Raw genomic sequence first — 252,833 nt, forward strand, 5'->3', positions numbered from 1 at the left:
ATGAAAGTAGTGAATTAAAGGAATTACTAATTCTGCAGTCCCCTGGCATGTAGTCAGAGAGTGGTATTTCTAAAATGTGAAGGAGATTAGAGGAGATTAGTAACTATTTGATCTTGCAGCTACATTATAAACTGCTACCGCTAGGGGAAGATGCTTTGGTAACTTTATGTCTAGAGGCTATTATAGGGTAATTTACTTCCCAGCTGTATTGAAGAAGGAATTATCTAGCATAAAGTGAAGAATAAAAATATATGTCTGTGGAACTTCAGGATAATTCACTGTTATACAAGGAAATCAACATCTCAAAAAATGTGAAGAATTTAAATATACAAATAGACTCATCAGTGAAAAATTATACTTCATGTACACCTCTTGAACAGAAAAAGGAAGAATATGATAGATATTTGAGAGGTCAAATCACCTATTTTTAATTGCATTCCCTTCCCTCTTCAATTACTTGACAACTACCAATTAAACAATTACACTGGCTATTTTCTTCAGCATTCATTTTGACATCCAAGACATATGTTCCCGATTCTATCTCTGTAGACTAGATTGGGGAGGGGGAGAGAGAGGGAGCATGCATGCAGGGGTGGGGGTGGGGTGAAGAGAAAGGAGGGGAGAGGAGGAAAGGGAAAGGAGAAAAAGGGAAGGGAAGGGAAGGAAAGAGAGAAAGAGAGGAAATAAACTTGCTTTTTCATCTCTTAGAGTCATGGAGACTATAATTGAAACAATATCTAGTGAAGTCATAAACTGTTTCAGTTAGGGGTTGTGTCATATAATTCCATTATATTATTTATTTACCAAATAGTCATTTGTTCTTCCTTGCCTTTTTTTTTCCTGTATTTTCTCTTTCAAGTAATGACATCCCTATCCATTCAATTAAATAAGCCAGAAATCTAGAATTAACCCTTGCTCTCTCTCACACACAACCTATATACACCCATGTGTGATAGATGATTTCTTCCAAATATCCTTTGCATTTGTCCACTTCTCTTGATTTTTTCTGGTATCACTCAAGCTCAATCTACCATTAACCTCTGCTTATTCCATTGTATATATCCATATTTCATAGCTTGGTTATTGTGAATAATTCTACAATGAACATGGGAATACAAATATCTCTTCAAAATTCTGATTTCATTTCCTTTGTCTATATACCCAGAAGAGAGATTGCTGGATCATATGGCAGTTCAACTTTTAATTTTTTGACAAAAATCCGTACTTTTCTCCATAATGGCTGTACCAATATACATTTCCACCAATCGTGTACAATTTCCCTTTTGTCATATCCTTATCAATGCTCATCATTTTCCTCTTGGGTCATAGTCATTCTAACAGATGTGAGGTGATGTCTCATTGTGGTTTTGATTTGCATTTCTCTGATCATTAGTGACGCTATATAATTTTTCATATACCTATTGGCCCTCTCTGTGTCTTGTTTCTTTGAGAAATGTCTGTTCAAGTCCTTTGTCCATTTTTAAATCAGGTTGTTTTATTGCTCTTGAGTCATTTAACTTCTTTGTATATTTTGGATATTAACTTCTTGTCAGATACATGATTGGCAAATATTTTCTCCTGCTCCATGGGTTGTCTCTTAACTCTGTTGATTGTTTCCTTTGCTGTGCAGAAGTTTTTTTTAGTTTAGTGCGATCTCACTTGTCTATTTTTTCTTTTTGTTGTTTGTGCTTCAGGGGTCATTTCCAAAAATTAATTGCCCAGACCAATGTCAAGGAACTTTTCCCCTATACTTTCCTCTAGTAGTTTTACAGTTTCAGGTCCTGCATTTAAGTCTTTAATCCATTTTGAATTGGTTTTTGTAAATGATGTGAGATAAGGATCCAATTTCATTCTTCTGCATGTGGATATTCACTTATTAGGGATTTATAAGTATGTGAATAGGAATTGAAATCAAGAGCATATGTGAGATTAAGAAGATTAAGAAGAATGATATCTAGAACTGAACTAAGTAACAGCAAATTTTAAGAGGTGGCCAAAGAATAATCAGGAGAAGGTTTACAGGAGTTAAACCAGGAGAGGGTGGTGTTATAGGAATACATTGTTCTGAAAAAAGGAAATCGTTAAAATTTTCAAATGTGGTTGAGAGGTCCCCTAAAATAACAACTGAGAGTAATTCAATGATGTAGCAGAATAGGCTGTTGATAACATTTTTAAGAGCATATTGTGGATAAGTATTGATAATTCTTCAAGTAGCAGATTTCAGTGAATTAAGGAAGAAATTAAGGTAACTGGAAAAAGCATTACGATATATTTTTTTCAATATGTTAGGGTGATATTTGTCAGGAAACTTGAGGTCTGGGGAGGAAATCATCTATTAATCTATCGATATATGGATCATTTATCTATTTTGATGAAAAAATAATGCAGCATATGTAAATGTTGGTGGGAAGAAGCCAGTAGAAACAGACTATAAAAGAGAAGACATGAGATCCAGGGTGTGGGTAAAGGGATTTAGCTTAGAATGAGAAATTTTCTCTAATCATACCTGGAATAAGGTCAAAGGATGCATATTTATTAAGGTAACTTGTATAGGTTTTGTGAGTAAATTGTTTCAACCTCTGATTGGTAAATTATATTTTCTCTGATAAGTAGGAGAAAAGCATATTACTAACCCAATAAAATAAGTGGAAAGTAAAAGTATACTGATAAAATTATAGTAGGTTAAAAATATGTCATAGAGAATTGAAAACATAGCTATTAGGGAAATATAGAAATGTCAATTAACACAAGTGATAACTCAGTTTAGGCTGGAGAACCTAAATTTATAATACACCTAATCTTTGTGGTTTAGAAAATTTCTCTAAAAAGTGCTCAGCAGTTATGTGTGCAGGTGCAAAAAAGATGAACCGTTTGATTCAAGGTTGGAGTTTGCATATTGGACAAATGCGAGGCCATAAAATGCCTGATTTAAGGTTGTGAGGACAAGAGGAGTTGATGTGATTAACCACAGAGTCTGAAGTTGATATTGTAGGAAGTGAATCCTGAGATGACTTGAGAGAGAAAGAAATCTGAGGTGTTAAAATATTTGAGATCATAAAGAATTTTAAAACAAAATGATAGGATCAAGCCAGAGGATGGGAAGTTGTGATGATCAAATTAGAATTTAAATTTAATACTTTAGAGATGGAGCTGTCCTGAGTATTTCTGAGATACCAGTTTTGACCATAAGATTGAAGTAGGGTATGGTCAAGATTTCTGGCAATCTGGAAGTCGGAGAACTAGGAAACTATGCTGTTGGGTGTATCACCCTCATTGGCATTGAAATGATCTATTGGTGGTAGAACGTTTAGTGAAGAGAAAGATATTGAACCCTATGCTAAAGTCTTCAAGTTAGTAGATGACATTACAGTGGACACAGGATCATAGCCAACTTACTCTGTTGTGCAAAACATAATTTATATTTATAAATAACTTTAACTTCAAGACTCTATTGAGTTTGAATCATATGATTTAATATTATGATAATAAATTATGTGATATATACTTATATAATTATTATGAAACAAACACAGTTAAATTGGTGAATATTCAAAAAATTTTATTATAAACTAAGGCAAATTTGAGTTCTGTTTCTTCCCTTCCTCTTCTCCTTCATAGGTTTGTGTATTGTTTGGTATCTGGGAAATAAATTCCTGGCACTTGGTTATTAGAACTATTTCATGTAGGGTTTCGCTGAAATGTACAACCTGGGTGGGTGGCTTTATGTTGTTATGTTGTTGGCATTTGTACTCTCTAGCTTACACTCACATGACTGACCTTAGATACTAGCCTGCTTCAAGAATCTCCATGCCTGTAGGCTATCTTTGTCAAACTCAACATAATCATTTTGAGATATGAAAACATCTCAAATGTTCCTTTACAGTAAGTCCCCAGGGTACTCAGAGAGCTGATACATGTCTCTTTGCCTAAATTTGTTTCATTTCCAATCATATACTTTGGTGCCATGTTGGAAATGGAACTTCTCTAAGAGGTCAGGTCCTTTTTTTTTTTTAACATTTTATGTATTTATTCATGAGAGACAGACAGACAGAGGGAGAGAGAGGCAGAGGCAGAGGGAGAAGCAGGCTCCCCGTGGGGCAGGGAGCCCGATGCAGGACTCTTCCCAGGACCCCCAGATCATGATGTGAGCCGAAGGCAGACACTTAACTGACTGAGCCACCCAGGAGCCCCAAGAGGTAAGTCTTGCAAATGGGCTTCCCAGAATACACACTGAGGAGGTTGTCTCTGCTTTGGGTTTCCTTCAACCTCATCCTGATTCCTACTGGGTTACATCTCAATTGCTCTGCCTGTATCTGGGATTTGGCATGAGGTAGTTACCTTATTAGGGACCCTCAACAATGTTTACTTAATTTTATTGTTCATCTTTCCCGACATTTTTTCTTTCCCCAAGCTGAATCTTTATCTATTTTAGGTGTTCTATATTTTTGCAATCCTGTTTTCATTATCTAAATTCCACATGTAGAGAGAGCCCTTTGAGCTTTTCATCATTATTTGAAGATATATTTTTTGGTAATAAGGAAAAAATCTTTCTTCTCCAAGATCTGGCTCTTAAAAGTCCACACTCTTGCAGATTTCAAAAAGGTTGTTTCTGCTATCGACTTGATAAAATCTATTTAAAATTCACTTGGTTTATTAAAATTCTTTAAGTTCCTTTGTTTGCTCTTGTCCTACAGTCAAAAAAGACCTTTATTTTAGGGGTATATATTGCTATGCAACAAGAAAAATTCAGGGGAGAAAAATCTTTATCAGCTAAGAAATTTATTTTGCCCTAATAGAAATGAAGAAGCTAAATAGTATGAACTTTTAGGAAAACAGATTTTCTTTTCTTTTCTTTTTTCTTTTCTTTTCTTTCCTTTTCTTTTCTTTTCCTTTTCTTTCCTTTCTTTTTCTTTCTTTTCTTTTCTTTTCTTTCCTTTCCTTTTCTTTTCTTTTCTTTTCTTTCTTTCTTTCTTTCTTTCTTTCTTTCTTTCTTTCTTTCTTTCTTTCTTTCTTTCTTTCTTTCTTTCTTTCTTTCTTTCTTTCTTTCTTTCTTTCTTTCTTTCTTTCTTTCTTTCTTTCTTTCACACAGGGATGGAAAAGTAATGGTATAGAATGAACTTCAGAAATCAAGTTGGATATGGATGTCATTCTTTCCCCTAGAATCATGAGTTTTTCTTCATAAGGGACTTGTTGAGAAAATGGGTATTTCAGAATAAAGCCATAGTTACTTAAAGTGAGAAAAAAAAAGGAACATGCTAGTTTTTTTATTAGATGAACAAAAATAACAAATTTGCATGCAAATAAATGGAAGAAGCTATTTAAAAAGATGTGTAAAATCTGTTCTGGAATGTCACTATCCACGATCTACTCTTAATTTTTGTCCCCATAGCCATTTGGTCATGGATATTTCCTTGTTTTTCGGATAGTTGTAGGATGTTTAGAAAGAAAAAGACATTCTCTGCTTCCCCAAATAGACAGGGTTTGCAGACAAGACTGACTTGCATATGATTTCTGAAGGCCATGAGATTCCCCTGACCATCAACTCTGTTAGTTCAAGTTCTGTAAGACAGAAACAATGACAGACAAACTGCAGACCATGATTGTCCTTGACAAACCTAATTTGCAGAAACACCTGCTGAACCATGAAAAATCACTCACCACAAACACTTAATACCTGTTTTCTATCTGGTAAAGAACATCGTATTATTTGTTCTTACAATAGCTTATTCTCTTAAATTGTCTTTTCTTAATTTGTTTTCTGCATAATGAACTGCAATGTCTAAATTTTGTGTAAATCTGGAATTTTCAATGTCAAGGCATTATAGATTCAAAGTCAGTTTTTATTTACCTTCAAATGCCTACCAGGTCTCCACTGAATTTTGACAATGATGTCCTAATATTGGTATGACAACATGGAGAGCTTCTTCTCTAAAAGAGTCCATGGCAATTGACAGAAGAAAGTCACACACAGTGGATGTTCTGTTAGAAGCCTCAGAAACCTGACTGATCAAAAATTCATGCAGATTCACCCATAATTTTATATTACCTGTTGTTAACCAATCCATTAAAAAAGATACATTTTTTTCCTTATTCTGATACAGTTTTCTTTTCTTGAGAAAATGATAGTGGAATGTGAAAGTAATTTATTTTTTGTTACAATTACAAAGGATTGCTTTAGTCCTTGTAACAGAAATGTAACTGCAAGTGAAACAAACTCTTTTTTTCTTTTTAGAAAAATCATATTTTTCCACTTGGTGGTTTTTAAATTATAGAATTGTGCATATTTATTATAATAGGTTAAAGTATTCAAAGATGTACAAAAATATGTTTAGCCGTCTTTCCCTTTCCTCTCTAATCTCTACCCCAATTCTATTTTTCTTAAGTAACCAAGATCAACCACAAGGTTATCCTATTATTTCATTCTTCTTGATCAGAAAAGCATATGCGTTATGAGAGTGCAAATTATATATATATATACATATATATACACACATTGTATATATATTATACACACATATATAAAACATTTTCATTCTTTGCTATTATTTATAGGTATTACCTTTAATACACCTATTATTCTGCCAGTTGCTTTTCATTCAGTATATTGGTCTTCCTGTATATCAATAGATCTAACTTTATTGTTTTGATGTTCTAATTTATTAATGCATGTAAACATACAAAAATAATTATACATAAGTGATTATAACACATGCACTAGCTTTAAAAACATATTGAGTCTTTCTTTTTATTGTTTGCTTCCCTCTTTCTTTCCTCTCTTTCTCGATAACTTAAAATGTACACCAGTGTAAGATTTTTCACTGTTAACCAAAACCGTCTCAAGTTTTCTTTCTCTTTATCTTGTTTTTTTGCTCAATAATATCTTATGAAAACCTCTCCAAATAAATTGGTATGGCTCTAATTTTAAGATTACTTTAATGTTACTTCTTTAACATTACTTAACTATGCTTTTTAAAAAATAATCTTTTTCGGGCACCTGGGTGGCTCAGTTGGTTAAGCGACTGCCTTCGGCTCAGGTCATGATCCTGGAGTCCCGGGATCGAGTCCCACATCGGGCTCCCTGCTCAGCAGGGAGTCTGCTTCTCCCTCTGACCCTCCCCCCTCTCATGTGCTCTCTCTCTCTCATTCTCGCTCTCTCAAATAAATAAATAAAATCTTTAAAAAAATAAAAATAAAAATAAAAAATAAAAAATAAAAAACAATCTTTTTCAGGGGCACTTGGGTGGCTCAGTCAGTTGGGCATCTGCCTTTGACTCAGGTCATGAGAAGCCTGCTTCTCCCTCTCCTCCCCACTCATGCTCTCTCTTGCTATCTCTGTCTCTATCTCTCAAATAAATAAGTAAAATCTTAAAAAAAAAACTTTTTCATTTAACCATAACTTTGGATTAGAATTCCCATTATACAACCAAAAGGTAAACAAAGCTTGCTTCATGGAAGTAAAATTAAAAAAAAATTCATTCAATCATGTGTACAATATATAAAATGTAAATTGTGTGACATGATGTATAATATATTGTGAAATATATTATGCATAATACATATATAATATACATATGATGTGATAAAGTTTTGAAGAGTAGTATGTGCCTACCATAGTGACACAAATCATCAAAGCACTGGAAAACTCTTTTCTAGTCCTGATTGTAGTTTACACCTTTCTTTCTTCCACCTCCTTACAGTACCAGTGGTAGATATAATCTTGAATGCAAAGTTTTTCATTTTTATTAATTTATATATATATATATATATATATATATCTGTAAATAGCCCAAGATTTATGGCTTTAAATACAAGAATAGTGCCCTATACACTCTCCCATGCCTTGTTTTTTTTTTTTTTTTTTTGTTATACATTACATTTATACAATTCATGTTAATAGGCCAGTCTGTAGTTTATTCATTTTTGGTTTTTGGATAGTGTTCCATTGAGTAAGAAAGTATGATAAATTGACCTACTCTCCTGTTGATGCAAATTTACTATTTATATGTATGAAAGAGGGAAGTTGCCTGACTACATGGCATGAGTGTCTTCAGCTTTGTGAGATATTGTGCAATTTATTCTCCTCCTTCCTCTTTCTTTTCCTCTTCTTCCTTCTCCATTGTGGTTGTTGTCATTGTTTTCCTTTAACCTGACTTAGACAACTGGCGACGGAAAACTGGAAGAAAAAATAGAGCAGGGAAAGATTTTGTGATAATCTTCAGCTTCACTGAATTTGTGCTTCACGATTCCTCTGATGTCTAAATCTTAAAACATTTAAAACATTCCTAAAGATGAGTATGAATTCTCTGGGCTTCTGCGTGGAAAGCAGCAGATCTGAGTTTGAGATCTGCTCTGCCAGTCCTTGCTGTGTATTTTTGCATGAGTTATTGATCTCCGTTTCCCTATCAGTAAATTAGGAAAACCTAATTGTGCCTGTGTTCTCCAGGAGAACCTTAGCTCCGGGGAAAACAAAAAACAAAAAACCAAAAAAAACCCCAAAACAGAAATATGAGTTGGTTCACCACTGTCTTTTTGGTGTCTGGAATACTGTGCTCTCATCTAGGAGCTATTCAGTAAATATTTGCAGAATGAATGAATGAATTTAACAATATAGCAACTGGAAAAAACCTAAGCAAGGTGCCTGGCACAGAGTAAATGCCTATTAAATGTTTGCTAGTAAGTCATTGTCCTGCTGGTGGTAGTAGTAGTACTAGTAGTGGTAGTCGTAGTTGTAGTAAAAATATTATCAGTAAAGTAGAGGTGGTGGTAGTGCTCATGTTAACGATGGCGGTGTTGCTATTAGTAATAATAGTAGCTAACACTCACTGAAATTGTACTATATCCACACACATGAATTAATTTCATCTCATCACGGAACAATTTTTGCACTAGGTATGATTTCCTTTTCAGGAAGAAGAAAACTGAAGCAAAGAACGCTGAAATAATTATTACTAATTATAATTAGAATTTACAGAGTGATTACATATTAACTTAAACAACTGGTCTTTCAGGTGTCATATATACTGTCATTCTCCACAGTCTTTCCTTGGGCTGCCAGAAAACATAGATTTAACATCGCAGCTTACCTTAACGATATTTGGGACCATATGGTATAAATTTAGTGTTTATTTTACTCCTGGCTTTGTTTCCCTGTTCCTGCTTTCCATTTATCCTAATTCCTTAAGCTATTTAATTTACCTCTTTTATTGTATATATTTTTGAAAGCTACCAAGCTACCTAAAACCAAACAAAGTCAGGGACACATCAAAATAAATTCTCTTGTACTATTTCCTGCTATTTGTACAAGAACCCTGCAGATTAAGCAGGCTTATCATCTACATTTTACAAATGAAGAAATTGGGTTTTCAAGAAGTTAATGTGACTTCCACAAGATAGTAAAGAATGAAAATGAAAAATCCAGAACTCAATTCAGAGTGAATTTGTTTGTTTTTTTTTTTTTTTTTTTTTACTTTCTTGTTTTGTTTTTGAGTTTACTTTTCTAGTATCAAACTGCTTTTTGTCATTTAAGGTAGTTTGGGAAGCCAAATAGTGATAAACTCTTTTTTAATGCGGAAAAATCCCTATTTCTAAATTACTTTTTGTTTCTAATTTCTAGTATCACTCTGCCCTACTCTGATGTTTTTGTCGATAGTCCTAGCAAAGATGGAGTAAAATTATCAAGATTGCCACAGTGATATAACTGTATCAGTGTTAAACATTGAGTTCTAGGGTCAAGGTTATATAGAGCATGTTTAAGGTGAGTTTTATAGTTTTAACTTTGGGCGGTAGTATGGATAAAACAAATTATGCTTTGCAGACTTAAGCCACTGTGCTTTCTTCTCTGTATGCCTTTTCACTGCCCTTTGCCTTGGATTCACAAAGCCACTGTAATGACAAATGATTTAGTCCCAATTCTCTACTAGATAATTAAGTCACTTATGCCGTATGTATCTTTGCTGCATGTATGTGGGTGTGCATCAAATTGCAGAAGAAAGACAAGGGGACATATGTGTCTTTTCATATCCTGTGCATTCATTATTCTAGGAAGAATTCAGGATGCTGTGTGATCAGATGTGGTCTCTACTCAGAGGGATGTATACTAGTTCTTTGGCTGAAACCTAAATGAGTATTAACAAGGATGCTTAGAAAATAGGAGAAATTTCTTAAATATGCATATTTTTAAAAGAGAATGATCTGTTTTTATTTTTCACTTGACTTTCTTAAAGTCAATTTTCAATGCGTTTTGGTGGGAGACAATTTTATCGTCACACTTCTTTCAACTTTCGAGGAGCAATTGAATCAGGGTTTTAAAGTCTGTATCCCTGCAGGAAGCTCCTTATGTCATCCTTCACCCTACGTGGGTCTGTCAGAAGTAAATAATGATATGAGGGACCCTTTTCAAGCCACTTCTTTTACAAAGCTTGTTTCCTTTTATTAAATTTGTGAACTGTCTCATTAGTTTGGTCTTTAAGCTTTGTTTCCTTATTACTGTCCAGATTTTAAAATGATACTATTCTGTCTGTAATCGTAATGAGAAAAATACATGGGGGACCTGGTGTGAATGCGAGACACCTCCTTTGTTTGAACTCTCTAGACACATATTACTCACATGTTAGTTTAACACATCCCCACAGGCAACAGCTCATTGCTTAAAGTTAAGAAATATGAATCCTTACACTAAGCCATAAGCTATTTAGCTTACCAGCAATTGAATTTAAAAGATTGAGGTTGTGAGTACAGCTGTAACACTGGAAACAAAGCATTTATAGTAATAAGGACATATGGAATTATGAACTAGCTACTATGGCACAGCCAGGAAACTGAGACCCTTTGTTCTTAGTGAGAACATGTTACTGTACATTTTACTCATTATTTGCATTATCCTTCAAAGTTCCAATAAGTTCTGTCATGATTTCTGTCCGGATGTTTATGGATATCCTATGCATAATATTTATAGAATTTTTTTTGACACATAAACATTTTAAAATGCTTAAAAGTGTTTATTTTTAATTTAAAATGTTTTTGGTCACTCTTCACTTACAGTCCCCTTTGAGATGGTCTAAGTCTTTTCAAAGTGGGAGTGGGCTCTGTGTAATGTCCTGAGTCATATTACTGATGCCCTGTGTTGTGAAAATGAAACAAGTGCCCTAAAGGCAAGTGCTCTACTTGATCCTGAGACTTACAGTGTCAGTGTTTCAGAGTGGAGTTGTTGTTCTGTCCAGGGTTACAATGCACTGTTGGAGGATTTCTGATTCCCTCCTATTGGGCCTGTGCTTGGGTCACGTGTAGACAATGCTAGCAAGCAAGCTGGGTTCCCACAGTAGCTTCTGTGATCAGTTCTCTTGGCCGCTAGCAATTCCCCAGACTTTAACTCTACTTCTCTGGTTTTTATTAAACATCACCATTCTTTGTGTTCAGCAATGGCCAGGGTCAATAAAGGTAGGACAAAGATTTTTTTTTTTTTTTTCAGAGTTTCTGTCCTAGCTCTTGAGTGCCCTTAACTCTCCCCCTGCCCTATTCCTCTAGGGATATAGTAAAGAAGAAATCCTGCTGTAGATGCTTGGCAGAAAAAGTCAAAATGATGTACCTTCTCCATAAACTTAAGCAAAAGTGAAAACTGACTCTCTGTTGGGATGACATCTAAGTGACAACCAGCATGCATTTTTGGGAAAGAAGTACATAGTCTTAGTAACTTGGTACAGTAATCAATTCAACCACAGAAAATTGACTATAATACAATATATGAAATTTAGTTCTCTGTTTTCAGCTGTATATTCCACTAAAATGAGGACATTTTTTTTCTCACCCAGGACTCTTGGCTGGGCTTATAACGGTCAGGTCTTTGTCATCTCTAACTTGACAGTCTCTCATTCTGTGATGTTTCAGACTAATGGGCTGGCTCTACCTCGTCAACATTTCCTTTAGCTATATAATTATGTATGAGTCAAAGCTAGGTCTCAGTTGTCTGTTTACTTTACCACTAGACATGGACAAAGAGATAACCTTTACTAGAAAAAAATTTCATATATATTTCAACCTTTCTATTTTGTTGTCATGGGCATATGATTTTTTTTCCCCATACGTCTTGAGAATGACATGGAGACACATCTATTAGAATCAGATTATTTTGTCTACCAGGCAATATAGTTTTAAGTGTTTTGTCTAGGTCACTTTATTTCCAGTTTGTAGGCACATCCAACTCTCCCTTAGGGAAGTTTTGAGTTTTTATATTCAGAAGTTTGTTTACTTGGAGACTCAGGATGTGTGTGCCTTCACAGATAATAAAGTGTCTCAGTTATTTTTAGAATATTTAGAAATCCTCATCTTCAATTTGCCTATGTAGAATGCATTTTTCCACCCTCAGGTTAAGTAGTGTTTGATTTTATTCACAAAAGGCCCAATTAGGTGGTGAGCAAGGGAAGTAAAACATGTTCCAGGGACTAAAATTCTCCTCTGAGGACTCTTCCCTTTCCAGGATATGAATAATGTACCACATATGGATGAGTAATTTACTAAATGTGCCATGAGGGTTCTCATTATTTCAACCAAGTAAAGTTTTAGAATTTGGGAAAGGTATCGACAGATTGATCTACTTGGAAAAGAGATGTGACATGTTTACATTCATCATCATGGGCATTTGACTGCAGGAATATTGGGACAAAGCATTTTGGTCATTTTAGAAATGTCATTTATGACTTCTGGCTACATAGATTAAGATGTTCCAAATCATTTCTCCAATTCCTCTTTGTCTTAAATTCCTGCTGGGTTCACAGTAGTAATCTTAAAGTCAGAGTGCTTAAGTCAAGTAGCAAAAACTTACTCAAACATTCCGAGGTTTCAGACACATAGTTTCTCTTTTATGTCCCTTTCCTTCTCATTATTTCTGTTACCCTTGCTAGAGGTAGCTGAGCAGATGTTTTAGCAAACATTACACACACATGCACATGCATATACACACGCACATTTTCAATGAAGGTCTAAAATCTATCAATTTTATTAATATCTGTCTCCCTACTTTCAAGTGCTGGATGACACTTTGAATCAAGGGCACCATTTAGAATCACTTCTATTCTTTTTATTTTTCTCTATCTTTTTAAAATTTTATTATGTTAATCACCATACATTACATCATTAGTTTTTGATGTAGTGTTCCATGATTCACTGTTTGCGTATAACACCCAGTGCTCCATTCAGTACATGCCCTCTTTAATACCCATCACCAGGCTAACCCATCCCCCCGCCCCCCTCCCCTCTAGAACCCTCAATTTGTTTCTCAGAGTCCATAGTCTCTCATGGTTCATCTCCCGCTCCAACTTCCGCCCCCTGGAATCACTTCTATTCTTGACGCATTTACTTTGCTTTCTGTCCTTGAGATGAGGCTTTGGTGTTATTTTTAACAACAATTTCACCTTTCAGCTAATAAAGACAATAAAAGTATGACCAAAAATTTTCAAATATAAGTGTGAAAGGGTTGACAGTAATAAGATATGAGAATATAGAATTGGTTTGAGTGGAATATTTGCTAAAAGACAGGCTGAAGCAGTTCTTAAAATGAGATGTGTTGATATGTGCAAATTTATTCAGAAGATATTGCCAACACCTGAGGAAACTAGCTTAAACACAAAACTTTTTTTTTTCACTTTTACCTCTCCTTCTCAATATCCAGTCACCAAATTTTGGCACTAATATAATTTCAATTTCTTTTAGATTTGCACATTCCTCTTCACTTCTTACTGTCCACTGTTTATTTTTTTAAGGTTTTATTTATTTATTTATTTGTCAGAGAGAAAGAGAGAGAGAGAGCACAAACAGGGGAGTGGCAGGCAGAGGTAAAATCAGACTCCCTGCTAAGCAAGGAGCCTGATGCGGGACTTGATGCCTGGACCTTGGGGTCATGACCTGAGCTGAATGAAGGCAGACACTTAACCAACTGAGCCACCCAGGCATCCCTTGTCCACTGTTTAATTAGTCATTTCTGAGCTTTCTAAAGATTATTGTTGCTGTACATTTTTAATCTTCTTAGCCTGTTCTGCTCACTTACATTGACTTACTCTTTCTAAAACATTATTTGCTTGAATCACTTTATCTTGCTGGAAAACCAACAATTGTTCCCTGATGCCTACTGTATCAAGGTTGAATTTCTCACATTAACTTTAATATTTTGTTTTGTTTTTGGATGCTATACTTCCTCTATATCTGAACTAAGGTTTTCTAATCTTATTTTCCATTTTTGTATATATCTACTTTCTATTTGCATTAAATTGATTTCTCCATTGTTCCATGAAAACAGCATTCTCATTTCGATCTTTATTCCTGAATTATGCTACTTTATTTACTTGAAATCTCTCTTTGCCTATTCAAACGCACCTTGCTTCTGAGGCTACTGAACATATATCTCTTCCATGAGCAATTAATGACTAGACCAACCAATATTGGCTTACCCCTTTTTTGATTCCTGTAACTCAAGGCACACTTGACCATATATTAGACCATAGGCATTTTCATACTTACGTTTGTGGCTTTGACCTTTGCAAGATCAAAAAAATCCATGTAATTTCTCTATGTAATTTGGTGAGGCATAAATTTGAATCACACATGCCTTGAGGCTGGTGTGGGCTAGTGAGTCACTTACTAGTGAGCAAACTGGCCAACACTGTCGTCCCCTGCTTTACATTTGCATTTGTAGTCTTTTGTAAAGTACTACAATTTTTATTTCATGTGAAAAATAACATCCACCACAAATGCAAATCCTTGCCAATTAGGCAAATCAAACAGGGCGTTAGATGACTCTGAGAGATGCCAAAAGCCTATGTGCTTTATGTTTCTTCATTGCTTCGTGTATAGCTATGTGGTCTTTCCAGCTAGTCAATAAAATTCACAGAACTATGAATTCACTGAGATTTTGTATCTTAAAAATTTTCTAGCAGAGCCCAAAGAAGGATATGTTTATGCCTTTACCGAATCAAAGTGTATGATCACCTACAGGCATCCTACTTGTTACTGTGAATTTTTTTACTCCCTCTCAGGAGCTCACTCTCCATTAGAATATGATAGATGCTATAATATAAACATGTACAAAATTCACTGTCTCTCAATTGACGTGGAGTAGGTTCCTTAAAAAGATGAATACTTCCAAAAAAGTTGAATGATATGAATTTGATTCTAAAAGTCTAAAGAACAAGAAATTCAGTAGGTCAAATCAAAATGTTAGGCTTGCTCATTTTTTATATTCTTATACACAAGAATAATAAAATTTGAACTTTATATAAATTATAATAAATGACACATAACTATATAAAATTTAAATAAAATAATTATTATTAACAATCAACTGTTATACCAAAAACCTATTAAAATGTGTTCATTCAATTAATAAAAATGCCATACCATGCACAGATTATTATAGCTTATTTTGATTAGCTATATTATTCTCTCATTATCAGAATTCTTAAAAATAACTGACTAGAAGTTTTTTTAGTCTGTTTTGAATTGCCAGTATATTGTATGCTTTTACTAAGGTGAAATGTGAGGCAAGTAAAAATGGTCCTCTAGGCTTTTTAAAAAATATATTGTTTTATTTTAAGTGCATCCTTTAATCTTCATCTTGGCTCAAAGGTTGTTAGGCTTTCACTGCTTCTTTATCTGGGGGGCCTCTGGGAGGTATTGATCTATTTTACTCATGCCTTCAGTTAAAATTTTAAAAAACAAACAAAACCTCAATGCTTTGGAAACACAAGAGTTCATAGAGGCTAACCTCAGTGGACCTATACCAGTATATGATAAAATAGGTAAAGAGTATGATAAACTAAGTAAGGCTAGTAGAATACTTTTCCTTAAAATGTTCTGCCCTTTTCCTTTGTGACTCTTCAGAGCTTCCAAATTACACAGTCAGCATCAGATATGACGTGGGAGGTTGTGGCCTGTAAACATTATTATACCAAACTTAATTTACATATATTTTTAAATGTATTCGTTTATTTATCATGCTATTCTTAGAATACATGAATCAATCCCAAAGTGAATTATGAGGTGGTACCCAGTAATGGTACAGAGGAAATCAATAAATTGGTACATTTTTAAATTTATAAAACAATTTTTTTTTTTGAGAGAGAGAGAGAGAGAGAGCACGTGTGAGTGGGGAGGGGCAGAGAGAGAATCTTTTTTTTTAAATATTTATTTTAGAGAGAGAGAGAGAGAACATGCCTGTGTAGGGGAGAGGGGAAGAGGGAGAAGGAGAGAGAAATTTCAAGCAGACTCTCCACTCAGTGTGGAACCAGGTGTGGGGCTCAATCCTATGACCCTGAGATCCTGACCTCAGCCCAAATCAATAGTTGGATGCTGAACCAACTGAGCCATGCAAGTGCCCCTAAAACAATTGTTCCAACAACAGTCTCAAGTTCTAGTCTGTATTGGGGACTTAATGGGAAATGCACTGTGCTGAGGAGTTGGGGAGGAGTGGGCACCAAAGCAGGGTTCCAGGGTCCCTGGATGAGCTCCGCTTCTGACAGTCTGTCTTAACATCTTGGCTTTTCTTTTTTTTTTTTTTTTTAAGATTTTATTTTTTTATTTTACAGAGAGAGAGAGCAAGCAGGGGAAGGGGCAGAGGGAGAGGGAAAGAACCCCAAGCTGACTCCACGCCCAGCACTGAGTCCAAGGCAGGACTCGATCTCATGACCCTGAGATCATGACCTCAGCCAAAACCAAGAATCGGGCACTCAACTGCCTGAGCCACACAGGCACCCTCTAGTATCTTGGCTTTTGGCAGACAACCATGATCTTAGTGTCCTTATAACTTTATTTTCTCCTGGGGAAAATGCCCATGGTCATAGTGGTATGAATAATTCATTATAAATCTATTAACTCCATGATTCACGGAGGAATCAAATGCAGGTAACTGACCAAATTTAAATACAGATAGCTTACAGAAACTCCCACTCTTTCAATTTTGTTTTGAATTTGAAATATGTGAAAAGGTATTGGAATCAGTAGCCTTATTAACTCCTCAAAGATAGAATTTACATTTTGTGTTAGAAACAAAATCACTTTTTTGGAGATACCATTTTATAGGAAGTGTGCATTTAATGCATTTGAACACAGTCTTTCGAAACTAAGACATTTTTCATTATGAATGCTATGTGTATTCAACCTCATAAGACATAAGTACAGAAGCAAGCATGAAAGTTCTTTATTGTGCCCCTCTACATGTTCTAGATGCACCCAGTATTCTTCCAATTTCATCTTCTTGCCACATCCCTCTTCACATCCTCCATCCTCCTACCATACTTTTGTTAGGTTGCTCTGGAGACTGCTGATGGTCTCCCTCAACCTGGAATCTGCTGTTTTCTACCATTTCCTGGAATCCATATTTTCCCCTCTTTTTGCTTTATCTTCTCTTTGGAAGAAACCCCTCGTCTGGTAATTTCCTGAGAGAAGTTGCATGGGCAGTAAAAACTTTAAAACTTTGCATGCCTGATAATGTCATTAGTTTCTTCTCACACTTGACATAAATACACCGGATGTATCATTCTAGTTAAGAATTATGTCCCTTCAGTTAAGGGGTTTAGCCTTCGGTGCTGTTTAACTTTCAATGATTTTCAACTTTTTAATCTCCCGTAAATTAAAAAAACTAGTTACTAAAATTACAAAAAAAGTAACTAAAATTTACTGATTTAGCAGTTCTACAACATTCTTACTCCAGATTCTCTTATATGAACTTTTTTCTCCTTTCCTCTCCTCTGTATTTCTACAAGTCTTTATTTCTAGAGTTATAAGATTTCAAATTATATGTCTGTCTTTTTAAAATTATTGTACAGTAATCTGGAATATTAATGTGCCTAACTTGTAAAAACAAACCTTAAATAATGTCTTTTATAATTTATTGTCTATTTACTCTCTTAAATGTGTATTATTCATATTCAAATTCTTAAACTGATTCATATTTTGTTTACCTTTTTCTCCCATTTTCTTTATTTGTCTCATTCTTTTTTATTCTGGCAGATTTTCTCAATTTTTCATCCAGTGTTTCTACTCAGTTCTCTGTTACTGCTCTCATATTTTAAATTTCCAATAGTGCCTTTTGTTCTTAAAGATCTGTTTCTATAAACTTACCTTCTTCTTACATGGTGAAATACCATCTTTCATCTTTCCAAAGACATTAAATAAACTTTAATGATGCTTTATTCTTTTATCTTCACTGGTTTTGTTTTCTCTTCATTCTCGAAAAAAATTTGTATCTGTTTTGGTCTCAGTTTTCTAATTAAGTATTTTCTTCATGTGTGGGTTAAGACTGTATTTGACTTTCTTTTTCCTAGTTAAGAATTTGTCCTTTAAACCTGGTAGGAAGTTCCATGTTCAAAAATGGGTCTCATTTCATAGGAGGTATTATAATAACTTGGTCAGCTAGTGTACCAGTTAGCCATTGTTACTCAAAATGAGTAACTTTAATAACCATTTACTTAGCTCATGATTCTGTGGTTTAGGTGGAGTCTGGACTGGCCCAGCTGATTTCTCTGGGCAAGCTCATGTTTTTTTGACTAAGGGCTATGTTGACTGGCACCTGAATGACCTAGGATCTCATGTGTAATGGTTGGTGGGCTGTTGGCTGGGTTATGTCTGTTCTCTCCCTCTCATCTTCCAGCAGACTAGAATGAGCTGGTCCACAGGTGGTCCCAGGATTCTCAGTACATCAAGGGAGCATGCTCAATGCAAAAATAAAAAGAATTGGTGGCTACTTTTATAATCGACAACAGAATGGTTCTCAGCTGTTTTGTTGGGTGTTTTCAAATCTCAAGTTCTGTAAATCTTTTCTTTTAAAATTTTACCCAGAAATAAATTTTGAAGGGAATAAAAGTCTAATTGATGCTGTTTCAAGTAGGGGGTTAGGCTGAAAGTGTCTTAGCAATCACTATGCCAATTTTCTCTTAAATTTCCTCTCATTTTAATACCCTACACTCATTTTTGCCTATTGACCCTGAATCAAGACATTCTTTGGCTTAGCCTCCTCAGAGAGTAAGCTTTCACTCTTTTGTTAATGTGGTAGGGAAGGAGTTGTGTGGTGGTATAGTCTGTAGACAAATATTTAAATGTAGAAAAAAAATATACCTATGATGCAGTAGTTAATGGTCAGCAATGAAGTGGCTTTTAAGCAGGACTTACCTGGTACTATTATTTGGAAATAGTCTATGGATACATCTTTCCCTGATGTATAAATTTCAAATGCTGTACATTCCATTTACCAAACATGTTAAGTCTAAGACATTCCACAAAAGTCTTGCCATCATTAGTACACTAGATCCAGTAATTGAGTTGGGAAATCTTTTTTTTTTTTTTTTTGATAGTGGGGAGGGGCAGAGGAAGAGGGAGAAAATCTTAAGCAGGCCCCATGCCCAGCACAGAGCCTGACGTGGTGTTCCCTCTCACAACCCCGAGAGCATGACCTGAGCCAAAATCAAAAGTCAGATGCTTAACAACTGAGCCACCCAGGTGTCCCTAAAATCTTTTTAAGATTTCCTCTAAACCTCCCCTCTACCTGTATGCAAACTTTCTAGAGGTACCAGATACCTTACTAGTTTTTGCAATCCTGCTCCAAATGCTAGCTTTGGATTTACTTTTCATTGGTGTGGTGAGGCAGTTATCCTTCATCTGTATGCTTTCCAGATTTCAACACTTTTTGCTGTCATCTTCTTTCTTGTTTTTGTGGGTTTAACTATATTGTAATTTTTTAGGAGGGAGTGGAGGAGGTAGATGTGGTTCTCCTTTTCTTTTTTCTTTACAACCATGCAATAACTAAACATTTACATATAAGCTGGTGTTAGAAAACCACCATTGGTTTACACTAAGAGTCAATCCAAGATGAAATTTCGTCTTGGTAAATGACAAGAAAATTTCATTAATGATTATTTATTTCTATTAAGTTTATTCATTAGAATGTAGCATAAATTGTTCCATTTAACATTTAATAGAGAAACTGACCATATGTGGGGATATTTGTTGTTGCTTAGACTGAACGATATGGTATTTTTATTTTAAATATTCATGAAGATTTATAGTTATAATTTTAAGATTAAATGTTAGAATGTTATATACTTAGTAATCTACAGAACTGGAAAGTAATAAGAACCCAAACTTTCTTTAGGCCAAGATGGTTTAACAACAAGAACAAAAATATGAAACCCACAGATATCTCCAAATCTCAAATTAATCAGAATAAAGAACTTTAATAAACTAGAAAGATTATTAGAGTGCATATGATTAAAATTAGTTCATATAATAAAATATTTTAAAATTATGGTGTCTTAGTCGATTTGGGCTGCTGTAACAAAATAACATAGACTGGGTGGCTTAAGCAACAGACATTTATTTTTCGTAGGTGAGAGGTTGGTGAGTCCCAGATCAAGGTGCCAACAGATGTGGTGTCTGGTGAAGGCCATTTTCCTGGTTTGCAGATAGCTGCTTTCTTGCCAGATCCTAGGCATATATCAGGAAGAGGGAGAGGGGGAGTGGATAAAATATCTTGTCTCTTTTTATAAGGGTACTAATAGCATCACATATATAATTTAAAAAATAGCATTGAGGAATGTGGATATTTGAAAAAACTATGACTTATTAAAATCATATCAATATTTATCAATTTTGCTATTTGTGAGAATATAGTATTTTTTGTTCACTAAAACAGAAACATTAGTACTTTTTGCCATGCTTAAATACAACTTTAAGAAGCAGATTTATAATACTCCAGGGTTTCCACAGTAAAAGTTTTAGAAATGACTTTAGGTGAGACTGGAAAGAAGACAGTTATTTTTCCTTAATTTACACACATGCATTGAATTAAAAAAATGGGAAAAGAGGAGTTATCTTACCATGATGAATTGGGCTCTTTTTCTTCATTTCAATGCAATTACTTTGGTCTGCCTGGATGTCCTAAAATAAACTTTCTTGCGTCTGAGATAGCTTGGTGTCCTCTTTTAAATTCTTTTTGATTTTCAGTACCTTTATCTAAAGAATGTTTGATTCTCTAGCAGAAATGCATAAGTGTCAGTAGGGTTTCCTTTCAGTCTGGAATGGGACAAGGGAGAAACTAAACATCCACAAACTTCTCTGGAGCCCCTGACATATTCATCAGTAAACTTAGAATTTATCTCTGACAAGTGCAGGGTGTTGACTTTCTTTAAAGATGATGTATGTAACTGTACATGTAATGGTGTCCCATGAAGAAAATATTATAAAATATGCTATAAGCCTTTTGAAGGAAGATCAGAAGTTAAGTGGTAGCAATAGATTCTAGTTGACCCAGGAAATGGTGTAGAGTAGGACAAACTGTAGTAATTGAGAAAACTGGGGAGAATGCCAAGATTTATATCCTCAGATGTTTACTAACATAAATGTGAATTAATGGGTACTAAGAAGATAGAAAATGGTCTTGGTCTAGCAGGAAGAGGGACTAGTATTAGCTGCGTTTAAAAAAAGCAAGTATTTTTTTAAATATTATTTTTCATATGAGTGTAGAAGTCTGAATTAGAGGGGCAGGAAGGTTTAATTTTTCTTGATCTCCCAAATATTTAATGGCAGAGGTAGAACTAGATTTCAGAGAATCTTATTTCTGTAGGCTAGGTACTGAAAAAAGCTGATTTTTGAGGTGGAGTTTAGAATGCAGGATATGTGTTAAGAAATGTTCTTGGGATCAACACCTGAGAAAGAAAGCAGAAGAAAGCAAGCATGAGTAGAGGGAAAAGTCAGGCTTTGTGACAGTCACAGCTGACCCCACAGGAAGCTCTGTGCTAGATTGACCTTTGACATTGTCCCCAAATGGGAGGAGATGCTAGGCTTTTATACTCATCTTTCAACATAGAAATATAGATCATCCTTTTTTAGGATACTTGTTAGAAAATTCTTAGAAAAACTTGTGTAGCAATTAGTTGGTACTGTGCAGAAGATTAAATGAAGGACTATGGTTAGGAAGACCATGAAACACTGATTGGGTAATGGAAGAGTATCAGACCAGAAGCCCAAGATACCTGGGTTCATATTTTGCCTCTGCCACTAACTGATTGTGAAAGTTCATGGCTCTTAGTTTCTTTTTCTAAATGTGAGTTGGTCCATTAGAGATATAAAATATAAAAATAAGTTTTCTACGTGGCTTTAATGGGTTATTTGTCCCAATTATGGAGATAAGTTACGTGTTTGAAAAAAATCACCTAGATATCTCATCATTGTACTAATTGTAATACCCTTCAACCAAAGCTTTAATCAGAGAGATAAACTCCATTCAGTAGCTTGGCTTCTAGTTTCTTATCTCCCTTCCTCCTCTCTTAGCTTACCACGAAACCTTGGCTTTACAGAGCATTGAAATATTCAAAAAGCAGCAATAGAAGTACATGGAAAAGTGACCTTTGTATTAGATGACTGGCCCTTCAATAACCTGTACCTTTTCAATCTACCTAACAAGAAAATTATAAAATGAAAACCTGATATTATTTCATCTATTTCAAAAAAAGTAAACAGTTAAAGTGGTACTGCATTGTTATTTTGCTAGAGGAAAACTGCAAAGTACATATGATATTGAAGAAAACATAATCCCAAGGTTTATATAATAGGAATGATTTATAAAAAAAACCATAGTACAACATTTGGGATGGATTTTTAAATCAGGGGCTGGAGGAAGTGATTGAGAGGATGCTGCAGTGGGAACGGAGATCACGCATTAGTGACTTCAGGTGAGACTGGAAAGAAGACAGTTATTGTTCCTTAAGTTACACACATGCATTGAACTAAAAAAATGGGAAAAGAGGAGTTATCTTTTGGCACTGTAGGGAATTGATAAGGCGATCGCCTATCTTAAAAGATTTACTATTAGAGTTGGTGGGGAGATTTACAATTAGAGAGTGATTGTGACTTTTCTAAATCAAGATGGGATGATAAGTCTTTAGGATAGAATATGAAACTGAATATGAAAATTAATGACCAAATAAAAAATAATCCTATCCATTTGAATATGAATTTTTGCCAATACCTACAAAAATGTACAAGGATGTTTACTGAAATATTATACTGAATAATTAGACATGGATATCATAGACACAAATGTATTTTGTTATTATGCAGATACAGTGTTCCGTGTTAGGTTCTCTGAGAAGTGTGTCCTGAGATGAAGTTCAGTGCATACGATGTTTATTAGTGAGCATCCTTGCAACCAGTATCTGTGGGTTGGGGTATATGGCCATGGGCTGGCCAAGTCTTTCAACCCCACCTCCACTGGCCCTGGAGGTGGGCTGCCCTGGGGAGGATTGGGGTCAGCTCTCTACAGCTGAGACGGTCTTTATAAGCACTGCCAGCTGAAGGCTTTCTGCCAACAGCATTTCTAGCAGCTGAGGCTAATAAACTCTTCGCTGGGACAATTTGGATGGCAGATCTCCTTGTCTACCACATATACAGCCTTTTATGAGTTTAAATAGCAACACGTTAAATAATATAAACAACTACCCGATCTTTGGCCGATTGATCTCCATGTGCTTCAGTTTCTTCATTTTATAAAACGGTCACATCTATACAGGATTGTTGAAAATTAATACATGTAAAGTGTTTAGAATACTCACTGTATTGTAATGCCCACTGTGTGAATATTCATGATTATAAAATAGTAATATACATCCCTGCATTTGGAGAGTGTAAAATCTTCAGAGCTTATATCATCCTAATAATTGTCCTGTACATTTAGGTTTTCTGCCAATTGGAATGTTTTCAAGGAAACTATTTCTTTTATTATTAATTTTAAAACTGAAAAAAGAAAAGCCCTTAAAACTGCAAGCTTTCGATGCCAGTAGCCCTTGAAATTTCACTGGTTTTTCATTATGTTTTCAAGACGTCCCTCGGGGATAAGTATCACTATTTCTACACAAATATTTTAAAATTTCCTTTGTCTTAATCAAAAGCTTTAGGAAACTAAATGCACAATCTTTGAAAATGTAATTTAAAATTACAAAATACAAACCTAGAAAACTTGAGCAACACAGTATAAATTCAACCTAAGGCTTAAAATGTAGCTAGTTTCATGTGTTTGCCACACACTCTGGCAGAGGTAGGAGGGGTTTGTTTTGTTTCAAAATAACTAAAGAAGTTAAAGAATGTGTATGATTTTCTTTTCCTCAAACTAATTTATATGTAATATTTGTTTTCTGATGAACTGACTTAAAGGTTCCCATTTCAGGGCTTCTTTGTCAGTGGAAAACTTGGCAAAGAGCCCTGCAGATCCAACATTCACTGGTGGTGGAGCCTGCAGCCACTGGGCTAGCTCCCTGCTGCCCTCAACTTTTCTTCTCCTTAAAAAAAAAAAAAAAAAAAAAGGGAGGAAGGAAAATTTTGGATGAGACCATTTTATGAATGACCTTTCTCCTCACCAAACTCTCTAGACACCCAACAAACTACTTCTCTATGGGAATAGATAGCTAATCAATATAACTTTTGTATGCACTTACGGAATTAAATCAACTTACTTTTTTTATCAAACGTTTTCACTGAGAAAACAATCTGACTTTTATACAGGAGATAATCAGGTTTCTTATGCTTCAGCTCTTTAGCTTGCCCCTATTAGGGAAAAGTAGAACATTCTTCTGGAAAAATCATAAACTACAAAAGAAATCACTGATACTTTTTTAAAATAAATTTCAGAGAAACATAAACATGCTATATAACTACTGGTTTTTTGAAGCTAAGCAAGCTCGTGTCCTAGTAACTTTCAGACTAATGAGATGTAATAAAAGACTAAAGTTACTGATGGGCCACAGGAAGGATACCACCAATTATTCTGCAAGAAGACCTCTCATGGTGACACAAATTTTACTAAGCTTGGAAGCATGGGCATTTTCTGTCCCCCAAATCATGAAGTGAATGAGTTAAATATTGAGACCACTGAGAAGAGTCTAGTATTCAGAAACTCTACATTTTTATGTTGAGTAAACAGGAGATATTATATCAGCTAAAACAGCAAACTACCACATTTCTCCCAAATTGAGCAATGAGAACCCCTGATATGAACAGATATACACAGGTAGCAAGAGCAGTCACAAATATCTCTTTATACTGTTTTTATTTATTTTTATTTTTTTCTAAAGATTTACTTATTTTTTTTTAGAAAGAGAGAGAGTGGGGGGAGGGGCAGAGGGAGAGGGAGAAGCAGACTGCCTTCTGATCACAGAGCCTGACTCTAGGCTCCATCCTAGGACCCTGGGATCATGACCTGAGCCGAAATCCAGAGTTGGCTGCTCAACCGACTGAGCCACCCAGGAGTCTCTCTTTATACGGTATTTAAAAATAGAGTTTATTAACTAAAAATAAAACCTAAAATAAATTATAACTTAAAAAAACTGTAAATAAAGCAGTTCAAAGGACAGTCCAAGTATGTGAAACTGCCAACTAGGCATGAGTTAGGAACATGATTTCAACACTCTATGTAGGAAAAGTGTAAAGCTTTTCTTAGTTATATAATCATTAATTGCAGTGTTTGTCTTCAGATTAGCATGGATTGATAACTAGACTTACTAAGGTGCCTAGAAATAGAACAATTTATCCAAAGAAGTGGTAGACTGGAGACTCAAGAATAATGAGTAGTTAATTTTTATACTGTTTCTTCAGTCCCTCTGGAATGAGTAGTTTTCAGAGTTTGATTTCTGGACCAGCAGCATCACCATTACCTGGAAATTTGGTAAAAATGCAAATTCTCAAGCACACCCTAGACTTAAAAAACTGGGACGAGGCCCAGCAATCTGTGTTTTAGCATGTTCTCCACATGCTTCTGATTCAGGCTAAAGATTGGGAACCGTTTTTTATAGGAAATTATAAGCCCTTTTACAGAAATGTCATTCTACTGAATTATATGCATATCTTAATGTTCATGTTTGTATTTCAGATAAAATGTACTTTAGATATTAGCTGACTCATATGGTGATGCCAACAGTTCATCTTCTTCAGAATCATTTCCTAAACTGTATATAAGTATTTGCTTGCTTGGTCAGTTGTTGAATTTTTTTTTACTTGCTTTTATATAGATAGAGTATAAAACGTAAACACCAAAGTACTGATACTACTTATTGAAACAGAATTCTCATGATTTTATGTAAATCAAACCTGAAATTAAATGCACCAGAAATTGCAGATTTTTAGTCTCTCTTGGATGCTTATGGGGCCTAATCTTAATGATTTTGTGTTTAATTGTGGAAGAAAATACAAACAAGTTAAGACAATGCATGAAATGCCAGAACTGTATCATCAAAGACTGTGATTTAGAAGAAAATGCAATTACACGTTGTGTAACTTTTTTTTTTTTTTTTGCTTTTTGGGAATGGAAATTTTCATAACATATATAGAAAAATCTTATTTTCCTTATAATTTTAGTTATCAATTCTTTTTGTATGCATGTGAACAATATTCAATCAATTGTTCTCAAACTAAATGATCTATGAAACTTCTTTTGCTACCAGAGAGTCAAATATAAAAGGTCAGCTCTATACTACTCTATAGTCTGCATTCTTATTTTTTGCTGATTTCATTATTTGACAAAGGATATTCTTTTCATGTAATTTTTGTATATTTATTTGGCAAGCCGAGAGATCTAGAGACAAATGAAACATTTCTAGAGAGATGATGTATTTTATTAATAATACATTATTATTTATATTTATCCTATCTTAAAATGGAGAAACTTTCATGGAAGCTATAACAAAAGGTCTAGAAAGGGAAAACATTAGCTTTGGACTTACCTAGATTGAAAAAGGTATGTGGGAAAATAATTGCTAAAAGAATAATAACATATTAAAGTTAAATCATATTACTTATGGTTTAAGATTTATTTATTTATTTATTTTTATTTTTTTAAAGATCTTATTTATTTATTTGACAGTAAGAGACGGAACACAAGCAGGGAGATGGGAAAGGGAGAAGCAGGCTTCCCACCGAGCAGGGAGCCCAATGCGGGGCTCGATCCCAGGACCCGGGATCATGACCTGAGCCGAAGGCAGACGCTAAACGACTGAGCCACCCAGGCACCCCTCATTTATTTATTTTAGAGAGAGAGAGAGAAAGGGAGACAGAGCATGTGAGCTGGGGGAGGGGCAGAAGGAGAGGGAGACAAGCAAATTCCTGAGTGGGGATCCTGGACACTGGACCAACAAGGGGCTCAATCCCAGGACACTGAGATCATGACCTGAGCTGAAATCAAGAGTCAGATGCTTAACTGACTGAGCCACTCAGGTGCCCCATATTACTTACAGTTAAAATATTTATGTTATTTAGTCTTTAGTATAAGAAATTAATAATAAAAACATGCTAATTAAGAAATTTGGTCAAAATCAGTGATTTATAGTCAAGTCAATTTTCTTAAATGTTAATTATATCCAATTCACTTTTTAATCAAGAACGTCTAACAATTAGCAAATGTGCTGACCTACTAAGAAGAAGAAAACAGTTTTTAGAGCTACACTGCTTAAACTCCTGTGTGGTAAATTGATTGCAAAAGTGGCTACGATTCTCCATTTATTCCTTATTTATCCCCTTTTATAATATACTTCAGTAGGTTCAAGGAGTAAAGTCTATATCCTTACTCTTTGAGTTTGTATTAAACTTAGACTTGATTTGTCCTGTACAATGCAGTAGAATTGATAATCTGTCAGTTAAGAGACCATGTGTTTCCACTGTTTCTCTCTGAAACCTTTGTAGCTACTGAGAACAAGTCAAGGCTATGCTGTAGAATGATGAGAGTCATGTGTCCCAGCCACCCCAATAGCTTCAGCCAACAGTTAACAAACCACTAATTAGATAAATGAGTGAGGCCATCCTCTGATGGCCAGGCCTTAGCCTTCCCATCAACTGAAGATAGATACTGAAGAAAGCCCACTTTAGATTAGCCAAGTCTGGCCAAGATCAGTAGTACCATCCAACTGACCTACAAACTCACAATTCACAACACAATTCACATTCACTGAGGTTTTGTTATTTGTGGCCATTTGGGTTGCCAGACTTAGTTAGTAAAAATACAAGATACTGGGCCACCTGGGTGGCTCAGTTAGTTAAGCATCTGCCTTCGGCTCAGGTCACGATCCCAAGGTCCTGGGATCCAGCCCATGTCAGGCTCCCTGTTCAGTGGGGAGCCTGCTTTTCCCTCTTCCTCTCCCTTACCCTGCTTGTGCTCTCTCTCTCTCTCCCAAATAAATAAAATCTTTAAAAAGAATACAAGATGCTCGCTTAAATATTGAATTATTTCTAATTAACTTTGAATATTGCATTGAGATAAAAGAAAATTTGTGAGAGACTTATCTATACTAAAAATTATTTCTGATTTATCTGCAATAAATTGTAAGTATTTGAATTGCATACTTCTTTCTTCAACTATATTTCCCTGATGATTTGGATTTATTTAACAGTTTCTTGTTTTGCATAATTTGCTTGTCAGATTCCATTGAAACATAGCTCCTACAATCATCGTAGCCAACTTCTTTTGTACTTTGGTCCATTGAACATTCACTAATGGGAAAACACACTGAGCATTAGCATTATACACTGGTATACCGAACACTTGTTAGCATAAAGTTAACTCAGAGTTGATTTTCAATTTGATTTTTGAAGCACATACTATTTTTTAGGGAAGTACAATTGACACACAATGTTACATGAGTTTCAAGTATACATAGTGATTCAACCAGTTTATACATTATGCTATGCTCACCACAAGTGTAGGTATTATGTGACACCTAACACTATTTTAATGGCACAACTTGCTTTTGCCTTCTTCAGGATTGTGTTGCATATCCTGATAAGCAACTTTTTAAAATGTTGTCCACTAACAAGAAAAGAGCATTGTTATCAACTTTTATTCCATTCTTCTTCAGCATTACACATAATGATTTCATATTCTCATGCTGGAAGAATATTTACTAACATCCATATAGAAGAATCAAATTCTTTAAGGGGTGAAGTCCACTTCAAAAAATAGTCATGACAAATACCTTAGCAATTATACACTTCAAATCAGAATTTATTTTCCTATTTATAAGTGATGTCCCTCTTTTAAGAAGAGCCTTGATACCTAGCAGGATACATTTTTTCATTGATTCTCTCTTTAACACATCTGAAAAGTTCCTTGAAACAAGGCAGTATTTCAATAATACTGTTAACTCTTCTTTCAATTTACATAATCCTAATATTAAAAAGAAACTATAGGCTTCACTTAGTGTCAACATTCTTATCATCAAGAATCTGGGGGGCCTCGGGGCACCTGGGTGGCCCAGTAGGTTAAGCATCTGCCTTCAGCTCAGGTCATGATCCCAGGGTCCTAGGATTGAGCCCTGTATCAGGCTCCCTGCTCAGTGGGGAGTCTGCTTCCCCTTCTCCCTCTGCACCCCCCCACTTGTGCTCTCTCTTGCATGCATGCTCTCTCCCTCTCTCTCTCAAATAAATAAATAAATAAATAAATAAATAAATAAATAAAAAGAATTTGGGAGGCCTTTTTTTAAGAATTAAACAGATTTCAGAGCTTCAAATAAATTGAGGATTCTCTCAACTGCATTTGTTAAAGAGAGCCACAGGGTTTTGAATGTGAAAGAAGTTAATATTGAATGCCAAAATAATCACAAAAATTCTTTAATCTTTCAGTTTGAATAGAACAAATGAAGTGAAAGAATAATTTTATAACATTTACTTCAATAGAATGGAAATCCAATGATGCTTGAGGAGCATTATTAGAATATGGGCAAGACAGCCAATACCTTCTGTAAGACCATTCGTGTTTTGCTTCAACTTCAAATAGACACCGTCTTCACATTTATACTAACATTTACCAAATTTATATTTGTTTGAACTCCATTAAAAGCAGTACTTTTTCTCCATTAACTACTAAATAAGAGAATCTGCAAAATTTTCTATTGTTTCTCAAGTCCATTTTATAAGCAAGACATTTTCACACATACAAAAATATTGCATGGGCAAAGGGAAATTTTTTTCGGCATTGTGATTGCTTATCTATGGTTTATGCAAGTTATGGTTTAAAAAGTGAGACATTTATATTTTTATCTCTGTAGTAGTAAATGGAGTTAGTACTTTTAAAAGTTTTTGCAATAGATTTTTTTTTGGCACTTGAAAATTTGCTTGCAATTTTAGAATCAGAAAATACCTCTGATAGGAGTATGTTTGGTCCTTTGAGCTGAAAAAGACTAATGAAAATATTCAGTGTCGATGGCCATTTCAACTTGTTTTCTTTATCTGAATTTCTCTTCATAGGAATGTTTGTTATTTATCTCTTTCTTTGGTACTAGTTTGTTGGGGTTAATGTAGAGCATGAAATCAGCCATAATACCTGGCTTGCTAAAATGTAACACAAAGGCCACTGGGGCCTAGGGAAGGTTTTGGAGAAGGGCATAGGCTTTTGGAATGTCGAGGCCTACATGACCACTCTGTGGTAGGAATGCGGCGGTGGGGGTTGTTGCCTTCTCAGAAGCTTTCTTAGCCCAAACAGCCTCCCTGTGATCTAAGAGATGTAAGATGTCTGCATTGTCCCTTAGGCTGTGTTTAGCAGAACTCGTAGAACACCCAGATTAGCATATTGTATCTTTCCCGTAAACAGATCCTCCTAGTTCCAGTAAGACCCCTTGTCACACATCACGTGCTTGAGAAACAGTGATAAGGATTTGTGATTATCCTGAAGGACCAACAAAGGCAGGGGCAAAGAAGAGCAAAGGGTCTTGGTCTCTAAGCGTTGACCTCCTTGCCTTCTCTCTTTCAAGGCAAAGTTTGGAGTCCTCTTTCATCCATAGGTACAGGGATTGCGGGCCATTCCCGGCACTAGTTGAAGCTCTTGGCTGGAAAATATTGCTTTGTATCTGATTTTCCATCATTATCGATATTGAATTAACAAATTCATATTGCTCAAGGAGGCTCAAGAGTTCTTTTTCTTTGTTTAATAAGTGTCCACTCTTTAGAAAATGTATCACAAAACTGATTCTTTCATTTTGGGGTACAAATATATACAAATAAAAAATAGATAACAGAGCTCTGGGCCTTAGTGACATCTTCCTGGAAACCTTGGCACCATGACAGCCCACATGGAGGAAGAAGCGGATGCGCAGGCTGAAGTAAAAAAGGATGAGTCAGAGGTCCAAGTAAACCACTAGCTTGTGCACCCATGGAAGCCACAGGAGCAGAACCACGGAAAGCTGGAGGCCAGGGATGCTGGTACAAATTGGACTGCATGCCAACTTTCTAGAACTTGATTCAATGGATTGCAATGACCACCTTTGAGAGACCCATCTGGCTCACACCAAAACAATTCCTTTTGGTCCTTTGCCCCTGGACGTGTGACTTTTGGGGCTAATTCTGTTTTCATCTGTGGCTGAGTGTACAATACATCATCGCTTCCGCTGTCTTAGCTGAAGAAAAGAAGATAATAATAGAAACCACTGCAGGAATCGAAAAGATCCCATCTGATAATCTCACAGCCACACCAGTGGGTCTGTTTTTTCACAAGTGCAAACTCATAACTAACTAATCAGAGTTCGAATCATTGAGAGAGTTGCAAACTAACAATAAGTGACTTTGAGGTCTGATGAAAAAATGGTTAACTCCCTTTTGCCTGCAAGAGACAGCTGTATTTTAAGATATGACTACAAAGCTAGAGTTGATCTTCCATATAGTTTAGGAAAGCCTGAAGTTCAAGAACTAATGGACTTCCAGAAGCAGATATGTTTTTGATGGACTTTCAGGTGTGTTAGTATGGGTCTTAAAAGTAGGGCTGATGTTGACTGGCTGATTGGCTGTGTCTAGACTGGTCACTGATGAAGCTGCTGACTTTCAAATGCATGGGGCTGTCATTCATGTTCTTACTTTCCAAAGTGAGACTATTGTGGAGTGGCTGATTTCAGTGCTTGGGAACAAATTTGAGGTTTTCTCTACTTAATGGCAGCTACTTGTCACAACTTAGAACTCTGGCCAAAACAGTCTTTCTCTTTCTCTTTTATGAATAGAAAAAAAAATAAGTACTTTTAATTCTCAGCCCTCCCTGTTCATTTTCCCTTAGTTAAAACTGCAGGAGAAACCCTAAGAGATCATTCAGATCTTTATTAGTGAGTGGAAGTATGGCTTCAGCTAGTTGGCTTAATTTATTTAAGCACCAGTTACTGGGGCAGAAAAATAGGTCTGGCATATTTTTTGTAGTTTTTTGACAAAAGCTAAAAGACATTTAAAGTATCCTATCAAAGTTACTCCAGGACATAGAGCAAAATCATTCAACACAGGACATGTTCTGTGCATATAGGACACTTGGCAACCATAATGACAGTAGATAACAGATCCTTCTCCTGCAAAGGTGAGGTTTTGTTTTTGTTTTCGGGTGGTGTTTCTTTGTTTGTTTTTAGCCCTTAATTTGAACACATTCCATGATGAGGACCTTACATATCCTGGATAAGTACAGTTTAGTTGACCCTGCTCTTCTTGTGGGAAACCTGCCCTTCTGTATACTGAACCTGTGTTTTCACCCACTGATCCAAATCCCAATCTTTGTCATCATGCAGAACCAGTCTAATCCTTCTTCCACAATGGATTTCCTCAAGCATTTTATTTTAGTCATCATGCCCCTTTCTGAGTTTAGTCTTATTAAGGTAAAATACCCAGATACTAAGCTCCATTTCTTTGTCTTACAAGGCTAAGTCTGTAAAAAAAAGAAAAGAAAAATTTAGTTTAAAATGGTTTATTTTTGTGAAGTTGTCCTGGCCATAATGATTAACATTTCTATTTTCTCTACTACAAACTGTCCCATTTATAATTTCAGCTAGCATCTCACACGGAATTAATATTTTAATCTATTTTGAAAATAATTACTTCATTTTACCATTGTCATTGGTAGTTCCTTTATGCCATATCTCAAAGATAATGGAATAAGTGCAGGGAGTTGTTTTTTTTTTTAATGTTTTAAAATTTTCATAGACTCCAGACATGTAATTTTCTGGGCCATGAGCCCTGAGCTCTTACAACTTCTTCCTTTTACAACTTCTTAATATATCTTGTATTTCAATTCCCTCTTAACAACTTCTGTATCCTTTTCAATGGCAGCTTTGAAAATCTGGGATTAATTCTTACATAAGTACTGTTTTGTTATGGAAGAAATTATGTCTTCATAGATAGAAAGAGGTTGTAAATCATATTTAAAAATTTATTTTAATATGCCTTTAGTATTCTTCTGATGAAAGGAAAAGTCCTATAGAGGCATTATATTTTGAACTTTATAAAAGTATGTATAATTACTTTTTTTAGAATTTCTTTATTAAAGTTTTATTAACTTTATTGACATGGTGTTTGCAATGAAAGCCAAAAGTAAAAAATAGTTATGTTAGGTTCTAAAAATCTTACCTTATTCATAACATATAACTGCTGTAACTTGACCTTGAGATAAAACCGAAATGAGATGTGGAAAAGCAAATGATACCAACATTCTGTTGCTGATCAAGAATCATTGAATTTCACACATAACGTTTTACTTTTTTTATAATGACGTTATTTTAATATATTTTTCATCTAGCTGAGAGTATATATTTTAAATATTTTTCCATGTTGATAAGCCAACAACTGGCTTTGTTACAAGATAAGTGTATTTTAGTACTGTCATTGATTTTCAGTATCTACATAGTAAATAGAATTGTCATAGTGGTTTTAAATGTTAAATGTTTAATTTGGGGCAGACAGTAGTTTAAAATTCATCTCTGGTGATATAAACTTCATGAACTAATTGCTAATAACAGATTTGAAAGAAAGAAATTAAATATGTACGTAATTTAAATACATAGTGAAATGTACTTGAGATTTTACAATGCAAATCTATAAATTCTTAAACTTTCACTGTGTTTTTATTCATACTTTTGCTAGAGACATTTTGAGTTATATCCAAGTTTTCTGAACTCATGATTTTAAATAAAAATTGCACATAAGTTCTCAATATATATTCTAGTTACTATTGCTGTGTAACAAACCACCTCGAACTTAGAGTTATAAGCAACAACCATTTTATTACACTCACTAATTCTGTGGGTCAGGAATTAGGGAATGGCACAGAGGACAAATATTTCTTGCTCTACCATGTCTGGAGCCTTAGCTGGGAAGACTCAGCAGTGGTTGTGGCCTTGAAAAGCTGGAGCTGGGGAATTTACTTCCAAGATGGCTTCTTTTCTCACATTCTGGTATCTGGGCTGGATCTGTTGACTGGATCACCTACACATGACCTCTCCATGTGATATGGATTCCTTAGAGCCTGGTGGCTGAGGTCTGAAAGGATGTGTCCCAAGAGAGGACTCCAAAGAGTAAGTGATAGAAACGAATGAGTGATAGAATAAAAGCTGCATGGCCTTTCTGACCGAGTCTCAGAAGTCACAACATTTCACTTCCATTAGGTTCTGTCGGTTAAAAAATAGTCAAGTAAGGTTGGCTCTGAGTCGAGAGGAGATAGACACCACCTCTCAGGGTAGGGTTATCAATGAACTTATGGACAGATCTTAAAACCACTGTTTTAAGCATGTTCATTTTTTTAAGATTTTAAAGATTTTGAAATATCTAATATTATCTTTCCCATGAATAAATCCTAAATTGACACCCAATTATTCCCACCTCTTGGGGTTTACATCTTTGTGTAATACTTTTTTTGGTGAGTGTGGGCAGAATTTGTGAACTTGCTTTTAACTGATAAAATAAGGTGATAGAATGTCATTCTTGCAGTTATATTATATCACATGAGGTGTCATCTTAGCCAACTAGAGCTAGAGATTCTCCTGTGGGTTCAATGAAGGATGGCAGCCATGTTGGAGAAGTGCCCACATGGCTAGGAACTATGGGTGGTCTCTAGGACCTGAGAGCAGTCTCCAGCTTGCAGCCAGCAAAAAGCCAGGACTTCCAATCATATGGCCTCAGAGAAATGGATTCTACCAATAACTCGGATGAACTTGGGAGTGAATTCTTCCCTTGACGAGCCTTCTGTTTAGAATATAGTCCATCTACCTTGATTGCAGCCTTGTGAGATCCTGAGGAAAGGAGGCTGTTAAGTTATGCCCAGATTCTTTCACATGGAGATGTGAGATAATAAATGTGTATTTCTTTAAGCTGCTTAGTTTGTGGTAATTTGTTACACAGTGACAAAATACCAATACAATCTTATTGTAGGTTCCCACACGTGCTGTGGTTTTAATCATATAGGGTGACCACATGATTTAATTGTCCAAATTGAGACTCTTAAATTTTAAAAGTACACTAAAGTAATTGAAATTATGTAAATTCTGAAATATTTATTTATTGATAATATATTGGTGCACCTATAAAATAGCTCTTTTAAACAATACTCTTAGTTTTCTTTAAAAAATAAAAATATATACCTATATAAAAAGAAAATAGATTTTATTGTATTAATTATCGGAACATTAAAAAAAATAAGTACTACATTTATTCATGAACTTAATCCATTTGTTAGTCATATCTTTCTCTAATAGCATATCCCTCATATTTTCTAAAATGTGTGTGGGAATATGCTTTTTCAACATGGACTTGATATCAAAATTTTCCATAATATTTCTATATTCTTTCCTAAAGTTATATATTTTGTTTAATAAAATTGAAATTTTATTGCTGAACTGGAGTCTCTCCTATAGAAGATATTTTTTAGTTGAGAAAATATTTTTATATAGTTGCTGAATTTCCTGGTAAGCTCAGAAAAAAAAAATTTTTTGATGTAGAGGGTTTCTCAATTCCTACACACATATATATATATTTTTTTAATTTTTAATTTTTTAATTTTTTTTTGAGAGAGAGAGCATTGCGAGCAGGGTGTGGGGGCAGAGAGGGAGAGAGGGAATCTTAAGCAGGTTCCATGCTCAGTGCAGAGCCTAATGAGGGGCTTGATCTCATGACATTGACACCACAACCTGAGCCGAAATCAAGAGTTGGATGCTTACCAGACTGAGGCACCCAGGTGCCCCTCAATTCCTATATTTCATTCAAATATTTTAACCCACGTAACTATAGTGTCTTTTAAATTGCATTTAGAAATTTTTGCTTTGAAAAAAACATTTGCAAGATAAAAATTCATCAAGCAAACTGTCTCTATGAATATTTGTTATTCTATTCAAATTCAATATTTCTTTCAATATAAATATCAGTATCTTGTTTAATATCTATTTTGTTGAATATTTTCCAAATAAGATATTGTGAAAGTATAAGCCTTCTTATTTAATTTCATTCCCATAGAGAATATGAATTTATCCGATAACACATAAGGTTTTTAACAAAAGATTCATCCCCAAATTCAAGATATCACAAAACTCAGTTATACAAATTCAGACTTAAATCTTATATATCATTTAACATTTGCCATTTAGGTTGAAGTGGTAAAGATAAATATTAAAGACTTCTCTTTGTAAACTTGGTTTTCTTAAATTATAATTTGCTAAATTTTCAAAAGGTAGTCTTGGGCATTCTATTAATTGAACATATTTATTAAAGAATTCAAGCCCTTATTTTTTGTTTGTTTGTTTTGCTCCCCGAGTCTTGCCTGTTCTTTATTTTGTGCTTTTTTTCTTTTTAATGAGGTTTTTTAAAATTTTTTATTAATTTTATTTTATTATGTTAGTCACCATACATTACATCATTAGTTTTTTTTTTTTCCCTCTTGGCAACTCTAAATATTCCTGTTTTATTTTACTTTATTTTATTATGTTATGTTAATCACCATACATTACATCATTAGTTTTTGATGTAGTTTTCCATGATTCATTGTTTGCATATAACACCCAGTGCTCCATTCAATATGTGCCCTCTTTAATACCCATCACCAGGCTAACCCATCCCCCCACACCCCTCCCCTCTAGAACCCTCAGTTTGTTTCTCAGAGTCCATAGTCTCTCATGGTTCGTCTCCCCCTCCAATTTGCCCCCCTTCATTTCTACCTTCCAACTATCTTCTTTTTTTTAACATATGATGTATTATCTGTTTCAGAGGTACACGTCTGTGACTCAACAGTTTTACACAATTCACAGCGCTCACCATAGCACATACCCTCCCCAATGTCTGTCACCCAGCCACCCCATGCTTCCCAACCCCCACCACTCCAACAACCCTCAGTTTGTTTCCTGAGATTAAGAATTCCTCATATCAGTAAGAGCATATGATACATGTCTTTCTCTGATTGACTTATTTCCCTCAGCATAATACTCTACAGTTCGATCCACGTCATTGCAAATGGCAAGATTTCATGTTTTTTTTTTTTTTTTTATGGCTGCATAATATCCCATTGTACATATATACACCACATCGTCTTTATCCATTCATCTGTCGATGGACATCTTGGCTCTTTCTTTAGTTTGGCTATTGTGGACATTGCTGCTATAAACATCGGGTGCATGTACCCTTCAGATCCCTACATTTGTATCTTTGGGGTAAATACCCAGTAGTGCAATTGCTGGGTCATAGGGTAGCTCTATTTTCAACTTTTTGAGGAACCACCGTACTGTTTTCCAGAGTGGTTGCACCAGCTTGCATTCCCACCAACAGTGTAGGAGGGTTCCCCTTTCTCCACATCCCCACCAACATCTGTCGTTTCCTGAATTGTTAATTTTAGCCATTTTGACTGGTGTGCAGTGGTATCTCATTGAGGTTTTGATTTGGATTTCCCTGATACCGAGCGATGTTGAGCACTTTTTCATGTGTCTGTTGGCCATTTGGATGTCTTTTTGGAAAAAATGTCTTTCATGTCTTCTGCCCATTTCTTGATTGGATTACTTGTTCTTTGGGTGTTGAGTTTAATAAGTTCTTTATAGATTTTGGATACTAGCCCTTGATTTGATATGTAATTTGCAAATATCTTCTCCCATTCTGTCAGTTGTCTTTTGGTTTTGTGGACTGTTTCTTTTGCTGTGCAAAAGCTTTTTATCTTGATGAAGTCCCAGTAGTTCATTTTTGTCCTTGCTTCCCTTGCCTTTGGTGATGTTTCTAGGAAGAAGCTGCGGCAGCTGAGGTCGAAGAGGTTGCTGCCTGTGTTCCCCTTTGGGATTTTGATGCACTCCTGTCTCACATTTAAGTCTTTCAACCATTTGGAGTCTATTTTTGTGTGTGGTGTAAGGAAATGGTCCAGTTTCATTCTTCTGCATGTGGCTGTCCAATTTTCCCAACACCATTTGTTGAAGAGACTGTCTTTTTTCCATTGGACATTCTTTCCTGCTTTGTCGAAGATTAGTTGACCACAGAGTTGAGGGTCCATTTCTGGGCTCTCTATTCTGTTCCATTGATCTGTGTGTCTGTTTTTGTGCTAGTACCGTACTGTCTTGATGATGACAGCTTTGTAATAGAGCTGGAAGTCCGGAATTGTGATGCCGCCAGCTTTGCTTTTCTTTTTCAACATTCCTCTGGGTATTTGGGGTCTTTTCTGGTTCCATACAAATTTTAGGATTATTTGTTCCATTTCTTTGAAAAAAGTGGATGGTATCTTGATAGGGATTGCATTAAATGTGTAGATTGCTCTAGGTAGCATTGACATCTTCACAATATTTGTTCTTCCAATCCATGAGCATGGAATGTTTTTCCATTTCTTTGTGTCTTCCTCAATTTCTTTCATGAGTATTTTATAGTTTTCTGAGTATAGATTCTTTGCCTCTTTGGTTAGACTTATTCCTAGGTATCTTATGGTTTTGGCTGCAATTGTAAATGGGATCAACTCCTTAATTTCTCTTTCTTCTGTCTTGTTGGTGTATAGGAATGCCACTGATTTCTGTGCATTGATTTTATATCCTGCCACTTTACTGAATTCCTGTATGAGTTCTAGCAGTTCTGGGGTGGAGTCTTTGGGGTTTTCCACAGGAAGTATCATACCATCTGCAAAGAGTGAGAGTTTGACTTCTTTGCTGATTTGGATGCCTTTTATTTCTTTTTGTTGTCTGATTGTTGTGGCTAGGACTTCTAGTACTATGTTGAATAGCAGTGGTGATAGTGCACATCCTTGCCGTGTTCCTGACCTTAGGCAGAAGCTCTCAGTTTTTCCCCATTGAGAATTATATTCACTGTGGGTTTTTCATAGATGGCTTTGTGATATTTAGGTATGTACCCTCTATCCCTATACTCTGAAGAGTTTTGATCAAGAAAGGATGCTGTACTTTGTCAAATGCTTTTCCTGCATCTATTGAGAGGATCATATGGTTCTTGTTCTTTCTTTTGTTAATGTATTGTATCACACTGATTGATTTGTGGATATTGAACTAACCTTGCAGCCCAGGATAAATCCCACTTGGTCGTGGTGAATAATCCTTTTAATGTACTGTTGGATCCTATTGGCTAGTACTTTGGTGAGAATTTTTGCATCCATGTTCATCAGGGATATTGGTCTGTAATTCTCCTTTTTGATGGGGACTTTGGTTTTGGAATTAAGGTAATGGTGGCCTCATAAAACGAGTTTGGAAGTTTTCCTTCCATTTCTATTTTTTGGAAAAGTTTCAGGAGAATAGGTATTAATTCTTCTTTAAATGTTTGGTAGAATTCCCCTGGGAAGCCATCTGGCCCTGGGCTCTTGTTTGTTGGGAGATTTTTGATTAATGCTTCAATTTCCTTAGTGGTTATAGGTCTGTTCAGGTTTTCTATTTCTTTCTGGTTTAGTTTGGTAGTTTTATACATCTCTAGGAATGCATCCATTTCTTCCAGATTATCTAATTTGCTGGCATATAGTTCCTCATAACATGTTCTTATAATTGCTTATATTTCTTTGGTGTTGGTTGTGATCTCTCCTCTTTCATTCATGATTTTATTTATTTGGGTTCTTTCTCTTTTCTTTTTGATAAATCTGGCCAGGGGTTTATCAATCTTATTAATTCTTTCAAAGAACCAGCTCCTAGTTTCATTGATCTGTTCTACTGTTCTTTTGGTTTCTATTTCATTGATTTCTGCTTTGATCTTTATTATTTCTCTTCTCCTGCTGGTTTTAGACTTTACTTGCTGTTCTTTCCCTAGCTCCTTTAGGTGTAGGGTTAGGTTGTGTATTTGAGACCTTTCTGTTTCTTGAGAAAGTCTTGTATTGCCATATACTTTCCTCTTAGGACTGCCTTTGCTGCATCCCAAAGATTTTGAACAGTTGTGTTTTCATTTTCATTGTTTTCCATGAAATTTTTTAATTCTTCTTTAATTTCCTGGGTGACCGTTCATTCTTTAGTAGGATGCTCTTTAGCCTCCATGTATTTGAGTTCTTTCCGACTTTCCTCTTGTGATTGAGTTCTAGTTTCAAAGCATTGTGGTCTGAAAATATGCAGGGAGTGATCCCAATCTTTTGGTACCAGTTGAGACCTGATTTGTGACCTAGGGTGTGATCAATTCTGGAGAATGTTCCATGGGCACTAGAGAAGAATGTGTATTCTGTTGCTTTGAGATGGAATGTTCTGAATATGTCTGTGAAGTTCATTTGGTCCAGTGTGTCATTTAAAGTCTTTATTTCCTTATTGATCTTTTGCTTAGATGATCTGTCCATTACAGTGAGGGGGGTGTCAAAGTCCCCCTATTATTGTATTGTTGTCAAGTGTTTCTTTGCTTTTGTTATTAATTGGCTTATATAATTGGCTGCTCCCATGTTAAGGGCATAGATATTTACAATTGTTAGATCTTCTTGTTGGATAGACCCTTTAAGTAGGATATAGTGTCCTTCCTCATCTCTTATTATAATCTTTGGTTTAAAATCTAGTTTGTCTGATATAAGGATTGCCACCCCAGCTTTCTTTTGGTGTCCATTAGCTTGGTAAATAGTTTTCCACCCCCTCACTTTCAATGTGGGGTGTCTTTGGGTCTAAAATGAGTCTCTTGCAGACAGCATATGGATGGGTCTTGTTTTTTATCCCATCTGATACCCTGTGTCTTTTGACTGGGGCTTTTAGCCTATTTACATTCAGGGTAACTATTGAAAGATATGAATTTAGTGCCATTGAATTGCCGGTAAGGTGACTGTTACTGTATATTGTCTGTGTTCCTTTCTGGTCTATGTTACTTTTAGGCTCTCTCTTTGCTTAGAGGACCCTCTTCAATATTTCTTGTAGGGCTGGATTTGTGTTTCCAAATTCCTTTAGTTTTTCTTTGTCCTGGAAGCTTTTGATCTCTCCTTCTATTTTCAATGACAGCCTAGCTGGATATAGTATTCTTGGCTGCATATTTTTCTCATTTAGTTCTTTGAATATATCATGCCAGTCCTTTCTGGCCTGCCCAGGTCTCTGTGGATAGGTCTGTTGCCAATCTAATGTTTCCACCATTGTAGTTTACAAATCTCTTGTCCCAAGCTGCTTTCAGGATTTTCTCTTTGTCTCTGAGATTCATAAGTTTTAGTATTAGATGTCGGGGTGTTGACCTATTTTTATTGATTTTGAGGGGGTTTTCTGTGCCTCCTGCATTTTGATGCCTGTTTCCTTGCCCAAATTAGTGAAGTTCTGTGCTATAATTTGCTCCAATATACCTTCTGCCCCTCTCTCTCTTTCTTCTTCTTCTGGGATCCCTATTATTCTAATATTGTTTCATCTTATGGTATCACTTCTCTCTCAAATTCTGCCTTCATGATCCAGTAGTTGTTTATCTCTCTTTTTCTCAGCTTCTTTATTTTCCATCATTTGGTCTTCCATATTACTAATTCTCTCTTCTGCCTCATTTATCCTAGCAGTTAGAGCCTCCATTTTTGATTGCACCTCCTTAATAGCCTTTTTGATTTCTACTTGGTTAGATTTTAGTTCTTTTATTTCTCCAGAAAGGGTTTCTCTAATATTTTCCATGCTTTTTTCAAGCCTAGCTATTATCTTTATAATCTTCATTCTGAACTCTAGTTCCAACATCTTACTAATGTCTGTATTGATTAGGTTCTTGGCAGTCGGGACTGCCTCTTGTTCTTTTTTTTGAGGTGATTTTTTCTGTCTTGTCATTTTGTCCAGAAGAGAATAGATGAATAAGAGAACAAAATGCTAACAGGGTAACAACGACCCCAGAAAAATATACACTAAACAAATCAGAAGAGACCTGAAACCAGGGCAAAAGAAAGCTGAGCAACTTTGGGGAAAGCAAATATTTTTTGTAGTAATCACACACACGCAATAATCAAGAGACAAAGAAATTCTCAAACTCTTCAAGTTACGTTCAAAACCCCATCCCTGTCATTTAAGTACCTTCAAAGCAAATCACCAAAGTGGCTGAGCAATCTCTACTGCAATATTTAGTTATGTTTATAAATCCTAAAATCTTTATGGCGCCATTGCTGGCTGGCAACAGAGCAGTTTTTGGTGTTTCTGAAATTGCGGGTGCTTAATTATGTCTTACGATGTTGGTTATCAATAAAGGGTGCATCCATGTCCGAACTCAAAAAAAAAAAAAAAGAAAAAAGAAAGAAAAAAAGAAAAAGATAAAAAGAATATGATCAAATATGATCAAGCTGGTGCATAGATCAGTGCTACACACTAGATTTTGGGTGTATTTTGGTCTGTTAGAAGAAACTGGCTCCCAAAATTTTAAAGAAAAAAAACCTTATATATGTACAAATATAAGGGTAAATACGATGATGTGATGGAATATGACTGTAAAGATGAAAATAATTATAAATGATTTTATAAAAGGAATTGATAGGATAAGAAGCTGATTGAAAAAAGAAAGGAGAGAAATTAAAAAAAAAAGAGAGAGAATGTGATCAGGCAGGAGACTAGAACAAAGCCATACACTAGAGATTTAGGGTGTATTTTGTTCTGTTAGAAGAAACTGTATCCCAAAATTTTAAAGAGAGAACAACTTATATATATACCAAAAATAAGATTAACTACTATGAAGGGATAGAATATGACTCTAAAAATGAAAAATCAAAAAGATTTTTAAAAAAGAGATTGATGTTGCTTGTAAAAGGGAAAAAGAAAAATTCAAAAAAAATATAGTTAAAAAAATTAACTTTGAAAGACTAAAGAATCATGGGAAAAAAGCCATGAATTCTATGTGCAGTATTCCCTTAGTGCTGGAGTTCTGCTGTTCTCATTGATCAGTAAACTTGGTCTTGGCTGGCTGTTCTTGCTGATCTTCTGGGGGAGGGGCCTGTTGCAGTGGTTTCCATATGTTTTTGCCGGAGGGGGAATTGCCCCGCCCTTGCCGGTCCAGGCTAAGTAATCTGCTTGGGTTTGCTCTCGGGAGTTTTTGTTCCCAACAAGCTTTCCATACAGCTTTGGAGGACGAGAGTGAAAATGGCGGCCTCCCAATCTCTGCCCCGGAGGAGCTGAGAACTCTGGGCCCCACTCTTCAGTGAGCCCCCAGAGAAAAGCAGTCGATCACTCCCATCTCCCCGGTCTCCGGCTGTACTCCGTGCTCCCCCGGCCTGTGACCGAGCATTTCTATCTCTGGCACACGATCCCGTGTGGAGTCTCCAAACCCAGCAGATCCCTGCTGTGTGCTCCTGCACTGCTCCTCCCAGCAGAGGAAAGGGAGTCTCCCCGGATCTGCCACTTTTTGGGTCCCTGTTGGAAGAGCAGTGGTCTGACTTTGCCATGGATCACGGTTTATGGCAATGCTGAGCTGAGAGCCTCGGCTCCATTTTTGCAGCCAGCTTCCCCGCTCCGAAACCTGGGAGCTCTGCTGTACTCAGACACCCCTGGTCTTTCTGTGACCCCAAGGGTCCTGAGACCACACTGTCCCATCGAGGGTTCCATCCCCCCTGCTTAGCCACTGGAGTGATGTCCCTCAGCAGAGCAGACTTCTAAAAGTTCCAATTTTGTGCTCTGCATCTCTAACACTTGCTGGTAGCGGCTGAGGGAGACTCCCTCCCCCCACTGTCTATCTTCCCAAATATCCCCTTGGATTCACTTCTCCGCACATCCTACCTTCCAGAAAGTGGTCGCTTTTCTGTTCAGAGAGCTGCTGCTATTCTTTTCTTCGATCTGTTGAGTTCATAGGTGTTCAGAATGGTTTGATCCCTATCTAGCTGAATTCCTGGGACCAGATGAAATTTAGGTCTCCTACTCCTCCACCATCTTAACATCATTAGTTTTTGATGTAGTGTTCCATGATTCATTGTTTGCATATAACACCCAGTGCTCCATGCAATACCTGCCCTCCTTAATACCCATCGCCGGGCTAACCCATCCCCCTACCCCCTCCCCTCTAAAACCCTGTTTGTTTCTCAGAGTCCATAGTCTCTCATGGTTTGTCTCCCCCTCCGATTTCCCCCCCTTCATTTTTCCCTTCCTATTATCTTCTTCTTTTTTTTTTTTTAAGATATAATGTATTATTTGCTTCAGAGGTACAGGTCTGTGATTCATCAGTCTTACACAATTCACAGTGCTCACCATAGCACATACCCTCTCCAATGTCCATCACCCAGCCACCCCATCCCTCCCATCCCCCACCACTCCAGCAACCCTCAGTTTGTTTCCTGAGATTAAGAGTTCCTCATATCAGTGAGATCATATGATACTTGCCTTTCTCTGATTGACTAATTTCTTTTGAATAAAATGCCATCACAATGTAGAGGAATCTTTTACAAAACATGTTCTATACATATTAGAAACTGAGATTTATTTGCAAAGTTGTTCACAAAGGCCCTAATATTCTAAAATATGATCAAAGATAATCGGTGAAGAAGGAATATTATACATTAAGCTATGGTATTTTTTTCAACATCAGTTCATCACAAAAGATTGTAGTTCAACAATATATTCCCTAATATGTGTAAATTTTGACATCTAGATCTTCAATTTTGAATAGTAGAATATTTCCCCAGTTTGGCTTCATTCATGAATTATTTTTGCCTCATAGCCAATCCCAAGTACATTTTTTTCTTTATAGTTTTTTTTTAGTAGGAACGTTGCTTTTATTATATTGGTATGATACACCAAACTTTCCATTTGTATTATCACAATCATGACAAAAATTATCTTCCATGTTAAACTTTTAGTAGAACTTACAATAACATTCACAGTCAAGTCAGATCTTTTACTTGGTGGAATACATTTCAACAGATTTACTTTGATTCCATGAATCAGATGGGAAACAAAACTTTTGTGGTAATTAGCTAAACTGCTTTTCTATTGAAATTTCTGAACACAATATAATAAACAGGTATTACTTACAAGTTCTCTTTCTCATGGAGTGAATATATTAACAGCCCTATCTTTATTATTCACATGTGCGCGCGCACACACACACACACACACACACACCAATACACAAAAACCAAAAACCCAGAGTCTTAGAAAGTAAATAGGTAGATTAACTTAGAATAGTTACTTAACTAAATGAAAAGTCATGCTTTATAGATTAATATATGCCCCACCTCTGCCTGTTCATGTGTTTAGATGTCTTTGGGTGCTGTCTTCTTAAAATGCTGATGCTTCTGTTGCAGATTTGTCTTTTGATTTTAACATGATCAGTACAACTCTCAGGGTAGATGGTAAATAGTGAAATACATTTTGTTTAAATTACAAGCGCATCATCAACTTTCTTGAGAGATGGAAATTCAGAACTTATTACTCTAAACGCACATTTCTGTTTCCTCATGAGATTGCTATCAAAAGATTTTATTACAAAATAAAAAGTACTAGTATAAGCAAAAATCCAATGAACACTTGTGGAGTTATGTTGTACAATTTTTAAAAACTCCACAAAATCCAGAGTATTCGCTACAATCTATACTCTAGCAGGACTGTCCAGCTTCTGTTCCCTCAGCCTCTATTCATGTATGTTCAGCTTATAATTTTCAATATTTCCCTCTGGCCCACAGGATTGGTATTGTGTCAGCCTCAGATATCTCACAAAACTAGGAAGGGGTCATGGAAAAAACTAGACAGCTTGTAAGACCAAGGGACCCACAGGGGCTGATGGGTAGATTTCTTTTCTGACCATCACCACCCAAGATCACATGGAGTTAGCTGTCCCTAGCTGCTTCTCACAGAGCACACTTTATTTGATCAGCTGGTACCCTGCATGCTGTCTTTGAAAAGGAGATAGTAGTTATATGTTCCATCTGGAAAAGATCAAATAAAGAAAGAGTCTTGTTGCTGGTCCTCTTACAGATTTAACCACGTGCTAAACTGAGAACTCCATTCTCAGAACAAATGTCTCTTACTCTGCAAGATGAGCTTATGGCAGAAGCTGGAGGTTGACATAACCCATCCTGGCTTATTTTAATACAATTACTAAATAAAGTTCTTTGTTAAAAGTGAGAAATTCAGGAAATTCTAAATAGTATAGGACACCAGGACAAGTATAATCTGGGACTGACCCAAGCAAACTGGACAACCTGTCTCACTGATGGGTGATGTGAAAGACAAGAGGACCCAGATATTTGAGCTAATGAGAAGGGAAGAAAGAAAAAAAGTGAACTGTTTATGTAATAATTTAGAATCATTGAATTCAAAAGCATTTTTATAATTATTAATTCATTTCTTCATAAGATGAAATTCTTACCCTCTGCTGCTAAGAATTTTTTTAGATGGTACAGTTTTTAAGAGACCAAGTACATTTTTCCTACTGTGTCAGTCTAAGATAGGTGTTCTAATTTAATTACTCTATCTACTAAAATGACAACTAATATAATATGTGGCAATAATCCCCCCACCTTAGGAGGGTGCCATACATAAGTGATTCCACTATAGCTTTGGTGCCAAACTGGAGGTTTAACCCACTAAACTAAATCATTTCCTAGCTATGTGACTTTGGTCAAGTTCTTTAATCTCTCTATGGTTCTAATTCTTTGCTTCCACAATGGGGATATTAAAGATACCTACATAAAGGGGTTGTTATGAGGATTAAATGAATTAATATATGAAGAACTGTTCATATAGTGTGTGGCACATAGAAATCAATCAATAAATGCAAGTTAGTTAAGGTTGTTATTATTGCAATCGACTTTCCTAGAAACTTGGAAGGAGATAATATACTTCTCATGTATTTAATATTATATAAATTAACCATGCTTGATTAGAAATAAAACTTTGATTATTAGACTATACTCCTTACAACTTTTTATAGTCAGTATGAAACAAAACAGGTTTTAGATCAAGAGAGATATCCTATTTTTTGAAGACATGGTACTTACAAAGGCAAAATCTTTATAAATTATGCTGTATGATAGTTTTTATTTTGCGTGAAAATATCACTTCTGCCACACACAGTTAAGATAGAGAGGTGGCAAAATAAATCTAAGTTTTGCTGGCTATTATTTATAAGAAAATAGTATTTGAATGCTGAGAGATACAGGATTTATAAACTAACTTTAACGATTTTGTTTTGAACTAATGATAATAAAAATATATAGATACTCTTAATATTTGAATGATTATAAAGTAAAATAACATGTAGGCAGCTTTATGATATTTATGGGTCTCATACTCATAACTATGGTTCCGTCAGGATGTGATCCCAAACTCTAATTCCTTGGACTGAGCTTTAAATCTCTGCCTGCAAAATCTGGTCTTTCATGGAATTTCAATAACTCAATGAACAGGACTAAGGGAATAAGGGAACCTACTTATCGGGAGAGGTTTTACATTTGTAGGAAGTCTGTTTTCCATGGGTTATATATTTGAAATTATGGGAAAAAATGTAAACCTAAAATTATCCAATGGAATTTGATGGATTCCATTCTTGCGTAGTGTGATTTCAGCAAAGCAGCGATAGCCTGATGATAAAAAATGTAGGTTCTGAAGTCAGACTGCTTGGGTTTGAATTCCGGCTGTCTTACTAACTAGCCATGTGATGTTATGTGACTTAGTTAACTTCTCTGTGCTCACATTGTCTCATCTGTAAAGTAAAAATCACAGAACCTTTCTCATCAATTAGATAATGTGTACTTGAAGTACTTAGCACAGTTCCTGTCACATGGTTAAGTCATTGCCATCATCATCATTTATACCAGTGATTCTCAACCAGTGGTGGTTTTTGCCTCCCAGGGGGGACATTTGGCGGTGCCTGGAGATAATTTTAGTTGTCATGACTTAGGGGAGGCTACTAGCCTCTAGCGGGTTAGAGTGCAGGAGTCTGCTAAAATTCCCACAATGCACAGGATAGCCCTCAAACAAAGAATTAACGGATCCAAAAAAACAATAGTGCTGAGGTTGAGAAACACTGATTTAACTTATTCTGTTGTTGGAAATGAAGTTTAAAGGCCAACAAACATTTTCAAAATGTTGCAAATAATGCTGATTAATCCTAACATTAACTATTTTCTAAGCTGCTGTTAAGCAAACTGTGAGTTACCAAGAATCAGAAATCTCTATAGATATGTAACTATGGGGTGGGAAAAGTTTCTGAAGGAATAATGAAATATATAAGGCAACAAGAGTGTTATACAACATAGACTAAGAAGGTGAGATAGAAGATACTGGACAAACACTAATGGGAACAGGGACTGAGCAAGAAGAGGGGCATCTCAAGAACCTGATTTTAAGTCTCCTGTTCCCTTCCCACCCCCACCCCGGGCTCTGGTGGGTTTATAATTTTTTAGTTAATTTGAAACTTTACATGAGTGAGTGAAAATTTATCCAAACATCATGTATGAATTTTGAAAGCTGTAAAAATTAATATTGCATTACACAATAACTATAGATTATTGCCTTGAAAAATCATGTATTTCATATTGAGGCATTTCCATTTGTGAATTTAGTGAAGATTTGAGGCTGGAAAAATGCAGGGCATTGAGTAATGCCACTTATTAATGTACTCTTATGCCTTTCTGCCTTTACAGTTTTTAACTAAAATGTTCTTGGAGTGATGACATTCTAGTTAGAAAGGGACTCCATTATCCAATCAGTTGTTGTAAATTCTCTAGAGAGTTGTACTTCCAAGAGAACACTGGGAAACTGTTGGCATGGCAACTACTTTTTCCATGACGGAAAAACTTCCTCAAGTGGTAGAGTAGAACTTCATTAGTTCAGGAAAAAAATACCATATGACATGTGGGCAAATATGCTAATGAGTATTCCAGGTGACAGAGAAGGAAAAAATGAAAAGTAAAAAGTCATCAGGAATTTAAAAATCATAATTCTTATTAGATAGATGTTTTGATAAACTTATAGCATGGACATAAATTCATGGATTAAATAACTTCTAAAAAGAGAAATACCACCAACCACCACTACATGTGATTATCAAGATGAAGTACCCCTCTGCAAATTTTCTTGAGGACCTAGAGCTTAGTCTTAAACCCTCAAAGAAGAGGGTTTTTTTTTAATTTTTTTTTATTTTTAAAAAATTTTTTTTAAAGATTTTTATTTATTTGGCAGAGGGAGATACAGCGAGAGGGGGTACACAAGCAGGGGGAGTGGGAGAGGGAGAAGCGCCTAGGCCCCCCGCTGAGCAGGGAGCCCGATGCGGGGCTCAATCCCAGGGCTCCGGGATCATGACCTGAGCCGAAGGCAGACACTTAACAACTGAGCCACCCAGGGAATATACAGATGCTGAAGTTATGAAGAGGGTTCTTTAACTTTATGTTAACTTTATGGAAAGTACTTTTAATGTCATCAAATCTGAAAAGGTCCTCTAATTTCCTACTTAAGACAAGATTGTTTGCTCCATACTTTGTGGAAATCTCATAGAATTCAGAATTAGAAGACTGAGCTCTAGAGTAAACATTATAACCTCTCTGAGCAAAGGTTTCCTTTTCTAGAAAGTGCTATGAGGAACAAATGACTATGTGTATGAATAATGTTTGTTTATCATTTATTCTTGAAAACCATGATATGAAAAAGGTAAAGCAAAGGGTTTGAGAGACACAAATTTGAGCCCACTTCATTTTGATTTTGCTGTAGTTGTTCAAGATCTCTGAGTCTCAGTTTCTGTAGCAGTTAAATGGAGATGAGAATTCATACACATAGTTAATTCATACACAAATGGAGATGAGAATTTATACACATAGCCTCAGTTTCTGTAGCAGTTAAATGGAGATGAGAATTCATACACATACCCAGTGGAGTGCTTCCTAGGTCTTGTCACTTAAATACAACCTTTCTTCCCCTGCTCACAAGAACAGGTATGACACACTTAAAAAAATCTAAAGCTGTATATAAAAGTCTGACTTGCAAAATAAATACTTTAAAATTAGTCTCTTTAGCACCTCCAGTGGATTATGTTTGTTCATATTTATGTGTTTATATTCATCTGTGGCAAAACTGAAAAGGATCATTATATCTATAATTTCCACTGTGAAATGATTATGAACATAAAAATATCATTAGATTAGGTGCTTTTATGAAGATTTTTATTTGAAGTTATTTCCATGTCTTGATAGTTCTTGGTAGTAATATAGCCTGTTATCAATTGATCTTTCTTGTCCCATCCTGCTGCCTTCACCATGATGGGCTTGGTCTGTCCAATCCTCTCAATGTGCCCTCCTTCCCGGTGCCTTCTCTTACATTCCTAACTGAACATGGGATGTACTCTGCTCCAGTGCTTCTCAACTTATATTATCACTTGGCACTTATCAACAGACTGCTTTGTTGTAGATATTTGAGTGGTATATTTCACTAGAAAATTAGAAGTCTCTTTGTGTTAAAGACTGCTTGTTCATCATTACTCTCCACATAGTAGTATAGTGCCCTATACTTATTATGCAATTAAATACTCAATGCACATTTAATGAACATGCAAATTGTGCTATAATGTTTTTTAATCTAGATTCTATAACTGTGGGATTTAATGTCTTACATTCATCTAATGAAAATGCATCTGCTACTATACATATTAGACATTATATATGTACACATTTTAATTTTTGTTTTCTTTGGATGTCACCACTAGAATGGGAGACCCTTAAAGCCAAGAGGGTATGTCTTATATGTTTGTTCATATTTATTTTCCCATTAACTACTGAGCATCAAAATATCTCTTTAGTGATTTAAACTAATGTTCTATAGAAGTCACTGAATTCAGGCTTTATAGATTCCCTCCAAATGGGGCAATATCACATATATATATTCTTAACAGTGAACTGATTTGAAAAGAGGAGAAAAGATAGAAAGCGAAGATGTATTATTGAACACCTACTCTGTGCAAAGCAAAATACAAAGTACTTTGTACTTATAATTGCTATTGACTTGTTTTCTCATTCAATAGTGCTCGATACAGATTCAAAGAATGATACTGTTCATGGGTAAGAGTTAATATAGTTTACCTGTTAAGGTCACATTTACTATGAACCATCAAAATACATCAACTGATTGATAAAAACATTTTCCAAATAGAGTCTGAGTTTGTAGGTAATGGAATGGAAAGATACTTTTATATCTATCGGCAAAAATGTGCACTGCAGCCATCTAATGAACTAATAATAGTTAATGAACAGTCACTGTCTGTATCTTTTATTTTACAATATAGCTGGCAAAGCTAATGCTTTTGGATCCTTCTGAATTAGTGAAAGAAGAAATAGACTCCTACATCTGGAGAAATGTGGTTTGCAGCTTTGTTCTGATTTCTGTATCTAGTGCCAGGTATCCATCACCTGGGTGGGGTGTTGTTTTGGTAAAATAGATCTCATTACTTACTCTCAAAAAAATGTTCTATTTCAGAACAATGCTATTGTTAATGGAACTTTGATTTTAGGGACCAAATGCCAAGAATGTTTTTAAACACACTGTTATCCTTCCCATCAATTTAGATCAGCCAGACATAACAGATGTGAGAAGTTATCTAAATTTTTCAGCAATAAAACTGAGATGATGAAAGCTTTGCTTCCCCTTAGGTATCATCCAGTATTGGTAACCAAGTTGTTTTCATTCTTTCTTTTTTATTGTTTAAGGCTGGAGAACATTAGCCTTGTGATCCTTGCCAAAATTCTATAGCATCATTGTTTGAGACTCACCATATGTGTCTTTGATCCCTGCCCAGTAGGTACCTTGGCTACATGCCAGTTTGGCACTTATTACTATTACTATTTTGATTTTTTCACTTGCTTCTGATTTTATCAATGCTGTCATCATACAAACCCTTAAATAGCCATCTTTGGGACCAAAGGGACTCACAGAATAACCTGTTTTAACTGGACATTTCTCCCCGAAGAACTTGCCACTTGAGAGGATTGATAGTGGTCAATCTACCTAATTTTGGGTTGACTGGTCTCTGGAAGACAAACCCGTCCCCATTCTGTTTTTGAGAGACTTTGTTTAGGATATAGGCAATGCACAACTACGTAATTTATTTTTGTCATTTTATATGGAGAAGAGATAGGGAGAAGGATGGGAGTGGGTAATGAGAACATATGGCTTTAGTCTAGTTTTCTTTCTTATAGATTCGTCAAAATATCAGAACTCTACTGTAAGTTTCTCAGGTTCTCCAAGTAACACTTAGTGTTCTCAGTTCAGTTCACCATCTCCTGGATTCTACCTTTACTTTACTAGAGGTGACCGCAACTCCAGGAACTGAATAATATGTGCAAACACAGTAATCATAAAAAAACAATTTCATGTTAGAATTCTGATAAATATGGGGGACTAAGCTGATGTGAGATATGTATGTCCCTCTCCTCAGACACTGATATCAAGGATGTACCCAGGGACTAAATATTGCCAAGAAGCCCACAGGAGGGTACAGGTCTTTATAGCCAGAGGCTGGGGCTTTTATCACATGGGAATGGGATATCCAATGAGCATCTGAGAAAGGGAGCTAATTGAGCCAAGATCATGAGCTATTGGGTCTCCAAAGACAGTTCCATGTATATAGATGGAAAAGGTTTGCTTGAGCGTGTGAGTGGGAAATGGAATTCCCTGCAAGAAAACTGAAGCCAAATTCCATTGTGCATGGTTTTAAGTTCCAGGTTCATAATATCCTTATGGTACCCCAAGCTAAGATGTTAACAAAAAAATGAATCCCAGAATTGTCAAACCAAACTCACTGGAAATCCCAGCCAAGCCAAAGTGAAGTTATTCTTTAGGGGGTGTACCAATAACCCGTACAAGATCCCCATAGGAAAAAAAAAAGAAAAAAAGCCTTGGGATGCCTGGGTGGCTCAGTCAGTTAAGCATCTGCCTTCTGCTCAGGTCATGATCCCAGGGTCCTAGGATCGAGTCCCACATCGGGCTCCTTGCTCAGCGGGGAGCCTGCTTCTCCCTCTGCCTGCTACTCCCCCTGCTTGTGCTCTCTCTCTGTGTCAAATAAATAAAATCTTAAAAAGAAAGCCTTCACCAAGGATAAACTCGTATTAGTAAATTACCAACCACATGAGGAAATGCTGTATGTATGAAACCAAACTTTGTTAAAAACAAAAACAGAAATTGACAGAAACACAACCATCATGGAAGATTTCCACCACTGTGCTGTTTTTGGAAGATTAGACAATTATTTATACAAACATTCACATGATCATATTCTAGGTAGTCATCTCCCTTTCAAAAATAAGTAAAAGGTTATGCTTTAGAAGATGATTAAAATGATTTTGATTATATATGTATATATGAATATTGCATAGCCATTAGCATAATAGTTTGAAAGAACTTAATTAAGTGTTAAATGAAAAGGGCAGAATAAAAAGCAGAGACAAAAAATGTTAATTTATTTTCTCTCTGAGAGAAAATATGTTAAAATATTTCTAGCATTAGAATGATGGTTGATTTCATTGATATCTTCATGAACCTTTTGTGTTTCCCAAAATGTGTATAATATGGAACAAAATTCAAATGATAGTACAACACAGGAGAGCCCTGAAATTTTGAGAACTGCAAATACTTTAATATTTCTGGAGTTAGGAACTTAAGTTGGAAATGGACAGGAGATGAGACTGGAAAGATAACTGAGTCTCCTCAAGAAAACTTGGGTGTCATTTTAATAAACTTCTCTGCAAAATTATGAGAAATCTCTAAGAATTTTAAGCTGAGAAATATTGATCAGATACATATTTTCAAAAATTGCTCAGGCTATACAGTGTGATTTTAGAATGCAAAATAAAACAGAGAGCCAGACCACTGTAGTAATAATAGCTAAATATTTTATTGGGTGCCTACTATGTGCCAGAGACCATGTGTTGATCACTTTATATATTCTAACTCATTTCATCTTGCAACGGCTCTGTCAGGTAGGAAATTTTATCATCACCCTCCTAAACATAAGGAAACGGAGGCTAAAGAACTTGCTGAAGGTGGCTCAGTTTGTAACTGGTGGAACCAGGCTCCCATCTCGCGTAATCTAAAACCACGGTGAGGGATCTCCCTCACTGTGCTATGGTGGTGCCTTTCATAAAGAAATGTGGCAGAGAGAAGTCAATAGGGGAACTGAGAGAGAAAATGGATGGGTCCAAGATGTTAACATCTCTTCTTGGGAGACTGGATTTTTGGTAGGAGCTTAAGGAGGGAAGGGAGTCAAGAACAATTCAGGAAAGACAGGTACGTGTGAATGTTTTGAGTGAAAAGTTATTTATATTTACTAGAGGAAACAGGAAATTTAATTCCTTTAATTTGCAATGATTTTTTGTATCTTCTTATATTTGAATGATTGAAATGCAATGAAATAGAAATGGCTTTAGTCCTGATGCATAATGAGAGTGGCATAGAGCACAGATCACCATATGCCACACACACGTGATTTTTAACACGTATTTCCTATACTGCTCTGATGGAGCTCAAGTTTCTTAACCTGCATATGGGGAGAAAGAGCTACATTGTCCACCACACGGATTTGCTGTATCTACTCTGATTTCATTTAGAGCTTTCTCGATTTGCATTAACAGAGATACAGATAAAAATTTCATTCTAATGATAAAAAGAAAGATATACACTAACGTAACTTTTCAAATTTATACATTTTCAGTATTCAGAATTAACTTTAACATCAAACTGTACCTTCCAGCAAAAGCCCATCTATTTTCACTCCCTTTCATTTGTGAGAGTAAACATTCTTAAGATACTTGGTCCTTATTATTGTTAATGATTTTTGTATTTACAGGAATTATAGTTTAAATTTTTGATATAGCATTTTCCATATGAAAGGCATTAATTAATGCCTTAAGTAAGTCTGTGTCAACAAATATTTTCATATTTATAAGGCTTTTATGAAAAAAAAACCCACTATATTACTTTGGTGAACTAACTGGGATATGATATTTTCTGAAGACCTTCCTATTTAGAAAAGTATTAAGCAGTAAAGTTTACTTCTAGGTGTTCTTTATAGCAAAGGAACGTATAGTATTTGGCTTATTTCAAAAGTCATATTCTGCAAAAACTTAGACTTCACTAATAAATGTCAAAACTATTTCAAGTTTTGAAGGACTGACTCCATTCTGAAGGTTACCTTGTTTACTGTTGTTCAAATTGGTCCTTTCAAATTCTTTCAGAAACTATTTCCCTGTTACAGTATTACAACAGGGAGAGAAAAAAAAAAGATAATAGGCATTGGTGCAACCTGAATGCATTTCAGCTGTGGAGGAAAAATAATTAACAGTTGAGCTCTGCTAAAAACAACATAGAATAGATTTAGCCTTATGAATACACACCTATAAAATAGTCACTTTCAGGTAAATAATAATTGGAATTTTTTGTGTGTGCTTTAGGAGTTTTAAAGGCATCCAGTACTTGCATGACTTCACTTTGGCAGCTCAGGTCATGTTCTCCAAGTTAAACCTCCTTGGTCAAAGCTGTGAGGTCTCAGATCCCCTTACCCTCTTTGCCCTTTCCAATGCTATTCCACTGAGGATCTACATGATACCTCTCCCATTCTTTGCCTTTTCCTGTCCTTAGCTGCTTTATTTCTATTGCTGGTGGAAGTCTCACCACTCTCCCAAGTAGTAATGATTGTTCCCTTATTCTGGGTGTTAAATTCCTTCTAAGTGTGTTTATACTATGTTTTACAAGATAATCTTTGGATCCTTCCATTTGGTTGTGCAACATCAGCCAGCTTCTGATTTCTCTTTGCTGCAGCAACTGGTAGAGCTGACTGGTATGCCTGGCCATGAACACTTGGCTGCATAAGACTGGTCTTTTTTTTTTTTTAAGATTTTATTTATTTATTTGTTAGAGAAAGAGCACTTGAGAGAGCACAAGCAGAGGGGAGCCCAAGGCAGAGGGAGAAGCAGGCTTCCCGCTGAGCAAGGAGTTAAGAATTCACGAATACACTTTTGATGGTATGGAAGGCAATACCACTATGTACTTTTGCTCTTGTATAACAATGGCCATGAAATCCGTGGCTAGTACTCAATCCCAGGACCCTGCGATCATGACCAGAACCGAAGCCAGACGCTTAAACCACTGAGCCACCCAGGTGTCCCAAGACTGTTCTTGATGAATGTCTATTCAGTTGCAAGCTGCTGAACCCACTCTGAAGAGTTTTAGAGTGGGTCCAGGTGATGTACCTGTGCCTGTGAAGGAGAGGAGGTAAGGAAATGGTCTGTTCCAGGACCATCTTCCCAACCCCTTCCACACCAAAGATTATTCCTATTCTAATATCCTAAGGATTTATGTAGCATTTTTAGTTCCAATGAATTTAGGCTTTAGGGCTTCAACAGTTTTGAGCCATGCATCTCTTAAGCAACTCCATTCCAGTTCAGTGCTTAACTTGTAGTACCAACTTAATGACAATTTACTGACTTATCCAAGTTATCTGTGACATCTCCCCCAATGTAGTACTTTGTATATTTTCTTCTTTATTAGGCTGTGTTTTAAGCTTGCAAATGAGCTCAACATATTTTAAAATCGAGCTTATTGTTGTCAAGCACAAACTCAAGTGAGTTCAATGCTGGACAAATCTACATTAAGCATGAGTCTGCAGCTGGAAATGAGCAAACGCACCGGCACTAAAACGCAGGCGCCCTTCCTTTTATTTACACCCTTTCTCTTAGGATCTGAACCAGGTGAGAAGTCGGTAAGTGGGGCTTGTGCAGAGAGCCCCGCAAGCTCAGCGCAGTAAGGAAAATGCGCCACACCTGAACATCCTTGGGCTCAGTTCCTTTTCTTCTCCGGTTCCGGGTGCTGCGGACGTCTGCCGCAGGTGCCTCCCGCACTCCCTGCCCCGGGCGCCGCCGCGAGTGTGGCCCGCTCCCCACCCTCTCGGCGCCGACGCAGTGCGCGGAGCAGGGCCGGTGCTCGCAGCCGGTGGCCCGGAGGGGCGCGCTCTGGGCTGGCGCAGCTCGCTCCGCATCCCTTTCCTCCCGGCTCCTGGCGCCCTCCTATCTCCGTCTGCAGTCCCAGGCCCCGCCATGGGGAATGTGCCATCTGCGGTGAAGCATTGCCTCAGCTACCAGCAGCTTCTCCGGGAGCATCTCTGGATCGGGGATTCAGTGGCTGGGGCGCTCGACCCTGCGCAGGTACCACCTCGCGGCCCAGGGTGTCCCCACCCTTTTGCACACAGCCGGCTGGTCTCTCTCCCTGTTATGTCACCACCGCACCGCAGGGCCCTCCCTGCAGCAGTTCGGTCTTGTTAGGCCTCACCTCTTAAAAGGTTCCCCATCATCTCTGTGCTGTGAACATGTAGACCCACCTCTATAGCTCAGACCCAGCAAAATCCCTACCTGTGGCCTTTTGCAGGACGCCTAGAGGAAACTGCCGCTTCTCTGTTTTTCCCTTGGAGGGGCTGCATTATACAATATGCGTATCTCTTGGCTTTCCTCCAGGGATAGTGCCTTTATTTTCAGTTCCTTCCCTGTACCGTGTAACAAAGGGGACAATGTGTGGCAGAAAGAGCAATGAAGCCAACATATATGGCTAGGAAAACATCGTAGGGTGAAATTATCTAGCATATCATTAATTATCCCTAATGTATTTATGCTTCAACACACTTGAATAAGCTTGAAAAAAATTGTAAATAACAGCAATTGCAAACCAAAATTGATGCCCCTGTGATTCCCGAATGCTTTAAGACAATAGGCAACTTGATTGGATCCACGTGTTTGCAGCTTAATGCATTCTCAAACAAATGGCAGGTAAATGAAAAAAGAAATTTGCTTTTCCTTTAAAAGAGCTCAAAATTTAAAATTTCACCAAGTAGTAACAGTGACAATTGTTATGTGAATGTTAAAGCATGGAAAAATGAAGGGGCAGTATAAGGGTTTCACTCTTTCTTGATTTTTTGCTGGACGCAAAAATGTTCATCCCTGATTCATCTTGTGAACAGCATAATAACTTGGGTTAATTATAATATTTCAGTGGGTAAACATAATCTGACTATGTGGCTTTAGATCAGCTCTTCTAATACTAGGTATCCATTTTTCCTGTAGTTTTACATTTAGCGTATTCTCAGCTTAGTGTATCAGTATGTGAAATTGTGATCTTAGTTCTACAAATAGGAATTCAGCATTTGTGGATTCTTTCAAAACCAATCAGAAGATACATTGCTCCTCATTACTTAAAAGATGGTCATGGTCATCTGGCTTGAAGTCTGTTGCTGAAAATGCACGAGAGGGAGAGTTATTCTCATATATTCACATGTCTATTTAATTTTTCTACATTCTGATTTGATTTTTTGCTATTATAACTTTGTTTTTATAACCGTTTTTTAAACTTCCATATTCAGTCTGTTAGAGAATCAGGAATCCTCTTTTCTTCCCTGAGACTTTGCGTGATGTTTGTTGCTGTGTTAACATTGTATTTCTCTCCCTCATGTTCTGATTTGTGAGCTGTGGGGGCAGTGGTGGAGACTAGGCTGCTACCTGAGGATGTCTACTTTGCCCTGTTAAGATGTGGAAGCAGGTCATCAAAAATGATAAGGAGTGTGAGAAACAGCTATACCTTCACTAAATAGTGACTTCTTTGCCTGGGAAACTCTTACTCGTTTTTCAAACACAGCTTAAATGTTACTTCCTTTAACCAACTCTTTGCTCCACCCAGAGTTAATGCCCCATTTCTGTGCTTCCATGGCATTTTAGGCATCATTCTGTTTCAGTCCCACTCGTTGAATTGTAGTTTTTTATATCTTGCCTTATTTGAACTCAGCACCATTGACATCTGACACTTGACTCATTGAAATTGATCTTCCTTGGCATCTGTTTAATAACACCTGTAACTGCTTTAAGCCCTACGGAGTCTCTGGTTCCTTGGTCTGGCACCAGATGGACTCAGTGGCCTATCGCTGTCTGGTAAATGACCAGGTTCCTCATGACTTTGTATCCACACTCACGGTTTCGGTTACTATTTATATATTCGTGGTCTCCAGATTTATATTCCTGTCTCCCTCTTCAGCCTCTCACTGGACATAATCACTTGGATATTTCAAAAGCACTTCAAACTCAACATTTCCGAAATTGGATTCACGTTCTCCTTCCTTCAACCCCAGACCTTCTCCAGTATTTGCTATCACAGGAAACCATCACAATCTGTTCAGTTCTATATGCCACAAGGCAAGAGCTTTTCATTTTCATTTCCCCACATCCAAAGTATCACTAAGTCCTGCAATTTTACCTCTTGAATTTCTCTCAAATCCATCTTTTTTTCCAACTTTACTCCTAGTATCAATTTTAAAATAGCATTCTCTCTCATGGACTACTGGGTGATTGCAGTCCTTCTTTAACACCCATGTAGCCAGTTGGGAGATGTTATCTATTTCAAATGGAATCCTGCTGACCCCCGTTTTATAGCCTTGTATGCATTTCTATTACTTTTAGGAATGAACACCAAAACTTTCAATGTGTCTCTGAAGCTTTCCCTGTTATTTGCATTGCATTTCTCTATAATATCATCTTAAGGTATTCTCTTGTTCTTGCCACCGTGGCCCTCTTTGAATTCTTAATAATGTTTCCTCTGGAGCCATGGTCTTTGTTTTCCCCTCTGTTGGGAAGACTATTTTTAACAAATTCTGTTCACCCTTCAGATCTTAACTCAAATGTTACCTTCTCATGAACTGTTTCCCAGACTCTTAAGGCAAGCAGCTCTTGTTATCCTATATGGCTCAGTACATAGTTCATTATATATAATATGAATTGCCTATTTTTGTGATTATTTGATGTCTAGTTCCCTACCAGAGTCTAGGCATCATAAAAGTAAGGGAAACACCCACCATTCTCAGCAACTAACAGAATGTCTGGTTAGTCTTTCACGGCCAGTAAATACTTAATGAACAAATGAGTGAATGTTTATCTCCTGCTTATGGGGACCATGAAATTCTTCGTAGCTCTTGCCAAATCGATGATTGGTACATTGTGGTACAATGAAAAATATTAGTTAAGTGAATGCTAATGTGATGATAATGAATACTTGACGTCAATATAGTTTGGTCTTAGTGATAGAAGATGGATATTATTCCTGTTGGTGTCTTACCTTTTCATCTCACAGGAGTTAGGCTTTGATGGGGAGAAGAGCTGAAAATGGATTCTGGGGGGGTGTTGATGAGACAGCACAGTGCTTAACAAATCATTGTAAAATCTGGCAGAGAGAATCATGAGCAGGACCTCTGGAATTTGAAACAATTTTGTAACTGTTGGGACAGATAGAATATTATATTTTGAAAGAATCCTGTGCTAGGCAATAGAAGATTGGAAACCTAGATATTTTTTGGCTACCAATTCATCCTGTGAATTTGTGCAGGCAATATCCTGGCTAGATCTTAAAATTTCAGTTTACATGTGAGAGATAATAATATATCCCTGATAAATTATTAGGATGAAAAATAAATACTGGGTGTATGTATGTGTAAAAATAGACACACATACGTTTGAAGTTTAACAATTTATTATCCAATACAAAATAGGTCAGTGTGAATAAAAGGTTTATTGTACCACAGCTCCACAAATTAAATTTTTGAGTCTCTAATTTTTTGCTAATGACAGTGATTTTGCAGAGGATTCCTTTCATAGACCAGGAGGTTAAAATTGATCATCCTATGGTTCAAGCTATCTTTTCAGGCCTGTTTTATTTTCTATGTTTGTCTCTGTTAAAATTGGTATGAAGAAGCTGGCTTAATTGGTATATTTCAAGGTTTTGATTAAATGTAAGGTGCCTGGTAAAGCAATTCCTTTTTGATTTGCAAGTGCTGCTAAAGCAGTAGCTAAATTTTTTTCATATATTAATACCCTGTGTGACAATAAAATTCTCCAGGGCCTAAATTCTAATACAATATTTTAAATGCAGTAGATGTATAGAAGCAAAATTGTAGGTTATGTGACATTAAACTTATAGTTATTGTATATTATATCCTGAATCCTTTAAGTTACATTTGCTCTCAGCAAAAATTATGATTCAAAGAAAGTATTTGGTATTAAAAGTTTTCAGGAATCTAACCTAAATATATTTCTGCATAAATTTAATCTGAGGATAATGTGACTGTATGCTTTTTAGTTTGCAGCTCTGCAGTTGTTAGTACATTTACTAAGTACTTTAGGATGACTGGGGAGGAATTTTCAGAAAAGAACCAAGGTACCATCCCACTGTTTTTTTTTTTTTTTTTAATTTGTCTCAAGTAAGTGTTCTTTTTCCCCCCTTTTTTCCTCCTGTTATGCTTTTTCCCCGCTTTTTTCTCCTTTTATAGCTTCTTTTGAGTGACATAATTTTGTTCATTTTTTCCCCCTGCCATGGCTTAATTATATATTGTTTTTACTATACTCTTTGTTGCTATATATAAGATGTCAACACATGATCTGGACTTACTAAAAATATTATATAAATTGGTATCTTTGCAACTTATTAAACATGCAAATATAGTATTTTAGCTCCATTACTGACTTCCACTTTTCATATTATTGTATATGTTAGTTTTATATCTGTTGTCTATATGTATATAGTTGATATACATTTTATATTTAGAATATATTTCTTTCCTTTAGTCTTCCTTTCTTCATCCCCATTTTTCCATCTGAAATTATTTTCCTTCGTCTAGAAGTAGTTTTTTTTCCTACATTCTTTAGTAAAAATATGATTTTTTTTCATTTTTGTTTGAAATTACATTTATTTTGATAAATGATGTACATAATTGTAAGTTAATACTGGCCATAAATATATAGTCCACATAAAGAATTAAAATGCATGACAACAGCACAAAATGTAGATTTCTCAAGAGAGGTAATGGAAGCCAGAGACAATGAAATGAACTGTTAGTCTTATTTTTGCTTCTTTGATGATAATGAGTCTTCTCGTTGTCTTTGGTTTTTCACAGTATGACTATGATATGTCTAGATTTAATTTTCTTTGCATTTGCCAGTGGTTTGTAGCATTTTTTGAATCTATGGCTCCATGCTTTATTGGCTTTCATAGATTTTAGAAAATTTTCAACCATTTCTCCTTAAGTATTGCTCTGTTTCTTTTTTAATCCCTCCACTTGGGCTTATCATTTGAAAAATCTTAGAACTTTCCCTGTGCTCCATCTATTTCTTACACTCATTTTTGTCTTTGTCACCTTTTTTTCTCCATGTTCAGTCTGAATATTATCTTCTCACTTGTATTCCATTTCACTAATTCTCTCTTCAGTTGTAATTTGCTGTTAATCTAATGTATTGAGTTTAATTTTATATTTTTGAGTTGATGCATTTCTGTGTTTTTCAAAACAACTTTTTTGTTCTTTGCCACAATTTTTCATCTTGTCATGAACGCTTGAGTATTAGTGTTATTTTTAAGTTCCATGTCTGATAACTCCAATATTTGGATCTCTAGTGGGTCTTACTTATTTATGTATCTTTCCTCTTGGAATGCTTACCGATTTTTGGGTGTGTGTTAGACACCTGAAATGAAAATTATAGACCTAATTTGAGACACCTCAAATTATCCTTCTCCAGAAAGGGTTCTTCCCCCACCCCCGCCCCATTTACCTACTTCCACTTGTTTGCCCTCCCTGCCCCACTTCCACCTCTGGCAACAATCTGTTCTCAGTATCTATGAGTTTACTTTTTTTAGATTCCACATATAAATGATACCTCACTGTATTTGTCTTTCTCTGCCTGACTTACTTTGTTTAGCATAAAGCCCTTAATGTGTATCCATCTTGTCACAAATGACAGGATTGTTTTAAAGCTAAAAAATATGCCTGTGTATGTCTACTACATCTTATTCATCTGTTGATGGACACTAATGTCGGCTATTGTAAATGATGGTGCAGTTAACATGAGGGTGCAGGTACTTTTTAAATATAGTGATTTCCTTTCCTTTGGATACTTAGAAGTAGAATTGCTGGATCATATGGCAGTTCTATTTTTAATTTTTAGAGGACCCTCCATATTGTTTTCCAAGGGGCTGCACCAATTTATGTTCCCACCAATGGTCCAGGAGGGATCTCCCCTCCCCCCACACCATCCTTCACAACACTTATTTCTTGGATTTTTTAAAGTAGCTGTTCTAATAGTTGTGAGATACAAAAAGGATTATCTTTAGCTTTTAGCAAATAGTATAAGGATAGCTTACCTTAATCCAATCAGATGCTTAGCTGATTTGAGTCTGGGCCTACTTTGTGAGGATTTGTCTTTTTCTCTTCACCCTTTCATTTTGTCACTGTTCAGGGGTTCTAACTGAAAAACCTAGTGTGTTTACCAGGGTATCTCCTAGTTGGGACCTAAAATCAAAGTATTTTCTCCTTAGCCTCTAAGACTTCTAGAAGTTCTGATGATCTTCTCAACTGCTAGTATTGAATTGACAAATATTTCAAGAGGAAGTCATGATCGATGTTGGTCTTACCACTTTGTTTTTCTTCTGCATATATATATTTGGTATATTGGCCACTTAAGTACTCACTACCTTGGCAACTCTCTGAGACTATCAAACAAGTGTTTTCATTAATATTTTGTCCAGATTTTCTGGTTGTTCTCAGAAATTCACTCTGAACAAGCTAGTTGAAATACAGTATAAGAGGAAAATGTAAGAAAACAAAACAATTATGCAATGTAATTGGAGTTGTAAAAATATATTAATTTACCATATTACAAAAATTTTGAGGTAGTTATGTTCCAGGTAATATACAAACTGTTTAGAGTAACTATCTTCCCAGCTTTGAGATATAATTAACATATAACATTGTATAAGTTTAAGGTGTACAGATTTGATACACTTATATATTGCACGATGATTACCACCTTAGCATTAGCTAGCATATGAGTTCCATAACAATTTACAATTTCCTTTTTGTGGTGAGAAAATATAATAACTACATCCTTAGCAAATTTCAAGTATATAATGCAGTATTATTAACTGTAATCACTATGCTATACATTAGATTCCCAGAACTTATTTATCTTACAGCTGAAAGTTTGTATAGAATAATAATTTAAAACTCAAAAAAGGAATTCAAAGATTGGCTGCTTTATGAGAAACTAATACTTCATGGAAAAACAGACTATTGCAATGGTTTTCACTATAAATAAGAATTATGAAAGAGAAGAGATTTTAAAAATAAGAAAAGTTATGCTCAACTTCAATATCTGGCTTTAGAGAAGCAACATACTATTTACTCCTGTGTGACATAGTTCAGTAAAGTTTGTTCAATGAATGATTAAATGGATAGTCCCCTTATGGTATTTTATGTCTATTGATAAAAGTTTATCTCAAATCTTTTTTTTTTTTTCTTATGGACATGGAGTTGGTAAACAAATTTTATTATTGTCATTAGCCTTTTCTTTTTAATCTTTTATATTGCCTTATTTCATTCCTGGTTAACTATTTCTCTTTTTTTGTTGATTCCTAAGCCTTGGTAGAAATCGACATATTTTATCAGTTGATTTGAAAAGTATTTTGTAGGGGGTGCCTGGGTGGCTCAGTTGGTTAAGCGACTGCCTTCAGCTCAGGTCATGATCCTGGAGTCCCGGGATCGAGTCCCACATCGAGCTCCCTGCTCAGCAGGGAGTCTGCTTCTCCCTCTGACCCTCTTCCCTCTCATGCTCTTTCTCATTCTCTCTCTCTCAAATAAATTAAAATCTTAAAAAAATATTTTGTAGGTTTGCAGATCCTCTCTTCTATACGTGTATGTTTGTATCTTTGTGCATATGTATGACGTGCTAACAACTGATTTCTATTTTTTGAAAAAAATCCTGCATTTCTGTTTTCTGAATTAACATTTTTAGTTTTCTTTATTTGAATATTTAGCTCATGTAATTTTAGTCATCTTAAGAATGCCTTAAGACAGTTCACGTCCATTTCTCTGTCATTTTGCTTTAAATTGTGTCTCTTATAAGCTGAGCTGCTTATCTGATTGTCTCTATCCTTAATTAGGTGAATTTACCTTTAATTACATGTGATTATGTGTGACTCTTGATATGTTTATCCTATTTTCTGCCATATCTATCAGCCTCACTCACCACTTTATATTTCTTATATTTGAGGCTATTTATACTTTTTTGGTGTTCTTATTTTATATTTAAATTAATGTGCTTGTTTGGAACAAAAGATGTATTTCACAGAGTGAACTCCTTCATATTGAGGAAAATGTCTGTTTCATTATTCTTACACCTTGGGTCCTCAGCATGTTACCAGGTATATCGCCGTTCTCAAGACTCTTTGTTAACCTAAGATCTCTCACAGGTAGGTGGAAGTAGAGTTCCAAAGACTTGTAGTACTGACGAAGCCTAAGATTTTAGTCATGGCCCCAACAAAATTAGAAAGTTGAAAATACTTGTGGTCAGAATCTTAATAAGTGAGCAGTCACAAACAGTAATAAGCCCTTTGTATGACCATGTGAATTAATGGCTCAACTAAAGTAAAATCTAGTAAATTTCAGTGGAAATCGAATATTGGATGGAAGGTTCACCAGGACACTGAGTAAACTGCAGAATAATGTCAAAATTGGGGAGTAAGAAAACAATGGCAAACTAAGTTCTAATGGCTTTGGTATATAAGGGATACAAGTCCTCAAAAAGGGCTAAAGGACCGTATGGCCAAATCACATGGATCTCAAAGGAACAGGAGTTTTCGTACAAATAAAGAGTGACAGTTTTCAGGAAGTAATAGAAACTGCAGATACCATCCATACTTCACATGTTGATTCCCAACTAGTGAATGGTGAGACCAAGAGCAGAAACCCTATGGTTGAACTGGCTTGGTCTCTGTACAGTTGGGAAGAATGCTCCCATGTATACTTCATCCCAGGCATACTGCATCTAAGATGCAGCCTTTTTATTCCTTTTTCATATTTTACTTTTTAATCAATTAAGATACATTATTTTGTATGAGTTCTCTATTCAGAGTACTTCCATAGTTTTAGAGCTACCACTGTGAAGTGTTCAATATGTGCTAGGTCCTGCCTAACTGCTTTCTGTACAAAACCTCATTTAATCCTCCCAACAATCCACTTTATAAACTAAATATTTGGGATGCAGAAAAGTAAAATTTGTTCATGTTCCACAGCTAATGACTAGCAGAGCTCGGAACGAAATTCAGGCAGCTCTAGTTTCAGAGCCCCCAATTTTTACTACTAGATCGGTGTTTCCTCGACTTTTCTGGTGATAAGATTCACCCTGAGGTGTTTATTAAATGTACCAGAAATTCTTATTCAGTAGCTCTGAGTTGGAGCCAAACTATCACTGTTTTTACTTTGTTTTGTTTTGTTTGATTTTTGAAAATCATGTGCCCGGTGAGACTGCCACCCCTCCGCCCCCTCCCCCCGCCGTATCTGCTTTCAGAGGGTCTGCTGTCATATCATGTTTTTTTCTAATCTGTCTTTCCAGAGCTCCTGGCTGCTGTCCAGGAAAGACTCCTATGAGTTTCAACTTCCCTTCTGTCCTCTTTGAGGTTGAGACTAGAGTTCTGCCTGGAATAGAATTGCATTGGATACAAAAGGAAAAACAACTTGGTTTCCAATAAATTTCCTGTTCCCTTCAATCTCCAATACTTTCTGTCCTTGGATTTCTGTTGGCTCCTGTATTTCTTGCTTTCTCTTATTCCAGCTGGCTTTCACATCCTTCCCTCCCCCCACTCTATGCTCTTGTTTTTTTCATTAGCTGTGAGCTCCTCCAAGTCCTCTGGCTTTCTTTATGCTTATTCACTCTGTGCTGTAACTTTCCCTGACCCTTTCTTCTCTCCTTGACTCTCCCTTTCCAAGTTTAGCTTTTATTTTTGTTTCTTTTTATTTTTCCTCCTCAACTAGGGGGCTAGACTGTGCAGAACCACGACTTTATGGGTCACTGTCATGGAACAGATCATAGTAAAAGAGCTAAAGCAGAATCGTGTTTTTGGGGAATATTATTTTTAACAGAAATTCTGATTTGAAAGTGATTGTCCAGCCTGCTTGAAGCCCTAATAATAAAAGCAGCATATAGATTCCCAGTTTCCTCCTGCCAGTCTCTATTGTTAGTCTAAGTGGGAGATGCAAATTGGCTGTTTCACAGGTGAGCAAAATTTAACCTCTGGAAATATTTTGTTTGGTCAAGACTACACTGAAAAGATAAGTACATAGAAATGCCTTAAGCAGGACTTGCACTCTTTATTTGTATACTTAGCTGCCTCTGGCACCCGGATTATCTTCCTGTGCTGGTGGATGTTTGATTTTGTTATCCTTGGTGGATAGTTACATGGGGATGCTTTAATGAACATGGTTCTCAACAACCATCCAGGACATTTCTGAACGTTGGCAAATTTTCAACACTATAGACCCTAATCCTAATTACTCGACAGGCAGGAGTTAAGTCTTTAAATTCCCAGAAATTTGCCATCTTCCCCTTTGGATGATCTTCCTTTTCTGAGTGATCAAAATTCATTCCTAAGTGAACACTGAGGTGTCGTTGCATTTCTTCTACATCTGACCAATTTGGGGCCAATTTTTATGTTCTTTTCTTTGGAAAATAATACTGGTTGGCAGATCTCGTTCCCAAAACATGCATTCTAGAATCAGACTTCATATGAAGAGACTTTTATGTGAAGGTAATTTAGAACATTATTCAAGTTTATGGTTGTTTATATTTTTTAGACTTTCCTCATTTATATGAAAGCCTAGTAATAATGTAAAGGAAAGCCAAGTAGTGGGCTCTCTGAAAAATATAAAGTGTAAACAAAAACTACTTTCTACATACGTGATGAAGGGACCAGAGCTGTGCATTACAAACATGATTTTGATAAGAGGAGTTGATACTTCCTTCCCTGGTTTAGAGAGAGGAAGGGCTGAGCTCCAGCTCTCGGATGCTGGCAAGGTGCTAAGGACCCTGGTGGGCAAGAAAGGGAGATAGAAGCACTAGAGCTTCCATCCCAACAGCACTATTCAGGCCATGTGTTCATTTTTCATTGCTGTCTCCGAAAAGCTCATTTCTTCATCCTGCTTTTTATTTGAATCCTGCTTTTTCCTGCATTCTTTGGTTGAAACTCATTTACAAACACAAGCCTGCAAATAGGTTCTAATGCAGTGCAGGGCGAATCCATGAGGATGATAATAGTCTTTGTGTTGGAGGTAGATTGGACGTCAAATGGGATTTGCATAGATAGAAGGCGTTCCAGTTCAGAATAAGATGATTGAACATTTATGGGCAGACTTAATGTAATAAAGTAATGGAGAGTTATTCATTTAGTTAGGGATATTTCTGTGTCTGAGTATATGCATATCAACCTACATCTGGATCCTCTCTCTGGTCTATTGTCTCTTGCAAGGAAAAGGAATTTAGAGGCCCTAATCTTAAAAATGGCCTTACTAGTTTTTTTCATGTTTGATTTGAAAATGGATGCTTATGTTTTGCAAGTGGTGAATCTTGTGAGTGTTTGGCTTATGTCCTTCACCTTTCCCTCTCCCAGCCCCAATCCCTGTATCGTGCTTAGTGGGCCCGTCTTCCACTTAGAAGTAGAGTTCGCCATCAAATATTTTTGAATAAATGGAAGTATCTCTATATTAAATACACAGTATTTTTAGTGCGAGACTGAGATCTTCTCAAGAGATGAAACTAATATTTGATTCTCCTTTCTGTTATCGAGGAGACCTAAGTACTCAGATCTTTTTAATATATTTCTGGAACTAAATCGTTTCTGCGTGTTAAATACAGCAAACTTCAGGTGCTTTTTGCCAAATTAGTGGACTTTATGATTGGCACAGGTAATATCAAAAATAGTAGTTTTGGGGGCTCATGGGTGGCTCAGTCATTAGGCGTCTGCCTTCGGCTCAGGTCATGATCCCGGGGTCCTGGGATCGAGCCCCACATCGGGCTTCCTGCTCAGCGGGAAGCCTGCTTCTCCCTCGCCCTCTCCCCCTACTTGTGTTCCTACTCTCGCTTTGTCTCTCTCTGTCAAATAAATAAATAGAATCTTTAAAAAAAAATAGTACTTTTGTAAAGTAGAGTTAGTAGTTTCAGCTATGCTATATTATTTTTCACATTGGACGGTAATGTAGATTTTTAAATCCAGGTGCTAATTTTTTTTTTCTTTCCTGGCTATGAAGGTAGAATCTAGCTTTTCATTCACTTTCCATATCTCTGTTTTTACTGAGTTAATTCACACGGTGTACAATATGCATCTTCTCAGGACTCCGTTTTATGAGAGAAGGAGTAGACACACTGGGGGGTATAATGATACCCTCAGGGTGAAGCAGCTTCTCTATTGCAGTGTCTCAGCCACGGTCTCTGGTTTTGGATTCAGTGTTTGGGCTGAATATCCCACTGATAGTGAGCACATCAAATGTCACCTTACGCTCGTTAACTTTCCAAGTCACGCTTCCCTGGATTTGTGAAGTAGGGAAATGCAGATGTCAGGAAACTTCGACTACATAAAAACGCCTTTAATACAAGTTTCACTCTATGAAATCAGCATTTCATAAAGTCGTCTTGGTGAACTTTATTAACAAGCAATGGGGTCTAGGAAGCTTGGCAAACAAGGAGGCAGGAAACCCCAAAGAGAACATGTCTGTCAGACATCTTTCCTTCTGGGGCTTCCTTCCAAATGTTTTTGGATCTTGAAGGAAGTGGAGTGGCTCTCTGCCACCGCTTTCATACATCTGTAACCCACTGAGTGTACGGAGTCTGGCATTCCCTTTCTAAATTCTTTCCTCAATCCGTATTTATTTCACTGTAAAATAGAAGCTGATCATATAGGTTAATGTTGAAATCCAAATATGAATCTTATTTTACTTAGACACAATTTCTACTTCCTGGGAATTTTGATTTAAGGACCGAGAATTCTCGGATTTTTAAAAATGCGATGGCACTGTTCAAATTTTGCATTTTGTAGAACGCTGTGGACCTGGTCAAACATAAAAGCTGAGGGCAATTTGGAGTTCTGTCTGCCTAGGTTTTAGGGCTGTGTTTAAAAGACATTTGCAAGACCTGTGGAGAAACAGATGTAGTTATTCAGAGTTTCACTCACGAATGTCTGCTATCACTTAGTCCCCATTCCCATATGACACGATTTTAATATTTAATGTAATTCTGCTAAATGTATGCTCTCGAAAATATTGAAAGAAAAACTTGAGCTAAAGGAGATGGAACATAAGCCTCTGTAAATACTCCCCTCTAGAGAGCTAGATCTCTTAAATATCTATTTGCTCTTTAAATAATGTATACAGATATTGACCTTTTGGTGAGAAAAGAATAGTGATAACTTGTTAAGTAGAATGTCAATCATTCGTCTTAATCAAAAATTATTATTTAGGGAAAATAGTATTTTTTTAGCATACCTGCTCTGGATTTCCAACTGACTTACCAAATGGGACAAATGAAAGAATACAGGAGATATAAAATGCTACATAAACTGTTAATAGAGTATTATTAACAAGAGTTTGGGAAATCACACAGCATCAGTATTTTTTTTTTTTTTAAGATTTTTATTTATTTAGTGGACAGCGCGAGAGGGAGCTAGAGCGAGTGCACGAGCAGAGCAGGGGGAGCGGGAGTGGGAGAAGCAGACTCCCTGATGCGGGGCTGGATCCCAGGACCCTGGCATCATAACCTCAGCTGAAGGCAGATGCTTAATGGACTGAGCCACCCAGGCGCCCCTCACACAGCATCGGTATTAGCAACCCCGCTACCAGATGGTGAACTTATTCCAGTGACTTTGCTAAGGGCTTTATTTAACTTCTGAACTCTTAGATTTGCATAAAGAAGATCCCGTTACACTCACTTTTAATAAGAGGAAAGGGAGGCTCAGAGAGTTAATAAAAATCTCTGTAGGCCACATAACTAGTAGAGGCATTGGACTTGAACCTATAACAGTTTCCAAAGCCAGTATTTCTTACACTACATCCTGTCAAGTCTGTTGACCAATATGAACATCAGTTGTCTTGTACTCACTTATTATAACGTCATTTAACATAATTATTAAGGTTCTAGATTAATCTATCACTTTAAGGAGGGAAACTGCAGTCGGTTACAAATGACGGGATGATACAGCTCACCTTCCCTCATTAGTTCATTTTGAGACTCAACATTTAAAATCTGAGGTAGAAGAACCTGAATGAATCCTTCTTATTTCAGACAGAAGTTATTCAGACTCTTTAAAATGATGCCATCGTTCTTGAATCTTTGCTTGCCATCCCCTTTCGCTCTGTACCTAACAGCAGCTCTTCTTTTACCCCTGTACTCAGCGAAATGGTTTTATAGGATATTTCTGAGAAATATGGCCTTTCTTAGTTTTTCAGTAAGTAGCTTAAACTTGGGGCAAGTACAGTTGACTTAAAGTCCTACCAAAAAGGTCAGATTTATATAAAATGCATTGTATTCATACCAAACACTATGTATGTAGACTTCACACACCAACTGAAAGTTCCTGGCTAAGTTCTGTTGGAAAAATCTGTTTCCCTCAACCACTGCATCTTTATTCTGTTTTCTAAGAGGTCATCAACAACCATAGTGTGTACAGTAAAACCACACTATGATACAATAAATGGAACAAAAAAAGAAGAACTCAGTCCCATAAAATGTGCTGAAGTGCTATTGTGAGGTTAATAAAAATCTTTATTAAGACCTGGCTTGTTTGAAGCATAGAAAACAAGAATTTGCTGCTTCACACCGAAGGTCAAAAAATGATGAAACAAATTGTATATAATCGATCATCGAATGAAAAAGGTAATGGGTGAGAAAGAAAGAATAATCACATAATCACAAGGCAGTTGTTCTAGCCCTACAGTGTGTCCCTAAGAGAAAAACTTCAAGGTGTTTCCATTTGAGAAATGAGGAGCTCAGGAACCGGTCACATTATGACCGAACGTTTGAGTTGAATTTATACTGTCACAGATGCACTTTCCTGTGGCTTTGCTGTCCTTCATTTCTGCTCAGCATTTCTAAAGAAACAATGCCAAAGTAGGGAAAGCTGAGGTGGTCTGTTGTGTCTTTCCTCCTTTCTTCTTGCCACTGGGGTTGACTTTGTTCCTTGAGAGAGCATCGGGCTCTGAGGCTGCAGGATCCACCTCTGAGGAAGCCACAAGCCTTATGATTTTTGATACCTGTTTTCTTTTACTAATAAAGGCAAAAGCAAACGAGGACCAGCAGCTTCTTTATAAACTATTGAGAAAGGAAAATAAAAATGATTCTTGTCATTAATTTTGTATGAACTCTTGTTTAACTAGTTTTGATGAAACCACAGGCAAAACTTTGTATCAGATTAACTAATTACCATACTACATGTAACAACTTTTTGTTTTCTGATTCCTAACATCATTGGAGACCTTATCTATTAACCAATAGGGATAGGAGAAACTGAATGCTAAGAGCTCTTTTAGAAAGTTTGAAATATTTAAAAAGGACTGAGACGCACTAGACAATAGATATATCCTTAATTCCTAGGAAGGAAACCTACATGTGAAAAATTAAATTTGTGCCTAATCATTAGTAAAATATACAATTCTCATAGATGATAAAGACCACAGGAGTTCAAAACCAGGAGAAACTGAGCATATTCTTACATTGTTTTGTTACTGTATTGCTGTTGTGGCAGAGTATAATTATATTTGGTCTGTAGGGTATAGGCTTTATTTTTCACATTTGGCTCTCACACCCCTGATTATTTATTAGTTATTATTAAACATCTGAATACTTTCCAAGTGCCAACACATTTTAGTTGCTGTAATTTTCATGAAGACAAATACCTATAGCTCATGAGCTTGTTCCTGTGAATGTTTATCATCATGTGAAGACATATATACCTACTTACTTAAAATCGCCCCATCCATGTCCAAACATGTTTGTGAGTTTATGAATGTACCTCTCCGTGTATGTAGGTTTAGGTCTATGAATATATGTAAGTTCATATTTATTACTGTTGGGTAAATGGTAGTATATCAAAGCATGGTTTTTGGAGTCAGAACACTCAGGGGAAAATGATGAGCTGGGCAAAGAGAGATTAGGACCTGGAGCAATTGAGGGCAATGTGTATAGGATTGATAGAAGAAAACCTGTGAGAGACCACTGAAAAGTGGGCATCCAGGAGAAGGCATCAATTAGTATAGAATCTTCCATAGTGCCTCTCGTTGATCCTATCTGACTTGTAATTGATTGCTTGGCTTATTCTGCTGACATCTTTGAGTGTCCTTGAGGCTTCAATATATTATCTCGAACCTTCAAATGACCACTGTTAGTTATTACATCTGGTATTATGTCACTTTGGACAGTAGGACCTACTCTTGCCACACCAAACCTGTGTAAGTCAGCCATTGATGTTCCAACTTTTTCCCTCTACAGGGACTGAAAAGAGGCCCTAGAAACCAGAGGGCCTGGTAGTGGGGGCAGCAGATCTTGAGGCCTTTGCTGAACAACCATCTCCCGTTCTCTCAGGCTATTCAGCATTGACATAATGACTCTCTGTTCCTTTTGGTGTGCTCTAGTATACATGGATGTTACCAATATTGGTATTTCAAATACCACTGAAAATTTAATGAGATGTAGAAAAATGTTTAAATGACTTGCAAACTTTATAAAGAGAGATTGTAGAATTGTTTGAGATTCGTGTTACAGTTTAAAATTTCACCCATTAATTCCTCTAACATATGCTGAGAAGACTGATTTGGAATGGTCCCGATGAGGACAGATGAATCATTTTCACTGAGACATAAAATAGTGGTATTTGAAAGGAAGGAGTTAGGAAGCTATGGGATTAGGATGGATATTAATATAAAGATTGTGATTTTAATTTTAATTTTTACACTATATTGGCAGAGGGATTTTCTTGATTTTATAGTTGATGGTGATGGGCACTTAAGCATAGTCATATAGATTTTCTCTTAAGTTGGCCTAAACTAGACCCATGGTTCTCAGATTATGTCCTTGCCTCAAGAGCATCACCACTATCTGTGAGCTGGTTAGAAATGCAAATGCATGGATCCAACCTGACCTAAAGAATAATGATCTCTGGAGATGGGCCCAAGAAATTGTGTTTTAATAAGCTCTACAGGGGATTCACATGCACATTAAAATTTGAGAAATACTGATCTAAAGGAATTGCCAATGACTAAAGGCCATTATGATCTATACAGGAAGCAGCTGGGATGAGGAGGCTTGAGGTTTGTCTCAGGCTTGTAGGGACCTTATTTCCAAAAAAGAATCTCCATTAACTGAGGTTGTGAAACAAATAAGATGCAAGTTTTAAAAATGATTTTATAAGAATACAGTATAATTATATTCAAGGTTATTAATATGAGAGTTCTAATCAATAATTTTAATAAATGTTGAATACTTTTAGCTTAGAAGAAGCAGTTTGTTGGGATGCTTGTGTCCCAAATAAATTGAATAAATAATGCTGCTGAAATGAACTATTTATGTACAGAATGAAGTTAAACTTTATTGAGCAACCTGATAAATTTTGTTAGAGATTAGGTTTCCAAATAGAAGCTTAGTTCGCTTAGCTGGAAGGTATAAAGTCTAATTAGTCATTGCATGTAACCTGTTTGTTAATTGTTCCTCTGAGGGGAAATTGAAAATCAGCCTTTATGGTTTATTTTTTAATGGACACTGAAAAAAAGAACATTGATTTATTGCCTAAAATGACTGATAAAGTTAGCATCCAACTTTAGCCGAACTGTGCACAATTTTTTTCTTTGTTTTGATGTTTCAGTCTGCAGATGTTAGCTGTTTTTGTGAGGAAATAATGGTGTTAGCTGTGAGTTTTCTTGGAAAGAAAGAGCTTAAAAGCTTTAGAGTGCTGGAATCAGAGTCAGCACAACCAGATGAACATGGCTGGAATGTTAGGTGAAGCCCATGGGGAGTCCTTCCACAGCAGCATCTGGAAGGAAACAGTCAGTGACTGGAGGGTTTACTTTTCAGGCAAATGATTAAGAAGTGATTAAATGAAGGTGTTAGGATGTGAGGGAGGGAAGGAAGCACTGAAAGTGTATATGCAATATGGAACAGAGGGATTATGGAGAAGACTTAACAGAATGAATCGTAGATCACAGCTGAACTTATAAAAAAAAAAAAGGCTGGAATTGGAATTTGGACAGAAAAACTTATAGGTATCAAATGAAACAGAACGTGAGAATCACATAATACAGAACATACTGGAACATATTTTCTTGGAATAGTAAAGGACAGTGATGATGTCTAGTTATTCAGAGCCACTGGAAATCATTTCTTAGAGTTGGAAAGACATCCCACATTATACCTTTATAGTCTTACTCTAATTATATTGGCCCTACTTTAAAGTCCTAAGAAAGCTCTGCAGTTTGTAAACAGAAGTCCAAGGCTTTGATCAAGTGAGTGGTTGCGATTTAGCAGTTTGATACCACCTTGTTCATAATACATAATGACAGTGTTGCTTTAAATTGCTTTCCACAGAAATTTATTTTTACTCTTCTTGTAAATGATCATATCTTCCTGCCCGTTTCTCTTGCTTAGTGACTATTTTCCACTCCAAACTGTGAATGAATGAATGAATGAATAAATGAATGTTTGAATATATGGAATATATGAGCTGGTCTGTTAGTTAAATGAAAAAAAATATTTTCATGCATAAATAATTTCATACATAAAGGAGCCTCACTAAAACAGGAGAACTGACCAAGGAGAAAGGGAGTAAGGCATCTGGGGCTTCAAAGAAGAGAAAGACAATTGATAAGAAGATAGGAAAAGCAAAAGTCTGGTAAATATTTGTCATGCCATGCAGAGACAGTAGGACACAGAGAGGAATTTGGACAAACAGGCTCTGGGGAGCTTCCCCTAGCTTACCACACCTGCCCTGTAATTCTTGTAGTTATCTCTGGTGTTAGCTCTCCTTCCTGGACCAGGCTCTGAATCTAAATTCTTAGAGGCAGTTAATGGGGGGGTAAAAAAGCTTTCCCGAGTCTTTTGGGCCTTGACAGGCTTCAGCTCAAAATAAACTACATGCCAAAGTGACACATTTTGGGGAGACTCATTCTGAACCCCCTTCAGTCCCACCTATAAAGCTTTGCCAAGAAGTTTGACAGTACAGAAGCTGACTTGTTAAATTGCTCCATTTCACTGAACCTGTCTCCTTAGTCCTGAGAATAGGTATGTTCAGTTAAACAGTTATCTCATTTCAGGAGATGGTGATGCAGGTGGACCCCCAAAGTTAGGTTTATGGTACAATCAGGTTTTTAATAAGACACATTTCTATGGAAACAAAAGAAAAAAATGGTTAGTGATTGGACAGACTATAATCCTAGCTTCTGAGTTCTGAAGGCAGCTAGTTGAGAAAATTTCTAGATGTCTGGCTTGAAGCATTTTCAGGTGGAGTGAAGGCAGGCAGAGGAAACCTGATAGATAATCCTGGTTTGTAGTTTGAATGTCTCTGGTGATCTTTTTAGGTGGTCACCCAGCAACTGGCATGAAGATTGTTTATATGTGAACTATTGTGATTTTTCTGAAGTTCATAGCAAATTGTCCAACTCTAGCTTGCATGGCTTTGGGAAAAGGACAATTTTAGTTCTCAGTGATTTCAAGTCACAGATAGGAGAGAAGTGTAAGTTTAGAGAATTGTAGACAAATACTGGAAAAAAACTGGAGGAATTCAGGATCTAGTCCAATTTATAGGTAGAAAACAAAATCTCAAAAACAATTAACAGCACTAGAATTTGATATCCACAAAGGTATATGTTACTACAACATAATTTTCTCTATAATCATCCATATTTTTATTAAAGTAAACAGACTAATTTGTTCACAGATTAAGTCTAGTTTCAATAAATTTGGACTGATTATAGAATTATAGCAAAAATAGTGATTGTTCACCTAGGCTCTTTTAAGTCTGCTTTGTTGGAACTTTTGTTTTTGTTTTTTTGAGAAAGAGACCATGAAGGAGGGGCATAGGGAGAGGGAATCTTAAACAGGCTCCATTCCCAAGGTAGGGCTTGATCTCATGACCCCGAGATCATGACCCGAGCTGAAATCAAGAGTTGGTAGCTCAACTGGTTGAGCTGCTTAGGTGCCCCTACTTTCACTGGAACTTTTTATAAAAAAAAAAAAAAAAAGCTCAGATTGAATTTTTAAAAGCCTCTTGAGGCAAGGAGGTCAAGCCAATGACTTGCTGTCAGACTTCACCAGCAACACCTATAGATTCAGGTTAATTCTTCTCTTCTTGAGGTCTCCCAAATATACTGAGGTTTCTATACTTGCCAGAAAGTGACCTTATTCACCTACTAAGGCTGCCAGGAACTCTGTAAGCAAGTTGCCAGGCTGATTTTTTTTTCCCCCCAAGGGGTTTTATTAGCTCCATAGAATCAACCTTAGTTCCTTAAAGCTGTTACAAGGTGAACAGATTCTTACTGAACTTAGGCAAATAAGTGTATTGCCATGAAAATAAGAATACTCCCAGAGAGTTTTCAAATTCTGGAGGGATCAGGTAGGGAGAAAAAGATAAATGTTTAATCTTTGCTCATAAAAATACATTCTGCTAAATTGCTGTGAGTCACAGCTTAGGAGGACAAGTTTTCCTGTATTTGGAAAACACATGATTAAAGAGCCATTAATATTTTAAACAAAAAGTCCATAAAAATTAAAATCCTCTTCCTCAGTTCATCAGGCTTATGTAATGAATTCTTGTTAATTTTGATCTTTTGTTAGCAGTGTTATGAAGCCATCAGTCCCCCCCCCCCATCCGCTTTGGAGTTCTGTAATTGCTTACTTCAGTGGTATGATCTGAAACTTATCAGAAAACTGTACTCTAGAGTACTTACAGAATCCTTTCCATAAATTTCTTTGAAGCTGAAACACTTGTGGATAAACACACAAAAACATCAAAGTAAAACAATAACTGTAAATGACAAAGGCTTAAAAATAGCAATGACTAAAGGTCAGATAAGAGTTCATTATAATGCAGTTGACAAGGAATTTGGTTATGTGACATACAATATATTAAAATAAATTGGAATTACAAGTGATAACATTGTATTAGGACATATCAGATTTCTAGGAACATTACATACAATTTCTGGAATACTTATCATATATACCTACAAAGACAACATAAAGAAGGCTTAGTATTCTTTTTTGACAATGGTTCCCATGTCATTTAATATATCAAGTAAGTTTAATTAGTTTAACTTGTTTGTTTTTAATTTAAGGAGAGAGAATAACTCTTTTGAGATGTTCTAAGGACCCTCTAAAAAATCCCAAAGTTGGTTCAAGGTCAAAGATTTCATTTAGAATTTGATTGTGGGGAAATTTGTCAAAAATATCAAAAGGTTTTACAATCACCAAAGAGGATCATATGTCACTATGAAACAATACTTAGTTATCTATTTAACCATAAGGACAAAGACTTCAAAGGCAAATACAGAAAATTAAATACTTGTAAAAAAAACAAAACAACCCACAAAACAGCTCTTTTAATAGAGAAAACTCGGTTTTCTTGAGTAATCAGACTTGATAAATAAGCAGTTATTTTTACAAGACAAATTGTCAAAATTTTTGTTTTCTAGGCATATTAAAAGATAACCTTTTATAATCTCTTACCAAGTTTAGACCAGTAGTTCAAGAAAACTTTGTCCTTTTAGTAGATGAAAGAAAATTAAGTCTCAGTTTTACAGAAGTGTACTATTGATAATAAAGCTTATTTTTAAAGTACTTATAGTAACAATTCAATTTTAGCTGCTTGATTACACAAGGTAAAATATATATAGAGACAGTCATGAACATACAAACACAGACCTCATAGTTTCCATTCTAAAATTTTAACCATGAGATGGGTATTTGTGCGGAAGGCACATGAGGTGATTTTTTAATTTTCCTAAGGTTCAAATAACCTTTCCCCTTTTCTTTTGATTAAAAAAAAATACCTTTCTGAAGTTTATTTTAAAGTGATGACCTAATTAAGAATTCCCAGGGAAAGTGGGGTAAAACATTTACATTTCAAGGCACAGTGAAAGAATGCAAGTTTCTCTTAAAAGGACTCATTCCCTTAAGGCCAGAATTTTTACAATACTTAGAAGCCTTTTGAGATAAATAGGGGTGATTTTGGGAGTAGTGAAAAGGATAAGTGGCCTTTGTGTTGTGCCTGGAGTTGCATTTCTGGTTTTGCAAAGATTTTTAAGATAAGGCAGTTGCTTTAATTCCTCAAAGAGCTGGTATGGACTCTGGATGATAAAGGACTGACCTATCTATCCACCTCCATTGGAATGTTTCCCTTTTTCTCTGGACACATTTAGCTTAGAGCAGAAGGTCTAAAAAAATCCTATTAGGCTACGGATATCCGCTTCCAATGTAGCCAAGATTTCTATCACAGAGCTATTAAATCCTTTCAGATATCTTGCCATGTTTCAGCGGGGACAAACAGTAAATATTTCTGGCAGTATTAAACAACTCTGTGGACTCAAGAGGTGTCCTCAAGGAAGGTGCAAAGGATAACTTCACAAGATCTGGCGTCATTCGTAAAGATAACCAAAAGAAAGAACTGACAACCTGCATGGTTCAGGCAGATGGAAAGCCAAGGCAGATCTCAGGGCACAAAATGAGACAAGCAAGAAAGCAATACCGATCCCTGGGGGAGAAAGGATCAATATCCAGTGGGTCTGGATTTGGAAAGGAAAAGATGTCAAATTTTATTTTCCTCTCTTGACTGGGCCTTACAGACAGAGAAGCAAGAGAGCTGAATCTGGCAAGAATCTTTGCTCTTAGCTGGCTTCTGCCAGTTTTCCTAAGGTCCCCTCTGCAGACTCCAGTATCTGCCAGAATTTGGCAAGATTTTTCATTAATTTTAATTTTAATTCCCTTAGCTATTTAAGGGAATAATGTAGCAAGTTACCAGAAAATTCCCCAGAGTCTCGTCAACCCCAGGGAGGGTTAGGAAAGTCTGTATAAAACATTCAACAATTCTCCTTTCTGAGCACACAATTCAACCTTAGACCAATTCACTGCAGGGTGAAAAACTCTACTATTGCTTCCATTAGCCCCCTGAAGGTTGGCCTCAAGCTGATCTATTTCCTGATTATTTGCAGGAGGGTCTGGGAATTGGCAGAGGAGATACGGTAGTTTTTAAGAAGGTAGTTTTTAAGAAGAATTAATGTTGGGTGTGGACCTTAATTTTTGTTATAAGTCTAATTTATGTTCTATCTTGTTGAGAGTGTCCCTAAGGCTAGCTATTATAATCCTTTGTGTTCTCTTTTTAATTTGGTCTTTCCATAGGTACCAATAAGATAATTACTTAGGATGAGCACTATATACAATTTTTTCTTTCAAATAAAGCCAATTCAAAGGATCCGTCATGTGGCCACTGATGAATAGGATCTTATATTCTTAATAGGGACTCAAAACAGTAAGCCTTTTTCTGCAAGAGCCATCCTAAAGGAGAGTGCAAAAGGATTCACAAAATCCAGAAAGTTCACTTCCAAGGTTAGCCTAAGAAAGCAAAAGATCCCCATTTTCACAGTTGGTAGGAATGGTGTAGTGCAAATGGAGTCTCTAGTTTCTCATGAGAATGTGAGTTGCCTGCTAATCTGTGACACTGGGCAGGTGCTCCTGGAGTAGGACTTTGCCAGCACCAACAACACAAGATTAAAATGACCAAGATCCTGTATTGACTGGGATCCTTTATGACAAACTCCCTTGAGAGCTGCCACAGCTGACAGAGGGAATGCCACCATACCCTGGAACCAGTCCAGCTCAAGTTGGACCAAGTCTAGTTTTTCTTATCAGATCCACATCCTATTTGGATTCACACTGATACATGTATCTTTTGGTTGGTGGAGACTAGAGAATACTCTCTGTGGTTTTAAAGCCAAGCTCTCAGGACATAGAATAAGAAGACAGAAACGAAATAATGACTATCTCTGGGAGAAAGGAATCAATAGGAAGATAAGAATACTCAAACCAAAAATTTGCCAGAGTTATTATACCCAAGAAACTAGTTCACATAGTATTTTTTCCTGGTAATCCAAATTTAAAAAAGGAAAAAGGACTCTCTAGTCTTCCACTGGACCCTGCAGGCAGAGATTTGGGAGACTGACATAGTAAGAATTCTTACCTTCTGCTGGTGCTTGTCAGAGGTCCTGGGATCTCTCAGCTGCAAAAGTCCCAGAGTGAAGTGTCCAGCTGCTGAAGGTCCCTTCATGGTCGCTAATTGCAAGCACAGAAAAATTTTCCTTCTTTTTCCTAGGTTTTTTTGGGGGGCATTGGTGGGGAGGACTGGTTTGTTTATTAAAGTGACCTAAGACAGATTAATAGGAGAAAAATTAATTTCAAAGATATGAGAAGCTCAAAGACAATTAGGTTTATAGGTCATCCTGAGCCGAACAGAGGAGGGTAGGGGTCTGAAGTTTCAAAGGGAAGGAAGATAATTCACAGGAAGATGGGAAGAGCAAAATATTGGTAAACAAATGTGTGTCATGACATGCAGAGACAGTGGGACAAAGATATTTGAATAAACAGGTCCTGCCAAGCTCCCCTCAGCTTACCACACCTAGCTTATACTCTTTATACTTATCTCTGGTGATAGCTCTCTTCCTGGGCCAGGCCCTCTATATGAATTCTTAGAGGCAGTTCATGGGGAGGTGAAAAGCTCTTTCTGAGTCTTTAAGGGCCTTCATTGTGTTCAGCTCAAAATAATCCACATGCTGCATTTTGGGGAAGCTTGTTCTCAACCCATTCTAATGGTAAGGAATGGTTTATTTTTCCACAAAAACCTTCTATTTATCATTAAAAACAAAATTAAGTTTACTTCTGAATAGAAGTTTTTCTTCTTGATGCCAGATATTTGAGCATTGGGAAAAGTCAGAGATTAGAAATAGAAGCCAGCTTTAGGGAGGTTAATGCCCTGCTCTCCCACCAGTCATCTTCCCAGTGGTCATTTAAAGGTCCTTTAATCTTTTTTTTTTTTTTTTTGCATTTTCTTTTATTATGTTCTGTTAATCACCATACATTACATCATTAGTTTTTGATGTAGGGTTCCATGATTCATTGTTTGCGTATAACACCCAGTGCTCCATTCAGTAGGTGCCCTCTTTAGTACCCATCACCAGGCTAACCAATCCCCCCACCCCCCTCCCCTCTAGAACCCTCAGTTTGTTTCTCAGAGTCCATAGTCTCTCATGGTTCGTCTCCCCCTCCAATTCCCCCCCACCTTCGTTTTTCCCTTCCTACTATCTTCTTTTTTTTAACATGTATTATTTGTTTCAGAGGTACGGGTCTGTGATTCATCAGTCTTACACAGTTCACAGCACTCACTATACCCTCCCCAATGTCCATCACCCAGCCGCCCCATCCCTCCCACTCCCCACCACTCCTTTAATCTTAATGTATGGAGACTCTGAACACAAGGCTCAATCTTGACTCCAGACTCAAAATCTAAGAATTGGATTTTATTAGCCAATTATCTAAATATTGTAATGCACAATTACACATTTTCTGTAGTTTCAGATAATCACAGGTGACTTCTTACTCAAATCCCCTATAGATGATTTGGTCATTCAGGGACCTAGGCTCCTCCTTGTGGCCCTGCTCCACACTAGGTTCTTCCATTTAGCTGGTGGTTGGAGGGAAAAAGATCATAGGGAAGACACATCTATTTCTTCCCACATCATTCTGAAAGGGACACACTTTGGCTTCACTCCATTGTCCAGAACTCACTTGAATGGTCATACACAGGTGTGAGGGTGACAGTGGAGTGTGCACAGTGGTCGCTACCATATGGACTTAACCTTCCTGCCAAATCTCTAGGCAGGCTCTTTTTTTCTGGATTATAAGAGAGTATAACTGGGCACATTCAGGAACAAATGACTGGGCAAATGGAGGGCTCTGTGTATAATATTTGGTCCCACGACAAAACTTTGTGATAGAAGGTCCCATTTAATTCTATTTAAATATCTCTGGCCTCTCTTCCTCCTCTTGCACAACTGGTGGTCCCTCAGGATGATCATTTCATCAAGTGGTGGTGAGAAGTCACAATTTAAGAGGTGCCATTGCTAAAATGTGCCTTAGGGTTGGTTCCATTGCTAGGTGAAAGGTTTGGGAGTGTCTGCCTACCCAAAATTTATTCTGGGCTACATCGGGGTGAGGAAGGCACTTTGACAACCAAGACCATAGTCCTGACAGATGATGGACATGGTCGGGGAAAATTTCGGTGAGATTTGAATGTTTGGTAGTTCTGAGGATGGTGGATCCATTGCAAAATGGAAAATTAAAAAAAAAGAAAAAAGTCAAGAAGCAGCCCTGGAGGAAGTAGTGTTGAAAACAAGTCTCCTTTTTCACATTGCCCAGATCTGCCTATAGAAAAACATAGGCACGAGAAAAGGCTCAATTTCTAGGGCATTTCACATATCGGGATTCAAGGAATCTTGGAAGGATGGCTTTGCTTATTTGTGATTATTCTTGGTCATCATAGTCACATGGATAGACTGAAAATGATAAGCAGGGTCAGAGATAGGAATCTTACTGTCACTATGAGAACTCTGTATTCTGGTAGGAGTAGAAGGGATGTATAGTGAAATTGTCTGTATTCCTTCCAAGTAAGTTTATGTAGGAAATTTAAGTGAGATGATCATATAACTTATGGTCCAAACTTGGGCACGTTGAGGGTAAAAGGGGGTCATGTTAATTACCCCAGGGCAACAGGTATAAACCAGGACCACTTCAAACAAAAGGGATGTTTGGCCACCTCAGAGCGTGTTAGTGCAATCATCCATCAGTAACCCTTCAGAGTTTTTAACAGCCCTCACTTTCAGAAAATTTCATCCTTGTACTCAGTCTATTTCTATTAATTCCTGCATTAAATAAAAATTGACAGATTCCATTCTTTGTAGGGTCATCCTTTACCTACTAAGTTATAAAATTGCCCGTTAGTTCTCTATACTCTAGCCTAAATATTTCTAGTCCTTTTTACCATCTCTCGCCCTTGCTATGCCTGCTACTTTAATTCCTTTGCAGACCTTTCCTAAGTTTCTTGTCTCTTTAAATGGAGCCTGAAACAGCCCTGGGTCCTCCCGGTAAGTTCCAACTGAATTCTGGAAAGGCAGGCGTGTTTTAGACTGACCCCAACAGGTTAAACTTTTATCTAAGTATCCTGTTGCTCGCTTGTTCAGCTGGAGAATAGAAGGTGGTGGAATAAATTAGGCATAGTCTTAAGTACGTGGAACACTTTTAAGTACAGTGTGCACACCAGCTGTACTCTTTTTAGGCAATATAATTTATCGAGTATCCCCCTACTTCCTGGTATATGGAGAACATTTAAGCAGGGCTAGATTTTGGCTTACATGGAATGAACAAATACACATATGATGTGATTTAAGAAGGATCAGAAATTCAGCGGCCCCAGACCACCCCTTACCAGCCTGATCACATTTCTACCATTAGAGACACCTCTGGGGTTTCAGATTCAGTGTCTCCAAAATGAAATCAGCCACCCGGAAAGGAAAGCGTAATAAAGCCGGTAGCGACCTCATCAGTTGGATTCAGAGCCCTAAGGAAACAAAACATAAGTTTTAATTAGAATTAGGGCCAGGAGAGGTCAGTGTGTTAGAAAGCGGAGACAGGTGAGAAGTCAGAGAGAAACAGTCTAGAAATGACTGAATGCAGAGCCGGGGTTGCTGCGGGCAAGTGGCCTCAGGAAGCAGGAGGTGACGCCAGGCAACCTAATGGAGTTCTAGTATATGTGCTGCCGAACTGAGCACTACAGCCTAATGGAGTTCTTTCGCTCCAGGCTGGCCTGTGGTTTGAAGCTCCAGACAGGGAGACAGCAGTAGTGTTCACAGAGAAGGTGGGGAGGAGTTTAATGAGGAAGCAGATTTCGAATAAACTTAACCATTTCTTTTCCTTTCTTTCTTTCTTTTTTCCTTTTTTTCTTTTTTTTACACTTGCCCTCTCATGAGTATTCTGACTTTTTCTGCATTTTACATTGTCAGACTTCTAGGCAAAATCAGGGTGTAAGTTTTTCATCTGCCCTGCCTCGCCTAGGAGTCAAGAGACATTCTGTTAGGGTGAAAAGTTGTATCTTCACGGTCTCCTTTTGCCTCCTCTACTCCTAAGCTGTCTTAACCCAAGCCACCATTACGCCTCACCTGGATTATTGCCGCACCTTTTGTTGGTCTCTTAGTGTCTGGTTTCCCTGCTGGCCTCTATCATTCTGTTCTTGATAGAGCAGCCAGAGTGAGCCCAGTGAAATAACACCTCTGATCCTGTCAGTCCTCTGTTCCAGAGTGCTCCAGTGGCTTTCCATCTGCTTGGGAATAAGTCTTAGTTGCTCTCTCTACTACCAAAATCTTCATTTTATTTTATTACTTTGTTTTACTTCTTGCTCACTCTTAACACCGGCCTTCCGGCTCTTCCTACAACAGTTCACACACCAAATGCATTTCCCCCAGTCAACTTGGAGAACATGGCATTGGCTGTTAGAAGGCCCTTTCCCAAGACCTCTCTATAACTTGGCACCCAGTCCCATTGACTCCTTCTGTTCTTTTCTCGAAGGGCACCTTCCTATGTAAACTTGCAACAGGTCTCCTGTCCCCCAAATTCTTCTTCCCTTTCCCTCATTGATTTCTTTTTCTTTGTAACACTAAGAACATATTGTTATATTTTTTTGCCGTAAACTCCATGAAGAAGGGATCTTTTGTCTGTTCTGTTCACTGTAGTATGCCATGGCTTATCAAGTGAATGGATGAAAGAAAGTCTAGCTTACTAATAGTCACAGAATTCCATGGAGCCCTTGGTAATTGATGCTGATAGCAGTGATCACAAAGATTCTGCAATTCTGTATACTGGTAGTGTTTGGACACTCAAGGTCAAGACTCTGGATATATTTTGGTTTATCATAGCCAGTAATACCAGTAGAAAATTTCAACTCTATCCCACCCTGCCCAGGAGAATCTGTACAACAGAAACTTGTATATTCTCTTAGCCCACGGGACATTCTATTTTTTTAGAAAAGCAGTGGTCCAGATGTTTGACCTAACTTCCTTTTGTAGAAGCTTCTTTACCACATGAAACTCCTATTGGGTTTTTGAAAGCTTCCCTTGGACAATTCATGAGCAAATAATGCTTCCAATTGTCTTCCTCAGAGTGTAAGGGAACACAATGTATAGTGAATTTTCATTAGTTTTCTAAGCCATAATGAGTGTGAACATCCTTTATTATATGACTAACTTCTGTGAATTTACTGAATAAATCATATCCATTTATTTATTCCATAAGTGTTTCCTGAGCATGTTCCATATGCCAGACTCAGTTCAGAGAACCGGGATACAGCAGTGAACTTAAGTCCGTACGCTCATGGGGCTCTTAGTCTAGTGGGAAGAGACAGACAGTAGATAATTAAATAGACATACTCATAATGTTCTAGGGGGTGGTGAGTTCTAGAAGAATAATAAAGATTAAGGGTGATAAGATGGTGAAGAGGATTTTTTTTTCATATTGGCTTTACAAAGAACAGAGTCATGAAGAAAGTGAAGAAATGAGCCACAGAGATATATGAGGGAAGAGTAGTCCAGCGGGGGAAGTGCGGGTGCACAGGTGTTCAAGGGGCTGTGGGGAATTCAGTGTGGTTGGAGCAGGAGGAAAGGGGGAGTCAGAGAGAAGCTCAGAAAACTAATAAGGTACAACATCTTGGAGTCCTCAAAAGCCATGGTAAAAACCTTGGAGTTTTCTCTAAGGGAAATGGGAAGTCATGGGGGTGGTTGAACCAGAGGAAGGATGTGATTGGTTTTATGTTTTAAAAGTGTTAGTAAGTAAGGTTGCTGCCTTGGAGAAGGGGTGGCAAGAGTAGATGCAGAGAGGCTGCTTACAATGCTTTTCCAGTAATCCAGGTGAGAGATGATTATTTCAAAGATGGAACATGGTTTGCTGATTGACCTGATGGGGGGCACATGAAGAAGAGAGGAGTCAAGGATGAGTCCATGTGTAGGCTTTAGCTGTTACCTTAGTCTGTTGGGGCTACTATAATAGAATACTACTGACTGGGTGGCTTGTAAAGAACTAATTTATTTCTCAGTTCTTGATAACGGGAGGTCCAATATCAGGGTGCTGGCTGATTTGGTGTTGTGAGAATTTACTTCCTAATTCACAACTGTCTTTCTGTCTTTTTTCTTTGTCCTCACATGGTGGAAGTATAGTGGGAGCTCTCCAGAGTCTCTTTTATAAGGGCATTAATCCCATTCATGAGGTCTCCACCTCGTGACTTAATCATCTCCTAAAGGGTCCTACTTCCAAATATTATCACATTGGGGATTGGGTTTCAACATATGAATTTGTGGGGGACACATATGTTCAGTCTGTAGAAGCAGTGTAAAAGAAAAATATACCATTTACTGAGATGTGGAAGCCTTCAAGAGGACAGATTGTAGAGAGACAAAGAAGTCTCAGTTTTAGACATAACCACCCTTAGGGCCCTGCCCTGGACTCCATGCCTCAAGAGGCCCTGTGCATGGGCACTGGCATACTTTTTCAAAATTATCTAAGTCACTGCTTTGAGGGTTTCAATATATTTTATTCCCCATATATTTTAACGTCCCAAATGATGAGATTTTTGAAACTTCTGATGGATTTTGAGGTCAGGAACCTTTTGTATTCCATTTCCTATAGTGGAAATTAGAATAATCCGTGTACTCCAAGAATGATGACAAAATGAGTAACTGGGTGGCTTTCAGGCATTGTAAAGTCTCTTAGGCTCAAGGGTGTGGGTCAGCTTAAACCTGACACCGTGGTGTCCTCCTCTTGCTCTGTGTTCCACAAAAAGATCTGCATTGTTCTTGTTTTTCTTCTTCTTTTTTTTTTTAATTGGATCTTCCATACCCATAAACTATTCTTGGAGATAGAAAGGAAGTTCCCTGGGGTGAAAGAAGAAATTAAAATCTAGCTTGTGGAGAGGATAGAGGCCTTTTTTGATACTCTTGCCTTGAGCATGTGAAGCCAATCAGAATTATTAATGTATTTAATTTGCTTTTTAAATTCATATTTTTTTTCCAGGAGAACATTTCCAACAAGTAAATAACTGTGACTCCTGTGTTCACTTATGGTATTATTGAGCCAGGTTTTGAATATGAGCTCTTACTTACCCTCTTACTGAAGTGAGGGCCTCTCTGTCGCCTCTAAAAGGTTCAAACTGAGGTTGACATTGCCAAGTGGAACAGGATGGGTGGAGTTGATGGTGTCAGCACTAGTGGATAAAATCGTTGGCAGGCTCCAGAATAGGATAATGTCTCCAAAGTGTTTTGAGCTCCTTGCTGAAAGACCTTGAATAATTTCCATGTATTATTTTGATTATGGCTAGAACTGTATAAGGTAATCTGCTCTGCTATTGACAGTGATTCCTTTCATTGTAAATTTTAAACAAATCGGTATATCTTAAAGTGATAATGGCATAATTTTAAGCTACTCTTCTTTTCATGTCTTCATGTTAACCTTAAGAAAGGCCCATGATAGACATCGATCAAGTATTAACTCTTCACCAAGCTAAATGCTTTATATTCGTACTCAGTCTTCACAATACACTTATAAGCCAAGGACCACTTGACTCAGAGGAGAGTCACATTCCCACTTTAAAAAAAGGATAATGAGGAATAGTAATCAAATTATTTCCTCAAGTTTGTGCATCAAAGTGTGTGGTAGAGCCAGGTTTGAGCATCAAGTACCTGGTAGAGCCAGGTCTTTTGTCTCCAGAGTTTTTTTTTTTTTTTTTACTACTACACAGGATGGCCCTTGCACCATGGCTTTTAAAATACTTGTAAGATTTGCTTCAGTAGTTGTATTAGAAAGAAAGCTACTAGAATAATTCATTTTAGGAAAGTTTTAACTAGGGTAACTCCATGAAAATTGATCTCCATATCCAAATGAACTTTCTTTGACCAATTTGTAGCATAGGGTTTTGTCTGTTAGCTACACAGAATTAAGTGAATGAACAAAGCATGACTGCCTGTGCCTATTTGTCTAATGGCCATTATATGTACAGGACTATGCATGGCTTTGCTACAACTCTTCAAAGCTATTTTATGATCTCCATTTTATTTCATGTGTTTTCTCTCAATGCTTTGCCCATGTTTTGTTATTTTTAATGGAACTGTTGACACATGTTTTGTTAATTTTGGGTGTATAACCTTGTGATTCAACGAGCACATATACGTTATGCTGTGCTCCCCACAAGCGTACCTATCATCTGTCACCATACAATGCTACTACGTACCATTGACTATATTCCCTGTGTTGTCCTTTTCCCCATCACTTATTCATTCCATAACTGGAAGCCTGTAACCTCACACTTGCCTTCACCCATTTTGCCCATCCCCACCTCCTTCCCCTCTGGCAGCCATCAGTTGGTTCTCTGTATTTAGGAGTCTGTTTCTGCTTTTTGTTTGTTTTATACATTCCACAGATAGGTGAAATCACATGATATTTGTCTTTCTCTGTCTGACTGATTTCACTTAGCATAATACCCTCTAGGTCCATCTATGTTGTTGTAAATGGTAAGATCTCATCCTTTATGTCTGAGTGATATTTCTGTGTGTGTAAAGAACATCTTCTTTACCCATTTGTCCATTGAGGGACACTTAGGTTGCTTCCATATCTTGGCTACTGTAAATAATGCTGCAGTGAACATAGGGATGCATATATCTTTTTGAGTTGGTGTTTTCATTTTCTTTGGGTAAATACCCAGTAGTGGAATTACTGCATCATTTATTTCTAACTTTTTGAGGAACCTTCATACTGTTCTCCATGGTAGCTGTACCAGTTTACATTTCCACCAGTGGTGCATGAGGGTTCCTCCTTCTCTACACCCTTGCCATCACGTATTTTTTCTTGGCTTTTTGTTTCTAGTCATTCTGAGGGGTGTAAGGTGATACCTCATTGGGGTTTTCATTTGTGTTTCCCTGATGATAGTGACATTGAGTATTGTTTCATGTATCTCTTGGCCATTTATGTTTTTTTTTTAAGATTTACTTATTTGAGACGAACCATGAGAGACTATGGACTCTGAGAAACAAACTGAGGGTTCTAGAGGGGAGGGGGGTGGGGGGATGGGTTAGCCTGGTGATGGGTATTGAGGAGGGCACGTTCTGCATGGAGCACTGGGTGTTATATGCAAACAATGAATCATGGAACACTACATCAAAAACTAATGATGTAACGTATGGTGATTAACATACCATAATAAAAGAAAAGAAAAACCTGGCACATGGTAACTTAAAAAAAATAAAGATTTATTTGAGAGAGGGAGAGAGAGAACGAGCTTGGGGGGGAGGGGCTACGGGAGAGGGTGAAAAAGACTCCCTGCTGAGCAGGGAACCTGATGCAGGGCTCAATCCCAGGACCCTGGGATCATGACCTGAGCCGAAGGCAGACACTTAACCGACTGAGCCACCCAGGTGCCCCCATTTATATATTTTCTTTGGAAAAATGTCTATTCAGATCCTCTGCCCATTTTTAATTGGATTATTACTATTTTTGGTGTTGGGGTCTATAACCCCTTGTGATCTGCATTTTATAGAGGAGTAAATAAGATACATAATAATTGAAAATTAATGAAAGGAAACTTCACTAATACAGAGTTGGGAGGCCAGAAGGGGCAGCACTCCTGTTCTCCCACTCCTTGTCAGTTGCAGACCCAACAGGGTGAGAGTTACCTTGCAGGTTGCTCCTAGTAGAAGAAAGAAAGGTTTTCCTTTTCTCTGCCCCTCCTGAAACAGCCCAGCTAATGAGAGACTGTTACAGCTCAGCCGGTGAAAAGCCACTGTACTCTAAACTCCTAGTTTACACCAATGGACTTTTTGTTTATGACAGCCTCCCCAAATCACTGCGTTCCTTTATAAAAGAGTGTTTCTCTCCTTTGTTCTCCAGACTTGCCTATGGTTTTGTCATGGCTTGCTTGTCCCAAATTGCTTTTCTCTGCTATTCCTGAATAACGCCCCCCCCCCACCTTTTTTTTTTTTTGGCTGGTAAAATAACTGGGAATTTCCTTTCATTTAAAGTTAACAGTGGTAATAACATTTCCACTATACCAAACATCACAAATAGATTTTGGCTTTGTCTGTTAGGTTCAATCGTTGGTAATAGGTAAGTGGAACTAGTATCTACATAGATAGCGGATACTGAAGTAGATAGCTATACTGAAAAGGCCTAGAAGCCCATACCTGGACTCCTTGTGAAGGACTGCCATGTTTTATTACTGTTTTCTGCCCTCGGTCTGAAATAGAGGTGTGGTAGTACACTTGGCATTTGGGGTGAATACATGCCCTACAGAGACAGGGTTTCTTTTATTGATCAGACTGTTTGACACTTTGAATTCTTTACTGAATATTCAGCATTTTTGTTTTGTTTAGATGCCTGAGTTAAAAAAAAAAAAAACTCAAGTCCTATGAATTACTTCTATACTTTTTAATACACTTTGAGTATTCTTTCATACTGTTAGAACTTTATTCATTGATACAATGAATCCGTGTGATCTGCAGAATGTCCTGATAGTTCAGGTCCCTTGAAATATATTATGACGAATGGTAGGAGAGTTAGTATAGCCCAGGGAGAATTCTACAAATGTCTACTCTTTTGTCCCAAACCAGAGGGAATTGTTCATGCTCTTCTTTCCATCAGGTATACAAAAGAGCACATTTGCCCAATCAATGGCTACCTACATTTACCTGAGGCAGTGTTAATTTGTTTTTGCAAATATATTACAACAGTGTCACACCAAATAGGCACAGAAGCTAGATTAGGGGTTGAGTTTGTGGTAGTCCAATTGTCATCCTTCAAAATCTTACTGCCTTTCTGGGGTTTTAGTAGAGGTGGTACTGGGGATTCAAGTGGGTTATGATGAGGCTATCACCACTATATTCTTCCTATGTTCTTTAGATATATAGGGATGGCAAAAATCTCTGCCATTTCTCCCAGTTCACCCAGTGTGCCTGTCTTCTTTTTCCATTCTTCTTTCATTTTTTTTTTCTTTTCTATTTTCTTTTTTAAATTTTTTCTATTTTGTTATTTTGACTGAGCAGGAGATGGGAGGAGTAGACAGCTCAGAAGGTTCTAGTTGCCCATCCTGCTGTGATAGTCCATATATTACAGGTCTAGTAACAAAAGTGTGGAAGCTATTAAAACTACCAAATATGTCTATTTCAATTTATATATTCAGAGACTGGAAAATGACCATGGAGGGATAGGGAGAATAGGTTCTTGGAGGAGGATTTGTGTGAGGAAGGTTGGTGCTTTTGACTTAGTACCTATGAGTACCTTTTGACTTAGTACCTTAGTACCACCTATAAGTGGAGTGAGTAGGAGGGGTAGGTCTCCGTCCCTCCAATGTCTCTGGGGCTGGTAAGGTCCTTAGGAGTTACATACACTGCCTTACAGCAGAGGGGCTGTGCAGTTCCTGCATTAACCACTTGTTGGATGATCACAGAGAAGAGATCCAACTGTGGGTAAAATGTCTTTCTTGAGTTGAGGGCAGTCCCTGAGAAAAGGCTGGGAGAGCAGAGGGAGAAACAGGCTCCCTGCTGAGCAGAAGGCAGACACCGAACTGATTAAGCCACCCAGGCACCCCACCTCTTTTTAAAAATTTTAATAAATTTAATTCTTATATTGTCCATTATTCTATATTTCAATAGGCTGTCTATGGCAGATAATCTTACATAATATTCTTCTGCCTTTTTTGTAACTACTCTTATTTAAGTGTTCATAAAATTTATATATTCCCAGAAGGAATTCTTATTATGTTCCATATCTACACTGACACCCAGCATTAATTTTCCATTTAGTGCCTAGAACAAATATTAGTATGCATACATACAGAAGAGTGTTCACATTTTTAGAGCTTGTTTTTAATCTCTGTTTAACATTGACTGCGGTTGGGAACAAAGTACTGCACATATTCCATTTTTCCTTTTGGCTGCCAAAAATTATTAAATGGTAAGTGGATACCTTCTTTTACCTTTAGATTTTGTAAATTAAGATATATTGTTCATAAAGTTTGAGGTGACTTAATAGTACATTATGAACTTATTTTTATCTTATTGCTAGTAAATTCTTCTTAAACTGCCAGAGATTACCTTTGAGTCAACTTTGGAACAAGGATATTCTGAAAGAAGGGTTTCAAATATCAGCTTTGTTGATTCAGCCCTTCATCCTGGAAAGGCACCAGAGAGAAAAATGTCTTTAGGTTGCTCCAGAGGACCAACATTTCTGTGGATATCTATTCAATCAATGATAATGCTTTACGTGTTTCTGACTGTTAGGTTAAAAGGGAAATATCTAAGAAGCAACAAATAGGAGAATGTGGAGGGTTTAATGTTACCACAAAATGCACCATGTGCATATTTCAGGTGAGATGAAAAAACTAGATTATTTTGTAAAAGTGGACATCTAATGCGTCCTTAAAGTTCAATTTAATTTCAAAAGAAAACCCTACAACTTCCGGATTCGGATTTCTCATCTGTGTAGTGGGAACATTTGATTTGGCTAGTGTAGCAGTTCTCTATGGGAAGAATACTAGCTGTGAAACAGGATATGTCAATATTATAAGGACTTTATTTACACATAAAATTACTCTTCAGGAAGTAATGAAGTGAGTGGAACATATAAAAATATGTCCGGAAATTTCTACTCTGGATGGTGGTGTTCTCTTAGAGGGGAGAAAAAAGCAGTATTTGTACAGTGAATAGTAAGGAATCCTCTGTCACCATTGGGAGGGTTGATTGTATATATAGAAGCCACCCATATGTATTTTATGTATACATGTAAAAATAAATACATGCACACACCCTATTAAGATTTCAGAGAAATCGCCATCAAAATATGCCTTCCACTGAATCTTACGTAGGATTGAGAATGTGAGTAAAGGAGCCCATTTATATCCTGCATAAAAGAATGGTTCATTATTTCTCAACCTTAAGCTCAATAGTTTGTGGTATATTTAATCTCATCCTAAAGAAAACTAGAAAAGGAGCCAGGGAACTTAGTTGGGTAACCTTAGAAAGTCACTTAATCTCTCTTTCAGTTCTGCCTATCTCACAGAGTAGCTTCACAGATGAAATGTAGATAGAAAAGTGCTTTGGAATAATACAGCAACATGTAAATGCAAGATAGTATTGCTTTTGTTTTTGTTCTATGAAAGTGAACCATTAGAAATTTGATGCCAAATGTGGGCATACAGTCAGCCATATAACATGGGTTTTTGAAAGCCTTGTTCTGGATAATACAGCTTTTGTTTTTCACTAGGATCCTCCACTACTCCACATTCAACAGGATACACTGAGCTCAGGAACATAGAGCTTTTAATGCTATAAAAATAAATTCAGACTATAGGCCTGTTTAAAGACTATGTTGCCAACTTCTGCAGACTTTTTTTTTTTTAACTCAATTCTTTGGAACATATAAGTCATTCATCAACTCTCATATATTCACTATAAAAAAAAAATTGTCCCTTCACCACCCCCACTCCCAGAAGGTAGCATGCAGATCCCTGTGGCCACTAAAGTATAAGCTTGTTACGGGCAGGAGTTTTTGTTTGGTTCGTTTCCATATATCCAATAACTATAATAATGTTTCCGATATGTGTTGGATAAATGAGGAGTCAACCTTTTATGCATTTTAGATGTAAGCTCATTTATTCATCCATTCATTCATTTAACAAACAGCATTCAAGTGTTTGTGTCCATTCTGAGGACTCTGAAGAATTTTTTGTTTTGTTTTTAAGTGGGCTCTACACCCAGCTTGGACCCCAACATGGGGCTTGAACTCATGACTCTGAGATCAAGCGTCGGATGCTTAATTGACTGAGTCACCCAGGCACCCCTGATGACCGTGAAGGTTTATAATAAAAAATGGGAAATAGACGAAGTGGTAATTACAGACCTTTTTAAGATAGTCTCTATAGGATCATAGAAGTGAAGTTACTGAATTCTCTTTGGGGAGGTCAGAAGAGTCGTGAGGACAAACTGAACCTTGGATAATGAATAAGAGTTTTTGTTGAGAACAATAACTGAGTATTAATTGAGGTAATAAGAATGTTGAGCAGCAATTCTTTATGGATCTCTTGCATTTCTGTATGACTGATTAGCACGGGACTGATTAACTTTCTTTTGAAATACTTTTTTAAGGTGTTTGTCTAGCAAACAACCTTGGGAAATAGAGCAAAGGGCAGGCATGCTAACTGCCCGTTGTGAAATACTGAGGTTCCCAAGCACAGCTCCTGTCATGCTCGGCGAACCAGTGTAAGGAAGTGTTGATGCTCCTATGCTCTGACTGCTGCTATTAATGTGAATAATAAAGCCTTTGTCTCTGATTCAAGAGTTGCATATCTTCTGCCAGCACCCATAACCTGTGGCGGGGTTGCTTATGATCTAGCATGTAGGGTACAATCTTAGTCCTTCACAGGTTGTGACACTTTGTTAATGAGGATGAGATATAGAAGAAGACATGACTGCCTGAATGAGGACCTTTCCAATGGAGTAAAGGGATTTGAGGGAAGTCAATGGAAATTGGTAACAAACATACCAGATTTTGTAGTCAATTGAGCAAAATATGGTCTTCTGTTTTATTGCATGTGAATGATGAGAAATTAGGAAGATGGTGGCCGTCTAGTTTCCAGAAAGCAGGTTCAAGGGCTAAGTGGTACCATGGTTATGTTAACTTTCCTAGGGGCAGGGGAACTTCCTTGACCATCTGGCGGTCAGCCTCAGGTCCATCCATTGTAACAACTAGCACTAAGATGAACACTATGTGGGCTAAAAGTTCTCTTCCCTCTTTCCATCAATAGTTACTAGGAGTATAGAAGGAATAAATTTGGCCAACGTTATGAAAAGGAACCAGGTGAATCATAAGAACTTTGATTAGTTCAGTTGGGAGTTGAGGGGGTGGGGTAAGTAATGCTTGTAATAGAGGGATAGCAGTAACTGGACCTTCTTACAGCTTGGCCTGTCCCGCACCAGGTCTCCAAGTCTCGGAGTCCTGGCTGCTATATGGAAACTTTGGCCCTCTTGGGGAGACTTGGCTAGGATAGACAAGCTCCTGTGAGGAGCCATAGATGAGTCAGCCATTGACTAGTATGGGGGACCCTACTGACTCAGATGGTGTATATAGTGCTGAAAAGCAAAATATTGGAGAATGAGCAGGGAGCCAAAGAATTCTAGATAAATTTTATAGTCAGCCTTGCCACTTTGCAGAACTCCCTTAGCCAATATATTGTGACTGTATGAGGACTTAAAAGCTGTTATTTTGATGATGGATCATGTGCAAGTCAAGCCCATGTCAGCCAGAGGGAACAAACCCCATTATCCTGCTGGAAACAAACACAGTTATGGATGCTGAGTCCAGGGGTTCCCCACGTTAAAATCTATGGTGTTAGTAATGATGATTTTGATGTGTAATGAGGGCTTTGTGTGGTTTCCAAACATTGCAAGTTCATTTGACTGAGCTGGTGAGGAGCTACTGTGCTACCCAAAATTGAAAGTAAATGTGCCTTCCTGATTCGGAACTTATCTCTCCCTCTGTGCCCCCAGATCATTCCCAACCTCCCTCCTTCATCTGCTTTAAGGAAAAAGATGATTATTAGTGCATTGAGATCATCCACCTGAGTATGCTGGGGAACTTTGGGGAAAGGGAGGATTCAAACGTTTATGACTGTCCTGTAAAGGCATCAAAGTCTCGATTCTTCTCAGTCCCATGAGGATGAGGAGTCTTGTTTCAACTGATGGGATCTGGGCAGTGTTCACTATGGGAAAAGAGAACCAAAGTAACCTTTTGGGTGAGGCTGTTGAGGCCAATACAGTGTACTGTTGTTAATTCCACATCTGAACGTTTGGTAAAAATTGATGTGTGATGTGATTGTAATTCTCGGTCCCATAAGTACCAGAGGGGATCATCTCAATTAGAAAGAGCCGCATGTCTCTATGACTGCTGATTTTGCAAATTGAAACTTATGAAAAAGTCAGGCAGCATCCACTTGGAGGTGCTGGTTAGGGTTTTGGATCCCTCACTGCCCTGACACAGCTACCAGTTATCTTTTGAAAATCAAGTATTGTCTTGCTATTGAGCTCTTGTTGAAACTGGACACATGAGGGATGGAGGCCTTCTGACTCCCTGGCCTATTCCCATTTTGGGAGATGAGCTTGGACCCAATGACTAGCAAGGTAGGACGATCTCAACAGGCCTCACTAATCAAATCAAAATGGCATATTTGAGGAAGTGGTCAGCCTGTCGCCAACACGGTCTCAGCTTTACACAAAAAAAGTGGTAGTTGCCCTCTCCTGCCCACCCCACCGCCTGAAGCAGACACTAGTTCAGTGGTGCTCTTCTATTCACAGTGTTTTCTTTTCCTAATGCCTTAGCCTGGTTGGATGATGTGGCTAAGCCAAGACCTGATGATGTCCACAGGGCTGCTGCAGTTGTAAAACCTCTGTGGTAGCTGCATAGAACTAAAAATGGATGTGATCACTCCACCCACTCAGGAGAACTAAGTCTTTTACCATTTTTTTGCTGACTTTGGGGTTGTGGTCAGTGCCCTATCTTACTTGTCTGCCATTTGGACATCTACAGACTGACAAATCAAAGACACATGTTTGGGTGCTATGAATTGTGCTGATTGAATCACCTGAGGCCCATATTCTGCCGAGGCCACATGGAATCAAGCTGCTGATTGAGCCTCCATCACTGGAGGGTCATCTTTGCTATCTGGATCCATCCTAGTAGTGAGCCTGGCAACATGTCCACCATCAAAAGATGGGCACCAAGTGAACAACTCTTAGTTTCTGATACAGAGGCCTCTACTGCATAGGATTTATTCAGCTGATTGGGCCCAGAGGAGGGCTGAAGTCAACCCTGTTGGTTGGCTTTATCCTACTACTTGTAGTTCTGTTAAGAGTATTTTTTTTTTTAAGATTTTATTTATTTATTTGACAGAGACACAGAGAGGGAACACAAGCAGGGGGAGTGGGAGAGGGAGAATCAGGCTTCCCGCTGAACAGGGAGCCCAATGCGGGGCTTGATCCCAGGACCCTGGGATCATGACCAGAGCCGAAGGCAGACGCTTAAAGACTGAGCCACCCAGGCGCCCCAAGAGTATTCTTAATATCTTATGAGATCAGCTGAACAGATTTGAGCCCAGCCTTTGTTCATAATTGGAGGAGCCAACACGGTAGCCTACTAATTGTGAAAATTTGACATAAATCAAGATGGTATAAAAATGAAGAGTGGATAGTATTGGGAAATAATTCTCCAGGTGTGTCTTGAATTTCTGTATGTCTATAAGCAGAGTTACAAGTGTCTTGGTTCCAAACTATTTTTTCAAGAATTTTTATATTGGGAAGAGCTTTAAATGATAGAGTGTCTCCTTCTGGAGCAAAAGCTAAGGGTGTTTAAAATCTTAGAAGATAGAGATACCATCTTCCTCTAAAGTAAAACGTAGGCATGCTCATAGTCAAGTGTAGTAAACATGGTATTTACCTCTATAGCCATGAAAAGACATGCTTACCACCCATTACCAAAGGTTCGGGTTCACTGTGCTTGGGATTCCTTTCTTGTAATGCAACCCATTGCTTGTGCAAGTGTCACCTTGTTGTTTTTACTTCTCCCTGTGGGAGTGTGGGCTTGGAGACCCAGCACAAATCCTGATCCTCTAGCTACTGCTATTGCTGTTATAAGCTTTGTTTCTCTCACCTAGGAGTCTTGTGCAGCATCCTTGGCAGGCACACTGGTTAGCTTACAGGTAGGCTAAAATTTCAGACTCTTCCCCATTCTTCACAAGTACTAATTATGAAGATACACCTCTAATCTAAATGGTCTAAGAGAGCTGACACTTATTTTTTCCATATAAAGCATAAAATAATTGCTTATTATTGATATGGACTTCTTATTCAAGCAGTGATTCAGCGATGTAGGCTCCTTCATTTTTTTGTTTATTTGTTTTTGTTTTTGTCACATTCAAGTTTGTCATACTCATCTGCATCAAGCTGGCTGCAGGGGAAGGTTGATGGGAATTTGTTCGGAAATAAGTCTTAGGGGAGAAATGCAGGCCAGTCCTTTGTCCATGAAGAAGAGAAATGGGTTTGGTGGAAAGTCTTTCCCACAGACAAAAGGTATTTCCAACCAATAGAAACTTCATGTGTACAGACATGAAAGTATGGAAGGCACAATTTCGGCATGGCTAAAATCAGAGAATGCATGAAGGAGAGTGTGGTAGAAGATGAGAGGCTTGTCGTGAATCATTTCACCTCAGGCTGATAGATCTCTCTGAAGGTGACTGCTGGATGTTGAAAGATTTTAAGGCTGGAAAAACAAGATTAGCAAAACTACTTAGGGAAGATATAGCAACAGACTGGCTGAGAAAAAAAAAAATGACAATTTTAATGAAGCCAGTGACAGAAGAGACTCACTAATAAAATCAACAGGTAATTATTGAACACAGTCTAAGTGTTAGGCATTGTGCTCGGTGCTGGGTGTATGCCAAACTCAAACCAGTAATAAATGGACCACTTAGATATAAATAGTAAGAGAGAAGGTAAAGCATAGCATGTGGTGGAGAAGTATCTGAGGAGAGGCATGAGGTGGGGAAAGTAATGAGATCGGTTTTGAGTCACTGACTTCTATGTACTTGTACAGCATGTAGGTGAGTTTTTCAGGAGGCACTGTTGATGTAAAGCTATGCTCCTTAGACAAATCAGTACAGACCTAGTAATGCCTAGAAAAAGCCTGGAGATCATCAAGAGAGGGCTCTCACATCATACATACTCAAGTACGTGTTAATTGATTGATTTTATTTGCTATTAACAAGGGGGGACTTGTTAACTCTTTGAGCTTACTGAACACATTTTAACTTTCTTCTAATTTCTCAGATACACTGGTAGAGGGAATACACTCATGCCTAGAAAGACGAAAGAACAGCATTATATTCATGAAGAAATCTGAAATAAGATCAACTGAGCACATATACTGCTTTTGTTATGGATGAGAGAGAGTCTGCATTGTGTGATGAAGGTCTCGGTCCTTGGATTCCCCATGGGAAGATTTACGAGGGGATCAGTGCTGGAATAAAGACCACCAGAAGGAAAGTAGCAAGCACAAAGTAGTTTATGAAAGCGGAGGTGTACTCTCAAGGTGGGAGACTGGGCGTGTTCCATGAGGTGGAAGCAGCCCCTAGGTTGTTTATGGATTGGATATTATTGGGTCTCTCTGATCTGGGAGGAGCTGTGAAGTGCATTGGGTTGGTCTCTAATGGAGGCTGCCTCCCGTCATTTGCGGAACTCCTCCCACAGGTTGGGAAGGGGAAATTTTGGATCCTACAAGGTTCATACTTATGAACCATCATGCCAGCCTTTCTCCATCCCAGAGGGCTGTACCTGCATTGCAAATGCAATATAATGTGTGTAGAGATTACCCTGGGGCAGAGGTGGAAGAGGAGAGGGCATGTTCTGCACCTCTTTGGTCTGTCAGCCTGAAGTCTCAGAAACCACAAGATCAGGATGTGGTGCTCCCGGGCTTTTAATATGTAGCTTATTTGTTACCATCCCTGTCTCCAGTTCATGTCTCTATCATTCCCCTTCAAGGACTTGGGACTCTGCCTCATGGCGTTCCCTCCAGTGCTCGTTTCTAGCTTCTACCTAACACTTGGACTGAAATGGCTGTATTGGGTAGGGGTTCAGCCTTTTGGTTTTTTCAGATTGTTACTTCTGCTAGCTACAGCAATGCTGCAAAAGAGGGTTTTGAGTTCTTCAGTTGCATTCGGCGTATTGTTATACCTTAAAAAAACACTATGTCCCTTGTCGTGGTTAAAACATTTCTGTTTAATAAAGATGTGCTCTTTAGCCATGTATGCTCCAAGCTAATTGCTGTTGCAAGTGCAGTTTCAGGAAACAGTCCACGATAATGAAACAATCCGTGATAAGTTTAAGATTGACCAGTTTTGTTTTTCGTTTCTGCAGTCTTAGGGCTAGAGGTGACAGCAAAGAAGAGTGAACTCTTAGTTACTCCACCTTCCCCTGCCATCTGTCATTCAGTGCCTGCTTGCAATTATGACCACTGAACTTTGACATGGTTTCTTGCTTGCCATCCCAGACTGAGCTTAAAGCCGAAGAGCTCCATAACCCCATGCTTCCTCTCTCAGCCCTACACCTTTCCAGCTGCATGGATTCCAATGCTCAGAAGGTGTAGAAATGAGAATTCTTTTCCTTTGTGGTTAATTTTTGCTTATTGCATTGCCCAGTTTCCTGGCAATGTGAAGCTTTTGTAGATGGGATCATCTGGGTTCTTTTCTTGAGTGAGTTGGCACAGAAAGCCAATAAGATGACATATTGGCTATGGACCCTAAAGGGGCCAGGGGACATTTTTCTGTGTCCTAGAAACAGACTGGGTTCTGCATCCAAACCAACCACTTCACCAGTGCATGTTGATGATTGCCACAGGGAAAGAGAGGGACAATATACATTGGTTAGCCCACATTCATGATTCCTGTTGAAAGGCAAGATGAAAACCACTCTGAAGTACAGGTCCTGCTGATTTTGATTGATTCTATCAGCTATCCATTGAAGAAATTGATGGTAGTTACCCCCACGTAACATGGCTCAGAGATACGAGGAGATCATTCTAATTTTAACTGCAATATGATGTTTAGAAAGGCTATTCCTATTTTTCCTGCATTAAACTAATGTCTTTCTGAATATGATGTGTCCATAGTACTTGGTTTAGGACCAGAGGTTCCAGAGTCCAGACCTGAACCAGATCTGCTATTCCAGATTTGGGCAAAAGATAGAACAGAGTATTACACTGGGCTTACAGCTAGGTGTTCCCAGTGGAATATTGAGGGTTTAGGTCCCAGTGGGGGGGCTCTGTCCTTCTGGAAGCTGTGTATAGGTGCTGGTTGTGCTGTGTGACACAGAAAATAAACAGCATACCTTTTTCTCCTGCCTCAGCATTCTGGGCACATGCCAGAAAGCCAAAAACCACATTCCTCAAATTCAAGGTATGGAGTGTGGCGTCTTTATGACTGTGCTCAGTAGAAGTCTGTTAATACAAAGATACAATTTTATTTTTATTAAGATTTATTTTAGAGAGCTTGAGGAAGAGAGTGAGTGAGCACAAGTGGGAGGGGCAGAGGGAGAGAGATTCCTAAGATTCTGTGCTGAGCATGGAGCCGGACACGGGGCTCGATCTCATGACCCTGAGATCATGACCTGAACTGAAACCAATAGTCGGACGCCTAACTGACTGAGCCACCCAGGTGCCCCAAAAGATACAAATTTTAAACTAATTCTAACAATGTGCAGTTACTCAACAAGTTTGCTTTTTAGATCCTGAGTATGTTACCTTCCCCACAGTTATACTTTAAAACTTAATCTTTTCAATTGTAATCACAATTAGACTGAATGTCATTGAGCTAAAAGGAAAAAATGACTTCATGTTGCCAATGATATAAACTTGATATTTGGATTGTAGCATTGTATCGATTTCTTACCATTTTAGCTTTCTGGGGTGAGAACTTTATTTAACAAAGTGTAATTGTTTGACTTTTCAAAACAGCAAGTTTGATGTTCTAACAGTTAACCTGTCTTTCTTGCCTTGTATTTTCCATTTCAGGAAACATCCCAGTTATCTGGATTCCCTGAGTATGTTAAAATAGTGGAAGTTGGACCTAGGGATGGATTGCAGAATGAAAAGGTAGTTTGATATTAGTTTTACACAGTTTACTTCAAATGCTAAATCAAAGTATTTATTAAGATTCTGAAGACTTGTATGGGTTTTATAGATTACATGATTATGTTTGTTCTCAATTGCTATTGAATTTATGCATCTTAAATACAATTTGCTTTTGTTAGGAAGTAATTTTCTATTTATACTTCAATAGACTCTATACAAATTACTTCTAAAATAATTTTTAATGCTTTCATAGGTTATAGTTCCTACAGATATAAAAATTGAATTTATCAATCAACTTTCCCAAACTGGCTTGTCTGTAATAGAAGTGACCAGCTTTGTGTCCTCCAGATGGGTACCACAGGTATGTAAATCCATAATTCCTTAACTGAATCTTTAATTCAACTTTTCCAAGATTTAGCAAATATGTGTGATATAAATTGTGATATTAACATGACATAATTACTAATTTGCTATATTTTTACAAAATGTTAGCCCATGCACTGAGACATGATTAAAGAAAAACCCCTGTCATGAAACATCTTCTAAAAAATTATTTGGAACTCTATCCTAAGCCTACCTGACTGTATGTTCCAATATAATGAGCAGATAAGGCACTTAAATAGCAATTTAGGAGCCTGCCATCCACTTACTATTTTACTGACCTTGTGAATAATCTGAATATTTTCAGGTGCTTTAGTTTTTTTCTCCGTCAGAATGGAGAGGGAGCAGGGGAGGGGCTGAGGGAGAGAGAATCTTAAGCAGGCTCCACGCTCAGCATGGGGCCAACACAGGGCTTGATCTCATGACCCTGAGATCATGATCTGAGCCAAAATCAAGAGTCGGTTTCTCAGTCAACTGACTCCTACTCTTTGCCTTTTTTTTTTTTTTTTTTTAGCACTTAGATTTGCTAGAGAAATTTATCTGCCTATCATACACAAGGCAAAGGGAGTTGTCTAGAATCTTCTCTTTTTTAAAAGATTTATTTATTTTAGAGAGAGGGAGAAAGAGAGAGCATGAGTGGGAGGGGCAGCGGCAGAGGGAGAGCAGACTCCACGCTGAGTATGGAGCCAGACTCGGGGCTTGATCTCAAGACCCTGAGATCATGACCTGAGCCAAAACCAAGAGTGGGATGCTTAACCGACTGCGCCACCCAGGTGCCCCTAGAATCTTCTCTTAAAAGAGGATAGAGCTTTACCTAGAGTTGACAGGCAGGTGGCAGCAATCATCACTTCTGAGACTTGGCTCTGGTCTTTGAAACGTGATTAGTAACCATTACGTCCCTTTTCCTTCGCTATCTAATCCATGTTCTCATTCCTTGCATCCTTCTATCTCTCCCAAGCACTTCATTGATTGTTTTCTCATCCCATTCCTTTGGTGCTGTTATTCTCAGTGATCCTCCTTCATTTACACTGCCATTTGCTCTTTTTTTCTGTCATCATTTCATTACAAGTTTAAGGTTCCCATAACATTCTGCCTTCAGTCATTTTCTCTGTGCTCTCTTCTTTGCCTATTCTTCCAACGTCAACAGTCACCTTAAAAGGCTGACACATCTGTACTTCTGTCCTGCCTTCTCTGATAAGCTTCAGCTAGATGTACCACCAGTGTACCTCAAGCTCAGGTGGGTCAAAATCACACTCCTTTCTGACCACCCCGCTTTATGTAAATAGCTCATCAGTTCTCTTTGGAGTCCTGGACTTCAGTACTCAAAGATCTCTCTTCCATATCTAGTCAGTTACTGACACAAAAATTATTTTTCCTCAGCATAGCCTATATATGTATCTTCTTTTCAGTCCTATTGGTAACATTAGTAATCCACACCCTTATTAGCCAATTATTGTGGTAGTCACTTAAATGATATTCATAAGCACTATTTCTCCTTTCTTTTTAAATTTTGCCTATTTCTTCTAAAATCTCCCAGAAATAACAGCCTTCTAAGTTCTTTATGTTTTTTAAAGGTTTGATTTATTCGAGAGAGAGGGAGAGAGCACGGGCAAGTGGGAGGAGGGGCAAAGGTAAAGGGAGAAGCAGATTCCTTGCTGAGCACGGAGAGCCCGATATGGGTCTCAATCCCAGGACCTTGAGATCATGTCCTGAGCCAAAGTCAGACACTTAGCTGACTGAGCCACCCAGGTGCCCCTCTAAGTTCTTCAGAGATTGCCTTCTCCCCATTAAAAGAGTCTGGAAACTAGTCTGGTATTCCAGGTCCTCTGTACCTTAGCCCCTTCTTTCATTTCCAGCCTTAACTCTATTTCTCTACTTCATTTTGCTGAAGGTTGTGCCAAACCAAACTGCTTCTTGTTCCCTAATTACAAGTCCTGCCTCTGTATCTATATAGCACCTTATGTGTCCTTGCTTATGTAGATCTCAATTTCTACATTGCTCTGCAGTTACAATAGGATGATGTAAAAAGGCTTAAAACAGTGAAGCCTTTTAATTGCAAGACCTAGGAAGCAACGGAAGCTGCAATAGAATTAACAGTAATACACCACTTTTCACAGGGGCAGTTTTCAAATATCAGGGTTACTTTTATTTTTCCCGAAACAAAAATGTAACTTTCCTTCATCCCAGTTGTCACTGTTTATAATCATATATTTTTTGGTAAACATTTTTAAAATTACCTGTTTCCTAGACTATAAGAGTTATGGAAGGAGTGACCGTGTTGGTCTTGTTCATCACTGTACCCCCTTGCTTAGTGCCTAGTAAGTAGGTGCTTAATAAGTAATTGTGAAATGAACAATGAAGCAATCAGCCTGAAACAATCATACTTTCAACTTTTTGGTACGGACAGCTGACTCTTTTGTTCATGTCTTTGGTCCTGTGTAATGAAGGCTACAGATCTTTTCCTTAAGAAGGCACAGATAGCTTTATGAGACTAGACATACTTCCTTGACATTGCCATTTTGTAAAATGATTAGCCATTGTGATTTTACGAGCTGTCATTAATTTTAAAAGAATGTGACACCCTTTTACCATGTTTAAGTGTTCATGAAATTGCCTTTGTTTGATTCAGTTAGTGCTCATTTCACAGATTTGATTATTGTTGGAGAGAAACTGGAAAGGCAGGTATAACTTGAGGGTAATGTCAGGAAGCTGGAGAGGTCTTGGTCATATTAACTGATGATCAATCAAACTTGTATTTCAGATAATATATTTTACTGGGTCCTCTTCAAGACATTATTTTCCCATGGTTTTATAAAGCTGCCTACAAAATATTCTTCTTTACTAAAATGATGCCCATTGTCATAATCTATTATTACACAACATTGGGAAATCTTCGAGAGATTATTCTTGAAACTAATCTAAGACACATCCGGTGACATTTAGAAAGAAGAGGCTAGAACCCTAACTGGAGGGCCATACATCTTGTTTAGCTAGTTCAAAGATCAGATGGTCAAAGCAAAAGGGAAGGCAGTCCCTCTGTATGCAGTAATAGGAAAATGCTTTCTGATCTCACATTAAGTAGATATGTGATGGGACCATAAAATAAGATGATTTTTTCTGGGCTTGGTCTGGAGGTGAATTCAGGACTTAAACAATTGAGATTTAATGAACGCTTCCTAGGCTCAAAGTGTTATTGAATAAATGATGGAATTCCCCTTGTAGCTCTTGGGGACAGCTGTGGTGAGGAGGAAGTATTTCTGGTACTCTGTTTCTGTCTACATTCTGCTCTGAGCTTGAGTCCCTGACTTTGTTTGAGCCTGGGAAGTCCCAGCAGTGCTGCCTAGAGCATGAGAGTGTTCAGGGCAATAAGGCCCATGAATGGATCCCTGCATGTGAATGCCCAGAGTCCAGAGCACCTGGTTGGTGACCAGTGCTCAGTAGTGTTACCTGAGGGAATGCCTGACTAGCAGATGGACTGACTGGACTTCACACAAGTTACCTTCCTTCTTTTTGATAAAAAACCTTTTTCTTAAAGATTAAAGTGTATTTAGTTTAAATATTGGATCAGGTAGGCCCAATTTGAATAATCGAAGATACTCGTCCTTCAAATACTAAAGATACGTTACATATTTCATTTTTAATTTTCATGTGGTTACAGGCATTCCAAACCAAAAAAAAAAAAAGTGTTTTAAATAAATCACAAATCCGGGGGCACCTGGGTGACTCAGTTAAACATCTGCCTTTGGCTCAGATCATCATCCCGGGGTCTTGGGACCAAGCTCTCTCCCTCTCCCGCTCCCCCTGCTTGCGCACACACTAGCACTCTCCCTCTCTCTCTGTCAAATAATTAAATCTTAGAACTGAAAATCACAAATCTGTTAGAAAAAGGGGGGGAGAGTGTGATTTAGGCAGTGTGCCTAAATCAAAGATAGCAGATTGATTCTTCCAAAGTTATACCAGTCACTTACTACATAATATATCAAGGGCTTTTCAAAGGGCAATATTGAGAATATCCCATTTTTGCAGTTTGATTTTTCCATAGCTTTTTTTATTTTTAATTTATTTGAGACAGAATGAGGGGGGGAGAGAGAGAGAGCACATGAGACGGGGGAGGGTCAGAGGGAGAAGCAGACTCTCTGCCGAGCAGGGAGCCTGGTGCGGGACTCAATCCAGGGACTCCTGGATCGTGACCTGAGCTGAAGGCAGTTACTTAACCAACTGAGCCACCCAGGCGCCCTGATTTTTCCATAGTTGTGTTTGGGTTTTAGATTTCACTGAGCTTGCCTGAGCAGAGCAGGTTTTATTGTTGTGGTTGGAGGTCATCTCATCATGTAATTCTGCTGATTTCGTTGTCTTTATGCTAACAACAACAACAACAAAAAACATTAAATTAGCAGAACTAATTCATAATGTTAATTTTTCTTTTGAAATTTTATATCCTAATCACTCATTTTTGAAGAAAATGTTATGACATCAGACTCCTCTAACTTAAAGCAAGGTCTGAGATGTGACAGAACAATTTTAGTCCTACAGCTTACGTGTAATTGTCTGAAGTAATTTCCACTTCTAGAGACAACAAATGTGTCTCTAAATCGGTCTTCCATGAGTTCTCTGCATTTTCTTCTATTTCTTTCCCTTAAACGTAGGTCATGGGAATAGTCCTTTAGTTTATGTTTAGATTGCTGCTTGTTCGCTTATTCCTTTTTTAGCATTTTAAAGCATTTTTACATTTGCCTCCCACTGTTTTGTTTGGCAGCAGCTTTCTAAAGCAGCTAGAAGAAAAGTTCCACAGTAGCAGGGTGCCATATAAAACAGGATCCCACACCTATAATCGAAATGGCCAGAGATGATAAAATACCTGCCATTAAAAAAAAAAAAATGTTCTTTACAACTTATCTGGAAAAAAGGTTTTCCTAAGTGTGACATATAAGAACATTTGAAATGAATCCAGATAGCCCCTTACTTTCTATGGAATGAACAATAACAGCAGAAAGAAAACATGTTTATAAAAAAAGATAGGCTTACTGCTATTTTGGAATGTGGCTCTTAGTCGTAAGCTATTTAGTTAGTTAGTTAGTTAGTTAGTTAATCACCATACATTACATCATTAGTTTTTGAGGAGTAAGCTATTTTTTTAAGAATTTTTTTATTTATTCATTTGAGACAGAGATAGAGCAGGAGCAGTGGGGAGAAGCAGAGGAAGAGGGAGAAGCAGATTCCCTGCTGAGCAGGGAGCCCGACGTGGGGCTCGATCCGAGGACCTAGAGATCATGACCTGAGCCAAAGGCAGGCACTTAACCATCTGAGCCACCCAGGCACCCTGAGGAGTAAGCTATTTAAATCATTATAAATACAATAATTTCCAAAAGTGAACAAGGCTTTTACATTCGTAGTATTTAGCAACTTGGTTTTAAATACTTTCATTCACATGAGTGATTAAAGTGAACATTATTTACAGAAAAGTAAGACTACAGGGGTGCCTGGGTGGCTCAGTGGGTTAAGTGTCTGCCTTTGGCTCAGGTCATGATCCCAGGGTTCTGGGATTGAGCCCCATGTCAGGCTCCCTGCTTACAGGGGAGTCTCTGCTTCTCTCTCTCTCCCTCTGCCCCTCCCCCTGCTCATGCTCCCACCCCCCCGCCGCTGATTCTTGCTCTCAAATGAAATCTTAAAAAGAAAAAGATAACATGCATATAACACTGTTACATAGGTCATATGCAAAATCTCAGCAAATGCTCCCTCTTAATTTTTAAGTCGTGATGTAGAAATAGATTTTCTCTGTAAAAGTAGAAAGAAATACACTTAAAAGACTAACAATTACTTACAAATCATTGAACAATTAAAAATATGGCCAAAGAACAATGTGAGCAAGGAATGGGTGAACTTTTCCCTGCCCTCCTTTTGTGTGATAGAATTCTTTATTAGTAGTGAAAACAGTTACTGGATTGAAGTTTCAGATTCAGATTTACATTGATGAGATGTGGGAGGTGGTAGCTTCTGCTTTTGAGTATCCCCCTGCTTCTCTTTCTGGCTCTGCTCTTGTTGAAAGGATGGGTGTGTGGAGAAGAAGCAAGGAAAGGGGTGATTTAGCATAGATGTTGAGTGTGTTAGTGTGTGCATGTGTGTAAGTGTGTGTGTGTGTGAGAGAGAGAGAGAGGAATGTTGAGAGAGCATGTGCATACACAGCCCCCACATTATTCTGCTTATGAGGCACAGTTAACTGACAGGGTAATCATCATCTGGGAAGTGTTCCAGTGCAAGTCTCATTCATTACACCGCAGATGAGTTGGCCCCTGCCATCTCCCCAAAGAGGATGCAGAAGAGATTTACCAAGACCACAGCCCATTTCATGACTACAGGAGTCCTTTTACCCAGCTAGTTCAGGGAGGAGCTGAAGGAGGAGTAGAATTTAGCCCTGATTCTCTTCACCAGATGTTGCCTTAGTGTGCTCAATTCTCTGTTTGGGACACTATTCTGCTACACACTAAGATTGTCTTCCATTTAATTACTGTCCTACTCCATGGCTTTAGGTCTTCCACATACCTTTTCTATAGCAGAGATGTGTCTGTGTAATTATCTCAGTCAGCATTAGGTACCAACCAGTTCAGAGCGCCAGACTAGTCATTGGTGAGGTCTCCATTTCCTTTTTATTATCTCCTGAATTGCCAGTCCAGGTGCGCACACTGGTGCTGCTTCCTTATAAAATAGGCTTATATTAAAGAAGCTTTTCATTTTTGTTTTGAGAGAGAAAGAGAGTGTGGACACACATATGGGGGTGAGGGAGTTACAGAAAGAGAGAGAATCCTAAGCAGGCTCCGCCCTTAGCCCGAAGCCTCTCACAGGGCTCATTCCCACAACCCTGAGACCCCAACCCCAGCTGAAATCAAGAGTCCCCCACCTAACCTACTGTGCCACTCAAGTGCCCCAAAAGAAGTTTAAGCGTCTATTTTTTTTTAGCAATAGTTTCTAACTGTAGTAGTGTTTTTTCCCCTCCAACTTGAGCATGTTGAATTTCTTACATGTCAAAAAAATTTGCTCAATATTCAATATTTAATCTCAGAGAAAAATAGACACAAAGTTCTTTAGTAAATGAGCTCTGATAGTTATTCAAAGTAGATAGGGATAAAATTGTGCTATGAAAGCTATATCCACATAGAAAAATTACATTAGCTCTTCAAGAAAATAAAAAACAAGCGTATAATATTTTCTACCTCCTTTTTCCCCAGCATTTAATGGCATAAAGCACAGCCTCTTCAGATTGCTTCAGTATGTCCAGTGTTGTTCCACTGATTGTGTAACATGTGGCAAATATTCTGTGTGTGCGTGTACATGTGTATTCATTCGCATATATGAAATTGCCCCATGCCCCAAAAGCTAGTAAAATGAATGCTGGTCCTTTTTGATTATCTGCATAACAAATAATCCCCAAATTCCATCTCCTGAGACAGTAACAACCATTGTTTTTGCTTATGGTTTCTATCAAGAATTTTGACATGGCTCAGTTGGGCACCTCTGGCTAGAGGTTTTCCACAGATGGTGGTCGGAGCTGCACCAGCAGGGACTGGGAGGCCGGGGCAGCTGGGAGCTGGCTGGACACCTCCTTCTCCGTGTGTTCGTAGAACTGCTCTTTGTAGTCTCTCTGTATAGGCTAGTTTGGATTTCTTTACATCATGGCAGCCTAAGACATCTAAAATGGTGGTTTAGAATTGCAAAGGTGAGTGCTCCAAGAGACAGGCAAAAATGGTGTGCCTTTTATAACCAAGTCTTATAAATTTTGTAGCATTACTTTTCTATGGCACTCTCAGTTAAGACTGATGAATTTTGTATTGAATTCAGCTTACAGTATGTAGTAAGAAATGCATTTCTTAGTAACCCCAAAACAGTTGTACTTTTCTCCAAGCCCTCAGGTCGCAGGTTTCCTGAGCTTTTGTGATATTATTATATCTACTGTTTAGATATAATAACCTATTCATTTTCTAATGGTATGGTAGAAAATCTGGGACCTGACTCTTACTCATTTATGATGTGATTTGGCAAAGTGTTTTTTTAATCTATGGCTTAGATCCTTTCCATTTATTCATTTGCCCATTCATTGCCTTTATTGCATCTATTAAAAACCGCATCAAGTTCTTCGTTGAGCTGAAATTGAATAATGTGTATTTGCTAACAATAACCATAATATTGACACAATAAAGCAATTGTAAAATTAAAATGGATAATGGGAATTAAATCACTAAAAACAATGAAAACTTAGAGGTTTTCAAATCAAATGAATATCGGTAAATTAGTTATAATAAGGTAGAACCTGATAAACTGAACACACTAAGCAATTTGCCATATGTCACTCTGTCCAACCTTTTAAAGTTCTGTGTTCTGTACTGTTGACAAAATAGAGATCTCCGGATCCATATGATGGCCAAATCATTGTATTTGATCATACAACTTTCACACTGATGGCATTGCTTGTCACAGTAGTAAGACCATTTTATTATAGCCGTTACTGATAGTCTCCCTCAAACAACCCAGGCTTACCCTCTTCTTGTCAGTGTGACTATCCACTGTGGGCAGAGGTAGCTTATAGAAAGAAGTGTAAGTAGAGAAGGGAAACTCCATTTAGTCAGTATAGAATGAGTACAATTAGATACAGTATTTTAAAAATGACTTCTTCCATGCATGGAAAATAACAATGTTGACAGTGTTATTATCAAACACAAAGGCATGATATATGAGAGGCAACACAGTTGAATGGAAAGAAAATTATGTACTGGGCGCTTTGAGACTTCTTGCCCCTACTTCAGAGTGATGTTAGGAACATGATTGTTTTGACACGGGAAGACCAGGAGGGTGGTCACAAAGGCATTGACCTGAACAAAGAATAACTAATGTGTATTTGTTTTGTTTATCTTAGGAAACTGGGAAATGTTATTGAATAAAATGACTGGTTTCTCTGTCTGAAACATTGGTCTTCCGGTCTATAACCCACACATCCATTGGGTAGATTAGGTTTATTTTATAATTTAAAAATGAATATTTGTAGACCTTAATGGATTATGATTAAAATGTCCTGCCTGCATTTGCATAAGAGTAGAGGTCATATGTTACTTGATTTGGTCACTCTTGGAAACGTGCATGCTATCCAATACCGGGCAGTACAAAAGTCCTTAGAACACAAAGGTAATGTTGAATAAAGAAGAACAGGAAATTATACACCAGACCAAATTAGTTTTAAGACTTCTGGACTTAAGAAGTTTTTTAAGTGTGGTGTCAGATCATTTTAGTAGTGTAGCCAAAACAGGGTATTGGGTGGAGGGAGAAAACTAGATGTTCAATTTTCCAGAGATTTCCTGTGTTTATTATTATAAGACTGTGATTTATTAAAACTGTCTTACTTCTTCAAGCAGACCAAGATTTCCTGTGTGCTACTGAGGCTAAGATATATGGGGTTTGTGCAGAGCCTGTGAATGAGACAAGGTTATAGTACTCAGGCTACAATGCTATTCATAGCTGGGTAGAGCATTTTCACCCAGAATTGTCAGGAAGAGCCCTAGTCTCATTTTTTCTCATTACTGAAATTACGAATGTATTACGTTTAAGAGGAGTTACTGCTCAAATTGAGTTATAGTGTCTGAAACCACATTATTTACATTTTTATAGTAATCGATCGCATGTGTTGAAGAAATTGTGCATTCTGTACCCATCTTTCCTCCTACACTCCTGCATATGGAAAGTAATACCATCAGTTACGTCTCATCTAGCTAGTAGAGATGGTAGGCAAATGCCTTCTGACATTGGTTGTTTATTTTGAACTTATGTGAATGTTGTCCTGGGTGATGGTGGAGGTGTTGAGGCAAACAAAAACAAAAACAAAATCCTTCAAAAATATTTTTAAAAATGATTCAGCAGACTACACTAGCAAGTAGGGGAAAATGAGGGTTATAAGTCCGTGAGTTTAAGTCTATTTCCTGGCAGAATTTACAATGGTTTATTAAAACAGAGAATTTATGAACATAGATTGACTCAGATGTTATGGATATACCAAGAATAAGACATTCCAGACTGATCTCATTACTTTCTTGATAGTTTTTTTTTTTTCCCTGAAGTGGGAAGGAAAAAGAATACAGTAAGACACCATGAATGTGTATTTCATGAAGATCCTTAACTATCTTGACATTGTTAAGAGCATAGTAAGACATTTCACCAAGGTTGGTAATTTCCAAACTTTCATTTATTTTTTAATCCATGGAATTTTTTTCCATTGTTAGGACCTCAATATGTGCTACAGACAGGAAAACTACGTTGAAATGTTTGTATAGATTCCCTCCCAAGAGGGACCCTAGCAATGTAGTCACCTGGTCATATATTTCAGTGAAAGTTACAAAAGTTAGATATTTTTGTATTTTTCTTAAAGAAGCTTCCTCTCCCTATTTCAGTCATTTTAGATTCACATAATCTGTATTTGCCTCTTAATAAAAATAAAATGAATCTCCTTTATTGAAGTGGGAGCCTCAAATGCACTGATTGGTCTTCCCTTGAGCAGAAGCCAGCAAAAGCCTTTGTGATTGAATCTGCTGTGATTCTGTCTTGTTGATGGCTAACATCTCCTGAGAAGTTTTGGGACTAGAGATACCTGTCTCTTACAGCAGAACAGAATCAGAATCTGTACAGATGGGTCCAAGAAATCTGTATATTTTAAAGTACCTCCAGCAGTTCTGATGATGAATCTAGTTTGGGAGGCACTGGTTTAGATAATTAAACCATGCGTCCCCACCAAAATTGTTTAGCTTGAGGGTGGGATCTTTCTAGGAGCTTTTCCCTTGATCTTGTGACACCTGAAATCTTTAGCAATGACTAAGATAAAAGATAAAGACAAGATATAGGGGTTATATTTATCAAGGAGGTATTAGAGAATGTGCTTTACAGTCAGGTAGACTTGGGTCCCATCCCAGCTCCCAGTCACTAGCTGGGTAATCTTCCTCATCCTTAATATCTCGTTATCTTTTACAAAAATTGTTGCTCTCATTGGGTTGTTAAAAACACTTAAATAGATAATGCAAACAAGGAATTCAACACACATGTCTAACATACAGACTGGCATAAAGTAAATGTTTGTTTTTATCATTATCACCATCATTGCTAACAGTAAAATCTTAGAAGAATTAGTAGAGAAAAGAATCATGGTTCAAGATGGGTTGAATTCAAAATAGAATAAATAACAAGGAAGAGAAATTTCAGTTCATTCATTTATTAAATGCCTTTTATGCAAAGTCTTCAAGGAGCTAATAATTTAGTCAGGGAGAGAAACATATAAAACAATAAATCATACAAAATGTGATGAGAGCAATGTTATACACACATAGCTATGGAGATAACAGAGACACGTGACTCAAGCTGATTGTTGAGAATATCTTAGGAGTTTTTGAGCTGAATATTGGATGAAATAAATGAACTTGAAAAAAAATGATTTTCAGGCAGTTAGTACATGCAAAGGATCAGAGAGGCAAAGCAGCTTGACATTTTGCTATGGCTAGAGGAAATTTGGGAGCACTTCAAGAACTAGATGAACTATTAAGGAAAAATAGGATTCTGGAGTTCTCAAAACTTTCAAGGGCTTAGTTGCAAACTATTCTGAAATACTGGGGAGAGGGGCACAGGGTTCTAGCCAAGGAATGAGTAACTGTGATATAATGCTGTCCTCAGCTATTGTGGTCATGGGGGTCTGATCTAAGGTGACACCAGTTTTCTGGAGTCAAATAGTTGGGGTGGTGTGACTTAACCACACTCTGGACAGTGGGGATGCTCATAGAAAGCAAAAGAAAAATCTTATTCCATTGGGTCTGTGTGAGTTGAAGGAGAAACTTACTCTAAAATTTTGATTCTTCACTCCAGGATGGAGGTTCAGACTCCTGTAGACTCTTCATATAAATCAACCAAGGAACTTCTCCAACATGCACATTTACAGTTTATGCTCTCAGAAATTTTGATCCATTGGGGCTGCCGTGAAATATAGAAATAGGCATTTTATAAACCACCCCAGTTAATTCTGACCCAGGCAGTCTTCAGACGTTGGTGTTTGAGAAGCAATTCTCAAAGTACACTGGACCTTGCAGTAGGTGCTACAGACCATGCGCATATTCCTGCTGGTGGGAATAGGTTTTCTAGGAGATTTCCAGGCATGGTTCTCAGTAAGTCTGTGTCTACATAGAGCATAGCTAACAAGAGGAAGGGTCTTAATTCTTTCAGTTGGATGTAATTAAAATAAAATTTTGGGTCCCACAGGATCATGGGTTGGCAATGACTTGCATATATACATTCAGAAGGTCAAAATAATTAAGTCCTTCCAGTTTTCACTTGTGCGTCATGTGGAAGATTAAAAGGGACCTAATTTGTATCCTACTATGGGAGTTTGAAAATTCACTTTCCTTACCTCTCCAAATGTCCTATCCCCCCACATATGTTTTAGAGTCTCTTGTTCTCTCAGTGAGTCTTTTTCTTTATGCTTTTTAGGTTCTGTATGTCTCTGTTTAGTCCCCTGATTCCATATCACAGTGGGTGCCTGGCTTGCATCAACAAAGATAAAGTATATGGGTCAGGGTAAGGGAGGCATCCATGCTGACAATGACAAAGATTCCTTTGAATGATGGTGGGGTCAATGTTCTGACCCAACTTTTACTCTGTTTAGGATCTTTTTTAATTTCCATGAAACTTATTAATGTTAATCATGCTACCCAAAGAGCACATCCTATTATAGTCTATTCCCCTTCTTCTCCTCTTAGTAACTTTACTTCCTATTTGATGCTTCTGAAATACTGTCAAGTTTTAACCTTGCTGCCTCTGTCAAGGTCCCTTATCACAAACATTTGAACTAGGAAATATGTAGTTTTCCAATGAACAAACATTAGGTACGTATGGCTCAATTGCCTTCCTCTTCAAGGATTGTGTTTTTGGTAAGGTGCAAAGTATGATCTGGAACCTGAGGTCATTTAGTTTTGAGAGTAGTTGGCCAGCACGTGGGTCTCATAACTCTAAATGGAGCAATTGTTGTGCTGTTGCTAACTGGTAGTATCTGGACCATTCAGGGCTATCTCATTCTGAGATCTGGGAATCACTAGGGGACACAGGCTAACCACTTGTAGAGAAGTTCTGAATTTGAAGGTATCAATTGGAGGACCTTCATTAAGAATAAAGAGTGTGTAATGTCAAGTATAAAATTAGGTAGTAAAATTAACAGTTAATTTTGAATGAGCACAAAACCTCATGAAATTGTAGTTTTAAAAGTTATCAAGTATCAAAGTTACCTTGAAATTAAGGAAAAGTATTTTAAAAATTAACTGTCTGAGGTTACATCATAATACCTTTTTTTTAATGGGAAGGAAACTTAACATGAGATCTACCCTCTTAAATTTTTAGGGTACCATACAGTATTGCTAAATATAGGTCGTATATTGTAGAACACATTCAGAAGTTAACCATCTTGCATAACTAAAACTTTACCCATTGGATAACAACTCCCCATTTCCCCTTTTCCCTCAGCCCCTCACAATCACCATTGTACTCTCAGCTTCTATGTGTTTGACTATATTATAGATACCTCATATAGGTGGAATTATGCAGTATTTATCATTCTACAATTGGCTTATTTCATTTAGCGTAATGTACTCAAGGTTTATCTGTGTTGCATTTGGCAGAATTTACTTTTTTTGATATTTTGTTGTCAGTTTATACCACATTTTCTTTTTTATTACTTTTTTAAAAACCGGTTTATTGTGATATAACTTATATACCATACAATTCATGTAGGTAAAATGAACTACTCAATGGCTTATAGTATGTTCATAGCATGTATAATCATTACTGTGATCAATTTAAGAACATTTTTGTCATGCAAAAAGAACTCTCCACCCCTTAGCGACTATCATTCTCCAATTGCCTTGTCTCCCCAGTCCTAGAAAACCACTAATCTACTTTTTGTCTCTATAACTGTACCACATTTTCTTATCCATTCATTCATCCATGGAGATTTAGATTATTTCCACATCTTGGATATTGGGAATGATGCTGCTCTGACTTGGGAATGCAGGTATCTGTTCAAGATTTTGATTTTAATTCTTATGGATAAATATCTAGAAGTAGGATTGCTGGAACATACAGTATTTCTATTTTTAATGTTTTTTGTGGCACTTTCACACTGTTTTCCATAGTGGGTGCACCATTTTACATTTTCATGGACAGTGTACAAGAGTTCCATTTTCTCCACACACTTCCTTGCCAACACTTGTTATCTTCTGTGTTTTTTATACTAGCCATGCTAACATGTGTAAAGTAATTATCTTACTGTGGTTTTGATTTGTGTTTCCTGATGACTAGCAATATTGAGCATGTTTATATCTGTTGGCCATTTGTATGTCTTTTTTGGAAATATGTCTATTCAAATTCTTTGCCCATTTTTTAATTGGGTTCTTATTTTTCCTATGAGGGTGGCAGCATGCCTTCTATATTTTGGATATTAACCTCTTAACTGATATGTGGTTTGCAAATATTTTCTCTCAATTTGTAGGTTGCCTTTCCACTCTCCTGTTTTCTTTGCTGTGCAGAAGCTTTTTAGTTGTGTGTAGTCCTGCTTGTCTGTTTTTGCTTTTGTTGGTTATCTTTTTGGTGTCATATATGAAAAGTCATTGCCAAGATTAGTGCTGTAAAGCTTTTTTTTATTATTATTTCCTAAGAGTTTTATGGTTCCAGTTCTTAAATTTTAGTCCATTTTGGGTTCATTCTTATGTATGGTATAAGATCAGGATCCAATTTCATTCTTTTACATGTTGGTATCTAGTTTTTCCAGCACCATTCATTGAAGAGATTGTGTTTTCCCCATTGTGTATTTTTGGCATCCTTGTCAAAGATCAATTGAACGTATATGCATCAGTTTATTTCTGGGCTCTCTATTCTTTTCCATTGGTTTATATGTCTGTCTTCCATGTTGTTTTAGTTACTGTAGCTTTGAAATATATTTTGAAATCAGGAAGTGTAATAAAGCCAGCTTTATTCTTCTTTCTCAAGATTAATTTGGCTATTTGGGTTTCTTTGTGGTTTCATATAAATGTTAGGATTTTTTTTTATTTCGGTAAAAAAATGGCATTGAGATTTTGATAGAGATTGCATCTTTAATTTATAGATCACTTTGTGTAGTGTGGACATTTTCACAGCGCTAAATCTTGGAATCCATGAACATGGGATGTCTTTGTTTCTGGCTTCTTTAATTTCTTTCATCAATGTTTTATAGTTTTCATGTATAGTTCTTCCACCTCCTTGGTTAACTTAGTTCCTAAGTACTTTACTCTTTTTGATATTATTGTATATGAGATTGTCTTCTTAATTTCCTCTTTGGATGGTTTGTTAGTGAATAGAAATGAAACTGATTTTTAAATGATTTTTTTTTTAATTCAGTTTAGTTAAAATATAGTGTATTAGTTTCAGGGGTAGAATTTAGTGATCCATCAGTTGCACATAACACCCAGTGCTCATGACATCAAGTGCCCTCCTTAATGCCCATCAGCCAATTACCCCATCCCCCAACCAATCTCCCCTCCAGCAACCCTCAGTTTGTTTCCTGTAGTTAAGAGTCTCTTATGGTTTACCTCCATCTCCATTTTTATCTTATTTTTCCTTCCCTTCCTCTATGTTCATTTTTTTTCTCAAATTACACATAGGAGTGAAATCATATGGTATTTGTCTTTCTCTCACTTATTTTGCTTAGCATAATACCCTCTAGTTCCATCCACGTTGTGGCAAATGGCAAGATTTCATTCTTTTTGATGGCTGAGTAATATTCCGTGTGTGTGTGTGTACGTGTACACACCACATCTTTTTTTTTTAAAAGATTTTATTTTTATGTATTCATGAGAGAGAGAGAGGTAGAGGGAGAAGCAGGCTCCCAAGGAGCAGGGAGCCCAATGTGGGACTCGATCCCAGGACCCTGGGATCATGACCTGAGCCGAAGGCAAACGCTTAACCGACTGAGCCACCCAGGTGCCCCACACCACATCTTTTTTATCCATTCATCTGTCAGTGGACATCTGGGCTCTTGCCATAGTTTGGCTATTTTGGACATTGCTGCTACAAACATTGGGGTGAATGTGCCCCCTTTGAATCACTGTTTGTATCCTTTGGATAAATACCTAGTAGTGCAGTTGCTGGGTTGTAGGGTATTTCTATTTTTAACTTCTTGAGGAACCTCCATATTGTTTTCCAGAGTGGCTGTACCAGTTTGCATTCCCACCAACAGTGTAAGAGGGTTCCCCTTTCTCCACATCCTCACCAACATCTGCTGTTTCCTAACCTGTTAATTTTAGCTATTCTGACTGGTGTGAGGTGGTATCTCATTGTGGTTTTGATTTGGATTTCCCTGATGCTGAGTGATGTTGAGCATTTTTTCATATGTCTGTTGGCCATTTGTCTGTCTTCTTTTGGAGAAATGACTGTTCATATTTTCTCCCCATTTCTTGACCTGATTATTTCTTTTTGTGGGTGTTGAGTTTGATAAGTTCTTTATAGATTTTAGATACTAGCCCTTTATCTGAAAAGTCATTTGCAGATATCCTCTTCCATTCTGCAGGTTGCCTTTTATTGTTGTTGACTCTCTCCTTTGCTGTGCAAAAACTTTTTATCCTGATAAAGTCCCAATAGTTCATTTTTGCTTTTGTTTCCATTGCCTTTGGAGATGTGGCTAGCAAGAAGTTGCTGTGGCCAAGGCCAAAGAGGTTGCTGCCTGTGTTCTCCTCTAGGATTTTGATGGATTTGTGTCTCACATTTAGGTCTTTCATCCATTTTGAGTTTATTTTTGTGTATGGTGTAAGAAAGTGGTCCAGTTTCATTCTTTTGCATGTGACTGTCCAATTTTCCTAATACTATATGTTGAAGAGATTGTCATTTTTCCATCGGATAGTCTTTCCTGCTTTGTTGAAGATTAATTGACCATAGAGTTGAGGGTCCATTTCTGGATTGTCTATTCTGTTTCATTGATCTATGTCTCTGTTCTCGTGCAACTGAATTTTGTATTCTGATTTTGTATCCTGTAGCTTTACTGAATCTTTAAATTCTAAGAGGTTTTTGTTTTTGTTTATGTGGAGTCTTAGAGTTTTCTACATTTAAGGTCATGTTATCTGTGGAGCGCCTAGGTGGTTCAGTCAGTTAAGCATCTGACTTGATTTTGGCTTAGGTCATGGTCTCAGGGTCATGAGATCAAGCCCCATGTTGGGCTTTGCACTCAACTCAGAGTCCCCTTGAGATTTTCTCTCTCCCTCTTTCTCTGTCCCTCCCCCTGCTCACTTGCATGCTCTCTTTCTCTCAAATACATAAATAAAATCTTATAAAAAAATGTCATCTGTGAACAGATAATTTTACTTCTAATTTTCCTTTGCATGCCTTTATTTTTCTTGCCTAATTGCTTTGGCTAGGACTTCTAATTCTGTGTTGAATAGAAATGGAAAGAGTGGGTATCCTGTTTTATTCTTGATCTCAGAGGAAAAGTTCCTCACTGTTGAGTACAATGATAGCTGTGGGCTTCATATATGGTCCTTCTTATGTCGAAGTAATTTTATTCTATTTCTAAAGTTTTATTTGAGAGTTTTTATCATGAAACAGTATTGAATTTTGTTAAATGCTTTTTGATGAAGCATTTTTTTGGTCAAATTTTGACATATATTGAGATGATCATGTGGCTTTTATCCTTGATTCTGTCATTGTAATGTATCACATTAATCGTGCATGTTAAATCTTTCTTGCATCCCAGGGGTAAATCCCACTTGGTCATGGTATATGATCCTTTACACATCCTATTTGGTTGGCTAGTATTTTGCAGAGGATTGTTTCCTCTGTGTTCATTAGGAATATTGCCCTGTAGTTTTATTCTCTTGTTATATCTTGTCTGGTTCTGGTATCAAGGTATCAAGACCAGCTTCTACTGCATGTTCTTATAAAATGAGTTTGGAAGTATTCCCTCCTCTTGAATTTTTTGTAAGAATTGGAAGAAGGATTGGAATTAAGATTTCTTTAAATGTTTTATAGAACTCATCTAGTCCTATGCTTTTCTTTGTTCAGTTTTACTGATTCAGTCTCATTGCTAGTTGTAGTCCAGTTGTGATTTTCCATTTCTTCACTTTTTTCTTTATTTTTTGACTGCATATTCTTAGTTTGCCTCTTTCTCATAATAGCACTGTATAATATTTTCTATGGAGAAGCTGGAAAGATGATTCAGTCTTTTCTCTTGTGGTGTTAAGGTTTTGTTTTTTGTTTTGGTTTTTGGTAGGTTAGCAGAGTGTATTTCAGTTTAATAATACATTTTTGGTAATGTTTTGTTACATTGTATCTAATACTTTGTGATGTATAACCTTATAAACAGATAAACTATTTCCAAAGAATTACTATAGTTTTGTGCCCTTCATAGTGGAGAATTTTGATATATTCTATACTGTGATTTTTGTAAAAGATAAAAACAAAAATTTGAATGATGTAGTTAATTTTATATACTGCATATTGTATTTATTTATAAGAAAGAACTTCCATTTAATTTGACATTGATGAAAACTGATTCATTCATTTACAGTTTTACACATATAATGTTTAGCAGAATTTTCTATAGGCTAGCTTCTGGTTCTATACATTTTGAAACCTGTTTCTCCTCAAATATTTACATATTTCTGGTGCCAGATATTGTAGGACATGGTGAATATAGACTTTTTGCTTAACTCTAGAATAACAATTTTAATAGGTATAACTGAGTACTGTATGTTATATAATGTATTTTATGCATTTTAAATATATGAGAATATTTATACCAATATTCTGGAAGAGCACAACAATCATGGGCTCATCCTAGTGGCAAAGTTTGTGCCTGAATTCATACATACAGAAATATAATATAGCAATCTAAAAGACCCAAATGGTATTCCAATCTTTATATGCATTACTTGAAGCCCATTACAGGAGACTCAGCATAATGATTAAAGAAACATTTTGTATAATTGCCCTTTTGTCTTCTCTTCTCATATTTGTTTTCTGCTCCAGAGCAGTAAAAGCATCTTGCCATCAAGACATATCTCTCACCTCCCATCCTATTTTCCTCCAACTTTATTGCTATTTTATTTAGATTTTCTGTCTATCTTTTCCTCTTTTTCCTGGCACTTCTCAGTTTCCCTCTTAATATACCGTGAGAAGAAATCAGGTGCAGCAGTCTTGTTAGAATGAGAGGGAGGGGTGCCTGAGTGGCTCAGTCTTCAAGCGTCTGCCTTCAGCTGGGGTCATGATCCCGGGGTCCTGGGATTGAGCCCCGCATTGGGCTCCCTGCTCCACAGGAAGCCTGCTTCTCCCTCTCCCACTCCCCCCTGCTTGTGTTCTTTCTCTCTGTCAAATAAATAAATAAAATCTTAAAAACAAAAAAAAAGAATGAGCGGGAGGAAAAATTTGAGTTCTTTAGTAGGTGATTGGAGTGAAGGAAAGGACAATGGGTAATGCTTGCCCAGTGATGATGCTTGACTTGGTCATATTGGCTGCATCAGGGTAGAGAAAAAAGGAGTAAAAGTAGAGTTCCATATTTAGGTTATAAGATCCAGTTGTAAGAGGTGGTCAAGTAATATAATTTGGTAGATACCACTTTGCAGATAACACTGTAAAGATGGAATCTCTAAATATTTTTTTCCCTCACATTAATTTTAGACTCTACTCTAAACATTTTTGCCATTTAAGATCACAATGCTAAGTTGAATTCTTAATATTTCCACCCCATAACACAGTCTCCTCACCTTCAACAGAGCCACAGAGATGCATTGAATAATTTCCATGGTGATACAAAACAACTAAACTCCTCTTACGTATTTTGCAGTCTTGCTAGTGACTAAACTCTTATTGAGTTAAAATAATAAATGCAGTGATTTTATATGTCATCAGTGTATGTGAGACTTCCATAAAAATTTTTATAATGCAGCTCTGGAACGTCAAGCCCTGTACCATGTGTTATCTTTATAATTGAATTTGTTCTGGGAAAAGGAAAAAATGTTAATCAGTGTTAAGTGAATAGGAGTCAGTTCTTCTAAAAAAAAATAGAATAGAACCTCAGTTTTTTTCTGCACTTTTATTTAAAATTAATTATAAATATTTCAGTTTATTGAACATATCAGACAACATATATTCAGTTAGAAATGAACCATATTTACTTAGTGAATATTCTGTTTTCTCTATCAGCTGTTATTTGGAAGAGAGATCAAGAGTAATAGATGTTTTTACTTTCATTTCATTGGACTTGGAAATGAAAGAATTTTGTGATTTAAAAAAAAGATTCTATAAAATCTTTCTCCCCATAATTATTTGAAGAATTTTAATAAAAACATATGTTTTAAGTTTAGGCTTATTAAACCCTTTTCAGTACATAGAAAGTTCAATTTATCATAGAAAAATATGTACATACATGTGACTAGTCTTGTTCTGTGAATATTTTTGAGTAGTTTCAAGTTCTATGAATAGTTTTGCTTCATTAAACCCTTATGAATAATTTGCTCTGTTAAAAAACAGGCCCCTCAGTTATTTACATTTAGCCTAGACAAAGTGTAGCTTAAATATTTGTCTCATTATTCTAGTTTAGCTTACCAAGAAAAATGTTTTCTTATCTGTGCTACATAAACTCCAGATCACATGACATTTATATTTTGTGGTTTGGTATGTACACATATACACACATATCTTTCCCTGTTGGTTTGTGTGTTTTATGTGTCTGCTTCATTTTTCTGTGCCATGTTAAATATGTAGTAAGTGCATAAAATATTGAATCAGTGTTCAAATATTGAAATGAATTTTTAAAATTACTTTTTAAGGTCTTAGGACACTTTTAAATTAACTTTGGTATCCCATCAATGTAAATTTAATAACTTGTGTACAAAATATAATTGAAACTTCTAATGTGTTTTCTCTCATTTAGTTCATGAGAAACCCTTTGTCATTGTTTAGGACTTGTGCCTTATGTTGAAATCCCAATAAACTCAGAAAACTTGGATGAGGACCCTATGTATTTAGGAGAGATTATAGTATTCAGATAATGACAAAGTATTAGTAAGATGTTCAAATATGTATAATGTGGAGTGCCTAAATTTACCACATGACAGTAGCAAATAAAATCTCTAAACTATGACTATTACACTCTAATCTTTATGACTTTTTGCATATCTTTAATACTCTTGCAAAGTGTTACGCAAATATTATTATTTGAATCCATATATAAAGTGGATTCCCAAGAAATTGATTAACCAAGGTATAGCCAGTTTTGTTGGCCAGATAGACTTAGATATTGCCATTTCCAGACTGTGGCCAGATGATAGCAAAGTATGTTATCAACCAAATTATGGGGATTTTTATGATCGTAAATGAAAAGTCACAGCAAAATCTTTAAAATATGTTAAATCAAACCAGATGTAGAAAGGTTTCATTAAAATGTCAAAATAGTGCTGTAAAGGAATAGTTCCATTATTGTTTGAATTATAGTTTAAACTTTAGACATTAAAATAACATCAAGATTGAAGTATAGCATAAGCTTCCTAAGAGTAAAAAAAAATAGTAAGGCAAGAATTTTATACCTTTACTTGAAACCTGTTTTATTTATTCATTGTAATAAAATTATATCCTATCAGGATTTTCTAAAGCTCTTTACATAACTGTTTTTATTGACCAAATTTAGACTGAATGCTACTACTTATTAGATTACCTCATTATACTGCGACTATTTTAAAAAAGGAAAAAGTACTGATTTGTTGGAATCAAATTTATGGATTAAAATTTCACAATGGTATCTTCAGTGATTATCAAAGTTTAGGTTTTCTGACCTGGAAATTTGGTCACTATCATCTCTATTCATTTTTCAGTTTTATTGACTGAAACATCTCTTCAAATTTTTATTAATTTACATGTGGAATGAAATAATAGCATACAGGTCAATATGACCTATATTTCTTAAAGAATGTGTTTTGTGCCCTTTATGCTGCTTTTTGATGCACACTTTAACCAAATCTGTATATTGGTTAGAAAAACACTTTATTCATTTCTGTTACCATGGTTATGTAAATGTTTCTTTTTTTTTTAAAGATTTTATTTATTTGAGAGAGAATGAGAGAGAGAAAGCACAAGAGGGAGGCAGGTCAGAGGGAGAAGCAGAATCCCGCTGAGCAGGGAGACCAGTGTGGAACTCGATCCTGGGACTCCAGGATCATGACCTGAGCTGAAGGCTGTAGCTTAACAAACTGAGCCACCCAGGCACCCATATGTAAATATTTCTAATAAATATTTAAACATGCTATGTTTAGTTAGACATATTAGTAATATTACTGTCCAGTAAATACTGTCCAGTAATATTAAGATTACTGTCCAGTGTTGTTTTAGATTTCATTACAGTGCCCTAAAACTAGTAGTAACTTTGCTTGAAATTAGGAGTGGTATTCTAATTTTTTTACTATAATTTGTGTGTACATGTTTGCATGTACATTTGTGTGTGTGAGAGAAAGAGACAGACACAGAAAGGCCGACCTCACAATCTAGCATCAGACAGAAAGGCTAAATTCATAGATATGTAATAAAAGACTGTGTTGAAATATGCACAAATGCTAAATAATTTTAAAAGGCTATAAACTAATGGGGATTACATTTTTGAATAAAGTCCTCTCCCTTACACGACTAGCCAGTGTGTCCTATTAATTTTTCCTGGGAGCTTTTATTCCCAGTACCATTCTTCTGGAACTTGTTGCATGCTGAATTCTCACAATTGCCTGAGAATTGCCTCACTTGTGTCTAGACTACCCTTTGCCTTGCTCTTTCCAAAATACTGCATGCATCTCAGTCTTCAGCTAATTCAACACCAATTCCTGGTGGCTTTCTACTGCCTTCTGTATTTTTAGATAATGTGAACATAACTGGAGGACAATCACAGTGTATGGTCCCCTATCTTCATTTATAATCTATTCCCACCTTATTTACCCATAATCTTCTCTAGCCAGATAATGCTTTCCTATTGCAGCACCTATTGCTCCCTCTTTTCCAGCTCTATTGATTTTTCTGTGTTTCAGCTTTTATGGCTATGTAATGAATTACCTGAGAACTTAGTGGTATAAATAAATATGTGCTATGCTCATGAAATCTGAGCATTGGAATTTGAACAGGTCACACACAGGAGGACACCTGTCTCTGGTCCACAGTGTCTGGGGCTTCATCTGGGTGACTTGAATGCTGGAGGCTAAAGCCATCTGAATGCTCTTTCAGTCACAAATTTAGGAGCTGATGCTGGCTGTTGTCTGGGGGCCTTAGTTTCTTTGCACGTGGGTCTTTCCACCTGGGCTCCTGCACATGTCCTCTCTGCAGAAGCTAATTTTTCTCACTGCATGTTAACTGATTTCCCTGCAGTGGCTCTCCTCCCACCCCCAAAGAGAAAGCCATATGGAAGCTGTATCCTTTTTTATAACCTGGGCTCTCAAGTCACATGTTATTATTTCTGTTATACTCTATTGCTTGGAGCAATCACAAGTCTGCCCAGATTTAAGTAGAGGTAACACAGTTCACCTCTTGATAGGGACTGTTGAGCTTCTGGAAGAGCATGTAGGATTAGAGATATTGCTGTGGCCACTTTTTAAATTTTATTTATTTTATTTATTTTTAAAGATTTATTTATTAATTAGTGAGAGGGGGAGAGGGGCAGAGGGAGAATCTCAAGCAGACACCCCACTGAGCACAGAACCCGACCCAGGGCTTAATCTCAAGACCCTGAGATCATGACCTGATCCGAAATCAAGAGCTGGCCACTTAACCGACAGAGCCACCCAGGCGCCCTTAGCTTTTTAAATTTTAATATGCCATAGTCATGTCCTGCCGTTTGTATCCCATACCTCTTGTAACTCTCCTAGACTATTAGAGGGCTTACAAACCTTTCACCTTTCTGAACTCATTTAACCTGTGCTCTCGTTTGTAGCCAGTATATTCCTTTACATTCTTTTCCATATGCATCTGTTTTATCTCCCCAACTCTACTGCAAATTATTTAGTGCAAGGACTTTACTTTCCTGTATTTATATTTACCACGGGTCTAGTATAGGGTTTTGGACACAACAGGTGCTTAATAAACATCTGGCTTAAAGTCAAATAGGCTCAAAATGAAATTAGAGACTTGGGTTCTATGCATTGTAGATGAACACAGTGATTAGTCTTTGTACAGAATGCAGATATTGGTGGCAGATAGTGAATGCGATCCCTAAGAAGTAAGCAAGAATCATCTTTTAGACAGAAGTGAATGTGTTTGGATCGAATGAAACTTGGAGGCTTAAATGTCAGTAAGGTATGATGGCAGTCAACTTTTTTTACATCTTAATTTTAAATTTAAAATGTATCAAAAACTCATTTAATCCATATTATATTCCTTGAAAGTATTAAATGTAATTCCACTGGCATTTCACTGAAAGTAAGACCGATTGGCTAATAGCAGTAAATATTGTAATATTTCATATTTTTAAGTGCATAGTTATAAAGCATTTTTACTTTGATTAATTTTTATTTCATTTTAAAATTAAAAATAAGGGGCACCTGGGTGGCTCAGTCAGTTAACTGTCTTCAGCTCAGGTCATGATCCCAGGGTCCTGGGATCGAGCCCCACATTGGGCTCCCTGCTCAGCGGGAAGCCTGCTTCTCCCTGTCACACTCCACCTGCTTGTGTTCCCTCTCGCACTGTCTCTCTTTCTCTCTCAAATAAAAAACTTTAAAAAATTAAAAATAATACTTCCTTATTGTAACAAGTCAAGATGGATAGAGAAAAAGCAAGTCTTTCCTCATCCATTCCCATATTGAAGATACAGATTTTGGTTTGGTGCATTTTACAGCTTTCTCCATGCTCATTTTGTATACTTTTCATTATTTATATATTATTCCTTTTGTTTATTGTTCCTGCCATAATTTATTTCCTAAATATGTAAAGCTCATGATTATGTCAGTGGTAATTTGTCTATGTGATGATTATGAGATTTGATCATCAGTTATTTGCTCTAAGAGGCTAAATTAAAGACTGTGGCAAACTAGAAGATTTGATAATTTAAGGTTGATTTTTAAAGATTCATAGAAAATATAGAAGAATAAAGGTTTGGAAGGATGGGTTAAATTTTCTTACTATGTGCTCCATTGAATGCATTTGTTTTCATTATGAGAACAAATAGTAATCCACTGATAATAATGCATAGGACACTATGACTATTACTAAAATATTTATGCTAACCAAATAATATACTATCATCTCAGCCTTGTTAAATTATTCAAACAGATGTGTAATTTTTTTACTAAATAATGTAAAATTTCATACATTGAAAGTTGTTTAGACATAAAATTTTCACATGGAAGGCAAATGCATGGCATATTTCCTTTAAAACTCTCCCCAGTGGAGGGGTGCCTGGGTGGCTCAGTCAGTTAAACATTGGTGCTCTTGGTTTCCACTCAGGTCATGATCTCAGGGTCATGGGATCGAGCCACATGTCAGGCTCCGTGCTGAGCAGAAAGTCTTTCTGAGACTCTCCCTCTCCCCCTCCCTCTTTCCCTCCCCCTGCTCTTGCACTCTCTCTCCCCCCACCACTTTCAAATAAATAAATAAATAAAATAAAATCTTAAAAAAACCCTCTCCTTAATCTCAAGGGTATTTTTATTTGAAACTTGAGTTGTGAAATGAAGGGAAGAGACTAAAAATCAGTCAAGTGAAAATAGTAAAGTTAAGAATTGTTGACTATTTGTAATCATTTAGCCAGGTCCTGTTATGTGAATAAGTTAAACCCAGATCTAGTTTTCATGTATTTATGACTTTAGAAACTACTTATCTTCAGCTACATTGGCATAGCTTATTATTTCTAACATTAATTTATAGAATATAATTGTGTGTGTAATTATAACCTTCCTATAAAACTAAACCATGCTCAATAAAATATTTAAAGTTGATTATATATAACTATTTTGTATTTCAGATGGCTGATCACACTGAAGTGATGAAAGGCATTCATCAATACCCAGGAGTTCGATATCCTGTCCTTACTCCTAATCTTCAGGGTTTTCACCGTGCTGTAAGTGTGCTACTTATTATTTTTATATCAATATGCTTCTTACTGTTTTAAGGTCTTTACCTAGTTAAAACGGTATCAGATGTCGCTTCCTTGTTACCCTGTATAAATGCCATTCTAACATAGGTACATGAGTACAATGCGATCTGTAAACCCCGGGGTATTGTTAGGGACTGAATTCTTCCACATTAATGGCCCTTCCAGTTTAACCATTCAGGAATCAAAACACAAAAATACAGTTATCCGTTTTGATGAAATTCTTCCGAGAGTATATTTTGTGCTTCCCTCTTAAATAAGGAATACAGAATTTAATTTAAACATTTCTCAAATTAATATTATAATTATTAATCTTATCATAGTGGATCATTTTTGTCAACTTTTTGGATCAACTCTCTGATGCTCTTGTTCCCACCCTCTAGGTGAAGCTAATCACTGTCTTTTGAAGTTGCCTCTAACAACCTTCCCTGTTCCTCTTCTTGTTGGTTTCTTCCAGTCCTGTGTGACTTAAGAATTTATATGCAAAAAGTTTTAATAGTGACACGTACAAGAAGAATCAGAGCAATTTTAGGTCATGGCTTGAGATGTTACGCTCACATGGCTTTACTGTAAAAGTTTGGCAGCAGCTGTTTCTGGTGTTAATATTTTTCACTTTTGTCTTTGGGACTGTGTTGCCTAATTTTGAGGTTGTGGTTGCTAGTTGATATATCACCTGTTGTGTAGCTTGTTAAAATGACTCTTGTTTATTTTGATAAATTTTTTTATCCCATTGTAAAGAAAGAAAGAGGCATTTTAAAAAATTATAAATATTGCTGTCACTGGTCCTAACAGAGTAGAGAATGTCTCCACCTTGAAAAAGATACCAACTGAGTGCACACCCTCGTGATAGCTTGGAGGGGCAGGCAATGGAGTGCAACTAGTGGCTTGGGAGTCAGGCGCACCTGTGCTCAAAGCAGGACTTCAGAACTTTTAGTAGCTTTAGTGATTTATAGCCTCTTTGTGCCACAGTTTTGTCATCTATAAAATGGGCAAAATGATACTTAGTTTATAAGATTATGGGTTAGAGATAGGGCGTACAAAGCCCTATTACTAACAACAATACTGGTACATAGTAAGTGTTCAAATAAATAGAATTTTAATTTTAGAAGTTAAAAATTTATTTTGGGTGGAGGACTAGAAGCCAATGTTTTTTTTAAATGAAGAAAAAAATGACATTTTCTTTCTTAATATATTAATAGAGTATCAGGAAGAGAGGAGAATCTTGCACAGTGCTAGAGATACATTAATAGAAGGTCTTTAAAAATCCAGCTGGAAAATGAAGAAACTTGATATTTGAAAACAAGTCACTGGAGAAGCCTGGAGCAAGGACAAAGGATGGCAAAGGGGAAAAATGTTGAGGTTAATATTTTGGATTTAAAGACTGGTTAAGAGGATTAATACATTAGACACACAAAAGTATGGTTGTAGCAGTCAAGGTATGAAACAACAGAAGCTAGGTTAAGAGACAGGAAGAAAATTTTGAGCAATGTCTAAATGATGAATTGGAAAAACATTTTTCTGTTAGGTTATGGGAAGACAAAAACAAAGCATTTACTTTCCTCTATTTTAATAATTGGTCTAAGAAGAATGTTTCCCATAGATATTAAAAGGTTTTATTGGGGTGCTAGTATTTTCCATAATTACAGTTAAGATATTTCTGAAGTCTACACATAATTTAGGAAAGGTAAAATTAAATTAGAACATCATCACTGTGTTTTCTGTGCCTCAGATTTATGGGTGTTGCAGTTTAGAAAGTTCTTGTGTTATCACCAAATATTTTTAAGTTTGAAAAGAGCGTAAGGATGAGCAGACTCCAATTTTAAATTCCAAGGCGAATGTTAAAGAACACAAGTATGCCTTTATTGAGTAGTTAATATTTCTTCTAATGCTATGATGTACATTTTGGAAATTTCTAGCTTTTGCCTTTAAATTCTCTTTTTCAGGTTGCTGCTGGAGCCACTGAGATATCAGTTTTTGGTGCTGCATCTGAATCCTTTAGCAAGAAGAATATTAACTGTTCTATTGAAGAAAGTATGGAGAAGTTTGAGGAGGTTGTTAAGTCTGCGAGGCACATGAATATTCCAGCACGAGGGTATTTATGAAATCTCACAAATGCTATTTAGTTGATATCTATTGTATAAGTTCATTTATGAACTATGTAGACATTACTTTGCCTTTCATAATATATGCAGGGTGTCTTTTGTACCTGGTATGATCCGGGCTGTCACTGTATAGTGATACACCTTGTGTATATCACTTAATAATTATTAGTGTATCCAGCTTTGAAGTGTATAATGCAGCTAAGATCAGAGGCACACTTGACGTTGCAAGCCTGACATTGCGTGCAAACCTGACATTGTTACTCATTTTATTAATACTTACCCAAATGCAGCCATCAGTTCATCTCAGCCTGCTGCGGGTTGAAAAATTTGTGTAAACTCATAGTAGCGTTTGGGAAGGAATCATCTAATGTGGTTTCCACAGCTTTAACCTTTTTTTAAGAACCATGACTTTTTCTTCAAATATTATTTTATGTAGAACTTCAATACAGTGTGTAAAACATAAAATTGAGCCTTTGAGCTGCCCTGGGAAATTCAGCCCATCATTTCACCCATTCAACCTCCCCCTCAACAGCCGACTTCCCTGTTTTCCTTGTGTGACCCAAAAACACAGACAAATGGGGAAGGAGGAGAGACCTGTTTCCAGAACCAGCAGTTGCAGTGTGGACTGCAAATAGGCTGTACTCCCAGGCCTATGCTCTGTGAAATGTATAATGAACTATTGGTTACTTAAGAAAGCATTTGTTTCTAAGACATTAGCTAATTTTCTATTGCTTTTTATATTTACAGAGATATGATAATCTTAGCATGTTAACAAATTAAAATGCAGAGCATTTGTAAGAGAAGCCCGAGAGCTGTAATTGGATTTAGAGGCAGGTTGTACTTCCCTTGGTTGAGGTGAGCAAAATTCAGTGGTAAAGGAAGGTTCAGTGGTTAATGAAAAGGCAAGTGGACCCAATTTTGAGTGATGGTATTAGAAGAGGGTTAGAAGTCACTCGAGGTCATTTGGCGAGCAAATAGAATACACCACAGGGCACTATCTTGTTGGTTGGCTTACTTTTGTTACCTCCTTCTTCCTCTCTCCATAGTGATAGTTTCCAGCATGAGTTTTTAAAAATACAAAATTGTTCTCGTAATTGAAATATGTACATATCATGGAAGGCACATACAAGAAAAATTTAAAAACCAAGATAATGTGTTTCCATAGACAGAAAATAAAGGATGTATAATTTTAAGGCAAAAGTGAATAACCACCATCAAAAAGAAGAAATGCACTATCATTTTCTAAATTCAAACATACAGAAGTTGTTTTGTCTCTCTTTCCTTTGAAAGAAAGGGAAAAAGAAGAGGGCATTCTATTTTAATGTGTTTAAATGTGGAGTGTATGTTTTATGGTAAAGTCATTCTTACTGAAAAGTTGAAAACAATGCCTAACTATACAAAGTAAAGTGCATGCACAGCTTGCACTTCAAATAGAAAGTTTGTTTTTTTTCAAATGGCAAGTTTTTTTTAAATGTTAAAAGATGGATGTAAATTTGGTTTTTGTCTTCATAAGGTAGGATAGGTAATGTATTAAAGCTAATGGAAACCCTAAATCCTCTTGAGTACTGATTGAGCAATTAATATTGTCCCGTCAGCAAAGAAACTCCTAACCATGCTACAACTTAAAAAGTTTGCCAGGCCTTATAAGAAGGGTACAGGGTGCAAGATGGTTACAAAGTGACCCACAGTCCAATTTTGTTCCTTGGGAGCACAACCCGTAGATTTTCTGAAACACTATTTATTCATTTTTAGAAATACACCTTTCAGTATGGGAGTTTGCTCTTTGTGCAGTAGAGAATTCTCTTCCTCCTCCCCCAAACTTTTACAGAGTTTAAATTAGATTTTATTTTTACTGGCAATCGAGATTTTAGATACTCATTATTAAAAGTCATAGGTCATTAGTCATCATTTAAGAAAGTCATGCTCAGCCAGTTGAAACTGAAGTAGATGCTTCAGCATGTCTTACTAAGGCAACATGGCAACAGCTGCATCAACATGTACTTGATCACCATCCAGAAAATTTATGTCATCAGCTGTCAGATTTAAAGGCCGTAAGGCAGTACACATTTTATAAATGCTCACTAAAACCATTTAAATTTTTATAAAAATAGTTAACTTTCATATGGTTTAAATAGCAGCTTTTATTAAAGTTACGAGGGCTATTGTTGGATTCCCCCCTCCCTGAAACACATATATACACATGCATGTGTACACATTTTTTTATATGTGCTCAGGACTTCGCATAACATCTGGGACACATTGGGAAAACATACCATGCCAAATCATTGACATAAAATGCAAAGTCAGCTAAATGCCGCTGAATATACATTATATATGAATGAACAATGAAATGTCTACTTTTTAGACTTCATTTTTTAATGTGTAATTCATATGACATGTTTGAAATAGGTTATTTTTCTATTTGTCTAAATTTTTTAAAAAGTGAAAAAGGCAAGGAAAAATAAAAGTCTGTGATAAATGTGATCATTTTCCCTTTTTATCAATGCATTTGTTGAAATAATTATCTCTTGGCTTGTCAAGATCCCTTCAAAATTGAAATGCCTCGAGATATGAAGGTAGTACTTTCATATAACAGACATTTAGCTTTATTCCTTTTTGTCTAAGTATCGACTTACCTTCAATGAAGTCACAAGAATCACATGCTTGCTCTCTTTGTGAGAATATTAATTTAAAAAAGGAAACTATCACTAAGGAGCCATTATTAATTTTACTATTAAAATGCTTATAAATAAGTTCACAAGGTCAGCAGGTGTACATAACAAAGCAAAACTTGTTACATAATTACATTTTAGGCCTCTCCTACAAAATCACTTAAAATGAGTTGATCCATGATTACTCTGAAAGTCTGAACCTACTGAAAGTTGAAAGAAGTATGTTTGTAACAATTTTTTGACTTTCCCAGAAGTCAAACAAAATTATCCATCCATTGTTAAAAAAAAATTACACAATGCAAAAATATTTAACTGTGAACTGTAACTGCTGAAATTCTTAAATTCCTGGAAAAAAGGTACAAAATAATGAGAATAAGGAGTAAAAGACAAATTAGTTGTTAAACTAATAAAGATAATAATATATAACTTTTAGATACAGAAAAACAAAATGCAATTTTAGGATGTGGTTAATGTTTTACTTTTCAAATTAGAGTTTTTGTTTTCTTTGGGTAAATAGCCAGTAGTGGAATGACTGGATGGTATGGAATTAGTATTTTTAATTTTTTGAGGAATCTCCACTTTGTTTTCCACAGTGCCTGCCAGTTTACATTCTCACCAACAATGCATGAGGGTTCCTTTTTTGCGACCTCAGTGCTAACACTTGCTATGTATTTTTTTTTTTTTAATCTTTCTGATACTAGCTATTTTGAAAGGTATGAGGTGATATCTCCTTGTGGTATGATTTACATTTCCCTGATGATTCATGATGTTGACCATCTTTTCATGTGTCCCTTGGCCATCTCTGTGTCTTTGGAAAAAATGTATTCAGGTCTTTTGCCCACTTTAATTGGATTATTTTTTGATATTGAATTGTATAAGTTCTTTATTTTTTATATTAGCTCCTTATCAGTTATATCATTTGCAGATATCTTCCTGCCACTTGGTAGGTTGCCTTTTCATTTTGTTGTTGGTCTCCTTCACTGTGCAAAATCTTTTTATGTTGGTATAGTCTGAATAGTTCATTTTTGCTTTTGTTTTCCTAGAGGGCATAATTTTTGCATCTCTTGATCTATGACCCTCACCACCTACTTTCTTCTTAGCTGAGACCAATAAAAATCCAATCTGGTTTAAAGGCTTCTGAATAAGATTGTATTATGTCTATCAGTGACCATTTCTTTGATGAAACACCCATGAAGTTAGGAAATTCTTATGCTTATTATTTTTTGACTAATTGTCAAAAAATTTTTTGACTAGCTCTGTATAATTTCTGACCTTTAAAATGGTAATCCTTCTGTCGTGAAGTAAGGGCACAGCCCTCTCCCTCAAAGTGGTCAGTTTTCACGGGTTTTCCTTTTGAGAGATAATTTATAACACCCACTTAATCAAGAACTTGCAGCCTTCTTGTTTGTTAGCCAACCCATTTAGGTCATTTTGCCCATGTTGTATTTCTCATTCCCTTCTGTCTGATAAAACATGTCATTACGGATTCTGATCCTGACCCTGAAGGTAATAGCAATATTATTGAGCATGATAGTGAGCGTCATTATTTAAGTCTCAATTTTTTAAATACACAGTGACTGGCAGTTAGTGTTTCTCATGACTAATATAGCAAATACCTTCCATTGGATGATCTACCCCAATGGAATTCACTTGCATATATGGCACCATCTTCTAAGTGGACAGTTTATTGGTCAGGTTCCTTTCCAACCTCTGTTAAACTGAGGCCTTTGTGTTGGCCTGGAAGAAAAATCAGAAGAGCAATTCATAGCATCATTTACCAAAAGATGGTACATAAAACTGTAAAAATGAGACATCTGTTAAAGCTATTTTCTGTCATGCATATGGTTTGAGGGTTTATACATTTTTTTTAGCCTTACATATTATTCCAGCACTGCTATGTATCAGAATAACACATACACGCAATAGTTAATATGTGTAAGCTGTGTTGGTACAGTTATGTCTAAACAGCCTTCATATAGAGCTTTTGAGGAAAGAATGTTTTTTTCATTTCTCATGAAATTAGCATTTGAGAGCTAAAAGAGCATCTTAGCAGAATTGCTCCTTGAGACCAAGGGACAGTCTTTATTTCTTATATCATCCACAGTGTTAAGTGTTTAACAGGCTTTCACAGTCCACTTTTGGTTGGGTTATTAATAATGGAATGTTATTTTGTATTGTTTATAGGTGGATGTACTCTGCATGACTGCATCAAACCAGCCCCTACATTTAAATGTCTTAATTACGTTTAATTGACATCACATGTCATCTCCTTGCTCTTGGCATTGCTTTTCTCATCTGAGGATAGCAGTGGTTGATTGCTTCCTTTCAAGGTGGTTTGCAAAATTTTTTCCAGGCTTTTCCTCATCCTTTTTGCCAGAATGGTGAAAGGATGTAGGATACTTGTGGGAAGGTAGGCTTGGGTAAGGCCTCACTGTAGGTACTTTTTCATGACTCAGTTTTACCAGAAAAAGTTGTTAAAGACTTGAATGCCTCAGTTTCTCTTTTATCATGATTTTGCATAATACTAATACATGGCCTTAACAAGCACAAATAAAAATAAAACAACTCACATTTCTATCCACAGAGTTTATTGTAACACCATGCTTTTAATTTTAGCACAATGAGCTTCAATATCAGTTGGCAAATCCTTTATTATTCGGTCATCCTATGTAATATATCCTATATGATATTTAAAATATTCTACATCTGAATTCATAAATATATGCTATCTTCTCTGGCTAGAGGATTTAGAACTTTAATAGCCTGTATGAGGTTATACATTTAGAATAAAGATTAGGAATTGCATAGAAAATTATTCAAATGATGAAAACATCACCTTAAACACATTTGTGGATTAATTCATTCAAGAAATATTGAGTATTTTATATAATGAACTGTCTAGTGATACTGTATGGAATATGAAAATGAAAAAGTAGCCAATCTTCAAAGCAGACTGGAGAATAATATATAGAGAAATAATTATTGTATTGTCAAAAAAGGCAAATACATTGAGAGACATACAGAAAAATCCTATTCAAGTTTAAAGTAATACTATATTAAATTTCCCTGGGGTAATTTGGAGAAACTTAATGCAGAAGGTGTCAGTAAAATGAAGTCATTAAAGATAGGTAAATATATGGAAGCATAATCAGAAATAATGGCCTTTTCAGGTGGGGCAGGAAATCTACAAAGAACAAAGGCATAGTGAAGAGAAGTCTCAGACGTGCTTAGATGACAGGGAAAAGTTTACTTTCACTGGAATGGGAGTTTTTGAAGCTGTGTAATGGGAGAGAGGTAGAGAGTTAGGTTGAAGTTTCACAAATTGCTGAACTTGAATACCAAGTGTATTTGGTAGACAATGGCAAGGCACTAAAGATTTTCAAAGTATAAAACTATGTAAACAGATCCGTGTTGTAGTCATATTATTTTGTCAATAGATATTGGTGTACAAATGAGTGATGTGAGACCAGAGGCAAGGGAAGCATTTAGGAGATGTTTGCAGCTGTCCTGGAGAAGCTATTCAGGGACTGTTTTGTATACTTGGGCTGGCACTGGCAGAGGTCATGTGCTACAGAGAGGCTGGAGAGGAAGAACCAGCCAACCCAAGTTATTGAATATGTTCTCAAAGATGACCTTTAAATGATCTGGCAGGACAGATTCTGAAAATGACTGTATTACTATTATTATTTTTTTAATGGCAAATGCAGGGGAAACAGGAATGAGCACCATTTTGGACATACTGAGCTTAATATGCCATGTGAATATGTCAGGGAATCAATTTGTAATGTTCATGAGATTTTTGAGTTGTTCCTGGAGTTATCTATCTGCGTAATGATGAAAGACAGAGACTGTGGGGGACTGAGTTGATGCAGAGACTCCCTTTTTTGTTCCGATTACAAACACATAAATATAACCACTTATAAAACATACAGCCAAACTCAGAAAGGAAAGTCCTCAGATTTCATCAAAGAAAGTGTGGTAAGCATGCAGGTTGATGCCACTAACACATGGGGTATCTATTTCAGATATCCCTAGTGGCTTGAAAATGGGATTTTAATGTCTATATGGGAAAAGACAGATATTCTACTAAAACATGGATTTGAAAGTGATTATTCTTGGAGGCGGGAATCACCTCCTTGTAAATGCAAAGTCAGTGGAACTTGTTGGTATATCCTGGAAACCCAAATTAAGAAATTCAGGTAGAAATTTGTCTAAGAACTGGTAAAGTCCATAGAGCAAGGGCCAAAGGAAGTCAGATCTTGTTTATAAAGACATTTGAATAAGTCAAGACTCTCATGGAATTCCTACAGAAGCTAAAATCACTGTGAAAAGACACAGTAAAATTTAGAAACCACATGATGATACACAGTGTATGCTAAGAAAAAATAAGCAAAAAAAATATAGGAAAACTTTTAACAGAAAGGAAGGAAATAGAACAATCTGAAGAGAGATTGTAAATTAACTCAAAATAAAGAGGAAAAGGAAGAACATAAAAACAGATCTTTATAAAAAATAAGCTTTTACAAAAAGAAACATTTCTTTAAATTAAAAATACATTTATTAAATGAAAATGATTGCATTGAACAGCAGATTATATACAGTTGAAAGGGGTATTAGTGACTGGAAGTAGGATTTAAGGAAATTGCAATAATAAAACACAGAAAAAATTAATAGAACTTTTGGAAGTGAGGTTAAGAGAGAATGCCTAACAAAATTTTCAGGAGAAAAAAAGGAAATCAGATGTGAGCGATAGGTTTGATGAATTAATACCTTGAGGATTTTCTAGATTTGAAGAAAAACATCAATGTAAATATTAAAAAAGTATAACAAGTCCTGACATTCTCATGGTAAAATGTAGAATATTAGATATAAACAGAATCCTAAAGATAATAGAGAACAAATTACTATAAAATTGCTATAAAGGCATTACCATTAGATAGCAAAATTCTCATCAGCAAAACTGAGACCAGAGATAGTGAAATATGTTCAAAAGGCAGAATAACTTAACTTAGAATTTTATACCTAGCCAAAGTATTATACATTAATTAAGGTGAAATAAAATCATTTGCTGACAAAATGGCCTGCAAAACTCAACCATTGGTGGAAAAAAGTACTGAAGGACATTAAGCCAGAAGTAAGAAACTGGATAAAAAAAAGAAATGGAGAGGTTGTGGTTTGGGACTTCATCAGAGTAGAAACGATTTGAGATAGGTCTGTGAGAAATTTAACCACCAGTCAATCAAAAATAGATCAAAGGTTCTATGGCATAATAGTGAGGAGATTCTTAAGACTAGCTACTCTCAAATCTGTGTATTGTCCCCTTTTCTATGCAAGGGAATCAAGCAATCCAGGGGAGGTAGTATTGCTAATGGTTTAGTGGTTTTCAATTTTGACAAAATAATGGAGATTTAGAAATTATTTTGAAATATTAGTGGTTGAATTTCATTCCCTAAGTTTGTGATTTAATTGGTTTGGAGTGTGTCTTAACCATCAGGGTTTTGTTTTTTAAGCTCCCCAGGTGATTCTGTGTGGGCAAGTTTGAGAGCCACTCTAATAGATTGCTAGAGAAGAGCAGAAATCTAGACGTTGACTCTAGCCACTAGTCAAAGCAGATGATGTAAACTATTTTTATCATGGTAGAGACATTCTCACACTCATGAAAGTATTTCACTTATTACTAGCAGCAAGCTTTTTCTGTAAAGGACCAGACGGTAGTATTTTAGGTTTTGTGGGTCAAATGGTCTCTGTGTGACTCCTCACCTCTGCTCTTACAGTGCGGAAATAGCCATGGATAATAGGTAAACAGAAGGGCATGGCATTGTTCCAATAAAATTTTACTTGCAAAAGACTAATGAGCAGGATTTGGCCTGTGGGTCTTAGTTTGCCAACCTGTGCTTATAGAATATTAAAGTAAGTTAATGAACATAGTTGAGAATCCTTATGTTTGTGGAATCGGTGGAATATGAAAACCAGGCAAACCTGGAAAGGAATCAGGGAAAACGTGAGTGAATGAAAATGCACGTGGCCAACTTAAATTTAGGCACAAAGGGGTAGCTATGGCCAGATTAGTTGAGAATGCAGGAGAGGTTGGTTTTGGTTTGCTTTTATTGTTTGCCCTTTTTTTTCCTCTATTTTTTCATATATATATATATATATGTGTGTGTGTGTGTGTGTGTGTGTGTGTGTGTGTGTGTATTTAGAGGGATGGCATGTAAATGCATGGCTTGGATTTTCTATTTAATCACAAATTTTCTATTTAAACCCATATTTTGGGTTTAGAATAAATGTGATTATACACACACACACACACACACACACACACACACAGAAAATACATATTTATAATCACTGTATCTGCATTGAAAATGTTTGTTCTTTTTCAACCTTAGCCTCCTTTTCCAAGTGTTAGGTTTATGTAACATTTTCTTTCCAGTTGTCTTGATTAAATTTATACAGATTATTCAAACAAGATTAAATTATACTAATTATTAGAGCAGAGAAATGGATTTCCTCTCCAGCATAACTTTCAAATTTTAATTGAATTAACCTCTTAATTCCTTCTCTGTCTTCATCACTGCTTACCTGATTTAGTAAATTGCTTATTTATTTGAATCACAAAACACAACTTTTATTCACACTTTAATACTTTTGAAATTGGATTACATCTTTGGAATCAGTGAGTATGGATTAAATCATTGAGTATATAGTTTACTTTTTCATTCCAAAATCTGTTATGAAATTCATAGTATATCTTATAATGGACAGCATCTTAGAATCATAGAAATAACGGTTTTATGGTTTGTCTTGTTTTGGCCTGTACCTTTCCTCTGGCAACCACTTCCAGAGTTCTCAAAGAGTTAACATTCCTGGAAAACTACTCTGATCTTGTCACTACATTACCTAATAACTTTGAGTGATCTCAAAGTTCAGACTCCTTGGCATGGCATTCAAGGGCCTTATTATCTAAAGCCTGTTATATTCTGGCTCAGAAAATTGGATCTCCAGCCTCATTTCCTACCACCCCTCTCTCATGTGAATTGCTTCATCCCTGACAATCAAACACATGATGCATTATTTTAATACAAGCGTTGTAAAATCTCTGAGGAAAGTTTAATAAAATGGGATTGGTGTTGAGCTGAAAATAGCTAAAACAGGCTTTTTCTAAAGCTTAATACTTAAGATGGAAAAGTATTATTATCATTTCAGGAAAGACTTGACTTTTTATATTAAATTGTTGAAGAAGCTTATGGAATATCTTTATTTGGAGTCTTTTAAATAGACTAGAAACTCTTCTGTTTGGGATGATTTAGGTATACCCACAGGAGATAAACAAGATGAACTTTGAGGTTGTGGCCAGGTTTAGAAGTTTGGGGTGATTGACTATCTAAATGAGGCCAAAAGATCCAAATGGGAGTAAAAAGAAATTCAGTTAGTCATCTACATGCTATCTCTCTGATTCCAAAGACCTGGATATTTAATAATTGAATAAACTATGTAGTTCAGTGATATTTTCTGCTTTGAATGTTCATATATTGCTGTTGTATAAATAACTCCACAAGATAAACACATGTTATCTCATTCCCATCTGCCATCAAATAACATATCAAATTGTAATTACTAGATAAAAATGTGACTTCAATTGAAAATGTTCCAAAATTGTTTTTGTTTGTTCTGAGAATAATAATGAACTGGTGTAAAATACATTTTTGATTACTTTTTAGCTATTTCTTAATTTTTATAAAATGAAAATTAGGAAATGACTTATCCATCATCCATATATTTATATGATTCTGTATTTTGAATTTAGGTATGTGTCTTGTGCCCTGGGCTGTCCGTATGAAGGAAACATCACACCACAAAAAGTGACAGAAGTAAGATACCCCTGGTTTTCTGGTTCTTGGTAAAATGATGTATATTATTTTAAAAAGTGGCCTATTTTCCTTACTGTATTTTGCGTCTGACAACAGAGTTGTCTTCCATGGGATGGAAGACAAGTTTGATTACTTAACTAATTGTTTCATTTTGACACTGCAGATGGATATATTGGCACAACTCTTCAAAGTTAAATAACCTTAGTCTTATCATTTGGGTGCTCAAAGGTGAAGGAATAAAAACACCTGTTTCATTTTTACATGGGTAGAATGCAGTGAGGGCCTTTCCACATTCCATCAGAATGTCAGGACAGTTTGTGCACACACACTTCAACTTCGCTTTGGTCGCTCAGGTAGGCTCCCTTAGAGTTTTTTCTGATACACTGCTTTTGCTGTACACTGTTTTTGTTCCTTTAAGATCCAAGAGCTCTTACTGCTGAGATTCAAGTTGCTTTTATTAGCAATTTTGTGGTGATAGATTATATTATATATAAATTAAAGACCTGCTTATTGAAGTTCATTTTCTACTTCCTGTTCCGGTTTATTAATTGATACCAATGAAGACAAAATATTCAGTCTTTGAGACTATATTAGGCTCTCAGAAACATTTGTATATGAACTATATGAATGTGCACCTGTTGTTAAGGCTGTTATTTTCATATATTTTGTGATGCGTTACCAAAGTAGTGAAGATAGAGCATTGTTAGAAAATCAGAATTTACGCAGGATTAAACCTTCAGTTTGGCTAAAGCCATTCCTCTTTTGTGCTTTCATTTGAACTTTTGAAATTTACTGCAGATTTTTTTCAAATGAGTGTTGTCCCACAGTCTATTTTTAAGACCTTTACACAGAGAGGCAGATACACTATAAAATAAAGATTCTTCAGTGTTGTAGTCCTTCACCTGCATGGGACCCTTCTAAGACTTTATTAATTTGCATTCACAAATACATATTCTTTTCTTAAAATTTCCAAAATGATATAACTTCAGGCTCCACAAAAAACGAGGCTCCAACTCTTAACCCCCACCAAACCCCTTGCTTTTCTGCCTTTTGCCTTGTGGAGTCTCTGGATGTACCACCCACATCCTCAGCCTCTCCATGCCTGCCCCAGAATGCCTGAGGAGTTGTTGAAGAGAATCAGGCAGATCAGAAGCATTAGTTGATGACCAGCAACTTTAAATGAGCCTTCTGTACTCTTCTACTAGGTTTTGTGGCCGGCTCACTCTCTTACTGCCTGCAGTCAGCATTGCAAACTGTTCAGTCTGTTCAAGCTTCTAGTTCCTCTCATTTACTCCCCTGTATATTCAACTGGTTAGAATCCTTCCTGTTGACGCTTGAACACGTTCAAGTCTCTTCCATCTGAAAGCTTCCTTTCTTAATTAAGCATCCACATCTATTTACTGGTTACCTATTTTTATCCTTCTACATCTATTTTTTTTATTTTTTAAAGATTTTTATTTATTTGAGAGAGAGAAAGCACATGAGAGGGGAGAGGGTCGGAGGGAGAAGCAGACTCCCCCCTGAGTGGGGACCCCAATTCAGGACTTGATCCTGGGACTCCAGGATCATGACCTGAGCCGAAGGCAGTCGCTTAACCGACTTAAACTTCTTCAAAGGGCTGTCTACACTAGTGTTTATTTCCTCAGGTGCCACCAGCTCTTTATCATCCTCCAAGGTGACTTCTAGACCATTCACTTCACTGAAATCCCTCTTTGTAAGACCACCACTTAGCACTTGGGTTAAAAAATGCAAGATCATATTCACTACTCATCTTGACATCTTAGCAGAATTTGGGACTACTGACCACTTGTCCTTGATGACACCCTTGTTTCCTTAAACTCCCTTGATACCACACTTAGGGTTTTCATCCAACTGTGGCTAGGTTTCTCTTTTGAAACTTCATTGTCCTTTACCTGGCCATTAAGAAATTCCAGCATTTAATAGGCAGTAGGGAAGAATGAAAATTATGCCTTTTTTTTTTGTTTTAAATCCAAGTTTCCATCCAATAATAGTCTCCTACTTGGACTAGGGGGCCCTTCTGAGTGCCCTCCAACCTGTTTTCGATATTGTTGATAGTGCCTTTCTGAAAGATTAATATTGCCACTACCCCAACAGTCTATTGTGGCTTTCTATTGCTCTTATGATAGAATCCTCAACCAAAATTCTCAGCTTGGCTTGTTTGCAAGGCTCTGCATGGTTTGTCCTACGCCCACCTCACCAGAATTATGTAGCTTCATTCCCCCTTGGTTTTTGCTTTCTTGCCACACCTACCATTTGTATTTTTTTTTTCCTATCTGGAATGCCCTTTGCATTTTCTATTTCAGCTGTCTGGAACACGTTATATTCCACCTGAAACATTCTTAGTGTACCCTTCTTCTCACCCTCTTCAACAAGTTAACGCCTACTTTATCTCAAGCTCTCACTTAGGCCCTTCCTACTTGATAGATGTAGGTCAATTTCCTTTGCTACATGCTCTTAGAATCCTGTTTCTTTGTTCCAAAATTCTTATTTTACTTGTATTTACACTTTCTTGAGTGGAATTGTTTGAGTTCAATCCTCAGTTGACAGCATCAACCATCTCAGGACTTATATGCTGATTATGTCCCAGCCCCTAAAGTAGTGCCTGCCAAAAAATTATGAGAAATACATAATAAATCAGTTATTTTTTTACATATGCCAGATATTGTACAAAGTGATTTTTTATATATTCTCATTTCATTTTCATAACCAACATGTCCTTATTAATATCATCATTAATGCAATCTTTAAAAATTAATAAGACTTAGAAAATATGCTAATTGTTTTCTCTATTTTGTTATCTCTATTTTACAGGAAAGAGACTGAGGCTTAAAAAGGTTAATCTTCTACCCAGTAGCACATGACTAGCATGGGTGGAAGCTGAGATTTAAATCCAGGCTTGTCTGATTTCAGAACTCATGTCTTTGTTAACATAACATGCTGCCTTCTTGCAAACTCATATTGCTCTTTGAAAGCAACATTAGTTATCCATCATAAAGGGAACTTGCAGTTTACTTTGCACAAGTGCATCCATTTATAAGCCAGAAAAATTAAGTTAGAAATCTTACGTGATTCTGTCAATCACAAAACTACTTACTGACAGAGCTGGAACGAGTATTGATATCTCTTGACCTCTAATCTAATGCCTCGAGAAATACTACTTCCAAAGTAAATTTGTAATGCTCCTGTTTTGATGATAGGGTTGAGAAAGTAAGGCTCCCATAATTGAAATTGTAGCTTATAATTTCATAACCAAACTATGTAAATAGATAGTTATGATTCTAAGGCAAATTTGAGTATTAGAAAAATATAGTAATGTCTTTAAAACCTTTATGTAATGCTTAGGACTTAATAAACAGGAAAAAGACCAGAAAACTAAAATAAATGTTTCCCATGGATACGTAACTGATCTTAGTTGTGACTTTTACTTCTGGATGATGTTTGCTAAGGAATAACAGGGTTTGAGACTGTCCATTTCCATTGTTTTACTAGCTCCTCACCTTTCCCAACAGGTATCTAAGAGATTGTATGGTATGGGCTGTTATGAGATCTCTCTGGGAGACACCATTGGAGTGGGAACTCCAGGAAGCATGAAGAGAATGTTGGAGAGTGTCATGAAAGAAATCCCACCTAGTGCTCTTGCCGTTCACTGCCATGACACATATGGACAAGCCTTAGCAAATATCCTTACGGCCCTTCAGGTATTTCGTATTATTTGTGTGTATGTGCAAAATGGGTATCCTTACTTATAAACATCAAGAGCATTAGTGGGATAATATTTATAAACTGCTATGAATATAGTGCTTAATCAGTGTCTACCACATGACAAGCACTCAGGAAACATCTGAAAATTACACATTTATTTTTAGGACAATGATGTCTCCTATTGCTGTTAATTTGATTTGATAAAATTTGTTCTTTTTTTTACTGTAGGGTAGTTGACATACAATATTAGTTTTAGGTGCAACATAGTAATTCAATAATTATGTATATTATGAAATGACCACCACAGTAAGTGTAGTTATTCTCTGTCACTTACAGCAATATTGACTATGTTCCACATGCTTGTCATGCTTATGACTTTTATAACTGGAAGTCTGTACTTTTTAATACCATTCGTCTATTTTACCCATTACCCCTACCCACCTCCCTTCTGGCAACCAAGTGTTTGTTCTCTGTATTTAGGAGTCTATTTGTTTGTTTGGTTTGGTTTTTAGATTCCACATATAAGAGAAATCATATAGCATTTGTCTTTCCCTGTCTGGCTTGTTTGCAGACCTGTATTATTATACATGAAGTATTTGTCTTTTCCATCTGGAAAACAACGTTCATGTTGTTGCAAATGGCAAGATTCCATTCCTTTTCGTGGCTGAATAATATTCCATTGTGTGTATATGTACCACATTTTCTTTCTCCTTTCATCTATTCATGGACACATAAATTGCTTTCATATCTTGGTTATTATAAATAATGCTGCCACAGAACAGATAGGTGCATGTATCTTTTTAAATTAGTGTTTTTGTTTTCTTCAGGTAAATGCCCAGAAGTTGAAATACTGGGTTGTATGGTATTTCTTTTTTTTCCCCCTTTAAATTTTTTTATTGTTTTGTTAATCACCATACATTACATCATTAGTTTCTGATGTGTTCCATGATTCACTGTTTGTGCATAACACCCAGTGCTATACGCAGAACATGCCCTCTTTAATACCCATCACGGGCTAACCCATCCTCCCACCCCCCCTCCCCTCTAGAACCCTCAGTTTGTTTTTCAGAGTCCATCATCTCTCATGGTTCGTCTCCCCCTCCGATTTATCCCCCTTCATTCTTCCCCTCCTGCTATCTTTTTTTTTTTCTTAACATCTATTGCGTTATTTGTTTCAGAGGTACAGATCTGTGATTCAGCAGCCTTGCAAAATTCACAGCACTCACCATAGCACATACCCTCCCCAATGTCTATCACCCAGCCACCCCATCCCTCCCACTCCCCCACCACTCCAGCCACCCTCAGTTTATTTCCTGAGATTAAGAATTCCTCATATCAGTGAGATCATATGATACATGTCTTTCTCAATTGACTTATTTCACTCAGCATAACACCTCCTCCAGTTCCATCAACGTCGTTGCAAATGGCAAGATCTCCTTCTTTTTGATGGCTGCATAATATTCCATTGTGATGGCTGCATAATATTCCATTGTGTATATATACCACATCTTCTTAATCCATTCATCTGTTGATGGACATCTTGGCTCTTTCTACAGTTTGGCTATTGTGGACATTGCTGCTATAAACATTGGGGTGCACGTACCCCTTCGGATCCCTACATTTGTATCTTTGTGGTAAATACCCAGTAGTGCAATTGCTGGATCGTAGGGTAGCTCTATTTTCAACTGTTTGAGGAACCTCCATACTGTTTTCCAGAGTGGTTGCACCAGCTTGCATTCCCACCAACAGTGTAGGAGGATTCCCCTTTCTCCACATCCCCGCCAACATCTGTTGTTCCCTGACTTGTTAATTTGAGCCGTTCTGACTGGTGTGAGGTTGTATCTCATTGAGGTTTTGATTTGGATTTCCCTGATGCCGAGCGATGTTGAGCACTTTTTCATGTGTCTGTTGGCCATTTGGATGTCTTCTTTGGAAAAATGTCTGTTCATGTCTTCTGCCCATTTCTTGACTGGATTATTTGTTCTTTGGGTGTTGAGTTTGATAAGTTCTTTATAGATTTTGGATGCTAGTCCTTTATCTGACTTCTAATTTTTTGAGGAAATTCCATACAGTTTTCCACAGTGGCTGCATCAATTTACATTTCCAACAACAGTATATGAGGGTTGCTTTTTCTCCACATCCTCACTAGCACTTGTTGTCTTTTTGATACTAGCCATTCTGACAGGTGTGAGCCAATATCTCATTGTGGTTGTGATTTGTATTTCCCTGATGATCACTCATATGGAGTATCTTTTCATGTGTCTGTTGGCCATCTGTATGTCTTCTTTAAAAAAACATGTCTATTCAGGTTCTCTTCCTATTTGTAATTGGATTTTTTTGGTGTTAAAGTGTGTTTAAGTTTTTAATATATTTTAGATGTTATCTCCTTATCTGATGCATCATTTGCAAATATCTTCTCCCATTCAGTAGGATGCCTTTTTGTTCTGTTGGTTTCCTTCACTGTGCCAAAGCTTTTTATGTTGGTGTAGTTCCAATAGTTTAATTACAGTTTTGTTCTCTGTGCCTGAGGAGATAAGTATAGAAAAATATTGCTAAGGCCAGTGTCTAAGAGATTACTGCCTATGTTTTATATTGAGTTTTATGGTGTCAGGTCTCATATTTATGTTTTTAATCCATTTTGAGTTTATTTGTGTGTATGGTGTAAAGATAGTGGCCCAGTTTCAGTCTTTTGCATGTGGCTGTCCAGTTTTCCCAGCACCATTTATTAAACAGATGGTCTTTTCCCTCTTGTATATTCTTGACTTCTTTTATATATTCTCATGTCCTTTGTCATAGATGAATTGAGCATGAAATGGTGGGTTTATTTCTGGGTCCTCTATCCTGTTCTGATCTATGTGTCTTATTTTTGTGCCAGAGCCATGCTGGTTTAATTACTTTAGTTTTGTGATATATTTTGGAATCTGGGATTGTGATACCTCCAGCTTTGTTTTTCTTTCTCAAGTTTGCTTTGGCTATTCAGGGTGCTATATACTTTAGCATTGTTGTTGTTTTATAAAATTTTATTATATAAAATACTATATATTTTAGCATTGTTGTAGTTATGTGAAAAATGCTGTTGGTATTTTGATAAGGATTGCATTGAATCTTTAGATTATCATGGCTTATATGAACATTTTAATGATATTCTTCTAATCCATAAGCATGATATAGCTTTCCATTTCTTTTTGTCATCTTCAGTTTCTTTAATTAACATCTTACAAATTTCAAACTGCATGTCTTTCCTGCTTGGTTAAATTTATTCCTAGGCATTTTATTCTTATTTATGCAATTGTAAATGGGGTTGCTTACTTCATTTTTCTTTCTTCCTCTTTGTTATTACTGTATAGAAATGCAACGGATTTTTCTTTATTTTCTATCTTGCAACATTACTTAATTCATTTTGTAATGCTAACAGCATTTTGGTTCTAGTCTTTAGGGTCTTATATATAGTATCATGTCATTTGCAAATAGTGACAGTTTTACTTCTTCCATATCAATTTGGATTTTTTTTTTTGTCTGATTGTTGAAGCTAAGATTTTTAGTACTATGTTGAATAAAACTGGCAAGATTGGATATCCTTGTCTCATTCCTGATCTTAGTTGAAAAGTTTTCTGCTTTTTACCATCGAGTATGATATTAGCTGTGGGTTTGTCATATGTGGCCTTTACTATGTAGAGGAATGTTACCTTTAAGCCCACTTTTTTGAGAGTTTTTATTAAGTGATGTTGAATTTCATCAAGTGCTTTATCTGCATCTATTGAGATGATAAGATTTTTATTCCTCATTATGTTAATGTGGTATATCATGTATATTGATTTCTGGATATTGAATCATCCTTGCATCCCTGAAATACATCCCACTTGATTATGGTGAATGATCCTTAATGTATAATTTATTTGGTTTGATAATATTTTGTTGAGGATTTTGCACCTATGTCCATCAGAGAAATTAGCCTCTTAGTAATTTTCTTTTTTAAAAGTGTTTTTATCTTTTTTTTGTTTCTTTGTTTTGTATCAGGGTAATGATGGTTTTGTAGAATGAATTAGGAAGCTTTCCTTCCTCTTTAATTTTTTTGGGATAGTTTGAGAAGGATAGATATTAATTCTTCTTTATATGTTTGGTAGAATTAACCTGTGAAGCCACCTGGTTATGGAATATTGTTTGTTGGGAATTTTTTTATTACTGATTCAATTTCATGGATAGTAATCAGTCTTTTCCAATTTCCCATTTTCCTTATTCAGTATAGGAAGAGTATATATTTCTAGGAATTTCTCCATTTCTTTTAGGATGTCCAAATGAGGGTGTATAATTTTTCATAGTAGTTTCTTATAATTCTTTGTATTTCTGTGGTGTTGGTTGTTATTTCTCCTCTTTTTTTTAAATTTTTTATTGTTATGTTAATCACCCGACATTACATCATTAGCTTTTGATGTAGTGTTCCATGATTTATTGTTTGTGCATAACACCCAGTGCTCCATGCAGAATGTGCCCTCTTTATACCCATCACCAGGCTAAACCATCCCCCCACCCCACCCCCTCTAGAACCCTCAGTTTGTTTTTCAGAGTTCATCGTCTCTCATGGTTCGTCTCCCCCTCCAACTTACTCCCCTTCATTCTCCCCCTCCTGCTATCTTCTTCTTCTTTTTTTTTCTTAACATATATTGCATTATTTGTTTCAGAGGTACAGATCTGTGATTCAACAGTCTTGCACAATTCACAGGGCTCACCATAGCACATACCCTCCCCAATGTCTATCACCCAGCCACACCATCCCTCCCACCCCCCACCACTCCAGCAACCCTCAATTTGTTTCCTGAGATTAAGAATTCCTCATATCAGTGAGGTCATATGATACGTCTTTCTCTGATTGACTTATTTCACTCAGCATAACACCCTCCAGTTCCATCCATGTCATTGCAAATGGCAAGATCTCATTCCTTTTGATGGCTGCATAATATTCATTGTGTATATATACCACTTCTTTATCCATTCATCTGTCGATGGACATCTTGACTCTTTCCACAGTTTGGCTATTGTGGACATTGCTGCTATAAACATTGGGATGCACGTACCCCTTCGGATCCCTACATTTGTATCTTTGTGGTAAATACCCAGTAGTGCAATTGCTGGATCGTAGGGTAACTCTATTTTCAACTGTTTGAGGAACCTCCATACTGTTTTCCAGAGTGGTTGCACCAGCTTGCATTCCCACCAACAGTATAGGAGGGTTCCCCTTTCTCCACATCCCCGCCAACATCTGTTTCCTGACTTGTTAATCTGAGCCATTCTGACTGGTGTGAGGTCGTATCTCATTGAGGTTTTGATTTGGATTTCCCTGATGCCGAGCGATGTTGAGCACTTTTTCATGTGTCTGTTGGCCATTTGGATGTCTTCTTTGGAAAAATGTCTGTTCGTGTCTTCTGCCCATTTCTTGATTGGATTATTTGTTCTTTGGGTGTTCAGTATGATAAGTTCTTTATAGATTTTGGATACTAGCCCTTTATCTGATATATCATTTGCAAATATTTTCTCCCATTCTGTCAGTTGTCTTTTGGTTTTGTGGACTGTTTCTTTTGCTGGGCAAAAGCTTTTTATCTTGATGAAATCCCAATAGTTCATTTTGCCCTTGCTTCCCTTGCCTTTGGCGATGTTTCTAGGAAGAAGTTGCTGCAGCTGAGGTCGAAGAGATTGCTGTCTGTGTTCTCCTTTAGGATTTTGATGGACTCCTGTCTCACGTTTAGGTCTTTCAACCATTTGGAGTCTATTTTTGTGTGTGGTGTAAGGAAATGGTCCAGTGTCATTCTTCTGCATGTGGCTGTCCAATTTTCCCAACACCATTTGTTGAAGAGACTGTCTTTATTCCATTGGACATTCTTTCCTGCTTTGTCAAAGATTAGTTGACCGTAGAGTTGAGGGTCCATTTCTGGGCTCTCGATTCTGTTCCATTGATCTATGTGTCTGTTTTTGTGTCAGTACCATACCGTCTTGATGATGACAGCTTTGTAATAGAGCTGGAAGTCCGGAATTGTGATGCCGTCAGCTTTGCTTTGTTTTTTCAACATTCCTCTGGCTATTTGGGGTCTCTTCTGGTTCCATACAAATTTTAGGATTATTTGTTCCATTTCTTTGAAAAAAGTGGATGGTATTTTGATGGGGATTGCATTGAATGTGTAGACTGCTCTAGGTAGCATTGACATCTTCACAATGTTTGTTCTTCCAATCCATGAGCATGGAACGTTTTTCCATTTCGTTGTGTCTTCTTCAATTTCTTTCATGAGTATTTTATAGTTTTCTGAGTACAGATCCTTTGCCTCCTTGGTTAAATTTATTCCTAGGTATCCAATGGTTTTGGGTGCAATTGTAAATGGGATCGACTCCTTAATTTGTCTCTCTTCTGTCTTGTTGTTGGTGTATAGGAATGCCACTCATTTCTGTGCACTGATTTTATATCCTGCTACTTTACTGAATTCCTGTATGAGTTCTAGCAGTTTTGGGGTGGAGTCTTTTCGGTTTTCCACATGAAGTATCATATCATCTGCAAAGAGTGAGAGTTTGACTTCTTCTTTGCCGATTTGGATGCCTTTGATTTCTTTTTGTTGTCTGATTGCTGTGGCTAGGACTTCAAATACTATGTTGAATAGCAGTGGTGATAGTGGACATCCCTGCCGCGTTCCTGACCTTAGGGGAAAAGCTCTCAGCTTTTCCCCATTGAGAATGATATTTGCTGTAGGTTTTTCATACATAGATGGCTTTTATGATATTGAGGTATGTACCCTCTATCCCTATACTCTGAAGAGTTTTGATCAAGAAAGGATGCTGTACTTTGTCAAATGCTTTTTCTGCATCTATTGAGAGGATCATATGATTCTTGTTCTTTCTTTTGTTAATGTATTGTATCACGTTGATTGATTTGTGGATGTTGAACCAACCTTGCAGCCCAGGGATAAATCCCACTTGGTCATGGTGAATAATCCTTTTAATGTACTGTTGGATCCTATTGGCTAGTATTTTGGTGAGAATTTTTGCATCCATGTTCATCAAGGATATTGGTCTGTAATTCTCCTTTTTGATGGAGTCTTTGGTTTTGGGATCAAGGTAATGGTGGCCTCATAAAATGAGTTTGGAAGTTTTCCTTCCATTTCTATTTTTTGGAACAGTTTCAGGAGAATAGGTATTAATTCTTCTTTAAATGTTTGGTAGAATTCCCCTGGGAAGCCATCTGGCCCTGGGCTTTTGTTTGTTGGGAGATTTTTGATGACTGCTTCAATTTCCTTAGTGGTTATAGGTCTGTTCAGGTTTTCTATTTCTTCCTGGTTCAATTTTGGTAGTTCATACATTTCTAGGAATGCATCCATTTCTTCCAGGTTATCTAATTTGCTGGCATAGAGTTGCTCATAGTATGTTCTTATAATTGTTTGTATTTCTTTGGTGTTGGTTGTGATCTCTCCTCTTTCATTCATGATTTTGTTGATTTGGGTCATTTCTCTTTTCTTTTTGATAAGTCTGGCCAGGGATTTATCAATCTTGTTAATTCTTTCAAAGAACCATCTTCTAGTTTCATTGATCTGTTCTACTGTTCTTTTGGTTTCTATTTCATTGATTTCTGCTCTGATCTTTATGATTTCTCTACTCCTGCTGGGTTTAGGTTTTATTTGCTGTTTTTTCTCTAGCTCCTTTACGTGTAGGGTTAAGTTGTGTATTTGAGACCTTTCTTGTTTCTTCAGAAAGGCTTGTATTGCTATATACTTTCCTCTTAGGACTGCCTTTGCTGTAACCCAAAGATTTTGAACAGTTGTGTTTTCATTTTCATTGGTTTCCATGAATTTTTTTAATTCTTCTTTAATTTCCTGGTTGACCCATTCATTCTTTAGTAGGATGCTCTTTAGCCTCCATGTATTTGAGTTCTTTCTGACTTTCCTCTTGTGATTGAGTTCTAGTTTCAAAGCATTATGGTCCGAAAATATGCAGGGATTAATCCCAATCTTTTGGTACCATTTGAGACCTGATTTGTGACCTAGGATGTGATCAATTCTGGAGAATGTTCCATGGGCACTTGAGAAGAATGTGTATTCCGTTGCTTTGGGATGGAATGTTCTGAATATGTCTGTGAATTCCATTTGGTCCAGTGTTTCATTTAAAGTCTTTATTTCCTTGTTGATCTTTTGCTTTGATGATCTGTCCATTACAGTCAGGGGCATGTTAAAGTTCCCCACTATTACTGTATTGTTGTCAATGTGTTTCTTTGATTTTGTTATTAATTTCCTTATATAATTGGCTGCTCCCATGTTAGGGGCATCGATATTTACAATTGTTAGATCTTCTTGTTGGATAGACCCTTTAAGTAGGATATAGTGTCCTTCTTCATCTCTTATTACAGTCTTTGTTTTAAAATCTAATTTGTCTGATACAAGGATTGCCACCCCAGCTTTCTTTTGGTGTCCATTAGCATGGTAAATGGTTTTCCACCCCCTCACTTTCAATCTGGGGGTGTCTTTGGGTCTAAAATGAGTCTCTTGCAGACAGCATATTGATGGGTCTTGTTTTTTAATCCAATCTGATAGCCTGTGTCTTTTGATTGGGGCATTTAGCCCATTTACATTCAGAGTAACTATTGAAAGATATGAATTTAGTGCCATTGTATTGCCTGTAAGGTGACTGTGACTGTATATCGTCTGTGTTCCTTTCTGATCTATGCTGCTTTTAGGCTCTCTCTTTGCTTAGAGGACCCCTTTCAATATTTCTTGTAGGGGTGGTTTCATGTTTGCAAATTCCTTTAGTTTTTTGTTTGTCCTGGAAGCTTTTTATCTCTCCTTCTATTTTCAATGACAGTCTAGCTGGATATAGTATTCTTGGCTGCATATTTTTCTCGTTTAGTGCTCTGAAGATATCATGCCAGTCCTTTCTGGCCTGCCAGGTCTCTGTGGATAGGTCTGTTGCCAATCTAATGTTTCTACCATTGTAGGTTACAGATCTCTTCTCCTGAGCTGCTTTCAGGATTTTCTCTTTGTCTCTGAGACTCGTAAGTTTTACTATTAGATGTCAGGGTGTTGAGCTATTATTATTGATTTTGAGAGGGGTTCTCTGTGCCTCCTGGATTTTGATGCCTGTTTCCTTCCCCACATTAGGGAAGTTCTCTGCTATAATTTGCTCCATTATACCCTCTGCCTCCTCTCTCTCTCTTCTTCTTCTGGGATCCCAATTATTCTAATATTGTTTTGTCTTATCGTATGGCTTATCTCTTGAATTCTGCCCTCGTGATCCTGTAGTTGTTTCGCTCTCTTTTTCTCTGCCTCTTTATTTTCCATCATTTGGTCTTCTATATTGCTGATTCTCTCTTCTGCCTCATTTATCCTAGCAGTTAGTGCCCCCATTTTTTATTGCACCTCATTAATAGCTTTTTTGATTTCGAGTTGGTTAGATTTTAGTTCTTTTATTTCTCCAGAAAGGGTTTCTCTAATAACTTCCACGCTTTTTTCAAGCCCAGCTAGTATCTTTAAAGTCAGGATTCTGAACTCTAGGTCCGACATCGCACTAATGTCTGTATTGAGTAGGTCCCTGGCAGAGGGTACTACCTCTTGTTCTTTTTGCTGAGGTGATTTTTTTCGTCTTGTCATTTTGTCCAGAGGAGAATAGATGAATGAGAGAACAAAATGCTAACAGGTTAACAACGTCCCCAGCACATATACTCTATACAAATCAGAAGAGAGCTGAAACCAGGGGAAAAGAAAGAGAAAGAAAGAAAAAAAAGAAGAAAAAGATAAAAACAAACAGAGCAAAAAAAAGAATATGCTCAAATATGATCAGGCTAGTGCATAGATCAGTGCCACACACTGGATTTTGGGCGTATTTGGTCTGTTAGAAGAAAGTGCCTCCTGAAATTTTAAAGGAAGAAAGACTTATATATATACAAAATAAGGGTTGATACAATGAAGGGATGGAAGATGACTGTAAAGATGAAAATTATAAAAGATTGTATAAAAGGAATTGATAAGAAGTTGTTTGAAAAAAAAAAGATTTAAAAAAAAGGAGAGAATGTGATCAGGCAGGAGACTAGAACAAAGCCATACACCAGTGATTTAAGGTACATTTTGATCTGTTAGAAGAAACTGTATCTCAAAATTTTAAAGAGAGAACAACTTATATATATATGCCAAAAATAAGGGTAATTACTATGAAGGGATAAAATATGACTCTAAAAAAGAAAAATAAAAAATGTTTTTTTTTAAAAAAAAGGGATAGATGAGATGTTGGTTAAAAAAGGGAAAAAGAAAAATTCAAAAAAAAAACAGTTAAAAAATTAACTTTGAGAAACTAATGAATCATGGTAAAAAAGCCATGAATTCTATATGCAGTATTTCCCCTTGCGCTGGAGTTCTCCCGTTCTCCTTGATCGGTAAACTTGGTCTTGGCTTGCTGGCTGTTCCTGCTGATCTTCTGGGGGATGGGCCTGTTGCCGTGGTTCCCAAATGTCTTTGCCGGAGGTGGAATTGCCCCGCCCTTGTCGGTCCGGGCTAAGCAATCTGCTCGGGTTTGCTCTCGGGAGCTTTTGTTCCCTGCAAGCTCTCGGTACAGCTTTGGAGGACCAGAGTGAAAATGGTGGCCTCCCAATCTCCACTTGGAGGAGCTGAGATCTCGGGGCCCTGCTCCTCAGTGCGCCCCCAGAGAAAAGCAGTCACTCCCGTGTCCCCGGTCTCCGGCCGCACTCCGTGCTCACCCGGCCTGTGACCGAGTGTTTCTATCTCTGGCTCCCCACCCCGTGTGGAGTCTCCAAACCCAGCAGATCCCTGCGGTGAGCTCCTGCACCGCTCCTCCCAGGGGAGGAAGGGGAGTCTTCCCGGATCTGCTGCTTGTTGGGTCCCTGCTGGAGGAGCAGTGGCCTGACTGTGCGGCGGATCACAGTTTATGGCCACCCCGAGCTGAGAGCCCGCGCCTCGGCTCGGTCTCTGCAGCCAGCTTCCCCGCTCCGATACCTAGGAGCTCTGCTGCACTCAGGCACCCCAGGTCTTTCTTGACCCCGAGGGTCCTGAGACCACACTGTCCTGCGAGGGTTCCACCCCCAGCTTAGCCACTGGAGCAATGTCCCTTAGCGGAGCCAACTTCTAAAAGTTCCGATTTTGTGCTCCACAGCTCTAGCACTTGCCAGAAGCGGCTGACGGAGGCCCCCTCCCCTGCTGTCTATCCTCCGAATATCGCCTCAGATTCACTTCTCCGCACGTTCTACCTTCCAGAAAGTGGTCGCTTTTCTGTTCAGAGTGTTGTTACTATTCTTATCTTCGATCTCCTGTTGAGTTCGTAGGTATTCAGAATGGTTTGATCCCTATTCAGCTGAATTCCTGAGACCAGACGAAATCCAGTCTCCTACTCCTCCGCCATCTTGCTCCGCCCCCCTATTTCTCCTCTTTCATTTCTGATTTTATTAATTTGTGTCCCCTCTCTTTTTTTTTTATCTTGATGAATCTGGCTGTCAATTTTGTTTACCTTTTCAAAGACCCTGATTTTAATTTTGATAATCTTTTCTACTCTATTTTTAGTCTCTATTTCATTTATTTCACTCTCATCTTTATTACTTCCTTTTACTAACTTTGGGCTTTGTTCTTTTTCTAGTTTCTTTAGGCATAACATTAGATTTTTTTTTTTTTTTGAGATTTTTGTGGTTTCTTGAGATAGGCTTTTTTCCTCTCTCAACTTCCCTCTTAAAACTGCTTTTGCTATGTCCCAAAGATTTTGATCCAATGTGTTTCTGTCTTCAATTGTCCCCATGTATTTTTTGATTTGCTCTTTGATTTCTTTGGAGACCCAGTGGTTGTTTACTAGCATGTTGTTTGGCATCCACTTGTTTGTTTGTTTTTTTCTTGTAATTTATTTCTAATTTCATCCTGTCATGTTTGGAAAAGATCCTTGATATAATGTCAGTCTTGTTAAATTTATTGAGACATGTTTTGTGTCCTAACATGTGATCTCTTCTGGAGAATGTTCCATCTACACTTGAATGTGTATTCTACCATTTTTGGATGGAATTTCTGTATATATCTGTTAAGTCCATCCGGTCTAATATGTTGTTTAAAGCCAGCATTTCCTTATTGATTTTCTGTCTGGATGATCCACCCATTGATGTAAATGAGCTGTTCCATTTCCCTACTGTTATTGTATTACTGTCAATTCCTCCCTTTATGTCTGTTAATATTTGTTCTATATATTTAGTTGCTCCTGTGGTTGGGTGCATAGATATTTACAATTGTTATATCCTGTTCTTGGATTGATTCCTTTATCATTATGTAATGTCCTTTTTGTCTCTTGTTATAATCTTTGTTCTAAAGTCTATTTTGTGTTACATAATATTGCTATCCTAGCTTTTTGTTTCCATTTGCATGGTATGTCTTTTCCATCCCTTCACTTTTAGTCTCTCTCTCTCTATATGTTTAGGTCTGAAGTTATCTCTTATAGGCATCTTAGAGCTGGGGCTTGCTTTTTTTATTCATTCAGTCACCCTATGTCTTTTGATGAAACATTTATAGTATTTATATTTAATTATTGATAGGTTTATGCCTTTTGTTATTTTGTTAATTGTTCTCTGGTTGTTTTTGTAGTTCTCCTATGCTTCTTCCTTCTCTTGCTCTCTTCCCTTCTGATGAGTGATTTTCCTTAGTGTTATGCTTGAGTAGCTTTGTCTTTAATTTTGTGAATCTATTATAGGTCTTTGGGTTGTGTTTACCATGTGGTTCATATTAAACATCCTAAGTGTATAGAAGTTAATATTAAGTTGATGGTTGCTTAAGTTAGAACACATGTAAAAGAACTACATTTTTATTCCTCCCTCTCCATGTTTTATGTATATGATGTCTATTTTCTATCTTTTGATTTTGTGAATCCCTTAATATTTTAAACAGAATTGATTTTCCTTTTTTTAATCTTCATACTAGCTTTATACTTGATTGATTGATTTACTACCTTTTTATATTTGTATGTTTGCTTTTACTAGTGCAATTTTTTCCATTAATAATGCCTTTTCCATTTAAAGAAGTCCCTTTAACACTTTTAATAAGGATGGCTTAAAGGTGATGAGCTTTAACTTTTGTTTGTATGGGAAACACTCTCTCCTTCAATTCTGAAATAATCTTGCCATGTAGAGTATTCTTAGTTGTAGGTTTTTTTTTCTTTTTAGTACTCTGAGTATATCTTGCCACTTTGCTCTGGCCTGAAAAGTTTCTGCTGAAAAATCAGCCGATAACTTTATGAATTTCCCTTGTATGTAATTAGTTGCTTTTCTTTTGGCCCTTTTGAGATTTTCTCTTTAATTGTTGACATTTTAATTATTCTGTGTCTTGGTGTGGACCTTCTTGGGTTCATCCTATTAGTGGCTCTTTGTTCTTCCTGGAACTGGCTGTCTTTTTCATTCCCCAACTTAGGGAAATTTTCAGCTCTTATTTCTTTAGTAATTTTTCTCTGCCTTTCTCTCACTTCTTCTTCTGAGATCCCTATGTTTTGAATGTTAACACACTTGATGTTGTTTCAGTTTCCTTAATCTATTCTTGTTTAAAAAAATTTTTGTTTTTGTTGTTCATCTTGGGTGCTTTCCATTACCCTTTCTTCCAGATTGCTGATCCATTCTTTTGCATCTGCTAATCTGTTGATAGTGCATTTTTCATTTCAGTTATTGTATTGCTCAACTTCAACTGGTTCCTTTTTAAAAATTTTTCTGTTGAAGTTCTCACTGAGTTTATCTACTCTCAAGTCCAGTGGGCTTCTTTATAACAATAATTTTGAACCCTTTGTCAGGTAGATTGCTTATCTCTGTTTCATTTAGTTTTTTTTTTTTTAAGCTTTATCTTGTTCTTTTGCTTGAAGCATATTCATTGACTTCTAATTTTGTTTGACTTTCTGTGTTTGTTTCTATGAGTTAGGTGAAACAGCTACCTGTCCCAGTCTTAAAGGAGTGGCCTTGTATAGGAACATCCCCTCTGTAGACTGCATGTGCCTGGAGGCTTTGGCTCTCTGGCTGGAGCTGGGATAGAATTGGGTTGGGTGCTTCATACAGGAGGTGCCCTGGCAGCATGGGCACAGGCAGGAGATGTCTCAGGTTGCTTTGTGTCCAGGATGCCTTGGCAAAACTGCTGGAGCTGTAGTGGGTACACACTGGGGGTGTCATATTGTATGCTATGCAGGAACATCCTTGGTGGGACAGCTATGTATGGGGTGACATAGGTTGGGGGACTTTGTTGGGAGAACTATATTATGGGGACTGCTAGAGCTGGTGTGGGCTAGGGGCTCAGAGCTCACTGAGTCGGCAGGCTGGCTAGAGTGCCTGGACTCTGCTCTTATCTGAGCTCTCAGTGTGGAGAAGGAATGGAAACAGTGGTGCTCCCCAGTACCTCCAATCCCAGAGAGAGAGCTCCAGCAATTCCCCCACCATTTGATCGAATACTTTAGGGTAAATAAATAGGCTTCCTTAATTTAAAGTCTAGGCGCCCGTCAAACCACTGCTTTTTTGCTATACTGCAGGTCAGACAAATCTGTGCACAGCCCCAGCCCTATCCTTCCTTCTGCAGTTCATAGTATAGAAGTAGGATTTCCATTGCTACCGCGTCTGGTTCTTTCCTGCCATTCATCATAGGGTCCCTCTATCCCTTGTTGTGCAGAAGCAGTTCATTCAGCCCTCAGTTCCTCTTCAGGAGGAATTGCTCAATATATAGATGTAGACTCAGTGTGTCTGTGGGAGGAGGCAAACCCAGAGTCTTCTTATGCCACTATCTCGAGCCCCTCAGTCCTGAATTCATTCTTTTTAAAGTATTAATCTTCTTAGATCTACGTCTGGTTTTATCAACTCTTACGTGCTCTCAGCCATATAATTGAATAGATTAAAGTATAATGGCATTTTGAGGAGTACAAAATACAGAGATAGAGTGTTCTATTGTGTTCATGTAACTAATGTTCTTGTTGATAATTTGGTGCTCTATTAGAAGATACAGCGCTGAAATATTCTATATCTTGTTTAACATATTTTTCTGATATTGCAGACATCCTTTTGTCTGCAAATCCCTGGTTTTTGTCAAACATATGCTTTTAGATAATCAAAGCGAAGAGATCTGGAAAGTTGGATGATTAAAAATTATTAAATTCTAATAACTTAGTTATTTTGAATGTATTTAAAACAATACATATAAAATTATTTTAAGGGTATATCTTAAAATTAGTGTTAGTTTGTTAAACTCAGCTAAAAATAGGTTCATGTGCTGTTTTTAGAGCCTAAGATTTTGACAACTAAAGACTGTATCAAAACTTTTTTAGGAGGCTGAAAATCAATATATAAAGCTTTATGTCGTAGACCTAAAGTGTACAGTTGTTTGGCAGAAGTTAAAAAACAATGTGAAGATCAAGCCCTAGAAAAGGCTTATTTTGACTTTATACTATATGTGCACAAATCCGTATTTATCTTCTGGAAGCAAGCAAGGAATATTGTATTGAATGAGAACAGAAACTGATATCCCATGGACTTTTGGGCGTGGGAATTTTTACAATTTTCCCTTCCTAGGTATTCTAGTTTCTAAAACAATAGAGAGCTAGGCATCACTTCAGGATTCTGTTTTCAGCTACAACTGTAACTTATTAAGTGTTCCTGACCAGCACGTTCCTGAAGACATCTGTCTCTCCCACTACCCCCACCCCTCTGATATGGGTATTCCTTTTTTCAACCTCCTCCCTCTCTCCTCCTCCTCTCACTTCTCTCCTTCCCTCCCCCTTCCCTTTCTCATTCCTTCATATGGGTGTATCTTCTACACAATAACACTTTTAGTAGTAATTTATTTGTATAGCATATTTACTATGATGAGTGACAATTTAGTTATTTGGGATTCAGGGTAATAGAGCAAAATCGGGGCACTCAAATTTCTGCCTCTTGAAAATGCCAAAATGCAAAATATTGCTGATTCCCTATTGTGATTTTACTGGTTAAAAGGACTATTTTGAGGAAGTAATGTTTAAAATCATATGTAAAGCATGAGAACTAACCCCTCTAAGGGATGTGTCTGTGTGTGCACGTATGCGCGTGTGTGCATGGCAGTGTATGAAAAGAGTACTTCGAGCAGATGAAACACCACTTGGTCAAAAGTACTTGGGAGAGGGGAGGATTATGTCCTAGGAACTGAGAGAAGACAAATATATTCAGGAGAGAAGCTAAGCTTTATGACAGATGCTGAATTAGTTGAAATGCAGAGTGTCTATTTGGAAAGAAGAGAGGACCAAAATCCTGGGGCATTTTCTCATCCTACAACAGCCATATTAAGGGTCAGGAAACAACCCTGGGCCCAAGTAAGATATAGGGAGCATGGATGGGAACCTGTATAAGATGGAGAGATCCCTCTAAAATGCCATACCCTCAAAGGCCGAACCAGCAAAAATTCCACCTTACATCAGGGGAGAAGGCAAGAGTATTCATTATGGCTTTGACTATGTATAGAGGAGAAACACCTAGTCCCTCTTTATACTTAATAGCCTTTTTGTCAACCCCCCATGTGGATGCAGGTTTCGAATTCACATCACCTGCAGAATGCAAGAATCAGGCAGATAAATTATCTTTAAATGGTTGTGGGTTAGTGACACCTTCAGGTCTTTTCTGAAAGAAAACATCTTCAACTTAAGATGAACTATTTGGGATATGTGTGTATGTGTGTTGTGTGTGTCAAGGGAGGGAATGGGCTAAGAAGGTGGGTATTCTTTTTTTTTTAAATTTTATTTGTTTATTTGAGAGAGAGAGAGTGTGACCTAGAGAGAGTGAGCCCAGCCGGACAGAGGTAGGGGGGCAAGAAGACTCCCCACTGAGCAGAGAGCCCAATATGCAACTAGATCCCAGGACCCTGGGATCATGACCTGAGCCGAAGGCAGACCCTTAACCAACTGAGCCACCCAGTCACCTCAAGACGGTGGGCATTCTCATCAGCTCCTGTGGCAGTTGGTAGGAAATGTATCTGCAGGTGTCTATAACTGTGATTTCTAGTCTCGTACTATGTGCACAAGCACCAGGTAACTATGGGAGGTAGGACAGCAAAATGGGGGCCGGGGGCCTGGGAAAGCAAGAGTGTACTTCCAGCTGGTCTTACATTGCCCCAGAGCTTAAGTTGTAGTCACAGTATAAGTAGGTAAAGAAGAGGGTAACAGTGGTTTATCTAAGAAGCAACATGATGTAAAGCTGCGGAGGCAAGTTTAAATGAACAAGTGAAGAAATGGTCAAAAAGCAGAGACCTGCTGAGGAAGCTAAAAGTTGACCTTGTAAAGTTCTTTTGTCTCTTTTGTCATCCATTTCTATACAGTTTGATAAGTCAGTGACAACATAAGAAAGAAATATACACTGCTGCTCTCTTTGAAACTGAGTGTAGCTGAGACCATCTTTAATGTTTTGGAACTTGTATGTTCATAAACAGAGGTGAATGTGGTGCTGGACTGTCCCTAAAAACACAAGCGTGCTGGTCCCTGGAAGCACTAAGGCTGAGTTCTCCAGGGTTCTTTTCTCCTCTCCCCTCCCTTCCACAGTAACAACAGCCACAACAACAAAATGACCAGCTTTACCTTTAGTGGAGGAGAGAAAATGTCTTGGAAAAAACTGCCGGTGTTTAAATAAAAGGGAAATCAGAGAAAGTTCCACTTCATTATGAACAGGGCTAACCTTGGCTTCGGAAAGCAGTGGCCATACTTCATTTTTTAAAATGGAATCTTTGAAGTGGCTTCTAGTAAAATTGGTGGTGGATGTGGAGTGGATATCATTTGCTTTAATTTAGGGCTTGAGAAACAGTTTACAGTGCTCTAAACTGGAAGTTAATATTAAGGCAAGGAGACATATAATAAGTGGAAACTTGGCCACAATGGTAGGAAACAAATGAGAGTTATAAATGGAACATCCCCTCTCAGTCTGGAAAGCACATACTAATCGTGGAGTGGAGAGATCTTTCTTGGGTTCCCAGGTTTTATTGTGTGTTTTTATTACTTGAACATATGACTTACTCAACTGTACATAATTGTATGGAAGTCAAGAATTCATAATTATCAGGTATTTAATATAGAGAAATAATTCTGAGACTACAGCTATAAATGTGGGATATTTATAACCACTCAAAACTGAAAGAGCAAGAAAATGAGGTGACAAAACATACAACATTTTAGTAATGGAAGAAATGTACGTGAACCAATATACTTGTCTTAATTTTTTATGTAAAAATTGAGTTTCACCTTTCTCATGTTCCCAAGTACCTGAGTAAAACACTAGTGAACAAATTATTTAATCTACTTAAAACCAGACAATTGCACAATCTATTTTTTTTCCTCTGGCTGAAAACGGAGTAAAACAAATGAAATCCAGTACCACAAAATACAGTACGTGTTAATTGGTAGCATGGAGACAAGCCAGAATAGGTGATACCTCACTCTGTATTTTCAAAACTTTTGATTATAATTTTTTTTCTACACAATTAGCTTTCTCCAGCACAGTATTCTGTTGGAAGATATTCTTATTGGAAGGTGGGATAATGTGTAAATTATTTAAAAAGAAAAATATAAAAAATAAAAGAGGACAAGAAGTCCAGCAGAAGTTTAGCGTTGTCCAAATTTCAAGTGTGTACAAGCAGGGCTCCTGAGCCATAAAAGTCAGTGTGAACAAGATGAACAAAGTATCTTCCTATTCTTTTCAAGTGTTTAGATTGCTTATATCGGGGATGAAAAATGATTAAATATTTGAATAATGTTGCTTTCTTTTGTTTATCTCCAATATCTTTTTATTAATATAAATTTCTCTCTGGTTTTAGCAATAGGTGATCAGTTAGTTTTTTGTTTTCAGAGAGAACAATTTTTATCTATTTCTACAAATCCCAGGTGTTTTTTACTTTATTTGTCAGAGAGAGAGCGAGCGAGCACAAGCAGGGGGAGAAGCAGGCTCCCCGCTGAGCAAGGAGCCCAATGTGGGGCTCGATCCTAGGACCTGAGCCAAAGGCAGACACTTAACCTACTGAGGCACGCAGGTGCCCCTCCACAGGTATTTAAAAGAGGTAGAAAAGCAGCTTCTGAACTAGATGGCATTGTAAACTGGCATTCAATTAATCAGCATATAAAAATACATGAAATTCTACTGCAATATGCTAAAAATGAAGGTATTTAATCTTTATACAATGTATTATGCTTGGTTCATAAGCTTGAAGCTCACCGCAAAAGAAAATATGTCCAAAAATGTTCTGCGTCTCCTACAGCAATGCATCCCTGCTGATTAAATAGGCAAATGTTATAAAAATTGAGGGTTTTTTTTAAAGATTTTATTTATTTATTTGAGAGAGACACAGTGAGAGAGGGAACACAAGCAGGGGGAGTGGGAGAGGGAGAAGCGGGCTTCCCACTGAGCAGGGAGCCCGATGCGAGGTTCCATCCCAGGACCCTGGGATCATGACCTGAGCCCAGGGTAGACGCTTAATGACTGAGCCACCCAGCCGCCTCGAGGGTTTGTTTGTTTGTTTGTTTTCTATTTAGAAAAGACTCTATGAGACTGTAAAGAAAAACACTGAATTCGTCAGAATATTTTGTTTTGTTTTTAATTGTGGTTTAACTTTGCAAAACAATCCTTGTTTTCCCAACTATATCAGAACCTTTAATTTACAGTTGATTGACACTCTGGGATAAAGGGGTGTGCATGGAGAACACTATTTATACCTTGTGATCTCCATTCCCACCAGTCACAGTTCTCAGGATCCAGGAAAATCCCTAACACATATTAGATCATCTTTCTTGAGAGCCAGAGGCTGAGTGGGTTGGAGGTGTAGTCCTGGAGAGCAGGTGTGAACAGAAAAGTAGAATGAAGAACCATGCAGCTTGGAGTAGAAAGTAAAGAGTGGACTTATTTGATGTCTTTTCACTCCCTAGGAGCCTGAATGTGGTGCTCTTTGCCTCATTTTCTTGAAATTACCTAGTGTTCACCCAATGGGTACTCCTTTTTTTCACTTACGACTTGCAGCATTATGCTTAGACACTGAGTTTTCCATTATCCATAAAATATGATATTGAGAAAGTTTCATATTTTTCTAGATTCCCATTCCTTCATATATAAAACGTCTGTCATCCTAAAAGATAAAGAACATGTTCATATCTTTTTCATGAAATTTTCATCAATACATAGCAGATATAGTTAATTAAAATATCTTGTTTGCTCTTCTTAGAAGTTTTGATTTTATTAGCATGACCGTTTTATTCCAAAAATTAGATTACCTCTGGGTGCACCAAGTAAGACAGAAATCCTCAGCTGAAGCTGTTATTTCATCTTCTTTGCACATAATAATGCAAGTTTCGAATCAGGAGGACAGACTCATCCTGGTAAATATTTTTACCAGTTTTTAAAAAATAACCATTCTTAATTTAAAATGAATCCTTGTTGCTGTTATCACCTTTGGGGAAAAAAATAACATCCATTCATACAGTTATTTTCTTCCCACTATAGTCTGTCTTCTCTTTAGTACTTAACTTTGGCTTTTATATTATTGATGGCTCTTTGGGCCAGGATATGATATAATTCTTCCTTTGGCATAAGAGATGGAAATTTCAAAACTCACTATCTTTTCAAGCACCTCTCTTATTCATTCTGTAAATGTCTCATCTTATTGTTTTAATCTTGTGTTCAAGATCTTGTTTTCAACCAAGTACTCATCATATCTCTCTCAACACATATGGTTTCAATTTGGAAATCTTGTTTTGTCCTATTTGTATAAAAACACATTCAGCTTTTCATTTTCTAATTTTTTCCAAGTTTTTTTCTCTCAATTTTTTTTGTCTCTTGGAAGTTCATATTTATAAGGAAACTGTATATACCACATATAATCTTGCCACTGAATGTAACATGAATGCTCATTTTCCTTTAGAATATTGGTTTGAAATTGGTCAGTTTGGTATTAATGTAAAGTATTATCCTCTTGACTAGTTTTTGACTTATTGTAACCACTTAATGGTTGTATGCCCAACACTACAAACAAAAACAAGCACACACACAGAATATTGGAACCACTGATAACCCTACTAAGCCAAAGTCAAGAATCCCTCAGCTTTATTGTTTGAACAACTTTCTCATATATTGCCAGATATTTCTAGCTCTGGGCTTGAACTAGGTGGGAGTAATATATGTTACTAATATGGCTATTAGGTCACATTGGCTCATTTTTATAAAACTACTCACTGTAGCACACCAAACTTGGTTTTAGGACTCTCAGTAAAAGTTAACTTCAAGAATAGTGGAGAAGAGAAGTTTAAGAAGTGCATGTCAAATGTGGAATCCTAAACTGGAAGCTACAAAGTTTTTTTCCATTATTTATAAATTTCTTTAATATAGAGCAGATCATACAATGGAAATTATGCCTATCAATTGTGACCATTTAGAATTATTTTATAATTTATTTTAAAATGCTCACTTAACCAAAAATTTGTCTACCTTCCATGGGACAGTGTCTCTGCTATTAGGTAGATAGACAAAAGCAGATGAAATACCATCACTTTACTCAATAATATTTTCATCTTTCAAAATATTGAAATCATGTCAAATTGTTTAGGTAATGTTATTTTCACCTAGGTTACAAATTTAAGTTCTACAGACTTACATTTTTAAAAATCTGTGTAAGGGGCGCCTGGGTGGCTCAGTTGGTTAAGCAACTGTCTTCAGCTCAGGTCATGATCCTGGAGTCCCAGGATCGAGTCCCGCATCGGGCTCCCCGCTCAGCGGGGAGTCTGCTTCTCCCCCTGACCCTCTCTCCTCTCATGTTCTCTCTCTCATTCTCCCTCTCTCAGATAAATAAATAAAATCTTTAAAAAAATAAAAATAAATAAAAATCTGTGTAAATAATAACAACTAAAAATCAGGTTATGGATACATATTTCTAAAGACTTCTCAAGTAAAATATATTTTGTAATAATTGTCTTTTTGTGATTTTATTAAGATATAATTGAAATCACCGTAAGTTGCAGATATAGAGCATAATGATCACACTTATATTTATTGTGAAATTATTACCATGATAGGCTTAGTTAGCATCCATCATCTCATATAGATACAATAAAAAGAAAAAGCAAAACAGAAATACAAAAATTTTGCTTGTTATGAGACCTCAGGATTTGCTCTAACAACATTCCTGAGTCATACAGCAATGACAACTACAGTCATCATGTTGTATGTTATATCCCAAGTGTTTATGTATCTTATAACTGGAAACTGGTACTTTTGACCACTTTACTCCAAATCCCCCTTCCTCTGCCATGGTCTCTGTTAACCAAAAATAGGATCTTTTTTTCTTAGTTCAGTGGGGTGTATTGTTCTTAGAGTCCACTTGTAAGTGAGATCATATGGCATTTGTCTTTCTCTGACTTATTTCACTTAGCATAGTGCTCTCAAGGTCCATCCATGTTGGCAGAATTGGCAGGATTTCCTCATTTTTTATGGCTATTTCATTGGGTGTATATATACTGCAAAAACTACTTCTTCCATTCATCTGTCACTGCTGCAGTGGACATGGGATACACATAACTTTTCAAGATAGTGTTGTAGGTTTCTTTTGGATATATTCCTAGAAGTGGAATTTCTGGGCCATACAGTAGTAGTATTTTTTTTGAGGATTATCCATATTGTTTTCCATAGTGGCCATACTTGTTTACAATCCCACCAACAGTACATAAGGGCTCCCTTTCCTCCTCATTCTTGGCAACATTTGTAATCTCTTGTCTTTTTAATGAAGGCCATTATACAGGTATGAGGTGATAACTCATTGTCATCCCTCCTTCATTCCTTTAGGACACCTTGGCTGGTATAGAAATATTGATTGACAGGTTTTTCTTTAAAAAAAATATATTTGAGAGAAAGAGCACGAGTGGGGGAGGGGTAGAGGGAGAGGGAGAGAGAATCTGAAGCAGACTCCATGCAGAGCATGGAGCTTGATGTGGGGCTCAAATTCACAACAATGAGATCACAACCTGAGCAGAACCAAGAGTCAGATGCTTAACTGACTGTACCACCCAGTCATCCGTACGGTTTTTTTTGTTTCAATATTTGAGTATATCCTTTCCTTCTCCACTGGCCTGAAAAGTTTCTGTTGAGAAATCCACCAATAGTCTTATGTGGGTTCCCTTGAATGTATGTCTCTATTTTTTTCTTGCTAATTTTAACTTTTTTTTGGTATTTTTTTTAAATATAGTTGACACAAAATGTTACATTAGACATAAGACACTACTATAACACCATTGACCATATTTCCTATGCTGTACCTTTTGTCTTTGTGACTTATTCATTCCATAACTGGAACTCTGTATCTCCCATTCCCTTTCACTAATTTTGCCCATCCTCCTACCTCCCTACCTTCTGGCAACCATCAGTTTATTCTGTATTTATGAGTCTGTTTCTGCTTTTCTTTTTTTATTTTCCACATATAAGTGAAGTGATACTGTATTTGACCTTTTTTGACTTATTACATTTAGCATAATACCCTCTAGGGACATCCATGTTGTTGCAGATGGTAAGATCTTATCTTTTTATGGCTGAATAATATTCCATTGTGTATATATATATCATTTATTTTTTATCTCTTCATCTATTGACAGACACTTTGGTTGCCTCCATATCTTGCTATTATAGATAACAATACAGTGATCATAGGGGTGCATATGTGCTGGTAGATACCCAGTAGCGGAATTACTGGATTGTATAGTATTACTATTTTCATCTTTTGGAAGAACCTCCATACTGTTTTCCACAGTGACTGCACCAGTTTACATCCTCAACAACAGTGTACAAGTGTTCCTCTTTCTTCACATCCTCACCAAACACTTGTTATTTTTTGTCTTTTTGATTCTAGCCATTCTGACTGGTATGAAATCATATCTCATTGTGAGTTTGATTTGCATTTCCCTGATGATTAGTAACATTGAGCATCTTCATGTGACTGCTGGCTATGTTTATATCTTCCTTGGAAAAATGTCTATTCAACTGCTCTGTCCATTTTTAATGAGATTATTATTTGGTTTTGAGTTGTATACATTCTTTATTTTAGATATTAACTTCTTATCAGATATACCAGACTTTACAGAATATATTTGGAAGCTTTTCTTCCTATTTTATTTTTTGGAATAGTTGGAGGAGAACAAGTATTGACTCTTCTTTAAATGTTTGATAAAAATTCCCTCATGAATCTATCTGGTCTTGGACTTTTGCATGTTTGGAGTTTTTTGATTACTGATTCAATTTTGTTGCTACTACCTCATCTGTTCAGATTTTTCATTTCTTTCTGACTCAGTTTTGGAAAATTGCATGTTTCTAGAAATTTGACCATTTCTTCTAGGTTATCCAATGTGTTGTCATATAATTTTTGGTAGTATTCTCTTATAATCCTTCGTATTTCTGTGGTGTCAGTTGTTACTTCTTTTTTTATTTCTGATTTTACTCATTTGAATTCTATCTTTTTTCTTTTTGGGTCTAGCTAAAGATTTAGCAATTTTGTTTCTCTTTTCAAAGAACCAGTTCTTGGTTTCATCAGTCTTTTGCATTGTTTTGTTTGTTTGTTTACTCTTTGTTTCATTTGTTTCTTCTCTGTTCTTTATTATTTCCTTCCCTGTACTAACCTTAGGCTTTTATGTTTTTCTTTTTCTCGTTCCTTTAGGCCTACAGTTAGATTGCTTATTTGAAAATTTTCTTGTTTTTTTTCCGGTAGGCCTGTATTGCTATAAACTTCCTCCTAAAAACTGCTTTTGCTGCGTTCCAAAATTTTTAGACCATTGTCTTTTCATTTGTCTCCATGTATTTTTTCATTTTCTCTTTCATGTCTTCATTTACCCATTGGATGTTTAGTAGCATGTTGTTCAGCCTCCCTGTGTTTTTGTTCCAGTTTTTTTCTTGTTACTAATTTCTAGTTTCTTACCACTTTGGTCAGAAAAGATACATATGATTTAAATCTTAAATTTTTTGAGACTTGTTTTGTGGCCTAACGTGATCTGAATTGGAGAATGTTCCATGTGCACTTGAAAGAATGTGTATTCTGCTGTTTTTGTACGGAACGTTCTCTGTTAGGTCCATCTCTGATAATATGTCATTCAAAGACACTATTTCTTTATTGATTCTGTCTGGATGATCTATCCATTGATGTAAGTGGGGTGTTAAAGTCCCCTACTTTATTGTATTACTGTCAACTTATCCCTTTATGTCTGTTAACATTTGCTTATGTATTTAGGTGCTCCATTGTTGGGTGCATATATTTACATTGTTGTAACCACCTTGGTTTGATCCCTCTGTCTCTTGCTACAGTCTTTATTTTAAAGTCTGTTTTGTGTGATATAAGTATTGCTACCTTGACTTTTCTCCCCCTTTCCATTTGCATGGAATGTCTTTTTTTATCCCTTGACTTTCAGTGTGCATGTGTTACTAGGACTGAAGTGATTCTCTTCTAGGAAGCATGTAGATGATCTTGTTTTTGAAATCCATTCTGCCACCCTGTATCTTTTAATTGGAGCATTTATACTGTTTCCATTTAGAGTAATTATTGATATGTATGTACTTATTGCCATTTTGTTAATTGTTTTCTGGTTGTTTTGTAGTTCTTTTCTGTTCTTTTGATCTCTTTCCTTGTGATTGATGACTTTCTGTAGTGCTATTCCTGGCTTTCTCTTTATTTTAGGTTTTAGGCTTGTGGTTATCATGAGGTTCATATATTGCATCCTAAGTTTATAACAGTTGATATTAAGTTGATGGTCACTTAATTTTAAACATACTCTAAAAGAACAGTTTTACTCCCCTGTCCATGCTTTATGTATAAGTTGTCATTTTTTATGTCTATTTTTCATAGTTTTCTTCTAATTATGGTCTTTTCTTTTCCACTTAATAAAGAGGTCCCTTTAGCATACCTGGAAGGCTGGTTTAGGGAGGCTTGTGATAAATTCATTTAACTTTTGTTTGGGAACTATATCTCCCTTCAATTTTGAATGATAACCTTGCTAGGCAGATATTTTTGGTTGTAGGTTTTTTCCTTTCAGCTCTTTGAATATATCATACCACTTCCTCTGTCCTGCAAAGTTTCTACTGAAAAATCAGCTGATAGCCTTATGGGGTTTCCTTTGTACTTTTTGCTTCTCTCTTGCTTTTAAAATTCTCTCTTTGTCTTTAACCTTTGACATTTTAATCATTATGTGTTGTCGTATGGACCTCCTTGGGTTAATCTTGTTTGCAACTGTCAGTATTTCCTGAACATGTATGTCTATTTCCTTCCCCAGGTCAGCTATTACTTTTTCAAATAAGTTTTCTGCCCCTTTCTCCCTCTCATCTCCTTCTGAGACCCTATAATGTGTGTGTTTGCTTGATGACCCTTAAGCTGTCCTTTTTTTAATTTTTTTTTCTGTTCAGTATGGGTGCTGTTTTCCAGCTCAACTGATCTGTTCTTCTGTATCTACTAAAGTGTTGGTTTCCTTTAGTATGTTTTTCATATTAGTTTTTTTTTTATTTTTCAACTCTTATTGGTTCTTTTCTATATTTGGTGTCTCTTTGTTGAAGTTCTCAGCGAGTTCTTCCACTCTTCTCTCCATTCTGCTGAGCCTCTTTATGTTCATTATTTTAAAATCTTTATCAGATATATTGCTTTTCCATTTTATTTAGTTCCCTTTCTCAGGTTTTTTCCTATTCTTTCATTTGGAGCATATTTGTCTATTTCCCTATTTTGCTTGACTTTCTCTGTTTTTGTGAATTAGAGCAAGTACTTGACCTAAACTTGAAGGAATGGTCTTACGCATGGTCATCCTGGTGACAGTAGCTGGCTAGAGCTGTATCTGGCATGAGTTCAGGCTCCCAAGGCACTCTGTGCTGGGGCAACCATTATGGGATGGCTGAAGCTGAATTGGGGGCCATCACCAGACTCTCTGTGCAGATGGAACCCTGACTAGATAGCTGAAGCTGAAGCGGGTGTAAGCTGGTGTATCCTTATGTTCTCTGCAGCAGGGGCATCTTGGCAGGACTGTTGAAGCTGAAGAAGGTCAAGCTGAGATGTCCTAGAGTTCTCAGTGCAGGGGGTGACATGGTGGGGACCTAAAACCAAGGTGGGCACAAGCTGGGGTTTCCAGGGTACTCCGTGCATGGGGCACCTTGGTTGTGTGAGGAGACATGAGCCGGCAGGTCTTGGAGCACTGTGCACCAAAGGTACCCTAGCAAGCTATCTGGAGCCAAAGTGGTGTGGGCCTGGAGTGTGCCAGTGTGCCTTATGCCAGTATTCTCTTGGTGGGATAGACAGAGCTATAGTGAGTGCTGACCAGTGTCCTGGTGTGTGCCATGCTGGGGCCAACTCAGGGGGATGGCTGGGTCTGGTGTGGACTAGGGGCTCAGGGCTCACTGAGGCAGTGGGCCAGCTAGGGTACCCAGACACTGTTCCCACCCACTCTGTCATTGTGGAGAGGGATCTTAAACCATGGGCTGACTAGCTCCTTAAATCTGGAGAGTATTCTAGTGGCTCCTTGCTATTTGGAAGGATTCTAATACTAGTCCCTTTATATTCTGGTTGCTCTTTTAAACCACAGCTTTTTCTTTTTCTTCTTCTTCCCCCCCCCTTTTTTTCCCCCCTATGCCCCAGTGTTTCCAGGGCTGGTATGGGCTAGGGGCCCAGGACTCACTGAGGTGGCTGGTCAGCTATGGCACTTGAAACCTTGCTCCCTTCTATGCTATTAAGTTGTAGAGGAAACTTGAACCATGGAGCTCACCAGCCCTTCAGACCCAGAGGGAGTTCCAGCAGTTCCCCTGCCATTTGGCAGGGTTCTGGGTCTGGTTCCTTTATATTATAGTTGTTCTTTTAAACCATATCTTTTTTTTTTTTTCTGTGCCCTAGAGCAGACAAATCTGCTGTCTCATTGCCATCTCTCTCCACTGTAATTTGCAGTGTTGGGGATCAATGTTCCCCTCACTATCATGTCTACATCTCTCTTGCTGTTCTCTATCTTTTGCTATGTAGAAGCTATTCAGTCAGCACTCCCTTCTTCTTCAGGAGGAATTACATTATGAATAGGTGTAGATTTGCTGTGTCCATGGAGGAGGTGAGTTCATGGTCTTCTTATTTTACCATCTTGGACTGGGATTCCCCCAACTTGGACTTTTGACAATTTATCATGTATCTCCATGTAGCATTATTTGGGCTCAAAGTATTTGGGTCTCATGGGCTTCTTTGATCTGGATATGTACTTTTCTCCCCATGTTTGGGAAGGTTTCAACCAATATTGTTTTAAATACACTTTTTGTCCTTTTGTATTTCTTATCTCCTGGAATTCCCATGAGAATAGGATTCTTTTTTTTTTTTTTCATGGTATCTCGTAAGTTCTTTTGTCTTTCTTCGCTCTTTCATTTTACTTCTCTGACTGGATAATTTCAAATGTCCTATCATTCACGTTGTGGATTCTTTCATCTGCAAGTTTGAGTTTGCTTTTGGAACTCTTTGGAATGCGTTTATTGTATTTTTCAGCTTGAGGATTTCCGTTTGTTGTTTGGTTTAGTGGTTTCTATTTAACTTCAGAATTTGTTCATGTACCATTTTCCTAATTTTGTTTAGTTGTCTGTGTGTTCTTATAATTCACTAAACTTCTTCAAAGGACTATTCTGAATTATCAGAAAATTCATAGATTTCCATTTCTTTACAGTTAGTTATTGAAGCTTTATTAATTTCCTTTGGCAGTGTCCTGTTTACCTGATTTTTCATGATCCTTGAGTCCTTATGTTGTTATCTGTACATTTGAGTAAGTAGTCTTTTCTTCCCAACTTTGCAGGTTTACTTTGTAAGAGACAGTTCTTCACCATTCAGTTAGGTTTGAGTTTCTGGACGTGTCTGCTTTTAACATCCTTGGGCAGATGGGGCCTGCCATTAGGGTCTATTTTTGGAAAAATCAACTATTTGAGCTCAGAGGTCAGGGTTAGGGGATGACAGTGATTGAGAACAGTTGGAAATTACTTATGTGTGGTTCCATGTCCAAATGGGTTTGTAGGATAGGCTCTGTGGTTACCAGAATTCTCTGCTCAGGCTTACTAAGTAGTTGTGATTGACTACTATATTAACCAGCAGCTGGGGATATGGATTAGCTTCCCTGCCCTGAGAGGGTTCGGTGTGATCTTAGATGACCCGTGTTCCATGTTCTCTGACCCAGTAGGGCCACTGGCTTTACTTTGTGGGTGATGAGCTCTGTCTGCTGTCAGCTCAAGCATTGGTCAGTTACACAATATCCAAGCATTCTTATCAGCCTCTCTGATTAGATGCGGTGAGGAGCCATGCTCTATGGTGTGTAGGGCTGTGACAGCTCTCCTGCCTGGGGAGAACAGGTAGGGTGACATCAGGAGCTACACCTAGCAATGGGTGCTGCTATGAATTAAGTCCCCATCTGGATGTAGCACAGGAACCCTCCATGCTTAGTACTGGCTTTGCTTTGAGGATGATTGGCTGTATATCTATCTCTATAGAGTGATAGAGAAGTAGCTATAGATAGATATAGAGATAGAGATAGATGTATATAGATATGTAATTTGAACAGTGAAGAGCTCTAAGTAGTGGGAAGAATGCATACAAGAGTAAGCTTGGTTACCGTCTGATCTTGGAGAGTTTCCTGTATGAGCAGAGGGAGTTTCTGCTGTCACAGGAACCCAGGGGTGACAATGTATGCACCAAACATGAACGAGCTTTTTATCTTGTTATACTTTACTGGCAGTGGACAGCTATTTGATGTTTGCAAGTCAGGACAAGTTGATTAATGCCTTGTTTCAGGAAACTCACTCCAAATTCTATGTGGAAGATGAACTTGTATGATTTTGGGTGATGCAGAGAGGAAAAGGCAAAGTTAGAGACTAGAGACACAGAGAGTAGGGCAAAGACTACTACAATAGTCCCTTCCTGATGATAAATGATTAGAGGGAAAACAGAATAAGAGACACATATGAAGAATGTTATTTCAATGCAGACTCAGTGGGACTAGGAATTGCTTGCTTGTTTGCTTATTTCATTCATTCATTATTTGTGAGGGTGGTTCAGGAGATCAGAGTAATGTCTCCAAGACTGCAAGTTTAGAAAACAGGTGATTAGAATATTTTATCTTTCCAAGATATTGTAAACTTTATGAGGAAAAAAATGCAGTGTCCTGTTAATGGTAATAATCCATATTTCATGACTATGTTTGACATGACCACAGCAAAATAACTCCTCAGGCCTGCCTCAGTGCATAAGGCAAATAGATTTTTGGAATGCCTGTGTGCCAAATAATTTAATAGTACAGTCAAAACCAAGTCCTGCATTTATTATTTTATTGTTTAAAGCAGTTTTAAAGGGGCATATTATTTGGGTTTTTTCCTGGTTTTATTGAGATACAAGTCACTGTATGAGTTTCAAGTGTAAAGCATAAAGGTTTGACTATATATTTTGTGAAATTATTACAGCAATAAGCTAACATCTAACATCTCATAAGATATTTATTTGAGAGAGAGAGAGCACAAGCCAGGGGAGAGGCAGAGGGAGAAGCAGACTCCCTGCTGAGCAAGGAGCCCAATATGGAGCTCGATCCCAGGACCCTGAGATCATAACCTGAGCCAAAGACTGAGGCTTACCTGACTGACCTCTAATAATTTTCATATGTAACACTGGTATTATAATTATCATGTTGTGTATTATATCACTAGTACTTATTTATAACTAGCAGTTGGTATCTTTGACCACCTTGCTCCAGTTCCCTCTCTGTCCACCCTCCACTTCCGGTAACCCAAATTCTGATCTCTCGGGTTTTTTGTGTGTGTTTCAAATTTGGATTCTAGATTTAGATGGCATAATTCAGTATTTGCCTTTGTCCAACTTATTTCACTTAGCATAATTTCTTCAAGGTCCATCCATGTTGTTACAAATGGCATGATTTTTTTGATTTTTATTGCTGAAGAGTATTCCATGGTATGTATGTATGTGTGTGTGTGTGTGTGTGTATATACACACATATATAAATATATATATAAATACACACACACACACACACATATACACACACACCAAAACTACTTTATCCATTCATCCATCAGTGGCCACTTAGGTTGTTTTCATGTCTTGACTATTATGAATAATGCTTCATTGAACAAGAAGTATGGATATCTATTTGAATTATGGCATTTCCATTTCCTTTGGATATATTCCCAGAAGTGGAATTGCTAGATCATATGGTAGTTCTATTTGTAGTTTTTGTTTGTTTTATGAGCCTCCATATTGTTATCCTTTGTGGCTGCACCAATTTATAATCCCACCAACAGTGTACAAGCTTTCACCTTTTTCCTCATTTTCACCTGCATTTTTTTAATGTCCTTTCAATTATAGCCGTCCTAATAGGTATGAGGTAATATTTCATTGTATTTTAATTTGCATTTCCCTACTGATGAGTGATGTTAAAATCTTTTCATGTGCTTGGCCATTTGCAATGTCTTTGTAAAAATGCCTACAAACTGCCTATTCAGATCTTTTTTTAAGTAGGCTCCATACCCAGCATGGAGCCCAATGTTGAGGTATGAACTCACAACCCTGAGATCAAGAGTCAGATGCCCAACTGACTGAGCCACTCAGGTGCCCCCTTTTGCCCATTTTTTAATTGGATGTTTATTTTTTGGCTATAGAGTTATATGAGTTCTACACATAATTAGGATATTAATCTCATCAGATATGTTTTACAATTATTTCTCATTCTGTAGATTGTTTTTTCATGTTATTTACATAGAAGCTTTTTAGTTTGATGTAGTCCCACTTACTTGTTTGTTATTTGTGCTTTAGGTGTTATAGACAAATAATCATTGCCAGAGTCATGTCAAGGAGTTTTTACTGTTTTCTTCTGATTTCATGGTTTCAGATCTTACATTTTAGATAGTAACCCATTTCAAAATAATTTTTGTGAGTGGTGTAAAATAGGGGTCTAGTTACATTCTATCTTTTCTCCATTGAGTATTCTTGAATAACTTGTAAAATATTAATCATATTACTTGAGGTTATTTCTGAGCCTTTGATTCTGTTGCATTGATCTTTTTTTTTTTTTTAAGATTTTATTTATTTATTTGAGAAAGAGAGAGGGAGAGACAGCACGAGAGGGAAGAGGGTCAGAGGGAGAAGCAGACTCCCCGCGGAGCAGGGAGCCCGATGCGGGACTCGATCCCGGGACTCCAGGATCATGACCTGAGCCGAAGGCAGTCGCTTAACCAACTGAGCCACCCAGGTGCCCTTGCATTGATCTTTTTTAATCCCAGTACCATGCTGTTTTGATTACTATAGCTTTGTAGAATAGTTTGAAATTAGAAGGGTGATGCTTCCCAGTCTGTTCTTTCTCAGGATTGCTTTGACAATTTTGATCGTTTGTGGTTCCATATATAGATTGTTTTTTCTCTACTTATGTAAAAAGTACCATTGGAGTCTTGATGGGGATTTTATCAAATCTCTAGATGGTTTTTGGTACTGTAGAGATTTTAACAGTATTCTTCCAATCTGTGAACACAGGATACTTTCCATTTATTTGTGTTTCCTTCAATTTATTTCATCAATGTTTTCAGAGTAGAGATCTCATTTTTTTGGTTAAGTTTAAGTATTTTTTTATTTGATGGTATTATACATGGGATCAATTTCTTTTTTGAACAATTCATTGATTAGATATAACAGTTTTGTGGTTGAGTCTAGGATTTTCAGTACGGAAAACCATGTCATCTGCAAGTAGAGACAATTTAACTTCTTTCTTTTTAATTCTGATGGCTTTATTTCTTTTTCTTGCCTGATTTCTCTTCTAAGGACTTCCAGTACTATGTTGAATAGGAGTAGGGAGAGTGGGCACCCTTGTCTTAGTCCTGATTTTACAGGAAAAGCTTTCAACCTTTCTTCCCTGAGTACAATATTTTTTTTATCATAAATGAATGTTCATCAGATAATTTTCCTGTATCTACTGAAATGATGATGGGCTTCTTTCATTATATGAATGTGATTTAATTAATGTAGATATTCAACCTTCTTTGCATCCCAGGGATAATACCCACTTGATCATAGTGAATGATCCTGCTATTGGTCTGCTCAATTGAATTTATTTTAGTATTCTGTATCTAGTATTTTATTGAGAATTTTGGCGTCTATATTCATCAAGAATACTGGTGTGTAGTTTTCTAGTAGTGTCCTTTTCTGGCTGTGGTGTCAGGGTAATATTGGCCTTGTAAAATGAATGGGACTGTTCCCTGGTATTAAATTTTTAAGTATTTGGTAAATTTCACTATCAAAGACATCTCCTGGGCTTGCTTTTGTTGGGAGATTTTTTAGTTTTTGCTAGTTTCTAAAATTTCTTCTAGTGCTTCTACATTGTCCAGTTTGTTGGCATTTGGTTGATCCTAGTAGCATTTTATCCTGTTTCTTTGGTATCAGTTGTAAGGTTTTTTTCATTTTTTTCTCCTTAGTCTATATAAGGGTTCCCCAAGTTTATCTTTTCAAAGAATCCCTAGTTTCCTTTTTTTATTATTTTTCTGTTCTTTTTCATTTTTTTTTGTTCCAATCTTTATTATTTCTTTCCTCTTTCTAACTTTGGGCTCAGTTTGTTTTCCAATTCTAGTTCCTTAAGAGTTAAGTTTATTTGAGGATTGTTCTTCTTAAGATAAGCATTTATTGCTATTAACTTCCCTCTTAGAAACGTTTTGTTGCATCCATAGTTTTGGTATGTTGTTTCCATTTTTGTTTGTTCTCTGATCCAATGATTGGAGATGTGTTAGCTTATATTCACTTATGAATTTTCCTGTATTGAGTTCTATTTTCATACTGTTGTAGTCATAGGAGATACTTGGTATGATTTCAATCTTCTTGAATTGGCCAAGACCTGTTTTGTTTCCTAATAGAAAATGTTCCACATGCACCTGAGAAGAATGTGTATTCTATTGTTGGTGGATCAAAGGTTCTGTATATATTGTTAGGTCCAAATGGTCTATAGTGTTGCTCAAATCCTCTGTTTTCCTCTTGATTCTCTGTCTGGACTATCTATCCATTGTTGAAGCGGAGATATTAAAGTCCCAAACTATTACTTCACTGCTGTTTTTCTCCTTTTATCAGTTTTTGCTTTTTTTTTAAAGATGGATTTATTTATTTTAGAGAGAAAGAGAACATGAGTAGGAGGAGGGGCAGAGGGAGAGGATCTCAAACAGACACCTTATTGAGCATGGAGCCCAATGCAGGGTTTGATCTCACAACCCTGAGCTCATGACCTGAGCTGAAACCAAGAGTCAGACACTCAACCTACTGCGCCACCCAGGCGTCCCAGTTTTTGCTTTATATATCTACTTGCTGGGATGACCTCTTTATCATTATATAATGACCTTTGTCTAAGTCCCTGATTGTTTTTTTAGTTACCATTTGCTTGAAATACCTTTTTCCATCTCTTCACTCTCACGTTATGTGTCTTTAAGGTCTCATATAGGTAGCATATTATTTTAATCCATTCAGCTATTTTATATCTTTAGATCAGAGGATTTCATCCATTTTTATTTAAAGTAATTACTGATAGGTAAAGATAGTGAAGTCTGCTTTTGAAGCTCTTCTAAGTTATTGAATTCTTCAGTTCTGAGATTTTGTTGAACTTATTGTTTTCCTAATTTTGATTACTTGTATGCATGTTCTTATAGTTCACTAAACTTCTTAAAAGCATTCTGATTCGTATATCTCTATTTCATTAGAGTTATTGGTGCTTTATTTCTTTAATGGTATTATCTTTACATGATTTTTGCATTTCTAAATTTTGTAGATTTGCTTTGTCATAAATAGTATAGCACCAATCAGTTTGAAGTGTCTGCTGGTCAGGTCCTTGGCCATAGAGTTTACTGTTAGTGTCTATTTTTGGAAGTCAATTGTTCAAGTTTGCAGTCAGACGTTGGAGTTTTACCATCGGGTAAGTGTAGTTCAATTGGGCATTTGGCTTGGTTCCCTGCCCCAGTGAGGCTGAAGGATGGCTCACTGGTTTGGTGGGTTCTCTGGTCAGGTTACTGGAAGGTTGTGACTGGGTACTGTAGTCAGCATTAGGTGGTGGTACAACTTATTTTCCCTGCCCTGGTGGGGCAACAGGACAAAGAACATCACTAGTTTGTGCAGTTTCCAAGTGCTTTTATCAGCCCTTCCATTTAATTGGGGCTAGGTTGGGCTGTAGCAGGTTTGGCAGTTATGTACCTCCTTGGTCTGGGCAAACCAAGCTCAATGAGTAGTAAAAACTCTTTGAGGAGTTGAATCAGGCAGGCATGATTCCATTGATTTCCCTGGTCTGAATGCACCATTAATTTGGTTCTGCTGTTAGCTAGTTGGGATATTAGCTAGTTGGGATACTGCCTGTGTGAACTTACTTACTCTGCCAAGATTGGAATGAAGACTGTTACAAGCCACTACCCCTTTCTCCATCACAGGCCGATTCCCCTCAATCAATACAGTGCAAGACCTCAGTAGGATGTCACCATGAGGCTTTCTTCCCCCTGGAGGGACCTCTTTTCTCAGGGGAGACCTCTCAGCATGATGTTGCACTTACCTAGGAGAAGGGCAATGCAGTCAGCATGTAGCTGCTTTCTAATGCAGTATGCCTTGGTCTCTTTGGTCTCGTCCATGAATAGTTGTTGTTCTTATGAGGGAGAGCAAGTCAGGAACAACTCATAGTGCCCTCTGGATGATGTCATTTCTCTTGGATCTCAACACTTAAAAAAATGTTTTTTAAATATTTGGAAACTATAGCTAAGTACAAAGAAAAACTGTGTCCTTACAATTTTACCACACAAGGGAAATTATTTTTTTTTAAAGATTTTATTTAATCATGAAAGAGAGGCAGAGGGAGAAGCAGGGAGCCCAATGCAGGACTCGATCCCAGGATCCTGGGATCATGACCTGAGCCATCCAGGCGCCCAAGGGAAATTATTAAAATAGGTCATACATATATAATAAAAATGTGTGTGTACCTGTACACACGTTTTTGGTAGTGTATTAATCTAAAAAATGTGTACCTCATCATCTCTATACCATCCGTACACATGTTTATAAGCAATTGGATGGGTAAGAATTGGTTTTATTTGGAAGTAATTAGCTGTAGATAATATTTAAATCCTAGGGGATGCATTAGATAATAGAGAAGACATGAGGACAAAAGCTGGAACCCCAAAATATTGCATCAGTAGATCAAAGGGGATATTGAAGAAACTGAGAAATAGTGTCTCATGGGGTAGAAGAAAATCAAGATACTCTTGAATCCTAGACTCTCAAGGAGAAAGAGGTAATCAACTATGTTAAATGCTGGATAAAGATGAAGACCACATACCAATAACATTGCCTTCCCTTAAGGGCTTCTGCCTTTGGAATTGTTCTTAAAAGAACATTTTAAATTATAGAACTTGCTTACCTGTCTTTTCTTTGGCTTCATTTCTTATATTCCAATCTTTAATCCAATTGTACTATATTATTTATGGTGAAAGATAAGTTATATAATAAATGGATAACTATGTAACATTTTCTGTTGGTGAGGAAAGAAGAATTTTTTAAGGTATAACAATCTAGCATGTGTCATAGCTTTTTTTTTCTCACATAAGGCCACTGTGGCTTACCAAGGCTAGATCAGTTGCCCAAAGCCACCTACTTGAAAGGTAGTAGAATTAGGAAGAGACAGGGTAACCTGTTACCCTGTCATTTTGGTCTATTTATTTCATGCAGTGTCATACTTTTAATTAATGGGACTTTTAATCTAATATGGCATGACCCCTGTATTTAGTCTTTTTATCAAACCCTTATTTTTAAATATTTGTCTTTTAATTTTAGCTAAATTTATGTAAAACCTCATCCTCAAAATATCCATTGAATACATACAGTGAGAGGATTGACTAAGAATATTGTCTTTACGTTCAATAAATTAATAAATTGGTATATTTTACCTTTTATCCAAGTTATTTATATAAAAATAACCTTTGGTTATTTCTGTAGATGACTTACACATTTAGATTTCTAACCCTGGAGAATTATTTTAATATATAGCTTCTGGTTTTCTTCCTGGTTTTGTATTGCTTATATTTTATCAATCTTTTTCTCCCTTCATTCAGAAAATTGAGTTTCCCTAAGGCTCACTTCCTCATTAATTTCTTGGGGAAAAACTTTCCTTACAGGATATGGAAAATGTTTACAACATCAATTTCCTGAGGTAAAAAGTTGAGGTTTGAAAAGGCTGCTTTGAGAATTAGATTCCTTTTACTTTGATGTCATAATAGCTATAGATAACTAAATAAAGCTCATATTTCTTAGTAAAATGTTTTCAGTTCAGTAAATAGTCTTAAAGGAAACATTTGCTTCAGTATTCACTGAAGGTCTAAATTAAAAGAATACTGTTTCTATTTATTTTTCTACATAGACATTTTGGAACACTTCCCCTTGAAAATACCCAGGATTTTATAGGTACCAGACCTTCAAGTGAAATGTATTCACATCAGCTCTAAGAAGGCCAACAGTTATCCATTATCCATAGTGTATCTACTAAAAAAAAAAATATTGAAAATAAGCAAGATATCCTAAGATACAGCTTTCTGAATTTGATCCTAATTAATTTTTGACTCATTTGCTTAAATATAAAGGCACAGAATTTACCAAGAATTAAGGATCACCAGAGTGTGTGAGACAATCACAATTATTTTGAATTAATATATAGAAATGTTAATATGTTTGCCAATGTGGTTTGCTTATTAAAAATCATGATATTTACTGAAGGGTAAAGAAACAAATAGTGTGTTCCTATCTGAAATCCCAGTGCATGGGTTCATTTGTAGTATCGGTAGGAAGATGTGACTAAATTATGAAGAAATTAAAGTGGGAGAGGCAGATGAAGAGTAGCCTCTCTCGGCCATTTGGCCTGAGGAACAAATTGAAGACATTTTTAACGAACTAAGATTGAAAGGAACAATAATACACATAATGTTAGATGAGCAGATAAATATATTGACTACTGACCTTCTTACATTTTTAGAAGGCACTTGAAAACCTGCTGTGTTGTTTGTCAGTGACTTTATATTGCACAACAAAAATAGACTGGACCAAAAAGTTACAGGTAGTCCCTGGAAAGGGGGTGCCCTAAACTCTGGTTTGCATGTTGTATCCCACTTACTTGTTTTTACGCCCACAGGAATTTGAGTTTTAGAAACCTGATCTAAATTTTTTAGAGAGAGTGGTTGGTGGGTTTAAGAAATAAAGATATCATTTTGGGACCACTTCGGAATCCAGGATTCCCAGTAAGTATAGAAATTCTAGATAAGATTAATTGGAAATAGAGGTTAAAATGAATAAAAGTAGATGTATACACATGTACATTTATATTTTAACTTTCAGACTTTTTTACACAAATGATTTCTTTTTAATTGAAAAATTACCTTTAAATATTTTTTTAAACATTTATTTGACAGAGAGCGAGAGCAGGAACACAAGCAAGGGGAGTGGGAGAGGGAGAAGCAGGCTTCCCACAGAGCAAGGAGCTCGATGCAGGATTCGATCCCAGGATCCTGGGACCATGACCTAAGCTGAAGGCAGACGCTTAACCTACTGAGCCACCCAGGTGCCCCACCTTTAAATATCTTCAAGTGAGTTTCTACATTGTACTGAGAGCCTGTACTAAAACAAAACTGGGTGGGGGGGTTGGAAATCAACATGGATATAAGGTGTAGGATTATAGGAGGATCACTTGTGGTTGTATAAATGAAAAGGTTAGGATCAGAGAGGCAGGGGATTTTTACTTTTACATTCAATGAAAATGGCTCAGGAAATTTATTAAGCCTCTGTATTTCAACACATATGCAGCACCAGTTTCAAGTATTGTCATAGGTTGTGATTAAGAACAATAGGGGTGGAAGACAGTGGAGGCGTCCATGGAGAATGTGGAAAGGCTGGTAAAGAGCTTTATAAAGCCAAAACCTGGGGAGGATGTGTCTTGAGCTTTAATTTGGGAGAACGGATGGGGTGATTTTAAGATTCCCTTCACTTTGGTTTAAAAGCTACGTAAGGAAAAAAATAAGACAAGACCTGAGGACATTTCAGATCCATTGTCTTCCAATTTTTTTAAATTTATATAAGACATGTGGTAAAGAATATATATGTATCATGAAAAGAAATTGAAGTGAAAGTCTCTTTCAATCAGTATAGTTCTCTGTGAGAATAACCTGAAAGAGTTGGTTTACAGGGTTGACATCACCAAGATGTTGACATAGTTCTACTTGTGAGAAAAACTGAAGTCAGTTGAATAACCTAACAACTATTAACTGAGAGAATTGTAGAATGCAGGAGTAAGGCTGAAGTACCACCTTGCACCTGAGAGGCCAAGACAGACTGTATGAGAAGGGTAAGATGAACATGGTAAGCACCTTTCCCCTGTCCTGGGCTACACAGCACCATGCAGTACGTGTGATTCCTCCAGTGTGAAGAGAGCCCAGGTGCCACATCCAGCCACCCCCCCCCCCAACCGCAACCACTGTGGGTGCATCTACTGTGATTTCACCTCAGAGCTCACGGGATACTATAGGACTCAACCACTGGGAATCTACCTGTGCCCAGGAAGGAAGCAAGGGCTTCCAAAAAACAGTACTTGAAGCTTAGGATAAGTCTCTATCCACTTAGTCCAAGTACTAAGTTCATCTGCAGATGAACCACTCTTAGTGGGGTGGAGGCCTGCCTAATTTGAACCCAAAATGAAGAGTTTTGCTTGCCCTGGAGCCTGGTCTGTTCATGCCGAGCCAGACGAGCTGAACCGTAACCCCACCAACTCCTCCTAACTAGAAAGCATATTCAGGAAGTTTTGAGAACCTGAAGTGGGCCATCACAGACCACCTAGTGGAGTGTAGCATAAGAACCATCTGACACGAAGAATGAGAACACTTAGGTGGACAGAGCTGCTTGCACACACAGCAAAGCAGTGGCTCTATTCTTGGGTACAAATGTAAGATACCAAAATTTGTGGGTCACAGCAAAGGCAGTTCTAACAAGGAAGTTCATAATGGTAAATATCCTGTTTTTACACATCAAGCCACTAGAACAAATTAAGCCCTAATAAACAAAATAGGGAATGAAGAGACTATTCCATACATCTTTTCTATTAAGAGCTGGTTCTTTGAAAAGATAAATGAATTGGCAGACCTTCAGAAATGAAAGAGATGTCAACCACCCATAATATCACAAAAATGCAAAGGATTAGAGACTACTATGAACAATCACATACCAACAAATTGGACAGCCTGGAAGAAATAGATCAATTCCTAAAGACATGTAACCTACCAAGACTTAATCACAATGAACTAGAAAATCTGAACAGACCAATTACTAAGGAGATTGAACCAGTAATTAGAAACACCTCAACAAACAAAAGTCCAGGAACAGACTGCTAAAGAAGAATTCATACTAACCCTTCTCAAAATGCTTCCAAACTCATATGAGGCCAGCAGTATTCTGATATAAAAACCAGATTAGGCAGCCACAAGAGAAAAAAATTATAGGCCTTATCCCTGATAACTTTAGATGCAAAAATGCTGAACAAAATATTAGCCCACATTTAACAACACATTAAAAGGATCATATAGCTATTCAAGTGGGATTTATTCCAGAGATGCAAGGATGGTTCAACTTTCAGAAGTCAATCAACATGTTAATAAAAAGATATAGAAAAAGCATTTGACAAAACTTAACATCCATTTATAATGATTCTCAACAAAGCATGGGTAGAGAAAAGAGCACTCGGCAAAGGCTAGATATGACAAGCCTGCAGCTGACATTATACTCAATGGTGAAAAGTTGAAAGCTGTTTCTCTAAGATCAGGCATAAGACAAAGATACTCTTTCCACTTTTATTTAACATAGTACTGGATGTCCTAGCCAGTGTAGTAAGGCAAGAAAAAGAAATAAAAGGGATCCAAAATGGAAAGGAAGAAGGTAAAAATGTCACTATTTGTGGATGACATACTACATATTGAAAAGCCTAAAGACTCAACCAAAAAAACCATTATAAATAAATTCAAAAAAGTTGCAGCAATAACTTTAACCAAGGAAGGTAAAGGCTTATACAATGAAAACTATAAAGAAATTGAAGATATATATAATTGGAAAGATATTCCCTGTTCATGGACAATATTAAAATGTCCATGTTACCCAAAGCAACCTAGAGACTCATCGTAATCCCTATGTCAGTTTTCATAGAACAGTTTTAAAATTTGTATAGAACCACAACTGGTGCAGTCACTGGATAAAAATATGGGGGTTCCTCAAAAAGTTAAGAGAACTACATTATAATCCAGCAGTCACACTACTGTGTATTTGCCCCAAGAATGCCAGAAAACTAATTCAAAAGGATACATGCATCTCTGTTTATAGCAGCGTTGTTTACAATAGCCAAGATAGGGAAGCAGCTCAGTGTCCATTGATTGATAAATGGATAAAGGAGGTATGTGTGGGTGTGTGTATACCTACACCCAGGAATACCATTCAGCCGTAGAAAAGAATGAAATCCTACCATTTGCAATGACATGGATGGAGGTTGATAGTATAATGCTAAGTGAAATAAGTCAGAGAAAGAAAAGTACCATATGATTTCACTCATATGTGGAATTTAAGAAAGAAATGAGCAAAGAGGAAAGAGATGAACCAAAATAGATTCTTAATTATAGAGAACTGAATGGTTACCAGAAGGAAGTGGGGGGTGGGGAATGGGTTAAATAGGTGATGGGTGTTAAGGAGTGCACTTAATAAATCTTGATAATTGAGTGATGTGTGGTAAGGTTGAAACACTGTTGTACACCTGAAACCAATATAACACATGCAGTTAATTGCAATTAAAATAAAAACTTTGAAAAAGACCCCTAATAGTCCAAGTAATCTTGAGAAAGAAAGACAGAGGCATAATACTCTGTTATGTCAGAATGTATTATAAACCTACAGTAATTAAAATAGTGGTATTGGCATGAAAATAGATGCATAGATCAATGGAACAAAAGAGCACCTAGAAAGAAACCCACAAATATAGGGTCAATTATTTTATGACAGAGGACCCAAACATATTCAATAGGGAAAAGACAATCTTTACAATAAATGTTGGGACAATGAGATTGCCACATGCCATAGAATGAAACTAAACTAGAATCTTACACCAAACACAAATTATTTCAAAATGGATTAAAGACTTAACGTAAGACATGACACCATAAAACTTCTAAAAGAAAACCTAGGCAGTTACATTCTTTTTTTTTGTTTGTTTGTTTGTTTTTTAATTTTTTTATTGTTATGTTAATCACCATATATTACATCATTAGTTTTTGGTGCAGTGTTCCATGATTCATTGTTTGTTCATAACACCCAGTGCTCCATGCAGAACGTGCCCTCCTCAATACCCATCACCAGGCTAACCCATCCCCCTACCCCCCTCCCCTCTAGAACCCTCAATTTGTTTTTCAGAGTCCATCATCTCTCATGGTTCGTCTCCCTCTCTGACATACTCCCCTTTTCTTCCTCTCCTGTTATCTTCTTCTTTTTCTTTTTTCTTAAAATATGTTGCGTTATTTCAGAAGTACAGAACTGTGATTCAGTTACATTCTTGACAGGAGTCTTGTCTATGATTTTTTGAATCTGACAACAAAACGAAAGCAACAAAAGCAAAAACAAGTAGGACTGCATCACACTAAAAAAACTTCTACACAGCCAAGAAATTCATCAACCAAATGCAAAGGCAGCCTACTGAGTAGGAGAAAATATTTACAAGTCATACACCTGACAAGGAGATAATACTCAAAATATATAAGTAACATATCTCAACAATAAAAAACTGATTAAATAATGGGCAAGAGATATGAATAGACATTTTTCCAAAGATGACACATAGACGGTCACCAGGTAAATGAAGAGATGCTCGTCATCACTAATTAGGGAAATACTAATCAACTCAGAATGGGATATCTAGGCAGATCTATTAGCATGGCTATTATTACAAAAACAAGAAGGGTTGATGAGGGTGTGTAGAAAAGAGAACCCTCATTCACTGTCGGTGGGAAAGTAATTTGGTGCATCCATTATAGAAAATGGTATGGAGGTACCTCAACAAAATTAAAATTAGAACTACCATGTGATCCAGCAATTCCACTTTGAAGTGGAAGTTATCTGAAGAAAATAAAAATACTAACTTGAAAAAAAAATGGTGTATGAACCACCATGTTTATTGAATCATTTACAATAGCCAAATATGGAAGCAACCTAAGTGCTCACTGCTGAATTGATAAAGATGTTATATATACAATAGAATATTATTTAGCCATAAAAAATGAAATTGTGCCATTTGCAGCAGCAGTGGGTTTCAAGGGCATTTGCCAAGTGAAATAAGTCAGAGATAAATACTGTATGATCTTTCTTATATCTAGAATGTAAAAAAAAAATCTCAGATACAGAGAATATATTGGTGGTGTTGGGGGGGTTACTGAACTATTTTTAATTTAAATACATAGAATAATTTATAATAAAAATATGGCACCTTAAATCCTTTTCAAAATTATTTTTATAAAACAATTCACCAACCAAAGCATTACCGGCCTTTAAGCCACTTCTTCCACTGTACCCAGGCTGGAAAATGAATTTTTAGCCCCACTTATTGCTGACTACAGCCTTCAGCCCTTCCAAACAGGGAACTGTACCAGAGCACATAGAAAGCTGCAGGGCCCATCCAACAACCCTGCTTACAGTGGCACTTAAACAGAGAACACAGCTAGTGGCTTTCCTTACCTGCAGAGAAAACTGGTGGCCTCCATTGACCAGGGAATTCAGTGTACACTTTTGGCTGATTAGAGCCCCCATACAACAACCCATACAGGCGCTGGGTCTTCTCCTGCTGCCCTGCCCATGTGGGGAAGCTAATTCATAGCCCCACCTAATACTGACTATACTAGAGCATTAAGGCAATTGATGAACCCATTCTACAGCCTCATTTGGGTATGGAACCAAGCCAGCAGTCCTATCCAACTGTTTTCAGCCAGTGGCACACTCACCCCCGACCTCAAGCATGACCATTTGACTCACCTTAAAACAGACAATAGTAGTAGGTCCCACCTGGACAAGGACATTACAATACAACATATTCAGAACCAAAACTGAGCAAACTGTTGGAGTACTGTTTCTGACAGTGAGAACCTGCAAATTCTGGAAGAGGAGATCACTTACTCAGATACTCAAACAACAACATAAGGAATCAAGGATCCTTAAAGATCTAAATGTGAGACCTGAAGCCATACAACTCCTAGAAAAAAAACAAAGACAGTTATCTCTTTGACATAGCCTTAGCAACATTTTTCTAAGTATGTCTCCTCAGGCAAGGGAAACAAAACCAAAAATAAACTATTTAGGACTACACCAACATAAAAAGCTTTTGCACAGTGAAAGAAACTACAAAAATTGATAAGGCAATCTGAGTGGGAGAAGACATTCATAAATATTTGATAAGGGTTAATATCTAAAATAAAGAACAGGGGTGCCTGGGTGGCTCAGTCAGTTAAGCATCTCAGGTCATGATCCTGGAGTCCTGGGATTGAGCCCCACATTAGGCTCCCTGCTTCTCCCTCTCCCTCTGCCTGCCGCTGTGCCTACTTGACTGTCTCTCTCTCTCTGTCAAATAAATAAAATCTTTAAAAAAAGAAATAAAATAGGGGCACCTGGGTGGCTCAGATGGTTAAGTGTCTGCCTTCAGCTTGGGTCATGATCTCTGGGTCCTGGGATTGAGCCCTGCATCGGGCTGCTGGCTCAGCGGGGAGTCTGCTTCTCCCTCTCCCTCTGCCTCTCCCCCTGCTCATGCTCTCTGTCTCAAATGAATAAATAAAATTAAAAAAAATAACTTCTACAACTCAAAACCAAGTAACAATCATCCAATTGAAAAATGGGCAGAGGATTTGAATAATCCTTTTTCAAAGAAGACATACACTTGTTCAACAGACACATGAAAAGATGTTCAACATGGCTAATCATCAAGGAAATGCAAGTCAAAATCACACAGATATCACCTCAGACCTGTCAGAATGGCTTAGAATCAAAAAGAAATGTATTGGCGAGAATGTGGAGAAAAAGGAACCCTCGTGTACTGTTGGTGGGAATGCAAATTCGTGCAAGCCTCATGGAAAAAATTGAAGTTGCTCAGAGAGTACAGAGTAGAAATGACTCATCTTCTAGTAATTCCACTACTGAGTATTTACCCGAAGAAAATGAGAACACTAACTTGAAAATATACATGCACTCTATGTTTCCAGCATCATTATTTACAATAACCAAGATATGGAAGCAACCCAAAGATGAATGGATAAAGAAAATGTGGAATATTATTCAGCCATTAAAAAGAATGAGGTCTATTTGCAACAATATGGAAGGACCTAGAAGACATTATGTGAAGTGAAATAAGTCAGACAGATAAAGACATATGCCATATGAGTTCATTTATATGTGTAATTAAAAAAAAGCAAAAAATAAAAAGCAGAAACAGACTCCTAAATAGAACAAACATGATTGTGAGAGGAGAAAGGGGTGAGGGATGGGCAAAATGGATGAAGAGGAGTGGGAGGTACAGGCTTCCAGTCGTGGAATGAGTAAGTGATTAGGATAAGAGGCACAACATAGGGAGTATAGTCAAGGGTATTGCAGTAGCCTTGTATGGTGACAGATGGGAGCTACACTTGTGGTGGGCATAATATATAAAGTTGTCAAATCACAGTTGTACACCTGAAAATAATGTAACATTGTCAACCATACTTCAGTTAATAAAATAAATACAATAAAGGCAAAAGGAACAGTATAGTATTGGCATTTAAAAAGATATATAGATCAACAGAAAAAAATCGAGAGCCCAGAAATAAACCCAAGAAATATGTTCAACTATTATACTCAATGGAGAAAAGATACTCCCTGAAATAAGTGGTGCTGGGACAAGTGGATATTCACATGTAAAAGAATGAAACTAGACACTTGTATTATACCACTCACAAAAAGGAACTCAAAACAGATTAAAGACTGAAATGTAAAATGTGAAACCATGAAACTTCTGGAAGAAAACAGGAAAGAAAGCTCCTTAACACAGATCTTGGCAATGATATTTTGGGTAGGATACCTAAAGCACAAGCAACAAAATAAAAAACAAGTGGGTCTATATCAAACTAAAAAGTGTCTGCACAGCACAAACTATCAACAAAATAAAAAGACAATGTATTGAATGGGAACAAATAATTGCAAACATACAAAGCACTCCTACAATAGCAAATAGCAATTCGATTAGCAAAAAACAATCCAATTTAAAAATGGGCAAAATACCTGAGCAGACATTTTTCCAAAGACAATATGCAAATGCCAACAGGTGCATTTCACTCAGCATCACTCTCAACATCACTAATCATAAGGGAAATACAAATCTAAACCACAATGAGATACTACTTTATGCTTGTTAGAATGGCCATCATCAAAAAGACAAGATATAACCAATGCTAATGAGGATGTGGAGAAAAGGGAACCCTTTTGTCCTGTTGCTTGGATTGTAAACTGGTACATTCACTATAGGAAAAAGGATGAAGGATTCTCAAAAAATTAAAAATAGAACTACTTTATGATCCAGCACTTCCACTTCTGGGAATACATTCAAAGAAATGAAAATAGTAATCTGAAATATGCTAACTACTCATTCAATGATGTTTTATTTTTTTTCTTTCTGATAATTTATATCATTCTATGAATTTTCATTTCACCTAACTTTTCAGGTATGTTGGTATAACCTTTTCATCTGCACCCCCACATGCACAACAATAGTATTTACCATGGTCATGATATGGAAACAACTTAAGTGTTCATTGACAGATGAGTGGATAAAGAAGCTGTGAAATGTACAATGTGGAATATTCAGCCATAAAAAAGAAATTCTTCCATTTGTGACAACATAGATGGACTTTGAGGACATTAAGTGAAATAAGGCAAACAAAGAGAAAGGGAATACTGTATAACCTCACTTACACATGGAATCTAAAAACAAACTAAAAACCTACAGAAAAAAAAAAAACAAGCTCATAAAAAAAAAATCAGTTTGTGGTTATCAGAAGTGAGGGAAGGGGAGAAGGGAAATTGGGGAACTATCTTCAAAATGTATAAGCTTCAAGTTATAAGATAAATAGATACTGGTGACGTATATAGCATGAGGACTATAGTTAACATTTATATGTGTCATACAACAATATTAAAAGTTACAGTTCGTATCAAGAGAAAATTTTTTAGTTTTTTGCTTTTCCCCTTTTTAATATATCTATATGAGATGATGGATGCTAATTAAACTTATTGTTGTAGTATTTTCCCAATATATGTAAGTCAAGCCATTATGCTGTACAGCTTAAACTTATGCACTCATGTATATTAATTATATCTCAACACTGGAAAAGATAGTTTAATGATTATTAAACAAGATGTCATTTCAAATGCAAATTTTCACTCCACATAAGACAAGGAGAATGACCTGGAGTGCAGTGCCTCACTAATATTTTGAGAGCTTTGCTACATCAGTAAAAATCTAAACAAATATGTACAATGTTTAAACATCTGTGTGATTATTAACCTAGATTCATGTCTGTTTTTATATTTCCTTTAATATTTTCATCTTCAAGAACTATTTTGGTTACCTGCAATATTTTGGTACTAACTCTCATTTTTAACACATATTTGTTCTTTTACAATCCATTCACCCAAAGATGTTACTGCTCTGTAAATTTTTAAGACTTCACTCTACCATGTCTCACAGATAAATCCCTAAGTTCATGCGTATTGACTTGTTTTCATTTGTTCTTTCATTTCTCTCCTCTTTTAAATTCAGGTGGAAATGTTGCTCTGTTTCTTCCTAAGTTCTATAGTTTATTACTTTTCTGTGAAACTTTGAATGGCTTCATGAGCTTCTTCACATCTCACTTTTGATGTCATAAGGAGAAATGAGAAGATGGAAGGAATGTACAATGTTACAGTAAACAAAACTTAAGATAATACCAACATATTTGAAAAATTAAGTGAAAAGAAAATTCATACAATGATATAAATTATCAGAAATGGAAAAAAGAAATAGATCTGCATTGAAATAATTTACATTTTTTCCACAATGAAAACAGGCCAAGATGCTTTTATGGTTAAGTTATATTGAACATAAAGTAAGAAAGTAGTTTCTGTATTACACATTTTCAGACAATATTGAAATGCAGAACCTAACCCATTTTATTTTTTTTTAAGATTTTTTTATTTGACAGAGAGCGAGAATACAAACAGGGGGAGTGGGGGAGAGAGAGAAACAGGCTCCCTGCTGAGTAGAGAGCCCAATGCTGGGCTTGATCCCAGGACCCTGGGATCATGACCTGAGCCAAAGGCAGGCACCTAACACACTGAGCCACTCAGGCACCCCACCCATTTCATTTTATAAGTAATATGCTTCTGGTTCCCAAATCCGTCAAGGACAGTATATAAAAGGACAGTTATGCCCACTCTAACTCATGAATATTGATGCCATATCCTAAATAATTAGTAAACAAAATACAGTAATATGTAAAAAGATAATTCATCAACTAAGAACTTTGTTTTATTCCAAGAATTCAAGTTAGGTTCAGCATTAGAAAATGTATTAGGAATCACTACTCTAAAAGTTTAAAAAAAGAAGACATTGTTATCTCAGTGTATATCTATACCATGCATTTGGTGCTCAGTGTTTCTCACTATTCAGTTTTTGTTCACTTGCCTAAGATTTTTTTTTTTTAAAAAAACAAATCTTAAACACTAGGGAAGCAAATTCTTGAGTTGCTTCAGGTACAACTGAAGTTATTGAGGCCCCAGTGTGATATCAGATGCTCAATTCCACTGTTCTCCTCCCAAATCATTTCATGAATCCAGTATAACCTTGTCAACAAAACCTACGAGAATAGTACAAGAAAAATCATAGTCAAATCTATTTCATGATGTCCTAAATAAAATCCTTTGAATGCAATCCACTGACATAAAGAAAAAAAACACTAATCTATTTCCACCAAGTTATATTCCAGAAATTTTAGTAAGGCATTCTAAAATCAATCAGCGGAATTATCACATTAATAAAAATGAAATCTTATGATCAGCTGAAATGATACAGAAAATTATTCAACATGCTTAAGAAGGTAGGAGGTTCTATCCAGTTCAGTAAAGGACAAGAACTTATAAGGTATACAGATTGGAAAGGAGGACATAAAATTTTCATTATTTCAGATGTTATCATTGCATATTCAAAATCTTAAAAGAATTTTTCAATAATTAAAATCAGTAATTCTGTTGAAGACTAAAGAATACACACACAATATACAAAAATCAACAGTATACCTATATATACCAATAACAAATACTTCATTACAAAGGAAATTTCCCATTGTAGCATTATTAAAATATCAAATAAGGCATAAATCTAACCACAGACGTGTGCAATTGCTTTGTAGAAGGCAACAGAGTATTTTATGGAAAGAAGTTCTAAATTTTGGGAGACAAATTTCTGACATGAAATATTTAGTATTATACAAATACTGGTTTTCACCAAATTGATTTATACATTCAATCTAAGCCCAATACAATTTCCAGCAGGTTTTTTGTTTTGTTTTGGGTTGTTTTTGTGGGGGGAGGTGTGGTGGAAATCGATAAGTACTTCTTAAAATTGATGTTAGCCTGCAGATGATCTAAAATAGTCAAGGTAATCTAAAAGAGGAATTTCAAATCTGGGGAACATATCAGATTAATGTTATTATGAAGATAAAAATCAAGAAGACAACAAAGTAATAATGTAAGGATACATATATGAACCAAAATAACAAAATAGAAAGCTTTTTAAAAAGAGACTCAAATACATACAGTTATTTGATTTGTGATAAAAGCATTAACACAGTTTAGTGGGAAAAACATGATCTTTTCAATAAATGGTGCTTGTTCAATTAGATATTCACATAGGAAAAAAAAGTCTTAACCCTTACCTCACACTGTACACAAAATCAAGTCCCGATGGCTTCTAAATCTAAGTGTGGAAGTAAATAACATGAAAGAAAATGATTTGCATAGACAGATTTATTACATAATAAAGAGTTAAGATAGAAAAAGATCAATCAATAAGCCGGCAACATTAAAATTAGAATTTTCTGTCCATAAAAAAGATATATTATAAAACCCTGGTATCAGCTCCACATGTAAAGAGCTTGGAATCATCACCCTCATCCTTAAAATAAGAAAAAATTCTAACAAAATAAATGACTTTTCTTGGACCTATCAGAGAACTGACATTGCAGGGCAAGCTTCTGTCCTGAAATCTGGAGATAGACAAATCCAGAGATGCACAGCTGAGGTCTCCTTACTATTTGACACATTTAAGTGATACTTTTGACAAACTGCTGGAGGCTAAGCATGGATAAGCAGGAGGTGGAGAAACTCCTAAAGCCGGTCTCGAAGGAGTCATCACAATTTCTTGAGTTTAACCTCAAGGAAACCCACCAAGTTCTAATAGCAAGGAGCTGAGAAGAAAAGGAGCACAAGCAGAGGGAGTGGGAGAGAGAGAAACAAGATCTTCCCATGGTTTAGGCAAGGAGAGCAGAAGAATATTCACTATGTAATATTACCAGAGCATTCTCCCTTCAAGGGCCTATTTTCTAGGGAAAAAGACCTTACCAGAGCTTATCCCAGCTGGGGAAGGATATCCATCCCACTCCAGTCCCTGACAGACTTCATGTCTTACTAACAGGATAGAAAAAAAAAAAAAAAAAAAAAAGATACTGCTGGAGAAATACTTGTGAAGGTCACCTCCACATAGGCTCACTAAAAGTCTGAGAATCTTAAGATTATAAAATGCTTCCCTTCCTCTACATCTTATCATCACACCGAGTCCTCAGTATACAAGCACTGAATTAAAGCTGAAAGCTACAAGATATAAACTCTCTTTAAGGAGGAATACTTAGGGAATCCCACATAAAAAGTTAAGACAAAAATCAAGGAGAATAGAGAAATCTGAAGCCTCTGGTTATTACAGTTACAACAAATATTCAAAATAGCCAAACTCCTTGCTAGACAAATTCTCACACATGTTCAGCCTATTTACCTTAGTTTCTGTCATCAGATACAACATGTATGGCTTTCAACAACAACAACAAACAACAAAAATCACAAGAGAAGCCAAAAGCCAAGAAGAAAACAGAAAACAAAGTTTAAAGACACAAAACATCAGAACCAGACTCGGATATAATACAGATGTTAGAATATTCAGACAGGGAATTTAAAGTAACTATAGTTACAATGTTAAGGGCTTTAATTGCAAAAGTAGAAACTGGAAAAAAAAAATAAAAAGTTGTGAATATAGCATAGAAATGGAAACTCTAAGAAGGGAATTGAAAGGAAATTCAAGGAGGGAAAGTAATAGAAATGAAGAATGCTTTTGATGGACTCATCAGTAGACTGCACATGGCCAAGGAGAGAATCAGTGAGCTTAAAAATATGTCAAAAGAAGCTTCATAAAACCTAAATGCAAAGAGGAAAATAATGGAAAAAAATAAAAACTGACTATACAACAACTGTGGGACCATTTTAAAAGGTGTAACACATGTTATTGGATTACCAGAAGGAGAAGAAAAAGAGAACAGAGTAGAAGAAATATCTGAAGCAGTATCTGAGGATATTTCAAAATTAATGGCAGACACCAAACCACAGATCCAAGAAATGCAGAGAACGCCAAGCAGGATAAATAAATACAAAAGTATGTACACCTAGACATATCATATTCAAATTGCAGAAAAATAAAGACAGAAAAAAATCTTGAAACCAGAGGAAAATAAACATCTTACTTGTATAGAAACATAAGAATTACACTGGATTTCTCATTAGAAATTGTGCCAGCAACAGAAAGTAGGGTGAAATATTTAAAATGCTGAAGGAAAAAAACCACAATTCTAGCATTCTGTATTCAATAGAATTACTCTTCAAAGGTGTTAGAGAAACAAATGCCTTTTCAGACAAAAACTGATGGATTTCATCATCAATAAATTGCCCTACTAGAAATGTGAAAGATATTCTTCATAGATAAGGAAAATTATGTGTGTCTGAAAAATCAGATCTACATAAGAGCAGAGACGAAGTAAATGAAAGTAAAATAAAATTCTTTTATTCAAAATACTCTTAATACATCTAATAGACAATCATTTGTTCCAAGTAATATTAGTTACAAATTATAGAGTAATTTTAGCCTAGGGATAAATGACAGCAATGTTAAAAGGGATTGGAGGGAAGAATTGGGAATACTCTGTTATAAGGTACCAGCACTACACACAAATGCTATCGAATTACTTGAAGGTGAATTTAGACTTGTTAAAAATGTGTATTGGAAAGTCTAGGGAAATCACTAAAAACTTTTAAAAGAATTATAGGCAACTAATGAATTGTTGAACACTACATCAAAAACTAATGATGTACTATATGTTGGCTAATTGAACATAATAATAAAAAATTTAAAAAATACTCAAACCTACACTGATTTAAAAAAAAAGAATTATAATTGATAAACTGGGATACGATGGTCATATAAAATGCCCAGTTAAAACCAGAGAGGCTGAAAAAGATGGAGAAAAATTTTTTTAAAAGTGCCATGAATAGAACACATTTACAAACATGGTGGATATTAATCCACCTATAATCTCTAATCATTTCAAATGTATTTGTATATACATTGTATATACATTATCTATACATTAATACATATTAATGCACCTATTTGAAGACAGAGATTGTCAGAGTAGATAAAAAATAAGACCCAACTATTTGATGACTACCACAAATCCCCTTTAAACATGAATACTTGTATATATATACCATACTAAAACCAATGAAATGAGAGGTGGGGTAGCAATATTCATTTCAGACAAAGCAGACTTCACAACAAGGAAAATTACCATGGATAAGCAAGCATATTAATAATGACAAAAGGATAAGTATCCAAAAAGAAATAACAATTGCAAATATATATGCATCTAACAGCACAGCATCAAAATTTGAGGCAAAACTGACAGAAGTGAAACAGGAAATAGACAAATTCCCTATTATATTTGGAGATTTTGCCATATCTCTTTCAGTAATTTATATATAGCTCAAGCAAGCAGGAAATCAGTAAGGATAGAGTTGATCTGAACAGCACTATCAACCAATTTATGCTAATTGACATTTGTAGACTATTCCACCCCCAAAGAGCAAGATACATACTAATAAAATATGTTAATAGGAGTAATTGGTTATGGCAATTGGGTAAGTTAATATGATAATTCTAGGTACTATATTCACATTTTTCAGAAACTCTAAAGCTGCCCTAAAATATTGTTTATTAGAATAAAAAGATGCATCATGAAAGTGAAAAAAATTAAGCCACAATATGGGGAAACATATTTGTAATTCATATATTTGACAAAGGAATAGTAATACTGACTACATGTAGAACTCCTACTAATCCATGAAAAAATAAATACTGGGGCGCCTGGGTGGCTCAGTCAAAGTGTTTGCCTTCAGCTCAGGTCATGATCCCAGGGGCCTAGGATCTAGCCCGACATCAGGCTCCCCGCTCAGCAGGAGGTCAGCTTCTCCTTCTCCTTCTGCCCCTTCCCCCTGACTTGGGCTCTCTTACTCTCTCTCTCTCAAATAAATAAAATCTTTAAAAAAAAAAAAAAAGAAAAAGATTAAAAACCCAATAGAATAATGAACAAATGAGTTGAAAAGACATATTACAATAGAAGATTTACTAATGGTCATTAAGCTATGAAGAGGTACTCAACTCATTAATCAGAGACATGTAAATTAAAGCTACAGTGAGATACCACCGGATAGCCACAAGAATTGCTAAAATTATAATGTCTGGTAAGTATTGGCAAGAACTTTGAACAGATGGCATTCTCACACAGTGCTGGTGGGAGTTTAAATTTATACCACCACTTTTTAACATATGCATACTTTAAAACTCAGCAATTGCATTCCTAAATATATATCAACAGAAATGTATACATTTACTCACCATTAAAAAAAATGTTCAAAAATTTTCACACTAATACTCTTTGTAATAGCCCCAAACTGGAAGTAACTCAAATGTACGTCAGCAATAGAACTTACATAGTTGATGGTATCTACATCTATATAAGAGAATTAACAAAACACTGCTACATAAAACATGTTTGAATTTTAAGAAAACTTGATGAGCAAGAGAAGACACATGATAAAGTATTTATTAGATTACACTTACCTAACATTCAAAAACACAAAACCCATCCACAGTGATAGATGTTAAGATGAGAATAGCATAATGTGGGGGTGGGGAGTGTTGGGGGGCATCTTGGACTGGTAATATTCTACTTTCTGATGTGGGCTGGCTTATGAACACTCATTGATCTGTACACTTAGGATTTGTGCTCTTCTTTATATATATGTATGTTATACTTAAAGAGTTTCCTTTAAAAAAAAAAAAAAAGCAAAATGAAAGAAACAAGTAGGAAAATGGCCAAAGGGTATTACACACAAAAGGGAACCACTTTTGGAAAAGTTTGGCTCTTTATAGTAATTTTGAGCATGTATATACTCTATGATCTAGCAATTCATTCTGAGATATAAACTTAGAAAATCTCTTGTACAACAGGAGACACAGCTAAAGAGTTTGTACCAAACTGTTAATAATAAAAACTGATTCAGCCCTAATTTCCATCTCAAATGAATTGGGTAAAGTAGGGCATATTCGCACAATAAAATATGCTATGATAAGGAATATCTAGAGCTATGTGCAATCACAGGATTCATCTCAAAAAACTAATAATGGGTGAAGAAAAGCAAATTATTGAAGAATACCTAAGGCAATATTTCAGTCATGTAAAGGTCAAAAATATGCAAAATTAGCAGTCATATTATATTGTAACACTATAAAGAAAAACAATGATTTGCAGAATTTTCTGTAAGAGAGGGCACATGTAATCAAGGAGAGCTTGCAGGGGGATTCAAAAATATTGGTGATGCTCTATTTCTTAAACTGTGTGGAAAGAAGTATGTTCATTTTATTATGTTTTAAACTGTATGTCCACTTTAAATATGTTTTTTACATTAACAATGGCAAATTAAAAGTTAAAGAAAGAAAGAATGAAATATGTCAGTATAACCACATTTGGACTTTCGGCCATGAAATCCTGAACCAAAGCTAGCAATGAAAATATAAAACATTATTGTGTTAACACTTACAGTTATTTTATAACATGTCCATCCACTATCTTTCAGCCCTTGGTCATTTGAGAACACACTGGAGGGACCTATAGGGTAAATCAGCAGGACTATTTACACAACAAAAAAATGTGGCTGGTAAAATATTCTCTACTGATGTTCCTGAAACCAGAGACCAGAAATTCACAGTGGAAATAAGACCCTTTACTTTTCTTGTGCCAACACAAACAACAATTATAGTGTCATGTGAGAAAAGTTATAAGAAATATTGCTTGGTTTCAGTCGTTCAACCAAGTCAGCAGATTTCTGTAATTGTGGCAGATTGGACCCCAAAACTTTAACAGTCTTCAGCAAGGAATGGCTCTTAGACATTAAACTGATCTCCGATAAAACAACCCCAGGGTCATGAGAAGGCTACTCTGCCAATTTCATTTCACTGTGGGACCCACTGACATCTGGTTCAGCTGCGGAAGCTGGAAAACTTCTTTAAAATTCTCTTGACAGTAAAAATGGACATGTGGAAAACATTCTGATCTGTTAATCTTTGGTGCTCCTGAAAAAGGGACATTTGGCTTTATACTTCACGGTAATAAATACGAAACCTCCAGATTGAGTTGTAAATAACTTAATGGCATTTAAATAAAGAATAGAACTTTCATCTCCCAAATGTGCCAAAAGATGAATACGCACCTGCCTCACCCCCATGATGTAAGAAGCCCCCTGGATTATTTGTTTGTGCTTGGGTTTAGTAATTTGCCCCCTTTGCTCAAGTTCCATTTGGCCAGTGAAAATTACAAACAGTAGCAAGTGTTTTTTCCTCCCCTTCTGTTTGTCCTTCCCTTTCTGCTAACTAGCTCTCAAGCACTTCTCCTGCTCTTGTATTGAATATTTCAAATAATCAAAGGAATAAAAACAATACAACTATTTTCATATGTATATTTCCATGTTATCGATAACTAACCTTTAGGGTCACGGCATAAATATCTGGCTTCAAGATCAATGGACTGTAGAAGCTGCCTCTGTCTTGCAGTGTCTACAAGGTGTACAAAACAGTAGTAAAACATAGCCAGGATTTGGACTGGTTATTCCTCACTTCAGCTTCCAAGCAGATTCTGCCCACTGCTCCCTACTTCATGTAGCATATCCCCTTGCTTCAAATTCAAATTGCTCTTTGAGGGTTTTGGCCTTTGTCATTTTAAGTCTTCTAAAAACTTTTTTTCCAGTTTTGTTTTTTTCTGTTTTTTTTTTTTTTAATTTCCACAAAGTTCCTCATTTCAGCATTAATATGTTTGTCCCAATTTCAAAATACTATCCTAAGAGCCCTGGAATGAAACTCATAAAATGAATTAGAGAATAAAGGAAATATGCACAATGAAATATAGGTCTGTAAATACATGCTTTCTCTATCCTCAAACATCTTGTGTGGTCCCTAATCAAAATAAATCTGCAAATACATAAATAAATACATCATTTAAAAATGAAGCACAGCTATTACTTCTGGTAAGCCAACTCATTTTTTTTTCTGATTTTATCTATAGTATCTTAGCTCCTAAATGGGAGAATATAGAACAGTAGTTACAAGCAGGGCCTCTGGAATTTAAATGTTTAGGTTCTAATTGACTCTGCGGCCTAGGGAAAATTTCTTAAGTTCCCCAGACCCCATGTTTCCAGACTTGTAAATCTGGGATATCAATAGTACCTACTCATGAGCAGTTGTGAGGATTAAGTGAATGTGGGTACATATTAATCATTGGAAATTGTTATGTTTTCTCACTCTTCATATTTGCTCCATATATCACCTAACAGGCAGTCTAGCCTCCGCACCAGATTCAGGAATATCATTCATTCTACCTTTCCACTGGAAGTTTGGCTTCCTCTCTAAATCTGTGTCTGAGGTAGGTAATTAACTAGGTGTGGTAACATTGCATTATAAAAGAACTTTTCTGTGTTCCTCAGGAATTTATCTAACATCTGTTGAGCACCTTTTATAAGATATTGTACTTCAAGAGAAATTAAGAAAACAATTCCATTTACACATTACCAGAAAGAATAAAACACCTAAGAATAAACTTAACCAAGGAGGTGAAAAAATCTATATTCTGGAAACTATAAAACATTGCTTAAAGAAATTGAAGATGACACAAATGGAAAGCATATTCTATGTTCATGGATTGGAAGAATTAATATCGTTAAAATGTCCTTACTACACAAAGCAGTATACAGATTCAATGCAATCCCCATCAAAATACCAACAAGATTTTTCACAGAACTGGAGCAAATAATACTAAAATTTGTATGGAACCACAGAAGAACCCAAATAGCCAAAACAATTCTGAAAAGGAAGAACAAAGCTAGAGGTATCACAATGCCAGATTTCAAGATTTACTACAAAACTACAGTAATCAAAATAGTATGGTACTGGCACAAAAATGGATGCATAGATCAATGGAACAGAATAGAGAGCCCAGAAATAAACCCACACTTACATGGTCAATCTACAAGAAAGGAGGCAAGAATATGTAAGGGGGAAAAGACAGTCTCTACAACAAATGGTGCTGGGAAAACTGGACAGCTACATGCAAAGGAATGAAACTGGACCACTTTGGATTAGAGACCTAATTATAAGACATGAAACCATAAAAATCCTCAAAGAAAACAGGGAGTAATCTCTTTGACATCAGCCTTAGCATCATTCTTCTAGCTATGTCTCCTCAGGTAAGGTAAACAAAAGCAAAAAAAGTATTGGGACTATACCAAAATAAAAAGCTTTAGCACAGTGAAGGAAACCATAAACAAAATGATATGGTTACCTAGTGAATGGGAGAAAATATTCACAAATGATACATCTAATAAGGAGTTAATATCCAAAATATTTAGGAACTTACACAACTCAACATCAAAAAAACAAATAATCCAATTAAAAATTGGCAAAGGACTTGAATGACCTTTTCCAATGACGACATACGTATGGCCAATAGACACATGAAAAGATGCTCAGTGTGACTAATCACCAAGTAAATGAACATCAAAATGAAAATAACACATCACCTTCTACCTGTCAGAATGGCTAAAATAAAAAAGACAAAAAATAGCAAGTGTTGATGAGGCTGTAGATTAAAAACAACCCTCATACATTCTTGGTGAGAACTTAAATTGGTGTAACTACTGTGGAAAATAGTATGGAGATTTCTCAAAAAATTAAAAATAGAAATACCAAATGATCCAGTAATTCCACTACTGGGTATTTACCCAAATAAAACAAAAACATTTGAAATGATATATGCAATCCCATGTTTATTATAGCATTATTTTCAATAGCCAAGATAGGGAAGCAAACCAAGTGTCCATCAATAGATGAATGGAAGAAGAAGATGTCATTTATTTATACACACACACACACACACACACACACACAATAGAATATTACTCAGCCATCAAAAATGAGCAACATGGATGGGACTTATAGGGTATAAGTCAGAGAGACAAATACTGAATGATTTCACTTACACATGCAACCTAAAAAACAAACTAACCAAAAAACAGTCTCTTAGACACATAGAACTGGTGGTTGCCAGATGGGAGATGAGTGGGGGGATGAATGAAAGAGATAAAGGAGATTGGGGTACCAACTTCCAGTTACAAAATAAATAAGTCATAGAGATGAACAGTATGGGAATATAGTCAATCATGTAATAATGTTATACAGTGGCAGAGGGTGATTATACTTACTGTGATGAGCACTAAGTAATGTACAGAATTGTTAATAAGGTTATACCCCTAAAACTAATATAACATTGTATGGTAATTACACTTTAATAAAAAAAAGATATTGTACTTTACCAGGTGGTAAAATTGGTTGTTATCTAACTTAATTGTTTATCTCTGAGAGGGTATTAGGTCATTCATTTTCCAATAATTTCAAAATAATGAAACTTGAATCCATTGTTACCTTATACAGACAGTATATAGAACTCACATTCTTAAACTCTTTAGTGACTCCTACTGCACCTTTCAGTTCTCAAGGTAGATCTCAGATCCCTAGGCTGCGCTAGACCTGCCACCACAGCCTTATCACTTCTCATGCTCCTCTTCACTCAAATCCTCTGGACTGGAGGCCTTCAGAAAGGCTGTTCTTTATGGTACATTTTCCCCCTATCTCTGGACAATCTCTCTTTGTCTTTTAAGTCACACTTTATAAAGGGTTCCTTAATAGGTGTTTCTGGACTGTGCTCATGTATCACATGGTATATACCCGGTTTTGTTACTGTTCACACAATATTTCCACACTGATTTCTTTCTTAATTTTGGCTTGAGGTATAATTGACCAACAAATATATATACTTAAGGTATACATCATGGTGCTTTGATATGTGTATACATTGTGAAATGATTCCCCCCACACATCCACCGCCTCACCTTTTTTTTTTTTTTTAACTTTTGGTGAGAACATAAGTTCTACTGTCTTAGCACATTTTACTTATACAATTCAGTGTTATCAACTGTAGTCACCATGTTTTACATTAGATCCTCAGAACTCATTCATAGCTAAAGTTTTGTACCCTTTTTCTAACTTCTCCCTACTTCCCTCACCTGCCTCCACCTCTGATAGCCACTTTTCTACTCTTTATCATTCTTTTTTTTTAAGATTCTACATTTAAGTGATATCACGCAGTATTTGGCTTTGTCTGTCCAATTTGTTTCACTTAGTATAATGACCTCAAGGTCCATCCATGTTGTTGGGAATGAGAGGATTTCTTTCTTTCTCATAGCTGAAGAATATTTCATTGCATATATATACCACATTTTCTTTAACCATTAATCAGTTCATGGACATTTAGGTTGCTTCCATATCTTAACTATTGTTAATAATGTGTGTTCAATATCAATCATCAGGAAAATGCAAATCAAAACCATGATGAGATAGGACCTCATACCTGTAAGAATGGCTACCGTCAAAAAGACAAGAGGTAATAAACACTGGTGAAGATGTGGACCAAAGGGAACCCTAGCATTGTTGGTGAGAATGTAAATTGGTTTAGCCTCAGTGGAAAACAGTATGGAGGTACCTCAAAAAATTGAAAACAGAACTACCATGTGATCTGGTAATCCTACTTCTGGGTATAAATCCAAAGGAAATGAAAACAGTATTGAAGAGCTATCTTTACCTCCATTTTTTTTTTTTAAGATTTTATTTATTTGTCAGAGAGAGAGTGCACACAAGCAGGGGAAGCAGCAGGCAGAGGGAGAAGCAGGCTCCCTGCTGTGCAAGGAGCCTGATATGGAACTCAGTCCCAGGACCGTGGGATCATGACCTGAGCTAAAGGCAGACACTTAACCAACTGAGCCACCCAAGCGTTCCTATACCTCCATGTTTATTGCAGTACTATACACTGCTTACTTAATGTCAGTGTTCCACTTATCAGTGAGGAAAAAGACTTGTCATAATTTCTAGCACAGGTTCTAGCACATAGTATATGCTTAATGTTCAATACCTATCTTCAAAGTGACTAAATATTGCTAAGAATATACAGTTTCAATACAAACACTCTATTTCTTACATCAATGATAAGGAATTTTTTTAACTTGATTTCTTTGTGGAAAAGTAGGACTACCTGATACCACAGTACCTAAGGATACAAAAAAAAGCAGAACATGTATACTTAATGGGGGAATATTTGGGAAGTCTGTGAAACAATTAAAAATTCAGAAGCTGATTTTTGTTTGTTTAGGTCTGCTGATTTTCCTTAAGTGAGCTGTGGTTGAATTATTTAATTCAGTTTTAGTTGGTGTTAGATGTAAGGTGGAACAGGAATTAAGTAATGTCCATTCAGGTAGCATGGCAACATAATACTAGAGGTCTATACAGAAGAAATCTGAAATGGCTCTTGCTTGAAACATTTGCAAAAAAGAATATTCACAAAGAGAAAATATATTCTAAAACAAAAATATATTCTATATTGAATGTAGGCTGTATATTTGAACTGCAGGCATGGAAATCCATAAAATAAATGTTTTTTACATGTGTGTAAGAACTTCTTAAAATGAGATCTTTATTAGTTGAAACCATGATTTTATTCCAAAAATGTAGTTTTATAAAAGAAGCAATCTTTCAGATGAGGAAAGATTACTTCATATATAGGCAAATTTTCAAATGGAAAAGACGTTGTGGTAAGAACAAGGAAGTTACAAACAGTGAGGGAATCTACAAGTTTTATGTTGTTGAAATATGAACTTCAAGATAATGACAACATAAAGAAAATGGTCATGTAAATATAATGTAAGACAATGATAAAAAATGAGGCTGCACAACATATCCTGATGCCAAAACATGAAGGGCCTCACTAGCATTGGTAAGAATCTTGGATTTCATCCAGTAGGTGATGGGGAGACACAAAGGATTTTAGGCAGGGAAATAATATTAGAACTTCAGGTTTGTATTTTTAGAAAAATCCTTCTGGCAGATCTGTAGAGGGTCAATGTAAGGAACATAGGACAAGGCAGGCCAGGTGATAGTCTTTCAGTGAACCAAACAAGAGCTATTGATGGCTTTGTGTATAGAGCATACACTATAAAGAGTAGGAGAAGAGGACTATTGGGAATTTATTTAGGAGGTAATATTTATTTAGGAGGTAGGACCTCATGATTGGCTGAAAATGGAAGGCAAGAAAGAGAAAGGGGAGAGGGAGATGCATAGCTGATTCCCATGGTTTTTGCAGGAGTGACTGGATGGTTAATGATCAAACCACTGTTCTATACATACATTTAAACTGCTGTTGCGGTCCCCCAGAGCAGAGTTGTGCCTGAACGATGGAAGAGGCAGTGGAGACAGAAGAGTTAAAGCACAAGAGCCATTTCAGGGGTGCCTGGGTGGCTCAGTCCTTAAGTAGCTGCCTTCAGCGCAGGTCATGATCCCGCAGTCCTGGGATCCAGCCCCTCACGGGGCTCCTTGCTCAGTGGGGAACTTGCTTCTCCTTCTCCCTCTCCCTGCTTCTCCCCCTACCTGTGCTCCCTCTCGTCAAATAAATAAATAAAATCTTAAAAATATATATAAATAAATCAATAAATCACAAGAGGCATATCAATTTGTCAGATGAGCTCAAGAAGTGGAACTTCATCCTTTATTTCTTATGGCACTTAATGGCAAAGCTCTTGTTCTTGATTTTGCACCTCATTCCCTTGAGCTATCACTAGTCTCAAGGTTTATCCCTCATAATTCCTAAAAAATTGTTTCCCTCCTGCTTGACTAGTGACTATTGCCTCTTGATAAGTCAAAATAATTTAGTCCATCAGGCATAATTTTGCTCAAATTTTTGCCGCACTAACCATAAAGGTTTATGGAGTAGGGTTCTAGGGGCCTCAATACTGACCTCAGAAGGTCTACAAATAGATTCAGCACTCAAGAGTCTTAGAGTCTGACATACTTTCATCCAGCTTTTATTTTCACCTTAATATATCTTAGGACAATTATTCACTTTGTTAAAAAGAAAACCACAGGCCCAAAATGGCATCACTTAGGTTAAGGCCTCAAATCAGTAAATCAAGATTTAGTACCGAAATTAACTGCAGTTTCAACCCTTGAGGAATGTAACCTTTAACCAGTCCATATGGGAATTTCCTGGTTAGCACTAGGAAATTTACTAATACACCTCTTCTCTTTACCTTAGGAGGGTGACCTTGCTTAAAACAATGGATTTTTTGCTAATATTTTCATTTTATTTTTCTGCTCCCTCTCTACCTTTAAAAACTTCTTTAAGAAGCAGGGAGACGGAGAAGGAGAAGCAAGTTCCCCACTGAGCCCTTTGGAGGTCCCCTCTACTTGCTAGATGGCATGTTGCCTGATTCATTAATCGAGTTAGTAAAGCCAGTTGGATCTTTAAAATTTACTCTGTTGAATTTTTGTTATTTAACAACTTCCATTACTAATGGCAGTACACCAGAGAGATTAAGTGCAGTGGTTTTGGAGCCAGACCAACTTTAAAACATGCATGGGCATAAATGTAAATTTAAAAAAAAAACTTAAAAAGTTTTAACACAGATTTTAAACTGTTATAAAATTGTTACAAAATGGAAAAGAATACAACATGACCAATTGTTATGAACTGAATATTTGTGCTCCACCCCCAGCCAAGTCATATGTTGAAATTTTAAACCCCATGTTATAATTTTAGGATATGGGAACATTTGGGAGGTAATTAGGTCATAAGAGTAGAAGCCTCATGAGTAGGACTAGGTTCTTATGAGAAGAAATGAGATGGATTTTCTCTTGATCACGTAAGAATACAACATGAAGACATCCATCTGCAAATCAGGAAGAGGGACCCACCAGACATCAAATCTGTTGGCACCTTGATGCTGGATTTCCCAGACTCCAGAAGTGTAAGAAACAAATGGCTGTTTTGTGAGCCACACAGTTTATAGTATTCTGTTATAGTAGCCCAAACTGACTGAGACACCAAGGTTTATAGCAGGAATGAATAAAGATTAGTTCAATATCAGGAAAGTGATGTAATCATAATATTAATAGATTAGAAGAGAAAACCATCTCTTAAGGAATGCAGAAAACAGTTGATAAATACTTGTTTTTTTATTTTATTATGTTACGTTAATCACTATACATTACATCAATTACATCATTAGTTTTATTTTTTTTATTATGTTAATCACTGTACATTACATCATTAGTTTTTGATGTAGTGTGCCATCATTCATTGTTTGCGTATAACACCTACTGCTCCATGCAATATGTGCCCTCTTTAATACCCATCACCAGACTAAATACTTGTTCTTGATAAAACCTCTTTAAAGTAGATGGGAACCTTCCTGGAGCTCATGAATATTATCTATCAAAACTTTACAATGAATATTATACTAAATTATTAACTTTTTAATTGAGCCTCTTTCTAAAACAAGATGTCTGTCAGTGTTTTAGCACTGTAATAAAATAAGAAAAATAAAAAGTAATGAGAACTTTAAAAATCAGGGGTGCCTGGGTGGCTCAGTCAGTTTAAGCGTCTGCCTTCAGCTCAGGTCATGATCCCAGGGTCCTGGGATCGAGCCCCACATCTGGCTCCTTGCTTAACAGGGAGTCTGCTTCTCCCTCTCTCTGCTCCTCCCTCTGCTTGTGTTTTCTCTCTCAAATAAATAAAATCCTTTTAAAAAAGAACTTTAAAAAATCATCTGTATTTTCAAATGGTTGCTTATAATGATAGAATATATATTCTCTTGGATTTTCATAGAACGTCCTATCATTTGTAATAACTACTGTGTGGTAGTAGGAATGGGAATATATATAGTAATAAAAGTATTCAGCAAAGTTTCAGGCTAAAAAATATCCAAAATAACAGTGCTCCTACACAGAATAGTGTAACAGACTATATATAGTACTCAAAATCTAACAAACTAAATGAAACTGACGTTAGCAACAAAAGAACTATATAGATTACTAGGAGAAACAAAATATGTGTTAAAACCAAACATATACTAAATTTTTGATGTAAAAACCTATACATATTAGTAAGATATTCAAGAAATACAAAGGGGTGGCGGATGGGGGAATTGGGTCATAGACATTAAGGAGGACACATGATATGATGAGCACTGGGTGTTATATGCAACTGATGAATTACTGAACTCTACATCTGAAACTAATGATGTACTATATGTTGGCTAACTGAATTTAAGTTAAAAAAAGAAATATAAAGAAATCAGGACAAACAGCTAGATATATTATGTTCACAGAGGAGAGAATTCAGTATCTTAAAGATGCAAATGTTCCAATGTTGATTTATAAAGTTTATATTCTTTGAAATGATCCTAACAGCTTTGTTCATGAAACTTAAAATCAAAATCCGTAAATGTGATGTGTGATATACCTAAACAACATCATGCTCAATGGTGAAAAATTGAAAGTTTTTCCTCTAAGATTACAAACAAAACAGGAGTGCCCCTTCTTGTCAGTTCTATTCAACATAGTTCTGAAGTCCTAGCCAGAGCAATCAGACAAGAAATAAAAGACATCAAAGAAAGAAGCAAAACTGTCTTTGTTTATAGATGATACTGTTTTATATACAGAAAATCCTAATCTCCACCAAAACACTGCTAGAATTAATCAATGAATTCAGTAAAGCTGAATAACAATTGGGTTTCTATACATTAACAAAACATCAAAAAATAAAGAAAACAATCCCATTCACAGTATCATCAAAAACAGTAAAATACTTGGGAATAAATTTTACCCAGGAGGTAGCAGATCTCTAAGACTTTGATGAAAGAAATTGAACAAAACACAACAAATGGAAAGATATCATGTGGTCATGGATTAGAAGAATCCATATTGTTACAATGTCCATATTACCCAAATCCATCTACAAATTCAATGAAACTTCTATAAAAGTTCCAGTAACATTATTCACAGAAATAAAAAAAAAATCCTAAAAAACCCCCAAAGAACCAAAGCAGTCCTGAGAAGCAAGAACAACCCTGGAGGCATCATGCTTCCTGATTTCAAACTTGAATATACAGCTATTCTACAAAGCTAAACAGAATGTTTCTGGCATAAAAATAGACATATAGACCAATGGAACAGAATTGAGAGCCCAGAAATAAGTTCTCACATATGTGTTCAAGTAATATTTGCAAGGGAGCCAAGAATCCTCAATGGGGAAAGGATAGTCTCTTCAATAAATGATGTTGGGAACTGGATAACCACATGCAGAAGAATGAAGTTGGACTCCTATCTTACACCACTCACAAAAATTAACTTGAAATGGATGAAACTCTTAGAAGACCTGAAACCCTAAAACTTCTAGAGGAAAACATAGGGAAAAATGTTCCTTTACATTGGTCTTGGAAGCGATTTTCTGGATATGACATCAAAAGCACAAGCTACAAAAGCAAAAAAACTCTAAGAGGCTATGTGGGACTACATCAAACTAAAAGCCTTTGGCACATCAAAAGAAGCAATCAGGAAAACAAAGAGGCAACCCGTGGAATGGGAGAAAATATTTGCAAGTCACATATCTGATAAGGGATTGAGATCTAAAATAGATGAAGAACTCCTACAACTCCATAGCAAACAACACAATTTAAAAATGGGCAAAAAGGGGCACCTGGGTGGCTCAGTCAGTTAAGTGTCTGCCTTCAGCTCTCGTCATGATCCCTGAGGCCTGGGATGGAGCCCTACATCGGGCTCCCTGCTCAGTAGGGAGCCTGCTTCTCCCTCTCTCTCGCCCCCCCCCCCGCCAACTCATGCTCTCTCGCATGTGTGCTCTATCTCAAATAAAATCTTTTAAAAAATGGGCAAAAGAACTGAGCAGATATTTTTCCAAAGAAGACATACAGATGGCCAACAGATACACAGAAAGGTGCTCAACACCACTAATCCTCAGGGAAATGTAAATCAAAACCACAAGATATTACCTCATACCTGTTAGAATGGCTGTCATCAATGCCCAGCCGGCTGGTCAGCCAGGTGAGCAAGGCATTACTGCATCTGGGCTACAGCAAACCCCGTGGTCTGTGAGGGGCACTTTTGGGTATCTGTGTACAGCAGGGCAAGAGATGCCACAGCATTGGCCAGCAGGCCCTCGACCCCAGCCTGGTACTCAGCTTCCAGCTGACCCTCATGCTGTGTCTGAACTTATACCTCCGGCCTAAGATCCAGGGGCTATTCAGCTCCACCATCACTCCTTTCATCTCTGGCTTCAGCCAGTCCCTGACCCTGAGCAAATGGGCTTCCAAATCACCAAAAAATATCTGTATAGCTCCCAAAACTATTCATTGAGAAGTGTTGAACTTGGGCCTAGAGACCAACCCCATCCCTATGGCAGAGACAACTGAATTTGGGGGGTGGACTTTGGCAGGCAGGAGCTGAGGGACTGGTGCCTACTGTTAGGAAATGGACAACAGCCACATGAGGGGAAGGAGATTGAGGTAGAGGGAACATTGTGGTTCCTAGGAAGCTCACTGAGGTGTGCAGGTGGCTCCCAGTTGGGGGCACATGCTCCCCAGAACTGTAGCATGAATCAAAGGCTTATGGGGCAGCTGGGCTTCTGGCTGGATGTATAGGTGGCATGTGCCTTATTATTTTTTATTGTTCCTGACAATTAAGACAACAGTGGTGTGACAGAGTCAGAAGAGTGGCTGGGCTGCACTGGCCTCTGCAAGGGGTGTGTGCTCCTGGTCGTGGCCCCGGAGAGAAGGGGAGGTCATAGAGGTAGTTTGTGTATCTCACAAACTCTTAAGGGGCCCAAGGTGTTTCTTCTTTGTTTTTGTAGCTTTTGTGTTTGTTTTTTTATCAGAGCTTCACTACTGACCTGTCCTAGGCAGCTATCTTACAGAGGCATGAATCTAAGAGGAGGAAGAGTGGATGTCGGGATCACTTAGGGATCTTTGACACCTGAAGGAAAAATAAACCTGGGGGTTGCCTTTGGCTTGTCCCCCTTTGTGTACCGAAGAGTTGAGCTGTGAGGGGACGGGGCTGATTGGGGTTGGGGCTGGAACCCCTCCCCCAGAGGAGTGTCATCTGGGTCTTCTACCTAGAACGGTTTACATGAAGATACTCGCTGTTCGTGAATATATTTGGTGTCCAGGTATTAAGACCTATGTAATATTTTTTTCTTTTCTAATAAAAAAAAAGTTTAAAAAAGACCTATCTGTACCCCATGTTCATTGCAGCATTATTTACCATAGCCAAGAAAGAGAAACAACCTAAGTGCCCTTTGACAGATGAAGATGTGGTGTGGACACACATGTACATTCAGCCATGGGAAAGGAAATCTTGTCATTTATGACAACTTGACAACTTAGATGCACTTTGAGGGCATTATACTGAGATAAGTCAGTCAGCAAAAGACAAATTCTGTATGATACCACTTATAAGTAAAGGCTAAAAAAAGCTATACTCAAAGAAACACAGTAAGTGGGACTGACTGGCAGGGTAGAGGAAATGGGGACAGACTGGTCAAATGGTACAAACCTCCAGTTATAAAGTTAATAAGTTCCAAGGATCTAATATACAGCATGATGACTATAGCCAATAATACTGTATTATATACCTGAAAGTTGTTAAGTGAGTAGATCTTAAATATTCTCATGATATATAAGAGATGGTAATTACATGACCAAATGAAGGTATTAGCTAATGCTATGGTGGTAATTATTTTGCAATATATAAATGTATGAAATTGACATGTTGTATACCTCAAACTTACATAATGTTACATGTCAACTATCTTTCAATAAAGCTAATAAGAAAAAGCAAAATAGAGGAGTGTAAGGCAGAATACACAAGAAATTTTTTAAAATAAGAGAACCTACCTTATCACGTTCTAATCAAGAAAAGACTTCTTTATGACAAAGCAGCCTCCAGGACTGATTTCATGGGGAGCTTAGGTAGGTTTACAATGCTTGGGAAAATGCACAAAATACTTAATTCTAAAAGGCTAGAAAGTAGGAGAGGGTGTTGGCTTTATCTGTGGAAATCCACACAGAGGAAACTTTATTTTACTGTTAGGTCTCACTAGGTTGTTTTGATCACAATTCAAACTGAATGTCAGGCTTAGCTATTGCCATATTATTTGTGTTTGGAGAACTTTGTTTTAGGTTTTATCTATTAAAAATATCCTTTAGATTTCTAGCCAGGTTGGGTATATAGAGGCCTAGCTGTGGAGTGCTTTCTTGAACTCTGAAAACTTAAATCACTAAGTCACATTATCAGTGTTATGGCTGCAGAAGAAGACTTTCATGTCTTTTGTCTTTTTTTAATTTGATTTCTGCAACTAGGAGTCTAGTATTTTTCTATATAATCTTGTAAGATTTTTAAACTAGTGAATCATCTTCATAAAAATCTAATGACATAGATGTAATTTTTTCAGCTATCACACATTAGCAATTTTCTCTTGGAATTTAATATTTGTATTGTTCACAGTCATTGTTGCTAGAAATGTGTATCTTGACAGAAATTTTAATCCTAGATAACTGTATAAGAATCTCATTGCCAATATTTAAAGTAGATAAAAAAGGAACGAAGCTCTAATCAAAATAAGATATTTTAGCCTGAAAAGTTTCATTTGGTTCCTGATTTCCACCTGTTTTGTATTCTCATTTTTAAAAATGATCCTGTACATACAGAGTATGGCCCTGGAGGTGAGACTCAAAACAATCAGAAGACTTTGGAAATATTTTATACTGAAAGCTTGTCCCTTGTGTTCTCTCAGGAAAGCAGGAGCATGTGAAGTAGAAACATGAACAGCTCAATCAGAAACAGAACAAAAGACAAAGCTTACTTTCTTTCAGTGATGAGTCCATCTGGAGAGGTGCCAAGGGGTTACTATATTTAGGGAACAAATGTAGGTATTTTTATTTGAGATATTAGAAAATCTGCAGTTGACCTACAGTTTCAAACCAAAATTTTTATGTTTCTATTGTTATATTTTGAAATATCAGTATCTGAATATATTTTATTATCTTTCAGGAACACTTTGAAAACTTGTATGTTCTAGCATAACTTTTCTGGAATTTTCTCTGTAATAGTTCTAAAGCAGGGAAACTAAGGCTTAGCAGTAAACAAATTATGAATTATAGCATTTCTTTTTCATTTGCTTTAAAATAGTTGCAGAATTTTTTACATTGCAAAAGCCATTTTTTCCGCATATCTTTCTCTCTCTTCTCAAGCAAAGGCTGCATGGACTCAGCACCCCAACCCTAACATAATTTCTTTGTGAATATTGACAACACATATTGTTCCACATGGGAAGAGACTCTTTGTACCTTCCATGCACAATTTTCCTTCATAAACTGTGTTTTAATTGTGATCAAGTCATTGTTTGGTGTATGCATTTTGCCCTTAACTACTTCTGAGAAGCCTATTGGCTGAAATAAAGAGCAGCAATATGAGATCTGAGCATCTGGGGCATGCCTATAACAAAGGAAGTCTGTATAATCAGTTTGGTCTTAGGTGGTATTCAAAATAATCCTTAGACCATTTTACAGGAACTTATCCAAGAACAGCTGAGGATGACTGGCATTTTCAGTGATCATTTGTATGCTCTACTTTAGATTGCTTTAAAGAATTAGTAAGGTTGTATTGGCACAGTAATTGGGATTACATTTTGAAACGTAAATAAATCTCTAGATGAAATTCAAACCATATAGTTGTTATACCAGATATAAAAGTTGAAGGCAGATATATGTGGGAGAGAGGAGAGCTCTAGTAGTCATGGGGCAAGGGGAGTCAGAGAGGAGAAAGTTACAATGCAGTGTAATTGAGGAAGAGAACAAAACCCAGAAATTTAAGAGGTGAGCATACATGGTTAGCATAGGAAGAATGGAAATAATTTTGGATATGGTTCCAACAGATAAAAGTGAAAATTTTGAGGAAGGCAAGGTCCCAAGACAGCAGATTCCCTCTTTGGAGAAAAGAAGTAACACGTATTTTGGAGAAAAAAGCATAGAGAAGCAAAACAGTCATTCTTATTACATCTTTTTAAAAAATTTCTAAGGTGTTTTCATAGAGTCTTATTTGTTGACTCTAATTTCAAGAAAGGTTTCCATCAGTTATGCCCCAAGCGCCCCATAATCACACACATATATTGCATATCTGTGGGGCCCAATGATTATCTTGATTTGCTGTATTTGTCGTTCATGTGGATCACAATGAATCACATAAACTTGCTGCCCTACTAGTAAGCAGCCATTTACGTTCTTATTTACTTTTGCTACTATATATAGACTTTCCTCTCTCAAGTTTTAATGTGTTTTCAGGTAGTTTTACACAGCTGTGTGTTTCGCAGCAGCCAGAATGGTGATCACTGACTACCTTGAGTACTTCTTCAATTTATTTAAGTCCAGGATCCAGTCAAGTACACATACATTTAAAATATAAACTATTACTTTGTAGAATACCAGTCTAATTTTATGGTGGTATTTTTTGATGTTCTGATAAAATGATGGTTGCCTTCTCTTATTCAAAGAGTGGTTTTAATTTTAAATGAAGTACCAAAATAAATCTGTTTTCATTAAATGAATTTACTCGTCAAAGGAACACGAAGGAAGAAATTATATTCTTGTTCTCACCATGTGCCAAGTTTTCTAATCAACAGTGTATTTCAAAAGTAGCAAATAGATCTTTGCCTATTTGGTTTTAGGCCCTCTCCCACCGTACCGCCCTACCCTTGATTACCAGACATTGACACACTAGCCACACCTTTTCAAAAGCAGTACTACTTAGTAGATACGGTATGATTTGGAGAACAACAGTACGATTTGCCTTTTTTTTTTTTGAAACTTTCAAAATACTGTACATGTGTCACTCACAGTTGGAGATTTTAGAATGCCAAGGAATGTGTTCCACATGTTTCCTTTTTTGACTCTCCAAAAAACAATTTACTCTCAAAAAAAAAAAAAATCTTTACTACCTTAATGTCTGGATGACTAAAAAATACAATGGGTCATTATTCTTCAGGATGTTTATACTGCTTGCCAACAAAACACCACAGAATAATTTTACAAATTAGATTTGTGTTTTTTTTTTTCTTTTTCTCCATTTTCAGGGCACAGAGTTAACTGATTTTGGTTCCAAGTTCTGTAGCAACACCCTAAGGGCAAAAGTCTTAATAAAACACATTAAGTTGTTTCTCATGAAAAGATATTACATCTTCTATTTTATGTCTCACAGAGATTTCCTACTTAATGTTACTTGGTCAGATAAATGTTTAAATGTTGCTGGTGTTTTAATAATAAAAAAATGGTGACATTAAAACTTATCTTCATCCTAAATTTCAGAAATGTCTAGGTTAAAAAACACTAACTGACACAACAATGTGCAGAAACATGGGCTATACAGCTTACTAGTAACAATGGAACATTTTTCCTCCCCTGGATAAAAGTGACAAGTGAATTCAATACATTTCTTATAGAAAAGTGTTCTGCCCACGGATCAGATCAATATATTCACTTGAATGTGTGTCTTTTTTGTGCATTTTTTTTTTTCCTAGCAAAAGGATATAGTGGTCCTGGAGGAATCCATGACTTAGAAAACATTTGGAACTGTGACTTAGAAAAAAAGTTGCATATATATTGAGAAGCACGATGATTTATAGTACAATCAACATGCTATTCTCTTAATGTTAAATATGCAGTTTTAACTGTTATATATCTTATCAGTAGAATATATTAGAAACACAAAATGTATTCACTGACTCACCTAACACCGACTGTCTACCATGTACAAACCTGTGTTATGAATGTCTGACATTCGGCAGGTATGAGCACCCTGAATGACATTTTATTGAAACTTTATAGGGAGGTCTTAAACATCTCTCATTTCCTTTATAGTTAGGAGAGTAACCATGAACTCTATCCTTCCTCTTTTTTTTTTTTTTTCCAAAGAATATTTGTACTCTACAAGTAAGACTTCGAAGGGGACTATTTCAACAACTCACTTTTCAAATATGGAAAGTGAGATGGAAAGAAGTAAAGTAACCCTTCCTAAATCAAATACCAGTTACTGAAGAACTAAAAGCAAACCCAAAAGCCACGTCTATTGTATTCCCCCAAACCTTGTCTGGTGTGAAATGATGTTTATAAATATGTGATTGGTGAAAGGGACAAAAACTTGGGTAAAATTAAACTTGAGTGCTTTCTCCGACTCTCAATTGTCATTTGTCTTTGGTAAAGTGATAATGAGTTATTCGTGTACATAAATCATTCACCTTTGGGTTAGATACCAACTTGACAGTATTACGTTTGGTTTTACATATATTGCAATAAGAAACTAGCAAATTTTGCATAACTATACAGTACTGTATTTCATTTTGTATAAAGTTTTGGATTTCTCTTATCCTTAGTGAGATATGATGCCTGGAAGAGTTCCACCTCTGTAAAATTAAATTTCAAATACAGCTCCACTTTAGAGAAGCATGCGTGCATTTGTTAGATGGCTTACAAACTTTGATATAAATTCTTTCTGGACATGTGAGATGATGTGAGTAATTGATACAAGATTAGGCACTGGCCTGAAATACTGAGCAAGAACAGACCTAATTCTATTAAGAAATGCAATAGTACTTTCAGATGTCTTGTGGACACTAGCTGTAAAGAAGATTCTGAGAGTTCTAAATTCAACATGAATTATGTAAGATGGCTGAAATATATATACACACATACCCACCAATAGCAACATAAAGATAAGCATATCTCCTCCTATACCTATATATAGCTATCTTAAACATATTCAGTAACATTTCAAAGTTAAAGTGTGTGTGTACATATCATAATCCTATCTTTAAAAACCCATTCTACTAAGCATCTAGATTTATAATATTGCATCTAACTTATTTTTTGTCCCCATAGTGAGTTGTACATAGAAACCACTTAATAAATATGTTCTATAATAGTAAATGAATATTTTGGGTACTTCTACAAAATTGTGCTACACAGTGGGAGGAATCAAGTTAATGGTAAATGTCAATAAACAGGAAACTGTTATTAACAAGGTCAGTCATTAGTGCTGTTTTTAGTTCTTTTTAAAGGCTTCCTTTCAAGTGTCATACTCTGTAAAATCATCCTCAAGGTCTCAAGTCCTCAAGGCCAGATTCAGATGTCATTTCCTCCATGCAACTTGCCCTGATTAACCTGGCCTGAAATAACTTCCTTCTCCTTGAACTCTTATATTTTCCTAATTGACCTGAATTAGTATTTCACACAGTCTTCCTTCTATATGTTCACATAGACATCATAGCTTTTCCACTAGATTATAAGTTTTTTCTGTCAAGGGCTGTCTCTTAAATATACTGGTATCCTAAGCCTTTTCTAAGTGTATACTTAGGAATGTTGTTTGGTTGATTCTTTAGCTTATATAAAGCTGAATATGTTCATAAGAGCTATCATTTCATAGTAATATTGACAAAAAAGGGGGTCTCCCTGTGAAATGAGAACTTGTTCAACTAATAGACATTTATGTAATTCTTATTATATTGTCTAGGAAGAAACTAAATCTCCTGTAGTCAATTACAGAAGAATTTTGTTCAAGTCAACATGTTTTATTTGACAGGAAAGCATAAACATGACTTCAGTTAATTTGTTAATAGCTTCATGAGCTTTGGCCTGTAACATCCTCCTTAGTCTACTGTGGTTTCCTAATCCAAAACATTGTGGCCTAGCCTATCAAAAGCAAAATGTTTCGTGATATGAAAAAAGTACAATGCCCTAAGATGTTTTCCATTCTATTCCTACCATCGAAAAAATGCTGATGGAGACTCCTGTTTGCGACACTAATGATACTGACCTTATCAAAATATACTTGTTCATAAGATCTGACCCTGCCACACATCTGATGTTATTGTCTAACACTGTCTCCCTGTTCCTGCCACTACAGTCATTGTGGTCTCTTTACTGATCTCAACACACCAAGCATCATCCCTTTTCAAGGCATTTGTCCTGACTTGGTTCATTTTGTCTTAAACATGATTATTTCACATGAGTACTTAAGTTCACTTTCCTACTTCATCTGGGTCTCAGCTCAAATACTCCTTTGTCAAGCAATGTTTCTTGCAAGAATGGTGTAAATTGCCATCTCTTCCTGTCACTTGTTTCCTGAATATTCTTACCTTGTTATTTAACCATCTTACGTGTTTTTCTCCTCCACTGGAAAGTTGGCTCCATAATAGCACAAATTCTGTGCATGTTATTTCCCACGACTGTATACCTGGCACCCAGAAGAACATAGGAACTCAACAAATGTTTGTGCATTGATGGGACCAATAGTTGCCACTACAGAGCATTACCTGATGTTTTAACTTTTCTAAAGACAAAGACATAACGAGTTACATGAGTGCTAAACACCGATGTTTTTATGGTACTGAAATTTAAATGGAATATACTGAGTGGCTTCTACCAAAGGAATTTGGTGAACAGTCCTTGTTTGATCTGTGAAAATAACACTTTCCTACTTCTAAGAAACTGTTCCCCACAAGTCCAACCATGTAGTTCTTATGAGGGCGTAGAAATTGCAGCACTCTCCCTACACACACACACACACACACACACACCATATACACAACACCTCTACTAAGTGTATGATATAGTGGACTCATGGCCCTAGTGCAAGAAATCTTTGACTTCAATAACTGGTCCAGAGATGGACATGTGATTCAAGGTGGCTCAGTAAAGATCCAAAACTTTCCCAATAGTTTCCTGGCTGGAGCTCATGAAAAAGTACTCACTTTTCTTATATAAAATCCTGTGACCTTTGGCATAGCAGACATGAAAAAATAAAGTCAACACAGGAAAGAAATGATGAGGAGTAGGGGGTGAAGACAGAGGGAAGAAGAAAGGGGAAGATGGGAGGGTGAAGAGAGAGGGAGTGAGAGAGGGGAAGAGACAGAAGGAAAGAGAAAGTTTCTGGTCTTTTCCAAGATTAGCTTCAAACTCTTTCCACAATCCACTTAAGTGAACCAATAGATTTCCCCCCTTTTTTCCCCCCTTAGTTCAACCTAATCATCCTGATTAATATAGGGCATGATATGGTAAAATTAAGAACCATATCTCCAGCAGGAGGTTTTAAGATACATGTGGGGGGAAAAATCATGTACCACAACTTATTTTTTTCGTGTTTATAATGACTATCAATAAATACAAGAAAATAACCTTAAAATGAGATTCAAAGAAGCTTTTTCTGCAGGAGTCTGAGCTCATGAGATCCTGGTCTACGTCTTTCTGATTAACTAAATTGATGTAAGGCTAGAATTAAAATACTTAGAAGAGGAGGAACTGTATACTCCTAAAAAGGTCTTCCTTTAATATTTTCTCAATTTGCCTTTGGTAGGAGCTAGATAGAAGCAAATTCAGACTGAACTCCATGAAATGGATACTTGGATCTTTCAGGGTCCAGCCAGAAAACAGGAGCCATGTAAGCAACTCAATCCAGGAAATTGTGCACAGGTGACTGGAGAACCATAAAACTAAACATTAGGCAGCAAAGCAATCCAGAAATGAGCAGGTTCTGGGTTAGGACAGGGTAACCAGGTGCCTAGGGCACACCATTTAGGGAGCACTCATTCTCAGGTGCTGATTGTACTTGCTGTAACTGAGAGTGAGTACCTTCTTATAGCTTGCCCCTCAGTGCTCTCACTTTTAAGGAGGCACTCCTGAGATAAGCAGGAGCAAGAAACCACCACTGTGACATCAGTGAGGCCCCTTGGCTGGACAAAGAAAGAAGATGTTGTTACAGGAACCCACCATCCAGAGTCACCAGGAGGAAGTTGGAACTGTGGGCCTGTCCATGGTCAACATTTAGAGCAACGGAGGAAACAGGCTCTGCTAGAAATATCACCTGAAACAGCAAGGGGGAATATTCTCATTTCTTCCTCCAACAGAGCCTTCTGTTGGCTGAACTGGTTGGAATCTAGCTCATGTGGGAGTTGGGGGAATGTAGGCTACACAGGCAGTCCCCTGTGTTAAAGAATGGAAAAGGGACAGACAAGAATGATCTCTCAAAGCAAGCAGGCACTTGACCATCACAGGGCTACGCACTTTGGAAATCAGAGATGCAGGTGGCAGCCTTCTTGTCGTGAAAGTTGAGTCATCTTATTTTATTCTTGCCCAAACAGGATATTTGGCCATATCAATCCATTTTTTCTGTGGTTAATACTGTATGTTACTACATATTTCATAGGTGATTTTTCTTTTTCTCTGAATGTTATCTAGCCAAGTGAGGGAATAGTACTTGGACTCAGATCTAAAAATTCCTATCTGCTTCTCTATTTTCACTTTTAACTAAGGGTGGCATTGGATTTTAGGTGCTTGGAAATATTAAAGTTAAAATAAATCCTAAAATGTGTTACAAGTCACATGGGAGCTTTTGTAATTCTAGTGGTATCTGGCAGCCTTGCCGCAAATACCAAATATGTGTGGGTTTGACACTCTTCAGGAGCATCTTCAACAAGTTTTTTTTCCCTTAAACTATGTTTTATAGGTCTTTGCTGTGTCTTTGCTTAAAATTTACCTGTTGTGTTCAGATGCCAAGGAATGGACCTACCCCAGGAATGTGTTACCTCAAATCACAGTAGCAGCAGCACTTCATATTTTAATGTTGTCTATGTTTATAACTTCATGACAAAATTAGATGTTACTGAGCAAACTAAGTGAAACATGCATTTATAGACAGACTTAGGATTGGATGAAATTCCTAGGGGCCATCAAAGCCAATAGTTTCACTCACTGTAGAAGGGATTCTTTCTACAACCTTTAGATTGTCTTTTAATAGTTTCAGTGGCAGGAGAGATCATTATTTTAAGAGCTAATCAAGTTTAGGCAGCACTGAGTGGCTACAGAGTTATCTCTCATAATCAAGCAAAATCTACCTCTGTCAATTTTCCTCTGGAATCATATAAAGTATGTCTACTTTCTTGACCACATAATGATCTTGAACTCTGTAACTGCAACTATTATCTACCTCTGAGTCTTATCCAAGATAAAAACCCACAATTGCCTCAACCATTGATTATATCGTATTTTCCAGACATGTTGGTTTGGTCCAAACGTGCTTCACCTCCTATACATTTAAGTGTGATTACACTTACTTTTGTTTTCCTACCTTCTTTGAGTTAACTGGCTTCAACTGGAGGAAAATCTATTTTGATTTCATGTGTACTCAGCTTTCTCTCTTTTCAAGTTATACTCACTGCTTAGAAAAATTAACACCATTATTACCATAAATATCTTGTGAGATACTCTGATCGATTGTGTCTTTAGAGTAAGCAAGATTCCTGGTAAGTCATTTATAAATCAGATTGGGGGCACCTGGGTGGCTCAGTCAGTTACTCATCCAAATCTTGATTTCAGCTTAGGTCGTGATCTCAGGATTGTGAGATCAAGTCCTACATCCGGCTCCACACCCAGTGTTTAAGATTCTCTTTCTCTCTCTCCCCCACCTCTCAGAAAGAAGGAAGGAAGGAAGGAAGGAAGGAAGGAAGGGAGGGAGGGAGGGAGGGAGGGAGGGAGGGAGGGAGGGGACTGAACTTGAACTATTTGAAATGAACAATAAGGATTGAATAGTAATATTCATGTAGTGATGTAATATTGTGAAATGATTTAAACTTCAGTTCAGTTTAATGAACATTCAGTTTAAATGCCCCAAATATCTCCTAATTAATGGCTGAATACTTATGTTAATCGGTTTAGTCATTTCCATTCAAAACTCAGTGTCTCAAATTTCCCCTGCCCTTCTCTGCCTCTTGTTCATATTATGGTCTTGCTTAGTTTGAAAGGAGTTTGAGTATCCATCCACCATTACCCAGGGATTACCTGGTCTGATGGCCAGGTTTGAGTGCCTATTGTCTTTGAGGCTGCCTTAGGTCCCACTTGCCAGGCTCCTCACTTCACTTTTGCTACCCTGGCATCCCAGCCAACTGGATGGGAGATTTTGAGTCTTGTACTCCCTCCAGCATACACATTTGGAAGCAGGACCGTCCCTGTATTCTAGGGCTCCCCTAAACCTATCTGGAACTTCTATCACCCATTCCCCTAACCACATCCCTGGTACTCAGCAGAGAGGAGGAGCTTTCAACTCAGGGACCCAGGAAGCATGTTGTCATATCTTTTTAAATTATTCCACTACCCAGTGGAGGCCAGGTCTTTGGGTTATAAGAATGCTTAACCATAAATTTGAACATTACCAAAGCCACGGATCACTCCAGATGTAAATGAGAAGAAATAGGTATGCAATGAAAGATTAAGAATTAAAGCTAGTTTTGAACAAGCAGGGATGCTTTAAGTAGCGACCTGTTAAATATCCAGTTTTTTATATCTGTAATGATTTCCAAGAAACCATCTTTCTACCTTTCACTAGAGTTGATTCTATATCCCATTCCAGCTAATGGATCATCTTAGTTATTAAAGCTAGAAATCACTGCTTTTGTCAATGACACCTCTTTCTTCCATTATTATTCATTTAGACACTATTTTACCTCATAAATGTCAAATTTGTTCCTTAACAAAAATCTTTTTCCCCTTCTGCTTCATTTTAAATACTCATCACCAGTGACTTCATGCATTGTACTAATTTTCTAACAAGTACTTCTACTTACATATTTCTCAACCTTCTATCCATCTCGATTATTGCTCCCCTGATAACAAAATTTGAGTAAAACAAATGCTGATGATGTCATGATTATTCATGAACCGTAAGTAGCTCTTTATTTCTTAGGGAATAAAGTTCGTCCCCCAGAGAAAGGCATTCAGGGCCTATCATGATCTGGATCTGTACTCCCTCCACACCTCAACAGCCCCTACAATGTAAGTCTCATTAAAATATTCTCAGTCCATCCTTGGCCTGTTCATCATATGTGCCTTTTCTCAAGCTGTTTCCTCTCTGTAGAGTATCTTTTCCCTCACCATCCTCCACTTGTCAACATCCTTCAAGGCCCAAAGCAGAGCCAAACTATTCATCAACCTTTTCACACTGCCCCTCCTTCCTTGCTCTACTACAAAATATAGATACTGTCTCACTGGTGTTTCTGAATAGCTGTTTGTAATTCTCATAACGGCTACCACAGTCTACTTTGCATTATTGTTCTCTGTATTTATGAATATCTTCCCTGCCAGGTCATTAACTTAATGATGTGTTAGTTACTATTCTTTGTTTCCAAGTAACAGTAGCCAACTCAAGCTACCTCAAGCAAAAAGGAGACTGTTATGAGGATACAGGGATGTCCCATGGAAACCTCTTAGAGAAGTATACACACCCGTCAAGAGCAGAGATTTGGAGGTTTTTCCACCTGATCCTGCATCTCAGCTTACATCACTTACCAAATACGTAACATCATGCATGATCATATTAAATGTTCTGTGGCTCAGTTTTCTCACTTATAAAACGAGGATGATAACAGTACCTACTTCCTACGATAATTGTGTGGTTTAAGGCACTTGGCATAGCTCTAATTAAACGTTATTTCAAAAACAAGGGGAGGAAATGAAGCTGGACCTCAGCAAGATTGAGAAGCTGTTTGGAATTCAACGGACATTTCTAATTCAATGATGCTTTCTTTTCCCCCTTACGGCAGACTCAATTTCTCTACTTCGCATTGCTCATGGAAAAAGTTGCTTGTCCATACCTCATATGCTCTACATCTCACCTTTTAGAAAGGTGGATTCTATCTTTGTTTCTGTTCTAAATTATGGGGGAGGAGACTGTGATTGATCCAATTTAGGTCCATCAACTGCACTGAGGATTAATAAGGAGTCACTGAACAAACAAACAGGTTCCAGGAACCCATTTTATGGGAAGGCAGTACGAAGAGAAGGAGGTTTAGGGAGCAAACAAAGTAGGTGGTGATCCACTGAACTGTTTCATTTATTTTAGTATCCTCCTTATGCAGTTCTGTGTTTCCAATTGAATTGTATCAAGTTCACTTATTACCATGTGGTTATACTTGCTTGCAGGACTTGCTATTGTACTCATTGTTCTTTTAGGTACATTATTTGTTCCATTCTTTCAGAAATATTTGTGAAATAACTCATCATGTTCTGAGTGCTATGCCACATGCTGAGCCTATAATGGAGATAGAGGAAGGCTCTTGCCCTCATATAGTTTGTATATATTACCTGCTATTTTGACTCCCCTCCTCTTACCAAAATTTGGTCCTCCCACTATCCCAAGCACTCCTTGGTTTGTGAGTACTAATAACACTGTAACACCTAATCCTTACCAGGCATGACTGTGCTCTCATTCTGTAACATTTTTTTAAACTTAATATTTACTTAATATTTAGTATAGCATATTTACACTATTACATAGGCCTCCCACTAACATTAATTTGGAATTGGAAGTTATTTACCTCCTACCAGTGAAATTACAAAAACATGAAGGTCTAAATTCTAGATCCATCTCTAGAATAATGACCCCTGTGACTTTTGGTAGCCCCACTAGGAACTCCGGGGCTTAGTTCTCTTTAAATCAATTAATCATAGAGAAAATTGACTAAATTTTCTAGTTGTAAAAATCTGGGATTTCTAGATTCTTATTAAAAAGTCACTTCCATATGTATAGGTACTTTTTTTTTTATTGTTTACATGGTGTTATTTATGGATCCGTCCCCTTATCCTTCCTCTTCATTATGCATCCACCTTTGTGTACACATCCAGGAGTGTGTTAAGTGGAGGGTAGGGCTGGTCCAAGAGAAGCTAGTGTCAGGGAACTAAAAATGACTTGTTTCTGAACTCTCCGATTAAGTCAATTACTATGTTTCTGAGAGTATTGATCACTTATTTCTGTGAAGACCTCAGGGTCTATGTTCCCTTAACGTATCTCCGTACCTCTGTCCATCCTCTCCTTTCACCCTACCTCAAAGGATAGTATTCTCCACTAATTTCTAGCTAAATGCCACGTTTCTGCCCTAATCCCAAACTCATCCACACTCTCTAAGGTTTTTTTCCTCTGTGAATTTTCTCTTCTATGTGTGGTATCGTTCTTTACTTCCATTTACTTACCTCTGTCCCTTAAGCCTTCCAAATTACAGGTCTCAAATATCCTCCATATCTCCCCATTCATATACCCCCAATTATACCCTGGTTTTCTTCTTTATCACCACATGTCTTCTGTCTCTATACCCTTGACATATACTTGTTAAAGCCAATATTTGCTGTGTGTTATGTGCCAACCTATGTGATAAGCACTTTCCATGGAAGATCCCACTGAGTCCTCAACAAGCCCATGATTCAGTACTATTATATTCATCTTACAGTTGGTGGGACAGAGAAGTAACATCAACAACACACAGTTAACAAGTGGCAGAACAAGTTCAAATACAAGTCTCCATAAACTGATTTTTTAAGAACAAGGCTGTATGTCCTCCATTTGTTTTTCAATTAATTCCCAGCTCTCCTAGTCTGGTCTCTGCTGAACCCATCCATTTCAAAATTTGTCAATTTCATAAATACAGCAGATTTTTCTCAGCTCTTACTTTCCTTAAGTAGGTGAAGTATTCATCACTGCACTGTGGTATAAGTATTTAAAGAAACTTTGGGGCACCTGGGTGGCTCAGTTAGTTAAGTGTATGACTCTCTTGATCTTGGCTCAGGTCATAATCTCAGGGTCATGAGGTATAGCCCCACGTCAGACTCCATGCTGATCTTGGAGCCTGCTTAAGATTTCCCCTCTCCTTCTCTCCCTCCTCGCACTCTCTCTTCCCCTCTCAAAAAAAAAAAGTATTTAAAGAAATTTTCTCTGCTCTGGCTTGTGACATTGGACCTCCTCCTGAACTCCTTGTGTCTTTCACTAACTCATCTTCTTTCTTTTACCACCAAAAGATGAGTGTTAACTAAATACTAGGATTTGAATCTCTGATATTCTTATTCCTGTCAAGTTTCTTCAGAGAAAAAGTGGAGTAAATCAAGATAATTTTTTAAATTTTAATTCCTCTAAAAGGTAACTGCCTAAAGCAAAAAAAAAAAAAAAAAGAACAAAACTTCATGGGTATGTAAATGTATTATGGGTATATAAAAGTAAAGGTAGGGAAACTATAGCACAAAGGATGGTTGGATGGAACTGAGAATATACTATTGTAAGGTCCTTCCCTACATGTGGCATGAAAAGTTGAAGGTAGACTTATTAAAGTTTATATTGTAAACCATAGAGTACTAAAAAATTTAAAGAGGTAGAAATATTAAGTCAATAAAAGAGAAAATGGAATCATTAAAAAATACTCAACAAACGATAGAAAAGAGGAAAAACAAAACAGATGGAATAGAAAATAGCTGGAAAAATGTAGCTTTTAATCTATGCCCTCAGTTGGTATATTAGTTCTAATTGGCTGATGTAAATGCACATCCTAAAATGAGTAACAGCTCAAACACATGGATGTTTGTTCCTCACCGAACAGGTTTTTGTCAGTGGGTATCTCTCCTCCATGTGGTAATTCATGGACCCAGGCTCTTCCCATTTCTTGGCTTACCATTCCCTAAGGCCTCATTGTCATCCACATTTGACTATTGACAGAATTTCTGAAAAGAAATATTCTAGAAATGGCCTGCATCACTTTGCTTGCACATCATTGGCTAACCTACAGTCACATAACCACACCTAAATTAAAGAGCAATTTGGTTGTCACCTAGCTGAATCTCAGAAGAAAAGGAAACAAATTTTTGCTGAAGAGCCAGCACTATCTGCCACAGATGAACAGGTAAATTTTATTACGCATAAAAGTCAACTTGGAGTATGAAACAATGCAAATACTTTGACTTTACAAGAAAAAAAAAACTCAGTTTTGGGGTAGACAACAGAAATCTGCCTTTTTTTAACCAGGACTTTAGGTAAACCTGATACTCAGGTGGTACCATTTTGAACAACACTGTGCAAGGCAAGATGGCATCACCATAGTGACTGGACCAGGATATGCCAACACCTGAGAACCAGTTCTTTCCTAGAAGAACCAGAGTTTCTTTCCACTCAAGTGTGTTCTGGGGAGTAGCAGCTTCTGCATAATTTGGGAGGTGTTAGAAATGCAGAAGCTCATGTCCTACCTCAGACATCATAAATGGTTGTTCTTTTGTTTTGGGTTTCTTTTAGGTTTTACATATAAGTGAAATCATATGGTTTTTGTCTTTCTCTGTCCCATTTATTTCATTTAGTGTAACACCCTCTAGTCAGACATCATAAATGGAATCTTATGCTCATTCAAGTTTGAGGGGGACTGACTTAATTATTTTGTGCCAGTGGGTAGGTTAGAGGGAAGAGATGGTTACTGAAGAAGGGCAATATAGGAGCAATAGCCACTCAACAACAGGCAGAAGTAGATGATTCCTAGAGGAATCCTCTCTAGAATCTGGACTGAAACCAAGAAATGAGAAAGGTCAGTATGGTTTAGGGGTATTGTTCTGGCAGAAGAAGGGGATGATGATGAAACAAGAGTACACATTATGTGTATGGTATGTGCTTATTAGGGAGGATAAAAAAATTCTTAGAAACACAAATGAATGATGCCAAGCATGGTCCTATCTTCCAGTTTCTTTTCTTTTCTTTTCTTTTTTTTTTAAGATTTTATTTGAGAGAGAGAGAGAGAAGGAAAGTGGGAAGGGAGAGTGAGAGGGAGAAGCAGACTCCCCACTGAGTGGAGAGCCCAATGTGGGACTTGATCCCAGGACCCTGGGATCACGACCTGAGCTGAAGGCAGACATTTAACCAACTGTGCCACCCAAGCACTCCTATCTTCCAGTTTCTTATCATTTTTCTATACCATTACATATTCATTGAAAATATTTAATGGTTTCATAATAGTCTATCTTATATTTGTTAACTCTTTCCCTGTTATTGGACATTTAACTTATGGCCTTTTTTTCCTATTACAAATCATGCTACAAAGAATATCTATTCTTGAACATGAATCTATAACATTTCTGGCTATTTTCTTGGGCTAGCTTCCTAGGAAAAAAGCCTTTGGACAATGATCATTTACTTTCTTGAAAGCCTCTTATTACTACATTGTATAGAGACTTTTCAGAAAGTTGAAAAAAGTGTCTTAAGAAAATGAAGCCTTTTGATTTGTCAACATTCTCTTCCTAATTCACACCTTGCCTCCTGGCATTATTACATGGATTAAATGAAACAGTGCATGCAGTGTTTAGTCATGTGCCTGGCATACAGTATTAATGAAATGTTAACAGTTAACATTTGACAGTAGCACACAGCTATTTGCGTTCTTCCTCTGTCTTACACTGTTTGAAGCAGGAAATAGTGCTTATCTTCTTGGAGCCTCAGTCTCCTCATCAGTAAAATGGGCATGGGTTACTACACATTTCACCCTAACTTTGTGCAGCTTTATCATATATAAATAAGGCCTAAGACACAGGATCTGGGACAAAATAAGCATTCAATAAATGTTCACTAATAGTCTATTATTTTCTTTTACTGAAATTGAGAATTGCCTTGTTATCTGTTTATCCGTTTCCTTACCCCCCCTTCTATGTACACAGTCCCATTTCTATCTCCATTTGAAATATACTAAATGAAGGTAAGAATATAATCTATTTTGTTATGTGTAGTAAGGCAAAGAAGAATGAAGCATGTAGGAAAACCTTTTCAAAGAGGAGGGAGGTTATATGAAAGTGTCACCACTAGCTTAGTTATCCCCCAACAGCAATATATAGGCCTATCATCATTTACATACCAATGTTGGTATATACTTCACTTAATTAAAATACTGGGTTTAAGTCACGTATGCTAACTGTTCATTATCTGTGATTTATATGTTACATTCCCAGTACACATGAATGCAAATAGTATTATTTCTCAGGTGGTATCATAACGCAGTATATAGTAACCCTTTAGAAAGCTGGTTCAGAAGTAGCTCAAGGCAAGATCTGGACTTATTGACAAGAGTGCCCTGCTCCATTAGTGTTATCTGGCCTGATCACTGGAATACAAGTAGCACCTTATGCTTGGATAATTGCAATCCTCTGTTAGAGGGTACACTGGCTTAGGAATTGCTGAGGAGACAACTATTTAAGAAAGGAGTACATTTTTAATATTTATCCCACATGAACATTTATCTTTCCCCCAAGTAACTTAAATCCAAAAATGGGTAACTTACACCATCAGAAATATCTCATTTTAAATTAAATCTAACATTACAGATTTTTTAAAGAAAAAGTTGATCTTAGAGGGTAAAGAAAGTAGATGTCATTTCAAAAATTAACATATCAAAATTTTATATGTTCAAGATTTTAGTATCCTCAATACCTAAAATTTGAGATTTCACTAAATATTTCTAAATCATGAAAATATAGGACATTATAAGCTTTGCAAAAAGATTTGACTCCTCTTAAGGATTTCTCATTTTATTTGGGAAATAAGTTCTTACAGCACTAAGAAAAAGTCAAGATGTACTTTTTGTTAGCATGTCAGAATGGTCAGGGCATCTAAGCACTACACAAAATTAATACTCCTAAGATTGTAGCACAGAATGATGTGCTTATGGTTTATCTACAATTTACCATTTTCCAGAAAAAGTGGCTACTAATATTTTATTCATTTTTCTCAGCCCCTAAGTCCAAGCACATAAGTGTAGAGTGCAAGCAGACAGAGCACATGTAACTAAACTCAACAAGTTTATCATTTCCTGGTTACTGGATTAATAGCTTTAATGAGCTTGGGGGAAGGTGGGAGCCAAGGACACCTCAACCCTTTGAGTTCTGGGTTTTAGTTTAGGGAGGACTACTAGTTCCCTTAGCTCTGAAGAAAATGGTTCCTAGCTTGATAATAGTATGCTACTTCTCAGTGACAAAATATATAATTATAATTTCTAATGCTGAACTCCATGAACTACAGTATTTTGTATGGATTCCAAGTTCCTGGCACAAAGAATGCACTTCATAAACATGTTCAAGTCAAAGGAAGACTACAAACTGTGGTTCAGTATATTTTTTACTATTCTATACCATTAGTGAAAGTTTCCTAATTTGAAAAAAAGTAATTATTTTTAAAATATAAAGTTATTTACTTACATGTTTGTCATTTTGGGAGGCTGGAACACAGTGGGGTTGTAAATGCTCGACTTTAACTTGGTGGATTTTGAAGCTACATTGCCACCTTGTGGTTTCTCATCTAAATAGGTACTTTCCCTCAAAACCAATGCTTTGTTTTTCAATCTACGGTGCAAAAACCTGCTCATGTTTGAGTGTGAGCACGTGTACACACACACACACACCAGGAACACACATGTGTGCACACACACCCATACCCATAGGAATGTGAAAGCCTGAAAATAGTGGTTTGTGTTTGGAGACATGGGAAAGGGAATATCTACAAATCATCTTTTAATGAAGACAATATCTTGTATGATAAAATCATCTAAGATCCCATCTATTATCTTCAAATTCATGGTATTATTTCAGTAAGTACAAAAATTGTCCCTCTATTTACCATCAAGAATCAATGTAGAAAATAAATGTTTTTCTTCCTACTCTGTCAAGAAATTGTTTACATCATAGTATGTATCATTTCCAATGGAATAGGGAAGTAGATGTAAAGAAAATATACACAGTAAAACAAAATTTTCATAGTGGCAAAGTTTCAAGGCAGCTTATTTTTTTAAAGATTTATTTTAGGGAGAGAGAGAGAGAGTGTGCGCAAAAGCAAGCAAGCTCATATAAGGGGGGAAGAGGGGAGGACAGAGAGAAAGGGAGAGAGAGACTCTCAAGAAGACTCCCCACTGAACATGGAGCCCTAAGATCCTACAACCCTGAGATCATGACCTAAGCCAAAACCGAGTTAGACGCCTGACCAACTGAGCCACCCAGGCGCTCCTAAAGCAGCTTATATAAGAATTAAATCATAGCTTAGTATATGGATAACATTATCCATTAAGATTTATTTCTAGGAAGTAGAATCGAACATTTAATAGAGGTCAGAATTTAGGAGATACTGCATAAAAAGTGCTTTTAAAGTAGTACCATGATTTTTTTTTAAAAAAAGAGAATTCAAAAGAGAATATTAAAACATTAATATCTTTATGTTCTCCCTCACAGGTAATATATACTTAAAAAACTCTTCAAATTTGCTTTAAAGCCACCTAGTGCATAGAATTGATTCAATTAACTTGGGAATAGAGCTTACGGATAGAAAATCCCCAGCTCTACAGCTCTTCAGATTCTAGGAAATAGGGAAAGGCCATTTTCCAGGTAACCTTTCACTCAGATCATGTCTTATTTAAAGATTTTGTATGCAGATTAACCCTGCAGTCTCACACCCTAAAAAGATCACTTAGTTGCAAAAGAATGATGTTTATCAAGAAAATGAGCCTGGGATTCATTTATGTTCATTCTTGTTTACATACTGTTATTCTACCATAGGCGAAAGTTTACAGAAACCTTTTTTTAATACTTTATATATAATTTGCATTCATTGTGAAGGAATTGGAAAATAAAGACAAACAATTAAAATAAATTACCTGTAATCATACCACCCAGTGATCACCTCTGTTAACCGTTTTGGTCTATCATCCAAAAAAAATTTTTTTTTTTAAACCTTGTAGGCTTTGGTGTAGCTCTCTTAAGTCTCAAGGGGAAATCTAGAAGAATGGTTCAAAAAACACAGTCCCTTTGTTATGACAAAAAGACACAGGAACCAACTGAAAGAGCTGCTAAAAACCAAATCTTAAACAACCTGATCCACAAAATATATAATATTGGATTCTAAATCAAACTGAAAAAAAATACCTGGAGTCCCTACTGATAAAAAACAATGTTTGAATAAATCGAGGAGAATATACAAATCTCCCAAATGGGAGAATTCCAAGTGATTTCTGTAGATACTCTCTACCTTTAAGTGTGAGGTGCACATAGTGACTTTTCTCCAAAGAGTACAGTCAGGAAAGTGGGGAGTGGAGCCTTCCTTACTGCAGAACCCTGACAAACACTATCTCAGCCAGGTGATCAAGGTGCTTATCAGTCATCAATCTTGTTGACAGTATGTACCCTTAATACGATGTATTGAGAATGGCATTTCACCTCTGTGTTCTTCCTCGAAATATTTCAGAATTCTAGTCTAGCCATTCGAAAAACATTGGACAAATCCAAACTGAAGGACAGACAAGAACATCAAGTTCAAAATAAGGAAATCGGAATCACGTGTAGACATTAATACCATATCGATTATGGTCCATCAGCTGTGACAGATTTACCATAATCATGTAAGATAATGTAACAATATGGGAAACTAGGTGCATTATATATGGGAATGCTCTGTTCTTCACCAGCTTTCCTAAGATCTGAAGCTCTTCTAAAATAAAAAGTTAATCAAAAAGAAAAACAAAAGGAAGTGTGATCCCCAGATTGGCAGCAAGAGCAGCATCCGTGATCTTGTGAAAAACTCAGATTCTCAAGTCTGAGCCCAGGTCTTGTAAGGCTGACTCTGGAGATGTAGCCACAATGTATGGTTCTGATTCTGGGAATGCGAATGGCTGACCTAACATGCTGCCTAAGATCTCTGCTTTTAGGGGCTTCTCATTTTAGCAGAAGTCATGTTACTTTTTCTCTTTAATATCCAGGAGTTGAATAATCAGATTATGCCTCTCGGTAGCTTCTGATCATCCAACTGTCACCTTTTACAGAGGTATGACATCCCTGCCTCTCTTCTCCAGTCTTCTCCAATCCTCTGATCTCCAGGGCTCTCAGACCCCTCTAATCATGTCTTCAAGGACATCTCTAGCACACACATATCCCCTACCTCTGATATCCCCACATACATGACCTGTACCAATTTGCTTGTTTCCAGAAACCATAAATTCCAGTGTGAATTCTCTGGAGACAGATGTGACCTTGGCAAATTTTGTGATCCTGCTATACCTGAGTTTCTTCATCTGTGATTTGGGGATGACAGAAGGATATCTATCTCATGGGGTTTTGGGGAAGATTATGAGTTACTATTCATAAGGTGTTAGGAATAATATCCAGCACTTAATGAGGACTCAGTAAATGTGAGATGGTGCTATTGTTAGTAGTGGAAGTCTTGCCTCCCAAATAGCTCTTCATTTCTCCCAAAGAAGCAGGGCTGGGTACGCAAAATAATGGCTCAGTAAAGATCAAGTGAATTGAATGGGTGAATTGAGCCTAAAACATCCTATTTAAAACAGTGACCCTACCACTACCACCAGTCTTCTAAGGCACCTTGACTCTGAGTTGCGGTGTTGGAAGTATTTTGTGTTGACATAATAGTATTAGGATCGAACTAGAGAATTAGAGAATCTATACAACCTGGGAAAGAATTCATCTTACTTCAAGCTTCACCCCCTACAATCATGTGATTATCAATGAATAACACCATTTTATTTTGATCTAAGATTATTCTACTTCCCGAGATCCTTCGAGTTTCTGTTAGCCTAAAACACAAGATTAGGTAAAAAAGAAATCAGCACCCCTGGGACTGTTCTAGCAGCAGGTGAGTGAGTATGTTTGGATAACAGGTTTAGATTTTGCTTATTTGCTCTTTGGAACAGGTTAAAGAGAAATTCAACAATTTACATGCCATAAATAGACAAGCCCTAAAGGTTCTGGTTTGTTTTCCAGATGGGGATTAATGTGGTGGACTCGGCAGTATCCGGATTAGGTGGCTGCCCTTATGCAAAAGGTGCTTCTGGAAATGTAGCCACTGAGGATTTGATATATATGCTTAATGGCTTGGGGCTCAGCACAGTAAGTCATTTAACATATTTTAATATTCATGCATGCCTTTCAGATACAAATGGGAATGTGTCTCAGATTTGGGAAGCAATTTTAAGGTCAAAGTTTTACTACACTTTTGCTGTTTGCTAAAATGCACAGTGGGGAAAATACAATAAAAACTCTTTAGGGGGCTTTATAAAGTAACTTACTGCTGTAGCCCCATCACCAATAACACTACCATTTCACATTTTTATAGTGCTTCATGACCTCCAAAGTACTTTTTCATGTATCATCTCGTTTGATTTCACACACTGTGAGTGAGAGTCTGTGTCTTTGCCATTAGGATTGCTGTTTTTGCACTTTTGTTTTGGATGGAGGTTTTCCTAGGAGGAAACAGAACTTGATTTTCTTGCAGTGACAATTGGGCTTCTGAAAAAGAGCCCAGGGCACTATTGGAATGATCAAGAAAGAGGAGAGCTTAATACTACTTAGCACGTGAGACAATGGACAGCAAGAATTGTCTCTTTAAAAAAGTTCCTGAAAAGTCACATCCTCTATAGCATCCACCCAAATTAGCACTTTGTTTTGCCACATGTTCGGTAACATTGCTTATTAGTCTGTAAGGCAGATTTTTTTTTGCGGGGGGGAGGGCAAAAATATAAAAGAAAAAAGTTCAGAGATGATTAGAAGTTCAAAATGTTTTCTGAGATGTAAAAGCCTCATCTGGATTACAACATGGAATTTTACCTCTCTCTCTCTCCCATCTTCTCTCACTTCACTCTACCTACATGAAAGCTCCTGCAGTACCACTTGCCTGTAGTTCCCATTTCCACACCATTTTATTCTCACCTCTACTCTTGGCTCTTGCTTCCATCACCACTAAGATGGCCGTATTCCCCATCCTCGATTTCACCTGGAGACTGAGCTGCGCCCATCCCCAAAAGTCTTCTAGTGTCTCCCCGCCTAACCCCCAGGCTCATATTGTTAGGTTCCTCCCTTAGGACTTCCAAGCCAACCTGTGTGCTTCTACCTCTAAACCTACCCTGAGGTTGTATCAGGATCTTATTTCAGTGTCTAGCTTCCCCTGCAGCCAGCGAGAAGTTATTACAGCTATGCTCATTACATAGAAATGCTCAATCACATTCACTAGGAGATGGGTATCTCTTGGGATAAACAACCAAAAGCTATTGCCCATCTTTCCTGGTTAGGAGTACCTATTATTTCATTTACAGTAGCTTAATCATTTCTGGTAGAGATGTATGGCCATGATAAAAACTAAGGCAAATTAGATTCTTTCTTGGAGATTTAGATGACTGAATTGAACCCAGCTGATTCTATGGTGCATCTTATGTATCAGGTCATGTTCTAGAACTTGAGGGCTGAAATGCAGATAAACCATGGCTTCATTCCTAAGCATTCAAAACTTAAGGAGAGAATTGTTACATGGGGTAGGAGCTACAATTCAACCAGCTATCCAGGCTAAAAGCCAAGATTCTCTGTAGGATCCAGTGTTACTATGGTCCCCATGCCATATCATTTAGCAAGAGTCACTAATTTGACTTATAAGGTATTTTGGTTGGTTGTTCTTTAATACCCTTGCTATAGCTATGTCAGCACAATTCCTTAGCTCTTTCCTGGGTATTCATCCTCCACACTGGTGTGCAGACTTCTGACTTGCCTTTAAATTCATCTTCCATGCTATCATCAGAGGATTTCATCCCAAATACAAATATGAATATGCCTTGTTTCCACTTGAGCTCTCATCAGTGGATTATCATTTCCTGTAAAGCAAAGCTGTGTTCTCACACCTAATATGGCCTCTTCATGCCTTTTCAGGTCATCTCTGCCCATCATTCTACATATACAGCATGGCATTTTTTAGAAGTTTTGTACTGTTCTGGCTGCAGTGCCCCCTCTGTCCTTTCTCAATGACTCACACTCCCCAAGTAAGACTCGGGTCAGAATGTACCTTTCCTCACACCCTTTCCTGACACACTCCTCTCTTCTTTCTTTTCCTCAGTGGGTTTACTGCCCCACCCTCACCCTCATAATCATCTGAGCATATCTCTATCAGTGACTTTAATTATAATACAGGACTCCTCTCAACAGGGGTCCATATTGCCTGCTTGACGCTAAACAGCCTGAGGACAGAAACCTTATTTTACATGAGGTAAAACATATCATAGTACATGAGACATATTTAAGCACCTGACAAATGATTCAATAATAAATGCAATATTATTTTATAATGATATCTGTTAGGTAAAATGATAGAGAAAGGTCAAAATGAATTTTTTTGTGTAAAATGTCAGCAAATCCCAGTACATACTTATTATCAATGGAATTCTTGGAAAGCAAAGAACACTGGTGACTAAGATCTTTCTATAATCCCTTGCTGGGTGTAAATCGAAAGTGATAGACACATGTAGCTAGTTATTCATAAAACTTAAATAGCACTCCATTTAGGATGTCAACTAAAATGTGCCTAACATTGTCTACCCAAAGCCATTCCCAGGACAAGACAATCTCAAACCAAAGCAAATGTTGATAACCGAAGAACAACTTTATAGCAAAAAGACAATCATTTATAAGTATCATTTTACAGAATAATTTTCTTGATCACTCTTAAAAACGGAGAAGTAAACTACAAAGGAAACATTGCTCTAAAAATTTCTAGAGAGAATTGACTGTATTAAAACGAGGATCTCATGATCACTGTTATGAAAAGGTCCTATATTTATATTTGTCTCTTTTAAGAAAATGACAGACTTACATAAATATTAAGAACTACTTAACACGTTCTGCATGGAGCACTGGGTGTTATAAACAAACAATGAATCATGGAACACTACATCAAACACGAATGATGTAATGTATGGTGATTAACATAACATAATAATAAAAAAAAAAAGAACTACTTAATAGCAAGGGAGCCTGAGTCTGTTCAATTTTAAGTCCACATTGTTTCTAGTCCATGTTAAGGCAAGACATAGGAGTTTATGAAATGCTACCTGAGGGCAAATCTCTGGGTAATCCACCTAATGCTCTACCTCTCCTATAGTGACAGATGAGGTGCTGGGTGGAGACACTGATGGGGATCTTTTGTTACACCAAGCCCAAGAAATGAGGAGCATGCCCTGAACTTGGCCTTCATACCCAACCGCCTATCTGTCATTCATGGATTTACCTAAGCCTTTGTTGATCCTGTTTATGCTTTCAAACAGTACAGCTTCTCAGAAAAACAAGTTCCAGATGTGTACTAAGTAGTACTTCATTTTATTTGACCTATAACTACTTCCTTCAATATCATACTGATAGTGTTTCTGAGTATCATTAAAATTATATAGTTACTTTTCCTGTATTGCTCATATGTTTATCAAGTTGTTTGTTTATATAGTAAAAAGGTTTTTTCTTAAGTCCTTATCTATGAACTCCTCCAAACCATACTAATTTTAACTGCCCTCTACTGGTCTTTTGTAGATTGTTTCTAGTTCTGTTATTGTCTTGCCTAGAATTTAGATACTACTCTGAATTACACTGAGTTTTTTCAGGGATAGATAGCCTATGATTTTATATAAGAGTCAGATTCAAGATATGCTTTAATAAAAAATCTAAAATGCTGATTATGTGATTCATGAAGAAGACAAATGTTACTCTCAAATCAACATGAGTAATTTTGTTTAGTAATTTCAAATTGTTGACTACTAATAAAATGAAAAGGAATCTGTTTTGTCTTCTTTCTCCCTAATCCACCTGGTATCCCTTCTTTCCCTTAACAGGGTGTGAATCTTTACAAAGTGATGGAAGCTGGTGACTTTATTTGCAAAGCTGTGAATAAAACTACAAACTCTAAAGTAGCACAAGCCTCCTTCAATGCTTGACTTGAATGAACTTGACTCAAGGCTGAAAAGATCGGTTTCAGCTACAGATACTTATCTGAAATTCATTACTGTCAACTTGTTCTGAAATGTGAAGTGATAGACAAGAGTGGGAAAATATAATTTTAAAGAGTATTACTGGATAGATTACAAAATCAGTGGAAAGCAATACCAATCATTTGTAAATTGCAAGCTGAAGCTAAATAATACGATTTGTAGACATGCTTTTGAACTTGGAGAAAAGTCTACTCTTTTGCTCTTATAGAAATAACTTTTTAATTTAGTAGATGTGAAAATTGACTTCAGATTTCCCTAAGTATCAAATGCTGTGTTAATACTTAATCAAGCTGGCTTAGCACAGTATACATATTGTCAGTAGTTTATGAGCTCCTGCATAGTGTGCAAAGTGTGTGGCCTTGATATTATGCATTATGCCTCTGCATCTCAACTTTCCATTTGCCAAGTCAGTTAAATTATGGCCCAAGCGCCAAATCTCCATCTGACCGTACATAATTTTTAGCAATAGAACTTTTATATTTCTAGTATGGCTAACATCTGTTAACTATTTCAATGAATTTATCTTATTCCAAGAGGCTGTGGTCAATGGCAAGATGCCATATCCTGGAAACATTATGACCTCCCATGTTTGTTATATGCAACCAGTTTACCATATTTTCTCTTTCATCAATTTTGGTAAAAACCAGGATGGTGTTACTCAACTATTGAAAAATATAAGGTCCGACTTTCATCTCAATGTTTCAGTTGCAATGCTAAGAATAGATTGATACATATATTATAATCCACTTTGATAATTCTCAGATCACACCCAAATTGCCAAAGGAAAGGTCACTGTGATCCTGAGAATATTAAGGCAGTTTTTAATTCATGGAAACAAAAACAAAAACAAAACTGTTTTCCATTGATTCAGGGTACTTTGATTAAATCACATTATTTTTTTTGGTTGACTTTATGGTTATTTTTAATGTTGAAATGACTGAAATTTTATCTCTTGTAATAGGAAGCATTGCCAGAAATAACAAAAATTAATATATCGAAGTTGAGAAGAGGAGCAGGAAGACTATGTTAAGAAAAAACATTTCTGTAACCTAGGCAAATCATAAGCGGACAGAATTATTAAATGCAGGTCTGTACTATCAGTTCTATTATTTATGTAGACTTCTCTAGTAATAGTGATCTTATCTTTGAATAAATTTGAATATAACTTGAAATATGAAAGGATCATTATGGACTGTCTATTAAATATTCATCACAACTATTGAAATAAAAAGAAATTCAAGAAAATATGAGAAGTACTGATTACAACTCAGTTAACTTTAAAGATATTCACAGTAAGAATCACAAGGGAAGCACATTGGTAATTGACAAAACCACACTAAATACCCACGGAAGAGGCTAACTCATCAGGTTGTGATGGGTGTTGGAGCAGGAGCTTGTTATCCTGAATCCTAAGTAAATCTTTGCATTTGGATTAGTGTTGGCAGGGGGGCAGTGCAGGGAACAAACAAAATCACAGCTCTTCATGGATCTACCTGTTATATCTCCCTGTGGGTTTCTTCAAGAGAACCAGCCCTGTGCACTGGGGCAGGAATGGGATACCTGCCCTAGTGTGCGCAGTAGGATATGTCCCCCATCTTCTGAGGAGACTGGGTTTTCCTCTCTTATGGAACTGTGAGGTTCTTAGTTTTGAGCTATTTGGAAAAGGATCTGTGGGTGCAAACTACTTATAGAAACAGTCAGGATTTGCTGCTTTGAAATACAAACCATGGACTCTCCAGAAGGCAGAGCAAGTAATCTGAAACTCCGGGCACAGGTTAGCACACACTTAGAGCACATCTCAGTCTACAGATTCATTTTCGAGAATATCTCAATGTTTCCTATTCATACTCACTACAAGAAAGTTCATGTTTTAGTTATTTGTTATCCTTTCCCCATCCAAACCATCTAAACCTTTCTGCTAGATTGGAGTTTCATTTCTGGTTTGTGGGGGGGGGCGGGAATCACTTAAGCACATAAAATTACCTGAAGTCCACAGGCAGAATCCCCCCAAAGCCATATTTCAACTAACCAGGAAAACTTGGAATCACTGTAGGACCCACCCCAACAACCCACACATAAACCCATACCAGAGTTAGCTTTGGGGAAAGGCTTACGAATGGTAAAGCAATTAGGAACTTTACTAAGATACTTATCAAAACAATCTTTTATGGCATCCGCCCTTAAGAAAAATATCCTGTGTTCTAGAATATGTAACATGTTTTATCACATGTTTATGTTGATAACCTATTAGAGATGAAAACTAAGATGAAGTCCTCTGAAAACCACAAATTTTCTAAGTTCCGGATTCATGAAATTCACCAAGCAAATCAATGGTAACTGACTAGGACTTTCTGAGAAAATGCAGGATGCCCTTTTATGTTATTCTGATTACTATAATATTTACTTCCTTCCTAGCTGCACTTATATGGCTATTCTTTTTCTATATATGTGCCTCCCATACCTCCAAAATGATCGACTCCAGATATGAGTGACAGCTTATACAACATTGAATAAGTTAGCCACAAATATCATCCTTATCAGAATTGTCAAGAAGAGATAAAATGAAGGCCTGGGCACCAGCCAGAAATCCGAAGTGAAGTAACAGGCAAGTGAGGAATTGCTGTGAATACCAGTAATTATTTGCAAATTGCTTTTGCGGGCTAGAAGATAGAAGTTTTGTACCATGTGGGGTAGACCCAGAAGTTAAAAGAATAGTTTCGGAGACAGGGAAAAAGGGAGGAAGATATTGGGCAAGGGAGGGAGGCAGAGAGGAAAGGTTCAGGAATGGAGGGGGAGGGGGAGGGGAGGGGGGGAGGGGAGGGGAGGGGGAGGGGGAAGAAAGGTGGGAGAAAAGGGCAGGAGAGGGGGGTGAGAAGCTATTGTCTGCCTTGAGCCGCTCAAAGGAAGGTACGTTCTGCTACGGTGGAGTCCATCAGTTAGGCTGCTATAATTGCAAATAAAAAGCTTAACTTGAGAGGCTTCAGCAAGAAAAATTCTCTTCAGTATTTCAGAAATACTGCTTTTCCACCATCACTTAATTCAATAGCTCAATATGTTCCAAGTGAGAAGCTTCTCTACATTGTCCTCTTTTTTGTCTCAGGGTATTGGCTCACCATCAGGCTCCTGCTCCCCAGGGTCATAAGATGGTTGGTGCACTTCCTAGCCTCACATTCCACACAAAGCTCAGCAGCTGTGGAGGGTCTTATTCTAATTATTTTTTTTTTTAATCAATGAAGATTATCTTCCAACCCCCATCCCAAACTCCTCATGTTTCATTAGAAAGAACATTACGAGCCCCTTCCTTAAATAGTAACTTAAGAGGGGAATAAACCATTAGGATAGACCAACTAAGGTCATTGGTGACCTTGAACAGATCAGCAAAGTGGAGAAAAAAAACCTGACAGGATCACATTTTATGATCAAATGGTGAGGAATTGAGGCTGTTAGCCCTAAGGAAAGACCATATTTAGCTTCTCTGAGACAGGAGCAAAGGATGGAAACAGGAGGTTTAAAGTTGAGGGGCATGCATTTTAAGGGGAAAGTAGGTCATCCTGCTAATTTTTTTCATGAAGATAGGAAGTGAGGTCTTCAAGCTTTAGTAGGGGGTGAAGTGAGGGTTGGAGAGGCATGGTAAATCTTGAAACCCACCTAGAGCTGTATTAGAATTTATCTTACTCCATCCAAGTTTTTCAGGGGCTGTTGTGTGCGAAGTTCATGTGTAAGTATCTGTCCTCATGCTACCTTTACCACTCTGTTTGACATTCCACCTCCTGGAAGCACTTGTTGGTTCCTAGGGACCACTCTATGCATGTCCCACCAGCTCTCTGATCCCATGGCCTCTACCTCTGTATTTTGGTCTCCTCCCTCTCTCCTTTGTGCTTAACTACATACCGCAAATAAAAATTGTCCTACCAGGGCGCCTGGGTGGCTCAGTTGATTAAGTAACTGCCTTTGGCTCAGGTCATGATCCTGGAGTCCCGGGATCGAGTCCCGCATTGGGCTCCCTGCTGAGCAGGGAGTCTGCTTCTCCCTCTGACCCTCCCCCCTCTCATGTATTCTATCTCATTCTCTCTCTCAAATAAATAAATAAAATGTTAAAAAAAATTGTCCTACCAGTCAAAATGTATTCCACAGCCAGCAGGATTACCATTGCTTGGGACCTTTGGAGAAATAGTCTCTAAAGCTCCATCCCAGGACTCATATGCTCGCTAAAGTTTGAGAAGCACATACCTGTTTGATACCTCCTTTTGGGTATCTAAAGGGCATCTAAAACTTTGTGTATTCAAAATACCTTTACCAGTTAGCCCTCACGCATTGTGCTGTACCCCCAAGGTCTTTGATCCTCAAACAAGCTAGATTCAGACCCACCTCAGGTCCTGTACATTGGTTATGCTCTCTGCCTGGAATGCTTTCCCTGGCTCTTAGCCAGGCTCCTTCTTGTCTGTCATTCAGGTTCAGCATAGATATCACCTCTTTAGTAAGTCTTTGTGGACAACCCAGGCTAAAGAAAGGGCCTCAATTACTTTCTCTCACATTAACTTGTTTAAATTTTATTATAGAATTTTTAACTCTTTGTATATTTAGGTTCTCTCTCTGCGTGTACCTCTCGTTCTCGTTCTCTCTCTCTCTCTACCCCCGTATCTCTCTCCCTCTCCCCATCTCTCTCCCCATCTCTCTCTCTCTCCCCATCTCTCTCCCCCATCTCTCTCTCTCTCCCCATCTCTCTCCCCCATCTCTCTCTCTCTCTCCCCATCTCTCTCCCCCATCTCTCTCTCTCTCCCATCTCTCTCCCCCATCTCTCTCTCTCCCCATCTCTCTCCTCTCTCTCTCTCTCCCCATCTCTCTCCCCCATCTCTCTCTCTCTCCCCATCTCTCTCCCCCATCTCTCTCTCTCTCCCCATCTCTCTCCCCCATCTCTCTCTCTCTCCCCATCTCTCTCCCCCATCTCTCTCCCCCATCTCTCTCTCTCTCCCCATCTCTCTCCCCATCTCTCTCTCCCATCTCTCTCTCTCCCCCATCTCTCTCCCTCTCTCTCTCTCTCCCCATCTCTCTCCCCCATCTCTCTCTCTCCCCATCTCTCTCCCCATCTCTCTCTCTCTCCCCATCTCTCTCCCCCATCTCTCTCTCTCTCCCCATCTCTCTCCCTCCTCTCTCTCTCTCCCCATCTCTCTCCCCCATCTCTCTCTCTCTCCCCATCTCTCTCCCCCATCTCTCTCTCTCTCCCCATCTCTCTCCCCCATCTCTCTCTCTCCTCCCCATCTCTCTTCTCTCCATCTCTCTCTCCCCATCTCTCTCTTCCCCATCTTCTCTCTCTCTCCTCTCTCCCATCTCTCTCTCCCCCCTCCTCGCTCTCTCTCTCCCCATCGCTCTCTCCCCCATCGCTCTCTCTCTCCCCATCTCTCTCTCCCCCATCGCTCTCTCTCTCCCCATCTCGTCTCCCACCATCGCTCTCTCCCCATCGCTCTCTCCCCCATCGCTCTCTCTCCCCATCCCTCTCTCCCCCATCACGCTCTCTCCCCATCTCTCTCTCCCCCTCCTCTCTCTCTCCCCCCATCTCTCTCTCCCCCTCACTCTCTCTTCCCCATCACTCTCTCTCTCCCCCCATCACTCTCTCTCTCCCCTCCATCACTCTCTCTCCACCCCCCATCACTCTCTCTCTCCCCCTCTCTCTCTCCCCCCCCCCCATCACTCTCTCTCTCCCCCCCCATCTCTCTCTCTCCCCCATTACTCTCTCTCTCCCTCTCCCCCATCACTCTCTCTCCCCCCATCACTCTCTCTCTCCCCCCATCACTCTCTCTCCCCCCCAATCACTCTCTCTCTCCCCCATACTCTCCCCCATCTCTCCCCCATCTCTCCCCCATCTCTCCCCCATCTCTCCCCCATCTCTCCCCCCCTCCCCCTCCCCCATCTCTCCCCCCTCCCCCTCCCCCATCTCTCCCCCCTCCCCCTCCCCCATCTCTCCCCCCTCCCCCTCCCCCCATCTCTCCCCCCTCCCCCCTCCCCCCATCTCTCCCCCTCCCCCCTCCCCCATCTCTCCCCCTCCCCCCTCCCCCATCTCTCCCCCTCCCCCCTCCCATCTCTCCCCCCTCCCCCCTCCCATCTCTCCCCCTCCCCCCTCCCCATCTCTCCCCCTCCCCCCTCCCCCATCTCTCCCCCTCCCCCCTCCCCCATCTCTCCCCCCTCCCCTCTCTCCCCCCTCCCTCCCCTCCCCCTCCCCCCTCCCTTCTCTCCCCCCTCCTTCTCTCCCCCTCCCCCTCTCCCCCCTCTCCATCTCTCTCCCCCCTCCCCCTCCCCCCCACATTGGTAAGTGACTTAGTTTGTCTAAAAATCTCAATAGTTTTCTTTTTGAAATGCATTTGTTAAAAACAAAAATCTTTTTTTAAAAAATGTTTTATTTATTTATTCATGAGAGAGAGAGAGAGAGAGAGAGAGGGAGGGAGGCAGAGGCAGAGGGAGAAGCAGGCTCCCCATCCAGCAGGGAGCCCTATGCGGGACTCCATCCCAGGACCCCGGGATCATGACCTGAGGCAACGGCAGACGCTTAACCATCTGAGCCACCGAGGCGCCCATAAAATCTTATTCTGGTAAATACACAAGAAGAACTGATAAACATTAGAAAAGCAACTATACTTTAGTGAATTTCAATAAAACTTTTTCTATAAAACTGGTAGATGGGATTTAAAACCTAAGTCATGGTTTTATAAACATAGTCCCCAGTTTACTTCTATTTAGATTCATTTATCTTTGGTAGCTTTCTTCCCCTCCTCCAGCATTATTGAGATATAATTGACATAAACATTGTATAAGTTTAAGGTACACAGTGTATTGATTTAATATCCTCACATATTGCAAAGTGATCACTAGCACAGTAGTTAGCTAACATATTCATCACATCACATAATTACAAATACTTTATTGTGGTGAGAATATTTACCATTTACTCTCCTAGCAACTGTCAAGTATACTATACAGTATTATTAACTATAATCATCATACTAGAATGGTGTTTACCAGGGGCTAGGGTTGAAGAAAATGGGTAAATTTTGGTCAAAGAGTACTAAGTTCTAGTTATAAGATGATTAAGTTCTAGGGATATAACCTCTGGCTCTTTTTTACAGAGGTCTGTACACTCAGGTACCTATCACATCTATGTAAAGAAAAGCCTATCTATGGACCAATCTTTATGCAAAAGAATAGTACATCTTGAGTTTGTCATGTCTTAATGTCTTCACAGATGTTGAGGATCAGATGCATTCAAGTTAGAATTATGGGCAATAGGAAGGGAGAATTATGTGATGACAAATGTTAGAAGCATGTGTGGGGGTAGATGTGTTTCTGTAAGGGGTTTACACACACATGTAAAGGATGGTGGCCAACACAGACATTGCCATGCTCTTAGTCTACTTCTGCCTCCTGGTCCTTTATCACTCAGATGAGTAGAGGTCATTCCCTGGACCCACTGGACTCTAACAGTACACCACCATCATTAAATATTTTATATGTGCAGGAAAGGCTGTCCTTCAAAATTGTCATTTTGGGAAGCCACGCATGTCAGTGATACTATCTTTTAGAATTAGAATTGCATTGTGTCTTTTCCATATAAACAACTAAATTTCACTAATGTATAGTCACATTCAGTTTCTATATTATGCTGATATTGTTAACAAAGATAGTATTTACCATATTTTATTTTACATTTTTTTAGTAGTTAACATAATACTAACCAATTCAACTATCCACATTATTCACTAAGCCTCTATCCAAATGATAGTTATTTCTAAAACTTGACACAAGAGGTATTTTCAACTTTCTAGATAATTCAAAAGAATGAAAATTTTTCTAAAACAATTTCAGTGAGTCATAAATAAGCACATTAGCATTACTGGCAGAATGTTTGAAAAGGTGCCTAGAGTTTCAAGTCAGAAGTTTTGAAAGGGTATCATTTATTTCTATCTTGTTTGTTTAAAAATCATTTTTTTATATCTCATAACTTGTATATAGTACCACTTATCTATATGAATTAGGGATGGGCTGTTAATGATACAGGTTTTTCTAGTTGAGCGAATATTTCCACTTTACATCACAACTATCTAAGGAATCAACATTTCTGTAGGAAATATTGCCATGGTCCACTATTTATTTGTTCTCCAGTTTTAAAAACTCCTCACAACACACAAGGCCATTCCCAGTATGGATTTCATCTACTTTCAAGCTTATCTTTATTATCTTCTACTATCCTACCCTCCACAGCCTCTGTTCAAACAACCTCAAAATCAAATACTACTCCCCAATGTTCTGCCTCTCTTCATGCTCATGTCTTGGCCTCTGATATCTTCTCCCTTGGGTAGCTACTATTCATCCAGTATATTCCCACTGGAATTTGTTTATACTTGACCACTGTTCAGTGGGATTATTTGCTATGTACCCATCTGACTGGACTGTGGACTTCTGAAATTCAAAATCTGCATCATATGTACTTGTATATCCCCAGTGACTCATGATATCTAGCAAATTGTAGGACCTCATGAGTAGATGTTGCATGAATAAATGAATTGGCATACCTTTATCTTAATATGGGAATTATCAACTTTATTCATTTATTTCTTTTAGTTCATTAGTTAGTAGTCTCAGTTGCTACTGAGATGTATAGGGCAAAAACATAAGCCCTGCTATCAGTACCCTAAGACTGTGTTCTTTTGGGAAACTGTGACTTTATCTTCCTAATTTGGAAGAACTCTTACTCTTAAGTCACCTCTTGGCATTTTCTATTTCACCTACTATTTTAAAAGCCCTGAAGATGGAGAAGCCCAGCAGAATCTCAGTTACTAGCCAAGATATATTTGATATTTGAACCACTTTTTCTACAAATGCCTCACATACAAGTTAGTATGGTATTAATGAAACTTACAGATTGTCTTGTGGGTTAAAAAGGCACAAGGGGCCCTGGGTAGCTCAGTCAGTTAAGCAGCCAACTCTTGATTTTAGCTCAGGTCATGATCTCAGGGTTGTGTGATCAAGTCCTGCATTGGGCTCTGGGCTGGATGTGGAGCTTGTTTGGGATTCTTTCTCTCCCTTTCCCTACTGCTCCCCCTACCCCAAATGCATTCTTGCTCTAAAAAAATAAGTAAAAATAGAATAAAATCTAGGATGCAGAGGAATGTATTAGTGATCTGGAGGATAGAGTAATGGAAAGCAATCATGCTGAACAGGGGAGAGAAACAAATACTCTATATTGAGAATAGACTTAGAAAACTCAGTCACTACACCAACCTTAGTAATATTTGCATTATAGGGATCCCAGAAGGAGAAGGGAAAGGGGGGGCAGAAAATGTATCTGGAGAAATTATAGCTAAAAACTCCCCAAATCTGGGGAGGGAAACAGGGATCCAGATTCAGGAGGCACAGAGATCCCCTAACAAGCTCAACTCAAGGTGGTGCACACCAAGACACATAGTAATTAAAATGGCAAAAAACAGTGATAAAGAATTTTAAAGGTTGCAAGAGAGAAGATACCTACAAAGGAAATCCCATAAGGTTATCAGCTGATTTTTCAGCAGAAACTTTACGGTTCAGAAGAGAGTAGTATGATGTATTCAAAGTACTTAAAGTGAAAAATCCATAGCCAAGAACACTTTACACAGCAAGGCTATCATTCAGAATAGAAGGAGAGAAATTTTCCCAAACTAAAGTTAAAAGAATTCATGACCATTAAACCCACTCTATAAAAAAAAAATAAGGGGGATTATGGGGAAAACAAAAATCTTAAGAAAAACAGGAAGCACAAAATAAAAGGATATAAAAGGTTTTGCCAAATATCTTACACACAGAGGGGAGAGGAGTAAAGGAGTTCAAAATCAAGGTTAATATAGACTGATATATCTAAGAGATGTCATATATAAACTGAGTGGGAACCACAAATCAAAGAACAGTAATAGATATGCAAAAAATAAAGAGTAAGGAACCCAAGTATATCACTAAAGAAAACCAACAAACTCTGAAAGAGAAGATAGATCAGAGAAAAGCTACAAAAACTACAAAACAATAAAATATCAATACCCATCTATCAATAATTACTTTGAATGTAAATGGACTAAGTGCTCCAATCAAAACACAGGGTGACAAAGTAGATAAAAAAACTAGAACCATGTATTTGCTGCCTACAAGAGACTCATTTTAGACCTAAAGACACCTGCAGATTCAAAGTGAAAGGATGGAGTAATATTTATCACAGAAATGGATGTCAAAAGAAAGCTGGAGTAGCAATATTCATATCAGACAAAATAGGCTTTAAAACAAAGACTATAACAAGAGACAAAGAAGGATACAACATAACAAAGGGAACAATCCAACAAGAAGATATAACAGTTGTAAATATTTTTGCACCCACATGGGAACACCCAGATACATAAAATACTTAACAAACATAAAAGAATGAGTTGATAGTAATACAGTAATAGTAGGGAACTTTAACACCCCATTTACATTGATGGATAGATCATCTCAACAGAAATTAAACAAGGAAACAGTGACTTTGAATGATACAATGAACCAGATGGATTTAACAGACATTCAGAACATTCCATCCTAAAACAGAGAATACACATTCTTTTCAGGTACACAGAATAGATCGGTCTCCAGAATAGATCACATATCAGGCCACAAAACAAAGCTCAACAAATTCAAAGAGACTGAAGTCATAGCATGCATCTTTTCTGACCACACATTATGACATTAGAAATCAAACACAAGAAAAAAATCTCAGAAGACTTTGTCTCAATTTTAGGCCCACTATATACTTCTGTGTACTGGTCTGTTTTTATGCCAAGCTTTATCTTTCTCAGTCATAATACCTCCATGTTACTTCAGTTGGTTTTGACTCACCACCTGGCCTCAAATACTAGCATATGTAAACAGCGATATACCATTGTGTGAATTTATTTATTACTGGTCCTCAGTACTTTGTTACAATACCCAAGTGAAAGGGCAGGGTATATACAGAAAAAGGTAAAAGTTGCAACTCTGAAAGTCTAGGGCAGTGGATACCTTATAAACTTCCATTGATTTTTTCATCATTTAACAAGTATTTATTAAGTAAATGGAGAATAAAAAGACAAAAAAATAACAATGAAAGAGCTGGTTCTTTGAAAAGAAACAATTGACAAACCTTTAGTTAGACTCACCTGAAAAAAAAAAAGCTCAAGTAAATAACATCAGAAACAAAGAGACATTACAACTGATACTAGAGCAATACAAAACATTATAAGAGATTACTATAAATAAGTATACACCAACAAATGAAGGGCATAGAAGATAGGTTAAATCCATAGACATACAACTTTATAAGACTGATTTATGAGTAAATAGGAAATCTGAATAGATTAATTACTGATAGGGAGATTGAGCAATAATTAAAAGCTTCCCAGCAAACGAAAGTCCAGAACCAGACAGCTTCATTGGTAAATTCTACCAAACATTCAAAGAAAAATTAATACTAATGCTTCTCAAACTCTTCCAAAAAAATAGAAGAGGGAGTAATTTCAAACTCATTTTACAAGACCAGCATTACCTTGATACCAAAACCAGACAAGAACACCACAAAAATTTACATGCCAAGATTCCAATGAACATAGATGCAAATATCCGTAATAAATATTAGCAAACCAAATTTAACAATACATTAAAAGGAGCATACCATAATCAGGTGGGATCTCAGGGATGCAAAGATGATTCATCTGCAAGTCAATCAACATGATACATTAACAAAATGAAGGTTAAAAATCTTAGAATCATCTCAATATATGCAGGAAAAACATTAAAAAAATTCCATATACATTTGCAATAAAAAAGATCTCAACAAAGTGGGTATAGAGTGGACATACTTCAACTTAATAATGCCCATATATTTTAAGCTCACAACTAACACCATCCTCAGTGAAAAAGCTGAAAGCTTTCCCTCTAAGATCAGTAACAAGACAAAGATGCTCATTCTCACCTTTTATCTAACAAAATAGAAGTTCTCACAAGAGCAATTAGGGAAGAAAAAGAAAAAGCATCTAAATTGGAAAGGAAGAAGTAAAACTATTACTATTTACATATAACGTGATATATATAGTAAATTCTAAAGCTTCCACTACAAAAACTTTTGGAACCAATTTAAAAAATACAGCAAAGTTGCAGGATATAGAATCAGTATATAAAAATCTTTTGCACTTCTCTATACTAATAACAAGGTATGAGAAAAAATTGAGAATAATTCCACTTAAAACTAAATCAAAAACAATACTTGTGATGAACACTGGGTGTTATGTTTAAGTGATGAATCCCTAAATTCTACTCCTGAAACTAATATAACACTATATGTTAACTAAAATTTAAATTAAATAAATACTTAGAAATAAATACTTAGAAATAAATTTAACCAAGGAGGTAAAAGACTTATACAATGATAACTTTAAGACTGATGAGAAATTAAAGACAAATAAATGGGAAGATGTTTATGACCATGGATGGATGGAATAATGTTAATGTGTCCATACTACTCAAAGTAATGTGAAGATTCAATGCAATTCCCATCAGTTCCAATGGCATTTTTCACAGAACTACAACAATTTATAATTTGTGTGGAACAACAAAATACCATGAATAGTCAAAGCAATCTTGAAAGAACAAACTAGAAGTATTACAATCCCAGATTGTTAACTATACTACAAAGCTATAATAATCATAACAGTATAGTACTGGCACAGACACACAAGTCAATTTAACAGAATAGAAAGCCCCCAAATCCCCAAAATAAACCCATATTTATATGGTCAATTAACACACAGCAAAGGAGTCCAAAATATATAGTAGCATAAAACACAGTC

The 252,833-nt window shown here is 36.9% G+C and overlaps 1 protein-coding gene across 3 annotated transcripts; it reads left to right on the plus strand.

Moving 5' to 3' along the window:
• Nucleotides 1–57,148: 57,148 nt before the first annotated feature.
• On the plus strand, nt 57,149–239,913 carry HMGCLL1 (3-hydroxy-3-methylglutaryl-CoA lyase like 1). Of its 3 annotated transcripts, XM_088024344.1 has the most exons (9): nt 57,149–57,256; nt 102,671–102,751; nt 102,984–103,091; nt 129,117–129,212; nt 131,189–131,337; nt 141,827–141,890; nt 145,421–145,609; nt 235,937–236,062; nt 239,812–239,913. In XM_088024344.1, exons 1-9 carry the CDS (start codon nt 57,149–57,151, stop codon nt 239,911–239,913), a joined length of 1,023 nt encoding a protein of 340 aa, XP_087880470.1. The 3 variants fall into 3 exon arrangements, with proteins under 3 accessions (XP_087880470.1, XP_027953667.1, XP_027953668.1); XM_028097866.1 differs by lacking the exon at nt 129,117–129,212; XM_028097867.1 differs by lacking the exons at nt 129,117–129,212; nt 131,189–131,337; nt 141,827–141,890.
• Nucleotides 239,914–252,833: the final 12,920 nt, after the last annotated feature.

This window comes from Eumetopias jubatus, unplaced genomic scaffold, assembly GCF_037043125.1.
Source record: "Eumetopias jubatus isolate StellerSeaLion01/CBP00866 unplaced genomic scaffold, mEumJub1_p1.0 scaffold_6, whole genome shotgun sequence".
Taxonomy (NCBI): Eukaryota; Metazoa; Chordata; class Mammalia; order Carnivora; family Otariidae; genus Eumetopias; species Eumetopias jubatus.

What these genes read in the sequence shown, in the direction of transcription:
- HMGCLL1 (XM_088024344.1), top strand. Translation starts at nt 57,149, where the DNA reads ATGGGGAATGTGCCATCTGCGGTGAAGCATTGCCTCAGCTACCAGCAG. An exon ending in ATGGATTGCAGAATGAAAAG is followed by an intron (nt 102,752 to 102,983) that starts GTAGTTTGATAT and finishes ATGCTTTCATAG; the next exon opens with GTTATAGTTCCTACAGATAT. An exon ending in CACCACAAAAAGTGACAGAA is followed by an intron (nt 141,891 to 145,420) that starts GTAAGATACCCC and finishes CTTTCCCAACAG; the next exon opens with GTATCTAAGAGATTGTATGG.